Source organism: Myxocyprinus asiaticus, chromosome 8 (genome assembly GCF_019703515.2).
Source record: "Myxocyprinus asiaticus isolate MX2 ecotype Aquarium Trade chromosome 8, UBuf_Myxa_2, whole genome shotgun sequence".
Taxonomy (NCBI): Eukaryota; Metazoa; Chordata; class Actinopteri; order Cypriniformes; family Catostomidae; genus Myxocyprinus; species Myxocyprinus asiaticus.
Genome location: NC_059351.1, coordinates 49,117,149 through 49,393,178, shown reverse-complemented (window position 1 = coordinate 49,393,178; position 276,030 = coordinate 49,117,149). Strand labels below are relative to the sequence as shown.

Here is a 276,030-nt window from a genome sequence, read left to right as displayed (position 1 = left end):
ACTGTTAACTGTGGGACCTTATATAGACAGGTGTGTGCCTTTCCAAATCATGTCCAATCAACTGAATTTACCACAGGTGGACTCTATTCAAGTTGTAGAAACATCTCAAGGATGATCAGTGGAAACAGGATGCACCTGAGCTCAATTTTGAGTGTCATGGCAAAGGCTGTGAATACTTATTTTTTTAGTTTTTTACTTTTAATAAATTTGCAAAGATTTCAAACAAACTTCTTTCACATTGTCATTATGGGGTATTGTTTGTAGAATTTTGAGGAAAATAATGAATTTAATCCATTTTGGAATAAGGCTGTAACATAACAAAATGTGGAAAAAGTGAAGCGCTGTGAATACTTTCCGGATGCACTGTATAATACTACGTTTGAAAGTTATGTTTTAAAAAAGATGTGATGCTGGGTGTCGATACAGATTTCTATTATTTATCAGATTTTTATAAAATATGTAAACATGGGCAAAAATGGGTGTTCTTAATCATACAGTGTCTAATTTTATAAATTATTAAAAAAAAAAATTCTGAGGCAACCTGCAAAGAAATGTTGTGATAATGACAGTAATAACTTTGCAAAGGTTCATAGAAATATCTCATATTTTATAGTAATTTTATTATTTTGCTTTCACCTTTTTCAACTGTACAATAAAAAAAAAAAAGGAAAAAAATACTCTTTGGATTGAACTTTATTCAATCGTGGACAGTGGTTCCATGTGTTTGAAATGAGTTTTCTCATTAATATGTAATCTTAACTCAAATACTTTGTGTAGGGGGAACATAATTAAATTGAGTAAACCCAACAAAATGAGACATGTCAAAGTAACTCTTTTATTTCTTTATGTACTAGCTTGTGACAGTAAGTGTTAGCATGCTAACTACATACATGCTGGTGTAAAGCACTACAGAGTACAGCTTGGTGACTATATTATGTTAGCACAGCAACCACTCAATGAAGAGAGCAATAACTATCGTGTACTTCATGCACCTGTTCTCATCCTAAGTTTAAGCTCCACTTTTCACTATAAATATTCGTGTTGTGCAAACACAAATAAATTAAAGTGAACTTTTTTTTTCATTGAAACAACTCAGTTAAAATGAAGTTCATTTGGTTACATGCATTTTGGAGTAACATGAACAAGGGAGGATTCTGTAAACTTAACAATAATATAACAACAACAGGTAAAACATGTAACATAAAAACGAATTACATATTGAGCTTTTTATTTCCAATAAACAATTCAATCAAATCAATCAAACACAAATGATAATCACGAAATAATAGATAATTCCCATAAAATATCATACATTTGCAATATAAGCCATTTTTGACAACCAAGGAGAGGAAGTTGTCAAGGCCAAATGCCCATTTGGTATCTCTGAAAAGCCCAGGATGTCCACTTAAAGATACACCTGACTTAAACTTGCATGTGTGGTCTTTAAATGCACAAAAATTCATGAAAAACAAATGTTATCAACCGAGGACAAACATTATTGCCAAGGTTATGAAGTTACTTGCTGGTGTTCTTGAGAGAGATGAAAGGATTAAAGCTAAAGATTGTTAAGTTGGACAGAGTTCAAATACAATAAATTCAATACTACTTGGTTTGCTAGAGGAGAAAAAGAGAGCTTCATTTCAAATCAGAGGCCAGGAATCAACACCAAAGAAAAATAAAAACAGCTATTTCTATCTGGAAACATAAGCCCTGTCTGCTCGTTCTTTCTACTGAAATGAACTTGAGGAATTCCTTTTTAGTGCTTCCCTCTGTAAAGTCTTCTTTGTATTCCAGTGGCCACTACCAAATCACAGAAAGCTGAGATGTTATCCCATTCTGCAGCTTACTGCCTGCATTCAAATGCAGACAGCATTAGGTTTGGCCTCTTCATCTCGACAGATTGTGTTCCAGCACCAGGATGTTTTGTGCAGTAGTTTCAGACGTCAAACTCTCTCTGTGTGTCGTGACGGTTAATGTTTAGGCCTTCCTTGCTGTCAGAGCGCTCTATTAGTGAGAGATTAGACTAGTGCCAAAACCTCCATCGGATTAAAACCTTTCACCCCTTTCGCTAAAGAACAACTGATGACCCTGAAACTATGGGTCAAGAATCAGCATTCAAGTGTTGGAGAGCCTCTTAAGTACCAAGTGCTCTGATATTCCTGATGAAAATCATACAAACCTCAGCCTTTTCATCAGTTTTAGGATACTGAAGTCAAATAAAAATTAAACTTGGCAACTTTCATTTTCAATTAAAAAATTAGCAAGTAAGAGATTGTTTATTGCTATTATAAAGAAAAGGAAGCCATTGCCTGCTTATTTGGAACACAAATAAATTGTAGTGGATGTCAGGGGGCAATTGTAATTATTATTATTTTAATGTTTTTACATAACTCATTAACTAATACAAATCTACCTACCATCTCATGGCATCGGGCACTTTAGCACTGTGGAAAGTTAAACTGTAATAAAAAAAAAATGTCATACTTAATTATTTTTTTTTTAACTAGTCTACTAAAACTGTCCAACAGTGTATGTACATGTATCACAGGAGATGTTTTTCTCTAAAAGTCATAAAAATTGTCACCACAGTGTCATTTCCACCACATTTCAAATTCTGTATTGTGTTTAATAGAATTTTGTGGCGAAAATGATGGATTTTATCATTTCTGGAATTAAAACATTATATGTATCATAAATACACACAATTAAACAACATTTTCACAGTTTTTGCATAATTTGGCAAAATTACAGCTTGACTGGAAATGACGCAAAATAAAAATATTCTGCTCACAAGTTATATTTACCTTAAATTTCCTTTATTTTCTCTTCAAATATCATTTGTTTCATATTTAATTTCAAGCATGCTCATCATTGATACTTTTGTCCACTTGGTTAACAAGTACACTAACTTTTGAAAATAACTTTATTAGGGGCAAAATTATTTGGTGTGGTGGAAATGATGCCACAACTATGGGACAGTCGTAATTTTTGAAAAAAACTGATAGAAATCATTTCCCAAAAATAAGTACTGAATTAGTATATGTTTATATCACTCTTTGTTTAGATTATAATCATTTAAAACCTGTAATAGTTTGTATTTTTATAATGGATTTCCATAGTTTAATATTGAAAGAGTGGGTCTAGGACATGGTTAAAAAATATAATCTGTGCATCAAAGCATTTGAAAAGTACCAGAAATAAATGATTAGGGCCTGGTGTGTGGTAGCTACCAGCAACCATGTAAGTATCTTTCATTCATGTTAATTGCTTTTAGACCTCAAAATTATTAATCCATTGAAAACAAATGTCATCACTCTAGATTAATTCTGGATGGAGAAATTTAGCATGTTATAATACCAACCGGTCTCTCCTGTAGTAAGCAAAGCAATTAAGGATATGCCATGCTAAAGCAGTATATATCAAGTGCTTTCCAACAGACCACTGTGTTCTGTAGCCTCATGACTCTTGCCTCCATCACGGGGGTCCGATCGTGCCCCAGTGACCTCTGAGGTCATAGGTGAAAGTGCATTCCTAACCACACTGCTCGGCATCAATCGCATCCTCCTTACAAGCTATTATTGTTTAGTGCTGTTCAGCTGCTCTGCTTGTGTTGGAGGACTTCAGACAACAAGGTTAAGATCAGCTTTCCAGGGCATTGCCTTGTGGTTGCTAAAGCGTTCTGAGTGGTAACGTGCTGCTATGCAGTGACTAGGGCATTGATAGGTGGTTGCTAGGGGTGTTCTGGTGGTTTTTACAGTATGTGAATTTCTAAGTCCAAAGAGCCCACCCTTAAGTCTCTATGATATTCTGGTTTCTAATCCTTGCTTTGAAGTTAGAATGTACAGAATTGTAGAATTTTGATATCAAGATTCTAGATTTAGAGTTTTAGAATCTCAGAGTTTCAGAATCTTAGACCATGCCCTCACCAATACCTTTTGGTTGAAAATCCATTGATTCTGCAATGTTAATGCCTCTCACCCATCACAAATGGAGACTTTCAAAAATGTTCTCTAGTATTGCATCCTTGGGAAAATGGAAAATGAAGTATTCAACTGAAAACGTATTGGTGTGGATGTTGCCTTATCATCACAAAATCTTTAGTAAAAATAGCCAAAGCAATGTAATGTGAAGCTAATCAGTGATTAGAAATGTTGTAATGATTTCGGTTTTGAGTTTGGGCAGGGAAGCAGCCCACAGATCAGCATAAGGGCCTGTTTCCCTGAGAGAGGACCAACTGCTGACTTTTGACCCCTCTTGTGTCAGCGTTGGTGAAAGCTGCTTGTCAGGCTGGGGTTCATCTTTGATAACAGACACGTTCACGTAATAATCTCTCTCACTGCTGATCAGGACACAGCCATGATAACTCAACTTCAAGACAACTTCATAACCTTTAGAGGATTAAAATAAAACACATCATGGTACACATTTTCTTAAAGTTTTTAAGTTGAAGGAGGTGGGTAGAAACACGCTACATTTTGGAGAAAAAAAATTTGCTTTTTTTTTGTAGGTTTAAAAGTGGCTACTTTTTACTCTCACTCAAGTAAATTTCTAAAGTTTTTAAGTGTACATTTTTAAATCAATGCAGCAATATATCAGTGCGCTTTGTCCTGCGTCCCGCATGTCATGAACAGTATTTACACATTTACCCCACGCCCTCGCGGGGGTAATGGAAACTATCACAGCTACGTCAGGCTGATTAGTGCAGGGAAAACATCCTTAACATGTGGATTAAACTGCCTAATGTATAAATCGATGTAAACATCCAAGTTACAGACAGCATTTCTGCACATGCACAGCGAGATGCGCATGTGAGGGATGTGCGGGCGTGAGGCGATCGTATGATCGTAAGAGAGTGTTGCGCGACCGGGGTTGGTGCCCTACCCAGGCTGCGTACTCACCATTTAGGGAGCGGCAGTACTGCTGTACAGAACTAATGATCTATATTCTTTCGACACTGAAAACTGTAAGTACACTGAACTAAGAATCCACGCAGGATTTTAAAGGTATGAAATCGCGAAAGTGGGCAATAAAGCATGATCATGCTTTGGTTTATATTTCAGCATTATATATAATGTCTCTGTGATACATTATTCACATTTACACTGTAATAATAACTCGGAAGGTTACCAAACCTCTCTTCTTATTTACAAATAAGTAAATGTAAATGTCCTTTTGTAATTTGATGCATTTTAAGGTGAAATGAGAAAAAGCAAAGGACGGGACTTAGATTTTATCCATCGAGGATTCATTTGATTGCAAAAATGAGGCGTTACACACCAGAATGGTGACAGGTTGTTGAAGGGGAGTGTTTTAAAAAAATAAGAGGAATTTGTGATGTCCTCTGAAAAGGAAACTTTCTTTAGAGGTGGAGCGTGTTATTAAATTTTTATAAATTATTACAAAGACAAAAAATATATATATACATTTGTGTGAACATACAGTACTACCAAACCGTACAAAACAAGACCATAAAGGCCCCTACGAAATCAAAGAACGAACTTATGTGATGTAATTTAGAACACAATCTGGCCCAAAAAAATTTTTTTTTAGTTCTTTTCATTGTTTCGTAATAGCTCACCAGGGCGAACTTTCAGGAAATCTTATCAGCTGATAAACACCTTCTTACTGCCATTGGTCCACGTCATCAGTAGGTGTGACCTGGAGCTCCACCTACTTTAAGGCTGACAGCTAATTCCCATTCAGTCAGTTAAGATCAGCCAACATGAACACACTGGCATGCAGAGTTATTAGCGAGCTGGTGCAAACTGACCTACATCTCATCTGTACATGTCATGTGATTTTTTTTTATTTTTATTTTTATTTTTAATTAGTCTACAAAAGAAATCAAATCTACTCAAATACTCTGCCCATTTACACTATTGTTTGATATGCTGTTTTACTCCATTGCCTTCTTCAGCGAAAGCCATTCACACATCTGCCCAAAATAAGATATACTTAAACATCATTCTTTTGTCAGTATTCTGCCCAATAACACTCTTTTATACGTTCATATTTGCAGTATTATCAGTGTCATCATAAATTACAATAACAGCGAGTGTAACCGGCACATATTATATCATATCATGTATAGCGTGTTAGCGCCATAAATGAACAAGGTAAACGATACAAATGACACATTATCTACTGCATTTATATTACTTTAAATCATCATCAAGTGGAAAAAAATAGCTTACTTTCCTGATCTTGTGTAAATTGTACTCATAGAATGGCGTAGAGAGGCATGAAGTCATTGATAACACATGTTAATGTCATATTAGTTGTTGTTTTACATGTAGTCTTGTGCATCCTCATATTTAAGTGCTCCTCTAAACGCCATCCACAGCGGCGTGACCGGTGTCTGAATGTTTGCAAACAGTAAGTCTTTGCTCAGCTGTTTCTAACTTCTTTTTGGCTCTGAGAGAAAATGGAGAAGCACTCTGCCATGAGCATGCTGGGGCCTTAAACCTGCATTTAAAAAGGTAATAGCTTCCGTTTATCTTTCAAGTTACTTGCCTTTGAAGGAATGAAGCTCTCTATCTTCTGCAATATGTTTCCAAATACTTCTCAGAATCAAATTACCCATTTGCTTTAGCCATTTGGCAGATTTGGCAGCATAACAGATCAGAGACAGTTCTTGAAGTGGCTGTTTCTTACAAAAGCCCAAAGTCTTTCCAAGACCTCTAAGTGCGAGGGTTGGCCTTTCCCTTCCGACACTCAATAAAGCCTACAGCTACATTATGATCAAGTCACCAGAACTCCCTAGAGTGAGCACCAGGACGGCTGTCTGGAATACAATTTGGAACTTTTGACAATCTTTTTAAGAACCAGAACCTGTTCCATTTCATGTTGTCTTTTCATATCTGGACCATGTGTTGGAACCCACACTCAAACAACCATCAGCCCATACAAAGGCCAGATTTGTGTTCATGTGCTTCCTAAAAGGACAAGCCACTAAATTATAAAAAGTGTTGGTGGGTAGGAAAATACATTCCTCTGTTGGGTGCAGTTGCAACCCATTCCTCTATAATTAAACAAGAACCTGATCACAAGCAAAAGCAACATCTGTTCTTGTTACAGATCAGAAATGCTTGAAAAGGACTAGCGTTTTTGCATTGTATTACTTCCATGCTACATATTTGTTTGTGTTTAACTTTAAGAGACCATTATGTATGTTTTGTAGTTTTGTGACTCACTTTATAGCTTAGAAAAGCACCCAAAAAGTATCATAAAAGTAATCCATGGGACTCTTGTCTCATATTCCAAGTCTTTTGAAGGCAACCCATAAGTTTTAGTGAGAAAAAAAGCAAAAATCTGTTAATCTTAACACTATAACGCTGTGTGTATCAAATATGATACACAACGTTTGACAGCTTCTGTTTCACACTCTGTTCAAGCTGATGAGCCAAACGATCTATGGTATGTAAGTTTCACATGTTTATGGCACCACCTAGTGGTTATTTGTGAGGAAAAAAAGTGGTTTAAATGTTTATATTGATCTATTTAAAATGGTGGCAGACTTTCACAAAAAGTGACTCGTTGGGATAAATGACAGCTTATTTTAATAAGTAAAAGTGAAAGTAATGATTATTTTGCTACTGATTTTTTAAAATGTGCATTTGCTGAATATAAGCAACTTGTGCTTGGTTAAAATTTTGTATACTATTTTATTGAAAACCCCGTTGAAATCTTATGTATCAAATGTGCTACAACAGGCTTCTGAGGTATCTCTCAATCACCATTACATTACATTCATGCCCACTACAAAAAAAATCACAGAGCTTTGAAAATTATGACATATATTTTTTTATAAGATATATTTAAAGTTTGAACTAATATTTATGTGTATTTTAATACATGCAGCCTGCTCTGTCATTATAAAGGTCATTATTTTACATTACAAGCTATGATGATGTAATTTTACCATAGGTTCCTGAGACTCAACGAAAAGAGTTTTACAATTTCCCTTTTTTAAATATCAGTATAGTGTTTGGTGTATAATACATATGATAAAAAAAAATTCTAAAAAATTATATTTTATTCATATTGTATCTGATGTGCTGAATTGAACTGTGACATATTTCAATCCATATTTATAGTCTAAGGAGAGGAAGTTGTCATGGCCAAACTCTCAAATAATTGGTATCTCTTAAAAGCCCAGGGAGTGCTCTGATAATACCCCAAGATTTACCACTGTAGCATGTACGGGCTAAGAAAAACTTAAGTAACAAATGTCCTATACAAATATGAAATGATGGGTCTCAGGAGGATAATGACCTTTAAAGCCTAATGTATCAAATAAAAAAAAAGAAAAAAGAAAAAAGAAAAGAAAATGTGCAATAAATATTATTTAAAAAAAAATTATAGTTTGTCTAATGGTTCTAAAAACAGTTTAATTTAAAAAAAAATTTAGTTTCTGACAATTCTTTCATATGTCAGGCTTTACATGGTTAACATATGTTGCACGTTCATGAAGCGCACATGTTGTACCATATATCGTATGCCTTCAGAAGACTCCTCTATAAGACTCCTTCAGAAGGTGCTATATAGTAAATAAAGCCTCACTTTCTTACATACTTAATGCCGATAGTTAAAAGTCTGGCTATGCGAGACTATGCTGCAAATGATTTTTCATTACCAACTGAACTATGACGGAAATTGGATTAAACTGAACCTACAGTTTACAAGTGGACGCCAGCAGAGACTCAAAGCAGACATGCTGTCCAGTGATTCTGTTGCAAAGTCCCTGCTGATGTGAAGTGACCCAAAACTAGGTCTGGATTAGCTTCTGTATGCTCTCTGTGACCCCTGCCCTTATATCAAAAGCCCTTTATTGCCTGAAAGCCATGGCATGGCTGATAACAGGAGACAGGCAGGCAGGCTCGTCAGAATCATTATAAACCTAGGAGGCAGGACAATGTGTGTTCCGGAGGTTTCTGTGGTCATGAGTGAGTAGTTCATTTCCCTAAAGATGCTGAATTCTCTGTACTGTGGTCACTCTGTGTTCGTTTCCTGACTTAAACAGCGGTACTTCTCGCTGGTCAGCTGTATCCTATCTGTCTACTCAATAACCCCACATCCTGCTCTCTTCACCCCACACCTTACACAAACTACACCCACTAGAAAATACCTGCAATCTACTCTGGTAGTTAATGCTGCCACCATCTAAAACAAGGCACTATAGATTATAACCTGTTCAGGTTTTCCTTTGTTTAGACAGGCAGAGAAGATATGCATTTGCATTTGTAGGAGGTTAGAAATCTGATTTTGGATCTGATTTTTTTTCTTTTTGTAGCTTTATTTTTATTTTTTATCACTAACAAAACGACTTTGTGAACATTCAGTCCTAAAGATCGAATTTGAAAAATAAAAATCGGATTTCTGAGCCGTGTAAACCAAGTCTTAGAGTCCGGGTGAGGTGCAATGTTTAAGTTGTCACTGTAAAAGTCAAAGGCAAATGAAATAAGACATTTTAATTGCAAGTGTATGGAGCCCCTTAGAGGACAGAGACAGAGAGGGAATTTATTTTGTGAAATTATTTTGCATTCCCTTGCAATTTTTTTGGGCTCTCTCGCAATACCTTTATACATAACATGAATATTAACCATGCTTTTACTGCAGTAACTATAGTTCAACTATGGTATTTGTAGTAAAACCATAACCACAAAATGTATATGGTTATTCTACAGTAACCATATTTTAACCATGATATTCAAAGTAAAACCATAGTAATAATAGGATACAGAAAACCCAAAACTATGGTTAAAAAAAAACAAAAACAAAAAACAATCATAATCATTCTGTCAAAAAACGTGGTTACTACAGTTTATTTATGGTACAAGTTCCATGTTTTTTAAAACCCCGGTTTCCACCAAAAAAAAAACATGCCCTCATGAAAATTAACCATGGTTTCGCTACAGTAAAACTACAGTAAGCATAAAACCATGGTGCATGTATCACAAATTAATCATGGTGTTACTATAGTACATTTACATTAAAAAATTGTCAATAAGCAGATGCTTTTGTCCAAGGCGACTTACAAAATGAGGAAGGATACAACATAAGCGATTCATCACGATTGGTGACATGAAAAGTGCTGCAATACTCAGTTTCAGATGTAATAGGAAAGTATGAGCCAAGACAGAGATTAAAGTGCAAACACTAATAATTATTATTACGAGTGCAGGGTTAAGTGCTCAAGGAAAAGTTGTGTTTAACTAATAATGTTGCTTTGGCAGAATGATTATGAATTTATTACCATAGTTTTGGTTTTCCCGTATTATTTCTAGAGTTTTACCATGAACATCATGGTTAAAATATGGTTTACTCTGGTGTACTACATATACTATAGTTGCTCTATGGTTACTGTAATAAAACAATGGTACATTTTGTGGTAACTATGGTTTTACTACAAATATCGTAGTTGCGTTATGGTTATTGTTGTAAAACAATGGTTAATTTTCGCAAGGGAAAGTTAAAGCTATTGCGAGGGAACCTTAAATAATTGCAGGGGAACGCAAAACTATTGCGAGGGACTGTGAAACATTTAGTCAGAGAATGTAAAACTATTGTGAGGGAATGCAAAACCACTTTAGAAAAGAATTTACCTTGCTGTCCTTTAAGGGGCTCCGTACAAGTTTCAATGAACAAACATCACAGAGCAGCTAATCACTATGTACAGGAAACAGGTGAGGAACTGATACCACTGAGTTTTGGCTTGAAGCACAATAAAGTGTTACTTTAAATGCTCACTGGTTTGGAAACTCGACCACTTCAAACAAAACCTCATTAGCATTTTACTCCCTTCTCCCAAGCAAACAGGTGCTGTGAATTCTTAACTCTTAAGCCAAGGTAGGGTTTGCGCTCATGAATGTCTGTTTGTGTGTGAGCTGGTCAGTGTGGTCTCAGGTTTAAACCCCACCTGCTTCACTAAACGTAATCCACCAGGGAGAAAGAGGAGATCACTTTTGGACTTCCTCCCCAAAGGCTGTGTAAAAAGGCCATTACGCTCATGTGAGTTAAGAGACTTTTACAACATCATGCAAACAGACACACACATAAGCAGACATTTAAAACCCACATATAAAATAAATTCACTGTAAATAAAAAACTGCCAGTATTTTACAACATTTAGCCCAACAGAAATTGATTACAATAAAATGCTGTGTTTTGCTGTACTTTCTGTGAAAACACATCAAATTACTATTTATGGGTAATTTTTTACAAAACATGTCAAGAAAATGTTCTGGTCCAGTATACAGTATGTATATATATATATATATATATATATATATATATACAATTTAAAATATTATATTAATTTTAAAATGATAAATAAAGATACACATCATAAATCATCTCTGAATCAGGATTTTGCCCTTGCTTTTGGTTTTAAAATGTCCATCATGCAGGCTGACACACACACACTTATTACCAACATAACAAATTATGCATTCATATATCTGAACTGTCGTACTAAATCGCAATCTAAGTACCTCAGTGCACAAACATGAAGACAAACTGTAAGGATGTGATAGATTCTGAAGCAAACATTAATAATGTCCAACACCCACTTAAAATCCAAAACACACACTGACACAAACATTCATTCACCAGTGCAGAGTGTCCCAGTACAGAAATCAATGAAATTGTGCTGTCAGGGTTTTAGTGGTCTTTACTACGGCCGATCAGAAGAGATGCATCGTTCTGGCAATACAACAGAAGAGAGAGAGCTATTGGATCAATACTGAGCTGAAGGAACAGTTAATAATATATTGATGGTTTTTATGTGATATCTGACGGTGTGTTTGGATGTGTGTGGTGGCAGTGTGTTTTTGCACACTGGAAATGAATCAGAGCTTGTGTTAGCGTGTAATAGCCACATTAAATGTCCTCTCACACAGACACCATCATGCATTTCCGTCTTCCTGTTTTACTGTTATAAAATCAATGCATTGATTGATGCAGAGACTTGTGATTCCTTTATTTCAAACTGAAAGATTGCTATTTTGAGCAAAAATAATTGTCTTCATTTTTCTGTATTTTTTCTTGTTCCAACAGGTAAGAAACATAAACCTAATTTTAAAGGAAAAATGTGTATTAAGGTTTATTTTGTCTCATCCTATTGGCAAACACTTTTTTCTTGTTTTAAGCATAAACCTCAAAAAATGTAGCTTGATTTCTCTAAAAAACAAGGCTTATTATGTAATTTAAATGGATGGAAATTTACTGGGGGAAAAAAGAGAAAGAAATACTGATTAAGTAAAAGATCATAATGCCCATAAAAAAATGGAGTAAATGTCCAAAAAGTGAAATGTATATAGAATATATATTTTAATATTTGTCAAGAAATTTACCTAGGGTTTTTTTATTTTTAGAAATGTTATAATTGCCTGATTCCAGGATTTTCTGAATTAACTGAATTGAATAAAAGAGTTAATTCCAGACTTATTCTTCTCAAATCTTAAGGGGAAAAAGATGGGAGGAAAAGTGAAATCTTACAATAAACAGTGCAAGGGCAGAATTGATTCCCCTAAACAGAAGATTGTAGTCGACTTCCGTTTCCCAAAACCTCTTAATCAAAGAGTCGATTCTTCTTGGAATCGACTCCCAGCCCTTGCAGAACTTGACTGGCCTTAAAACTTGCTGGTCGGAATGCTGAAAACAAACCAATGTTTTGAACGCACCACAATGTTTAATTTTTTGGAGAAATCAACTGACAAATGGCTAACTAATGTTTGAAAAATGACACACTTTAGCACAAAGACTGTATATACAAAATGTCCCACAGGTCATTATAACCTAAAATTATCTGAATATTAGTTCCAGTAATTGGAGGTCAACATGGTGAACCTTTGGGAAGCTAAACCTCAGCTAATGAGAGAGATCTTATTTGATTTATTTGACATTGATTTATTTAACAGTACTAAGCATATGGCCATTTATGGTCTTTAATTTCTGTCTCTGAGAGGGGGCCAGTTGGTATGAATTCAGATTATGGCTCCTTGAACATTTTCATATGAATACTGTGCCCTTATTGTTACAGGAATAGTCTATATGAAATTGGTACAACACTATTTTTTATGTCATGAAATGCCTCCATGAGACAGAATACTTGAAAAACATGCTGCTGAAAGGGAATACATTTACTGTAATGTGCAGACAATAAAGTATTGCACAAGGTCACTTGTTCCAAAATATGACATAATGTAATGTTTGCCAAATGCATACTGTAATTCATTTTAGATTAAGTTCCCTGAAAGACCATTGAAAATCTGGATTTCTTTTTTGTTTTCACTTAAAACTTGGAATTAAACAGAACATTTTAGGGTTTACAAAAATGTAAAACAAAGAAAACGTGTGATTTTAATAAATATTTTAGATTCTGCTCTATTTCCAAGTGGCTATTGTGACATTGACATGGTTAACTCCTTTTTACAACATGCTTTTTGAAACATTCTCAAATCATGTTGGATAGCATCATCAGGTTTTTCACCAACTTTAACAGTTATAATAATATTATTGGTCAGCCTATTACATTTATGCTGACACTTTTATCCAAAGCAACTTAACAGTGCCCTTATTACAGGGACAATCCCCCTGGAGCAACCTGGAGTTAAGTGCCTTGCTCAAGGACACAATGGTGGTGGCTGTGAGGATTGAACCAACAACCTTCCACTTACCAGTTCAGTGCTTTAGTCCACAACACCACCACCACTCCAAGTACATTATTATAATAAAGGGTTAATGCAACGATAACTGGATTCTTTTTCACTTGGTTTACTTTCTGATCATTTTTTGCAGTGGTATTGTTCTTTAAAAGAGGACTGAAGTTTAAAAACATCCTATATTTTTGTCATTAGTGACCCTTGGCCTTTAGCCTCTAATTAGGAATATTAAATTGGGCTGGAAATTACCCCTCTTTTCCCACATGGCAGTCAAGGTTGTGTAGCCCAAATCTGATCTCATGGTGTAATCGGAAACAATAGGTAGACTTTTCTTTAGCTAAAATTGCTTTGTACTTACCGAAATGCGAAACTCTTCCCCCAGTGGCCAAAGATGTAAGTGTTGTTTGCCGTATGGGCTCATGTGAGCTCCATTTTCCAGGTGAAATACCCACAGACGGGTGCCAAAAGTAAGTTGTTTTCAGCTGTACAGGCTGTAATACAGTGAAGAGAAATGCATACTTCATAAACTTTACCCCTAACCCAAACCCCAAACCCAAACTTAACCATCAGTGGAATAAAAATGTAATGTTAGAGGGGAAAATGCAACTTCTGAATCACGCTCGTCACTGATTATGTGAACACGATTACTTCCTGGTTTCAACGTGGGATCTGAACCCGGGTATCTCACACTGCTGAAGCAACGCATTTTCGGACACACTATTGGTGAAGGTAAATATGCTGGAGACCAAAAATGTCAGATAGGAGATGCTGCTTGTTGGTGAGTCAGCATAATGTGGCCATCAAAGGATAAGTACCTGGAAAAGCTTGATGTCAGTCCCTGGTTTCTTGAGGCTGATGGATAACATTCGATCATTTTTCCAAGCCTGTACCAAACCCACAGCACAGCATGATTACATAATATTTTATTTCTATTCATCCTCCTCTTATGGTGATTATAACCAGATGTTACAGGATGGTGTGTATAAGAAACCTTGAAGTGATGTTATATAGTTACAAGCTGTTTAGAACTGTCATGAAATGATCAATGTATAAGTTTAAATTACAGTTAATGTAATATAGTTTGGCATTTTGAACCTGTGTACACAGGTCATAGCGGGATAAATACTCGCTGCTGAAGATTTAATAAAGTTACCTCTAACCGTGCACTTGGAGAAATGCTACTTCAAAACGCACGAGGAAAAAAACGTTCTGTTGCTTCTAACTGCAAACGAGGTTTTGTGGGTATCTTTTACATTTGGTTGAGAGCTGGTCCAAAGTAATGTTAAAGTAATACTGCATAGTTTCAAACCAAAATGAACATGTATGCACAGAGTACCGCTGGTCAATCATTTTCAGTTCAAAGGGCTTTTGTATATGTCTTTCAGTTCTACATTATGCATATTGTAAAACTCTTTCACACACAGTTTAGGTGGCCTTAATGTGATCTGCTCCACTCGCCCAGTATGAATTATTCATCTCCTATACTTGGTGGCTCGGGTAAATAATGTTCATGTTAAATAACTGTGATGTATGGTACAGGCTCTGAATGGGGAGAAGAGAGTTTTTGGACTGAAATACTGGGAAATGAAAGGGTAGACTTCAGAATGAAATACTATAGCCTACTGCTTAATGTCTACTGCCTATACTATTTAAATATTGTGAAACAGGATGTTTCTGCAACAATAAATGCCTCAATCAGTGGTACACTACATTGTTGTCACAGGGACCTCATCACGTTGCATATTTAATTAATATAGTAATCATCTCAGTAATGAATAGTAATTTTGCTTTTTTTTTTTCATCAAACACTTTAAAGAATCGTTGTAAGATTTATGCATTTCAATTTCATAACAAAATCCCATCAAGTTTAATTAAGTAATCTTAAATAAAATGTAATTAATAAAACCCTAAATATTTAAAATTGGAATGTGTTTTTTCAGTTAGTTTTTTTATTTTATTTATTTATTTATTTATTTTGGTGACATTTGTGTAAAAATGTGTTAACTTTTGGCACTCCATCCAAATAATTAGTAAAGTAAAACATGAAAAAAAAACAAAAAAAAACAAGAGTGATATTACTCAATCTGCATACTGCACACAGTATACATACTATATACTGTAGAAAGGGTAGTATGCTATTCTGAGCACAGCCTATGTTTGAAATTATGGGATGCCGTGATTTGAGGACCAAAGGCAACCTTGGGCTTCATACTAGACAGCTGAAAGATTGTTGTGATGGCGCCCTCTGTTGTTGAACTAAGGTCACATATCACATTTAATTGAAAAAATATTTAATTAAATACAAATGTAAAAACCTAAATATTTAATGTTTTATTAATTTAACATTACACCATTCAGTTTAATGGAATTTTGTTAATGAAGTTAAAATGCGTAAATTTTAAATATATATATATATATATATATATATATATATTTCTCTCGATTGAATGAGTCATGGTCAGCCATGATGTTTATAGTTTTTACTTGTAAAAAAAAATATGCAACTACTGTATGATCATACAATCTCCACAACAACAACAACAACAACAACAAAAAATCCCTTCCTCAAGAATCTGTGTACAATGGAAGATACGACTAATTCAAGATACAAAATAAAATTATAATATCCCAGTCAAAGGCATCTAAGGGACTTATAGGGCTTTAATCCCACTCGACACCCCTGGTTTTACGAATGTATTGTCAAAGTTTGAAGGTCCTGCCACCATCTAGTGAAAAATGACGACACTGCAGGAAGTGGAATTTGCATTAGTCAGAACACACGTAGATATACAGTATATGAGGTACATATGATGAACTCTGAATCATTTCCAGCCTGTGCTGCAGATGAACCCTTAATATGATAGTTCTGATCCACATTGTCTTGCGTTTGTATCAAATGCAGGACTGAAGATACAGTGGTGTGAAAAAGTGTTTGCCCCCTTCCTGATTTCTTATTTTTTTTGCATGTTTGTCACACTTAAATGTTTCAGATCATCAAACAAGTTTAAATATTAGTCAAAGATAACACAAGTAAACACAAAATGCAGTTTTTAAATGAAGGTTGTTATTATTAAGGGAAAACAAAATCCAAACCTACATGGCCCTGTGTGAAAAAGTGTTTGCCCCACCTGTTAAAACATAACTTAACTGTGGTTTATCACACCTGAGTTCAATTTCTCTAGCCACACCCAGGCCTGATTACTGCCACACCTGTTCTCAATCAAGAAATCACAAAGTGAAGTAGACCAAAAGATCTTCAAAAGCTAGACATAATGCCGAGATCCAAAGAAATTCAGGAACAAATGAGAACGAAAGTAATTGAGATCTATCAGTCTGGAAAAGGTTATAAAGCCATTTCTAAAGCTTTGGGACTCCAGAGAACCACAGTGAGAGCCATTATCCACAAATGGCAAAAACATGGAACAGTGGTGAACCTTCCCAGGAGTGGCCAGCCGACCAAAATTACCCCAAGAGTGCAGCGACGACTCATCCAAGAGGTCACAAAAGACCCCACAACAACATCCAAAGAACTGCAGGCCTCACTTGCCTCAGTTAAGGTCAGTGTTCATGACTCCACCATAAGAAAGAGACTGGGCAAAAATGGCCTGCATGGCAGAGTTCCAAGACGAAAACCACTGCTGAGCAAAAAGAACATTAAGGCTTGTCTCATTTTTGCCAGAAAACATCTTGATGATCCCCAAGACTTTTGGGAAAATACTCTGTGGACTGACGAGACAAAAGTTGAACTTTTTGGAAGGTGTGTGTCCCATTACATCTGGTGTAAAAGTAACACCGCATTTCAGAAAAAGAACATCATACCAACAGTAAAATATAGTGGTGGTAGTGTGATGGTCTGGGGCTGTTTTGCTGCTTCAGGACCTGGAAGATTTGCTGTGATAAATGGAACCATGAATTCTGCTGTCTACCAAAAAATCCTGAAGGAGAATGTCCGGCCATCTGTTCGTGACCTCAAGCTGAAGCGAACTTGGGTTCTGCAGCAGGACAATGATCCAAAACACACCAGCAAGTCCACCTCTGAATGGCTGAAGAAAAACAAAATGAAGACTTTGGAGTGGCCTAGTCAAAGTCCTGACCTGAATCCTATTGAGATGCTGTGGCATGACCTTAAAAAGGCAGTTCATGCTCGATAACCCTACAATGTGGCTGAATTACAACAATTCTGCAAAGATGAGTGGGCCAAAATTCCTCCACAGCGCAGTAAAAGACTCATTGCAAGTTATCGCAAATGCTTCATTGCAGTTGTTGCTGCTAAGGGTGGCCCAACCAGTTATTAGGTTTAGGGGGCAATCACTTTTTCACACAGGGCCATGTAGGTTTGGATTTTGTTTTCCCTTAATAATAACAACCTTCATTTAAAAACTGCATTTTGTGTTTACTTGTGTTATCTTTGACTAATATTTAAACTTGTTTGATGATCTGAAACATTTAAGTGTGACAAACATGCAAAAAAAATAAGAAATCAGGAAGGGGACAAACACTTTTTCACACCACTGTATATACTACCTTGGCTCATCCTCTGAGACATGCCTGACTGTTTTGAATGCCTCTTACCAAAACCTGAAGTTAATTCCTTTAAGCCTTTAAAGCAAGAGAGTGCATTCCTTAGGAGAGAAAAAAGAGTGACAAGGAAATATGCCGCTGCTTTATTTAACCTACACCACACACTTGATGCATTTCCAAAATAGGCGTTCACTTCGATACACATCCAGAGAACAACCATTGCACACTCTGTTGAAAAGACCTGCATAGTTTTGGTGCAGGTGTCCTCACCAAGTTAAAGTAATTGTTTACTCACCCTCATGCCATCCCAGATGTGTATGACTTTCTTTCTTCTGCAGAACAAAAATCAAGATATTAGAAGAAACTTTCAGCTCTGTTGGTCCTCAATGCAAGTCAACAGTGACCAAAACTTTGAAGCTTAAAAAGCACATAAAGGCAACATAAAAGTAATCTATAAGACTGCAGTGGTTTAATCCATGTCTTCAGAAGCGATCTAATCGATTTTGTGTGAGAACAGACCAAAATGTAACCCCTTTTTCACCATAAATCTTGACGTCATCAGCAGTCTCCTCGGCGATGATGATTTCAAGCTCGATTACACTTCCTAGCACCATCTAGCAATCTGCACATGCGTGAAGTCTAGCCACTTTTCCGCTGACTTGAGGATCAAGTCTGTTTCTAATTTACAAAACCAGGCTACAAACAAACACAACGCATCGTGGTATTTGCTAACGATGAGGCTCGAGCCGTTGTGCCCATCAGTGCAGATGAATGAGAAACAAGTGAGTAAAACATTTAAATATATCTTTGTTTTAAATCACGATACACTAAACATAAAGAATAAAGAACACTCACTTGCGCTGTACGTCGCAAGAAACATCAGAAAAATGCACTGCATTCAGCAGTGATCATCCCTACACCCTACTTCCTCCAAAGACAATTAGTCTCCACTGTGAGAGCTTCAGATGGCTGAAAAGTGTTGGTTAAATGGCCGTTATGGTCATTTAAAACTAAAATTTCAAGCGATTCTTATTGGAAAATCTGTTTGGACGACACTACAGCATGGATTGTGCACCCTTCGAAGTGCCCTGCAAAGTCATGATCAGCGCAAGTTAGAACACAGCCAGACATGCTGATCCTATTGAGGAGGTGGGGACGTTCTCGTTCAATAAAGCATTTGATTGGTCAAAATCATGATCGTTCCTAGAGACTGCAATGGCAAGATGTACAGTAAAAACGGAGTTACGTTTTGGTCTGTTCTCACACAAAACCAATCGGATCACTTCAGAACACATGGATTAAACCACTGGAGTCGTATAGATTACTTTTATGCTGCCTTTATGTGGTTTTTGGAGCTTCAAAGTTTTGTTCACCATTCACTTGCATTGTATGGACCTACAGAGCTGAGATATTCTTCTAAAAATCGTCATTTGTGTTCTGCAGAAAAAAGAAAGTCATACACATCAGGGAGACCTCATGTTGTTCCAAACCGATATGCTGTCATTTTTTCTGTGGAATACAAAAGAACATATTTCGAAGAATGTACATGTAACGGCAGCCAGCTGGTACGTGATAGCTGTGCAGAGTGTAAACCTTACTTTCCTAACATTAAGAGACACACAGCATGAAGATACTAGAAGCCATGACTTTTATAGCCTCCTTGCTAGCGCGTCCGGCTCCCATGCCGGGGACTGCCGATTCGGATCCCGCTCTAGACGGGTCGCCTAACCCTCCTCTTTTCCATACAATGACAGTGACCACGAGAGTCAAGCTCCAAAAAAAGAAAACCCCAAAAATAAGTAGCCCATTCAACTTGTGCACTATAAGTTATCTTAAAGGAATATATTGTATTATATATTTGTGGCATAATGTTGATTACAACAAAACTTCATTTCGACTTGTCCCTTAATTATTGTGGTAATCAACATTATACCACAAATGATGCTGATTTAGCTTAATTTGTATTGAATCCAGAATATTCCTTTAAGTCTTACAATAGCTTTGTGTAAGAAAAAGACTAATTGTAATTTATAATCCATAAGCATAAAATGTATACACCGAATGCACTGTAAGTCACTTTGGATAAAAGCGTCTGCCAAATGCAGAAATGTAATTGTAATGTAATGTAAATAATCCTGTTTTGGAGCTTGACAGCCCCTGCTAACTATGTGAGGATACATTTCTCCTTTTGTGTTCCACAAAGATAAATAACAGCATACGGGTTTGGAAGTTTGAATAAATAATTACAAAATTAAATTTTTTTAGATTACCTATTCCTTTAAATATGAGAATTCATCTAAATGATTCCAGATATATAGTCATGTTTATGATTGGTCAGATGGTCAAGAGGCCTCAGCCAATGAGCAACAGACTTGTATGACACATGGAAAGAGGGGCTATTTAAAGTTGGAGGGGGGGAGTACTCCTGGGCCACAGGTCAGAGAGCAGTTCCCAACAGAGTTTCACAGGAGCATCTGTCAGGCTCCACAGAAGAGATCATGACCACCCAGTTCAGCAAAGGACCCACATTCGGACTCTCGGCTGATGTCAGGAATAAGGTATGTGCATTTTGCAATACAAATACAACTGAATTGCATTGAACTGATGCCAGTCTTAGACCTGAATAAAGAATCAGTTGATTCTCATTTGAAAACTCTACCTCTGTAATAAGGCTTCAGTGACAATATCTAACTACTCACAGACTTTAATATACGCTAAACAGTAAACTCACCATGTTTGTAAATGTGATTTAGAACTTTGTTCTGTTTAAACTAAGATGAGAAATTTTGCACACAGTGGAGATTCTAACACTCTATTTTGATTAGAATTATAAAGCAGGCAAAATTATTCAGAGGCTAAATTTTAGTTTATGTAAAATTGCCTAATCTGTCTAATTATGCAAAAACAAAGATGTTAGCAAATAGTTTGCATTATGGGGAAAAGCATTAGGTTGGTATATAACACTACAATGATAGCATTATAAAGACAAGTTAATGTATATCCGAAGATGTTACCATAGAGACACAGACTTAAAGGGCTTAATTACATTCTCTGTTACCATATAGAATTATACAAATTACTATAATCTGTTGACAATTCCGGAATTACCTGTCATTAACAAAAAACATGTCCAAATATTGACATGTACTATGGGAGCCACAGTAATACCATGTAAATAACATGGTGTGTGAATGTAGCAATCATTCAGTACCACTGTATAGATCTAAAAACCATCGTATTATCATATTTTTGCAAATAATTCTATTATAATGTCATGACAGTCTTCAAAGTACTTTGGAGTACCATCTAAATACCATGGTATATGAATATAGTAATTATTCAGAACCATGGTATACTATATAAAAGTACCATGGTATTACCATATGATACATTAACTGTACCATAATATTGCAATGCAATAATATGTGACAATTTGATTTTCTCATTTTACCTTTGTATCTTTACATGACAGCTGGTGCAAAAGTACGACCCTCAGATGGAGGAAGACTTGAGGATGTGGATCTATGAGGTCACAGGTCGAGGGGTTCCTGAAAATTTCATGGAGGGACTGAAGGATGGTGTTATCCTATGCGAGTGAGTAAAAAGACTCACTAGTACTGTGTTAAAAAGCAGATTAAAATGGCCAAGAAGGCAGCAAAAAAAATAAAAATAAATAAATAACAAACAGACATTAAAGCCAAGATAATTTAAGAACAATTATGATTTAAAAAAAAAGCAACAGAACAGAGTTAATTTTAATTTAATTTGATTTAAATTAAATCAATTCAATTCAAAAGCCTTTACATCGATATATATATATATATATATATATATATATATATTATTATTATTTTTTTTTTTTTTTTTTTTTGTAGTAACTAAAAAAAAAAAACAATTAAAGGGTCAGAAAAACAGTAACCAAAAGAAGTGCATGCACTAAAAGTCTTGTATGAATGCTGTTGATACATTAAAAGATGGGCGTATTGTCAAAGTTAAGTCTCTTCACGTACTCATTAATTCTGTAGCAAATTGTTGAAGTTGTTCATTAAATAATAATCAAAGTAAGTGCTCTTTTGGTGCAGTGAGCTGGTGATTTTTGAGCTTGAATTCCTCTTTATATACTACTTTATATGGTTTTCATTGACTAGGCTGATCAACAAACTGCGGCCTGGTTCGGTTCCAAAGGTCAATCAATCAAACCTCAACTGGCACAAGGTATGCCACTCAACCTGCACTTGTTTATGCTTTAATTGTGTACAGTTTATGTGCAATATTTGAATGCTGAGGCATCACTCAACACCAGCTCACTTTTGTGTGCATATAATGTTTTTATACACATTAATCTCAGACCTCATTTTATGAAATGGAAATTAGGGGTCATATTTATCAAAGTTTGCAGTATATACTAAAATTTTTGCCATTTTAAGAATGTAACTGATATTTGGGCCAGCAATCACATACTGTGTTTGGCTTGCTAAAGTGCATTTACATTCCTGTTCTGTTTAACTCAGAGAAATGCAGAGAATTTAGACACGAAACAAACTGGATGAGTTTACAGAATTTTGCTTTTAGCCCTGGTAGGATGAGGACACTTACTGTAATTAATAAAAAACAATCTATTTTGATAGTGACAGTAAAAGAGAGAGAGAGAGAGTATATTCAGAACTTGTCCAACATCGGTTTGATTTCTCTCGGCACTGTCAAATTGGTCATTGATTTACGTGTAAATAGTTACAGAGGATAAAAGAAACAAGTAATTAGTAGTTGTCTACATTAACAAGGAATGTAACACAAGAGTCAAACTCACCTAATGAATGGGTTATTCTACCTCATTAACTTTAGTCTGTTTAAATAAGTTATATGAGAGAGTTCTGTGGAGCTGACTTCAGATATATTGTATTAAAACATTTGTTTATAGCATGTAGTTTTGGGCATGGGATCTTAAAAGTGGTCAAATCTTAAAACGACAAGAATGTGGGAGAACTCAAACTCGAGTCTTACGTTACTGCACCCAGATGTATCCATCCCCAAATTTCTTCTCTCTCAGTCTCTGTCTAACCCTCTCTACCTCCCTCAGTTGGAGAATATCACTCACTTTGTGCGAGCAATTGGTGAATACGGCCTGAAAGCACATGACATCTTTGAGGCCAATGACCTTTTTGAGGACATGAACCACACTCAGGTTCAGTGCACCCTCATCGCATTGGCTGGATTGGTGAGCAATACAGTTTTATTAATATGACTGCATAACAGAAATTCTAGATTTTTCATTAAATTTTTCTTTTAAAGGGATTGTATTTTCAGTTGTCAAAAAGTTGTCAATTAATCTGTTCAAAACCCTAGCAAACTGCCTTACTTTATCCTTCCTACATACCTTATGAGGCCACGTCCACATGAATAAATATTTGGTTGAAAATGCATTGATTTTGCTATGATTACGCCTCTCATCCACAAAGGAATTGTGTTTTCCACCAGCAAAAAAAAAAAAAAGACTTTCGAAAATGCTATCCATTTTCAGTTTTCTAAAGTCATCGTTGACATTCTCCAAACTATGCGGTTACGGACAGCGTTGTCCAAAGTCTCTGTTTTCGTTTCCGTTTTGTTAATGCTGACCATGCCTATGTTTGTCATCTTCCTTTTTTTATGATCTCTCTCCACCCAGGCCAAGACTAAAGGCTTCTACACAAAAAATGACATCGGTGTTAAATATGCAGCAAAAAAGCAAAGGAAGTTCACTCCTGAAAAGATGAAGGAGGGGAAAAGCATCATCAGCCAACAGGTCTCATGGTGACTTATCTTTAAAACACTTGACATTTGCTGTATATACAGCAGTGGAAAATCCCAGTGTACCAGTGCAAAGATTAAATATTTGTTTTTCCTTATACTCAAATCCAAACTCATTCTGTAATTACATTTCAGGGAAGTTTGACAGTGAGGAAATGTAACATAAGGTTACACAGAGGGGGAAGGTAGACTTGAGGCTAATGTAAATTAGACAGATATCAAGGGTTTGTAAATGAATTACTTTAAATGACAGTTGCATTTGATTTGATTATGCAACATTGCCTCCAGTTGTTTCCGTGGCACCTACAGGTACTGTACGTAAAACAAAAAACACTTCATTTGAATTCACAGATGGGTTCCAATAAGTTTGCCAGTCAAAAGGGCATGACCTCCTATGGAACAAGACGACATCTACATGATCCCAATATGGGTATGGAGAAACCAGCGGATCGATCCACTATAAACCTCCAAATGGGCACCAACAAATGTGCCAGCATGGTGAGGTCAATTGCTATTGTTCATGTCTCTATGGTATTACCGTAACATGAGATGACTCATCCTTTTATCTAAGCTAGAATTTTACGATTTTAATAAAAAATATAAAAAAATAAACGAAACTGTGGTGAGGTGTGTCATTTTTGCACCTTTAGCGTCACCAAACGTAATTGTAAAGATAACTAGGTTAACATTTACATGTTATATTTATTTGCCCACCATACAAACACTGTATGCCCGATCACTTATAAAAGTCAAAGCAGAATTCTCCTTAAAAGCCAGAAGATTTGAAACCTCATTCATGGGTGCACGACAAATGGTGCGGGATGAGCTAGATACCAAAATTTGTATGTAAGAAAAATAATTGGTTTACCGATTTTGGAAAATCCCTAAACTGAGTGTACTTCTTGAACTTCAAATTAAAAGTGGCTTACCCTGTGGAGTTTAATTGTAAACAAATAAGTTATGGTTACATTTATACTTCAGGTCTAAGACACACGTGAAATGTATTTCCTTTCCAATTAATGGTATGAAGTGTATTTTGTGATAAATGTTGATATCGAACGATTTGAAAAAATATATCTTGATAATATTTTTGGCCATATCACCCAGACCTACCCATACCTTTGTTTGGATTTAAAGGTGTGTGGCCTCTTTTCGATCAAATTTGGCCAATTTTATTGTCTTCAGCAGATGTTTGACTCAACTGAAAGACTTTCTTGTGACACTCCACACTCCAGCTTAGAAGGTGGCGGTAACGCACCATAATCTAAATTGCCAACCGCCAATAAACATTACAAGAAGAAAAAGAATTATTTCTTGCCTGTGACAGTGTTATGGATCGTGAAAAAAGTATTACACAAATAAACAGCAATGGTGTTGATGTCAGAGTTGTTGTTACGTTCAGTCGATTGTCAGTGGTGTCTTTTTGTCAATACACAACAATACCATATTAGCCGGATAGCTAGCTGCTAGCTATAGGGGCTACCTAACCTCACTGCTGGTTTCAGCAACAGCAAGGCAATGTAGCCGCTAGCCAGCTAATACTTCCTTACTGATTTCATGACTATGATTCAGTTAGCTAGTTGTTGTGTGTGTAACTGCTTGCATTTTTAGTGACAAGTTTGGAATAATGTACAGATTTTGCTCTTATGGAAAGAAATTGTTACTTTTATTCACCAAAGTGGCATTCAACTGATCTCAATGTATAGTCAGGACATTAATAATGTGAAAAATTACTATTACGATTAGAATTTTTTTTATTTTTTCAGAACTTCTTAAACTACTTCAAAGAGTTCTCATTAAAAAATCCTCCACGTGCAGCAATGACAGCTTTGCAGATCATTGACATTCTAGCTGTCAGTTTATGCAGATACTCAGATGACATTTCACCCCACACTTCCTGTAGCACTTGCCATAGATGTGGCTGTCTTGTCGGGCACTTCTCACGCACCTTACAGTCTAGCTGATCCCACAAAAGCTCAATGGGGTTAAGATCCACAACACTCTTTTCCAATTATCTGTTGTCCAATGTCTGTGTTTCTTTGCCCACTCGAACCTTTTCTTTTTGTTTTTCTGTTTCAAAAGTGGCTTTTTCTTTGCAATTCTTCCCATAAGGCCTGCACCCCTGAGTCTTCTCTTCACTGTTGTACATGAAACTGGTGTTGAGCGGGTAGAATTCAATGAAGCTGTCAGCTGAGGACATGTGAGGCGTCTATTTCTCAAACTAGAGACTCTGATGTACTTATCCTCTTGTTTAGTTGTACATCTGGTCTTCCACATCTCTTTCTGTCCTTGTTAGAGCCAGTTGTCCTTTGTTTTTGAAGACTGTAGTGTACACCTTTGTATGAAATCATTTTTTACCTAATATTGACATTAAGACATACCACTCTATTGCATACTGTGGTGACACAAAAACAAACACAAAGACAATGTTAAGATTCATTTAATGAACCAAATAGCTTTCAACTGTGTTTGATATAATGGCAAGTGATTTTCTGGAACCAAATTAGCAATTTAGCATGATTACTCAAGGATAAGGTGTTGGAGTGATGACTGCTGTCTAGATTTGATCAAAAATGACTTTTTTTCAAATAGTGATGGTGCTGTTTTTTACATCAGTAATGTCCTGACTATATTTTGTGATCAGCTGAATGCCACTTTGGTGAATTAAAGTACCAAGTTCCTTCTGAAACAGCAAAATCTGTACATTATTCCAAACTTTTGGCCGCCAGTGTACCTGATCCGATCGTCTAGATGTAGAATAGGCTAAATATCGAATGTGACTCAGAAGTTTATCATTGATATCAAAGATTTACTTTTTCCGATAAATATGGATAGCGTTTTATTGCCAAGCCCTAGGTCAGGGCAACAGTAATAGTGGCACCTTGTTTAAACAAGCGCCACTAATGATTTGCTGTTTGTAATAGTGTGCTACTCTTAGAAACAGTAAGAGTAGTATGGTAGTATGCTATTTTGACCCTAAAATCCCTTACACTTCACGAGTTCTAGAATTGTCTGTAAAGAACATTTGCTCTTGGACATGTAATAACTACATCTTTCTCCTGTTATAGGCTGGCATGTTTGCACTTGGCACTGCAAGACAGGTGATGAAAAAGAATGTGAATCTAGAACCAGTGGACACTTCAACAGTGTCTCTGCAGATGGGCACCAACAAAGTGCCCTCTCAGAGCGGGCTCACTCCCATGGGAGGCGCACGTCAAGTCTATGACCGCAAATACTGTGTCAAGGCTAATGAATAAGATGACATTGATTTAATCAATTAATACATTGGCTTTTCGTCATTTGCAGATGTTTTTTTTTTTTTTTACTGATCTCAGATCAGCCATTTAATAACGAAATTAAATGATTTAATATATGAATTTAAAACGATATATTTGGAGAGGCCTAACAGTTAAGCCAGGCACAAAGATTTTACATGATCACCAATATCAGGTTAGGTGATGTTATCAAATCTATAGCAATTCACCAAGAAAGTTAATAATCTTCATACAAGCTAAAAATAAATTTTCTCCCTTTAATTCGAGAAATCATAAAGCTGCTCTCTGATCAGTTTAAAAGGGAACATCTACCTTACAAGTAGATTTTGTAAACTTCAAATTAAATGGCTTAGAAGATTTATTATGGACTAGTCATAGTTTGACTTGTATCTTTCTGTGTGCAAACAGTATATTGTATTCTTTATATTCCTAAATGTTAAACGCAAATTTGATGTCATTGGTCTTTAGTATGTGTCTGAATATACTGGATACAGAAAAAGGTACAAAGGAATATAACTGAATGAAAAATGTTGATAAAAATAAATAAAATCTTAAAAGCAAAAAATAAATACAAATAAAATAAAATCCCCTCATTCCTGAATATGTGGCTTTGCAGCCTTGTAATCCATCATAAATCTATATTCTTTAGCAAGAATTCACACAAAAACCGGCTTAATCATTTACAATCACTAAATAAATATATGTTTAGAATATAGTCTACTAGTGTTAGTATAAAAGAAGTGATGTAATTCAGTGGAAAGCATGAAAGCATTTGAGAGTTAATAAAGTTTTCATTTGTAACATTGAACATATGTTCTTGTGTCTGTTTGTATTGCTTATTTTCTCTATTGTCTTTAAAGAATTTCTAAAAAAAAATTGCGGTATCATTTGTGCCTTATTATGTTTAAAATGTTCTAGTCAGTATTTCTTGGAAATTATATATAAAGAATTTCTTATTTGTCACTGAAACAACTATACAGGATCATGGCCTAATATAATAATAATAATAAAAAAATTATAACTGAAATTGTATTAACCTTTTAATACTTGCAATAATATTATTTGTCTTAAAGGTGCACTCAGTAATTTTTATATAATCTTGGACCTACACTGACAGTGTGTGGATGCAGCATCATTCAGACTTAATAGTTTTCAGTTACTGATGCCATTGTACACATTCACTTTTCACATTCAGCCATGATCAATTTAATCCATAAATGAGAGTGTCCAATAACAGGGCGGTTACTATGTTTAAGCAAGTAGTATTCGGCTAGTCGTGTGATCCTAACATGGTCGCCCTCATGACAGGACCATCTCCATGTAGAAAACAACTCACTGATTCTTGAGATAAGGGTCAAAACAGGTTTTAAATCTTAGTTTTTATTTTTTAGTACTAAATTAATTTGAAATTGATCTATTTGTAGACAAAGGTCTACAAACCATGTAAGGGAACACGTTTTTATAAAAACACTTTTTTCTGAAAATGGAGATTTCTTCACTTCATAACCATAAATCCATAAATCTTACCATAATTTATGTCAGCTCCGCCAGACACACTAAAAAGCATGCTATTTTAATTTGATCCATCCAACAAGAGTATAAAGTATTTTTCTAATAACGGTGATCAGTAAAGGAGTTAAGTGATAAAATACATTCTATAAAAAATTTCTGTTTATAAACTGTTCTGACAAGTTTGACGGAGTTGACAAAACTGAATTTTTTTTTATCTTAACCATATGTTGTACACTGAAGAGTAAAGACCGAAACATACTTCACGCAAGTACTAGTGATTGGTCGTTCATAAAGGATTCATTCAACTAATCTTTTATGTGACTCAGAAGAACGAGTAGTCATTTTGTGTTGGCCGCTCATGCGCATTGCGCAATCTCCATTCATTTGTTACGTGAAAACTGCATAGGCGCTGTATACGCTACATCCGTGACAAAAGAACAAATGACTCGAACCAGATGACTCGAGAGGTGAACTAATAATTTCTGTTTCCTGTGTGTGTTTATAGCATATACGGCTGTTATGTGACAAAATAACGAATGACTCGGACAAGAAGATTCCAGAGGTGAACTAATCTTTCTGTTTCTCATAATTTGTCCTTGGCTGCATTATCATGTTTTCCTTATTGGGACTATAATTAAAGTTTGAATAAGTAGGACTGGTGGTGGTGTAGTGGGCTAAAGCACATAACTGGTAATCAGAAGGTTGCTGGTTCAATCCCCACAGCCATCACCATTGTGTCCTTGAGCAAGGCATTTAACTCCAGGTTGCTCCAGGGGGATTGTCCCTGTAATAAGTGCACTGTAAGTCACTTTGGATAAAAGTGTCTGCCAAATGTGTAAATGTAGACATGTTGGGGGGGATTTGACTATTGAAAATTACCATTTTAATTGAATTCTGCTCAAATGAACGAAATGACTTGAATAAAGATTCGTTCATTTTGCTGAATGAGACTCAAAGATCCAAGTCAGTAAAATGATCCCATCTTCCCATCACTAGCAAGTACGCAAATGCAGATGTGAGCGCTTGGCCAACGCATGGTCCTGTTGTACATACATCACGTGCGCTCTTGCGTTGCTCTGGTGGTTACAAACTTCAGACCACAAGAGAGCAATAGATTTTTTAGACATGACCACGAAACCGGTGCTGCATCCGAAACCAGGAAAATGCTGCCTTCGGAGATGTATATGGAGGCAGAATGAAAATAAGGTGCTTTTCAAACTGTTCGGAGACAGTTTCCTTAAGAGTTCCATTCATTCAAAACAGCTGTCAGTTGAGCCATTAACTGATTATGCTGCAAATCAGCTGCCTACGTTTTCGGATGCAGCCCGGATGTGGTAGATGAGTCGATAGTTGAGGAGTGGGGAGAGACACGGAGAAAAAACAAGTTTGTTTGAATGGACTGGGGACAAAAAGTTGTATATATTTATCGAAAAGGTTCGACTCAAATTGCTGCCCGCGTCCACCATGACACTTGTTGATTGAAAGAAGAAAATTCGCTCTAGCACCCCTTGCGACAACGCTGAGAATGCAGCGCGTGCTTGCGTTGTGTTATGAATTTAGCGCTGAAACATTTCACAATGCAATGACACGTGAAATTGAGTAATACGGTGCGTCTGCGTTCACGTACTTGCGTAGAGTATGTTTGGGCCTTAAGAAAGGCTGTTCTGGGGGGCCTGGGTAGCTCAGTGAGTATTGACGCTGACTACCACCCCTGGAGTCGCGAGTTCAAATCCAGGGCGTGCTGAGTGACTCCAGCCAGGTCTCCTAAGCAACCAAATTGGCCTGGTTGCTAGGGAGGGTGGAGTCACATGGGGTAACCTCCTTGTGGTCTTGATTAGTGGTTCTCGCTCTCAATGGGGCGCGTGGTAAGTTGTGTGTGGTTCACAGAGAATAGCATGAGCCTCCACATGCTGAGTCTCACAGTGTCATGCACAACAAGCCATGTGATAAGATGCGCGGATTGATGGTCTCAGACGCAGAGGCAACTGAGATTTGTCTTCCGCCACCCAGATTATGGTGAGTCACTATGCCACCACAAGGACTTAGAGCGCATTGGGAATTGGGCATTCCAAATTGAAAATAAAAAAATAAAAAAATAAAAAAATAACACATTAGCAGACCTCAATAACAAACCTCAGAATAAACATAAAACTTACTTTTTTTTTTTTAAATAAAACTGTAATATCATGGTACTTTTTGGTAAGAATTGTGCACGTGCATCGATAAAGTTTGGATTACGCATAATAAACTAATGCGCCTTTTAGCCAGGTCTTTCCTCCATCAGTTGTGCTAGTCAGCCAAGTAGATGTGTTGCATCACAATTGTTCACCAGTAGGGGAGCTACTTGTACTCTCAACCTCCAATTCATCGTCTCTGCAAAGGGAGGGAACAAACTTGTGCGTTTGTGTTCAAAGTTGTCTTCAGAGTTCGACAGACATGTTCCGACAGGTATTATAAGAAGACATTTAATATTTTGTGCAATAAAAAATGTCTTGTAACAAAATGCGTACCTGGATGCATGATAAATAACAATCAATACACGTGGCCAATAAATCGCCGCACTTTACATAACGTGACACCGAGTGTCAAAGGAAACCCAGATAAACACATGTACGTCTTCGAGATGTCTATTTTAGATCTTTTCATCTGGAAAGCATCACAATCTAATTAACATCTGCTAAACATCTTAAAAAAAAAAAAAAAAAAAAAGATCAGACAAAACAAACTATATCGTAAACGTCTCAAAGACATTGCTAAATGTGTTATTGAATGTCTAAAAAATACTTATTCCAGATGTAAACACGCACATCAAACAGATGTATGGGTGATGTATGTGTGCTATCAGGGAAGATATCCAGTGGTTGCAATTTAACGGTAAACAACTTCAAAACACATTGCATTCAAAATTCATGTCAGTGTATAAATAGCACATGACAACATATGAAAAGCACCAAAAATGTAAATTGTTGCATTTTGGATTTTAGCATAAAAGAGATAAGGAACTTATAATAAAAATATACACTACCGGTCAAAACTTTTGAAATACTTGACTTAAATGTTTCTCATGATCTTAAAAAATTTTGAACTGAAGGCGCATGCTTAAATGTTTGATATTAGTTTTGTAGACAAAAATATAATTGTGCCACCATATTAATTTATTTCATTATACAACAAAAATTTAATAATAAAAAAAAGGTTTTTGAAATTGATGATTTGGACCAAATAATAAAGAAAAGCAGCCAATAAGTGCCCAGCATAGATGGGAACTCCTTCAATACTGTTTAAAAATGTTCAGGGTGATACCTCAAGAAGTTGGTTGAGAAAATGTCAAGAGTACATGTCTGCAAATTCTAGACAAAGGGTGACTACTTTGAAGATGTTAAAATATAACACAGTTTTGATTTATTTTGGAATTTGTTTAGTCACAACATAATTCCCATAGTTCCATTTATGTTATTCCATAGTTTTGATGACTTTACTATTATTCTAAAATGTGAACAAAAAAAGTGTTTCAAAACTTTTGACAGGTAGTGTATATCTCTTTCTCACAATATAAAATTATTTCACTTCAAATTAATATTTCATGTCCATTAATTTATTTGGTGTGTAGTCCTGTAATAAGCGACATAAACCTGAGAGGGTGATCAGGACGCAAATCATTTAGGCACTGTTACCAAATAAATAAATGGACATGAAATACTGATTTGATTTTAATTTTTATTCGGGAAGAATAAATAGTGCACAGCTTCATACGAGAGACATGAAACTACCACCGCTATGTAGGAAATCGTTTGACAGTCAACAGTCAAAAATATTTGACCACAGAATGCTTCAACTGACCAATCAAGTATTCCAGAGAGCCTTATAATAATTTGCCATAAAGACTGACCCTAATAGCACATGTTCATCACCCAGACGTCTATTTGATGTATGTTTACATCTGGAAGACGTATTTTGTATGTTGTTTGCTCATATGCAATATGTCTATAAGACGTATGTCAATAAGTATGTCTTGGATGTCAATAAGACATTCAGCAGATGTCTTTGAGATGTTTATAACTGAGAATGTTTGCAAATCTGATCTTTTTAAGATGTTTAGCAGATGTTAATTAGATAGTGATGCTTTCTAGATGAAATGATCTAAAACAGGCATCTAGATGTTCAAAGTACTATCTGGGTTAAGTTTTTAATAATTAAAAACAATGTTCTTTGGATGTCTTAAGATGGACCATGATCAACTACATTTGATATGCTCTGAGGTGTCCCTAAAGCCTATTATCATGCTACTCATGTATTCAGGTGTCATTTAAGGAGCTGATGAAAATGTTTGGTGTTGGAGCCGTAGCTCTCGTGCTGGGGGTCGAGTGGTTAGACTGGCTGACGCGTCGCCTGGGGTTCCGCAGAGACTCTCGCCTGAAAGAGGTCTTGTTCTTCCCATCACCCCAAACCTGCGTCGAGCACCTGTTCACACCCGACAGAAGCTTCCCCTGGTAAAGTTTGCATTGTCCAACTGTGTCTAATCAAAATGTGTGTGTAAAAGCAATGGCTGTTTCTAATGCAAATTGGCCCTCCTCTCACGTTAAGTCTCCGCCCTTCTCTCCACCCTCAGCGCATGTCCCCTCCCCCATGGCACTGAGACATCCTTCTCCAGGCTCCTCGGACATCTCCTCTCCGCGTGTGTGTCTCTGGACCTGTGTTTGTTCTCATTCTCTCATGTGGAGCTGAGCAGGGTGGTTCTCCATCTGCACAATCGCGGAGTCACTGTACGAGTCGTTACCGATAGAGACTACATGGCCATTATTGGGTCTCAGATTGGCACCCTTCGCAGGGCAGGTGTGTTATTGCAATAAACACAATTTCACAGAGTTGGGCGTAGGAACAATTAAAGGGATAGTTCACCCAAAAATGAAAACTCTCTTATTATTTACTCACCCTCATGCCATCCCAGATGTGTAATCCATAAGACTCCAGTGGTTAAATCCATGTCTTCAGAAGCGATATGATTGGTATGAGTGAGAAACAGATCCATATTTAAGTCCTTTTTTCCTATAAGATGTGCATAAACTACAATGAAAACACTTTTACTGAGTATATTCTAAGGCTGTCAAATAAAAATGTTAATATTCTTTAAAATGTAAAATAAAAATGCACATTCGAATGCTAAAATGAGCATTCAGATTTTCCATGTGTGCCAAGCACTGATGATGACTTACATTCTTGGGCTAAAACAAACGCAGTTTAACAAATAAAATAGAACGGGGGTGTCCCGAGACACATTGTAAAGGTTGAATTTTCTTTTAAATTGACACAGTGTCTACAAAATTGCATTGTTGCTGCATAAGACTTTGAAAAAACAGCTAGACACGGTGCAACGTTCTCAAAGACGTGCATCTAGCGCATGCTTACATAGAAAAAGATGTACGCGTTCAGAGTGAACAGCCCCCAGAGGTGGAGGCATTTGGCGGTTGTGTCTTGACTGTGCCTAGCGCTCTAATCTGCTTCTCGCTGTATAAGGATTAGGTGCATACATAAAACTGTATTTAATGAAATGTAATGTATGTAGCTTGAGTCTGTGGAAGTACTATGATCGCACAGGTACATCACCCAGACATCTATTTGATGTGTGTGTTTACATCTGGAATGGGGTGGGGCGTGGTCTGAACAGAGAGTGAAGGCCCACCCCAACATGTAGTACTGGAGAGTGAGGACCACCCATTTGATGGCAAGACACTCCTTTTCAACGGTGCTGTTCTTAGTCTCCCTCAGCAAGAGCTTGCGACTAATGTACAGCACCGGGCGTTCCTCCTCCTCCACCACCTGCAAGAGCACTGCCCTCAGCCCTCTGTCTGAAGCGTCTGTCTGTAAGACAAAAGGGAGAGAGAAATCAGGTGAATGTAAAAGTGGCCCCCCACAAAGTGCGGCTTTCACTTGCATAAATGCCTGTAGTGAGATCAGTCAGAGGGTTGGTGACATCCGAATAATTAGGCTCAAACCTCCTATAATAGCCAGCTAGCCCCAGGAACTGTCTCAACCCATTTTTGGTCTTGGGCAGGTCGCAGTCGTTGGTTGTAAACCACCAATTAAGTCCTTAAGGTGTGAGCATAACTAGGAAAATGCATGTCCTGAAATTTCAATGACTTTTGAAAAGATTTTATGAATTTCCATGACTTTATCAGGCCTGGAAATCTCAATTTTAAAATTCCCTGATATTTAGCATGGGCCTGTCCCTTACAGTTCTTAGGTATGTGTATAAAATGATTTATATTCATAACTTGTATGACTGTTGCAAACAGTAAAGCCTATGTCATTCAAACATAGATTACAACACCAGCACTGCTGGCACATGTTCTGTCTGGCTCAACCTTTATTTTTTTCAGTACACGGTGCTGTATCTATGCAAGCTATCATACCCGTCTACTGCTAACAATGAAACTAGAGCTAAAGTCCTAATGCCTCAGCGCAGGCTTGCCAGGGGTGTCAATCGTGCTTTCAACCTAAAATGAGTTTGACACTCCTGATCTAGAAGGACCACCAGCAGAGTTGTTTTACAAATGTTTTAAACAGTCTTTGTTGTTGTAGTTTTGGTAAGCCGTTTTATGTGCAATATAAGTGGTTTTGGAGCTAATTGCAGTCCTGCCTGACACAAGCAGTTTCTTCACCTCTAATACAGGTATCTGTGTGAGACACGAGATGAGCACAGCTGTTCATATGCACCATAAATTTGCATTAGTAGATGGCAGGAAACTGATCACTGGCTCCCTCAACTGGACCCTCACCGCAGTCCAGAGCAACAAAGAGAACGTCATGGTTACAGAGGAGCCAGAGCTTGTGCGGCCCTATCAGAAGGAGTTTCAGAAGCTGTGGGAGGCCAATGATCCTGCCAATCACAAACCACAAACCAAAAAACAGGCTGCTAAATAAATAGACAGATATTGCGGATAGAAGTATGATTCATTCAAGACATGGGGTTAATCTTTACTTTTGCTGCTTTTTCCTCAAGATTTACGTTATGTGGTTCTAAACAGAAAAGTTTACTAGAAAAGTAAGTTTTAGATAACAATTTGTTTTGTTTCATGTGACTGACGGCCTCTTAAAGGGATAGTTCGCCCAAAAATGAAAACTCATCATTTACTCACCCTCATGCCATCCCAGATGTGTATGACTTTCTTTCTTCTGCAGAACACACATTAAGATTTTTTAGAAGAATATCTCATCTCTGCAGGTCCATACAATGCAAATGAATGGTGACCAAAACTTTGAAGCTCCAAAAAGCACATAAAGGCAGCATGTAAGTAATCCATACAACTATAAAGGTTTAATCCACGTCCTCTGAAGTGATCTAATCAGTTTTAGGTGAGAACAGACCAAAATATAACTCAGCAGTCTCCTTGACAATCATGATTTGAAGTTCGATTACACTTCCTAGTGCCATCTAGCGCTCTGCGCATGCGTCAAGCACTAGGAAGTGTAATCGAGCTTGAAATCATGATCATGCCTTGAGACTGCAATAGCAAGATATACAGTGAAAAAGGAGTTAAGTTTTGGTCTGTTCTCACCCAAAACTAATTAGAATGGATTAAACCACTGGAGTCATAAGGCTTACTTTTATGCTGCCTTTATGTGCTTTTTGGAGCTTCAAAGATTTAATCACCATTCACTTGCATTGTATGGACCTACAGAGCTGAGATATTCTTCTAAAAATCTTAGTTTGTGTTTAGCAGAAGGAAGAAAGTCATGCACATCTGGAATGGCATGAGAATTTTCATTTTTGGGTGAACTATCACTTTAAGACAAACTGTGTTTTGCATTGGAGCTTATATACAAATATTGTATTGTGATTTTGAACAGTGTATGTTTTACATTTAGTTAAGTGACTAATTTAACATTTAGTTAAATTTCCACAGAATAATATTATAGATTTACATTGTTCCAATGTGTTTTTTTTTCCTGCCTAGTCTTAGTTCAGACAGAGCTTCACAGTGAAAATAAACCCAATCTGCTAATATAACCTATAACTCTGCTTATAAAAAGTGTTTGTGTGTGTTTCATAAAATAGCTGTTTCTTTGATTGCTCAGTTACTGTTGATGCTCTCCTGTTTGTGTTCCTCTTTTGTCACTTGAAGATTTTAGATATGCTTGTTTCTGTACTTACTGTATGTACCAGAGCACTAAATGCATTTTCTTTAGATTAAACATGCTGGATGTACAGCTCCTTAAGATTTTTTTATTGTAAAGAATTTACAGGATTTGCATTTGTTGATTATAGAGGTAGTCAGAACAGCAACTCATAAATAGCGGATTATTATATGAGACAAATTATGACTATGTAGACTGATTTCTTATTTTTCTTTCGCTAAAATCGATCTGTGCTTACCGAAATTCGAAATGGTTACAGCAGTAATTGCAAGCAGCTTAAGTTGTTTTATTTTCATCATTTAATTTTTAGTTGTTTGTTTTGATATACTGTCTTCATTAACACATACAGAAGGCCTTCAGTGTGTAAAAAGTCACACTTTGAAAGGGTACATTGAAATTGCTTTAACACATCTCGAGGCATCCATTCAGCTCTACACTGTGCACTGTAGAACAAAAGAACAAGAAGGGAACAAACATTATTTAAAAAAAATAATTTACATTTACGCATTTGGCAGACACTTTTATCCAAAGCGACTTACAGCGCCCTTATTACAGGGACAATCCCCCTGGAGCAACCTGGAGTTAAGTGCCTTGCTCAAGGACACAATGGTGGTGGCTGTGGGGATTGAACAAACAACCTTCTGCTTACCAGTTCAGTGCTTTAGTCCACTACACTACCACCACTCCACTTTTTATTTCCTAAATAGCTTTTTTTTTTTTTATTAATATTATTCCAGCGTGTATGAGAGGCTTAACCAGAGCAAAATCAAATAGTTTTCAAACGAAAACATTTAAAAACTTTAAAAATAGAGAGTTGTTCTCTAAATGCTCCGTTTTTGTTGGAGAAACATGCTGTTCTATTATGAATGAGGTGTAAATGTAGCAAAATCAATACATTTTCAAATGAAAACGTATTAGACCGTGTCCAAACAAATATATTTTAATTTCAGGACGCATTAATTTTGCTATATGTACACCTCTTATCCACACTAGTACAGTGATTTCCTCTACCGAAAGCTAACAATGAGGCTGTGCGGTATAGCGAATACGAACACATTTGACGCATGCGCATTACGACTACTTTGTAATACCATTTTAGTGCAGACAACGGCAGGCGCATGCACACAGACAAAGACTGTCCACTAGTTGAGAAGATCTAAGCCGCAAGCTAGCAGTCCGCACAGACTGCGCTAATGACGGAATTTGCGTCACGCGTACTGTGCGAGGTACGATACACAAAGCTGAATCGAATCGTGCCAGGTTGACTGCGTTGCCTTTCAAGGAATAATCATTTGACGCAAGCTTATTATGACTGCTTCAAAGGAAGACGTATGCGCTGATGATGTGTACAAATGAGGATTGTCCGCTTGTCAAGAAAAACTTGGGCTGCCTGTGGACGGTGTACCACGTGTAGACTGTGCTGATGACGAAATTTGCATCATGCATACTCTGCTGGGAGGGATCAGCAACATGGACAACCAAAGTATACTTTGGACTTTAAGCCCAGGGTACACTTTGTTTTTTTGCATTCCGGATTGGATCACACCCGGTTGACTGCGTTGCCTTTCAAAGTAATCTAATTTGACCACGAGCGAAGACGAATGCGTTTGATGCAAGAGCATGACTGCTTTGTAATACTATTTTAGTGCACCAACTATGTGCACAGATGAGGACTGTCCGTTTGTCGAGAAAATCTGTGCCACACGTGTACAGTCTGCACAGACTGTGCTTATGATGAAATCCAATCAGCAACTTTCATTTTTAAGGTCCAGGTATACTACGTTTTTCACAGATCCGATCGGTTGACCATGTTGCCTTTTAAATTATACCAGTTTGAACGCAAGCGAATACAAACGCCTTTGACAGCGCACTACAACTGTTTTGGGATACTCTTTTAGTACAGTCAACGGCAAGCTCATCTGCTGACGATGCGCACAGACAAGGACTGTCCGCGGTCAAGAAAATCTGTGCAGCATGCGGACTGTCCATGCAGACTGTGCTGATGATAAAATTTGCATTTAACAGGGCCATTTTAGGCAATTCTGGCGCCCTAGGAAAGATCCCTATTTGAGCCCCTGGTGGTGGGGGGGGGGACCCTCCTCTTTGGCGCCCCCACAGCATGTGATGCCCTGGGCAACGGCCTAGTTCGCCCATGCCTAGAAGCGGCCCTGGCATCACACATACTGTGCGCATTCCAATCAGATAACCAAAGTATACTTTGGCCTTTAGGGTCTCTTCAGTGGGTTGTACTATTTTTTTAAATGTTTCGGATTGTTCTTTGTGAAACAGACTTCTGAATAAGGTCTATTACAGCAGCTTGAGACACAATTTATTAACACTAAAACGTGTTGTTTGTCTAATAGAATTATAAAATCTTACTCAAATGTACTTTGTCACCTTTTTAAAAAGCACTCGACTTTTCCTAGAATTACCCGTATGCACCCGATTATATTGCACTCAATGGCAGCTGGCTGACAGAGGACCTGTCGATTGGTTACTCTGTAAGTGCATGCTGGAACCTCGCCAGGGCCGCTGACTGATCTGGAAACAGCACTCGCCGAGTTTCAAATAAAAACTGGTCGAAAACCAGATGGTTGCAGGCGTGAGACATCAAGGCTCCTATTTTGCAACGTCAATCTAAGAAAAGGGAATGGTCGGTTTTTAAACAGATAATGTGTGTGTACCTTTTCCCAGTGTGTTTTGCGGGAAAAGTGAAAGTGAATCTGATCACAGCAGCGGATAATGCGGACGAGGGCAATGGATGTCCGAAGAAACCAGCTGAGGAACAGAGCAACGTCAACTTTATACAATAAGTAAACACCAGAAAGAGCTGGATAAGGTTAGTCAACATATTAAGTTTGTGCTCTAAGGATGCAGATTCTTCTTTTGTCGTTTACGGTAGAGACATGTTTGAGAAAGATTAACAGCATTACTGGATGGAGCCGCTTATTCCGTTTATTTTCACCACTGCACTTCAGTTATTGATAACATGCGATATTGTGATAAGATATTTGAAAGTGTTTAGCTTATTGATTGCTTTTGGCGTTGTGTTTGACACATACACGTGCCTGTAGATGTAATTCAGGGTGTGGGTAGCTGGTTGGTTATTAATCGGAAACATGTAATTTATAAATTATATCATGGGACATGTCGTTTTATTTTAAATTGCAAAGACCACTTTGGCACCACAGCATTGTTCATTCATATGTGTAAGGTGTGTCATATCCTGGTGATGTTGGAGGGGATAAGGAGGCTGATTGCACCACCTTTAGTGAGCCGCTGGCACCCCTATGCATTGCATATTAGGGATACACCAACACCACTTTTTCTCTTCCGATCCGATTCCGATATCTGAAATCTAAGTATCGGCCGATTCCGATCCGATACCAGTGTTTTTTGCATAATCAGTTTAGAATATCTTTACATTATTGTGTGAAACTAATTATGGGTACTCTTTAATATGTAAAGAAACACAAAACCCTAACTACACATTATTTCAATATAAATGTATAGCTTATTAAGAAAAACTTTATTTTAAACTATTCTACTGGATAATGTACCAAAAAAATCAACAGTAATTCCAGTCTACAAGTCTTCAGTAGAAAAGAAGCCATTTTTCTTTGCCAAAAAATGTTAACTTGTATCTGGACTTTAAAGAATTCATATTTCTTTTTTGTTCAATTTAGTTGTAAGACATCAGTTCACTTTTCATTCACACAGTTTGTAAATAAATAATGGCACTTATATAGCGCCTTTTAACCTTAGTAGTTCTACAAAGCACTTTACACTGTGTCTCATTCACACACACACACCAATGACAGCAGAACTGCCATGCAAGGCACTAGCCTGCCATTGGGAGCAACTTGGGGTTCAGCGTCTTGCCCAAGGACACTTCGGCATGTGGAGTCATGTGGGCCAGGTATCAAACCACTAACCCTGTGATTAGTGGACAACCTGCTCTACCACCTTAGCCACAGCCTTTATTATTATTAGAATGATTACTTATTATTATTATTATTATTTAGAATTTTAAATACAACAGTAATATATTTCAATCATGTACCTTTAACTTTAAAACCCTCAGGCTTTTATTTTGACATTCTAAACTCTCCAGTAAGTCCTGTCTCTGTTTGTAGGCCAGTTCACAGTAGTTGAATTCGCTTCTCATTCAAATTCTTGTCAAATGCAACTCCGGTGCCGTTCTAAATGCATATTATAAGTGAACCGAACTATTGAGCATCTAAATCTGAGATGTTGCTCGTGAGTAGCACTCAAGTATTGCGCACAGCGTGAAAGCTGAAAATAGCTGCTAGTGCCTCACCAGCCTGTGCATCGTGCTTATGTGTGTGTGTGTGTGTGTGTCAGCAGAGCAGTGCCATTCTCTAATGCGCTGGCGCTGCAAGTGCAAACTATATATGTACTTATTAAACACAGCCTTTTGTGATTCACAGAGCTATCACACATCTTCAGGTGGCTTTGAATAAAATGCACGAGTCATATGAACTGCTTTAATGGTGGGGGGTTTTTTTTAATGTATTTTTTGGAGCTTGACAGTAATGAACATGACTAACACAGTATCGGATTTGGATCGGGCTCATTGGACCGATACCCGATCTGTCTGAAAATGTAAGTACCGATCCAGGTGCATCCCTATTGCATACCTGGCATACAGTTGTGCTCAAAAGTTTGCATACCCTTGGAGAATTGGTAATATATGTACCATTTTTAAAGAAAACATGAGTGAGCAGGCAAAACACTTATGGGATTCATATTCAACTGTAGGTTATAACAGAATGGCACAATCATAAAACAAAATATGGCAACAAAGAAAAAAAATTTAATGACCCCTGTTCAAAAGTCTTCATAGCCTTAGTTCTTAATACTGTGTATTGCCCCCTTTAGCATCAATGACAGCGTGCAGTCTTTTATAATAGTTGTCAATGAGGCCCCAAATTCTTGCAGGTGGTATAGCTTCCCATTCGTCTTGGCAAAATGCCTCCAGGTCATGCAAAGTCTTTGGTCGTATTGCATGAAGCGCACGTTTGAGATCTCCCCAGAGTGGCTCAATGATATTATGGTCAGGAGACTGTGATGGCCACTCCAGAACCTTCACCTTTTTCTGCTGTAACCACTGGAGGGTCAACTTGGCCTTGTGCTTAGGGTCATTGTCATGCTGGAAAGTCCAAGAGCGTCCCATGCGCAGCTTTTGTGCAGAAGAATGCAAATTGTCTGCCAGTATTTTCTGATAACATGCTGCATTCATCTTGCCATCAATTTTACAAGATTCCCCGTGCCTTTAGAGCTCACACACCCCCAAAACATCAGTGAGCCACCACCATGCTTCAGAGTGGGAATGGTATTCTTTTCACTATAGGCCTTGTTGACCCCTCTCCAAACATAGCACTTATGGTTGTGACCATAAAGCTCTATTTTGGTCTCATCACTCCAAATTACAGTGTGTAATTTCTTAGGGCTTCTTTTTGGCAACTCGACCATGCAGCTCATTTTTGTTCAAGTATCGTCGTATTGTGCTCCTTGAAACAACCACACCGTCTTTTTCCAGAGCAGCCTGTATTTCTCCTGAGGTTACCTGTGGGTTTTTCTTTGTATCCTGAACAATTCTTCTGGCAGTTGTGGCTGAAATCTTTCTTGGTCTGCCTGACCTTGGCTTGGTATCAAGAAATCCCCGAATTTTCCACTTCTTAATAAGTGATTGAACAGTACTGACTGACATTTTCAAGGCTTTGGATATCTTTTTATATCCTTTTCCATCTTTATAAAGTTCCATTACCTTGTTACGCAGGTCTTTTGACAGTTCTTTTCTGCTCCCCATGGCTCAGTATCTAGCCTGCTCAGTGCATCCACATGAGAGCTAACACACTCATTGACTATTTATACACAGACACTAATTGCAATTTAAAAAGCCACAGGTGTGGGAAATTAACCTTTAATTGCCATTCAAACCTGTGTGTGTCACCTGAGTGTCTGTAACAAGGCCAAACATTCAAGGGTATGTAAAATTTTGATAAGGGTCATTTGGGTGATTTCTTTTATCATTATGATTTAAAAAGGAGCCAAACAACTATGTGATGATAAATTGCTTCATATAATCACTATCCTTAAATAAAAGAATGGTCAGTCATATTTTCAAAATCAATGCCAAAATTTCACAATTTCTGCCAGGGTATGCAAACATTTGAGCACAACTGTATATGGTTTTTGCACCTCTGTATATCTGCTACTTTAGTGTGTCAACAGGAAATATAAATGTTAGACTCCCAAACATCCCTTTTGCAAATAGAATAGAATAGAAGAACAGGGAGCCCTGCAACAGATGTCATGGCCCTCACAGAGCCCCCCACTGAACATCGTGTCAGTCTGAGATTACATGAAGAGACAGAAGCAACTGAGACAGCCTGAATAAATAAAAGAACTGTGGCGAATTCTTCAAGACGCTTGGAACATCCTATCTGCCAACAACCAAAAAAAACTGTGTCCAGGTGTAAGGAGAATTGGTGCTGTTTTGAAGGCAAAATTGTTCACAACAAATATTGATTTAGCTTTTTTTTCTGTTTACTGGACTTTGTATGACATAAATAGTTTTCATTAATCAATTAATGTCATCATTTTTTTAAAGAAATCCTCACTTTGAAGCAGAGCATGTGAGCTGTGTGACACTCCGCTCAATAACCCACTCCATGCTTGTGCGCTCCACTCAGCCGCTCACGGCCCAAGCGGACACTCTGCTCAAGTACCGCTCACGCTTACCGGTAAAAAAAGCATTCACTCAAATCCCGCTCCATCAGTAAATTTCTCTGTAGTATACTAGGTTCCAAGCATGTACACAGGGGGTAGCTACAGTGGCCCGAGCAACTGCCCTTTGCCCACATGGGCTGAGGTGCCCATCTGGGTGAAATATAGACTATAGGCTGACATTTAATAAATTATCAAATGATTAGTAATGTACACATCTGAAATTATGTGATTGTATTGTTGTGCTTTTGCATAGAGCCCGACCGATACCGATTTTAGAGAGGGAAAATTTATGGTGACCGATATAGCACATTTTTGAGCTGGAATGAAAACAGACCTTTTCTATGTGGATTGTGCACTGATTTTGCACCAATATGACTATGCAAAGGTACTCAGAAGGCTGCTTTCTTAAACAAATATTTTTATCAAAGAACATTTGACATTATCAATTAATTATAATTATATATTTTTTTATCACACATTATACATTTGCACATATACAGTGAAATCCTTTTTTTCACATATCCCAGCTAAGCTGGTGTCAGAGTGCAGGGTCAGCCATGATACAGCGCCCCTGGAGCAGATAGGGTCAAGGGCCTTGCTCAAGGGCCCAACAGTGGCATCTTGGCAGTGCTGGGGCTTGAACACTGCCAATATTGATAAATATTTTTATCAAAGAACATTTGACATTATCATTATACATTGTCAACAAATTCTAGAAATGAACACTGAGAAAATAAAGAATAAATAAAAATACAATAAATAGCTTAATAAACATCAGTACTGTTTAGTATCAGTCAAATGCTGACCATTAAAATAAAGAATAAATAAAATAAATAGCTAAATAAACATCAGTACTGTTAGTATAAGTCAGTTGCTGACCATTTAAATAAAGAATAAATTCAATTAAAATAAATAGCTAAATAAACATCAGTACTGTTTAGTATCAGTCAGTGGCTGACCATTTAAATAAAGAATAAATAAAAATAAAATAAATAGCTAAATAAACATCAGGGGCCGGTTGCACCAGCTGTACGTTACAACTTAGCCTAGTTGTGGCGTAAATGGGCACTAAGTCACAATTTACGCTCTACTAAATATTTGAGCGTTGCAACATTAAATTCATGTAGGACGTAACCCTACATATAAACTAAATATATACGGCAGCCTGTGACCAGGAGTAATGGATGGAATAAAAAAGCAGACTGATATTTAATGACATCAGTGAGCTCATGTTTTGGTTGACAGGCATCAGTCCTTTCGACATATGATGATGTTGGCATTTACACTCATTTACATTTATGAGAGAGAGAGAAAAAACTTACTTTTAAGCGGCTCTTCAGCATGAAACCGATCTAATGGTGCCGTTTTTAGGGTGCGTCGCCTGGTGTCAAGTTTCAACACATTCAAAATATATATAGGATATTAAAACAAATAAATGTCTATTTTTCCAGCCTGTTGTATTTATCACCCCTCATTTATTTTAGATACAATTCCTATATATTTCTTAATTACACAGGGCAAATATACTATTTATTAAATCTACTTTTATTACGCATCCTATTTTAATGTCTGGGAAACCAGACTTTTAAATATTACATTTTATAAATGCAATGACTGGAATTGTTCGGTTGAATGGGGTACCAAACTGTGAATCCTGAACAAAACAGTTTGGTGAATACATGTTTACACGCTGACAAGGTATGAAAGCAGCTATGTGGTTAGCTAGTTAGCTGTAAGCTCGTTGCTACGGAGAGTAAAAGACAGACCAGCATTGTGTCTCACCAACTAGGTAACAGCGAAGCGTGAAATCAACACTCAGACACAATCCACCACCGCACTGTTGTCTGCTGAGCTGCAAAAAGATGCTCTGATGTTTACCTTTCAATCTGCTACATTACTGACTGCACTGACAAACTATAGCTGGCTAACAGCAAACAGATGTGATCAACATGAGTGACATGGTTGTCAGGGACAGGGTTAACGTTATATTAGTTATATAAAATAATGGGGTCATTTTTTTATTAACTTTCCAGTATGTATTTCACAAACTAGTTAGCAATTTAACAAGAAGAGATCGCTCAAATCCGCACCGTTTAACCCCGCCCTGTCTGCAGAACCACCGTCAGCTCAGAGTCAGCTCTGTAAACAATAGAGTCGGAGCGCACTCTGCTGGACCAACTACGCTATGACACCAATTCTAAAGCATTGTTTTCTGCATTAAATGTTCTGAAAAAAGTTTTCATATCGGCGTATATTTTACCGATATATCAGTGAAAGGCTAATATCGGCCGACCGATATATCGGTCAGGCAATACTTTTGTATATAAAATCTCGCTGTTTATTTTGGACTGGTTTACAACTGCTGTTAGATATTCAGGTCTACCAGATCTTCGTTATCATTTGTAATCAGTCAAATATTTCTCTGTTAACACATATGTCATTGAACATCTTCAAATAATGCCTAAAAAAAATTTCAGTTCTAAATTACCATTATTTACTTTAAGCAAGTCATCAAACATGCCTCTACAAGTAATAAAACATATGTGCGTTGGCACTCGCATATGCGCAAATTTGCGCTTTTCAGTTTAAACTGGACCCGAGTGATACAACCAACCCAGAAAAACACAGTCTTTTCAACTTTAAAGTTTGTTCGAGTCATTTATGGCAATAATGAAAACATGGACTGGTACCAGGAAAAATATTGCAGGGAAAAGTGAAATTCATAATTGTTTTTCAGTTGTCTCCACGGAATGATTATATTGTAGATTTGATACATTAATAGGTTTCTGATTTAATGCTATCGGACTTGGGTCTGTAAATTAAAATGAGTAATTTCTCATCCTAATTTTGTGTTCAGTTTTAAAGGGTGTATTAAGTTATCCAGAAAAGAGAAGTGAATGTTTTTCTCTTTTTCAGTGTTGTTGCTGTATTAATATTCCCTACAATTTTATATGTACCAATCATATGCAATCTAAAGGATTGTGGTTATTTATATAATAATTATTAAATTAGTAGATACCATGTGCCCTCTTTGTTTTCCTTGATATTTTTAAAGCATTATAAAGTGAATCTGGACTTTATATGCATCAAAAGATCATGTGTTGTGCATGCTCTCTTTATATGTTTATAATGGTTTAACTGTGGATTTAACAAATAAAAAATATTTGTCCTGCATAAAGTGAGATTTTGTCCAATATATATATATATTAGATGAAATCATGTTTAATGGTTCTAAAACAAATACAAATTATTTAATTCATATATTACACTGCCTTTAAGAAACGTTTTTTTTTCTAATGTTCAGTTATTTATAGCTTTTTTCTCTGCGCATGAATGCAGCAAGCGATGTCGAAGATGTTATCTGCAAACACTAATCTAGAGTCAGATTTTTTACATTTCACTTCTCGTTAAGGTGTGGATTTGGCTTTGGGAATCTGACCAGCAGTTATGTGCCACTTTATTCTTAATTTTGAACAGTATATCTATTATTTTATTTGCTTCTTGTGAAATGTTTCAGTCAAAGCGTACATGCTCTCTAGGTGCTCTCAATATCTCATTCTGTGAGGATCACAATTTAAATCAGATAAATGTTGGTCACATTACCACTAATCACAGAAATTACACTTTACGTATTTGCTTAATGATTTGTGTTACAGCAAAATGCCAAAGACAGTAGACAAATCATAGATATTAATGATTTCTCACTGGAGCAGTTTTAGAGCTTGTATTGGATATATTTTTCTTATTTTTAAATATATTTCTGCTGTGTGTGATGCTCATGTTTTTTACTGCTTATCAGTATGTCACAATGACCTTTTGATATTGACAACAGAACTATTCATAACTGTTTCAAAACAAATAAATTTTAGCAATTCACAGTTTTGCTTTATAGTAACTTTATAAAAAGGTTCCATTTGTTAACATTAGTTAATGCGTTAGGTATCATGAACAAACAATGAACAATATATTTTTACAGCCTTAATTATAATGTTAGTTAATAAAATTACAATTGTTCATTGTTAGTTTATGTTAGTTCATAGTGCATTAACTAATGTTAATGAATACAAAATTTGATTTAAAAAAATGTAACAGTATATGTTGTAACTAACATTAAGTTCATTAGTTCATGTTAACTACAGTAATGTTGTTAAATAATGTTAACAAATGGAACCTTTTTGTAAAGTGTTACCATAATTTTACTGTGTGGGGCATAAACATATAACTGCACAATATAAATTGCAAAATTATGGCAAAGAGCACTTTTTAAAACATCGGTATCGGCCGTTCCCTATCCGTCACTCACTCGACGTTATGTCGATGTAGTGACACTAGGGGTCGCCCTTGGGAGCCCCGAACACATCTGATCTTTGAAAAAAGGCAAATGGGAATTGGCGAGCTGAATTTGCATGCCACTACCCCGGACATACGGGTATAAAAGGAGCTGGCTCGCAACCACTCATTCAGATTTTCTCTTCGGAGCCGAGCGGTTGTGTTCAGCAAGCTGAATTACTTTGCCGATCCATTCACCTCGAAAAGCTGTTAGATTTACGGCGCATTACAGCTGCTTCTCCCCCTCTTGCACTGGTGAAGTGCAGAGAACGCCCCTGGGCTTTTTAGCAGCTAAAAGAGTATATTCTTCCTACTGAAAGAGTGTATTTTCCCTTCTAAAAGAGTGGCATAAATGGAGAGCATCTTTTTAAAGATGCCTCTCCATTTGTGTGTATTTCCTGGTTGCGGTCGTTACCTCTCCGCTTCCGATGGCCACGATCTCGGTCTTATGTGCTTGGGCGCTACCCACGCGGAGACAGCGTTCGTGGATGAGTCACGTTCTCACTGCAAGAGCATGACCATGGTAACATTGCGGTCACGGTTTTTCCTTTGTTAGAGGGAAAGACCACCCCAGCGGCTCCCCGCCTTGGTCCTTCTACCTACGGGTTTGAGGCCGCGTCGGTTAGCACTGGGGCGATTTGGGGACCCCAATGGGAGCCACTCCGCCGGGTAACTCCCCACGGACCTCCCATTCCCCAGTACGCTCGTTTGCCCCGCTGGGATGAGACCGTCGGCTCATCTCAGGGCGAATTCGCGATCTCGTTTCGGAGCTCGCGAAGTGGATGAACTCTCGATTGTAGCATCAGAGAGCAGGCTGTCCAGTCTGACGGGGCACCATCTGGCACCCACGACCAGACCTCTGGAACCTCCACGTCTTGCCTTTGGAAGGGATGCGGAAGACTTAAGTTGCCTACCATTGGCGGTGGTTGACATGATCACTCAGGCCAGGGCTCCATCTACGAGGCGCCTGTATGCCTTGAAGTGACGTCTGTTCAAAAAGGAGCGCTGTCTCCAAACAGAGGATCGCCCACTGGGTCATTGACGCCATCACTATGGCATATCATGCCCAGGACGTGCCGCCCCCCTTGGGGCTACGAGCCCACTCTACTAGGAGTGTGGCGGCCTTCTGGGCTCTGACTAATGGCGCCTCTTTAGCAGACATCTGCAGAACGGCAGGCTGGGCAACACCCAACGCTTTTGTGAGATTCTATAATCTTCGGGTTGAGCCTGTTTTGCCCCGTGTGTTTTCAGGTACGAACAAGTAAGTTCCAGGACAGCTGGCCAGGTGTACCGCTTGCGCATAGCGCTTTTCCCCTCCCCCAGGTGAAGAAGTGTGCTTTGGCTCCCAGTTGTATCCACAAAGTTGTGGACCCTGGATGACTTTCCTCCTTAGCCCTGTGGCAGGCGGGTTTGTGGAGAAACTCGCTGCCGGCCCTGTACTGGGGTTGGTGCTCCACATGCACTGGTTCCCCGTAGGAAACCCTGTGTGATGTATCTTCCGCAAAATTGTTTCCCTGTTGGTAAACTGCGTCTTCCTTGGGCAGAGGTTCCTCTGCCCCTGGTCAGCATGTCTGTAGAGCTCCTCCCCCCTTGGGTAGGACCTACCACGGGACTTCTCCACATGACATACTTCCGACAAAACTCGGTAAGATCATGTGACGTATTTCCCGGGTGGGGTGTGCTCTCCACAGTGTCTTCCCCTTGGGAGTGACACCCCCCCGACACAGACACTTATGGCCCCCAGTCGGTAAATGATTTCCACTCTTTTTGGGGAGAAAAAAGAGGAGAAGAGGCCACAGCTCGGCTAGCCTGTCCCCATTTTTTGGGCAGTCGACTTATCCCCAAAGTACAGGGGAACGTTTGACGCTCGTAGGAGGTGGGAGGTTACATGACAGCCTGGTGCGCTGGCTACAAGGCACACAGCGTTCTGCCCGTCTCGGACGTTGTGTCCCTCTTGCCACAACACTGAACTACCCGCTGAAATGGCCGGGACCTTGTCTCGGCTCCTCAGCACAAAACCTGAATGAGTGGTTGCGAGCCAGCTTCTTTAATACCCGTATGTCCGGTGAAGTGGCATGCAAAATCCACTCGGCAATTCCCATTGGCCTTTTATCAAAGATCAGAGGTGTTCGGGGCTCCCAAGGATGACCCCTAGTTTTACTACATCGACACAACATCTCGTTCCCTCCGTCAGGGAACGGAGGTTATGAAAGTAACTAGGACGATCTTAGTGTTAAAAAAATCTTGAGATCGTATCGGCCTCAACTTTCCTGATTGCCGCATAAATAATTAAAATAAACGTGACTTTGGTTTGATGATTTTTAATATAGTGCAAAGACGTTCATACGTTTTTGAGTGTGGCTTAAGTGTCCAAATACTTTATTAGGGCCACTGTACATGTTTAGAGTGTCTGTAAAACTTCAATCTCTTTGTTTTGTCTCTGTATGTTTTGGGCCCAAGCACTGAAAGTGCGAAGGCCCTATTGTTCTTCTAAGGATTTTTATTCTTCTTCTTCTTTTCAATGTATGTATGTATTCTTATATATATATATATATATATATATATATGGCAGACCTCTGCCTTTCCTATGGAGGAAGCGGGAGCCGGGTGAACAATTCACATAAGACTTTAATGGCACACTTTTCAGTGTACAGCAAAACATAAACATGCTTTTCTGCACAATAAAAGTCACATTCAGCAACACTCAACAGCCTTGCTTTTCAGCAGTCACTGTGGCACAGTCACACACAGCTCCGTGTGTCTGTCTCTCCCTGTCTTCTGCTGTCTTCTCTCCTTAAATTCTCCCGCTGCTCCTCCCTGGAACGCGAGACCGGTGTGCAAACAGGTGGAAATTGTTTACCACTTATATCTACGGCCTAGCTCTGCCCTGATGCCGCTCGGCCATGCCCTGCTTGCCACAATATAGATAGATAGTAGATAGATAGATAGTAGAGGTGTAATGGTTCAAATCTCTCACGGTTCGGTTTGTATCACAATTTTGGGGTCACTGTTTCGGTACGGTTCGGTATTTGTTATGTTCAGAAAAAGAAATATTACAGCCAAATCCCAAATAAATACACTATTGTGATGAGGCAGATGTGGAATGAGGATCTAAATGCAGCTTTTAATGGAAACCAAAGATAAACAAAGTAACTCAGAATAAAATTAAACAAAAACATGGGAACCCAAGCACAGAACATAACACGTGAAGACTGACAAAGAAACCAGGGGAAATAAGGGTTTAAATACACATGGGCAAACAAGGAAACGAGGAACACCTGGGGAAAACAATCAGGGGAAAACCAATGATAAAATGAAACTACAAAAGGACTACAAACTAACAGGAAACAGGAACTAAACAAGAATTTAAATAAAAATAAAATAAAAGTCAACACAAAAACAGGGAATATGTGACAACTATATGGCCAAAAGTTTGTGGACACCATATGTGCTTGCTGAACATTTGATTTCAAAACCTTAGGCATCAATTTCCCCCTTTGCTGTAATAACAGCTTCCACTCTTCTGGGAAGGCTTTCCACTATACTGTATGTAGTAACATGGCTACAGGGATTTGCTCTCATTCAGACACAAGGCTATCAGTGAGGTCTGGAACTGATGTTGGTCGATGGGGCCTGACTTACAGTTGTTGTTCCAGTTCACCCCAAAAGTGATCAGTGGGGTTCAGGTCTGGGCTTTGTGCAGGCCAGTCAATTTCTTCCACGCCAGACACAGTAAACCATTTCTTTATGGACCTCACTTTGTTCACAGGGGCATTGTCATGCTGGAACAGAAAAGGGCTTTCCCCAAACAGTTGCCACAAATTAGGAAGCACACAAAGCCCAAGCCATTACATAAAGATACATTAACATTTTTCTTTACTGGATTTAATGGAGTAACCAAATTTGTTAATTAGAAGGGGGTGTCCACAAACTTTTGGCCATATAGTGTATATTCTATTTGGTAACAGACACTGACACTTCAAGAGATTTGCCCTCACTACAAATCACTATGTTTTTACAACAGTAACCATAGTTTAACCATGGTATTTGTAGTAAAATCATAGTAACCACAAAATTAACATAGTTACTGTCATGGTTACAATACTATAGTACAATCAAGGTTACTATATGGAAACTACAGTATTACTAGTGTAAAACAATGGTTAATTGTATCAAAACTATGATTTCTGCCAAGAAAACAATGGTGACAACAGTCATTGTTACTTCAGTCGTGGCTACTACAATATTACTATAGTAAAACCATGGTTACTATATGGCTACTACAGTATTACTGAATAAAACCATGGTTAATTTTCATTAGTGTCCTTAACTAAAAAAAAAAAAAATGCTCTAATTATTAACATATATTCAACATCACTATAGAATGAATAAACTTGCTGTAAAAATGTGTGCTAGAAGGGATGTCGTAACGCAACATGAGTGTTTTAATCATATGCAGAAATCCCACATCTTCATCAACGGAGTAAGGGCAATATAACTATGACAATGAACACCCCGAGCACTTTAGTTCTTGTTTCATGTCTGTCCGAACTAGCACCAAGTGCCTGTTTAAAGATGGAAGGGTTTGTGTCTGTGGGCAGTTTCGGGCTCACCTGCGGCTCTGTGCGCACCGCACGCTATATATTCCCAGGTGATGTCAGCGTAAATCAATAATCAAACATCGATGTATTATAGGTATACGGCACTTGCGTCAAGCTATGTCTGCAAACCGTGCCTGTTTTGTAAATGTTTTTTGACCATCGCTGTTTTGATTGACTGCAGTTCCTAGACAGGAGACTTGAATGCCACAGGGGCTTCTATCTTGCGTCTTGTTTTCTCAGCATGCCATTTTCAACTTCACACTAATGCATGCAGAACTGTGATGTCATCAACTGATTTAACATACATACAGTTAATAGGACAACTTCACCATGTAGAAAGTTGACCCATGTGAAACACAGCCGAAGTGTGCATCTACAGAGCCATACAGATGCATTAGCGGAGGTTACAACTGTGCATGTCTATTTGGCACTTTATTTTCTTTGCCAAAGTGTATGATCCAGATGCGTTATTAAACTAGAGATGAACCGCGGAGCAAATGCTTACCGAACCGTGGGTGGTGAACCATGCGGTTTGGTTTTTTACCGAGAACCGTTACACCCGATATTGATACTGAATTGTTTAGAATAATGGCAAATGCATGTGTCCACCTTGCATTGTTTTCCGAAAGCCAGTGGGTGGAAATGGACCCATGGTGCTTGGGCCCGTCATTGCTGCTTGCAGCTATATTTGGTTATTATTGTTGTGTCAATTCACACCCGCAAACGTCTTGAGAAAGGGCACAACAGCTATTTCTGCTTATCAAAGGAAATGATCATCTTGGCAACGCTTCTGAGCAGCTATTTTCTATGTCTATCAAGCGGCATAAATGTACTGCTCCTATCTACAGTACTTGAAAGGGAAAAGACATCTCCAAAACGGACAGAAACCTCCAAAGCGTTTGTTTAAGATTACGTTCAAAGAATGTATTTCAAATCAGAAGTTCAATCTAATATGAATGCAGCGGTATCATAAATTGGCCTTCTTTAGCTCAGATCAGAACAGAGCCACCAGTTAAGATCTTTTGCATTAGAAATACACTGATGAGCCAAAACATTATGACCACTCACAGGTGAAGTGAATAACGTTGATCATCTTCTAACAAGGGCACGTCACATGGCACATGCAGGAGAAATGGGCAGGAGTGAAGACCTGAGCGACTTTGACAAGGGTCAAATTGTTATGGCCAGACTACTGGATCAGAGCATGTCTGTAATGAAAAGGCTTTTGAGGTGCTCCCGGTCAGCAGTGCTGAGTACCTACTGATAGTGTTCCAAGGAGGGACAAACCGGCAACAGGGTGTTGGGTAACCAAGGCTCATCAATGAGGGAGGGCAACGAAGGCTGTTCCATCTGGTCAGAACCAACAGAAGGTTTATTTTGGCACAAGTCACAGAAAATTTTAATGATGGTTATGGGAGGAATGTGTCACAAAACACAGTGCATCGCACCCTGCTGCGTATTGGGCTGCATAGTCGCAGACGCAGAGTGCCCATGATGACCCCTGTCTTCTGTTGAAAGCACCTACAATGGGCATGCAAGCTCGAAACTGGACCTTGGAGCAGTGTGCACTGTGGGAAGACGTCAAGCCAGTAGAGGGAGTGTGATGCTCTGGGCACTGTTCTGCTGGGAAACTCTGGGTTCGGCCATTCGTGTGGATGTCAGTTTGACACGTGCCACCTTTCTAAACATTGTTGCAGATCAGGTACACTCCTTCATGGCAATGGTATTCCCTGATGGCAGTGGCCTCTTTCAGCAGGATCAGACCAACAAGTCCGATCCACGACGGCTCCACCTTGCAACTTACTGGACTTGAAGGATCTGCTGCTAACATCTTGGTGCCAGATACCACAGGACACCTTCAGAGGTCTCGTGGAGTCCATGGCCTCGGCAGTTCGGTGCTGTTTTGGCAGCACGTGGAGGACCAACATCATATTAGGCAAGTGGTCATAATGTTTTGCTCATCAGTGTGTTTACATTTGGTTTTGGTAAAGGCCTTTTGCTGTTGTCAAGACCCAACTTGGGCCAATCCTTGGTGTGCATATGAGTAAGGTGTATTTAATGGGTGTGTAACACAGGGTCTTTTCCCTTGACGAAGTGAGTGGAGATGTTTAGTTAATGATCAGTCACGTTTGATTGCAACACAGTGAAAACATTGCTGTGAGATTGTCGGCTAAGAAGTAAACTAGTCAGATGGTGTTTGTGTTTCTGTTTCCATGACACAAATAGGATAATAGACATATAAACTCATGGATGTACTGTCTTTGGTTGACTTAAGGGAGGAGTTCATCATTTGAAGAGAAGTTACTGTATGTAATTTACATAGGAAGAGTAAATATTTCACATTATATTTGATAAGTAATCACAGTGATGGTAGCGCAAATGCATATTAGACACACACCAGTTTGATCGCACTGCTCAGGGGCGTAATCAAACCAATCTGATCATAAGTGCGAAGTTACCACCACCATGCATTTGTAATTGGAAAAAAAATAAAAGAGTGCAACATTCGATTTTTCAGAGAAATGGTAAATCTGTAAATGTTAAGATAAAGCATTTAGGTTAAATTAAGTGGCACTAACCCATGTGTATTCTGCAAAAGCAGTGAGACGTGTATGAAGGTGTTTAATAAGGTTGCTGGTGTTTCCGGCTTTGGCTTGGAATCTCTGTCGACATTCATGGCAGATGTGAATGAGCTCTCGATTGCAGCATCGGAGAGCGGACTGTCCAGTCTGACGGGGCTCCATCTGGCACCCACGACCAGACCTCTGGAACCTCCACGTCTTGCCTTTGGAAGGCATGCGGAAGACTTAAGTTGCTTACCATTGGCAGTGGTTGACATGATCACTCAGGCCAGGGCTTCATCTACGAGGCACCTGTATGCCTTGAAGTGATGTCTGTTCAAAAGGGAGCGCTGTCTCCAAACAGAGGATCACCCACTGGGTCACTGACGCCATCGCTATGGCATATCACGCCCAGGACGTGCCCCCCCCTTGGGGCTACGAGCCCAGTCTACTAGGAGTGTGGTGGCCTTCTGGGCTCTGATTAATGGCGCCTCTTTAGCAGACATCTGCAGAACGGCGGGCTGGGCAACACCCAACACCTTTGTGAGATTCTATAATCTTCGGGTTGAGCCTGTTTTGCCCCGTGTGTTTTCAGGTACGAACAAGTAAGTTCTGGGACAGCTGGCCGGGTGTACCACTTGCGCATAGCGCTTTTCCCCTCCCCCATGTGAAGACGTGTGCTTTGGCTCCCAGTTGTGTCCACAAAGTTGTGGACCCTGGATGATTTTCCTCCTTAGCCCTGTGGCAGGCGGGTTTGTGGAGAAACTCGCTGCCAGCCCAGTACGTGTGCTAACTAGGCCCTGTACTGGGGTCAGTGCTCCACATGCGCTGGTTCCCCGTAGGTAACCCCGTGTGATGTATCTCCCGCAAAATTGTTTCCCTGTTGGTAAACTGCGTCTTCCTTGGGCAGAGGTTCCTCTGACCGTGGTCAGCATGTCTGTAGAGCTCCTCCCCCCTTGGGTAGGACCTAACATGGGACTTCTCCACATGACATACTTCTGACAAAACTCTGTAAGATCATGTGACGTATTTCCACTCAAATACCCCCCCCCCCGCAGTGTCTTCCCCTTGGGAGTGACACCCCCCCACACAGACACTTATGGGCCCCAGTCGGTAAATGATTTCCACTCTTTTTGGGGAGAAAAAAGAGGAGAAGAGGCCACGGCTGGGCTAGCCTGTCCCCATTTTTTGGGCAGTCGACTTATCCCCAAAGTACAGGGGAACGTTTGACGCTCGTAGGAGGTGGGAGGTTACATGACAGCCTGGTGCGCTGGCTACAAGGCACACAGCGGTCTGCCCGTCTCGGAATGCCAGTCCACGTAACAGTTGTGGTGTTTTGTATAGGGACCCCTAGTGTCACTACATCAACACAATGTCGAGTGAGTGACACATAGGGAACGTCCTGGTTACTTTCATAACCTCCGTTCCCTGATGGAGGGAACGAGACGTTGTGTCCCTCTTGCCACAACACTGAACTACCCGCTGAAATGGCCAGGACTTTGTCTCGGCTCCTCAGCACAAAACCTGAATGAGTGGTTGCGAGCCAGCTTCTTTAATACCCGTATGTCCGGTGAAGTGGCATGCAAAATCCACTCGGCAATTCCCATTGGCCTTTTATCAAAGATCAGAGGTGTTCGGGGCTCCCAAGGGTGACCCCTAGTTTTACTACATCGACACAACATCTCATTCCCTCCATCAGGGAACGGAGGTTATGAAAGTAACTAGGACGATCTTAGTGTTAAAAAAATCTTGAGATCATATCGGCCTCAACTTTCCTGATTGCCGCATAAATAATTAAAATAAACGTGACTTTGGTTTGATGATTTTTAATATAGTGCAAAGACGTTCATACGTTTTTGAGTGTGGCTTAAGTGTCCAAATACTTTATTAGGGCCACTGTACATGTTTAGAGTGTCTGTAAAACTTCAATCTCTTTGTTTTGTCACTGTATATTTAGGGCCCAAGCACTGAAACTGCGAAGGCCCTATTGTTCTTCTAAGGATTTTTATTCTTCTTCTTCTTTTCAATGTATGTATGTATTCTTATATATGGCAGACCTCTGCCTTTCCTATGGAGGAAGCGGGAGCCGGGTGAACAATTCACATAAGACTTTAATGGCACACTTTTCAGTGTACAGCAAAACATAAACGTGCTTTTCTGCACAATAAAAATCACATTCAGCAACACTCAACAGCCTTGCATTTCAGCAGTCACTGTGGCACAGTCACACACAGCTCCGTGCGTCTGTCTCTCCCTGTCTTCTGCTGTCTTCTCTCCTTAAATACTCCCGCTGCTCCTCCCTGGAACGCGAGACCGGTGTGCAAACAGGTGGAAATTGTTTACCACTTATCTCTCCGGCCTAGCTCTGCCCTGATGCCGCTCGGCCATGCCCTGCTTGCCACAATATAGATAGATAGTAGAGGTGTAATGGTTCAAATTTCTCATGGTTCGGTTTGTATCACCATTTTGGGGTCACTGTTTCGGTACAGTTCGGTATTTATGTTCAGAAAAAGAAATATTACAGCCAAATCCCAAATAAATACACTATTGTGATGAGGCAGACATGGAATGATGATCTAAATGCAGCTTTTAATGGAAACCAAAGATAAACAAAGTAACTCAGAATAAAATTAAACAAAAACATGGGAACCCAAGCACAGAACATGATAACACATGAAGACTGACAAAGAAACCAGGGGAAACAAGGGTTTAAATACACATGGGCAAACAAGGAAACGAGGAACACCTGGGGAAAACAATCAGGGGAAAACCAATGATAAAATGAAACTACAAAAGGACTACAAACTAACAGGAAACAGGAACTAAACAAGAATTTAAATAAAAATAAAATAAAAGTCAACACAAAAACAGGGAATATGTGACAACTATATGGCCAAAAGTTTGTGGACACCATATGTGCTTGCTGAACATTTGATTTCAAAACCTTAGGCATCAATTTCCCCCTTTGCTGTAATAACAGCTTCCACTCTTCTGGGAAGGCTTTCCACTATACTGTATGTAGTAACATGGCTGCAGGGATTTGCTCTCATTCAGACACAAGGCTATCAGTGAGGTCTGGAACTGATGTTGGTCGATGGGGCCTGACTTACAGTTGTTGTTCCAGTTCACCCCAAAAGTGATCAGTGGGGTTCAGGTCTGGGCTTTGTGCAGGCCAGTCAATTTCTTCCACGCCAGACACAGTAAACCATTTCTTTATGGACCTCACTTTGTTCACAGGGGCATTGTCATGCTGGAACAGAAAAGGGCTTTCCCCAAACAGTTGCCACAAATTAGGAAGCACACAAAGCCCAAGCCATTACATAAAGATACATTAACATTTTTCTTTACTGGATTTAATGGAGTAACCAAATTTGTTAATTAGAAGGGGGTGTCCACAAACTTTTGGCCATATAGTGTATATTCTATTTGGTAACAGACACTGACACTTCAAGAGATTTGCCCTCACTACAAATCACTATGTTTTTACAACAGTAACCATAGTTTAACCATGGTATTTGTAGTAAAATCATAGTAACCACAAAATTAACATAGTTACTGTCATGGTTACAATACTATAGTACAATCAAGGTTACTATATGGAAACTACAGTATTACTAGTGTAAAACAATGGTTAATTGTATCAAAACTATGATTTCTGCCAAGAAAACAATGGTGACAACAGTCATTGTTACTTCAGTCGTGGCTACTACAATATTACTATAGTAAAACCATGGTTACTATATGGCTACTACAGTAGTACTGAATAAAACCATGGTTAATTTTCATTAGTGTCCTTAACTAAAAAAAAAAAATGCTCTAATTATTAACATATATTCAACATCACTATAGAATGAATAAACTTGCTGTAAAAATGTATGCTAGAAGGGATGTCGTAACGCAACGTGAGTGTTTTAATCATATGCAGAAATCCCACATCTTCATCAACGGAGTAAGGGCAATATAACTATGACAATGAACACCCCGAGCACTTTAGTTCTTGTTTCATGTCTGTCCGAACTAGCACCAAGTGCCTGTTTAAAGATGGAAGGGTTTGTGTCTGTGGGCAGTTTCGGGCTCACCTGCGGCTCTGTGCGCACCGCACGCTATATATTCCCAGGTGATGTCAGCGTAAATCAATAATCAAACATCGATGTATTACAGGTATACGGCACTTGCGTCAAGCTGTGTCTGCAAACCGTGCCTGTTTTGTAAATGTTTTTTGACCATCGCTGTTTTGATTGACTGCAGTTCCTAGACAGGAGACTTGAATGCCACAGGGGCTTCTATCTTGCAGCTTGTTTTCTCAGCATGCCATTTTCAACTTCACACTAATGCGTGCAGAAATGTGATGTCATCAACTGATTTAACATACTTACAGTTAATAGGACAACTTCACCGTGTAGAAAGTTGACCCATGTGAAACACAGCCGAAGTGTGCATCTACAGAGCCATACAGATGCATTAGCGGAGGTTACAACTGTGCATGTCTATTTGGCACTTTATTTTCTTTGCCAAAGTGTATGATCCAGATGCGTTATTAAACCAGAGATGAACCGCGGAGGAAATGCTTACTGAACCGTGGGTGGTGAACCATGCGGTTTGGTTTTTTACCGAGAACCGTTACACCCCTGATAGATAGATAGATAGATAGATAGATAGATTCACATTTAGATTATATTATATATAAATTTATTTTAACAAATAGCATCAAACATGCAGTATTTACATATATAAAAGCTTATCCTGTATAATGCACTTCCAATAAAAACATTTGGCATAATGCGAGCAGACATTTCAGGTGAATAAAGCTGCTAAATAATCACAGATTCAAAAATATTAACAGAACTTCAACTAGAAGGTAAAAATGTTACTTAACCAATCTGATGTGGTTGTTGCATTTTCATCAGTTGACCCTCACAATGAAATGCATGCTGTTTTTCTTCAGTCATTGGATTGGATCATAAGCAGAGAACATGAAACATAAGTACTGTTAAAATGCACTCTTTTAACATTTAAAAATGTTTTCACTATAATGTTTTAATTGCAAAATAGACTTCAGAAGATGAAAGTTGAGTTTAAGCTTTAATTTGATACCAAGTTTGTGAACATTGATGAAGTTTTTCATATAAACAAAGCATTTGTTATATAGCCACATTCAAATGGCCAACCTGTTGGCCAGTGACAGATAACAGGTTTAAAATGATCATGTAAGACGGCCTCTGTACCTCCCCCATTTTCACCTTCAGTCACCAAAATTGGTACGTATATAGTTCTCATCAAGCTGGACAACTTTCAGACTTATAATTATTAGCTCTGCCCAACAGGAAGTCATCCATTTTGGATTGTTTGAAAAATGCATGCTCTGGAATTTGAAATACTCCTCCAAGGTATTTCATGTTACAGGTACCAAATGTGGGCGACATCATGCCAAGACATTGACGATACTAAATTGCGAACAGATTTTGAAATATCGAACAGTGTTGCCGTAGTGAGGCATTAAATTAATGGCAAAAAATGGGAAGCAAGCAGTGTCTCATATCTTCTGTGTGCAATGTGTGATTTAGATCAAAATTGAGATGTATGTTGGGGGCTAATCACATGGATTTGACTGTTTTGGGTCACAGACATAGCACCACCACCGGGCAGCAGGAAGTGTGGCTCTTACAAGAGACTTTAAAATAGTTATCTTACCCAAATTGCTTCAGAATTGTTTAGAATAATGTCAAATGGCAAATGCATGTGTCCACCTTGCATTGTTTTCCGAAAGCCAATGGGTGGAAATGGACCCATGGTGCTTGGGCCTGTCATTGCTGCTTGCAGCTATATTTGGTTGTTATTGTTGTGTGTCAATTCACACCTGCAAACTTCCTTGAGAAAGGGCACAACAGCTCTTTCTGCTTATCTAAGGAAATGATCATCTTGGCAACGCTTCTGAGCAGCTATTTTCTATGTCTATCAAGCGGCATAAATGTACTGCTCCTATCTACAGTGAGTGGAGATGTTTAGTTAATGATCAGTCACATTTGATTGCAACACAGTGAAAACATTACTGTGAGATTGTCGGCTAAGAAGTAAACTAGTCAGATGGTGTTTGTGTTTCTGTTTCCATAACACAAATAGGATAATAGACATATAAACTCATGGATGTACTGTCTTTGGTTGACTTAAGGGAGGAGTTCATCATTTGAAGAGAAGTTACTGTATGTAATTTACATAGGAAGAGTAAATATTTCACATTATATTTGATAAGTAATCACAGTGATGGTAGCGCAAATGCATATTAGACACACACCAGTTTGATCGCACTGCTTAGGGGCGTGATCAAACCAATCTGATCATAAGTGTGAAGTTACCACCACCATGCATTTGTAATTGGAAAAAAAATAAAAGAGTGCAACATTCAATTTTTGATAAATTTGTAAATGTTAAGATAAAGCATTTAGGTTAAATTAAGTGGCACTAACCCATGTGTATTCTGCAAAAGCAGTGGGATGTGTATGAAGGTGTTTAATAAGGTTGCTGGTGTTTCCGGCTTTGGCTTGTAATCTCTGTCGACATTCACGGCAGATGTGTTTTCCCGGTCTCGTCAGGCAAAAGCCCAAATAATTCCAAATCTCGTTACGTGAATAGTGTTTTTAAAAAAGCTTTTCACTCACCAAAGTTTTATTTAAATCCATATTATCCATTAGGAGACTCGACCACCAAATTAAAACGCTGGGATTCTGATGTGTGTGTTTGAAGTGCAGGAAAACCACAAATGTAAAAATAAACAATACCATATAAGGGGCAAATTCTAAGCAGCATTTTGCACTCTTAAAGAGCACTGCGTGAAGGGGATGCCACTCGAAAAAACTACATTTTTAATGTTATTGCAGACATAGGTCTGATTCATATGAAAGTTTTAGCAAAAATAATATTTACTGCCACACATACAACGTAACTCAAGGTACTGCTGTATTGGCGGTTCTGCCGTTGAAAAAATATTGTGGCACCACCAGTATTACGAAGCTTTAGTATTGCAATACTAACGTAGCACCAGTCTGCCATGCAACCCTAACATGTACTAATGTAAAATTAGGAAATTATCAAATATGTTTGATTTTGCAGGTGAAATTTACAAAACACCATGTCATTGAATTAGTTTAGCAGTTATTTTACAGGAGTGTAAAAACAGATGTATTAAAACAGATAGTTCCGACTCTAAACTCTAATTGGATGAGCAACAGTAGAAGGCATTGTACAGTGTGATAAATGCACAATTGTATTTTGCAACAGCCTACAGTTAGGCTAAAGAACAACTTTACTTGAATGAAAAATTGTTTATTCCCATTAGTGTTGATTATTGTTGATATATGTAAGTATTTCTTGAACATTAGTGTCTATTATGATGTGGCTTCTATCTTATTAAAGCAATATTGCTTTAATTTAATAAAGCATCCCTGATTTAAACTCGAATAGCAAAAATGGTGTTCATCAGTTATAAATGTTAATTTCAATGCTGAAAGTTTTGATTTCAATGACATTTTTAAATATATTAAAAAAAATTAATAAAAATAATAATTGTTTTATTGCTGTTTAAATATAAATATTTATTGTAATATTGGTCCCTATGAACAATATGTTTTTTTTATTATTTGATTTTGTATTTTTTTTTTTTCTTTATATTTTAATTAAAAAAAATTGTTTTTTACATGCAATAAAATTTTTGTTCCACTGAGTATCCTGAGTATGGTAAAATATTAAGATATTTTATGACTGGGTGTTTATTGATCCAAAGAACAAATTAAGGCCAAAGCAGTGGGTGGAATGCATAGGGATTAAATTTTGTTAATGTGTTTGTGTGCATGTGTATGTTTTTGTCATTTCTCAGGACACAGCAGGACAGGAGAGGTACCGCACTATAACCACAGCATAATACAGAGGGGCCATGGTTCCCTTTCTGTCACTCACTCTACATTGTGTCGATGTAGTGACACTAGGGGTCACTCTTGTGAGCCCCAAACACCTCCTCTGCTTTTTTGAAAAAGGGCCAATGACAATTGGCGAGTGAAATTTGCATGCCACTCCCCCGGACATATGGGTATAAAAGGAGCACATTTCAGCGGCTTCTCCCCCTCTGCATCTGTGGTTTTCAGAGAACGCCCCTGGGTGTTTCAGCAGAAACAACTAAAAGAGTATATTCTAAAAAAAAAAGTATTTTTTCTTTCTAAAAGAGCGGCACACACGGAACGTCTTTTTGAAGATGCCTTTCCGTCTGTGTGTTATTCCTGGTTGCGGTCGATATCTCTCCGCTTCTGACGGCCACGATCGCTGTCTTTCGTGTCTGGGCGCTGCCCACGCGGAGACATCGTTCGTGGATGGGTCTTGTCCTCACTGTGAGAACATGACTATGGCAACGTTGTGGTCGCGGCTTGCATTCGTAAGAAAGCAACGATTGGTTCCTGCCCCCCGTTCCTTTCTTCCTGGAAGTGCATGAGGAGCTGACAAGATCGTGGGAGGCACCTTTTACTGCCCGGTCCCGGTCTTTCAGCTCCCCCGCTCTCACTACCCTCGATGGCGGAGTGGCCAGGGGGTATTTGGTGATCCCCCAGATGGATGAGGCGCTCGCAGTGCACCTGTGTCCGCAGAGCGCCGCCACCTGGCATGGGTGCCCAAAACTCCCGTCCAGGGCCTGTAGGTTTACGTCATCCCTGACAGCTAGAGCCTACAGTGCCGCTGGACAAGCCGCCTCTACCCTGCATGCCATGGCTGTCCTGCAAGTACACCAAGCCAAGGGGCTAAAAGAACTGCAAGAGGGTAGTTCTGACCCGGGATTGATGCAGGAGCTGCGTTCAGCGACCGACCTCGCTCTCCGGGTGACTAAGATCACGGCACGGACTCTCGGGCAGGTGATGTCCACCCTGGTGGTCCAGGAGCGCCACCTTTGGCTCAACTTGATTGAGATGCGTGAGGCTGACAAGGCATGGTTTCTTGACGCCCCCATCTCCCAGGTTGGCCTATTCGGCGACACCGTCGAGGACTTTGCCCAGCAGTTCTTGGCGGTGAAGCAGCAGACGGAGGCCATACAGCACATCCTGCCCCAGTGCGGCTCAAGACCCCGCACCCCATCTGCTCGTTTCCAAGGGCATCCTCCTGCAGCTACAACATCGGCTTTGCCGCAGCCCGCCCCCGTGGCCCGGCCACGATGTGGAGCCCAGCGCAGGAAGCAGACGCCACCGTCTCACGGCCGGCCACCAAGAACCCGAGGAAGGCTTCGAAGCGCCCCTGAGACGGGCGACCCAGGGGCAAGAAGACCCGCTTCTCCGGAGCTGGTGAGCAGACCATTCCATCCCCTGGTGGAGGGCCGGGAGGAGAATCTTTTGTTTTGTTTTCATTTCATTTCGCCACATGTCCAAGAGACTGCGGTACCCAAAAATACGACAAAAGAGCAGTTTTCTTGTTCCCTGGGTCACATGTTCGGTGTGCACGGCAGTCGTCACGACCACCGTCCACCGTCCCATCTTTGCAGGTATGGCGCCCCAGCGGCGGTCCCCCCGCCCCTGTGTGCCCAGCTGTGGCACAAACACGCCCACACGGGATTGGGTCCGGTGGACTATGGGGACGAGACTCCTCCCCCCTCCTCGGCCAATTTTATGGTGGGTGGCAGGAGCCAGGTAAGTGCTTTGATGTCCCTGAACTCAGCACGGCCACGGGGCTCGAATTCCCTCGATATGGCACCTCGAGCCCCGCCGCGAGGCTCCACCCACCGGTATGTCCGACGTGTTCATTCCCTTGGTCCCCCTCACCCGGAGTTTGGACGCCGCGGTGGCTGACCCGGGCCGTCCGACTCAGCTACGCAATTCAGTTTGCCAGGCCAGGTTCAGCGGCGTCCGCTTCACCTCGGTGAAGGGTAAGAATGCCGCTACCTTGCATGCGGAGATCGCTACACTTCTACGCAAGGGTACGATAGAGCCTGTCCTTCCAGCCGAGATGAAGAAAGGGTTCTACAGCCCTTCATCATACCGAAAAAAGGCAGTGGGTTGCGACCAGTACTGAACCAGGCTTTGCACAGACTCCTGTTCAAGATGCTGATGCAAAAATGCATTCTAGTGAGCGTCCGGCATCAAGATTGGTTCGCGGCGTTAGACCTGAAGGACGCGTGCTTTCACGTCTCGGTCTTACCTCGACACAGGCCCTTCCTGCGGTTTGCCTTCGAAGGCCAGGCGTACTAGTACAAGGTCCTCCCCTTCGGCCTGTCCCTGTTCCCTCGCGTCTTCACAAAGGTCGCAGAGGCTGCCCTAGCCCCGCTAAGGGAAGTGGGCGTCCGCATCTTCAACTATCTCGATGACTGGCTAATCCTAGCTCACTCTCGAGAGTTGCTGTGCACACACAGGGACCTCGTGCTCCAGCACCTCAGCCGACTGGGGCATTGGGTCAACTGGGAAAAGAGCAAGCTCTCCCCAGTTCAGAGCATCCCTTTTCTCGGTCTGGAGTTGGACTCCATGATGACTCTCGATGACAGCGCGCCTCACGAAAGAGCGCGCACAGTCGGTGCTGAACTGCTGAAATGAAGGCATTCAGAAGGAGAGCAGTAGTTCCACTGAAATTTTTCAGAGGCTCCTGGGACATATGGCATCCTCAGCGGCGGCCACACCGCTCAGGTTCATGCATATGAGACCGCTTCAGACTCAAGTCCCGAGATGGGCATGGTGCCGCGGGACACATCACATGGCCATCAGGCCGATCTGTCGCCGCCTCTTCAGCCCGTGGACCGACCTTGCATTTCTACGGGCAGGTGTTCCCCTAGAGCAGGTCTCCAGGCGTGTCGTGGTTACAACAGACGCCTCCAAGACGGGCTGGGGTGCCGTATGCAATGGGCACTCAGCCGCCGGCTCCTGGACTGGCCCGCGGCTGCGTTGGCACATCAAGTGCCTAGAGTTGTTGGCAGTACTGCTCGCCCTGTGGAGGTTTTCGGCCGTTGATCCAGGGCAAGCACGTGTTGGTCCGGATGGACAACACAGCATTGGTAGTGTACATCAACCTCCAAGGTGGTCTACGCTCCCATTGCAGGTCACAACTTGCCCGCCATCTCCTCCTCTGGAGTTAGCAGCGCCTCAAGTCGCTACGAGCCACTCACATCCCGGGCGACCTCAACACCGCAGCGGACGCGCTGTCACGTCAGGTTACCCTCAGGGGAGAGTGGAGACTCCACCCTCAGGTGGTCCAGCTGATTTGGAGTTGATTCAGTCGAGCACAGGTAGACCTGTTTGCTTCCCGGGAATCCTCTCACTGCCCGCTCTGGTACGCCCTGACCGAGGCACCCCTCGGTATAGATGTGCTGGCACACAGCTGACCCCCTGGACTACGCAAGTATGTGTTTCCCCCAGTGAGCCTACTTGCACAGACCCTGTGCAAGGTCAGGGAGGACGAGGAGCAGGTCATCCTAGTAGCACCCTACTGGCCCACCCAGACATGGTTCTTGGATCTCACGCTCCTCGCGACAGCCCCCCACGGTGGTAGACACGATCACTCAGACTAGGGCTCCCTCAATGAGGCACCTGTATGCCTTGAAGCGGCATCTGTTCGCTAAGTGGTGTTCTTCCCGACGCGAAGACCCCCAGAGATGCGCAGTCGGATCAGTGCTTTCCTTCCTGCAGGAGAGGCTGGAGGGGCGGCTGTCCCCCTCCACCCTGAAGGTGTATGTTGCCGCTATTTTGGTGCATCACGATGCAGAAGATGGTAAGTATATGGGAAAGCACGACTTGATCATCAGGTTCCTGAGAGGTGCTAGGAGGTTGAATCCCTCCAGACCGCACCTTGTCCCCTCATGAGACCTCTTCGTAGTCCTTTGGGGTCTACAGGGAGCTCCCTTTGATCCCTTGGAGTCAGCTGAGCTTAAGGCACTCTCTTTGAAGACTGCCCTCCTGACTGCGCTCTCACTTCCATCAAAAGGGTAGGGGACCTGCAGGCGTTCTCTTTCAGCGAATCGTGCCTGGAGTTCGGTCCGGGTTACTCTCACGTGATCCTGAGACCCCGACCGGGCTATGTGCCCAAGGTTCCCACGACTCCTTTTAGGGATCAGGTGGTGAACCTGCAAGTGCTGCCCCAGGAGGAGGCAGACCCAGCCTGGCGTTGCTGTGTCCGGTGCGAGCTTTACACATCTATTTGGATCACACGCAGAGCCTTAGAAGCTCCGAGCAGCTCTTTGTTTGCTTTGGTGCACAGCGGAAAGGAAGCGCTGTCTCCAAACAGAGGATCGCCCACTGGATCATTGACGCCATCACGATGGCATATCAGACTCGGGACATGCCACCCCCTGCAGGGTTACGAGCCCACTCCACCAGGAGTGTGGCGGCCTCCTGGGCCCTGGCCAGTGGTGCCTATTTGGCAGACATCTGCAGAGCAGTGGGCTGGGCAACACCCAACACCTTTGCAAGGTTCTACAATCTCCGGGTTGAAACGGTCTTGTCCCGTGTATTGGCTGGCAGGAGCAGGTAAGTTCTGGGACAACTGGCCGGGTGTACCGCTTGCGCATAGCGCCTTTCCCCTCCCTTGAGGTGAAGACTTGCGCTCTTGACTCCCAACTGTGTTCACAGACTGTGATCCCTGGGTGACTTTCCTCCTTAGCCCTCTGGCAGCTGAGTTTGTGGAGAAACTTGCTGACCGACCCAGTACGTGCGCTAATGAGCCCCTGTACTGAGGTAGGTGCTCCACATGTGCTGGTTCCCCGAAGGTGACCCCATGTGATATCTTCCGCAAAATTGTTTCCTTGACAGCAAACTGCGTCTTCCTTGTGCAGGTCCCCTCTGCCCCTGGTCGCCATGCTTTGTAGAAACTTCTCCCCCTTTGGGTAGAACCTACCATGGGACCTCTCCACATGACATACTTCTGATAAGACTCGGTAAGACCATGTGACATATTCCACTCAAAATACCCCCCCCCCCCTTTTTGGGCAGGGTGTGGTCTCCGCGGTGTCTTCCCCTTGGGAGGGACACCCCTGACACAGACACTTATGGCTTCCAGTCAGTTAACAAGTTCCACTCTTTTTGGGGAGAAAAGAGAGGAAAAGAGGCCTCGGCTGGGCTAGCCTGTCCCTATAGTTGGGCAGTCGACTTGTTCCTGAAGGACTGTTAGATGCTCATAAGAGCGTTGGGGGAGGTTACGTGACGGCCTGGTGCGCTGGCTACAAGGCACACAGCAGTCTGCCCATCACACACCGCCAGTTCACGCAACACAGTTCAGCTAGTTATGGCGTTTTGTATAGGGACCCCTAGTGTCACTACATCGACAACGTCGAAAGAGTGACAGATAGGGAACGTCCTGGTTACTTTCATAACCTCCGTTCCCTGATGGAGGGAACGAGACGTTGTGTCCCTCTTGCCACAACACTGAACTACCCGCTGAAATGGCCGGGACCTGGTCTCGGCTCCTCAGCACAAAACCTGAATGAGTGGTAGCATAACAGCTCCTTTTATACCCATATGTCCAGGGGAGTGGCATGCAAATTTCACTCGCCAATTCTCATTGGCCTTTTTTTCCAAAAAGCAAAGGTGTTTGGGGCTCCCAAGAGTGACCCTTAGTGTCACTACAGCGACACAACGTCTCGTTCCCTCCATCAGGGAACGGAGGTTACGAAAGTAACCAGGACGGCTTCCTGCCGTGCAAGACTGGTGAGTTTACTTCCTTGTAACAGTACAATTGTTTATAGCCTTTAAAAAGTCCTACTTTGCAAAGAAGTTACTCAAAGGCTAAAGATAAAGCTTTGTGTGTTAAAACACGTGTGCATATGGAAATATGGAAGTTAATGAGAATGATTATTTGAATATCACTATGAAAACCACTATCATATTCATTTAAGAAAGATGAATAAGAGTGTGTGTGTGTGTGTGTGTATTTTCTAGGGCAACTCAGATTAAAACATAATCTTAGGACAATGCTCAGGTGATCCTGGTGGGGAATAAATGTGATCTGGAGGACGACGGACTGGTGGCCGCAGAGAATGGCCAGAGACTGGCTAATGAACTAGGCATGTTGCAAGCCATTAAAAAATATTAGCCACACACACTGACAGGATAATTAATCCAAAAATGAAAATTCTGTCACCATTTACTCACCCTCATGTTGTTCCAAACCCGTATCTCCTTTTGTTTTCCACAGAAGAAAGAAAGTCATACGGGTTTGGAACAAGATGAGGAAGAGTAAATGATGATAGAATTTTAATTTCAGGGTAAACGAAAGCTTTTTTTTTTTTTTTAGATGGAGACCTGAATTAAGTGTGTATGCTGCATTTTCCTCTGAAATACAGACGTTGTTACAGAGCAAAAGAATGACCGGAAGAAATGCAATGATACAGGATTTTACAATACTGAGTGCAAATGTGTTGCTCAAGTGCTTTATATCTACTTTCATTGTTTAACACAGGTGTACATTGACGGAACCTTAGACAAGCCCATATAATAAATCTATCTTCGTGAAATTGATGAGTTTAAGTGCAAAATGGATTGCTGTGGACTGTAGGCCGTTGATAGGCCAATGTTCAATAATATCAAAATAAACAATATATTGCCTTCTAAAGCCACTTTTTGTATTGTCTTATCAATGCTTTACTCGTCTGCTACAATAATGTAATGCGTATTATTTAACTAAAACTACTGTATTAATAATTCTTTAAACATTATATATTGAAATAATGTTTTTTAAGGGGCTTTCTCAGCAAGCATTTAGATATGCAATTAATTGCGATTAATTTGATTAATTAATTGGCATATCATGTAATTAATACAGTAAAAAATTAATTGACAGCCCTAGTATAAATATTTTTGAAATCGTTCCCCTTCTATTTTCATCTCTCTTTCTGCCTTTCTTTTTTTGCAGGCTTCCAGTTTTTTGAGGCGAGTGCTAAGGACAACATTAACGTGAAGCAGGTGTTTGAGCGGCTGGTTGACATAATCTGTGACAAAATTAACAAAAGATTGGATGTAGACCCCAGCATGTTAACCGAGCACAAAGGCCGATTCTGCAAGTCACGCCCCCTGATGGACAAAGTGGCTGCGGATGTTAATTATCCTTTTTCAACAAACACTCATACATAAAGGCAAACATTCACACACATGCACACAGCTACAAACAAACACAATTCCTATCTATCTTACACACACATACACTGGAAGAGGGACTCTTTTACAAGCATACATACACATAAGAGCAACCAATATATAATATGAAACGTCAGCCAAACATTAAGAATCAAGCATGAGCCCCTACTACCGTTCAGTTCTTTAACTTCTCACAATCTCAATTTAGGCCCCTCAGGAATTAAATGAATAGGGACGTGTTTCCATTAGTGTGATTTGTGGCTGCTATTGCATTGCACTATGTTGTTGTAATGAAAAAGGCCGGAAAGCACTGCATGGAGCTGGATCCAGAGCAGCAATAAGAAATACAGAATGCCAAAGTGTTAATTGAATGCTCATAAAGTTTGTTTACACCATACTCCGATAAAATACATTGGGTTGAGCGTGAAGTAGCTTTAAAAAGTTTTTAATTATTGTAAATGGACGTAATATCATGTTTTACTTAAATATACGTGATAAATCTTTGTTTAAAACATGTTTAAGAAATGTTCTGGAAATATTTAGTAAATACAATTTTCAAACTTCATTGGTTGTTACTTGTTTGAAAGTGTGGCATCAAGTTTGCTTACCTGTGGACACTAAATGTAACTAGTGTTGTCACAAAGTACCATTTCTTTGGTACCTAATTGATACTAAAATAAAAAAGATGTAACATAATGTAGTGTTTCTGCAGTACCGATAGAACCGAGCACCGACTCAATACGGTACCAGCGTGCAGTATGACTGACACACAGCAGCTTTTAAATGCTCACATGCTTATTTTGAACTCATGCTCTGTTACTCCTTTTACACTGAAATGGACAATTAATCAAATTAAAATCGTGACATGTCCTAGTGTGATTTATTAAACTGCTAAAGGCTGCAATATGGATGAGTGGATGAGTAGCGTACTTCAATGTATAAATCCGACCACTCAAAGACTGGAAATGCCACAGACATTGAGAATCATTCACATTGTATGAGATGACAGAGCAGAGCACTAATCCACTTTAAAGCGTGTGTTACACGTAGACTACATATTTACAGTATATAGTTAAATCACCGCATTTGCGCTTTAATCTCAACTCAACTTTATTTATATAGCATTTAAAACAACAGAGTTATAAAATTTTAAACATTAAAAAATTTCAAAATTACCATATACACAAACACCAGTAGTCTAAAATACAAACACATGTCTTGCATTTCATTTGTCATACTCAAAGGCCAGTGTAAAGAGATGAGATTTTAGATGTGACTTAAAAGTGACTTAAAATCTTCAATAACTGTTTCCATCCAAGTGTTTTTTGCGACAAAATGTGTAGCGCATCAAAAATTATCGGTATAGCTGATGGAAATGCAAAATATTGCTAAAACTTCACGTGTCGAGATAATATTTTTCTGTTTAACTCTAGCGCGTAAACTATGTCGATACTTCAAATGTTGCGAAAAACTGGTTTGGAAACATTTTATCGATAAAATTGCCATTAACACAAAAATGTAGTGTCACTTTACAGAATTTACCCCAATCGTTAGCCTGTGTTAATCATGACGACAAGGTATACATCCTTGAAAGCCAATTTCTTGTACGTGAAGCATTACTCGCACTGCACAGATCTGATGCTGCAAACACATCTGCCTCATGACACTTGCAGGAGTGCCAACACAAATATCTCTCATGCACCTGTCATCGACAAGTGCACGGAGAACAAATAAATGGCCACTCTTTGCGATTAATTTAATCGCGGTAGACATCCGTTCATTTATTAAAGTTGCTTTTCCACACCATTCAAAATAATAGACGGCAGGCATGGAATTAGCCCACAATACAAAAATCATATAATTTCTGTGCACAAAGATGTTTTAAATGAAAAATAAATACACAATACTCTGAGAAAATGTGCTGTTTTGGAACATTAACATATAGCCCTATTCAATAACATTATTGTTTAGCTTACTTTATCGATAACAAAGCAACGCAAAAAGTGGATGGAAACTAGGTTAATGATCACACTGGGCCATGTCGCAAACTGTTTATCTGGAATAGTGAAGCTTCTGGCAAAAAACACATGTCATAATAAAAGCATGATTCAAAATAAAATCTAGATGCCTGAGTAACATCTCACGACCAAGACAGCTGTTAAATAAATGTTTGGCAAAAAAAAAAAAAATGCAATGACATGTTGAAAAGTTCTATTTTCACTTGCTAAAGGTTTTAAGAATTAGACACCAACTATAACAATTATTAAACTATAATTATTAAAATCATTCTTAAATTATTAAAAATAACTAAACTGGTTTGTTCAATAGCACATTATCATATTTGCATATTTTTGCTGTGGTATCGAAATTGGTATCGAGAACCGTGAAATTTCACTGGTATCGTTACCAACTACTGACATTTTGATGCTGTGACAACGCTAAATGCTAAATAAAAAAATCTCTTGATTCATCTATCATTTTATCTATCTATCCATCCATCTGTCCATCCATTATTTTATCTATTTTTCCATCCATCCATCATTTTATCCATCTATCATCTATCATTTTAACCATCTATCCATCCATCATTTTAACTAAATATCATCCATCATTTTATCCATCTATCAGCTATCATTTTAACTATCTATCCATCCATCATTTTAACTATCCATCATTTTAACTATCTATCATCCATCATTTTATCCATCCATCATTTTAACTAAATATCATCCATCATTTTATCTATCATCCATCCATCATTTTAACTATCTATCATCCATCATTTTATCCATCCAGTAAGAAAACTAGTATCTACAGAATAGGTGCAACATCCAATAAACAACTAAATATTAACATCCAATGAACACCTGCTTGATCAATAAATACAGGTGCATCTCAATAAATTAGAATGTCATGGAAAAGTTCATTTATTTCAGTAATTCAACTCAAATTGTGAAACTTGTGTATTAAATAAATTCAATGCACACAGACTGAAGTAGTTTAAGTCTTTGGTTCTTTTAATTGTGATGATTTTGGCTCACATTTAACAAAAACCCACCAATTCACTATCTCAAAAAATTAGAATACATCATAAGTTTTTATATAAAATAAGTTTTTAGTGAATTGTTGGCCTTCTGGAAAGTATGTTCATTTACTGTATATGTACTCAATACTTGGTAGGGGCTCCTTTTGCTTTAATTACTGCCTCAATTCGGCGTGGCATGGAGGTGATCAGTTTGTGGCACTGCTGAGGTGGTATGGAAGCCCAGGTTTCTTTGACAGTGGCCTTCAGCTTATCTGCATTTTTTGGTCTCTTGTTTCTCATTTTCCTCTTGACAATACCCCATAGATTCTCTATGGGGTTCAGGTCTGGTGAGTTTGCTGGCCAGTCAAGCACACCAACACCATGGTCATTTAACCAACTTTTGGTGCTTTTGGCAGTGTGGGCAGGTGCCAAATACTGCTGGAAAATGAAATCAGCATCTTTAAAAAGCTGGTCAGCAGAAGGAAGCATGAAGTGCTCCAAAATTTCTTGGTAAACAGGTGCAGTGACTTTGGTTTTCAAAAAACACAATGGACCAACACCAGCAGATGACATTGCACCCCAAATCATCACAGACTGTGGAAACTTAACACTGGACTTCAAGCAACTTGGGCTATGAGCTTCTCCATCCTTCCTCCAGACTCTAGGACCTTGGTTTCCAAATGAAATACAAAACTTGCTCTCATCTGAAAAGAGGACTTTGGACCACTGGGCAACAGTCCAGTTCTTCTTCTCCTTAGCCCAGGTAAGACGCCTCTGACATTGTCTTTGGTTCAGGAGTGGCTTAACAAGAGGAATACGACAACTGTAGCCAAATTCCTTGACATGTCTGTGTGTGGTGGCTCTTGATGCCTTGACCCCAGCCTCAGTCCATTCCTTGTGAAGTTCACCCAAATTCTTGAATCGATTTTGCTTGACAATCATAAGGCTGCGGTTCTCTCGGTTGGTTGTGCATCTTTTTCTTCCACACTTTTTCCTTCCACTCAACTTTCTGTTAACATGCTTGGATACAGCACTCTGTGAACAGCCAGCTTCTTTGGCAATGAATGTTTGTGGCTTACCCTCCTTGTGAAGGGTGTCAATGATTGTCTTCTGGACAACTGTCAGATCAGCAGTCTTCCCCATGATTGTGTAGCCTAGTGAACCAAACTGAGAGACCATTTTGAAGGCTCAGGAAACCTTTGCAGGTGTTTTGAGTTGATTAGCTGATTGGCATGTCACCATATTCTAATTTTTTGAGATAGTGAATTGGTGGGTTTTTGTTAAATGTGAGCCAAAATCATCACAATTAAAAGAACCAAAGACTTAAACTACTTCAGTCTGTGTGCATTGAATTTATTTAATACACAAGTTTCACAATTTGAGTTGAATTACTGAAATAAATGAACTTTTCCACGACATTCTAATTTATTGAGATGCACCTGTACATTCAATAATTACCCTTTGTTCTTAAAGTGACTCATTTGAATGTGTCTCAGGCATTGAGAGACAAAAACACAATGTTTGTCTGCATACTGTTGGTCCAGTACTGCAATTGCTGCAACTGCCTACATGCACAAAAGTGTGACATCACAGCACACATACAGCAAAAGTTTACAAAGAGAGATGTACACAGTATGTCTTTGTGTATACATATACAAATCCCAGCTATTTCACAAATCCCATTTACATGTTGAGAAATTTGGTATGTTCAATCTGTCACAGTTCATTAATAGTAACATTTAATCACCTCTCTGCTCTTACTTCCTGGGGCATTTGATCTTGCTCTTTGTGCACAGTACTTGTTTTGTATAAATCTTGTTTTTAAGTTAGTGGTTTTGTGGGGTGTGAACACTTAACACCTCTAGAAGTACCACGTGTATAGGGTTAAGGCATAAAAGTATCGCCACATTCTGTAAAGGAAGGACAAGGTAAGACAACTGTCTAGATAAAATGAACCACTAGAGTACTAACAGGAAACAATAACAGCTAACAGCTTTGGCATTACAAGCAAGGAAGAGCAAACTTCAGATCTCTCTGCTCATCAATTTACATTCTATGTGAGTATATCTTTCTATATCTACCAAATTTTGAATACTGTAAGGTGAAAGTACTTTAAAAAAGAGTTGCCTTTACATGCAGGAAATGTTATACCAGACCCTAGAAGAATGTTGAATCTAGGTCAAGATGTTTAATCCGAGCAAACTTTTATTAGGTAGTAGCAAAGAACATGTCCATGATGCTTGAGGCTGCAACTTTTGAATTTTGTAAACTAAACCAACACGGGTTGACGGTTACAACTGGGCTGCGGCGGATGGAGACGGAGATCGTTGAATAAAAGGCTTGAATTTGGGTCTGTTCTTCACAGAAAGCAGTCTGAAGATTTGGATTATAGCTAACAAATTTATGGATTCATTTTATTATTGTTTTATGGTGCTTTTTGTGTTTTATTATTATTATTTGCGTATTCTGAAAACTTTTGTGTCCCATGGCAAACAAAAATTAAATTAAATGCTTAATAAATGATTAAACGAGTTTTTATTCATTTTAACATTTTAAAGGTTAGTCTTGGTTAAAGTGATATAATCCTTTAAAACATTGTATAGGGCAGCAAAAATCACACAGAACTGAATGAAACCATTAAAATGTCATATTATAATGTCAACTGCATTAAAATAATGTGATGGCATTTAACTGATTATAAATTAAATGTAATGAACTGATTAATTCTATGAATTATTTAATATTAATCCATTCAATCAAGTACACGTACATTTTTTACATTTCTGTAGGTGTTAATCCGCAAAATGATGAGGTTTAGATGCTTAGATGTCGAAAGTATATTTTGTGGTAATCAGCATTATGCCACAAATGCTGTCAATTGAGCTTAATTTGTAACAAACCCGGAATATTCCTTTAATCAATATTATGCTCTTCTCAACATTTATTTAAAGTTTTGTTAAAGAAAGAAAAACACTGCGTATGTCCTCTCCTTTTGTCACTATTACAATGACCCGGCAACATCGTGTTTTAAATTTTTGAGGATCATTTTGATAAAATCCCGCTTAAAACTACTACACACCACTCCCATAGGCTCTCATTGGAAATAGCAAACGAGTGTCAGAGTAATGGCAGCCCAGTAACAGTTCCTAAAACAGGATTGTTCAGAAGCGCTTTTAAGGTGGGGCTTAGCGAAGGGTCAATTGAAGTAACCCTAGAAAAGCAGTGGGATGGAATTGAGGTCACACTAGAAGAACATATAGAGAGAAATAAAAACATTTGCTTATTGTATTTCATTGACTGATAAATGGTCAGAATTTAGGTCAGAATGTATACTGAACCTAAAAGGCCAATACAACCTTCTAAATTTAAGGCAAGGCTTTAAGTAAGCCAATATACAAAGTTTGTCTTGATAAACCTTATTTTGTTGTAGTATCCATGAAATCTCTCATTTCAACAGACAAAAATCAACAGTATGAAGGGAACAAAGTGTTTAAAACTGGTTACCAGCTTTTTCAGCCTTGTTGCTGTAAGTAGATTTTCTCTTTTTGTTTAAATACATATAATAATTGACCAGCCTACTGATGATCAGGGCCGCATTAATGAGTGGGCTTACCTGGGCTTAAGCCCCCCCCCATCGGATGACTGGCTGGGCCCAGCAAAACTGTTAGCCCAGGGGCCCCAGAGTACCTTAATGCGGCCCTGCTGATGATGATACAGTGGTATAAGCCGATACTCCTTTCACTTTATACAAATTTCTCTGTCACTGTAGCTGATTGGGGGTGGGACTGCGGGAATGGGTATATGGTCGAAAATAAGCAGCGAATCAACTGAGGTGTTGATGAAAACAGTTGATGAATCCTATGCCTTGATGATCCACACGGCGCTTACGAGCAGCAACTTGCTCATAGCTGGAGGCTGTTTCCTCTTTATTATGGGTTTGGTTGGCTGTTGTGGCACTTTGAAGAAACAAAGTTGGATGCTCTTGGTGGTGAGTGACATTTTAAACATAATCAGTCATTATTTATTGTTAAAGCTGAAGTGTGAAACTTTTTTTGGTGTTAAAATACTTTATCGTAACCCAGCTTAAAGGAATAGTTCACCCAAAAATTACAATTCTCTCATGATTTACTCACCCTCCTGGCATCCCAGATGACCAACAGAGGACCAACATCTGCTCTGTTGGTCCTTACTATGCAAGTGAATGGGTGCCAGAATTTTTAAGCTACAAAATCCACATAAGGGCAACATTAAAGTACTCCAGACAACTGGTGGTTAAATACATGTCTTCAGAAGCGATATGATAGGTGTAGGTGAGAAACAGATCAATATTTAAGTCCTTTTTACAATAAATTCTCCTCCCTGTGTAGTCAATCTCCACTTTCACTTTCACATTCTTCTTGTGATTTTGGTGATTCACATTCTTCATGCATGTTGCCCCCTATGGGGCTGGGAGGAAAATTTGTGATTTATATATATATATATATATATATATTTTTTTATATACAAATCTGTTTCTCACCCACACCTATCATATCGTGTCTGAACACATAGATTTAACCACTGGAGTCTTATGCATTACTTTTATCCTCCTTTTATGTGGATTTTGGAGCTTTAAAAATTTGGCACACATTCACTTGCATTGTGAGGACCTACAGAGATGAACTATTCTTTTAAAAATCCTAATTTGTGTCCTGCAGATGAAAGAAAGTCATACACATCTGGGATGCCAGGAGGGTAAGTAATTCATGAGAGAATTTTAATTTTAGGGTGAACTATCCAGTGGTGTAGCCAGAATATTTGAGATTATTCTTTGACTTCAAATATATATTTATAAAACAGTAATATTTTCTATAACAGTATAAATTCTCATTTCTGAAAATGTGAAAGAACTGTTTGAATCCGCTTCTCTGTTTTTAAGGACAATTTGGCGAAAACTTGGCCCATCCATTTTTATTTAGGCCCACCCAAAAGTATTTTCCTGGCTACGCCCTTGGAACTATCTCTTTAATATGCAGAGATGACTACATAAGAAAGCCATTCGTAGGTTCATTTTCTTGAAAACTGTAAGCACAGTGTCTCTGTAGCAATATTTAAAAAATCCTCTGTTTTCCAAATTTCTGAAAAGTAGGATGGGAGGGAAGACTCATTTATATGTATGAGGAAAGCCCTACTTGATTGGTTAGGGTTGGGATATAGTTTCTCCGACCAATCAGCTAGCACTTCCCTGATGAATATTATCGAGTCGTCCAATCAGGTATAGCTTTCCTCATGATGAATATAAATGACTCTTCCCCTACCATCCTACATTTTATCTGAAATTTACGGCTTGTCCAGCCCAACCAGAGAATGTTTAGCCTGAAATGGAGCACTTCTATTAAAAGGAAGGGGAGCAGTGGAACACCCTATATGATGGTTGTACAAAAATAAGTCCGGCCTTCCAGGTAAAAGAGCCAATCACTTTACAGACATACAGATATCGGTTGTCAGTCAATTGGAGAACGAGCATAAGCTGGACTGGCCTGAAAAAGAGCGTGTTTACTGTGATCTGAGCTAACGAAGCACAATTTATGATACCACTGTTGTCAGATTTTACTGCTGATTTGAAATATGTTCTTTGATCGTAATCTTGACCAACCATTTTGTAGATTTCGGTCTTTACTTATTCAAGTAGATAGGAGCTTCACTTTTATGCCGCCTGTAATCATAGAAAATAGCTACCTGGTAGCATTCCCAAGATGGCCACCGAGTGGAAGAAATGCTTTGAAAGGAACTTTGGCCCGACACATCAACAATGACTCAAACAATGGTGTGAGTTGGGGACGGGACAATCTGTTCATTCACACAAACGCGTTCTTGCACTAAAAAAGCAAGAAATAGAAAAAAATTGCAGGTGTGTCCAGATGTGTTTTAATAAGTTCTTTTTAACTTGACATAGTGTTTAAAAAAAACGTGGCGCAATGGTTAAAGATGTCCGTCTAGCCAAGCGCATATTTACATAGAAAATATATTTTTAAAAATAGCACAGCCAGATGCTAAAATGTGTGCAGTGTGAACGGCCCCTTATGTTGCGTTCACATGTCGAAATCAGCATTATTATGAGATTCCGTTTTGTAAAAAGCGTTTATGTATTCGTAGAACTCATAATTACAAGTTGTAAACTCTGAGTTCTCTGAAAGCTCCGACTTGACAGTCATGACGTCATGTAAAAAGAACCAATATTTCAGCTGCCTCAACAGTTAAAGTTAAGATTAAACACATTTCTGTGTATTATATGCCATTTGAGTATGCCACCTGGTATGCTTTCTTTGTTCTTAATGACATAGTTCACCCAAAAATGAAAATGTACTTACCCTTATGCCATCCCGGATGTGTATGACTTTCTTTCATCTGCTGAATACAAACAAAGATTTTTAGAAGAATTTCTCAGATCTTTTGATCCATGCAATGCAAGTGAATGGGTGCCAAAATTTTGAAGCTCCAAAAATCACATACTGTAAATCAGCATAAAAGTAATCCATAAGACTCCAGTGGTTAAATCAGTGTCTTCAGAAGCCCAGTTCTGAACCAATTATATCACTTTTGAAAACATGGATTAAAACACTTGAGTTGTATGGATTACTGTTATAATGCCTTTATGTGCTTTTTGGAGCGTCAGAATGTTGGCACCCATTCACTTGCATTATATGGAACTACAGAGCTGAAATATTCTTCTAAAAATCTTAATTTGTGTTCTGCAGAAGAAAGAAAGTCAAATACATCTGGGATGGCATGAGAGTGAGTAAATGATGAGAGAATTCTAATTTTTGGATGAACTGTTCCTTTAACCATTTTGCAAGGACATCTAAGAAGTTAATCAATATTTTGTAATATATTTTGCTGTTATCAACAACAAAGCTGTTTTGGCATAATGATTGTTGCCATAGAAGCAAACTTCCAAGGTCTGCAGACGTTAACAGCTCCAAGTAGAATCTAAATCGCCGTCTTGTAACGACATGATGTGAACGCATTATACATGGTTAAATCACCATAATGCACTGACTCGAGTGCAGCAATAGCAATATTATAAAAGACACGAATACTCAATAAACAGTTAAATTAATTAATAATAATAAAATTAACAATCCTGCCACCAAGAAATATAGTACATGTAAAAGTTTTGAACTTTGTGCATTAATATACGTAAAATGCTCATCCTTTCAGAATTTAGACTCAGATGCCTGATAAAAAAGTAACACCACTCAGATGCAACACACTGTAGTTCATGTGTGTTTTCTTTCTTCTCAGTTCTTCTTCGCTGTGCTCATCATCTTCATTCTTCAGATCATTGGGGCAGTGTTCACTCTCCTCCCCAATTCTTTGGTAAGAATAAAATTATTAATCAGAGGTAAATTGTGGGCCAACTAACCCAGATTTCCGCTATGTGAAGTTTCATATTGGTTAATTATAGGAAGACAACTTTTGTCAAATGCTACCTTTTCTTGTTTACAGAAAGAAAAATCATTGATCTCATTAGAAACAAAAGTTGTTGAGACCATTGAGAAGAACTACAAACCAAACACTACATTCATTAGCATGTGGGACGAAGCTATGAATAAGGTAATACAGTCATGCATAAGCCATGCCAGCTGTTCTTTCACATGAATGTAACATTTAATTTCTCATTTTCTTTTTAATTTTAGCTGAAATGTTGTGGATACAAAGGCTATGATGACTTCACAAATTCCAGCTTTGTAAAGGAAAAGTCATCATACCCCATGCAATGCTGTGATTCAAAAATTCCATGTAAAAAAGACGAAGCTATGCGCAAAGTATTGAAATATCTTGCTACCTTATTACAACCAAAAATAAAGATTAAAGCAAAATGAATGCCAATTTATTATTTCTTTGTCATTGTCTCTGCCGTAGGGAGTGAAGGGCTGCTCTAAAGTGCTATTGGAAGAAAACATCCCTGGGTCTGCACATTTGTCCTTTCTGATGGGTATTGTAGAGGTACTAATATCTGACCCTTGACTTGCCAAAACTGTGATGTGAAGTGATGGGTGACACAACCAACCCATACATAAACTATCAGAGTCTTTTGGGAAAACATGCTTATGTGCAATAATAGTCTTCTTGTTATTTATCTCACACCCAGTTTTCAATTCATGATGATGAATATTTACAATATTCAACCTTCTGTTTTCCAGATTGTTGCAATGGTTATTTCCCTGAAAGTCTATCGATGCTTGAAGTATGTACCTTTTTTGCCAGACTGACATGTTTGAAAGTCATCTTTGCTGTGCTGTCATAAACAAACGTTGACAGTAACACATTGCAGTAAGGTTGTAAACAGTACTTTTACTGCACTTAATGTTAATTTTAACATATATTAACTCATGAAAGTTGTTCTACTAATACATTCAAAGTTGTATGTTAATGCATTAACTAACATGAACTAGCAATTAATAATTGTGTTTTCCTAAATTGACATTAATCAAATATTAAAGATTAATAAATGCTGTAAAAAATATATTGTTCATTTTTAGTTCTTAATACCTAATTCTAATGTAAACAAATAGAACCTTATTATAAAGTTTTATTATGTAGACTGTTATAATGTATGGAAGATCTTTGTAATATTATTGTGTGTCATTTATACACAGTGCCGTCAGAAAGTATTCACCCCCTTTCATTGTTAATTTTTTTTTTTCCATTTAAATGTTTTCTTCATAAACATTTATATCTCCAGAATGAAAGACTTTGATTCCTTATCTGATTTTTTTTTTTTTCTTTTTTTTTTTCGTGGTATATATCTTTGGTAAATGCCTTCTGCACAATTACTTCTGCAGTGCAAATACTGTAAGATCATACTCCACCAAATTAGATGGAGAGTGTCAATGTCTTGAATCTGTTCCTTTTTTTTAAATCTGGAGAAAGCGAAAATAAAAGCAAACTTAGAGAAACCCTACATGTAATAGATACATTCCTTTTGGTAGACCTGGAAATGAACAAAGATTTAGGATACTGAAAAATGTTTACATAAACATTTAGCGCCCCTGAATCTCTGATGTCAAACTTGTAAGGCATGCATCACTATTTTGTGGTTTGACAAAAATAGTTACAGTTGAAACTCTCCTTCACAAGTATGTGTTGGATTAAAATGTTCGTTTAAGCCTTGCCTAACTGTTGGATTTGCTGAAAAGACGATTACAGGACAAAGATCCATCTGTGGAGAGGCAAGTTTGCTAGCTAGACTATTGTCATACTTCAGCTCTGTCGAAAAGGATTGCTAAGAAGAATCAATTTAAGAAAAGACAGGACTTTTGTAGAAGTTAAACATCTCAAAAACTTCTCAAAGCTCAAGTTAACAGGGTTCATCATCAGGGGGCTGCCAATTATTGCTTGATCTCAAATCATTTTGGTTGAAAAAATTGAAACGGCCTTTGGAAAAAAGCATTTCAGACCCTTTTTTAACACCTTTTTTTTACATTCAAGTTCAACTTCCTCATTTTGTCTCTAAATCCTGTGTGAGTTTTTTTAAGGTCAACCGCAAATTCAAATTTAGTTACCTGAAATGGTTTCGACCGGAGTCAGATTTAACTTGGGGTTGGGACAAAATGTTTTTTGTAACCTAACATTTGAGATATTTCATGATATTCTGTTCAAAGTCTATCAAGTTATGGGTTTGGATAGGTGTGTAGCATGTTAGATTATACACTAATAAGTATAAAGACAACAAAAATGGTCCCAAACTTGAGCCCTGAGCTCCACATATGATTTTGAGTGTGAATGTTGCAATATGCAGGTATGAGGTGAAACACTTTTATGTAATAGTCATTCTAAAGACTGATCTCACATTGAAATAAGAAACAGTAGGTTGACTTTTCTTTAGCTAAAATCCATCTGTGCTCACCAAATTCAAAACACTGCCCCCAGTGGCCAAAACGATAAGTGTTGCGCATATGTGCACGTGAGCGCCAGTTCTAGGGTGAAATGTCCACAGAGGGGCGCCAAAAGCGAGTTGTGAAGCTGTTGAGACTGTAATACATATTTTATAAACAACTCCTTAACTCGAACCCCAAACCTAAACTTTACCATCAGTGTAGGAAAATGTAATATTAGAGGGGAAAATGCAACCTTTTGAATTGCGCTCATTACTGATTATGTGAACGTTATTACCTCCTGGTTTCAACGCGGTATCCGACCCAGGATTTCCCACACTGCTGACACAACATGCTTCCGGTCGCGCCACAAGGGAAGTTAAACACAATGAAGTCACTTGTCAGTAAGTCGGCATAATGTGTCCGATCCTAGGGTACTGGAACTCTCGGAAACAACATGCAGAATTCCCGTGTGACCATGTTGCAAGACAAGGATGAATTAAACTTATTAACAATTTGTACTATGAGTGGTCCTAGACCTAGAACATTGCTATGGAAACCTGTATAGTCCAACACAGGGGCTGGACAATACATAAAATGCATTTTAGCTGAGTGTATATTGTTCAGATAAATTCAGTTGTAGCATTTGACATACTGTAAATGAATGACAATTTCTCTCTTTTTGCAACAGACAGAAATAAACAAGATGGCAACAGCCACATTATGTTTAAAACTAGCCTCCAGCTTCTTCGTTTTCATCACTGTAAGTGAGCTCTTTTTCACCTTAAATGTCATATGTGCATACGACTTGTACGTTATATTCTAAAGCTATGGAAAACTTGCATGTACTACAACTTCAGTGCTGCTTTTAAGGTGACGGTCACACATGATCAAAAAGTGTCAAATAAAAATGTCAAAACACGTGAACATACGTAAGGCCTGATGCGAAAAATAAATGAAACACAAGAAGATTTCAAAGATGTTTTTCTTTCTCGTTTTCAGTTTTTCTTTGCTGTGCTCATTGTCTTCATCATGCAGGTTGCTTGGGTAGTGTTTGTTCTGCTTCTAAGGTTGTTGGTGAGAGTAAAAATTACTATGCAAATAAAGTCCCATAACGTTCAAGTACAGGAACACCATTTTTTTTTTTTTTTATGTTTATAACATTTTATATTTTTTTTATACATTTATACATTTAATACTACAGACATGTAAATTATGAAACGTGTGAGGCATTGTAACTTACAATATTTTCAACCTTTATTAAATGTCTCTTACAGGAATGAATACTTGTGACAAATACTTATGATTTTAAATTTACTTAACAGAAAGAAAAACCGCTAAGCACATTAGAGAATGACGTTATTGAGAGCATTCAGGACTAGCATGAACCAAACATTGGGTTCTCTCTCATATGGGACCAAACTATGAGTAAGGTACATCAGTCATGCAATCGACTTGTTAAACCTCAGTTCTGTGTTACTATAAAACAAAAGTGTTTTACAGACCTTAAAACAAATGTGGTCATTACTGGAAAAATCAAGTTTTCAGAATATCTTTACTTGAAATATCAAGTTTTGGGCCCATAACTCAAATACATATGTTCCTTGAACTTATTTTTCTTAAAAATCCATTGACAAGATTTTAAGTGTTAATAACTCAAACGATTGCACATAAAATTGAGACTATGTGGAATACACACAATGCCTTGCGTTTGAATTACGTGTCCTTGGTCAAAATGAACGTATGGGAGCATTTAAATAGTTGTTATTAAGAATTCATAGAGGTTTTATCTCTTTTGTAGTATTATATATGTTATTTTGTTATAAATAGTTGTTTTGTGTGATGTCACCATTAGGGTGATGTAAGGAAATACTGTTAGACCCATTAGAGAGAGACCAGTTTGTTACAATGATGAACAGGAGTCAAAGTTGAGATTCAGTCAGTTGAGAGAGAGTTTACTGAAGACAAAGTTCTCCACATTTCCAAAGGCAAAAAACAGAACCATAAAATAAGTTGAGGATATAACCTCGAACTAACATAGATTACAGAAACAACAGTAGGCATTAAGCATTTGCAAATGAATTGACATCATCTCTTATGAGTACAGAGTTCTGATTGGTGAACAGTTCAGATCATTCTACAAATCTTACAAACATGGTGTTCCATTTTACTACGTGAATGCAATCATTCAAAGATTATATTTTTAAGACACTAAAATATAATATATAAAATTAGAGGGGAAATATAAAATATAAACAGCAAATAAATACACTAATCACCATGATGATGACTTCAAACAAAACACAACTATGTATAACAAAACAACAACACTAATTAAACTAAGACTTCTATTAAGTCTGAATAAAAACTTCAGAATAAGAACTGAAGGCGTATGCTTAAATGTTTGAAATTAGTTTTGTAGACAAAAATATAATTGTGCCACCATATTAATTTATTTCATTATAAAACTAAAATTTAATTAAATTTAATTTGTTTTAAATTGATGACTTGGACCAAATAATAAAGAAAAGCAGCCAATAAGTGCCCAACATAGATGGGAACTCCTTCAATACTGTTTAAAAAGCATCCCAGGGTGATACCTCAAGAAGTTGTTTGAGAAAATGTCAAGAGTACATGTCTGCAAATTCTAGGCAAAGGGTGACTACTTTGAAGATGCTAAAATATAACACAGTTCTGATTTATTTTGGATTTTGTTTAGTCACAACATAATTCCCATAGTTCCATTTATGTTATTCCATAGTTTTGATGACTTTACTCTTATTCTAAAATGAGAACAAAAATTATAATAAAGAATGAGTAAGTGTTTCAAAACTTTTGACCTGTAGTGTGTGTGTGTGTGTGTGTGTGTGTGTGTGTGTATATACACACACACACACACACACACACACACACACACACACACACACACACACACACACACACATATATATATAACCTATAACTGAATAGTTTTATTTGCTGTTTAAAAATATAAGCAGCTTTATACGAAAGCCATAGAATATTGCAATACTGCCCTCATGTGGATCATTTTAGCCAGATATTACGATTGTACAGTTTGGGGTTGAAAATAGTGCCAGTCATTAATAATCAAACTAGATAATGAATTAAACACTATTCATTTTCATCAGAACAATTCCTGTGATGCATTCTCCACTTTCATGTGCTTGTCAGCTATTTAATGTATTCAAATGAATAAATCTATATAAAAACTATCAGTTACATCTGTGTTTTCTAGACATGCACTTTCTTACTTTCAACAAACCCTAAATCTCTAGAGATCAATGTCAGTACTGATTAACATTGTTTCCATCACAGTGATTATTTTGTTTACATACAGTTGCATAACATTATATATCTTTAAAATATCTGAAAAACTCCAAATGATTTGGCGAGTTTTGTGTTGCAACAAGATATAGGCTACATAGTTAAAGAATATTTAAACAATGGCTGCATCCGAAACCAAAAGGTAGCTGTCTTGTTGCCTCCTTGCCCTATCAGTCAATGACTCAACAGACAGCGTTTGCGTAGGAAGGTACCTCCAGAAACTGGTTTAGGACAGGCTACTGAGGCAGCATGACCTCACATCATTGCTAGAATACCAGCAACTGATTATTGCCATCTGGTGTCCACTAAAGATAACGCGTCTGCTTCATTCATTCCATCTGAACCGCAATGGTCAAATATCTATATCTATATAATCTAGAACAAAATCAAGAGAGTTTTGGTGATAACCAAGTGTATGTTTCATAACTACAATAGTAATTTCTTGCTAGAAATGGAATCAAAAGTGGGGAAAAAAAACATGCATTATACACAAATTGGCTGCCTACTGCCTCTTCGGCCGCCATTTTATTTCTCCAGCTCAACCGCCCTGAATCTGCACGCACAGGATTGTGGGATTTCAGAGGCAGCGAAGGATACATCTATGCTGCCTTAAAAAATCGATCAGATGAAGGTATCTCAGTAGACAGGATGTGACACGAACGCTGGATTCGGACATGCCTTCATCACTTTCTACCTCCATATATAGTCTCCAGAGGTAGCAATTTCCTGGTTTCGGATGCAGCCACTGTCATTTTGCTCAAACAGTTTTTCCTATGAAAGTCAAGGTGGAAAAAAAATCAAAAGTTCGATTTAGTCAACCTTGCTACCTGACCCTGTAAACTCTGACCCCATGCTTTCACATTGACATCGAGTTTGACCGTTGGAAGAATCTGCCAACATCTGCTCTTTTTCAGTTTTATCTGGGAATGTGGAGACCTCAAGAGATGGGACAGTCAGTAAAGACACGCCACGTTCTGCCTTGCTATTGGCCAGTTTTGGAGTCATGACCTTTGCCTGGCCATTAATTGGCTCAACAGAGAAGAAGTCCGGTACAGAGCGGTTGGTAACACTTGAAATGGAGAGATGAGGCTTCAGTTGGACCAGAGCATAAGGGCTCTGGCAAGCTGCGTTGGGCTGGTGTCTCTCATGGTTCTTCACAGATGCCTGCGATGAGGGGGGTGGTATCTTTGGCACGAGTGACTCTTTCTTGACCATCGTCTCGTCTTTGTTCTCTTTCTCAATATTCCTGAAACCGTTCTGCCCTCTTTCCTCTTCCCTCTTCCCTCTTCCATGCCTCTCTTCTTGCTTGTGGAGCTCCACAGCCAACAGCGGTGGGCAGGTACTGATGAGTCCTCCGCAGCTGCAGATGGTGCTCTGGGTAGTGTCCAGCCTGAGTCCAGACGCAATCGAACTATCCGTTCCTACACTTCTCCCCATGCTTCCCTCTCCCTCGCCTTCTTCATCTGAGAAGGAGGGGTCAGGGCTGACAGAACGTGTCAATCGCTGTAGCTGGGCAGAGGTGTGGCGCAAGGCTCCACTCATGAAGCCTGTGGGAGAGGGGGCGGAGCTGAGGAGCCGGTTGAAGACAGCGAGGTTGTGATTCCGCATCTTGGATTCCTCCAGGTTCTCTGCGATCTCCTCCAGAGGCTGGAAATGCATCTCCTCTTTAGGAATTCTGAAGAATTTGAAATGTTAAAATAGAAGAATTGTACGTGTTTCAGAATATTCAAGAAACTGTTTTTCCAAAAATGAAAATTCTCTCATTGTTTACTCACTTTCATCTTGTTCCACACCAGCATGTTGTTATTTTTTCTTTGGAACACAATATCCACCTGATATCAAGTTCAAGACACCCTGATGCAAACTGGTGATGCATCATGACTATGGATATCAGATACACTATGGATGTCAGATACAGTATGCAATGTGTTGTACTGGGTAACCAATGTGTTCTATGAGGAAAAACCCTGATATCAAAGGCAATGCTTAGGCAAAGCAATGGAAGTAACAGATTGAAAATAAATGTCATGTAACCATCACTAGTTTGCATTACGGAGTCCTGAACTTGATATCAGGTGGAGACCCATTAAATGTTAAAATGGCTTTCCATACTCTGAGACATGGTTTATAGTCCAATGGAAACCAGTTTGATTAGGTGAGTAAATTTCCCCTCTAAAATTACATTTTTAATCCATTGGCAGTAAGGTTTAGGGTTGGAGTTTAGGTTAGGGCATAGGGTAAATAAAATATGCATTCATGTTGACTGTACTGCATCATTTACAACTAAAAACAACTCGCTTTACAACTTACTTTACAAATGTCCATTCCTCTGTAGATATTTCACTGGAAAACTGGAGCTCAGACGTGCCCATACATTTAAAAACACTTCCAATTTTGGTCACTGAGGGCAGTGGTTTGAATTTCGGTAAGCACAGACCAATTTTAGCTGAAGAACTTTCAGCATACTGTTACTGAATTTAGTGAGAACAGCCTGAAAAATGAAGTCTATAAGATTCATTCCTCACACAAAGCAAGACGATTTTCTGTGAATAACAGCCTACATTTCTGTCTGATTTTACTACAAAGCTATCTTATGTCCTCAGAAGACTTGGAATATAGTGAACATGTCATAATTTCTTGGCTAATTTTATGGTGGGTTTTTTTTTGTTTGTTTTTTTTTTGTTTTTGGAGTTTGATAGCTGTGGTGAATATAAACAATTTCAACTGCATCCATCAAACTTTCTCCTATTGTGTCCCCTGGAAAAAATAACAGCATGGAGCAAAATGAAGTTTGCAATGATCTGAGGGCGAGTAAAAAAGAACAGCATATTCATTTTTAGGTCAATTATATAAGATACTCTTTAAAATATGTGTTTAATATTAACGTCAACATTACGTTTCTTTTGCATAACTTTAATGTTAAACAAACAATTTTCTAATTTTCTAATCAAATGCAATCTAGCACTTTATCTTGTATATGCTTTTTTAACAATGTTTACAGTAAATTGTCTGATCGTAAAAGATAATAGTAGATTTGTGTTTGGTGAGCACTGACGCCATATCGAAGGTGGAGCCCTGGAAAGAGGGTTTGCGCAGCACGAAGAGAGTAGCGGCTGTGTACGGCGGACGAGGATTTGAGTCATTCCAGTAACGATCCCTCTCCATCATGGGCAAATCTCCATACATTTCATCCACTGCCATCATAGACACCTTGAAAATACACACACGCACCCAGAAAAAAATTACTTTAATGCTCTTCAGATGAATGTAGGGAATGAATGAGTGAGAAAATAAGTGTGTGAATGAGTAAATGAATGAATGAGTGTGTGAGTGAGTGATCTGAGTGAATGAGTGAGTTAGTGGGTGTTTCTTGATTCTTAGATAAATACTGTAGGTGAATAAGGTAAATAGAACAAGTAATTTTATATATTGGCAAATAGCACCTGGAAGTTTCTATCAATCAACCAGTTGGTTTCAAAATCATCGTCATCCTCTCCAAACGGATTAATGAGCTGCTCTGCCACCTGACGTTTGTTTACACGTAACAAACAAACATACATAAACAAAATATTAAAAGAAATGTTAGTTAGACAAACAGTCAAAATTAATGAAATGTGGAGTCAATGGAATGATTCTTTAGATTCATTTTTAATAATCAGATATTTACATTTGTGGGTAGGGCAATCTACAATGGAGGAGGAGCATCTAATGAATATGTAAACTGTAAAGCACCGTGGCATTAGAGGATCCTGACCTTCAGCCAGCCAGCATAGAAAAAGAACTGCAAAAGGGTAAAGACGGGGACGTAAAGGTCAAGGTCATGACCCGGATAACCCTGATCAGGGTCTAGAAACTGACGTCCAATCAAACACACCAAGAAAAAACTGTACACTGCCAGAGTCACCACCTGTGGCGGAAAAGAAGAGCGTCACAGTGATGTGTTTCAAATTTGCGTTCATATTACATCAAAAAGATTTTAATCAAACACATACGTTCATTAGTTTGGTCAATCGATCTGACCTGCGTATAGACCAATGGTACACTAATCATGTCATAGTGGAAAAGCATGCTACATTTCCCTCTGAAATTGTTCAGCTCCTATAAAAACAACAGAAAACAGGAATGGAAGCAATGGATAGAGAGAAATAGAGAGAAAAAGCTAATTAAAAGCAGCACTGATAATTACTGTTTTGAACCAAACACTTTTAAACAAAGCATTGAATCTTTTGAATGCAATCAACTACCTGTACAGTGACCTTACTTTCATGAATACTGTCATACGTTTCTGACAGAGAAACAGAAACTAGTGTATCTGATAAATAAACTTTTGCTTCATGAATTAAGTATATTAGTGGATGAATTACCTCCAGTAGGAGTTTATAAGTATTGTCATCTTTAATTCTGCCCTCACAGCGTGCGACTGCCACCAGGTTAGTGAACCACACACATGGGATCCAATACTTATTATAGGGTGAATGCAAACTCTCAAACTTCTTACGCTCTTCTCTTGTCATAAAACCTAGAAAGAGACAGACATAACTTAACCCTTATGATATGTTCAGACATTTTTGTCCCATTTGATCCACTTTTTTAAAATTGTATCCTTCTTTGGAGTGGTCTGGGTTTTTGTGACTTTTCCTCTTTTTACCAACTAAATGCACAAAATAAATCCTGGAAAGATTCCATCAGGTTTAGATGGTTTTGCAAAAAATGTCACATTCATACTGTTCCCAGACAAATTTGTCCAGCCACAGAAATCAATGGGGAAATCAGTGGGTGAGACCAGAACACAGAGACACAATGCAGAACACACACACACAGAAATAGATTGGTGAGACTATAACACTGCCACAGTGCAGAAAACACCCACACCTACAACTACCCACCATCACACACATCACACACACACGTCATTGAATGATGTTTGCAATATAAATGGTAGATAAAAAAATACTTTTACAAAGTCTTCTCTGTGTAAAACCATGGTCAGGTTTGACTGTACATTGAGTTCCACATGTGGCATTATTGTAAAAACTAAATATTCAGAGCAAGTGGTTTAATAAATAGCAACACTCTGACAAATAACTGTCTTTGTAATGCCAAATAAATATCCAAAATGTATAGCTTGTGATATCTATAAATTAATTTACAGCACTGGGTTACAAACACCATTCAACAATGAGGGGAACACCGAGGCCACCTATAGGCTATACTTGACATTGCTATGAAATTATCAAATGTTTGTCATGTTTTTTTTTAAGCAGATGGCAGCAGACACTCATAATTTATGACACGTAGCAGCCTTTGATAAATATTCAACATTGCTTTTTTCTGAAAGGTATGTGAAAATAATTTAGAAAAAATCTGATTAAGGTCAAACTTGAAAAACATTTTTTGAAGATAAACATCATATAAAGGTAGGGCCACTAAACATTAGATCTCTTTCAACAAAAGCACCAATTGTAAATGAAATTATTACAGATCACAGTTTTGGTACCTCACTGTTTGACTGAAACCTGGCTTAAAACAGATGAATATATTAGTTTAAATGAGTCTACTCCGCCAGGTTATTGTTATAAACATGAGCCTCGTCTAAAGGGTCGAGGTGGAGGTGTTGCTACAACTTACAGTGAAGTTTTTGGTGTTACTCAGAGGACAGGATATAAGTTTAAGTCTTTTGAACTAATAATGCTTTATGTGACGTCATCAGATATAAATAAAAAAACTCTGTCATCTTTTGCCCTTGCTACAGAATATAGATCACCCGGGCTGTATTCTGATTTCCTTGGTGAATTTGCAGATTGTCTATCAGATCTAGTAGCTACTGTGGACAGAGCTTTAATTGTTGGTGACTTTAACATTCACGTATATAATGAAAATTACACATTGGGATCAGTATTTATCGATATTCTAAACTCTCATGGAGTCAGACAAAATGTGACAGCACCAACTCAACACCATAATAATACGCTAGATTTAATTCTGTCATATGGAATTCTACCGCAGAGCGATGACATCTCAGATCATTACCTCATCTCTTGTATGCAGCGATTAGCTAATGTCACTCAATCTACACCACGTTATCATTCAGGTAGAACTATTCTTTCGACCACTAATCTTCACTAATAATTCATGGTGCATTGAAGGATAGTGCCCGTAGCTACAGACAGGCACTAAAAACTGCCAGGTCAGCATAGTTTAGCAAACTCAGAAAATAACCACAACAATCCTAGGGGTTTATTCAGTACTGTGGCTAAATTGTTAGGAATAAAGTCTCAACTGAACCAGATATTCTATCGCAGTAGAATTGTAATGACTTGACTGTCCGCAATAGGAATGACATGAATATATTTATTGATAAAATTTAAATCATCAGAAATAAAATTAGAACTATGCAATCGTCTGTAAAAGCACCCCAGAAAACAGTGTCTCATAATTTTCCTCACGAGCAAATTCAATCCTTTGCTGTCATAGGTCATGAAGAGTTAACAAAACTTATCATAACATCAAAAGCAACAACATGTATGTTAGATCCAATACCAACTAAGCTCTTAAAAGAGGTATTCCCTGTAATCTCAGAACCTCTTCTTAATATTAACTCCTTTGCTATCCTTTGGACTTTATATTTATTCAAAACCCAATGAAATTTCACAATTCTCCAGATTAGCAGAGTGTATCAATGAAATCAAAAATTAAATGGCCAGAAAATTCCTTCTACTCAATTCCAACAAAACAGAGGTACAAATTATTGGACCAAAAACCTCTAAAAATAAGCCTCTAAAATATAATTTAACTCTCGATGGATGTACTGTTACATCATCTTCTACAGCGAAGAACTTAGGTGTGATACCAATCTGTCCTTTGAAAATCAAATTACCAATGTTTGTAGAACAGCATTCTTCCACCTCAGAAATATTTAAGTTACAACACATGCTCTCTGTTGCTGATGCCGAAAAACTAATTCAGGCGTTCATGACCTCAAGAATAGATTATTGTAATGCATTACTGGGAGGATGTCCTGCTAGTTCAATAAATAAACTTCAATTGTTTCAAAATGCAGCAGCCAGTGTGACTAGAACCAAGAAATATGCTCATATTTTCCCCATTGTATTGTCATTACATTGGTTACCAGTTAAATTTCATATTAATTTAAAGATTCTGTTAACTAGATACAAAGCTTTAAATGGTTTATCTCTGCAGTACTTAAAGCTGCACTATGTAAGATTTTTTTGTTAAAAATGAACAAATTGCCATTATTGATTGAGTACATAATCAGTGTTCAAAACAACGTTCTTACCGTACCCCGATTCACAAGGTAAGCCTATAAAATTTGTATTTTAAGCTGTCGGGTTCGATTTGGCACGAAATCGCTGGCTTATGACATACATCCTTGCGTCATTACGTCATGTCCGTGAACATAGGAAAGAAGAGCTGGCTGTCTCGTTCCCATGTAAACAGCAGATTGCAGTAATGCACTGTTTTAGTTTGCGAGTAGTTGTTAAAAAGAAGAAAGAAACTACAGTTCAGTTCAGTCTAGTGATGGGAAGATCAGATCATTTTACTGACTTGAATCTTTGAGTCTTGTTCAGCAAAATGAAAGAATCTTTATTCAAGTCATTTAGTTCATTTCGTTCATTTGAGCAGAATTAAATTAAAATGTTACATTTTCAATAGCCAAATCCCCCCCAACACGTCTGCTTACGCAAACTTTGATTATAGTCCCAATAAGGAAAAATTGATAATGCAGCCAAGGACAAATTATGAGAAACAGAAAGATTAGTTCATCTCTGGAATCTTCTTGTCGGAGTCATTCGTTCTTTTGTCACTGCATAGCGTATACGGCTGTCACGTGACAAAAGAACGAATGACTTGGACCAGAAGACTCGAGAGGTGAACTAATCATTTCTGTTTCCTGTGTGAGCAATGTATAGGATATACGGCTGTCACGTGACAAAAAACGAACGACTCGGACCAGAAGATTCGAGAGGTGAACTAATAATTTCTGTTTCCTGTGTGAGCAATGCATAGCATATACGGCTATCACGTGACAAAAGAACGAATGACTCGGACCAGAAGACTCGAGAGGTGAACTAATCATTTCTGTTTCCTGTGTGAGCAATGTATGGCATATACGGCTGTCACGTGACAAAAATCGAACGACTCGGACCAGAAGATTCGAGAGGTGAACTAATCATTTCTGTTTCCTGTGTGAGCAATGCATAGCATATACAGCTGTCACGTGAAAAAAGAACAAACGACTCTGACCAAAAGACTCCAGAGGTGAACTAATAATTTCTGTTTCCTGTACAGCGCCTATGCGGTTTTCACGTAACAAACGAATAGAGGTTGCGCCAATGCACATGCACGGCCAACACAAAACGAACAAATCACTCTCTGAGACTACTCGTTCTTCTGAGTCGCATAAAAGATTAGTTCAAAATGAACGAATCGTTTATGAATGACCCATCACTAGTTGTTAAAAAGAAGAAAGAAACTACAGTTCAGTTCAGTCACACTCACACTGTTCCGGACAGCATCGCAACAATCTGGATGGATGTTTATCTGTTATCGGTTTGGTGAAGTTGTTTACCTGCTTTAATGCTTGGATATGTTGTCTGGTAGGGTTCTTAAAGCTAATATAGCTAGTCATGCTTGTATGAATCGAACAATACTCGTGCGTTAACCGATTGCGATGCATCTTCGTTGTCGTGGGGAGTTACTGTGACATGTTTACGAATATTTATGACTTATGAAATTGACTGTTAACTGTTATATTGCATTTTTAAGCATATTATTTTCATGTTTAATTAAGTATATTTTATCCCCATCATTACTGAATCCTCATTTTATGTTTTTAGTGTACTGTGTTATTGTGTGCATTGCATAGACATACTATTGTAGTATTACGGTTCACTTGCATTTTCAGCTGAGGCTGTACAGTATAATATAAAAATTATAAAGTCTTCCATTTAACTTGTGTCAGCCTTAAGAGTATCACCTCTTAAATTGATAAGTGTAGTACAATACAAACATTAATTGTAGATAAAACACTTGAAACATTATATTAAAATATATTGGTAGTGATTGAGGTGTTTGAGCCCCATGTTCTTTATGTAAAAGAGCTTTGAGTGTAGTGTAAGAAAAGCGCTATAAGAGTCAAATTAATTAATTCAAAATATGTGAATACGAGTGTTGTTTATCTTCATCAAAGCAAGTAATATTACAGTTTTAAATGTTTAATCATATAGCATTATATCAACATGAAAATATCAAGTTATGACTCCAGCTGTGAATATCTCAAGTCATGATCACACACAGGTGATGTCCAGTTAAGCTAAAATCATGAGATTCATCTGCCAGAAGAGCAGAGCCGAAACACAAATCATGTTTAGTGTTCTTCCGCAAATTGCTTGCAGTTTTAAGTTTCAATCCCAGATGTCGCTAGAGAGCACAAAGTTACACAGTGCAGCTTGAAGTGACCTTCTACCAAGCTCTATTCCATAACGTTCATTACGATCGCAAAATTCTGGCCTTTTAATAGTACCTAGAATATCAAAATCCATAAAAGGAGGTAGATCCTTTTCCTATTTGGCTCCTAAACTACGGAATAGTCTTCCTAACACTGTTCGGGACTCAGACACACTCACTCAGTTTAAGTTTAGACTAAAGACTCATCTATTTAGACAGGCATACATCTAATTTTTCCATCAACTAGGCAGCTTTAGTTAGGTCTGCCGGAACCAGAAACATCTATCATGATCTATAACTCTGCAATATACAGGTGCTGGTCATATAATTAGAATATCATCAAAAAGTTGATTTATTTCACTAATTCCATTCAAAAAGTGAAACTTGTATATTATATTCATTCATTACACACAGACTGATATATTTCAAATGTTTATTTCTTTTAATTTTGATGATTATAACTGACAACTAAGGAAAATCCCAAATTCAGTATCTCAGAAAATTTGAATATTGTGAAAAGGTTCAATATTGAAGACACCTGGTGCCACACTCTAATCAGCTAATTAACCCAAAACACCTGCAAAGGCCTTTAAATGGTCTCTCAGTCTAGTTCTGTACGCTACACAATCATGGGGAAGACTGCTGACTTGACAGTTGTCCAAAAGACGACCATTGACACGTTGCACAAGGAGGGCAAGACACAAAAGGTCATTGCAAAAGAGGCTGGCTGTTCACAGAGCTCTGTGTCCAAGCACATTAATAGAGAGGCGAAGGGAAGGAAAAGATGTGGTAGAAAAAAGTGTACAAGCAATAGGGATAACCGCACCCTGGAGAGGATTGTGAAACAAAACCCATTCAAAAATGTGGGGGAGATTCACAAAGAGTGGACTGCAGCTGGAGTCAGTGCTTCAAGAACCACTACGTACAGACGTATGCAAGACATGGGTTTCAGCTGTCGCATTCCTTGTGTCAAGCCACTCTTGAACAACAGACAGCGTCTGAAGCGTCTCGCCTGGGCTAAAGACAAAAAGGACTGGACTGCTGCTGAGTGGTCCAAAGTTATGTTCTCTGATGAAAGTAAATTTTGCATTTCCTTTGGAAATCAGGGTCCCAGAGTCTGGAGGAAGAGAGGAGAGGCACACAATCCACGTTGCTTGAGGTCCAGTGTAAAGTTTCCACAGTCAGTGATGGTTTGGGGTGCCATGTCATCTGCTGGTGTTGGTCCACTGTGTTTTCTGAGGTCCAAGGTCAACGCAGCCGTATACCAGGAAGTTTTAGAGCACTTCATGCTTCCTGCTGCTGACCAACTTTATGGAGATGCAGATTTCATTTTCCAACAGGACTTGGCACCTGCACACAGTGCCAAAGCAACCAGTATCTGGTTTAAGGACCATGGTATCCCTGTTCTTAATTGGCCAGCAAACTCGCCTGACCTTAACACCATAGAAAATCTATGGGGTATTCTGAAGAGGAAGATGCGATATGCCAGACCCAACAATGCAGAAGAGCTGAAGGCCACTATCAGAGCAACCTGGGCTCTCATAACACCTGAGCAGTGCCACAGACTGATCGACTCCATGCCACGCCGCATTGCTGCAGTAATTCAGGCAAAAGGAGCCCCAACTAAGTATTGAGTGCTGTACATGCTCATACTTTTCATGTTCATGCTTTTCAGTTGGCCAAGATTTCTAAAAATCCTTTCTTTGTATTGGTCTTAAGTAATATTCAAATTTTCTGAGATACTGAATTTGGGATTTTCCTTAGTTGTCAGTTATAATCATCAAAATTAAAAGAAATAAACATTTGAAATATATCAGTCTGTGTGTAATGAATGAATATAATATACAAGTTTCACTTTTTGAATGGAATTAGTGAAATAAATCAACTTTTTGATGATATTCTAATTTTATGACCAGCACCTGTATTGAATGGCATCTACGCTATTTTTCTATTTGTTTCCCTGTCTCACATCCCGAGGTTACCAGAGCCGGCCAGATCCAGCTCCTTTCCTGCTTTGCGTCAGACTCCACTGCTACGTGTTGCTGAGTGATGATGACTAACTGCAGCCAGTGCCAGCCAGACATCACTTTAGTCTACTACGATGGACTACATAGGATGAACTAATGCCAACTCCAACTGTAATACACAGGACACTTCATATGCCACTGCCTGATTGTGGTGAGATTTGATGTCTTTGTTTCTAAAACGTCACTGATTCTTGCATGTCATAAAGGCCAAAGTATACTTTGGTTTTCGGTGTGCCACTAGGTTTTGTGCACAGAGCGTGTAAAGCAAATTTTGTCATTGCCACGGTATCTGCGGACTGTCTATGTATAGCCCAGTGTTTCTACACAAGGCTAGAGTAATAACATAATTGTAAACCCGCTTTACCTGCTTCAACTACATGATCCATAGTTGGGAATCTCTTGAACACAGCTGTGCTGACGGAGCGCAAGATCAGGATTGCGGACAGACTCGCATAGCGCATCAGAGTGCGCCGTAGCAACCGGCCGCGCTCGTCCCCGCCCTGCAGGCCCCCGGAGAGCGTGCACATGATACGATCCGGTAGTGGGATAGACGTGTACTGATTCCACCAGCGGTTCACTATTAATGTCACGTAAAACCCTGCATTCAGTATACAGAAAAATATTTGTGTAAGCGTTAGGGATTTTATTCACGGAGATATAAAGGTTTGTGAAAAAGTTTGCACAACACTGACTGAATTTAGCAGTTATGCTGTCTCGGGATGTCCAGTGTTGGGTAGTAATGGACTACATGTAATCTGGATTATGTAATCAGATTACAAAAATCAAGTAATTGTAATTACTGATTTAGGAATTGACAAATAGCAAATTGTTGTTTGATTTCATATTTGCAAATGTTTAATGAAAGGAGTGTAAATTGGTACTTAAAACACTTTAAATTAGATTTATCAAAACAGGATAATCTACAAGTAACCAGATTATATAAAAGTGTAATCTAAAAGATTACATTAATGATTACAATTTAATTTGCAATCAGCACCAGATTACATTTCCGAAGTAATCTACCCAACACTTGGGATGTCCATACCTAATACGAAAGACATTGGGATAAGACTGGCATAGTGGTTGCAGTATATGGAAACCTTTTCAAAGTATCTCTTCTGATTGTCCAGAAGGAAGAATCTGGAATGAAAAATACAGTATGTAATTAAAGCACGACTTCCATATCAAAGCACTGCATGAATACAATAATAAAATCACACACCTGTATGTGATGCTGATTGCCGTGTACATGGCAAAGAAGGCCAGAAACTCTTTGTACAGAAGTTTATAGATGCTTCCTTTCCAGGCCAGCAGCAGTTTGGAGAAGCCGCAGAAGCGAGCATTGGCCACTTTGGCGGTGTAAGTGACTGTCATCATGCACCAATGACGCTTCTCACAAACTCAGTGTCACAGCTTATTAAGGAAACAAGGTCTCATTTTATAACTCTACACTCATTTTACAACAGATCAGTACTTCATGTACAGTACATTTAAATATGAGAGTAATTGTTTTGTATAATATACGTATACTAATATTATATATAAACAGTTGCAATCAAAATTATTCAACCCCCCCTGACCATCAATACATTCTGGTGATGTGAATTAAAACACATCAACTAAAACCTCAGTAAACAGTCAAAGTAAGTTATTAATACACATTTGAGTGATTTTGAGAACAAAGAGTTCAGTTTACCCAAATTTTAAAATAAAAAATTACTAATTCTCTCCACAAATGTCATGTCAAAAATATTCAACCCCCAAAGTCAATCATTTGTGGAGCATCCTTTATCCTTAATAACAGCAAATAAATGTTTCAGGTAAGTGTTCTCAGGCTTCGGACACTTCTCTATTAGAATTTTTACACATTTCTCATGAGCAAAAGCTTCCAGCTCATTGACATTCTTTGGTTTCTGTGCTGCCACTGCTTCCTTGAAATCCCAGCAAAGGTTTGCAATGGGATTTTAATGATGGACTGAAAGGGCCATTTAAGGACATTCCATGACCTATCCCTGAACCAGACTTTGGACAACTTGGATGTATCCTTGGTGTTATTGTCTTGCTGGAAATTCCAGTGATCACCGAGCTTCAATTTACACACTGAAGGAATCACATTTTTCATGCCAATATGGCCTGATACCTGAAAGAATCCATGGTGTCAGTCACATAGTCAGGATAGCCATTTCCTGCAGCCGCAAAACACCCCCATAACAGGACTGACCCACATCCATGCTTGACTGTGGGGATGATGTCGTTCTTGTCATCACCTTGTCATCTTACTCCAGACGTACTGCTGACCCATAGGTCTAAAACTCATTTTCAGTTTAGTGTCATATGTCTGTAAAACCTTCTTCCAGGACTCCACAGGTCTTTCCTACTTCTTTTCTATTACTTCTTGAATATTCAAGTCAACATTTCCCTTGGTGAAGTTTTGCTCTCTTCCACACCCCAAGAAGGTTGCTGTTATACCATATTTAAAAAATGTATGAATGGTGCTGCCAACTTTGTCTATTGGAAATTGAAGTGCCTTGGAAATGTACTTTTAGCCATGACCTTTCTTGTGTAATGAAATAATCTCCTCTATTAGCTTTTGAGACAGCTTATTTTTAATTGCATTTTTGCATGTTTACAACGCTAAACTTAAATTTTAAAACTTAAATAAGTGCCATTGCAGACTGATGACTTAATTATGTTTTAAAACAATTACTTGTGTAGCCTTACATATTTAAGAAACAGCTACATGCAATAGGGGTTGAATACTTATGACATGGCTGTATTTTTTTTTTTAAATCCTACTATTTATAAATATTAGGTTATATATTCACACTATGACTTTGAATGTGTCACTCAACTGATATAGATGTAAAGTTTAAAAATTCTGGGTCATCAGAAAAGCTTACCTTTGTAAATCCTTACTGTCTTGGGGGGGTTGAATAATTTCGATTCCAACTGTGTGTGTGTGTGTATATATATATATATATAAATGGTTGGTATAAGTAGTTTAGAATCATATTTAATTATTGTATCCTTAAAAAAATAAGCTGTTTTTACATGATGGTTACACCACTCTACTTTTTTTTTTTTTTTTTAGAAAATGCTACAAATGTTTTTCAAAAATATATTTACTAATATATATTTCATAAATATTACCTTTTTACGAACTTGATGCATACGTTTAAAAAAAAATTTTTTTTTTTTTTTCTCATTTTTATCATATTGGACAACCTTATTTCCTGATAACCTATGGATAGAGATGATACCGGGGCAAGTTATCACACTTTATACACTTCAGGGAATATTTCTCAGTGGACGGTTATTTTTGAAAGTCATTTTCTGCATAGATACATAGATACATGCCTTAAAATTGTGGCAAAAATAAAAAGCTTTTAGCTAAAAGCTAAAATCTACATTCACTGTTAGCACTGTATCCCAGTGAAGTCTCATTGTGTTCACTTGTTTATCCAACAGATATTAGCAAAATTAAAAAATGTGGTAATTTTAGTTTGCAGCTATGATAGCTTTGAACTAGATTTTTGGAAACCAACTTACTAAAAGACTGTTGGAAAAAACAAGCATTTCTGTAACTGTAACCCTTATTTGTACCGTAGAGTGTCTATGCAAACATGATGCTTTTGATCCCATGGGCCAAATACTTCGTCATCTAAAATACTGAGGGCATGTCTATGCAGGTATACACGTAATTAAAGGAAAAATTATAAACATGCTGAACTGTCACAGGTGTTTATTTTCCACTAGATTTCGCATGTGGGCTAAACAACTACAAGAAAAAAATCTCTATTGCATCTCTGCCAAAGTCTGTTATTCAATCATCATCACACTCAGCTTCTCAACTAAAGGTATTTTATAGAATAATAACAATTAAAAAGTCAACAAACCTAATAAATGAAACTATAGATATTTTGAGCATGCTTACCTTTTCTCCTCAGCCCTAAGAGGAATAAAATATTTTACTGCATATTTTCATAAGATATTCCAGAGGGGTTGCATGTTACACGATCAGACACAATGCATGTGCTTGTGTCCTTTATGATGTTTGGCAGGCGCCAGCTCTTTGTAGGTGATGCTCCAGATATAGACGGAGGTGGGACTTCAAATGAAGTGAAGAAATGAACACTTCATCCCTAATTAAATGAAAATTACCACAACTGTAAGTCTACACTCATACATAAAAAATACCACAACAAAAAACGTCACAAGTAACATGACAACAAGTAACACTGTCTAACAAAACTGAGTTCACTCGCGTGCTTTTCGTGCGCACAAAATATCCACTTAGGCGCGCCGAACTTTTGGCACTAATATAACGCCGTATTGTGTAGACTTAAAAAAACAAACTTGTTTGAATGCGTAGAGGAAACCAATGCAATTTGGTTTAAATATCTGCAAGATTTTTAGTCAAAAGCACAATAGCATAAAGTATTACTCTAATTCAAAATGTCGTGGATTTTATTTTATTTTTATTTTTTTTATTAACTCTAATTTAATTTTTCAAATAAATTTATTTTCTCAGATCAATGCCAATAAACAGCAGGTTTGCATTGAGTTGCATCATATATTTTAACTACTTTGTCATATTGATGCCTATGCAATGAAGGCCGATGTTCAAACGCTTCTTTTGGTTTCTGTTGCATAAAGACATCAACTGTGCAGAACTCTTTCATCTCTTAAAGTCTATTGCGTTGCAGCAGCGGTGCGTGTAGTGGTCCGTAAGGGAGCTGCGGGACAAATCCGTGTAGCTGGAGGAGCTGTGCTCGTTAGTGAACACTCCCGCTGCGCTTCACTACACCGATGAATAGAGAGCGACAGTCAGGCATTTCACACAGTCTTATCTTATTGCACACTTACAGTGAAATGATAATGCATTAATGCATGATATGGATTATTCTTACCATAATGTATTTCTTCGACAATTCTGAATATAAGCTTTGATGCATTAGGTTAAAAAAAGTCACAAATAGGAGCTGATCGATGATCTGTTCTCTCGTGTAACCTTTTGGATACCTGTGACATGCCCCATTGTTCTGACGCTATGGGAGCTCTTGTTTTTACCAGTTAAAGACAATGATGAAAGGTGGCCGCTCAGCAAAACACAGCCAGCTTGCCTATTCGCTCAATCCTCAAAACATCCTTCAGATTTGATTCTTGAGTACTACTGTACAAACGTTGTGTAGTACAAGAGGCGCAATGTTTAAAGGAGCTGTACGTCCAAAAGTGAATTTTCTGTCATCAATTACTCACCCTCGTGTTGTTCCAAACCTTGTCTTTCTTCTGTGGAACGCAAAAGAAGTTATTTTGCAGAGTGTCCAAGCAGCTGTTTTCTATAGAACGTGAAAGTGGACAGTGAACAGGGGCTGTTAAAGGAACTGTTCACCCCAAAATGTTAATTCTCTCATCATTTACTCATCATCATTGAATCCCAGATGTGTATGACTTTCTTTCTTCTGCAGAAAACAAATGAAGATTTTTAGAAGAATATCTCAGCTCTGTAGGTCAATACAATGCAAGTGAATAGTGGCCAAAATTCTGAAGCTCTAAAAAGCACATAAAGGCAGCATAACATTTTTTCAAATGACTCCAGTGGTTTAATATCTTCTGAAGCGATCCAATCAGTTTTGGATGAGAACAGATCAACATTAAACTAATTTTTCACTATGAATCTTGACACCAGCATTCCCCTTGAAAATCATGATTTCAAGCTTGATTACAAATTTTAGAGCCATCTAGCACTCTGTGCATGTCAAGCACTAGGAAGTGCAATCGAGCTTAAAATCATGATTGTGCTTAGAGACTGCAATGGCAAGATGTACTGTAAAAACATTTTACATTTTGGTCTGTTCTCGCCCAAAACTGTTTAGATCACTTCAGAAGACATGGATTAAACCACTGGAGTTGTATGGATTACTTTTATGCTGCTTTTTTGTGTTTTTTGGAGCTTCAAAGTTTTGGTCACCATTTACTTGGATTGTATGAAAACACTTTAAAAGCATATTCTATATCTTCTGAAGCATATGATAACATTTTATGAGGAACAGATCAATGGCGGTTCTAGAGTGTGGGCCCGGGGAGCAGTGACAACACCACTCTATATACACATTTTCAAAAATGCAAAAAGATACTTACATTTCTGTAATACCATATTGGGGGCCAAGCAATAATGGTGTTCCTTCATAGGCACCCATAACATTTGCTAGTTCTTCTGGCTGAGTCTATGACACCGTTTACACCTGGTTTTAAGATGCATGTCAGGTGATCCAATCAGAAGTGGACACAATAATAAAAACAGGCATAAACCGGGTCCAAAACATTTTGTGATCGGATCACTGTACCACAGTCCTTATAACACAGAAAAGTCAAAAGTCAACCACTGCTTTGAGGTCAGGTTTTTTTTTTTTTTTTTTTTTTTTTTAAGTCAGTGAAATCACTAATTCACCATTTAAAATGGCACCAAATGAGATTCTGTTCATATATCCACTAGCGTTGAGTTGCAATTTCAATCGGTTTATTAAAAAAATAAAAATACAAGTAAATTAGTGTGGGGATTGAATCCGGGACAGTTTGCACTGGGGGTGGTATTTATGTGTTTCTCACCCCCTGGGGACACCCAAGAGCTCTGAGATCATTCGAACACTGTTCCTGGGGTCAAGCCAAATTTAATTTCTGCCCGATTAGATTTTCCACCATCCTGGATTTTAACAAAGACTCTTTGAACAAACTGTCCCAAACTCATAGTTCTTCTGTCCTTTGAACCTATTCGTGGTGCATATTAGTGTTCTACTACTGCAGTGTTTGTTTGGTCCTGTAATTGCTGACAACGGGACAGTCGAACCACTCAGTAAAGTCTTCTCTAACACATCCCAAAGACTTTGAATGGGGTTAAGGTCAGGACTCTGTGGTGGCCAATTCATGTGTGAAAATGATTCTTCATGCTCTAGGAACCACTCTTTCACAATTTGAGCCCGATGAATCTTGGCATTGTTGTCCTGGAATATGCCCGTGCTGTCAGTGAAGACAAAATCCACTGATGGTATAACCTGATCATTCAAGTTATTCAGCTGACTTCATTTTATTGCTGCATAACGTTGCTGAGCCTAGATTTGACCAGTTGAAGCAACCCCAGATCATAATCATTATTTAAATTCAAACTGGACTTTTTTTTTTTGGCCAGGTAGTGTATTTTAAGCCTTAAATTGCGTTTAGAAAGTAATGTAAAATGGGTAAGAAATTTAGCCTTGGTTCAAACATCAAAATGCATGTTATTATTAACATAAATAATTGAATACAAACAACAGTGGCATTGCTGCAGTAGATGGAGGATAGTGTTATTTAAGTATTTATTTAATACAGTTTTTGCTTTGAAACATACAAAAAGAAGCCCAATTTACAAAAGCAGTAACAGAGAGAAAGAAGAAGCTTTAGGAAAACTGACTGATAAAAGATCCAAATCCCTTGGACTGACAATTTGTGCGGCTTACAAAGCAGGAAAACACACATGATAAATGTCATAACTAGTGTGTTATACTACTGAGAGACAGCTTTGCTGGCTGAAAGGTTGCAATGGGTCTGAAAGCGACTTTAAACTGACATCTGATCTCCTTGTAGTGCTAATGTAAGTGCGCTCCAACATTTTGATGCATGTGGAAATTACAGTAAAAAATGAATAGGAGAGGAAAAAAGAGAAACAAGTGAGCGGTATAACGAGAGATCTGAACGCATCTTCATATATATTGTGTCTTAGAACCAGAAAAAAAAAAAATCTTTCAAATTATAGTAATGTAATATAATAGAAGAACTAAACGGACATGACCTTAATTATTATAAGTCTATATAAATACATCACTTTACCAAACTGCAAAAATTTAATTAGATACATTTAATCACAATGTTTGTACTGAGTAATTACAGTCTGCCTCACTGCAAATAAAAGTGGATTAAATGTGACCAGTCTGAAGGAATAATTTACCCAAAAAAGTATTCTGTCATTATTAACTCTCATGTCATGTTATAAGCATATATGTGTGGAACAACATTAGGGTTAATAATAGTAAAAGCTAAATGGGTGAACTATTCCTTAAACAACATCTCCTAAAGATAACAAACTCATCGTTTCAGTGTGCCATCTCCAAGGTTTGGACCCGCTCTCAACCACCGACAGCAATACTGACCAGAAGCAAAATAAAGACTATCAATATTAACCAGAATCCAAAACAAAAAAGCTTGACCGTGTCACTGATCCAGAGTCAGATGTACTAGGTCAAGCTGAAGTAGTGACAGACGTTTACACTGATCCTAGACCTGTTTAACCAATGGTCAAGACTGGCTAAATCGGAGTCCAGGTGTACATTTCTGTGCTGCTGTATATATATTCTAAATATTCTTTCTGGTATACACATCAAGAATGAGTGATTTTCTTATGCTTTAAAATATTTACCATCACCACTAAGCAACGTAAACCATCAAGATTATTTTTATGTTTCTAAACAGGCCGCTTCAAAGGCAGACATTAATTACAGACCACTGGAGAAACAAGGAGGTATCAGTTATTACTTGACCAGGAAAACAGAGAGAGAGAGGGGGGCCGTTGAAAGTGTGTATTAAGATGTGGACTCAGGAACCAAATCATTCATTAGGTTTTCTCTGTTTGAGGATGATGGTGATGATGCAGAACCCCAGAGGGATTATGAAGCAGAGAACAGCAGGGGAGAAGAGATGTGATGGTGTGTGTGTGTGTGTGTGTGTGTGTGTGTGTGTGCATGCGTTGGTTTAATCAGTGGAAATCATTTAAGTCACTACTTCGGGGGGATGTAGGGTTCCAGCAGCTGCTTGGAGAAGGTGTTGACTTTGTCCGCTCCTCGAACCTCATGAGGCAGCAGAGGCAACTTTACAATATGAAAATCTTCATATAAATCCTCCATCTGAGAGAGAAACAAAAAAGAATCAGCAAAGAGATGGGAAAAGAAGGAAAAGGAAAAAAAAAGGAAAAAGAAAAGTAGAGGAAAAGGAAAAAGGAAAAATGTAAAAGAAAAAGGGCAATTTGGAAAGGAAAATAAAATTAAAAGAGAAAATGAAGAAGGGAAAAAATGAAAAGGAAATATGGGCAAGGAAACAGGCAAAATGGGGAATGGGAAGGAAAAGAAGAAAATTAAAAGGGGAAAGAGAAAAGGGTAAAAGGAAAATTTGAAAAGAAAAAAGTGAAAAGGAAAAACAAATGATAAAAAGGTAAATGGGCAATGAAATGGGCAAAGAAAATCGTAAGGGAAAAGGAAAAAAGGAAAATGTAAAGGGAAAATGGGAAAGACAAAAGGGCAAAAACATTTAAAAGAAAAAGCGAAAAGAGAAATGGGCAAAGGGAAACAGGAAAATGTAAAAGAAAAATGCCAAATGGAAAGGGAAAAAAGAAACGTACAACCACTGGCAAAAATTATAGAATCACCACACTTAGAGGATGTTCCCCCAGCTTTTTTTACTTCGTAGCAAATAAACAAATCACAGATATGACAAAACAATTTTTGTTTAATAGCTGAACATTCTGGCTTCATGAAACATCCCTCAAACAAATTCAATTACATTATTTTAATTAATGGCATATTTTGTTCCAGATCAACTAGAGGAAAAAATTATGGAATCACTCAATGTTTAGGAAAAAATTAAAATCACAATTAGTACTTTGTTGCTCCTCCTCTGGATTTTTTATGATGACCTGAATTCTTTGAAGCATGGACTTCACTAATGAAAAACAATATTCTCCAAGCTGGTTCCAACTTTCTCAAATAGCGGTTGACACATCAGCTTTGCAGGATGGAGCCTTGTCATGGACCAATTATTTCAATTTCCACCATAAATGTTCAGTCGGATTGAGATCCGGACTGTTTGCTGGCCATGCTATTGGGTTGATATGCCTTTCCTGAAGGAAAGCTTTAACACTCTTTGTTCTGTGGAAACAGATGCATTATCATCCAGGTTTGGCATCACCAAACCTATTTTCTATCGATGGAATGAGAAGTGTCCAAAATTTAAATGTACACCTGTGCATTGACTGTTGAGGTAATGATTGCCATATCCCCATGTCCTTTACCTGACATACAACCCCATATCATAAAGAGAGGAGGGAAATGTGATTGTTTTCTTCAGGCAGTCATCTTTATATGTTTCATTAGAATGACACCAGACAAAAGTTCCAGCATCATCACCTTGGCCAATACAGATTTGTGACTGATCACTGAATATCACTTTCATGCAATCATCCACACTCTTTAGCCCACTGTAGCCTTGTTTTCTTCTGTTTAGGTGTTAGTGCTGGTTTTCATTTGGCTTTTCTATACTGTGTGCAAATCCCATTTTGTTCAGCCGATTACTTACTGTCCTGTCACAAACATTGACTCCTGTTTTCTATCCTGACACTTTGACGTCTTCCTTGGTTGACCTGTATGTTTTCCTTTTATAACCTTCCCATTTCGTTTATACTTGCACCAAATTTTAGACAGCTGACTGGGGACTACCAACTTCTTTTGCTCCGTGTTGGATTTCCCTCTTGAAGGAGATTTATAATCCTTTCCATTGTTTCAATTGACAACTCTCTTGTTGGGGCCATGTTTCCTTTCAATAAGCCAAATCCAACAGCTCGTTAAGGTCTGTAAGCACTCTCTTTTAACTGCAGACTAATTTGCAGTTTTAGACTTTGCCAGTATTTGTTTTAGAAATGCAAATTACAAGGTGATTCCATAATTTTTCTCTACTTGATCTGGAAAAAAAATACAGGTGCATCTCAATAAATTAGAATGTCGTGGAAAAGTTCATTTATTTCAGTAATTCAACTCAAATTGTGAAACTCGTGTATTAAATAAATTCAATGCACACAGACTGAAGTAGTTTAAGTCTTTGGTTCTTTTAATTGTGATGATTTTGGCTCACATTTAACAAAAACCCACCAATTCACTATCTCAAAAAATTAGAATACATCATAAGACCAATAAAAAAAACATTTTTAGTGAATGGTTGGCCTTCTGGAAAGTATGTTCATTTACTGTATATGTACTCAATACTTGGTAGGGGCTCCTTTTGCTTTAATTACTGCCTCAATTCGGCGTGGCATGGAGGTGATCAGTTTGTGGCACTGCTGAGGTGGTATGGAAGCCCAGGTTTCTTTGACAGTGGCCTTCAGCTCATCTGCATTTTTTGGTCTCTTGTTTCTCATTTTCCTCTTGACAATACCCCATAGATTCTCTATGGGGTTCAGGTCTGGCGAGTTTGCTGGCCAGTCAAGCACACCAACACCATGGTCATTTAACCAACTTTTGGTGCTTTTGGCAGTGTGGGCAGGTGCCAAATCCTGCTGGAAAATGAAATCAGCATCTTTAAAAAGCTGGTCAGCAGAAGGAAGCATGAAGTGCTCCAAAATGTCTTGGTAATGGGTGCAGTGACTTTGGTTTTCAAAAAACACAATGGACCAACACCAGCAGATGACATTGCACCCCAAATCATCACAGACTGTGGAAACTTAACACTGAACTTCAAGCAACTTGGGCTATGAGCTTCTCCACCCTTCCTCCAGACTCTAGGACCTTGGTTTCCAAATGAAATATGAAACTTGCTCTCATCTGAAAAGAGGACTTTGGACCACTGGGCAACAGTCCAGTTCTTCTTCTCCTTAGCCCAGATAAGACGCCTCTGACATTGTCCGTGGTTCAGGAGTGGCTTAACAAGAGGAATATGACAACTGTAGCCAAATTCCTTGACATGTCTGTGTGTGGTGGCTCTTGATGCCTTGACCCCAGCCTCAGTCCATTCCTTGTGAAGTTCACCCAAATTCTTGAATCGATTTTGCTTGACAATCCTCATAAGGCTGCGGTTCTCTCGGTTGGTTGTGCATCTTTTTCTTCCACACTTTTTCCTTTCACTCAACTTTCTGTTAACATGCTTGGATACAGCACTCTGTGAACAGCCAGCTTCTTTGGCAATGAATGTTTGTGGCTTACCCTCCTTGTGAAGAGTGTCAATGATTGTCTTCTGGACAACTGTCAGATCAGCAGTCTTCCCCATGATTGTGTAGCCTAGTGAACCAAACTGAGAGACCATTTTGAAGGCTCAGGAAATCTTTGCAGGTGTTTTGAGTTGATTAGCTGATTGGCATGTCACCATATTCTAATTTTTTGAGATAGTGAATTGGTGGGTTTTTGTTAAATGTGAGCCAAAATCATCACAATTAAAAGAACCAAAGACTTAAACTACTTCAGTCTGTGTGCACTGAATTTATTTAATACACGAGTTTCACAATTTGAGTTGAATTACTGAAATAAATGAACTTTTCCACGACATTCTAATTTATTGAGATGCACCTGTAAATGTCATAATTAAAATAATGTAATTTAATTAATTTGAGGGATGTTTCACGAAGCCAGAATGTTCAGCTATTAAGCAAAAATTGTTTTGTGTCATATCTGTGATTTGTTTATTTGCTACGAAGTAAAAAAGCTGGGTGAACATCCTCTAAGTGTGGTGATTCCATAATTTTTGCCAGCGGTTGTAAAGGGAAAAGGAAATTAAGATAAGTGAAGAGGAAAAGAGAAAAGAAAAAAGGGAAATGGGCAATGAAATTCACAAGGGAAGATGGAACAGAAATGGAAAAAGGGAAAATTGAAAATAAAACGGAAAAGGAAAATGGGCAATGAAAATTACATGGGAAAAGGGAAAAGGAAATTTTAAAGGGAATAGGAACAGGGGATGAAAATTAAAAAAAGAAAGGTAAGGGAACAGGGAAAAGGAAACAGGAAAAAGCCAAATGAAAATTGAAAAGAAAATTAAAAGGGAAAAGGAAAAGTTAAATATGAAAATGATAAGGGAAATGGAAAATGTACAGCGAAAAGGAAAAGGGAACGAAAATTAACAGGGAAAAAGGGACAAGTGAAAGAAAATCAAAGGAGAAAAGGAAAAGGGAATCAGAAAAAAGAATGAAAAGGGAAAATTGAAAATGGGAAAAAGAAAAAGGGGAAGAAAAGGAACAAAGATTCAATAAATAAAATTATCCGAAGATACAGTAAAACTCGACTGAATTAGACAATCATTAAATAAGCTAAAATCTCACTATAAAGATACAGAGCCAAACAACTGTGCCACAATAACGAATCTCTGCTGACAGACAATTTCTATTCTACTAAGACTAAAAGCTTGCAGTGTCACGGCTTCCTGTGTCGTACAGATGACATGCAATATCGTTTGTCAAAACTCTCAAACATGCTAAACACACACCTGGTCAAGGTACTTGGACTGAATCTTGTGTCTGGCCTCACACATCTTGCAGGGCCGCTCGATGTCGGGAAAAACAAGCTGGTTGACAATAATGTTATGCGTGTCGATGCGACACTTGGCCAGCTCCTGAATTAAACGTTCCGTCTCGTACAGAGAGAGGAACTCAGCGATGCACACGCAGATGAACGTCGTCTGCTCCTGTAAGACATCACAGGTCCCGCAGGTTAGGTTTCAGTTGCCCTGAATCGAGCACACATTGAGACTTTGTGGGGAGTCAAGAACATGATTTACAGTGCAGTTCATTTTTCTGATCAGGTACTAACAGGGACTACACTGGGGTGTGACACTTACCGGGTCTTTAAATTGCTCGCTGACTGAGCGGATGACGGGGAGCGTCTCCTCCAGTTTAGATGCCAGCTGATCTGCATTCATGTCTCCCAGGCCCAACATGTTACACATCTGCAATGGGTCAACAGAACAACAGTTAAACATTATATATTAAATGCCATTCAACAACAGCAGAATGAATGCGAGTCCTGCCCACAAAAAAACCCTTCGCCGGTGTCTTACTCCTAGTTTTGACAGGAATATATTTTCATCTATTATAATATAATATTTTTGTAATTCAATTCAGACATTATGCCATTGTTTTGTACCATCTACTTCAGTCTTGTGTTCTGAACTGTTGTTTTGAAAACTTTACATGGTGAGGACATTATTCCATCCGCTGGCCTTCGACGTTCCTGTTCCCTGGTTCTAGACCAATAGGTTTAATGGGCGTACAACCTTTTCTTTTCTCTCTCTAAGACTGATATACTTTTCCCAGAAAGAAAGTTCTCTTGACTGAAGGGATACTTGTCATTTCCATATGTAAACTGTATTGTAAAATGCAATTTCCCAGATCGCAGTGCTGGTACCTGTGAGATGAAGGGGCTGATTTGGTTCTTGATCTGCATGAGACGGCCCAGTCCTCTCTCCACGATGGTGGGGAAGTTAAGCAGACGAAGAGTGTGTCCAGTGGGGGCCGTGTCAAACACTACCACTGAAAAATTCATCCCTTTCACTAACCTACAGAAGAGCATACAGAGACTGGTGAGAATTAGAGAATACATTTGAGTCACAAATGGATTTAAAACATACAAAAATATTTATAAAAGAAAAGTGGCCAATCTTTTGAATGTGGTTCACAGAGCCAAATTCAGATGGTGATACATCATCTGGTGGTGGAACACTGACACTGCATGAAAAGGCCAAACTAACTGAACCCAATCACTCTGCAAGGTGTTGAAAACTGATGATTTTAACTACTAGAGGTAGACTGATATATCGGCTTTTCCGATTAATCGGTGCCGATAGTTGCTTTTGGAACTATTGGCTATCAGCAAAAATCTATGCCAATAGTTGCCTTTTTAATTGTTTTATTCCTTCATGTTTGGCAATGGGGTTTTCAGTTAAAACTGCAGCCTCTAGGGATGAAATAAAACTGACACCTCGTGGGGATCTGCTTTTTTAAATCTTTCATCACAGACAATATTCATCCATATTTTCTCCCCTTTTCTCCCAAATTTGGAATGCCCAGTTCCCAATGCGCTCCAAGTCCTCGTGGTGGCGTAGTGACTCGCCTCAATCCGGGTGGCGGAGGACGAATCTCAGTTGCGTCTGAGACTGTCAATCCGTGCATCTTATCACGTGGCTTGTTGAGCGCGTTACCGCGGAGACGTAGCGTGTGTGAAGGCTTCACAGTATTCTCTGCGGCATCCACACACAACTCACCACGCACCCCACCGAGAGCGAGAACCACATTATAGCGACCACGAGGAGGTTACCCCATGTGACTCTACCCTCCCTAGCAACCAGGCCAATTTGGTTGCTTAGGAGACCTGGCTGGAGTCACTTAGCACGCCCTGGATTCGAACGCGTGACTCCAGGGGTGATAGTCAGTGTCAATACTCGCTGAGCTACCCAGGCCCCATTCATCCATATTTTTATCTTCACTTCAATGCATATTTTTTTCTATTTTGATTAGATAATCAAGTGTTCTAAATTAAAGCTAGGGCATGCAAAGAATGGAAACATCCCCTGTCAGCTCACAAATTGTGTCTCAAACTCTTCATCTGATAAATATATAGGCTTTAAAAGCTTAATTTGGTAAATAGAGCATTGTAACACAGCCAAGTCTCCGTCATTCCAAAATAAGAGTCCCATGTGTGTTTTGGGCTTGTTTACAGTTAAAAGTCCCACATTCTGCACCAAATCTTCATTTTTTTGTGGTTATTATTGGGATTTTTGTTGAACAATAAACTGCATCAGGGATTTTCTTCATTTTGGACTCTTGTAGTCTCTATGTCTGTGCATGTCGTAGTAAGTAAAGACCTTAAAAGTTTTTTTTTTACATTCTATAATCGATTTAAAAATGATAGGCCGATTAATTGGTTATCAGCCTTTCCCACCACCTTACCTCGGTATCTGCAAAATCCACTATCGTTGGTATTTAAACCACAAAAAATTGCAACAGTACACTCCTGGGCAAATAAAATGGGCCAAGCCCAAAATGGCAAAATATTAAGATTTTAATGGTGTCCACAACAAATCACTGGTCAGGAAATTAGCAAGACTTAAACTAAGGCACTCCTGGTGCACTTCTGTGCCATCATTTGCTCATTGAATTTCGCTATAATGAACTGTTTGGGAAAAAGCTGGAAACAGGGAAATTCACTTATATATAGTCTTCTTGTATGCAAATGTAAAATCATGATAATGATTGAAATGTTTGATATAAAATTCAAGCTAACATGTCTGGGTGTACAACATTTTCCAAAAATATCTTTTGATGTTTTTTCTTCTTCTTAAAAGATTAGTCATATCTGATGCAGCCCATCAAAGGTCTGATAACAAGCTCATAAATGGTACCAGGAGTGATAGAGCAGAGAGAGATCTACAATATGTAGTGTTGTGAGTCCCAAGGTAAAGGAGTGAGAAAATCTGCTCCAAAAAAACTAAATATCATGCAGGGGTTGCAGTCAGAAACTGCATAGCTGGTCTGCGTCAGGCCAGCTGTAGCTATTCTGAAGTTTACAAGATCCTAAAGGCAGAGAAAATCCATATTTAGCTATTAAGAAAATAGGTAAATGCTTTGAAACAACAGGTGATGTTGCCAGAAAGGATCTGGAAGGCACAATGCCTCTTCAAGCAGGGATGTCCACCTGCTGAAATTAACAGTTCTCAAAGACAAGAAAAAAGCCTACAAAAACTGTCAGCAGAATTCAAGACCCCAGAAAACAAGACTCTTGAGAAGAACAATAATCAGAAGGTTATCTAATGCAGGTTTTAAAAAAGCCATTGCGGTCTCAGAAAAACAAAGAAAGAATGAAAATGGAAAGTTTAATTCCGAGTGGTTTAGCAGAGTTGTGTGGAGCGATGAATCATGATTTGAGTTGCATGGTAATGCTCCAGAGAGGCGTCTTTGAAGATCTGGTGAGAAATACAATAGTGAATTCATCTCTACTGCAGTGAAGCATGAATGAAGAGGTGTCAATGGTGTAAAGAGCCTTTTCAGCTGCTGGTGAGCTGCTTCACTGTGAAAAGTCAATTAATGCTTTGCAGTAAAGGAGAATAGTGTGGAAATACTTGCTTCCCACTATTGAAAAGTTGTTTTGTAAAGAGGAACGATCAGATGTTATTTTGGTCCCGCTCACACCACAAAGACAACCAAGAGGTGGCTTGAGAACAAGTCCATCAGGATCATGTTTTGACCTGGTCAGAGTCCAGATTTGAACCCTATAGAGAATACTTGGTCTCATCAACTGTTTGAAGCCATCAACATTGACTCTTCCTTCTGTAAAAAGCTGTCCACAAGCCAAAACTATCCCATACTCAGTTACTTTATCAATTTGTTCAATTCTTGCTAATTTCCCGACCAATGATTTGTGGTTAAGACCATTAAAAGCTTAATGTTTTGCCATTTTGGGCTTGGCCCATTTTGTTTTTTTTGTAGGTGTAGGTCCCATTCAATTCTCCATTGAGAAATTAATTTTTAGTAATTTAATGTGCAAACCATTCAAGACAGACCCACTATAAGATCAGAGGTTGTTAATAGTACATGCGTCTGTATAAGCCACATGTCTCTATGGTCACATTTAAACCTAACCATAAACGTAAATCACCCAACCATAGATTTATACACACTGAAATCATTTAAACACCTACATGTATAATGTTTTTGTATTATGGCTATACTTTTGAAACTAATATGTATTTTAGTTTTAGCATTTAAGAACTGGCCCCATTCACTTCCATTGTAAGTGCCTTAAAGGTGCCCTCAGTAATGTTTTAAAAAAAATGTCGAAGTGGCTTACGTTGGATTACATTAACATCTAGTGACCTGGAAGCTGCATCATTCAAACACAGTAGTTTTCAGTTACCGATGCCATTGTAGAAATTCACTATGCACAGTAAACCAGGATTAATTTAATCCATGAGTGAAAGTGTCCAATAACAGGGCAGTTACTGAGATTAAGTGAGTATCAGCTGGTCATGTGATCCAAACATGGCTGCCCCATGTAGAAAAAAAAAGAGCTTTTATAAGGTTACTGATATGACTGAACTCTTCATCTCACGAGTGCTCATGACTTTATACATGTTTCAAAATTTCTATTAATATCTTTAGAAGTAAATCTTTTAAATGAGGAAAAAAAATACTGAGTGCACCTTTAATGTAACTGTGACTTTTTCTTCTTTTTTTTTTTTTAAAGTCGAAGCCATTTTTTCTGGTAATAAACATTATCCCACAAATGCTGTCGATTGAGCTTGAATTGACTGAGCTATATTGTACCCGGAACAATCCTGTGTGATTCAAAACATGTGATACTGTCTGACCTCATGACCTCGGCGTAGCTCATGGCCTCGTCGATGCCAGGAAAAGCGCTCATGGCTTCCTGCATCATCTTCTTCCCCATACTGAGCATGTTGTCCTCTTCAAAGAACTCATCCGGCAGCTCTGCCACACCCAGACTGGGGTCAATCTCCTACAGACAGAAACAGCCATCAAGAAAGCAACCTAATCAGATTATCTGAATGTAGTTACACAGGTATATTAAATAATGGCTCAAAGAATTAAGAGCAATTAACTGTATAAAGAATCAAGAATATATTCTTTATGCTTTCTAAATATATTAATCATAAACTAATAAAGATCTATTAGGATAAATCCATAAAGAGATTCAATTATATATCAGGCAACGTAATTGTTTTTTTACCACACATCAGTTTCTAATGGTTACCGTACCATTGCGAAGAGGTTGTCGTAGCCCTTGACTTTGGTGGGCACCTTGGAGAACTTCTGGTCGAAGGCATCAGAGATGTTATGTGCTGGATCTGTGGATATGATGAGAACGCTCTCTCTCACTGCCGCTAGCTGGACCGCCAGACTGCAGCTGCAACACAACAAGCCAGATGGTGCAAATCAGATTTTTAGATTTTTACAAGAAATCAAACACAGGCCGTACAGGACAGAGGTTATATTCCAGATCCAGATGGGAAACGCAAACAGTTTTTGTAAATTACATCCAGTTCAGATGCAAGAAAGAAATCAGACAATATTTAAGATTTTTATAAGAATGTCTAAGCTCTGTAGGTCCATACAATGCAAGTGAATGGTGGCCAGAACTTTGAAGCTCCAGAAAGCACATAAAGGCAGCATAAAAGTAATCTATAAAACACCAGTTGTTTAATCCATGTCTTCAGAAGCGATACGATAGGTGTGGACGAGAAACAGATCAATATTTAAGTCCTTTTTTCCTGTAAATTCTCCTCCATGCCCAGTAGGTATGCATGAAGAATGTGAATCACCTAAACAAAAGAAGAATGTGAAAACGAAGATTAATAGTAAAAAAAAAAAACAGGACTTAAATATTGATCTGTTTCTCACCCTATAATACTGCTTCAGAAGACATGGATTTAACCACTTGAGTCTTATAGATTACTTTTATGCTGCCTTTATGTGCTTTTTGGAGCTTCAACGTTCTGGTCACCATTCACTTGCATTGTATGGACCTACAGAGCTGAAATATTCTTCTAAAAATCTTCATTTGTGTTCTGCTGAAGAAATTAAGTCATACACATCTGGGATGGCATGAGGGTGAGAAAATTATAAGAGAATTTCCATTTTTGGGTGAACTATCCCTTTAAGGGGCTGATATAAGCCACATTCAACCTACTTTTGCATATTAATGATATTTAGTGTGAATAATGAATGAACGAATTAATACACATATTACTTATTCACAAACATGAAGAGTTTACAAACTAGCTACATGTAAATAATGCTATTAAATATTAAAATCTCTGTAAGAACTGCTTCGATGTCAGTTTGTTGCTAGATTAGATCAAGAGAGCTGGTGTGTGTGTGTTAAAAATTCTCATTGTAAGTGTTTCAGCTCGTTTAACCTGTATTTAAAGTGAGTATTACAGTAAGTATGTATGAATGACTAATGTTCAGTCAAGTAAATCTGAACTGCCAGCTAACAACATTCTCTCGTGTGGTAAAACACCAGTATTTATTCATTCACCTGCATGTGGTTTTGCCCACGCCACCTTTACCCCCAACAAAGATCCATTTCAGTGATTTCTGCTCGATGATATTCTTTAATGTAGGCTCTAACGGCTCTACATCGGGCGCATCTTCAAACTCGTCTTCCACTGAAGCTGCCATCTTGTGCTCGAGTCAGGTGGGATGGACCACCTCAACAGATGCACAAGCCGCCATTTTGACTCCACAATAGCAGAAACCTCGCACTTGTGTAGACGAGCATGAGATCCAATATGGACGCTGTTTGGTGCACAGTTTCCACCGGAAGTGTGCCGAAGACGTCAATGAGTCAGCCGGACTGTCCCAAGTTCTTCCACTGAGTTAGAATATTCCAGAAGTGAACGCTGAAAATGTAAATTCACCCAATGTTATCTCATTTTGAGCAGGGAAAGTTTGTCGTTGTAATATATATATATATATATATATATATATATATATATATATATATATATATATATATATATATATATATATATATATTTTTTTTTTTTTTTGTGTAAAATACACACATAAGAAAAGAACTGGAAGAATTTGGCAATCTTTATTGAGTTATTATCCTTTAAACACAGAATTTTAATAGTATGTCTGATTACCCAGGAATTATTTTTCACGGTTATTTATATTTATTTTCTTTTTTTGGCAAACGTACACTTATATGGCACCGACAAGCAAATTAATTTGAAATTGAATTATTTTTTAATTTGAAACAAAACATATTAACAAACGTTGTGATGATTGTACTTCACAAGAGTTTATAGAATTATTATTTATTTATTTATTATTATTTGTGCTAGAGCTACATTTCAATTCTAATCCAATAACAGATCATTGGGGGGAAACAAATAAATTAACTCATCAAAAATAATATATAACAATAAGAGTATGATTTCTGCATTTTCATATGCTGTTCCTCGCAATAAATCACATTAAGTTACAACTGCCCAGTACAGAGATACAGAGGGAAATGTATACTTGTGTTGAATGTACCACATTTGTGAAAGCACTTGGAGGCTAAACATGGGCTCTTAAAGGGATAGTTCACCCAAAAAATATAAAATCTCTTATCATTATCTCGCCCTCATAGCATCCCAGATGTGTATGACTTTCTTTCTTCTGCTTTACACAAATTAAGATTTTTATAAGTATATCTCAGCTCTGTAGGTCCATACAATGCAAGTGAACGGTGACTAAAACTTTGAAGCTCCAAAAAGCATATAAAGACAGCATAAGAGTAATCCATATGACGCCAGTGTTTAAATCCATGTCTTCAGAAGCGATATGATAAGTGTGGGTGAGAAACAGATCAATATTTAAATACTTTTTTTCTATAAATCTCCAGTTTCACATTCTTCTTTTGTTGTTGGCGATTTGCATTCTTCGTGCATATCGCCACCAACTGGAAAGGGAGTAGAATTATACGAAAAAAATTACTTAAATATTGATCTGTTTCTCACCTATCACATCACTTTTGAAGACATGGATTTAACCACTCATATATGATATAAGAGTCATATGGATTACTTTTATGCTGCCCTCATGTGCTTTTGGAGCTTCAAAGTTCTGGTCACCATTCACTTGCATTGTATGTACCTACAGAGCTGAGATATTCTTCTAAAAATCTTCATTTGTGTTTTGCAGAAGAAAGTCATACACATCTAGGATGGCATGAGGGTGAGTAAATTATAAGAATCTTAATTTTTGGGTGAACTATCCCTTTCACAAAGTTCAGGTAAAACTTTCCTTTTAGCATAGGTAGTTCAAACTGTGACATTTCACAAGTAAAATGTTTTCATCGAACATATATAGAAAAGACATTACAAGCAGTATCAAAACTGAAGCATTTACACACTTTAGGTAAATTTTTTCTTGCTTAGTTCAAACATGTTTACACTAATCAGTTAAGTAAACGAGAAAAACGAGGAATAGCTTTAAAGCTTCCACTGTTAATGTCGGCTTTCGGTTAGTCGACAGAATTTGAAAGGTGCACAAAGTTTAGTGATTGTATCATTATTATACTTTTCAAAAATAAAATTAAATCACCAAGAAAACAAAAAACTATAAACACAGCCCCCACAGATCAATCCAAATAGACCACAAGGTCAAGGCAAAGCAAAGATGGTACATACAGGATCCAACAAGTAACAGCAAAAACCAGCATTTGGGGGACACAAATGATCCAAAACCAGTATAAACTCAACTTTCACCCCAGAAACTGGAAAACAGCAGCTGACGAGGCAAAACCCAGAGTCTACCACTAAACCACCTCACCACCACCTCAAACATGACTAAACACAAAACGACACGCTACAATACACTTGCAATTTTTTGGAAGCTTTTTAGATGTGGACACATCCTTCTGTAGTGATCAGCGAAAGAAAATGGAGACTCTTAAAGGCAAAAATTAGTAAAACTATCAGAAGTAAAGAGGAAAAGACATCGCCATCGCAAGTTTTCTTGTAAATTAAGTATTTTCATTAGGTGTTTCTCATCTAATGGAAAGGGTTTTTTTTTTTTTTTCAGCATTTTAATACTGAGCCACCAAAGGCACATTCACAGCCAAAGAAACTCCACCCACCAAACTCAGTCCAGGACAAATTCATTGGCAGAAATTTTGTGACGGGTGAGTTTCACGTCCAAAGAGAGGGGTGCAAGTCCCTCTTGTTAGTTTTGCACATTTGGCGAACTTGGTTGGAACAAAATGGAAAAAAGCAAACACAATGAATTTGTTAAAAGGAATAGTTCACCCAAAAAAGATCCATTCAATGCAAGTGAATGGTGACCAAAACTTTGAAGCTCCAAAAAGCACAAAGGCAGCATAAAAGTAATCCATCAAGCGCCAGTGGTTAAATCTCTATCTTCAGAAGCAATATAAGTGTGGGTGAAAACTAGATAAATATATTAAGTCTATTTTTTTTACTATCAATCTCCACTTTCACTTTCACATTCTCCTCTTTTTGTTTTTGGCAATTTTCTTATTTTTCATGTATGTTGCCACCCACTAGGCAGGGAGGAGAATTTATAGTAAAAAAGTTCTTAAATTTTGATCTGTTTCTCATCCACATCTATCATATCAATTCTGAAGACATGGATTAAACCACTGGAGTCATATGGATTACATTTATGCTGACTTTGTGTGCTTTTTGGAGCTTCAAAGTTCTAGTTACCATTCACTTTTTTGTATGGCCCTACAGAGTTGAGATATTCTTTAAAAAAATCTTAATTTGTTTTCTGCAGAAGAAAGCATGTCATGCACATCTGGGATGGCATGAGGGTGACAAATAGAGAATTTCATTTTTGGGTGAACTATCCCTTTAATCCAAAATGCATCCTAATTAACCCCTTTGAATTGGCCATAGAAACGCTCTCTATCTTCATTAGAGATGTTTTGGTGGTTTTCTTCCACCATGTTAAACTTCATTGTCACATCAAGTACATGTATATGTGTTTGAAAAGCGCTTTGACATGCAAGTGAAAATGTTTTAACACCCTTCTGGGGCCTCTCGAGTTTAATACTGGTCTGTGAACACAGACACACACTCACACCACCTTCACTGTTTATTCTACTGTCCCAAGCGGCTCAGGGCTCTTGGCTGACGAGATTGGCATGTCCCTCAGTATTCGGAGGCACTTTCAGTTCGTCTCGTAGGAAGACAGCAGCGCGGCATCCACAGGCTCCATACAGGAAGGGCAAGTGAAGGAGCGCATGAGCCAGGCATCAATGCAGTCCACGTGATAGATGTGCATGCAGGGCAGGAACCGGATTGGGTCGCCGTACTCAAAGTCCATCATGCAAATAACACACCTGGAAAGAGACATCAAATGGAAATGAAACTCACCCAAAACCAAACTTTCTCTTTAATACATGTTCCTGGTTGTGTATTGTTCGCGTTAAAGGGATAGTTCACTCAAAAATGAAAATTCTCTCATCATTTACTCATCCTCATGCCATCCCAGATGTGTATGACTTTCATTCTTCTGCAGAACACAAATTAAGATTTTTAGAAGAATATTTCAGCTCTGTAGGTCCATACAATTCAAGTGAATGGTAACTGAAATTTTGAAGCTCCAACAAGCAAATGAAGTCAGCATAAAAATAATCCATACTTCTCCAGTGGTTTAATCCATGTCTTCAGAAGTGATCTAATTTGTTTTGGTTAAGAAAAGACCAAAATATAACTCCTTTTTCACTGTGCATTATGCCATTGCAGTCTGAAGGCACGATCATGATTTCAAACTCGATTACATTTCTTAGTGCTTGACGTATACACAGAGCACTAGATGGCGCTAGAAAAAGTAATCGAGTTTGAAATCAAGATCGCCAAGGAGATTGCTGATGTCACAATTTAACCCTCCTATGGTACTGAAAAATGGCACCTCCCTTTGGTATTCAGGGTTTCATTTTTGACCAGAAGGGTTAGATGTGTAACCTTTTTTTTTTGTTTTTTGATGATGATGATAATGATTAAAAAAAATAATAATTCTTTCCTGAGGTAAGAACAATAAAATTATGTATTTATTTTGGGATTTTATGATATTTTGATCTTATTTACATGTAAATTTCTAAATTCTACCATTAATTTGCATATACAAATAAGCACATTTATATTAAAAAAGAATAACTCAAACCTACACTTCTATAAGTTGAAACATGAAGAAAATATGAGAATGTGACATGAATTGGAGGCAGATTGCTGCCATCTGGTGTATAAAATATAAATAAAATGACTTGAAAACCATGTCATGCCAGAAACAGCCAGTGGATGACTGTAGCCCACTACTGTGTAGTCTGGTGGCTTTTTGTAACCTAATTTTATATCTTATCACAAGATATGCATTTGGATATATTTAGACATTATCAAACTTTTATTTGTCAATGTTTAGCATTTTAAATTTGATTTGAAGTTTCAGTTTTTGCAGTTAATGTAATTATGCTTACAGTCAAACCTGACCATGGTGTTACAAAGAGAAGCCACAGAATAAGCATTTTTCTACCAATAATTTATTTCAAACATAAAAATGTAATAGCTCAAAGTAAATACATAATAATATCAAGAAAATGAACAGCAAAATTCTGAAAATTAAATTAGAGTATAAACAGAAGAATCAGAGTAAACATTTGGAAATTTCAAACTTTCTATAGTATATTTATTTTGCAAACGTGTGTGTGTGTGTGTGTGTGTGTGTGTCAGATTGCTGTCATCAGCTGGAAAACAACAGATGACTTATAATGCCAAAAATGACCAAAAGATGCTGTAGAGCTCCACTTATTGATGCCTTGGTTCTGTGTGTGTGTGTGTGTGTGTGTGTATGTGTGTTTGTTCTGCATTATGAGTGTGTTGTCTCACCCCTTCATTTCTGAGGGTGTGTGTGTTTAGCATTGTGACTGATTTATTTATTTATTTTGACAAATGTAAAAAAAAAAAAAAAAAAAAAAATTTAAGGGTTAGGGTCTCACCAATTAATTTTTGAGTGTGTGTAAGTGTGTTTGTGTGTGAGTGGGTGTGTATGTTTTGCACTGAGGATGTTTTATAGTCTCACCTTGTAATTTTCGTATGTTTTTTCTGCATTGTTGCTGATTTATTGATTGTCTTTGACAGATAGAAAAAAAAAAAAAAAAACCTCAGCAAAGTTTTTTGGTCTTTCCCATTCATTTTCAATAGTTGGTCAATTTTGACCATGTATACCACGTGTTGTTTTTTTTTTTTTTTTTTTTTACAACCACTTAAGACTTATCAAAGTAAGCCCAATTTTTTGTTTTTTATATGTTTAGATGGCAAATGGAGGAAAAGTCACCAAGCCTTGTACTGCTCAGATAAAGGAAACCATTTTTATTAAACAAGGAAAATTTATTTCAGTCAAAAATGGCAAAATACCACAGGAGGGTTTAAGTGAAAAAGGAGTAATATTTTGGTATCTTCTGAAGATATGGATTTAACCACTGGAGTCATATGGATTACTTTTATGCTGCCTTTATGTGCTTTTTGGAGCTCCAATGTTCTGTTCACCATTCACTTGCATTGTATGAACCAACAGAGCTGAGATATTCTTCTAAAAATCTTCATTTGTGTTCAGCAAAAGAAAGTAAGTCACACATCTGTGATGGCATGAAAATGAGCAAATTATAAGAGAAATTTTAATTATGGGTGAACTATCACTTTATTTTCTTTATTATCTTTAATCAAAATGTAATGACATGCTCGTCCTCTGAAACAGCTTTCCTTTTTGGCTGATGTCGCAAATCCCTCTTAAAAGGAATATTCCACGTTCAATACAAGTTACGCTCAAACGACAGCATTTGTGGCTCAATGCTGATTACCACAAAAAATAATTTTGACTCGTCCCTCCTCCTCTTTAAAAAAAGCAAAAATTCAGGTAACAGGGAGGGCACTTACAATGGAAGTGAATGGGGCCAATTCTTGGAGGGTTTAAAGGCAGAAATATGAAACGAATAATTTTATAAAACCACTTACATTAGTCCTTCTGTTAAAACGTATGCACTTTTTGAGCTGTAAAGTTGTTTAAATGATCATTTTGTCATGCATTCCCTTTTTTTGTAAACCAACTTTGAATTGAACATTTCTGAATTCATTTCTGCACTTGAAGTGTAAGAAGTTACTCTATACAAACAACAGCTACACCCCTTCACATATATTTTAAGCAGTTCTGGCCACTCTCTGAACATTACTTACTCTTTGATCTTCTTGTCAGAAGGTTCTGAGCCCGGGTCGAAGATCCCACGGGGCAGGTGCTGGATGAGCCCGATCCGCTGAGCGATACGGACCTGCTCCTCCTCCGTCAACTGAGTTGCCAACCGCGTCTGACTAGGCGTGGGATGGTACACTGGCACCTGCACTCGCTCCTGGGGGCCATGAGAGAGTTTGATCACACATAATTAATGCACTGGACCACCAAGAATACAATAGAAGACGTTAGACAGAATAACAGTCTCTGTCACCATACACTTTCAGTGCATCTTCCATACAATGAAAGTGAATGGTGACTGAGGCTAACATTCTGCCTAACATCATCTCCTTTTTTATTCCAAAAAAATAAAGTCTTACAAGTTTGGGACAACATGAGGTGGAGTAAATGTTGACAGAATTTGCATTTTTGTATGAGTTATCGGTTTAAGATCAGACCAAGTACGGTTATGTCTCAGACCCTGTGGGGAAAATGTTGCAACTGCTATCAACAAGCATTGCTTAATAAATTAAGATCACATTCATACTGCACTAATACAACACAATAACATGACATCTGCACCTGGTAAGGTGGCGGCGGCTCTCCAGGCAGACTCGCCCCTTCGGACTCGTTCAGCAGGGACAGATCATCAGCGCCTTGAGAAGACAGACAGTTCCCCATTGAGCTCACAATTCAGGGCACAACAAACCCTCCAAATTCACGTCTATGCGGCCTTTAAAAGACTCGCCAGGCTTCTGCTCGAGCGCGCTTGAGTCTGTCTAGTGTGCAGAAAAACAAACGTCTCGCGAGCCAGCTCAAAAAGAATGTTTTCAAAAGGTTTAATCCTCGCCAATGTATCTATTCGGGCTGATTTAATGCTCGCAGGTGTGCATAGCATGCATGACATGTAATGTCGATTAATTATGGACTAGATATCCAGCACAGCAATATTTTTAGTTGAGACCTCATGACGAATTAATCTCTCCTTGTATGTTTACAAACTCTTGGACCGGAAGCGGTCGGATCAGTGGGTTGTGGGTAGTGTAGTTTCTTAGCATATCGTGCTGAACAAGCGTCAAGCTAAGACATTTTTCAGAATAAATGTGCTGGTCTCTCTCTCTCTCTCTCTCTCTCTCTCTATATATATATAGACAGACAGACAGACAGACAGACAGACAGACAGACAGACAGACCGATCGATCGACCGACCGACTGACAGACAGACAAACAGACAGACAGATAGATAGATAGATAGATAGATAGATAGATAGATAGATAGATAGATAGATAGATAGAAAGATAGATAGATAGATAGATAGATAGATAGAAAGATAGATAGATAGACAGACTGACAGACAGACAGATAGATAGATCGATCGACAGACAGACAGACAGACAGACTGACAGACAGACAGACAGATAGATAGACAGACAGACTGACAGACAGACAGACAGACAGATAGATAGATAGATAGATAGATAGATAGATAGAAAGACAGACAGACTGACAGACAGACAGACAGACTGACAGATAGATAGATAGATAGATAGATAGATAGATAGATAGATAGATAAATAGAAAGATAGATAGACAGACAGACTGACAGACAGACAGATAGATAGATCGATCGACAGACAGACAGACAGACAGACTGACAGACAGACAGACAGACAGATAGATAGACAGACAGACTGACAGACAGACAGACAGATAGATAGATAGATAGATAGATAGATAGAAAGACAGACAGACAGACAGACAGACTGACAGACAGACAGACAGACTGACAGATAGATAGATAGATAGACAGACAGACAGACAGACAGACAGACAGACAGATAGACAGACAGACAGACAGACAGACAGACTGACAGACAGACAGACAGACAGACAGATAGATAGATAGATAGATAGATAGATAGATAGATAGATAGACAGACAGACAGACAGACAGACTGACAGATAGATAGATAGATAGATAGATAGATAGATAGATAGATAGATAGATAGATAGGTAGGTGGTACACAGTATTCTCCCTTGAATAAAAAAGTAAGTTAGTCTTTCAAATCGCTGAAATAAAATAAAAAAAATATGGAAGGAAAAATGAGAAGATAAACTGATAATGGAAAATTGTTACTGAGAAAGGAAATTAAAGGAATATTCCATGTTCAATTCAAGTTAAACTCAATCAACAGCATTTGTTGGATAATCTTGATTACTACAAAAAAAATATTTCGATTTGTCACGACCCTTTCCACAAAAAAAAAACATCTGTGTTACATTGAGGCAGTTACAATGGAAATTAATGGGGCCAATTTTTGGAGGGTTTAAAAGCATATACTTTTATAAAAGCACTTGCATTTTTCTCTTTAAACTTGTGTATTATTTGAGCTGTAAATTTATGTTTTTAAGGATTATGGCACAACGCCGTCATGGCAACAAAATTGTAAAATTTGATATAACTACACAGAAAAGGATAGCAAGAGATTTTTCACATTAATAGCACGTTAACGCATATTATTTACATCTTGTGGCCATACTTTTAAAAACAGTGTGTATTTTAAGGTTCATGGATTGGCCCTATTCACTTCCATTGTAAGTGCCTTACTGTAACCCAGATTTTTGTTCTTCAAAAAAATTTTTTTTAATTCTCTCATCATTTACTCTCAATCATCCCATCCCAGATGTGTATGACTTTCTTTCTTCAGCAGAACACAAACAAAAACAAAAAAAAATTGAAAAATATCTCTGCTCTGTAGGTCCATACAATGCAAGTGAATGGTGATCAGACCTCTGTAGCTCCAAAAATCAAATAAAGTAATCCATACAAATCCATATCTTCAGAAGTGATATAATATGTGTGGGTGAGAAACAGAACAATATTTAAGTCCTTTTTTTTACCCTAAATCTCCATTTTAACTTTCACTTTCAGAGGTGAACATTAAACTAAACAGGCACCACATGTGACTTTCAGATGTAAAAGTGAAAGTAAAGATTTAGAGTTAAAAAAAAGGACTTATCTTTTGATCTGTTTCTTGGAGGTCTGATCACCATTCACTTGCATTGTATGCATTAAATGATGAGATAATTTTCTTTTTTTGGGGTGAACTATCTATTTAAGACTTCAAGAAGTTCCTTAAAGGCCCCCTGAAAGCTGTCCCCTTTTTCATTTATCTGGCTTTGGGACCTACCACAAGCTTTTAATATGCCCAGGATTGCCAGATAATAGATGCAACACCCCAATCAGAGATTTATTCATGCACAAATAGGAAATATTTAGCCTTATGTCATACGTAATTTATGCAATCTGGCAACCATGCATCTCTCCTCTTTGGAAAAAAACCTAAAGTGCTCAATAGTGCAATATTATGCTAAAAGAAAAGTGTGATGCAGCCTCTCCGTGTCCATTTATGAGGCTCATGTGTGTGTTGTTTAGTACCAAGGGTAACCCACCCAATAATCAAAACAAGCGCATGCTCTTGCTAACACGTGATAGAAAAGTAGCAGCAAAATTCCAAGCAATCGCAGAATGGTCCCATCAGTCTGTATTCATTTCAGAAAATTGTGCGTCATTCACTGAGTGCATGAGCGCACTACTACTTTTGGGCTTAAAAGATACAACTATGCAGAACTTTTTATCTTCTCTCTTCCATGTTCTACTTAACAGCTGATATGGGTCCTGTACCAAAATAATTGCACACCCCTACTATATTGAATATGTTAGTCTAATACTGTAAATTGGCAAGCAGATTTCCTTGAATCCCAGCAAACACACAGAAATCCCTGCATTTTGTGAACACACAAAATTCTGCATCAAAACTTATAAAAGTGTGTGATTTTGCAAATCAGTATGTCCTAATCTGCAGGTGCAGCAGTTTGCGGTCATTTTCAGCGACAGAGCATGAAAAAAAAAAAAAAAAAAAAAGAAGCAATAAATGTTTTGTACATAAAAAACTTTTCTTTACTTTTTAGTAGCATTTAAACATGATTTAATCTATATAAAAAAAATTTAATAAAAAAAAAATTAACATTTTTTTTTTAATTACGATACATCACTTTATACAGAGCACCCCCACTATTTTCAGAAGCACCCTCAGTGATTTAGATCTGGAACCGGGCCTGCGCTCTATGTAGCATAAAACAGCTTTTTCTCGGCCAATGACATGACTGGAGACTGGAGCCTTCTTCTTATAATGCAAATGTAAATGACTTGATATTTTCATTAGGGAAATATAGTGAGTGTACCTTTAAAAACAAGTTCACGGATACAAACTGTCGTTCCACTTTTGTCCGAAAGGTGACAGTGTGTCAAGAAACCTTCCGGAGTGCCGCCGCTCCATCCAAAACACCAAAGAAGAAAATGCGTGTTTTTAGCTTATTAGCTAAAGCGCTTCATCTCTAAACGCGTATAATCTGCCGCTCGCTTTAAAATCGCACATTATTTTGGGATATAAACGTGCACAAAGATCCATATTCAGGAATAAAGGAGAAGATAAAGGTAGAGCAGTCATGCAGATCACACTGAAGACTTTGCAACAGCAGACCATTCAAATAGACATCGACGATGATCAGACGGTAATTATGCGTTTATTTACTCGCGTTTAATGCATGTCAATAATGCTTTCGATCCCTATATATTCATGATAGCAGCATATTTCGGGGAAAAAATTGACTTTACAAACAAATAAGAGCTTTTATTCATTTATGGCCATTGGGGATCAGCTGGGCGTGTTAAGCATGATTCAGACAGCGTGTTACTGATAGATAGATAGAAAATACATAAAGTGAGACAGACAGACAGGCAGATAGAAAATACATAAAGTGAGACAGACAGACAGGCAGATAGAAAATACAGAAAGTGAGATAGATAGACAGACAGACAGATAGAAAATACAGAAAGTGAGATAGACAGACAGACAGATAGAAAATACAGAAAGTGAGATAGACAGACAGACAGATAGAAAATACAGAAAGTGAGATAGACAGACAGACAGATAGAAAATACAGAAAGTGAGATAGACAGACAGACAGTCAGACAGATAGAAAATACAGAAAGTGAGATAGACAGACAGACAGACAGATAGAAAATAAAGAAAGTGAGAGACAGACAGACAGACAGATAGAAAATACAGAAAGTGAGATAGACAGACAGACAGACAGATAGAAAATACAGAAAGTGAGATAGACAGACAGAAAATACAGAAAGTCAGATAGACAGATAGAAAATACAGAAAGTGAGATAGACAGATAGAAAATACAGACAGTGAGATAGACAGATAGAAAATACAGACAGTGAGATAGACAGACAGACAGAAAATACAGAAAGTGAGATAGACAGACAGACAGATAGAAAATACAGAAAGTGAGATAGACAGACAGACAGACAGATAGAAAATACAGAAAGTGAGATAGACAGACAGAAAATACAGAAAGTCAGATAGACAGATAGAAAATACAGAAAGTGAGATAGACAGATAGAAAATACAGACAGTGAGATAGACAGATAGAAAATACAGACAGTGAGATAGACAGATAGAAAATACAGACAGTGAGATAGACAGATAGAAAATACAGACAGTGAGATAGACAGACAGACAGATAGAAAATACAGACAGTGAGATAGACAGATAGAAAATACAGACAGTGAGATAGACAGATAGAAAATACAGACAGTGAGATAGACAGATAGAAAATACAGACAGTGAGATAGACAGATAGAAAATACAGACAGTGAGATAGACAGATAGAAAATACAGACAGTGAGAGACAGACAGACAGAAAATACAGAAAGTGAGAGACAGACAGACAGAAAATACAGAAAGTGAGATAGACAGATAGAAAATACAGAAAGTGAGATAGACAGACAGAAAATACAGAAAGTGAGATAGACAGACAGAAAATACAGAAAGTGAGATAGACAGACAGACAGACAGAAAATACAGAAAGTGAGATAGACAGACAGAAAATACAGAAAGTGAGATAGACAGTCAGACAGACAGAAAATACAGAAAGTGAGATAGACAGACAGAAAATACAGAAAGTGAGATAGACAGACAGACAGATAGAAAATACAGACAGTGAGATAGACAGATAGAAAATACAGACAGTGAGATAGACAGATAGAAAATACAGACAGTGAGATAGACAGATAGAAAATACAGACAGTGAGAGACAGACAGACAGAAAATACAGAAAGTGAGATAGACAGACAGACAGAAAATACAGAAAGTGAGATAGACAGATAGAAAATACAGAAAGTGAGATAGACAGACAGAAAATACAGAAAGTGAGATAGACAGACAGAAAATACAGAAAGTGAGATAGACAGACAGACAGACAGAAAATACAGAAAGTGAGATAGACAGACAGAAAATACAGAAAGTGAGATAGACAGTCAGACAGACAGAAAATACAGAAAGTGAGATAGACAGACAGAAAATACAGAAAGTGAGATAGACAGACAGACAGACAGAAAATACAGAAAGTGAGATAGACAGACAGACAGACAGAAAATACAGAAAGTGAGATAGACAGACAGAAAATACAGAAAGTGAGATAGACAGTCAGACAGACAGAAAATACAGAAAGTGAGATAGACAGATAGAAAATACAGAAAGTGAGATAGACAGACAGAAAATACAGAAAGTGAGATAGACAGACAGAAAATACAGAAAGTGAGATAGACAGACAGACAGACAGAAAATACAGAAAGTGAGATAGACAGACAGAAAATACAGAAAGTGAGATAGACAGTCAGACAGACAGAAAATACAGAAAGTGAGATAGACAGACAGAAAATACAGAAAGTGAGATAGACAGACAGACAGACAGAAAATACAGAAAGTGAGATAGACAGACAGACAGACAGAAAATACAGAAAGTGAGATAGACAGACAGAAAATACAGAAAGTGAGATAGACAGTCAGACAGACAGAAAATACAGAAAGTGAGATAGACAGATAGAAAATACAGAAAGTGAGATAGACAGACAGAAAATACAGAAAGTGAGATAGACAGACAGATAGACAGAAAATACAGAAAGTGAGAGAGACAGAAAATACAGAAAGTCAGATAGAAAAGACAGAAAATACAGAAAGTGAGATAGACAGACAGAAAATACAGAAAGTGAGATAGACAGACAGAAAATACAGAAAGTGAGATAGACAGACAGAAAATACAGAAAGTGAGATAGACAGACAGAAAGTGAGATAGACAGACAGAAAGTGAGATAGACAGATAGAAAATACAGAAAGTGAGATAGACAGACAGAAAATACAGAAAGTGAGATAGACAGACAGAAAGTGAGATAGACAGACAGAAAATACAGAAAGTGAGATAGACAGATAGAAAATACAGAAAGTGAGATAGACAGACAGAAAATACAGAAAGTGAGATAGACAGACAGAAAATACAGAAAGTGAGATAGACAGATAGAAAATACAGAAAGTGAGATAGACAGATAGAAAATACAGAGAGTGAGATAGACAGACAGACAGACAGAAAATACAGAAAGTGAGATAGACAGACAGAAAATACAGAAAGTGAGATAGACAGTCAGACAGACAGAAAATACAGAAAGTGAGATAGACAGACAGAAAATACAGAAAGTGAGAGACAGACAGACAGACAGACAGAAAATACAGAAAGTGAGATAGACAGACAGACAGACAGAAAATACAGAAAGTGAGATAGACAGACAGAAAATACAGAAAGTGAGATAGACAGTCAGACAGACAGAAAATACAGAAAGTGAGATAGACAGATAGAAAATACAGAAAGTGAGATAGACAGACAGAAAATACAGAAAGTGAGATAGACAGACAGATAGACAGAAAATACAGAAAGTGAGAGAGACAGAAAATACAGAAAGTCAGATAGAAAAGACAGAAAGTTAGATAGACAGAAAATACAGAAAGTCAGATAGACAGATAGATAGAAAAGACAGAAAGTGAGACAGAAAATAGAGAAAGACAGAAAAGACAGAAAGTCAGAGACAGATAGACAGAAAATACAGAAAGTCAGATAGACAGATAGATAGAAAAGACAGAAAGTCAGATAGACAGAAAATACAGATAGACAGAAAATAGAGAGAGACAGATAGACAGAAAATAGAGAGAGAGAGATAGACAGAAAATAGACAGATAGACAGAAAATAGAGAAAGTCATATAGACAGAAAAGATAGAAAGTCAGATAGACAGAAAATAGAGAAAGACAGATAGACAGAAAATAGAGAAAGACAGATAGACAGAAAAGACAGAAAGTGAGATAGACAGAAAGTGAGAGACAGAAAATAGAGAAAGACAGAAAGTGAGAGACAGAAAATAGAGAAAGACAGAAAGTGAGAGACAGAAAATAGAGAAAGACAGATAGACAGAAAATAGAGAAAGACAGATAGATAGAAAAGACAGATAGACAGAAAAGACAGAAAGTGAGATAGACAGAAAAGACAGAAAGTCAGATAGACAGAAAAGACAGAAAGTCAGATAGACAGAAAGTCAGATAGACAGAAAAGACAGAAAGTCAGATAGACAAAAGACAAAGTCAGACAGATAGAAAAGACAGAAAGTCAGATAGACAGAAAATAGAGATAGACAGATAGATAGATAGAAAAGACAGATAGACAGAAAATAGAGAAAGTGAGAGACAGAAAAGACAAAGTCAGATAGACAGAAAAGACAGAAAGTGAGAGACAGATAGACAGAAAATAGAGAAAGACAGATAGACAGATAGATAGATAGATAGACAGAAAAGATAAAGTCAGATAGACAGAAAAGACAGAAAGTCAGATAGACAGAAAAGACAGAAAGTCAGATAGACAGAAAAGACAGAAAGTCAGATAGACAGAAAATAGAGATAGATAGATAGATAGAAAAGACAGAAAGACAGATAGACAGAAAATAGAGAAAGTGAGAGACAGAAAAGACAGAAAGTCAGATAGACAGAAAAGACAAAGTGAGAGACAGAAAAGACAGAAAGTGAGATAGACAGAAAAGACAGAAAGTGAGAGACAGAAAAGACAAAGTCAGATAGACAGAAAGTCAGATAGATAGAAAAGACAAAGTGAGATAGACAGAAAATACAGAAAGTCAGATAGGCAGAAAATAGAGAAAGTGAGAGACAGAAAAGACAAAGTCAGATAGACAGATAGATAGAAAAGACAGAAAGTGAGAGACAGAAAATACAGAAAGTCAGATAGACAGATAGATAGAAAAGACAAAGTGAGAGACAGAAAATACAGAAAGTCAGATAGACAGAAAGTCAGATAGACAGATAGATAGAAAAGACAGAAAGTCAGATAGACAGAAAATACAGAAAGTCAGATAGACAGATAGATAGAAAAGACAGAAAGTGAGAGACAGAAAATACAGAAAGTCAGATAGACAGATAGAAAAGACAAAGTGAGATAGATAGAAAATACAGAAAGTGAGATAGACAGACAGAAAATACAGAAAGTGAGATAGACAGATAGAAAATACAGAAAGTGAGATAGACAGATAGAAAATACAGAAAGTGAGATAGACAGACAGAAAATACAGAAAGTGAGATAGACAGATAGAAAATACAGAAAGTGAGATAGACAGATAGAAAATACAGAGAGTGAGATAGACAGATAGAAAATACAGAAAGTGAGATAGACAGACAGACAGACAGAAAATACAGAAAGTGAGATAGACAGACAGAAAATACAGAAAGTGAGATAGACAGTCAGACAGACAGAAAATACAGAAAGTGAGATAGACAGACAGAAAATACAGAAAGTGAGAGACAGACAGACAGACAGACAGAAAATACAGAAAGTGAGATAGACAGACAGACAGACAGAAAATACAGAAAGTGAGATAGACAGACAGAAAATACAGAAAGTGAGATAGACAGATAGAAAATACAGAGAGTGAGATAGACAGACAGACAGACAGAAAATACAGAAAGTGAGATAGACAGACAGAAAATACAGAAAGTGAGATAGACAGTCAGACAGACAGAAAATACAGAAAGTGAGATAGACAGACAGAAAATACAGAAAGTGAGATAGACAGAAAATACAGAAAGTGAGATAGACAGACAGAAAATACAGAAAGTGCGATAGACAGATAGAAAATACAGAAAGTGAGATAGACAGATAGAAAATACAGAGAGTGAGATAGACAGACAGACAGACAGAAAATACAGAAAGTGAGATAGACAGACAGAAAATACAGAAAGTGAGATAGACAGTCAGACAGACAGAAAATACAGAAAGTGAGATAGACAGACAGAAAATACAGAAAGTGAGAGACAGACAGACAGACAGACAGAAAATACAGAAAGTGAGATAGACAGACAGACAGACAGAAAATACAGAAAGTGAGATAGACAGACAGAAAATACAGAAAGTGAGATAGACAGTCAGACAGATAGAAAAGACAAAGTGAGATAGACAGAAAAGACAAAGTCAGATAGATAGAAAATACAGAAAGTGAGATGGATGGATGGACAGACAGACAGATGATGGATGGGTATTATTGATTATAGTGAACTAATAGTAATACATATTAGTAAAAAATAGATAAATGTATGGAAGTACTGATTATATACACATATGATGAACTATATCCATTGCCTGAGTTATGAATGAGTCCCTGTCATGTTACAATAACAGTTCAATCATTATAATATAATTTTTGGATGTAGATTTATATTGTACTATATATGAAATTTTCCTCTCCCCTCTGGGGATGTCTGGTTGCTTTAATCCAGTTATCTTTTTTTCCCCTTTGGTGATGGAAATGTATGATTTTAATCATTATTATGACTCAGGTGAAGGCACTGAAGGAGAAGATTGAGGCTCAGAAGGGCAGAGACAGTTTTCCAGTGGCAGGACAGAAGCTCATCTACGCCGGAAAAATCCTGCAGGATGACACGCCCATCAAGGAGTACAAAATTGACGAGAAGAACTTTGTGGTGGTGATGGTGTCAAAGGTCAGATGACGAAGTCTTTCATCACTGAAATGGCACATTCAAATATATATTTGAATAAATGCTGAAATTGTTTTTAGATTAAATGTTTTGAGTATGAAGATTTTTCTCTTCCAGACAAAGTCGCCACCCACCCCACCCTCAGAGCTGCCCAAATCCTCTGCTGCACCTTCCTCTTCCTCCTCCTCCTCTCCTCCTCCTCCTCCTCTTCCAGCCCCTGCAGTCATCCCTATCCCCAGAGACGAGTGCCCGGATGACCCCCCTGCATCTGTCTCACCTGCACAGAGCCCTGACGGGTGAGGCCTTAACCAAGACGCCAAAAATGATTTTTGAATTTATTTATTTTTTATTTATTGTTGGTATTAGTAAAGGATTCTCACAGACATGGAAAACCTGGAAATATCATGGAATTTTACAGCTGTAATTTTAGGCTTGAGTCACAGAAATGCAAAAAACCTTAAAGGGATAGTTCCCCCAAAAATGAAAATTCTCACATCATTTACTCACCCTCATGCCATGCCAGATGTGTATGACTTTCATTATTCAGCAGAACACAAATGAAGATTTTTAGAAGAATATTTCAGCTCTTTGAAGCTCCAAAAATATATATTTTGGTCTGTTCTCACTCAAAACCGATTGGATCACTTCAGAAGACATGGATTAAACCACTGGAGTCGTATGGATTACTTTTATGCTGCCTTTATATGCTTTTTGGAGCTTCAAAGTTCTGGTCAGCATTCACTTGCATTAATGAGAGAATTAAAATGTTTGTGAGAACTATTCCTGCTCATAATCTAAGGGTGTCGTGTGCTTGTTTTGCAGTGGTAGGAGCATTGTGGCTGATGGGGAAGATGCATCTTCAACTTTGGGTAACGGAAAAAGTCAAGCCATGATCATTTCCAGATCCTTTGATTATGAAAATCTCTTGTTCTTTATAGTTAATTTACAAAAACCTGCAGCAGGTGTAGAAATGCCACTTCCTCTCGTGTTTTCTGATGTTCTTGTGCATGTGTTTTGCAGTGACAGGTCAGGAGTATGATGCCATGCTCACTAATATCATGTCTATGGGCTATGAGCGAGATAAAGTAGTGGCTGCACTCAAGGCCAGTTATAATAACCCTCATCGTGCTGTGGAGTACCTGCTAAATGTGAGTGACTTTGATTTTGCTGCTCACACAAGTTCCAGTTTCATACATCCAGATCTTACACTCATAATTACTCAAAAAGTAAAAGAGTTCCTGGGCACATCTGAGAAACGTTACAATACGTGTGCTTTTTAACTTTTGATGATATAGTCTGCCCTGTGTTCATTCCGTATTTGCACAGAGCTGCTGGCTTTGAGAGTTTTACAGTATTTTGTTCTGTGCATTTGTATGTATTTGAGTGTGATGATGTCTTCTCTTTCAGGGGATCCCTTCAGTCCCTGTTCAGGAAACCAGCCCTGCCCCAACCCAACTCACCACTGACACACCCTCCACAGAAGGTGAGAAACCTGTAAATCAATGAGCATGGTCCACAAGAAAGGTGTTGTGTATTTGTCTAGTTTCTCTTTAGATTGAACTGAAATATTTACCTTTTATAGGGGTTTTTTCAGCAACTTTGGGCACTTTAAGCACCATGACTTGATACATATTTTTCACACTCTCGCACTTTTTTATTTATTTTTTTTTATTTTATTTTTTGTAAATGTGTCTACTAACAATGTCCAAGAGTGTATGCACATGCATCACAGAAGATTTATGTAATTTTCTTCTCAAAATTATGAAACACCCATGAAACACACACTTGAACATCGGTGAAGGAATCGCTGAATCAGAGTTTTTAGTAGATTAATTGAAATGGACAATATCACAGAATAGTTGAATCAAAACTTACCAACTACTAACACAATTTTTGCGTCTGGAATTTAACTCAGACACTATTAACACATCTCAACACTGTCATACTCTTAAGTCTTGAGCCAAACTAAAAAATAGTCTAATGGCACGATTCTTAGGAATCCTTGTAGCTAAATAAAAAGCACATTCAAATCATTGCAATATTCACAATGTTGCTTAATTTTATAATGGCATCATATATGATTGTGATGTAAAATTTATGTTGTGTTAGGTGAGAATCCTCTGGAGTTCCTGCGTTCACAGCCGCAGTTTCAGAGTATGAGGCAGGTGATTCAGCAGAACCCGTCCTTACTGTCGGCCCTCTTACAGCAGCTGGGTCAGGAGAACCCAGAACTACTGCAGGTGATCAGCAGTCTCTCATACGCCTGATGATGATGATGAAGATGATGTTGTAGAAAGCATACGGTTTCACAGACATTGTATAATGTCTGTTACTCACCGCGACAATGTTTTTGTTGATGGCAGCAAATCAGCCAGCATCAGGAGCTGTTCATCCAGATGTTGAATGCACCAGTGGGTGAAGGGGAGGGCGGAGAGAGTGGGGAGTTCGCTGACCTGGGTGCTGTGGCTGACGAAGGAGCACCTGGCAGTTACATCCAAGTGACACAACAGGAGAAAGAAGCCATTGAGAGGGTGAGTGAAAACCACTGACCAGTATGTTTGGTCAGTCAGGGGTCAGGGTATGTTCCTTGTACTTTGTTTCTTGTCATTTCCCTAAATAACCATAGTTGATTTTAAAGCTTGAAGTCAACATGAAATGTTGTTTGCAATAGGGTTGCACTCATATGAAATGTCTGGATCGAAAACCAATAATTCACAGCTCATTGTGGCTGATACTGATAACTTATAGATAATTGTGGCTGATACTGATTACCGATAATTCACAGCTCATTGTAGCCAATACAGATAATTTATATATCATTAATCTAGTTTTGTTATCGACAGAGTGAAAATGTGTAAAAAAAATGTTTGCGAAATTTGCCGTCTTCTGCCCGTTTCTGGTGTGCGTGATGACGTCATGCTTAAAAAACAAACACTTTGTCGCATAAGTTTTGGTTTATCGCAAAAGAAATCTGCCGTTTCCATTCAGAAATGTGTGTATATCGCTAATTGTGTACCTTTCGCCTCCCAGATGTCCCTAATTTTTTCCCCCCGAAGTCTTTGTAAAATGGGGAGAGTATTGAGACAATTCATTGAAATGAACCAGCTAACTGTCATTTTAATTTCACAAATAAACGCAATCAGAAGATGAGGAATTGCAATCAAAAGGGAGCTGTTGCCCTTCTGATAGGACGGTAATATTGGTCCTGATGATGCGCCTATTGCAGGTTACCACCGGTTCCGACCCAAAAGCGAATTGTCATGGCCCTGCTCAAGCTGGCATCCTGCACCTAGTGGGGAAATTTTCGGTCTTAGTATAAGGATCATCCATCGACGTGTATATGTTGTGTGCACAGCTATTAAAGAAACATTTATGCGGTGTAATATCAGGGTTTACATATGATACATTCCTGATATTCAATAGGCTATTTTGAACAATCATCTAATTTAAAGCATTGCAATCACAACTGCATTATGTCCCGCATATTTGGCCAGCAACTTTTAACGACCAACTGAACTTGATTGACATCTAAAATTAATTTTAGCGTCATAATGCAGTTGACATTTTCTGAAGAAGCTCAGCAAATGCGATCTGAGGTAAAGTTTTCTGAAAGTGAACTCAGCATTGGACAAATAGATCCGATAGTTTATAGTCTTGAAAAAAGTGTAGAACATTCTGAGAATGTCATTCAGCCGATTTTGTTTGTCTACAGAACAAGGTATGGCTAATTTAAGTTTGTGTAAAGAAAAGGCAAGTATATAGGCCTAACAATATAAATTTTTTTCTTCGTTTGGTAATTTATTTTATTAATTTAATGCTTTTTTCGTTTGGTAATTAATTTAATTTAATTTAATACAGGGAATTTTGCCGGCATTTTTTCAAAAGTAAGCTGAACAATAATTTAATATAATTGGGCATATGTTAGTGTTCTAAAAAAGCACACTGAAGATTTTCTCCTAGTATTGTGTATTATTTTCCATTTAAAACATCTTTGTGCACAGAAATTATGTTTTTTGTATTGTGGGTTAATTCCATGCCTGCCGTGTATTATTTTGAATGGTGTGGAAAAGCAACTTTAATAAATGAATGGATGGCTACTGCAATTAAATTAATCGCAAAGAGTGGCCATTTATTTGTTTTGGCACTCCTGGAAGTGTCATGAGGCAGATGTGTTTGCAGCATCGGATCTGTGCAGTGCGAGTAATGCTTCACGTACAATAAATTGGCTTTCAAGGATGTATACCTTGTCGTCATGATTAACACAGGCTAACGATTGGGGTAAATTCTGTCATGTGACACTACATTTTTGCGTTAATGCCAATTTTATCGACAAAGTGTTTCCAAACCAGTTTTTCACAACATTTGAAGTATCTACATAGTTTATGCGCTAGAGTTAAACAGAAAAATATTATGTCGACACTTGTGAAATTTTAGTGATAATTTGCGTCTCCATCAGCTATATCGGTAAACTTTTTGATGCGCTACACCTTTTGTCGCAAAAAAACCCTTGGATGGAAACGTAGTTAATTGCGGCTGGTAATGATAACCAATATTTCACAGCTCATTGTAGCTGATACTGTTAACCAATAATTCACAGCTCATTGTGGCTGATACCGATAATTTATAGATCATTATGGCTGGTACTGATTACCGATATTTTACAGCTCATTCTGGCCGATACCAATAATTTATAGATCATTGTGGCTGATACTGAGAACTGATAATTCACATCTTATCCTGGCCGATACAATTATTCAGTGCATATTGTAGCTGATACTGATAACCAATAATTCACAGCTCATTGTGGCCGATACCAATAATTTATAGATCATTATGGCTGGTACTGTTTACCGATATTTCACAGCTCACTCTGGCTGATACCAATAATTTATAGATCATTATGGCTGGTACTGACTACTGATATTTCACAGCTCATTCTGGCCGATACCGATAATTTATAGATCATTATGGCTGGTACTGTTTACCGATATTTCACAGCTCACTCTGGCTGATACCTATAATTTAAAGATTATTATGGCTGGTACTGATTACCAATATTTCACAGCTCATTGTGGCTGATACCGATAATTCACAGCTCTTTGTGGCTAATATTGATAACCGACAGTTCACAGCTTATTCTGGCCGATACTGATAATTCATAGCTCATTGTGGCTGATACTGATAACACACAGCTCATTGTGGCCGATACAGATAATTGATATTGTGGCTGGTACTGGTAACCAATAATTCACAGCTTATTCTGGCCAATACTAATTCATTGCTCATTGTAGCTGATACTGTTAACCGATAATTCACAGCTCATTGTGGCTGTTGCCTAGAACCGATAATTTACACCTCATTGTGGCCGATACAGATCATTTAACTTCTTGTGTTTAAACCCTTTAAACTGGAGCTGCCTGCTATTTAATTAAAAACTACTCACTTGAAACAAAATAGGTGTCATTTGAAAGCTTGGAATCTGGACTTCACAATCTGACCAGAGTTAAATTGTTTAGCTGTTTTTGCTACAGTACCTTTAAAGACCTGCATATGAAAGTGACCTCTAAAATAGTTGGCTAACAGCTTTGCATGCAAAATGGGTAACAACAACCACACTAAGTTGCTGTTTTGGTGTTGATTGTAAATGTGGGCATCAAATGTATTCATGGTTGTGATGTCAATATCATGATAATATTTGGAATTGAACCATATTTTGCAGCTAAAACCGGCATCACACTAGCTGATTTTTCTAGTGATTTTCAGGTGTGAGCTTCATTAACATAATCAGTGGCCAGATGGAGGTAGATTGAGCATGCATTAGCGTCTACCAGTAGGAGGTGGTTAATCACATGACCGTCAGGACTCCTTGCTGAGTTAATGACTTCAAAAACTGAAAAAGTGCTTGAAAAACATCATTCTGTCGCTTGGGGCGGGTTCTTGTGTTCTCGTCAAGTGACCAATGAGCTTCTCTTACTGAAGAATCGAGAAGACGGCAAGCTGATTTGAACGTTTTCATCGCACGCAGCTGCATATCATCACAAACTCTGATTGTAATCCAAAGTGATTCTGTCACCAAGCGTTTTCCTGCGTTTTTCTCCTACACGAAATGACTAATGAAATCAGAAAGCGGAGCCACAACAGTCGGTTTTTATTGAACGTAATTTGTTTACTCACTAAAAGCAGCATATGGACATGTACGTTCTACGGCAAGCCTCGAGGGGATAAACACACAATCACACACTTTCACAAGGTAAAGTTACTCCATGAATCGCTACCTAAATTTATATACTGGATTACAACTCTTTATGCTCATGCAGTACCCCTGTTGTTATATCGGCGAGCTCCACGTGACAGGAAATCAGAGTGAGAGAGTTGTGGTCAGTTGGTATGCTTGTCACCCCTCCACCATTTTGAATCGGCAAGTGTGTCATAGCACCGATTGAAGAGAGTATGTGACACCCTCAGCCAAAATCGAGTTGTTTGGAGTCTGCTAGTGTGGTGCCAGCTTAAATTTCACTAAATGGTCTGGGTGGAACTTTTAAATAAAAAAAAGGAATAAAAATTGTGTTTTTCATGATTTGTTCCCTTGTAAATAATCACCTTTTTCCATTTTCCTGTTTCTCTCTTTAAGTTAAAAGCTCTTGGTTTTTCCGAAGCCCTGGTGGTCCAGGTGTACTTTGCCTGTGAGAAGAACGAGAATCTGGCGGCCAACTTCCTACTCAATCAGAATTTTGAGGACGAATGAGAGTCGTGGAACGCCCGCGTGCCCCTTCCCCTCCACCACACATGCACTGCATCTACTCGGGACATCAGTTTCCCCCATTATTTCTTTGTGTTTATAAGTCAAGGGGAGACTCGCAGACTGGGTGGGAATGGGGCGGATGTATTTCAATGAAAAAATTCCAATGGAATTGATGGCATTTGGATTGAATGCACTCTAGCATGTTGAAGGGGTGTGCTTGCACGTGAATGTGTGTATGTGTGTGTGTTTCCTTAGGGAATATTTGACTAAATCGGCATCAATTGAAAGTAAATGCTCTCCTAGTCATATTATGGGATATGATGAGCAAGGTTAGATGTGCATATAAGAATTGCTTGTTTGTTTTTATTTCGGAGAAGGATTAATAATATATGTCTAAAGGAGAATTTTATACATTTCTCTAATATCAGAGATATTTCTGTATTTCTCCCTGCACACACTTCAGATGAATGTGATGACAGCATTAAAACATGATATAAGATAATCCAAATAATATCAGTTTTAAACTCAGTCTCTAACAGTGTTTCTGTAAGGTGATGATACTGAGCAACACATTTGTAAATGAACATCATAACCTGAGTGATGATCAGTGGTTTGAATGTACCGTGATTGAGGATAAAAATATTTGTTTGATAACCCCACCTGTCCCATTCAAAGGTGAAGTGTGTAATTTTGGTGCAACAACTGGCATAAACAAAATTACAATTTGTTTGATTGGACCAGACAGTGAGTTTGGGGCAGGATAGCCTGTTTGCCCAACCAGTGGAAGATGGGACAGTGTTTAAAACTTTTTTGAACAGTCGTTATTTTTGCAATTTTGTTTGGTGACACAGAAATTATGCACTCTAACTTTTTAAGCTCCTTATTTATTATCCTTTAAAAAAAAAAAAAAAAACAAGACATATAAAGCATACTTTCCATCATCTCATCTTGTCACTTGGAGCAAAACATTAAAAAGATCGTAAGTATAAATGACAGTAAGTTTCATTTAGGGAGGTTAATTTTCCTTAGACATTTGATAGATTCACTTAATTTCCCTGTATAATATAAGAGGACCAACTTGTACCAATACAGCAAAGAAGAGCTTGCTTGCATTGCAGAGGCCTGTTACAGCAACATGATGTAGTTTGAAACTTTCTGTGCTGCCAGATTGCAAAGATTTTTTGAAGCATATTTATGTAAAGCTGACAACGGGTTCCTCTGTTTATGTATTAAGAGTAAGTGAAGTCTATTTGAGAGTTCAATAACTTCAATAAGTTTAGATCAATCACATTTTTAGCAGGTTCACTGGATCCAGAAACCTTTAACATTGAGAGCGTTTACAAGCACACCAGTACGCTAATAAATACTAATAGATAGCTTATTTAGAAAATCCATCAACGCAAGAAAATCGCATTTACATCAGACTTGTACCCATGTCAAATGGTTTAGGCTTAAACTGTTTATGTGGGTAAAGGGAATGCTATCTATGCCATGTACATAACCACACAAGTTGTCGGCTTATTAATCGATGTGAAATTATGCATGTAAACGCACTCATTGTAGTCCTAAAGGTTCAAAGCAAAGGATTGCTCCTTTATGCAGTAGCCAAATTGCCTGACAAAAGATTTTGTTTACTTATCTGCAGGCCTAGGTGGAATCTGTGGACTTTTTGTTGCATTTTCTGCATTTATTTGGGTGAACTTTTGAGGAATGGTTTTAAATATGGTCAAATTTAAGAGCATCACACTTGTATTGGTAGCTGAACCCAATATTGAATTACCCAACATATTTAATAAACATACATGGTCCAGAATGTGTATAACTTTGACTGATGGGCATTCCAGTTGTGTGGAAATTCCATGTGGGCCTGCTCCTTAATTTGTTGTATAATTTACTGTAATGCCTGAACTCTTGGGATCAATAAAGTCTAATTGACAGATTAAAGTCGTGGTGATGTCACCATAAATTAAACAAACCAAAACCATGATTTGTACAGTCAAGAACATAATTTATTCAATCAAGTGCTGCTCTTTACAAAGTTTTTAGTTTTTAGAATGGAAAAGAATCTGTAAATAACACATGCAGACTGCCAAGGACTCTTTTGAGGGCGCACAGGGATGGAGAGCACTGGATCGGGACACCTCCCGTATGGACTGGTGACGGACACAATTCTTTGAGACATTTTTGTAAATAAATAGAAGTCTGCCACTACCTGTTAACAACCACAAACAGCTACTGGTGGAGGAATCGTTGATAATACTGATTATGGTTCTACTGTATATTAGAGAAACCTAACTGGAATCCTAACACTATCCATTTGAAAATCTTTTTTTTAATTTTTTTTTTTAAGTAGCTTGCAACACAAACAAAAAGTAGACGAAAACTACACTGACGCTACTTAAGTGGGCAATACCTTTTAAAAATATAATAATCAGATGATATAATTTGATAAAGAGTATTTTTCTGGCACAAAAAATCAATGAGGGGTTTTGAATGAACAGATGAACAATTTAAATTAGGTTAAAAGCATTACACTTAATCCAACATGATCACACAGGAAATCGACAAGTTGCTTTCAAAAGTTAATTTACCCTGAAATCGACCCCAATCAGCTGAGTTACTAACAAGCGCCATCTACGAACATATTTCCCTCTAGTGCTACTGATGGCGCGTTGCGAAAATAAAATAGGCCTGAATGTTGAAAACAACTGATCTACTGTCACACTACTAAAATGCCAGTAGTGTTGCTACTTTTAGTGAGTTGCTCCCCAACACAGATGAAAACATACTAAATGGATTTACTGCAATTTATCAAAATATCAATAGTATGTCAATGATGGATAGATTAGTTATTTAGCTAACACTCTTTATCCAAAGTATCCTACGGTACATTAATTGCAATTTTAAATTCCCAATAGTATTTGAGCCACTGTCTACTTGGTATTCAACATGCAACCTATCTGTTGCATATCCAAGCCATTAGCAGGCAGGCTGCTGTCAGCTTCAAAATAATACTTATGCATATTTGGAGTATGGCATGTTATTAATGCATTTTGTTTCTTGCCCAATCAATCTGTGTATAAGGTGCATTTATCAAATAATCAGTCAAGTTCATTAAACAGCTGGTCTAAAAAAAACCACTAAAAAAAGTTGCTTTTATAATAAAGTCTGAGAGTTTCCCTTGAGACTCCAAAACAAAACTGAAATAAAAGACAAACAAGACAGCTGATCTGTGTCACCTGGTCCAGTGCTCTTCTCCTACAGCCAAGCCCCTGATGCCAAAAGAAAACCTCTTACCCAGGGCTGCACCCCTTCCTAAGGCACAACACATCCGACCCTTCAAGTGGCCGTTACAGCTGTTCTCAGTTGTGTTTTAGGAAGCGTAAGCTGGCCCTGGATCAGCATTAACAGGGCGTTTTCTACTCAGAGCCCACTACATTTGACTGAAGAGAGAGAGGCGGTATGATATTAACATGTGAAGCATACAGACAGGGATATAACATTAGAGTTTACAACATCTTGCTTGAGAAAAAAACAGGTTCAACATTTTTTTTTTCAACTCTTTCAAAAGTAGGAAGAGGGAGGAAAGAGAAGAGAAGAGAAAGATAGGGAGACATCTACAGTGCCATGAAGATAAAGACTCTGCTCCAAAACCTAGTGAGCTGCCTTGGCGTCTACTGCCTACATAGGCAGCTTGTCTTCATAGGCTGAAATATAACCTCGTAAGTGACCGATTTGGTCAACTTTTTGCATCTTACAAATGGCACCCATTGCGCAAATGTTGCTATGCTAACGACACAACACTCTCAAAAGCATAAAGAGCCATAACACACACAAATATTGGGTAAACTAGTCCATTTTTAATTAAGACAATTGTTTTTAGCATTACTTTTCAGTAATGAATGAATTACATTTACTGTATAATCAACATTTTTCTCACTTTGTCCACCATCTTGAATGGATTTGTGATCCTACCATACAAATCGGCCAAAAGTAGTTTTCTTAGAAGGTTGCATAATTATACTGCCTACCTTTTGGAACAGCCTCTGCACAATTTATGATGACTTAAAATGCTGCCTACATAGGCGGATCACTAGGTTTCAGACCAGTGCAAGAGAAACTGACAGGTACAGAGAAAAAGAGAACAATTTTTTGTCTTTTTAACAACTTTTTCCCCATCATTGTACAATAAAAAGAACAAAATCACGTCCATTTCTTGTAGTACTATATACTGTGTATACGACTTTAGAAAGCAGAGAAGTAGAAGGAAAGAAGACGGGTGTTCTCATTTACAAGATGGTGTCTGTGAACAAAAGGCACTTTGAATGGGACAACCTTTAAATGCTCACCTATTACACTACAGCACGAATACTATGGGAGCTCATTTACATATTGGAAGTGTTTCCAGGGCGATACGGGGGCCGTGGCTCATTGATTTCCAACGTGTTTCTTCCTCTCGCATCAAACCACATGTGCTCTAAACTACGAGAATGTCTAACGAAACGCTACTCACACTAACACACTTCAAACGATCCTCACCTAAATGAATTTGACAATTTGAGCGAACATTTGATTGCTTGAGAGAAACCTCTACCATAAATCTAACCTCTAAATCGGTATTTTCGGAATCAAAAACAGCCATGTTGTGGGAAAACAAAATATATCCCAGCCTTAAGAAGGGGCATTGCTTTCTTAAAGGTTGTAGTAAAATGCCTTTTGTCAGAACCGATATATAAAAATTTGAACCCCCCCCTCTCAGTAAATACAAAAGAGAAGAAATGAGAAAGAGGTTTGGTAAAACTTGTCCCTTATGAAAGTCATTCTGGTGTGGTATTTGCATGAGTAACAGAAGCACCAGAAGTGTTTTTTCGTAATACGCATTTTTGACAGTTCGCAAAATTGTTCCTTCAGCCCCCACCCCAAAAATAGGTTCAAAACAAAAGATTACAAATAAAACATAAAAAAAGATCAACTAAATGTAAAAATGAACTTTTCCAACACTTACAAAGACTGGGATTCTTTTTGTGGCCCTCATATTTAGAGTCCAGGAGCTCGCAGACTTCAACCTTTTTTCTTCTTTTTTTTTCCCCACTTGTGTCTCTTTCTTAAAAATCTCAGACAAACATAGATATCTACCCAACACATTGCACACGGCTCAGTCCACATATATCCATTTTTTTTTTCTCTCAATAATAACACTTTTTAACAAAGAAAATGTTTCTTTAAGAATTCTTGTTTTCGTTGTATATGAAAGTGTATTTTTGATCTATTTGCACTGACCTGAACAATACCGAAGGCTGCAAAGACCCGTATGTTTTCAGGTTTACTATTTCAGGACATTTTCCAATGACGTCACTGACTCGGGTGAAAGGTCAAAAAATAACTAGACTGCCACAGAGCTAATTTCACAGCGGAAAAACTATACATATATCCATATATATACAGTGTGAGTACGATATGATCTAACATATATCTATAAATATGATGTTTGCAGTTGCTTATATGTTGTTTCTTGCTAAGCCCATGATACATATTGTACACATTTTTTTTTGTAGCTTATACATGAAGTGAAGACCCTGAATTGCATGTAAAGGGGACACTGAGGCACTTTGATGTGTTTGGATGGTAAAATAACATCAGTTTTTTGACAAGCAACTGAGGGACGAGCGGCAGGCCACTCTCTCAGCCAATCAGAGTCCCTGACATGTGATTGACAGCCAGGCAGTCCAGTTATTTAGTGAGGTCAGTGGTTTCAAGAATCTGTTCTTGTGCTGTTTGAACAGCAAAACACGTTCTTCTCTATTGTTTTGTCTTAAAATATAAATATATTTGACCTTAAATAGGGTGCGTATTCTAAAATCAAAATTCGGTAGAGGAGTTTAAAGAGATAGTTCAGACAAAAATGAAACTTCTGTCATAATTTACCCATCATCCCGTCGTTCCACAGCCATATACATGCAAGAACTTGTACAAACCTGTTTTGCACCAAAAACTGACCTAAATTTGGGGTTAATCGTATGGCTTCAGAAGACTTGGAATATGACACAAAAAGTGCATGGACTACTTTTATGATACTTTTGCATCCTTTTTGAAACTTGAAGGTGAATCAATATCTACTGCCATTGTACCAAGATATTCATTAAAAAGTGCTCTCTTGCGTTCTACAGAATAAAGTGTCATACAGGTTTGAAATGAAATGAGGGTTAAGTAAAGTATGACAAAATTTACATTTTTGGGTGAAGTCTCCCTTTTAAGGTTTCCCTTTGTCCTTTAAGGGTGTGGGCATGTGTCATAGTGCAATGTTTGTGTGCGTGTTTATGTATGTTCCTTAGTTTACTGCAATTCTGGAAGGCTAAGACGAAGTGGCAGCCATTGGTAGATTGTCTTGTGAGCCAGGGTATACTGGTGTATTGAAACAAAAAACTGAGGTGTGAAGAGACAATGTTAAAGATATGAAGGAACTGTAAACTAATGGAGAGTGTGATTGGTAGGAAGGGTAGAGCACTGTTGACATCATAGAGACCCCAAAATCTAGTTAATGAAGCTTAGAGATTGTCCATTTGTTAGTCACATCAAGTTGAAGGAGAGTTTAGTGATATGTTTGTTCTTAACCTGTTATTCTAAAAACAAAAACACTTTGGAAAGGACAAGTCCACATGCAGTCCGAGCGGGTATTATGTTGTGAAAACTAAAAGCGCACAAAAACTAGAACACTTTTTTTTTTTTTTTTTTTTTTGCAAAGTTTGAATCTCACTAAAACATGTCCAGATTACATTTCAAAACCAAAAACACAATTTCTCATGACCTTAATGCTTCTTGACATTTTACATTTGAATTTTAGTTTTCAATAATAATAATTTTTACTGTATGACAATAAAAGTAAAATGTATTACAGTATTTTTAAAATAAGCATAAATTCTCATTACCTTAATGTGACATTTTACTTTTGAGTTTTAATTTCTCAATGGTTTTTCTCATTACTGTAATAATTATTTTTACTGTATTACGGTAAAAAATCATTGTATTGCAGTATTTTTTAAATAGCATGAACTCATTACCTTAATGTGTATCGACATTTTACTTTTTGTATAATTCTCAATGGTAATTCTTGTTACTGTAATGCAATGAGTTTTTACTGTAATACAGTAAAAATTACTGTATTACCGTATATTTGAAATCAGCATGAATTGCCATTACCTTAATTTGTCTCAACATTTTACTATTGAGTTTTAATTCTCAATGATAATTCTCGTTACTGTAATGCAATGAGTTTTTACTGTAATACAGTAAAAATTACTGTATTATCGTATTTTTGAAATCAGCATGAATTGCCATTACCTTAAAGTGTCTCAACACTTTACTATTGAGTTTTAATTCTCAATGATAATTCTCGTTACTGTAATGCAATGAGTTTTTACTGTAATACAGTAAAAATTACTGTATTACCGTATATTTGAAATCAGCATGAATTCCCATTACCTTAATTTGTCTCAACATTTTACTATTGAGTTTTAATTCTCAAATGATAATTCTCGTTACTGTAATGCAATGAGTTTTTACTGTAATACAGTAAAAATTACTGTATTACCGTATATTTGAAATCAGCATGAATTCCCATTACCTTAATTTGTCTCAACATTTTACTATTGAGTTTTAATTCTCAAATGATAATTCTCGTTACTGTAATGCAATGAGTTTTTACTGTAATACAGTAAAAATTACTGTATTATCGTATTTTTGAAATCAGCATGAATTGCCATTACCTTAATGTGTCTCAACATTTTACTATTGAGTAAACAATGGTTCACAATGGTTATTTTTCATTACTGTAATGAAGTAATATTTACTGCATTACAGTAAAAATACATCTGTATTTTAAAGCATAAATTACAGGCAGTACAACAAATACTACCATGATGTATCGTTTACAATTTCTCTTTTGTTTGTTTTAGCATTAAAGCAATGAGAATGAGACTGCTGTGCATTACAGTAATGAGAATTGGGGGAAGAAATGTTCTTAATTGTCATGGGAAAAAAAATGTCAGAATCAAATAAAAAAATAAAATCCTAATTTCTTATTTTTTTCTTTTGTTTTAAGGGTGAAATATGACCCAGGCATATTCTTGACTGGTTTAGTGAGATTATCCCCTGCAAATGTACTGTACTGCAAAACCAAACCCAAAGCTAAGAAATGTAAAATGAGCCCTTGTGTTCAGGGCCTACTGTAGTATACTGTATTTGTGGACGCACAAGCACTCAGATTGAACAATAGTTGTACACTAAAATGCTAAAACCCACATTAATTCATTCAATAAGATTGCATAACTCAAACCACTGGCCTTTTAATTAATCAACACTACGTAACGAAAGAATTCTAATATATATTACATATCATTAATGTTTAACCCCAAAACAACAGTCAATCGTGCTTGACCCTTCTTCCCATAACTGTCATAAACCAAAAGCCAGGTTCTCTAAATTATATGTTATGACTGCGTCTGTACCAATGTCTCAGTGTTGTGCTGTCATTGAAGGGTGTATTTGCAGGTTCTATTGCTCTTCTCAAGCTATGACGAGACATGATCTGTGTAAGTTTTCATGTGTGTGTGTGTGCGTGCATGTGCGACTTTTTACCTTAGAAACATGTAGTCTGACTACACATTGCAAATCTGAGGCCAAACTATCTGTCATCCCTTCTCATTGATCATTTCAATAGTGCATATGTTTAGATGAATTGCACACAGTTAGTGTTACGTGTTGTTTGACTGTTTTGCTCACAGTCTATTGCTTGTCAACAAGTAAACAGTGAGTGAATTAGCCAATCAGAAGAGTTCAGTTGAGTCTCTCTAGCCAATCACACGTGTGTTCCTGGGCGTATTCAGATGGAGCCAATCAATGTGGAGTCCATAATATACATCATCCAAGATACATTTTCATTTCAGATTTCATGTCCAGAGTAGAACCCAAAGAAAAGGTAAGAAATGGATTTTACTCAAAATGGCATATGATTGGTGGGTGTATGAGCAAATCAAAGGAAGGATAAGGGGATTGGTCAATGTACTGGTTGCCTCAGGAACATAATGAAGACATTGAAAGATGGTTTGTCATTCCTTCTGAATGGTTTTTCCATCCGGTCATCTGTCGTCAGTGTAGTGTGTTCTCCGAGGGGTAATGCTGAAGTCTTACAGATTCCTCGTTCCGGAATAGGGCGCCAAAGTTTTCAGGAATTGTGTGTGTGTATTTGCTGTGTCTGTGTGTGTGAGACTTTAGAGGGGCATGTGAGAAAGTTCCATACTTAGCTTTGTGACTCCATTTCCAGTTTTCATTGCAGATTTGTTCATTGCAGATCAGTTTGTTTCATGAAAAGTCTCAAAGGAACCATGACTGCAAGACAGGAAATGAATGTGAGTCACTCCAAAAAATAAGTCCTAACTTAACTAACTCAAGGAAACAGTTTTTAATTTTATAATATACATATGTTTTTAATAAATAATAGTTCAGCCACATCTTGCTGCCCAAATGTCTGTGTAAATGAGTAGGAAAAGGAAAATTTGCCCAAAAATAAAAATTCTGCAATAATTTAATCACTTTTATGTCATCCCAAACCTGTATGACTATCTTCCCTCCAAAGAACACAAAAGAATAAATTTGGCAGAATTGTAATGCTCTTTTCAGTACAATGAATGTAAATGAGGGCAGACCCTGTCAAGCTTAAAAAAAAAAATTTAAAAACAAAGTAGGTTATATTACTTGTGCACTTTTTTAGGTGTTAGCAATGGTGCTAGTGAACTAAAAAAAATCATTAGCACAAATAAAAACTAATTGGCACACTGAAGAGTATGGTTGAATTTATAATTTTTTTGTGTTATTTTAATTTACAATTTATTCACTTTTTATTTTTATTTACTATAACAATTTACTACTACTGCTAATACTATATTTTTGAGGCCACGTCATCATTATATCAAACTCAAAGTCATTAGAATACATATTACTATAAATATTAATCACAAGATACATTTCATTGACTGGCGATTTGCCCTCATCACTACAATATTCCTTATTTTCCTGATTTGTATTAAAAACGACAACATTGCTTAATCTTAATAATTGTTTTATTAACACATAAAACATTTATTAATGATATTAATTATAAAGATTTATGAATGGACCGCTGAAAAACCCATATACATCGACCATTAATCTGAACTGGCCATTAAACAGAATAATATGTTATTGATCACATCAGTTTCTGCCAGTCTCTTTTGCGTTAAACGCAAACGTGAGCAAAACTGTCGCACTGCACTGCTCTGTCTGTTGCCATGTGATAGCTGTGTGGAAAACTCCCCAAAATGTATTCAAATCAATTTAAATAACTCACTGAAAATCTTGCACTCCATCGAAACCCTGAAATCTCATTCGCATTTGCGCATATTTATACAAAATGTTATTTTTTTCCACACACAAAGTGTGAGTCTATGAGCCATACGGACTGCTTTTATGGTACTTTAATGCTGGTCTCCTTTTACTTTCATTGTATGAAAAACAGCAGCTCTGACACTTCTCCTGTAGTGCGAAAAAATTTCATATGGGTTTGGAACAACATGAGGGTGAGTAAATGAATACAGAATCCTTATTTTTGGGTGTGATTCCTAACTTACAATTCCTACAGGTTGCATTGAAAGACCATTTGTCCCACATAATTTAGCAGTAATATTGAGACAGTTCTTGGAATAACCACTAGAGTACAGTGGAAACAGTAATAAACACTTACATACTGTACTGCTACAGTACAACTATAAAGCGGCACATTCGAGCTCAGAGAAGACGATACCGCCTTGTTTACAGAGCTGCTTCCACAGGCAAATAAATTGCAGGAAAAAACGAAAATATTCCCATGTTGGGTTTAAAACTTTGGATAAAATATGAAAGAGTTGTGGTGTCTGAGAAGTCCAAGAAGTTTCAAGATGTTTTGACTTACAAAAAGCTGAACTTATTAATATTTTGTATATATTTGAATTCTTTAGGAACCCACACTTTCTTTGTCTCTTTCTCTTCCCTCTTTTCTATTGCTTTCTCTACAGCATAATCCTCACTAGTAGTGTCCATCCTTACTCTTAAGTCATGAAGTTCATGTTTAACTGCATGTGACATCATGTCTGGTAGCTGAGGGCAACCAGACAGTCGAGACGTGACCCTCTCACTCTCTCTCTCTCACACTCTCTTCTCTGTCATACTTTCTTGTATAGATCTGCATGTTAAAACTACTTACAGTACAACATGATCAATGATCAATAAATCAAAGCATGTCCATCTGCAGTATGCATGTGCATGGAGGGTCCAAAATGAATACTTGCAAAGTGCTAAATGCAAGTAAAAATGGAGTTATTCACCAATTAGGAATGGCAACATTACATGGTTTCAATCAAAATCACAAAATGCGCATTTTGATGTCATTATCAGGGGTTTATCAAGGATACTTTATTTTCTTCAGAACTCCATGTGGCGACGCATATGTGAAATATTCCTCAAATTATGCAACCAAAACGGAAATATAACCAACTAAATCAAAACGGGTCTTCACATTTTTGCAACAGGAGACATTTCACTGAGACGGAGACTGACTCGTATATGATGCTGTGAGTGACACAGTAAGCTTGTTTACACGTACGATTTTACACGATTATGCTTTATTAGTTAACAACGTGTAAGGTCATGTTGATGCACTGAACGATTTTCCTTTATCGAGGTAAGGTTATAAATGGTTTAAGCATAAACCTATCGGCACAAGTAGTTTTTTGCCCATTACTTCATGTAAAAGCGGGTTTCTTGCGTTGTCAGATTCTTTTAATAAGCTGATTTTTTGGTAGTTATCAGCATATTGGTATGCATGCAAAATGAGTATGCACCATTTGTAAAGCATAAACCGCTAAATAAAGCCTTTGTCATGTCAGCGAAAATTTGTTAATTAATTTATTTTATTACACAGAATTAATTTTATGGCCAGTAAAATGTATTTACGGCCAGAAAATTCTCTCAATTTACATGCCATTGGCATTTATAGTAAAAAGTACATTTTGGACCCTGTGTGTGAGTAAATATGTGTTACAAAGGACTATACAATACTAAGAATGGGATTGTTAAGTTAAATCCGTAATAAACTCCCTTACACTACCAGTTAAAAGTTTGGACACACCTTTATTATTACTATTTTCCATATTTTAGAATAGTAGATGTGTATGGCTTTCTTTCTTCTGTAGAACACAAACAAAGATTTTTAGAAGAATATCTCAGCTCTGTAGGTACTCACAATGCAAATGAATGGTGACTAAAATTTTAGAAGATCCATAAAGGCAGCATAAAGTAATCCATATGACTCCAGTGGTTTAATTAAAATCTTCTGAAGCAATCCAATTTATTTTGGGTGAGAACAGACCATAATATAACTTCTTTTTCACAATAGATCTTGGCATCAGCAGTCTCCTTGGCTATAATGATTTAAAGCACTAGTGAGTGTAATCGAGCTTGAAATCATGATCGTGCCTAGAAACTGCAATGGCAAGATGTAAAATAAGGTGTTAAATTTTGGTCTGTTTGCACCCAAAATCAATTGGATTGCTTCTGAAGACATGGATTAAACCACTGGAGTTGTATGGATTACTTTTATGCTGCTTTTATATGCTTTTTGAAGCTTCAAAGTTTTGATCACCATTCACTTGCATTATATGGACCTTCAGAGCTGAGATATTCTTCTAAAAATCTTCATTTGTGTTTTGCACATGAAAGCAAGTCATACACATCTGGGATTGCATGAGGGGGGGTAAATAAGAGAATTAAAATTTTTGGGGTGAACAATCCCTTTAAGATTATAATAGAAACATGCAGTAAATTCAGTCAAGTGTATCCAGACTTCTGCCTGGTATTGTAGATAGATCATAACTCTGATGATTTATAAGACATTTGGTTTTGGGATGAGAAGCAAACGTTATAATCAGTGGGGCGGAGGAGAAAACGCTTGTTTCCATGTGTGTGCTTCTCATTGTCAGTGCTTGTGGTTTTCATAGCTGGTGCGAGAGGGAACACAGCCACAAAATCCATATGAAATGAGCAGTGTGTCCCTCGGCAAACCCCAAAAGAGCCGTTGACTGCTACCAGCCACACACTTACACAGCCCTCAAGCACTGATCATAACCAGCTGATTAACTGGTGATTTGGAAAGGCTGCTATTTCAAATTGAAGGGTTATTTTCATCCAAATGTCAATATGCCACATATGTGGCATGCGGCCAGTTACCACAGACAGCAATTTCGACTTGTCAGTGTGTATAAACAAATGGAACATACGTTTACAGTAAATACACTTACAAAAGAAGACTTTCAGGTAAGCGGGCTAGAGGATTTGAAAGGGATAGTTCACCCAAAAATTTTAATTCTTTCATCATTTACTCACCCTCATGCCATCCCAGATGTGTATGGCTTTCTTTCTTCTGCTGAACACAAACAAAGATTTTTAGAAGAATATCTCAGCTCTGTAGATCTATACAATGCTGTGACGAGGAGGAGGGCTCATCCCAATCATCCCAATCAGCCGGGTGAGGGATAAAGAGGAGCCGGAGATGCCAGTTCAAGAGAGAGAGAGAGACGCACAAAGCTGTGTGTGTGTGTGTGTGTGTGTGTCAGATTTTATGTTGAGTTGAATTAAAGTCTTCGTGATTGTTAATCCGGTTCCCGCCTCCTCCTTTCCCTTAAGCAAGAGACTTTTCTGTTACACTGGTGCCAAAACCCAGGACTGGAGGAGGACCACGCTGTCCTGTAGACCTCGCTGCTGGATCAGGAACGTGACGCCAAGGATACACGATCTGGTGGTTCTGGAGCGGTTCATCAGTGGGCTACCGATGTAGTCCGTCAGGAGGCAGAGGAGCCGCTGCCGTCCACCACAAGGCGGTGGCCAAGGGGTGGCTGAGCGAGTCCAGTGCCAGTCCAGGCTGAGGACCGGGTGGGCGGCGTGGGCGGGAACCGGTTTTTCTTTTCTCTCTCTCTCTGGCTCTCCCACTCTCTTTCCCTCTCCCCTCGTCCTACTCATGTTCCCAGGAGGGGGGCCGAAAGGGCAACACCTCCCCTCCAGGAAGGGGGCGGGGTGGTGAGTCAGGCCCTGGGTTAGGGGGTATGTGATGAGGAGGAGAGCATTGCCGGGCCGTAAGGATGGACGCCCTGCGCTGAATCATCCCAATAAGCTGGGAGAGGGATAAAGGGGAGCCAGAGACGCCAGTTCGAGAGAGACGCACAAATCTGTGTGTGTGTGCGTCAGTTTTTATGATGGGTTGAAAGTCTTTGTGTTGTGTTGAATTAAAGTCTTAGTGATTGTTAATCCAGTTCCCACCTCCTCCTCTCCCTTAAGCAAGAGACTTTTCTGTTACAAATGCAAAGTAAATAGGTGCCAAAATGTCGACGCTCCAAAAAGCACATAAAGGTAGCATAAAAGTAATCTATAAAACTCCAGTGGTTTAATCCATGTTTTCAGAAGTGATATGTTAGGTATGGGTGAGAACAGATCAATATTTAAGTCAATTTTTGCTAGAAATTCTTCTCCCTGCCCAGTGGGGGGCAATTTGCATAAATAATGTGAATCATCAAAAATACAAGAAAAAGAATACAAAAGTGAAAGTTAAAGTGGAGATTGATTGAGCAGGGAGGAGAATTTATAATAAAAAAGGACTTAAATATTGATCTGTTTCTCACCCACACCTATCATATCACATCTGAAGATAGGATTTTAACCACTGGAGTCTTATGGATTACTTTTATGCTGACTTTTTGGAGCTTCAAATTTTTGGTCAACATTCACTTGCATTGAATGGACTTACAGAGCTGAAATATTCTTCTAAAAATCTTCATTTGTGTTCAGCAGAAGAAAAAAAGTCATGCACATCTGGGATGGCATGAGGGTGAGTAAATGATGAGTGAACTATTCCTTTAAATAGGGTTTTGGAATCCCAAGATCAATCTTTTGCTTTAAACAACATTATAATTTGCATAATTAGCTGAGAATTACTTTCATATGTATGTAAGCAGAATGGACATTATAACTAAAAATATACCCAAATTAATCAGAATCAAATCGTATCACAATTAAATCAAGAGCTTGTGAATCAAGAGCTATTTTTTACACATTCCTGCTCCTTGTCACAAATCCCTGTTATTTTCCAACCCCTTCCCTTCCACTTGGCTCCATTCTGGTATGTAATGACCACTTTTCACAATCAATTCCTGATGGATAAACTCATGTAAATTTTGTAAAAAAAAATTATATTCTGTTTCCCTTTTTTTTTTTAAGTGGTACTATTTTTCTAGGTGAATGAACTTCTAGCTATGCAATATCAATCTAATTTCTGTTAAACTGAAATTAAAACTAAAACTAAAAATGCCTTCCATTGTACAGTAAGTTCATCACTGTAAACACTGCTTCCTGTTGTGAAACGATGAGGACATGTCAAAATTATCATCTGAATAAACTGAATGTATATGTACCTGAGTCTGCTGTGGGATGTTCAGAAAGTTGCTGTCCCGTGTTCCGATGCCGACAAACCTGTTGGAAGCTGAGGAGCCTGACGCTGGGTATGCTGCTGACACACATAGAAACACACAGAAAAAAAAACACACACGTCTGTCAGCTTTCTCAGTTTTGATGTCTGTGTTTGTATTTTAAAGCTTTAAATGAGAACTTAAATCTTTTAATTTTTTTATTACTTGTAGTTATAATTTTTTACCATTTATTTTAATTGTCAATAATAAAATTATAAAAAATTTAGGTAAATAAGGTACACTGATTGAACTGTGGATTAAACTTATGGGGTCGGTAAGGGAGAATTCAGAGGGAAAAAATTCAAACTTAAATTCATAAATGTATCATCACTGAAAATATCAAATTCCAAATTCAGGGCAGTTATGTGCAATGGACTCCATGAGATCAGAGGAGTTTGTTTGACTGAAAGTGTTTGCAAACATGTGAACGAGTGTATAAGACTTAAATATGACTGAAAAAAGGCTGCTATGTGTGAAAGCACCAAAAGATGGAAGGTAACAAAATGAAGGGATACGACAGGTTGAGACTGATACACCATTCAATAGATATAAAATGAATGAATGAGAAAACGCAGAAAGAAAAACAACATTCATGTGTGAGAAGAAAAAAAGAAGTTTGCTCGACCAGGCTCCTCCTTCGGCCCGCCCTGGTGACAGAACCCGATACACAACCCCCCCCAAAAAGCAAAGACCCACCACCACCCAGCACCGCACGCTCTCACACACGACCAGACACATCAACAGGTCCATTCACCTGCATGTCTATATACACTTCCTTTTTGTTTTGTGCTTGATGTGTCAATGGAAATGGGTTATTGCTGAATGTGGGGCGTCATATTTGTTTGTTGCTTTGTTTGGGTATCTTTTGGAGTCCATGCCAGCTGCCCTGAATTTGATCTCTTGAAAGAATAGAAGAAAGAAAAATGAGAGAGATGAGGAGGAAGCTGTGGAAATGATTGGCTGATTTTGCTGTTCATTTCAGCCAATAGGAGGCAGCGATAATTCGGTTGCAAAAGTCTGTGACTGACTGCAATCGAATAAACAAATGAAAAGAAATGATATAGCAGGATGAAAGGGGGAGAGAACGAGAAAAAGAAAAAAAGAATAAATCTGAGGGAGAAGAGCAGGGCAAGGCCAGAAACATACTTATGCGAGTATGCAAACGCAGACGTGAATGCTTGGCGAACGCATTGCAAATGTGCAATCCCATTGTGGCACTAACAAACCTCAGTTCGCAAGGGGGCGATAGTTACCTTCAAATGTCTGAGCCATTAAAAACAAAGTGCTATTTAGTAGCTGGCTATAAACATAACGACAGTTGGAATAACTAACTTACTCCGAAAGATTCTCTTCAAACTGTTGCTCACAGTTGCAAAACAGTAGCTGATGTGAAAGAGAAAACTGACCGTAGATTAAGACAGTTTACACTAATACACGCTATAGCGGCCTTTGCGACAATGCTGAGAATGCAAGGCGTAATTCTGTTTCATTATGAATTGTTCACAGTTGCATGACAGAAGTTGACATGAAAGCGAAACTGACTGTAGAAGACAGTTTATGCTAATATCCGCCATAGTGGCCTTTGCAACAATGCTGAGAATGCAACGTGTAATTCTGTGTCATTACAAATTGTTCGTAGCTGCATGACAGTCATTGACCTGAAAGAGAAACAGACCGTAGAAAAGACAGTTTGCGCTAATATCTGCTATAGCGCCCTTTACGACAACGCAGAAAACGCAACGTGCAAATGTGTTTCGGTATGAATTGTGGCAAACACAATGATGCGCAAAATTGAGCTCGCATAGCTAGAAGCGTCTGTGTTCACGTACTTGCGTACAGTCTGATTTGTCACAAATGGTCAAAACTAGCGGCTCTATAATTCAGAGAGGAGCCGATGCCTATGTTGATTGGTTATTTTCAGCACAGTGATAAAGGGGTGTGTGGGGCATTTTTGAGGGCTCTGATGGGTCTGGTGCTCGAGCGGACACTTACAGGGAGAGGCCGGGGAGCCGACTCCACTCTCGGGGTGTGTGTGGCTGGGTTTGTGCTCAGACAGGGGGAGGGGCATCGGCACCGGCCGTGCCACTGGAGGAGGAGGTGGCAGTAAGAAGGAGCCGGGCAGTTTGTTCTGACCGCTCCCGTTAGGCTGCAGATACACATACACAGATGGTGAGGGGGTGAAAGAGGTGCAAACATACCCACACCCACACACACACAGATAAAGAAATGTGGGCGTGCAAACACTAGGTGTAAAACAGTTTCTGAAAAAAAAAAAAAACACGAACCTTACGGTTCACCACTCAAATGTCACAATCATCTTGACAGTGTCAACTGTTCATACTGTATCTGTTTTCTGACATTTCACACAATGCAAATTGTTGTCTGTAAATGAACTGTGCTGTGCATTTTACTGCAGCATATGGCTTAATGCATGTAAAAATGTGGTAAAAAGGGCCTTTTGTAACTGTACTCACAATCAGATCAGTATTGGCCTATAAGATTGCAAAAAATCGGTTATCATATTGCAAAGTCCGTTTAAGCCGAGTCAAATAATGGCCATCTTGGCCACTCCTCCAGGAAGCTTTTTTGCCCATTTCTTTTATTATTTCATGCAAATTTATATTATTACAGTTTGTGTTGTTACTCTAGCATACGAAAGCAATATTCAATAAGGTAACCCCTTTACTGCTGTTCAAGTTTGCCTTCAATAGTTTACGTCTACGTTCCAAACCCAGAAATGTGAAAAAGGTCCACTGGCAAACAAGTATACTGTAACTCCCATCTATGTGAATGGGAAAAAATCTCCAAAACTGGCATATATTATACGTTGCGATTCCTCCCATTAATTTATCTATGAGATAAATGCGATTTCTCCTCCTCCTTATACTGTTTATGGTACCGAAACCATGAGAAATATATACTGTTACACCCCTAGCAAACACACAATCACTATGGGTGAAATTGGAAAGTTACAAACACCCACATACACAAACACTCACAAACACACACACACACACTCTGAGTTATTAAAAGGAATGAGGGAATGAAATCAAACTCAAAACAAGAAAAAAAAAAAGAGACTGTTGTGTGTTAGATAATGGAGAGATAGAGTGAAAGAAAGAGAACAGAAAGAGAGAGTTTAGCAGAGATGTGTGTGTTTGTGTGTGTGTGTGTGTGTGTGTGTGTGTGTGTGTGTGTGTGTGTGTGTGTGTGTTCCAGTGTTTCCTACACAAATTAGCTTTTGCAGCAGGGGGCACGACACCAACCGCCCACTCTGAAACTAGGCCGAACAACTTAATTAATACTAAAATAAAAAAAAAATTAGGCCTGTCAATCGATTAAAATGTTTAATCAAATTAATTACATAATAATGCAGATTAATCTAATTATTCACATTTAATCACATTTAATCAATATTTGTTGAGAAAGCCCCTCAAATTACAATAAATCAACAATGACGTGTCAATGTACACATGCGTCAGACGGACACTTTCTGAGTGTCTCAATTTGGTTGCGTTGCGGGCCATAAACAGAGTGTTTTTAGGTCACTGTGTCATGTTAAACGCAGTTTGAAACTTAGAACAACACGTCTAGTAGTTTCCTGCATTTTGAATTTCGCTCCGTCCAGCTGTGTTTGAACGCAAGAACACGTTCTCATCTGGTGCTGTCCCTAGTGAATTTGGTTTGTTCTCTGTACAGCTGCCTACACAGCTGGAGTTTCGCTTACTGCCCCCTGCTGAAAACAAGTAGTACTTCAAGCTTGAATTGCTCTGATTGTAGATGCTCTATTTTCCTTATTATGGTCCAGGGACATGATTGATTGCATTTATTTTATATATAATTATTTACACTTAATTACCACATTAAATCTATAGCCCTACTAAAAATACTATATATTACTATTATGTCTTGCACATTATTATGTATAGTACATTATTATGTATGTAATGTTATGTGTAGTGTTTTATTTGAGGTATAGTACAAATAATCTTTTATTATTAATATTATTACATTTTTTTTATTTTATCATTAAAATCCCATTTATTACAAACTCTGAAACTCTATTTATTGTCATATAAACAACCAGTCAGCAATTACAATAATTTAAGTTTTATTAACCTTAAAAATGTGCATTTTTAACATTGCTTTCAAAAAGTACATTTAACACAGTAATTCATTTTGAGAACGACTTCAGTGATAGAGCAAGTTATCTGAGCAGATTCAGTGAGTGAGTGAGTTGTTTGATTGATTCAGTCCATGATTCAGACTGTTGACTCTTGCGTTCGATTCAATCTCATTCATTAAAAGAACCACATCAATCGAGCAACTAATTTGCAAATTAGACAACATGTTGCACTGTATCTTTGTTTTTGCATGCAGCCAGCAAAAACAAAGCAACAGAAAGTTTTGTTGACTATTTATTGTCAATATATTATTTTGCGGCACCCAGTTTTCTGTCCTGAACTGTGCAGGAAACACTGGTGTGTCCCATCCATTGGCGCTGTGTGAATTATGATGATGATGATGATGGTGTGTTTGTGTGGGTGTGTTACCTGTGCCCCCGGCTGCCCAGAGCCGTCAGCACAGACGAACTGGACGAACTCTTTGAGCGGGTCCTGATGGTGGTGGTAGCGGATGGTGGGGTGGGTGAAATATGGACTGGACTGCTGGATGATGGAGGGGGCAGGAAAATGAAGGGCAGAGGCTGAGGCCCGAGGACTTCCTGAGAAAGAGAGAGACAGAGAGAGGAAATGAGGGAAGTGTGTGCGATATACACAAACGCATTGTGTTGCATGCATGTCTGTCTGTTCATATAAATCTACATTCCTCTCTTTTAGAATACTGTCTGATCCTTAAAGGAATAGATCACCCAAAAAATGAAAATGTTGCCATCAGTTACTCACTCTCATGTCGTTCCAAACACAAAAGTGAAACACAGAAGATGTTAGGCAGAATACAATGGAAGTGTATTGGATTTTCAAGCTCAGAAAATGATGAAAAAGCACTATTAAAGTATCATTAGAGAAGTGCACGTGACTTCGTTATATTCCAAGTTTTCTTAAATCATACTATAGCTATAACAGGAACAGACTAAACTTTAAGCTGCTTTATGCTGAAAATATTCTCCTCTGCCAGAGAACTCAAATGTGATTTACACTTTTGTTCAATTAAAACATGGCACCTATAGATGTATCGCACCAAGTCTGATGTCAAATGCAGTTAGTTCTTGTCAGGTGACCGATCATGACACATTCTATTTAAATATGCAGAAGCGTAAAAATGTGAGCTTTTCCCTGACTTCAGAACACTTGGAATATAGCAAATGAGTCGAATGGACTACTTTTATGACACTTTCATGGTGCTTTTGGTCCACTTCTGAGCTTGACAGCATCATTCCCCATTTACTGTAATGGGAAAAAGAAGCTCGGACATTCTACCAAAGATCTCCTTTTGTGTTTCATGGAAGAAAATAAACAATATGGGCTTGGAACGACATGGGGTGAGTGAATGTTGAATACAATTTTTACTTTTAGGTCAACAATTCCTTTAAATAGCATTTCATCCATCCTCTTTTTCATCCCTCTCTGTCTCTCCATCCATCTCTAACTCCCTCTTTTTCTTCTCTCTTTCTTTGTCGGTCCTTCTTAATCTCATTAGGTACTGGGCAGGAGCCAGACGCTATGGGGTGCCAACAAACACACACACACGCAAATGCACTCGTAAACGCCCTCATACACACACACACAAAAACGGTATCTTCTCAATCTCCACGAGAGTTATTCATCACTCACAAAAGCAAACAACAGTATCTCTTACACAACAGCAGCCAACATCCATCCATAACTTATGAAAATGCATTAGAAACTGCAGCAAGACCATCGTCTCTCTCATGCGCACGCATTCCTCACTCTCTCCCCCTGCCTAACACAAGCCTTGCTTTTTCCACCGTCTTGACTCTACATAAACATTATAACCAAAAATGTCTGCCGGAGAAAAACTTCCATAATCACATGCACGTATAATCCATTTAAAGCCGACGCTCTCGGTCTCGCTGACCTTTACTTGATTTGGGCTCGCAGGCTGCAGCCGGACCCGAAAGGATAGCAATTCTGCTCTTTTCGCAGGACCCTTGGATGGGATTAAACATCTGGGACGTTGGGGAATGTCAGGAACACAGGAGGGAACTTTTAATCGCTCTCCTTTGGGTGGGAATGGAGATGTTTCAAGCGGCCTGCAAGACCGCGGACTTAATGTCGTGGAATATTATCATTTTACTGAGGGGATTTGAACCGTTCCGAATGTGCCTGCTAAGAAGAAACCGATAAGAGCACCCCCATCATCCCCTCCCCCCATATACACTCCTCTCTCACTCCACAACATTTTGTCCTGTGCCAATATGAATGACAGCATGTCTGTATAACAAGGACATGCTCGCTGGCTAATTTTAAATACGCAGAGACTGAAACATGCCGTTTTTATAAGATTCTCTCGGTCATGCATCTGAAGCTTTCTAAACGTTCCTAAATGTGTGGCTTCTCCTGGTTCTGTTTCCCTGTCTTTCTCTTTCTCTCGATCTTGAACTGCAAATAATCTCTGATGATTCACCAGGGAGTCTTAATTTGCAAACGAAATGAGCATGTTTGCAGCGAATCGAAAACGTAGATTCTCTGACAGTTGGATGAGCGTTCCTCAAACTGCCCTGCAGAGTTTACGTTTAGCGAGCACCGCGCGTCACAAACAGGTGTCCTGGCAACATCAAAGCAACTATTTCCATATATGAAAGAAAACAGAAGCTGATGGAGGAATTCACACACAAAAAAGCACCTGCTGATAGCACTGTTTTGTTTTTGCACCTGATCCACTAAAGGAAATGAGCAAATAATTTAACATGGCAAACATGCCAAAAAAAATTTTGCAATTTGCACAGCGCAATTTCCCAGCTTGCAGGTCGGATCTGAATCCTAGATTGAGGAGGATGCAGCAGACTACCACAATCTGGCCAACTTTGCTGAGATTGTACAGCAGAATCGCTCCACCACTGATATCTAGGCACCTTAACATCACTTAATAACTCTTTTAAATGTGGAAAATGCACTCTGACTATATGGCGCATCTGGATTTGTACTCACCGACCACTTTATGAGGAACACCTGTACACCTACTTATTCATGCAATTATCTAATCACTCAATCATGTGGCAGCAGTGCAATGCATAAAATAATGCAGATACGGGTCAGGAGCTTCATATTCATGAATAATATTCATATCAACCATCAGAATGGGGGAAAACGTGATCTCAGTGATTTGGAACATGGCATGATTGTTGGTGCCAGATGGGCAGGTTTGAGTATTTCTGTAACTGCTGATCTCCCGGGATTTTCACACACAACAGCCTCTAGAGTTTACGCAGTATGGTGCCAAAAACAAAAAACATCCAGTGAGTGGAAGTTCTGTGGACGGAAACACCTTGTTGATGAGAGATCATCAGAGAATGGCCAGACTGGTTCTAGCTGACAGAAAGGCTACGGTAACTCAGATAACCACCCTGTACAATTGTAGTGAGCAGAATAGCATCTCAGAATGCACAACACGTCGAACCTTGAGGTGAATGTGCTACAACAGCAGAAGAACACGTCAGGCACTTTATTAGGACCATAGTGTTACTAATAAAGTGCTCAGTGAGTGTATGTTGAGATATAATGCTTTTCTCAGTCATTTGATCATCTTTGATGAATTATTGCTGGAATAATCACTAGAAAATGTACACAAATGTCTTTTTTAAACTAAATTCTTTGTTTCCGCCTGTTTTTGTGAATAAGGTGCATTCTATAAGAAGAAACCAGTCAAGAAAATGTCCCAGTCAAGTTCAACCCCCCAAAAAATGAAATTATACTTTGCATAAAGAAAATGAAGCCTATATTTAAGACAATTAAGATTTTTTTGCATTGTGACATTTTCAGGACACTTTTACAACCCAATTCTCATTACCATAATGCATCAAAGCATTTTACTTTAATTGTTCCTATTGTTTTCAATGATGATCCTTAATACCTTAACACGTACTACATGTATTACAGTAAAAAGATGCTGTTGTACAATGTTATTTATTTTAATTTTATTTTAGTTATGAGAATTGAGGGGTAAAACGTGCATATCTGTCATTAAAATAATGTCACAATGTAAAAAAATCTTAATGGCCCTAAAATATAGGCTTTATTTTCTATATGCCAAAAATAATTTCTTCTGTGTTTCTTTTGATAAGGAATTAAAATAGGACCAGGACACTTTCTTGACAAGTTTTGTAAGAATCACCCTAATTTACAAACAGATGGGAAGATGCTGGAGAGATGGAGGAGGAAGGTGTCGATGAAATGATGATTAGAGAGGAGAGAAAAAGACATACAGGAGAGGGTACATGGATGGATGGTGATGTTCATAAACTATGGCAGTATTTGGCGCTCCTCACTCACTGTCTCTCTGCCCAGCCAATCAGAGGCCTCATTAATGACTCGCCACTGTTTTCAACCAATCAGATACCATTCAGGGCAATTTTGGACTAGTGTGGTGCCAGAGTAGGCCTAGATTGCTATGGCATCACATCTCTCTACTATAAATCCCTCCTTTCCCCCTCTGTTCTGTCTCTGTCTCTCTCTCTCTCTCTCTCTCTCTCTCTCTGCTGGAGTGTGTCTGTCTCACCTGGTCTCACGCCTGCCAGCATGGGCAGCGGGTGGTGTGTGAAGGCCATTCGGGGGGACCTCGTCTGTGCTGACAGGGTGCTGAAATCGAATTTTCCCGCTGGCTTCTTTAGAGACCCAGGAGAGGACAGCCCTGCCAGAAACCAAATGTCAACAACAACAACACACCAGTCAAACACTTCGATACTCGCTGACTAGCTTAACCTAACTTATAACTCCATATATGTCTCGGTATAAGATTTTGATTTTCGAAGGGAGGCGAGTGATTAAACTTAATGATCCATGTTTACTTGTCTTGAGGTAATTGTCTTTTCTTCTTAATCACTGACAGTTCAGAATCATGTGACTGTTATACCAGTACTGCTTACAAATGGATTGACTGAAAACATTGTCTTCTGTAGGGGTGGGTAGATTGACCGAAGTCTTATATGACTGTAGGAGTAATTTTTTAAAACAGTAACGGGATGTATCACGATATAGTTACTTTTGCTGGATGTTAATTAAAAAACAATGAGAAAATGGTTTATATATTACATAACCATGTGGTAAAGTTTATTTTTGAATAATTCAATGAATTCAAATGTAACTTTAGAAATTAAAAATGTACTTCACCGAATTTTTTCATTCTATTTAGAACTTGACTGAAGCAAAAACAGCTTCACGTACTTTAACACTTAAGTTAAAAACAAAAGAAGTAAAACTGTAAAATGAAAATGATTTTAAAACGTAAAAATCTGATTGGATGAGCCATACTTGTAGTAAAATAGCCAATTTACGCACACCTGTGACCGCAAATCAACTGAATTTAATATTAATAGAGCAAGTTGTTAGGTGACCATAAACAACTAAACTCTTTTCTGCTCACACTCCTACTTCTTCCTAAACTGAAAAAAAGGATATGCTGAATTTCCTTAAAATATATATGTACTGTGGGGGCCTGGGTAACTTAGCGAGCAAAAACGCTGACTACCACCCCTGGAGTCGCAAGTTCGAATCCAGGGTGTGCTGAGTGACTCCAGTCAGGTCTCCTAAGCATCCAAATTGGCCCGGTTGCTAGGGAGGATAGAGTCATGTTGGAGTAACCTCCTCGTGGTCGCTATAATGTGGTTCTCGCTCTCGGTGGGGCGCGTGGTGAGTTGTGCATGCATGCCGCGGAGAATACCGTGAAGCCTCCACACACGCTATGTCTCCGCGGTAACGCGCTCACCAAGCCACGTGATAAGATGTGCGTATTGACGGTCTCAGACGCGGAGGCAACTGAGATTCGTTCTCCGCCACCTGGATTGAGGCGAGTCACTACACCACCATGAGGACTTGGAGCACATTGGGAATTGGGCATTCCAAATTGGGGAGAAAAAAATTATTATATATATATATGCATACAAGGAAAAATTACATGGATTGAACAGGATCCAAGTTGACCAATTATGGAACACTAATCATCCTATTGGTGACTTTACACAAAAATATTTACACTAATACAACAATCAAAAATACTAAAAATAGCAAAGATCTCTATGAATTCTTAATAACAACTAATTAAATGCCCACATATGTTTTTGTTGACCAAACAAACATGCTAAAATTATTCATGTGCAAGGGCTTATGGGTAGGGCTGGGCATTTATTTAGATTTTTTTTAATAATTCGAATTTGCGTTTTGACACCATTTTTATTTTTAATCGAGGAATCGAGATTTTGCATTAAAATACTGCCAATGCTTTATTTAGAGATGTAAATCCACCAAAGGCTGAATAAAGAAGAGAAAAAAATTCACAACACTTGCCTTAGTCACTCCAAATCTGATCAGCTGCACGTGTGGGTGCGCTCCAAATCAACGTTACAATTTAACAACAAGAAGACTGATATAAAAGACACTGGTAATATTCCCAGTACGATTGTACACAGTGTGACTGTAGCTCAACTTCGTCCATCATGCATGTATACACCGGCTTAAGACCATAACTGGCCTCGGCGTTCGCCTGTTGATAAACAGTCTCCTTTCTTTTCTTTTGACATATAATAAAGTGTTGGGCACGCTTCATATCAAATCATATGGATAGGCTATATATGGGAGAATCAAACATCCGCCGGTCCTTTCACCATGATGATTCAGATAGATTGCTAATTATTGCTTTGTTCTGTGATGCATTTCAAGTGTACTGCATCTATAGCCAACATTTGGCAAGCGATCATTTTGACAAACTTTGCAAGTTGAATTGTAAGATGAATTATTTCATCTTGCTGCACACACTAGTCCTTTCTAGGTAAACTTGATCATTTACAGATATTGATTTCTAGATAACTTTCTGAACATCTGGGTTTATTAGATTTTAATTTATTTTACATTTACACTATGCTGACAACTTCCTGTGTGCTGCACTTTTTTGTTCATTTTTCTTGCACACCTTTGTTTCCTATAATCAGTGCCGGACCTCAGTGATGCACTTGTGTCTGAATGGGAGCAAATCCCTGCAGCCATGTCACTACATACAGTATAGTGGAAAGCCTTCCCAGAAGAGTGGAAGCTTGTTATTGCACCAAAGGGGGAAATTGATGCCTATGGTTTTGAAATTGAAGGTTCATCAAGCACATATGGTGTCCACAAACTTTTGGCCACATAGTGTATATTATAACTAAACCGGATAAAAGATGGAAAGCTATTGCATGTTCAAATAGCAGATGTGGTTCATTTAGCAGACAATGCAAATTTGAACAGGTTTCATGTGTGAAATTGTCTCATGTTTCTTTGTTGCTCTCAGTCGTAAATGACGTAAAGCAGTCCTGCCCATTAATAGCCGTGCAAACGTATCTCCCGAATGACACATTTCTACTGTCACACGGTATATAACGTCGTTCCGCCCATCCCCAGTCTTCTGTAAGTGTTCTAGAATGATGTTAATTTAGCAACACCTCAACTGGTTCAATCCATCACCAGAAAGATGAAAGAGAGAGAGACAGAGTGATGAAAATAACATGAAAAGGTGAGAAATTGCGAGAGAAAGTGATAACAGAGCAGGGATGGCTCATAACTGGCAGATGACCAAAGAAAACACATACACAGTAGCTGGCATCCATTGCTCAGTTTTCCTCATACCCGTGCGCACCCACACACACTTAAACTTCACTTCAGTTTGATGCTATTTTTTCCTCTGCGTTACAAAGCATTAAATCCCATTTCAGCTTAATTCCCCCTTTTCAGTCTACTTTTGAGTGCATTTGTTTTTGCATGTGCTCACACACTGTGTGTATGGATGCCAGATAGAACATTTGTGTGTGTGTAGGAGTGTGAACGTGTTAAGTCTGTATATGTATATTTATCACAAGATTTGTACAACCACACATGCACACAACACATTCTCACCTCCAGGTTATTTTGGAATGAAACAGTTTGATGCACTATAGAAATGTATTCTAATGTTTGTATAACACTAGATTCCCCCCCTAGTCAAACTAGACCATCTATGAAAAATAAAGTCTTCAGTTTTGAGTATTTGGCGACTTGGCTCTGTATGACTTAAGGGGTTAGCCATGTAGCATCCCGCTAGGTATCCAGCCCAAAGTGAAATCTCATTGGTCCAAAATCCCACTCCACATAACTGTATATTATACAACTGTTAGTTCATCGAATACGATTGAACATGCAGTGTTTCAAGAGTGCTGATACGCAGTCTAATAGCACTGGGACGCTTTACTGTTTGTATAACTCTGCTTCTCAATGCTCATGGTTTCCAAATAGTGGTGGGGATTTTGATTCATTGTTCATTTTGATTTCTTTCCCTGATTCGTTCGGTGACCATTTCTGGAGTTTGCATATTTATGCCAGTAGGTGGCGACAAACAAATGTCTTTTATGTTATGATTGAGTCAATCAATCATTGACTGTTTAAAAAAATAGCATTTGGTTTGTGTTAAAGATGGTTAAAAAACACTGATTCATTTACGAACTAAACACTGCTAGTTCAAAAAAAGAGCAATGAGAGCAGTGTAGAAAGAAAGTTGAGCTTGATGCCTTGACTTCTTTTGGAACTATTTGGCGGAGAATAAATGCATCAACTAGCTGGCCAATTATTGTCTGGACTGTAAATGATTTAATATTATTCACTTGTTTGTTCAACTGTGCTTGCTGATATATGGAACAACAGCACTCTTATGCAATGTAATATTGCTTAAATATACACTGGCGGCCAAAAGTTTGGAATAATGTACAGATTTTGCTCTTATGGAAAGAAATTGGTACTTTTATTCACCAAAGTGGCATTCAACTGATCACAATGTATAGTCAGGACATTAATAACATGAAAAATTACTATTACAGTTTGAAAAAAAAAAATGTTCAGAACTTCTTAAACTCAAAGAGTTCTCATCAAAAAATCCTCCACGTGCAGCAATGACAGCTTTGCAGATCCTTGGTATTCTAGCTGTCAGTTTGTCCAGATACTCGGGTGACATTTCACCCCACACTTCCTGTAGCACTTGCCATAGATGTGGCTGTCTTGTCGGGCACTTCTCACGCACCTTACAGTCTAGCTGATCCCACAAATGCTCAATGGGGTTAAGATCCATAACACTCTTTTCCAATTATCTGTTGTCCAATGTCTGTGTTTCTTTGCCCACTCTAACCTTTTCTTTTTGTTTTTCTGTTTCAAAAGTGGCTTTATCTTTGCAATTCTTCCCATAAGGCCTGCACCCCTGAGTCTTCTCTTTACTGTTGTACATGAAACTGGTGTTGAGCGGGTAGAATTCAATGAAGCTGTCAGCTGAGGACATGTGAGGTGTCTATTTCTCAAACTAGAGACTCTGATGTACTTATCCTCTTGTTTAGTTGTACATCTGGCCTTCCACATCTCTTTCTGTCCTTGTTAGAGCCAGTTGTCCTTTGTCTTTGAGGACTGTAGTGTACACCTTTGTATGAAATCTTCAGTTTTTTGGCAGTTTCAAGCATTGTATAGCCTTCATTTCTCAAAACAATGATTGACTGATGAGTTTCTAGGGAAAGCTGTTTCTTTTTTGCCATTTTTGACCTAATATTGACCTTAAGACATGCCAGTCTATTGCATACTGTGGCAACTCAAAAACAAACTCAAAAACAATGTTAAGCTTCATTTAACGAACCAAATAGCTTTCAACTGTGTTTGATATAATGGAAAGTGATTTTCTAGTTTCAAATTAGCAATTTAGCATGATTCCTCAAGGATAAGGTGTTGGAGTGATGGCTGCTGTCTAGATTTGATCAAAAATGACTTTTTTCAAATAGTGATGGTGCTGTTTTTACATCAGTAATGTCCTGACTATATTTTGTGATCAGTTGAATGCCACTTTGGTGAATTAAAGTACTAATTTCCTTCCGAAACAGCAAAATCTGAACATTATTCCAAACTTTTGGCCGCCAGGGTACATCAGATATGTTCTGATTGGCTGTGATTGAACATTTTTCCTTGACAACACAAAGTCAGTGTGGATAGAAAAATTACTTTGAGGAATCTAGTAGTGTCGTTTTGCGGTGCAAAAAACAAAAAACAAAAACAAACTTGACTAACATTATAAGAGGAAAAAACCCAAAATGCTTCAAAAGAAATTACCTCTTTGAAAAGCCGCAGTGTTAAAATTTATCAGGGAAATGAACCTACAAATGGATTACTTATAATTATCTCTGTATATTAAAGGAATATTCTGGGTTCAATTCAAGTTATGCTCAAACGACATTATTTATGGCATAATATTGATTACCACAAAAATTAATTTTTTTCTTGACAAAAGCAAAAATCTGGGTTACAGTGAGGCACTTACAATGGATGTTAATGGGGGCGATTTCTGGAGGCGGAAATGTGAAGCCTATAACTTTAAAAAGAACATATTAATTCTTCTGTTAAAATGTGTTTATTTTTTGAGCTGTAAAGTTGTAAAATTGTATATAAAGGTATTGGATAAAAGATTACTAAGTGATTTTATGACACCAATATCATTTTAACATGAAGATTGTTTTTGTTTTGTGGCTATAATTTTGAATAATAACGAATAATAGAGTATTTTAACGTTTACGGATTGGCCCCCATTTACTTCATTGTAAGTGCCTCACTGTAACCCAGAAAAAAGATTTTTGCTTTGAAAATTAATTTTTGTGATAATTAACATTATTCCAGAAATGCTGTCAATTGAGCTTAACTTGTATTGAACCTGGGATATTTCTTTAAGCTGGGATAAAAAAAACAAACACATTACTTACACAGCTTTAAAAATGTTCAAAGGTTTGTAATGGAGAGAGTATTGCTTTCTGATTATGACATTCACACACAAACACAGAGCAGATGTCTCCTACTACTGTAGACACACAGAAGCACCATCTGGGACCAGAACACAGATTGAGTGTGTATATGTGTATATGTCTGTGTGTGTGGGGTAAATGCATGGACAGAAGGCGCACCTGTGTTGAACATTTGCTCAATGTTTGCTTCTACATGGTTGTTTGTGTGTGTTTGTAAGCATTTTATGTGTTTTAATTGAAGAAGAGCTTGGCAGAAATGTTTTACACATATAGCCGATGTATGAGGTGACAGGCTACATGTTCCTACAGTATATTTCCTATCAATCTCTGTGGCAGCACAAAAATGATAAATACACAGATAAAACATCAATTACACACTAAATGCACATCCCAAAGCTCTTCATTTGGTTGGAATAACACAAAAAAGCTTCCTGCATTTGCCTGGAAGTGAAAATTTGAGAAAGCAATTTGAACTAGTCCAATTCTTCCATTTTACTCTGACCAAATTCACTTGAACGCACATTACATCATAATTACAATTTCCATACTACTTGTACATGAGTGTGTGTGTGAGTGTGTAAGAGTGTGTAGAGTGTATTCTAACCATGGTATGGAAACTGCACCCCATCATTCTCATGTTTTATCTTCCTTTCTTGAACACTTGACAAATGGTGCTGCACTGCAACTGGAGAAGGGAATTATTGACATGAGAGATAGAGAGAGAGAGAAAGAAAGAGGATGTAAACACTGTGTTGAGGTCACATACATGGTGTGTATTACCCCTTTTCCACCGACACAGTGGCAGTGCCCAATCTGGCCCCGTTATGCATGTGGGCCACTTAAACCCGCTAGGTGCCATGCACGTAGGCATGGACGGTATAAGCAAAAATGTATATTGTGATATTCTTAAAATTTGATCTTGAATACAATACATTTCACCATATACAAATTTTTATGAAAATGGATTCAATACATTTTGAAATATCATTTTACTTTTTTATTTAAAAAGATGTCCAAAGTAATGGTAGTTTATGCGCATAAGAGCAGTCTCATCCAAGACTGTGAGAAAAAGGCAGCTTAATGCAAAAATAGAGCAAACATTACTTATGAAGTATAAAAATAATATAATGACTATAATAGGATGATTATTTGTGGTGCAACCTCCGACTGGAGTGTGCATTCCCTACCATGCAGCGGCATAGAAAAGACACTCCAACATGAGCGTCAAATTTGAAATTGTTCAATGTTAATGTTATGCCAACATAATGCCATTTTAAAGTAGTCCACCTTTTAAAAAAAGTATCTGAAGAAGCCTGTTTTTTTCCATTCTGTTGGGCCCCATCTTGGTTTTTTTAAAACACAAGAACGCATCCTTGGGAGCCTGGGTAGCTCAGTGAGTAAATATGCTGACTACCACACTTGGAGTCGCAAGTTCGAATCCAGGGCGTGCTGAGTGACTCCAGTCAGGCTTCCAAAGCAACCAATTGGCCCGGTTGCTAGGGTGGGTAGAGTCACGTTGGGTTAACTTCCTCGTAGTCGCTATAATGTGGTTCATACTCTCGGTGGGGCACGTGGTGAGTTGTGCGTGGATGCCGCGGAGAATAGCGTGAAGCCTCCACACGCATTAGGTCTCCGCTGTAACGCGCTCAACAGGCCACGTGATAAGATGCGCGGATTGACGGTCTCAGAAGCGGAGGCAACTGAGATTCGTCCTCCGCCACCCGGATTGAGGTGAGTCACTACGCCACCACGAGGACTTAGAGCGCATTGGGAATTGGGCATTCCAAATTGGGGAGAAAAGAACACATACTTAAGTCTAAAAGATGAAACAAAGACATCGATGTGCCATGCTTGTTTGTGGGCACTATACTGTATGTAGTAGCGTAGACAGTAACATCATCACTCAACATAGTAACATCGTGAAATATATCTTGTATTTCCAGGTTTTGCATGACCATGGGAACTCTGGCTATAGTTTCACAGATCCTCCGACTTGCACCGGCGGTGGCACCAGCACCATAGCAGTGGAAAAGGTGTGTGTGTGAGAGTGTGCGTGCGTGTGTGTGTGTGTGTGAGCTCACCTGCATCAACATCATTAGGCCAGCCACTGTTCTGGGAGCTGGTGCCAGCTGGCGAACGACTGGAGTAGAAGACGTCATCGACTGGACTCTCCATTTCACTGTCATCTATAGACTTACGCTTATTAGAGCTACAGAAAGAATGAGAGAGAGAGAGGTTAATCAACAATAGATCACTCTAGACAGATAGACAAGACCACAGAAAAAGTGCAGAGATACAGAAGTCAGTGACAGACTAAGTACCTCCGTGGAAGACTGCCATAAAGCTCCACCTCAGACCTAACAAGAAACGAACAACAGAGAAAGAGGAAAAGAGAAAAAGAGAGACAGAAAGGAGGAAGGACATAAAGGAGAGTGAGACAGATCAGAGAGACTGGAACAGACACAAAAGAGGATGGCAAATAAAGTAATATATGTGAATGAGTGTCTGTGTGTTTACCTTGCGGATGGAGGAGAAGCAAGTGAACGTCTGCCGAGTGCTACTTGGTTGATGTTGTAGTAACCAGGACTTTCAAGATCTGCGAGTGAGAAATTAGGACCTGATGCTGTTGCAACCGGTGCTGCAAAAGAGAGAAACTTGACATTTTATTGCGGTAAAAAATCTGAATAAAAATGTGAAATGTAAAATGTAGAAATCAAACTGAGAGAGAGAAATTACAAATTGAAGGAATGTTCTGGGTTTAGAACAAGTTAAGCTCAATCGACAGCATTTGTTGCATATCGTCTATTACCAAATTTTTTTTTGACTTGCTCCTCATTTATTAAAAAGAATGAAACAAACAAACATCACAGTTATACTGTAGTACTGTATGGCACTTACAATGGAAGTGAATGGAGCCAGTCCAGAAATGGTAAATGCACACTGTTTCAAAAGTAAAGCCATAAAACATAAACGTCACACATGTTCACATGATTTTAGTTTGATTAAATCACTTACAAGCCTTACCTGTGTAGTTATATCCAATACCGTGAATACAGGGTTACATCGTCATGACAACAAAGTTGTAATATCGGATGTTAATTTACACAGATAAGGTTAGATAGCGGTTTTATCACACTAAAATCATTTTAAGGCATATAATGTTTACATATTGTGGCAATACTTTTGATACAATGTGAATTTTAGCGTTTATCAACTGGCCCCATTCACTTCCATCTCAGCACTTACAATGGAAGTGAATGGGGCCAGTTGATAAATGCAAAAATACTGTACACATTGTAACTGCGATTTTTGCTTTTTTTTAAAAAATAAAAACAAAAAAAACAAATGATGGTCAAGACGATTTTTTGTGGTAATCCACCTTATGCCACAAATACTGTTATTTAAGCTTAACTTGTATTGAACCCGGAACATTCATTTAATCTACGCTAAATGAGTGGTTTCATGCACACAAAATTAGGCCCAACAACTTTATGAAAAATAACAACACATATGTTTTGTTTGGGATTTTTTAAAAATGATTAAAGTACCATTTTTTTTACAACAAATCACTCAAACTCTGTTGCAGATGTGTATTTTTAACTACACACCGTCATGTGAACAAGTAGTCAGCTATTACACTTATTTAAATTTAACCAACTATATAAATTAGCATTTTTATCATTGCTTTCAACAGTATACAGAAATTTGTGCTGTACATTTGTTTTGTACAGTATGTGCAATCAGCAAAGACAACGCTATCCTATAATAAAGGCATATGAGGCAATTCAGATATAGTATTTACATGTGTATTTCATATATATATTTTGCCGTGGCGTTGTCGATTGAGGAGCGGCGCAGGAAACACTAGTGTGTGTTACTTACTCTGCGACACTCGTACTAGCTCGCCTACGTTCCAGACCCCTGAAGTCACAAAGCAGTCCTGAAAACTCAGATGTCCTGCAGAGAAAGTAAACATATTCCTCACTCAGCTGGAACCTGGACTCTGCGCATAAAGCATATTTAGAGGCCAGTACCACAGCACAGCAGAACATGCATCAAGAACATAGTTTTGTCTCTATAGAATTAAATATTGTACAAATGTACACCAAATCTATTAAGACAACACACGTCAACAGAAATTCAGTCAGTAGTTTTAACATGTGAAACTTAGTGAGTGATTATTTTGAAGTTAAATACAGTCTGTACGATCTTTCCTCACCGTTTGGAGGCGGTTTGATGTCTGAGTCTCCTTGTTGACTGGAATTGTCTGATTGTCCAGATTCTGCATAAACAGAAAACATGATAGAAAGATGCATTTAAATGTCATCAAATGCTTTATATTATTGTACAAACATAAAATTGAAATGATCAATGATGTTTAGAAAGGCACAATGTCAAAAATATGCATAAATGTGACACGAGAGAGAAAACGAGACATGAGAAGTTAGTATCGGAGTATATATGGATGAAAGAGCGTGTGTGATTGTGTGTTATCTGCACAGTTTATAAAGATGAGGTTGGCGGGCTGTGTATCGGTGTGTGTGTGTGTGTAGGTGTTTATCGGTCGGCTGTAGGTGATAAGGGAACACACTGGCTCTTGCCAGAACAATCTGAAAGAGTGTGTAGAGATTAGGACCAATACAGTCACACAAACAAAACAACAGCAGTCTAAACACTAAAAACAGGAGAAAGACAGAGACAAAGTCCCTATTGTTTATGTTTAGCATGTTGTTTCCATCTCTGTCTCTCTCTGTGTCTTTCTCTTTTTCTTGAATCCTGGCAGCCATTTTAGTCTTTGGCAGCCATCTTAGTATTGGCGGAGCACACACATTCCTGCTAGCTGATGACACACACATACATACAGGATAAACACAGGCCCAAACCCATTAAATGTGTAGGTTATACTTCAAATAGCACACAGACATTTACATACAGTATCCCACTGCTGTTTGAGCTGACTGATGCTAAGAGTGTGAGCAAAACCCTGCTAAAGAGACCAGCTTAGACCAGTCTAAAGACCAGGATTTGCATGTTGGTCAAGGCTGGTTTATGCCATTTAGTGCTGGTTTGGTGGTGGTTTAGCTGGCTGACTAGCATAGCCATGGTTAGCAAAGCCAAACTTAGCTAGTGAAATTGGCAAGGTGGACTTGCCGGTGAAAAAGTTTGAGTTTAAGTTAATCTCTATTGATGGCATATGAGGCATAATGTTGACAACAACAAATTATTTTGACTCGTCCCTCCTTTTCTTAAAAAAAAAAAAAAAAAAAAACATCAAAATAATCTTTTGTGGTATTAAACATTATGCCACAAATGCTATCGACTGTGCTAAACTTGTATTGAGCCTGGAATATTCCTTTAAATGCCATGGATCAATATTTACTGAGAAATCCATTATGGTGTAGAGGGGGTGTCAACATTTTTGCCTATGATTTGGAGCAAAACTAGAGGTAAAAAAAATTACCTTAGAAAGGTGGTAGCATTTTATTTTTACACAGAAATAGGTTTATTAATAAAGAGTTGACTTCAGCACACCTTTATGCATTTATGGCATTGGAGGGAAACACCTAAAATAACATTCTCCCCAATTTATAATGCCCAATTCCCATTACTTAGTAGGTCCTCGTGGTGGCGGTTACTCACCTCAATCCGGGTGGCGGAGGACGAGTCTCAGTTGCCTCCGTTTCTGAGACAGTCAATCCACACATCTTATCACGTGGCTCGCTGTGCATGACACCGCGGAGACTCACAGCATGTGGAGGCTCATGCTACTCTCCGCGATCCACACACAACTTACCACGTGCCCCATTGAGAGCGAGAACCACTAATCGTGACCACGAGGAATTTACCCCATGTGACTCTACCCTCCCTAGCAACCGGACCAATTTGGATGCTTAGGAGCCCTGTCTGGAGTCACTCAGCACACCCTGGATTTGAACGCGCGACTCCAGGGGTGGTAGTCAGCGTCGATACTCGCTGAGCAACCCAGGCCCCCTCATTTTTCTGTTGTTTTTCCAAAGTTGGAGTGTCTATAACTCCAGAAGTATTAACCCTTAAATGCATACAGTACTTTGGGTCTTTGAGACCTCATTCCACCCCCTGTACCTCATCCATTGTTTTTGTAGTTGTGCCCAATGCTCTTTAGTATTCCTCAATCTTTCTCTTATAAATTACTGTAACACAAAAAAGCCAAAATTGCAATAAATAAATAAATATATACAGTATATATACAGTATATATATATATATATATATATATATATATATATATATATATATATATTTTTTAAATGGCTTAAGTTCCAAAAGTGTATAGGATCATTAGATACCCTAGGTATGTAACAGTGTCATAATATTTTTTATTATTATTTCATATCTATGCAAGTTTACTATCATATGATATCTGTTTATTACAAGAGAAAGGAGTACTATATTCATACAAATAAATACTATATCACGTTGATTTCTGTGTGACCATGGTGAATTACCAGTATTCCTTATGCATGTACATATACATAAACATATATGCTATTTCTTATTTAAGGTGGCGCTGTTGATTTACATTTGACATTGCTATTTGAAGAAGCTGCAACATGGAAGTAAACTATAGCAAGTGTAACACATGAACAGTATGACGACTATTGTCATTTGGGTATACTACTAAAATGATGTAAGTTGTGTGTCTATTTAGATTCAAAAAGGTCCTGAGAAAATACACATGTGTAGCTTATGTGTATCTTATGCGTTAAGTGTAGCTCAATATGCGTTTGACAGCCAATTGCATCTCATGAAATTTCAGCGTGAAAGTAATTAATCCTGTTCTAGATTTGTCTCATCATCTCTTTAATATATGACTAATAAAACATAAAAATAAATCAGAATATAATCTATTATATTATTCTAATTGTTTTGAAAATCCTTTGAAAAATGCTTTTGATTTTACACAATCTGGGCATATTGTAGATCCATTTGTGATAGATATACATGCCGGGTCTCTAAAGACCTGAATTTGTAAGAGTGTTTGGTGAAATTCCCATGCATTTAAGGGTTAAAGATCCTTTAATATCCTTTTCAATTCTGGTTCAAACTTTCCTTTCATGCTTAAGGCCCTATATGGTTAAATCAGAGATATGAGGCTCTCAGTGTGGCTCCATGTGTAAATTGTTACATTTTACATTGTACCCACAGTTAAGATATCTTTAATACTAGGTTAGGCACTCCAACTTTGGACACACATAACTGGCATAATGAAACAAGGGGTGCTCAGTGTTATGGCTGTTTTTGTGCTTGTACTCCAGACACGGAGGGAAATAATATTTAACTAAACCTGAGTCGGAGAACTGTTATAAGAGACGATTTTGCCTTTTCTAATTGTGAATTCTTTGTCATTGGTAGAGCCTGAATACAGATGAGCAGTTGGTTTCTCTCTCTCTTGATGAGACTCATCCCCATTTGCTTTCATTATATAGAAAAGAGAAGCCAGGATGTTTCTATCCCTTTAAATCCACACATGGCTTCTCTATTATAATTTGTAATTACAAATAGGTATGTGTATGTTTGTCTGTTAATAGACACTGTCTCTCTCCGATCCAAACAGATGTTAAAATACACACAGCCCTCCCACCCTAAAATCTTCCTCTCTCTCTCTCCCTCCCTCCATCGCTTTATCAGCATGCAGTTGGTTTTCGCTTAAGAGGTTTAGCATTATGTTGCTAAACATTCTGACCTTTTTTTTAATCAATAATGCTCTTAAAGTGTTCCAAAGCGCCTAATCCCCTCCGCCGCTCTCCGCACTCATTTATCAGCCAATACTCATCATTCTCCCGTCTTTCTCACAGCTCTAATTATTTATTTCTCATCCTCAGCTCAGTGTCATGACAAGAAATATCTCATAGCTTGAGGACATCTGTATGTACAGTGTTGGGCTATTGGATTGGATTATGGCTGTGCTAGTTTGTCACTTAGACAAACATCTGTCTACACTTACATATGAAGAGCTTTAGGGAGCAGCTCAAAGTGCGTTCATCGGGGACTTTAACTCATTTCGGAGAGGTTACAATGCTTATTTCATTAAAGGCAAGCTGTTTTTCAGTGTACATTTTTGAACGTATGCATGTGTGTGTGTACGTTTGTGTATGAAGGAGCAGGTGTGTGTGAGTGGTTTCAGCACAGCCTGTCACCCATCTGTGTGCCCGTCTGCAGCCAGAGTCTGCCAACACACAACACACACACGCGCACACAGAGAGAATTGGGAGACAAAAAAAAAAAAAAAATGCATCTTTCACACATAAATCCAATTCTCCATCTCTGTGCTGACATAAATGGACATAAGACTAATACCGGTGCATTAAACCCTGCTAGAGATCAGATGTGATTTGGGCATTTAACAAGCTTTTGATCACATGGGCACAACAGGTTTCAAAGTACCCTCAGGGCCCTGTTCCATAAAGAGAGAGAGAGAGAGAGAGAGAGAGAGAGAGAGAGAGAGAGAGAGAGAGAGAGAGATGGACAGATAAAAAGACAGAGCGATTGAGAAATCATAATAATCAAACTATATATCAATAATGAAATAAATGCTGATATAATAAACAACATTGATATATTTAATTACACTGAATTCAGACGGATCAGTTTTCAGCAGGCCTATAAGTAGTTTCTATACTATTCTATTTTTTTTTTTTTCCAGCAGTCCTATATTTAGTTTCAGTGGTCTACATGTAGAATATATTCTATACTCTTCCATTTTAATCTATTGGTTCTTAGGAGGCCTATAAGTAGATTTTGGTTGCATATATGTAGTTATTCTTTTCCATTCTATTTGTTTATAGCAGTCTTATATGTAGTTCCTATAATCTATTCAATTCGTTTTTCAGCAGGTCTATATGTGGTTTATATTCTATTAAATGATATTCTATTAATTTTTAGCAGGCTTACGTGTAGTTTCTATTTTATTCTATTGTATTAGTTTGTAGCAGTCCTATATGCAGTTTCTATTCTATTTCATTAGATTTCAACAGGCCTATTATGTAGTTTCTATTCTATTCTATTCCATTAGATTACAGCAGGCCTATATGTAGTTTTCTATTCTATTCTATTTTATTTGATTCTATTCTATCAGTTTGTAGCAGTCATATATGTAGTTTTCTATTCTTTTCTATTCTATTCTGTTAGTTTGTAGCAGCCCTATATGTATTTTTTTCTATTCTTTTCTATTCTATTCTATCAGTTTGTAGCAGTCCTATATGTAGTTTCTATTCTATTCTATTCTATTCCATTAGATTACAGCAGGCCTATATGTAGTTTTTTCTATTCTATTCTATTCTATTTTATTTGATTCTATTCTATCTGTTTGTAGCAGTCCTACATGTAGTTTCTATTCTATTCTTTTCTATGCTATTCTATTAGTTTGTAGCAGTCCTATATGCAGTTTCTATTCTATTCCATTATATTACAGCAGTCCTATATGTAGTTTCTATTCAATTCTATTCCATTAGATTACAGCAGGCCTATATGTAGTTTTTTCTATTCTATTCTATTCTTTTCTATTCTATTCTATTAGTTTGTAGCAGTCCTATTGCAGTTTCTATTCTATTCCATTATATTTCAGCAGGCCTACATGTAGTTTCTATTCTATTCTATTCCATTAGATTACAGCAGGCCTATATGTAGTTTTTTCCTATTCTATTCTATTCTTTTCTATTCTATTCTATTAGTTTGTAGCAGTCCTACATGTAGTTTCTATTCTATTCTTTTCTATGCTATTCTATTAGTTTGTAGCAGTCCTATATGCAGTTTCTATTCTATTCCATTATATTTCAGCAGTCCTATATGTAGTTTCTATTCAATTCTATTCCATTAGATTACAGCAGGCCTATATGTAGTTTTTTCCTATTCTATTCTATTCTTTTCTATTCTATTCTATTAGTTTGTAGCAGCCCTATATGCAGTTTCTATTCTATTTCATTAGATTTCAACAGGCCTATTACGTAGTTTCTATTCTATTCTATTCCATTAGATTACAGCGGGCCTATATGTAGTTTTTTCTATTCTATTTTATTTGATTCTATTCTATCAGTTTGTAGCAGTCCTATATGTAGTTTTTTTCTATTCTTTTCTATGCTATTCTATTAGTTTGTAGCAGTCCTATATGCAGATTCTATTCTATTCCATTATATTTCAGCAGGCCTATATGTAGTTTCTATTCTATTTTATTGTATTCCATTAGATTACAGCAGGCCTATATGTTGTTTTTTCTATTCTATTCCATTAGATTTAAGAAGGCCTATATGTAGTTTCTATTCTATTCTATTCCATTAGATTTAAGAAGGCCTATGTAGTTTCTATTCTATTCTATTCCATTAGATTTAAGAAGGCCTATAATGTAGTTTCATTTCTATTCTATTTCATTCTAATCTATTCTATTAGTTTGTTGCAATCCTATTAGCAGTGTCTATTCTATTAGATTTCAGCAGGCCTATATGTAATTTCTATAAAAAAATTATATTCTATCAGACTCACAGGGAAGTCTGATAACCTTTCAGACCATGAACATGTCTGGGTTATATTTCACACACTCAAAGGTAAAAGTTCCCAGACTAGCTAAAAAAGATTATTTATTGACAAAATATTATATGCAATATTATATACTATATATATATATATATATATATATCATGATCGTGTCATTATTTTTCATAAGAATGGCCTTTTTTTTCTGTTACAGTAATTAGTTTTTGGAAGGTGGAGTGTACTAATTAAAAATGAAATAATGCCTCATTGCAATAAACCCTCACAAACAGCAATTATTTTCATTGTGCAAAATCTAATGTCTATTTCTTTTGAATAAATGGTGAAATGTTATCTGGACATGATTCACTCATTGTAGCAATGTAATGTCTGTTCTGGTTTTCACCAGTAGGGGGCTCCTCGTGGCAGGGGGGAGAAGTCAGGCATGAAAAGACAGGAGTGAAAGAGTCCCAGAGCTCTGGAGGAAGCAGGTGATGTGATTTGGGCCTGTTTGGGGCAATCACAGGTGTGCAATTTCACATCCACAAACATCACATTTCAGTGTGGATAAATATAAACATGAACGTTTGTATTCATGCTATAGAGTAATCACTGTGTGGGGAGAGACAACCACAACGATCAAACCACAAAGCCAATTTGATGATGTCATAAACACTCTATAAATGCAATAAAAACACAGTAAGAAACTTACTGGACTTACTATCTAACATTTTATCTGGCAAGATACAGCAGGATGTGTGTGTGTGTGTGTGTGTGTGTGTGTGTGTGTGTGAATCCTCAGAATACCCCATGACCCAGACAGGATGTGACTGTTAAATAGGCTTCACAATAGATCAGTGTGTTTAACGCTGCCCAGGATACCAGGTATAAATCACACACACACACACACACACACACATCCTTTGCATATGTTAACTTTTAATATAACATATGGAGCCTGTTCAACAACTTTTTCTAGTATATGTTGACATTGCATCAGAAACTTCAGACATACAAGTTTCTTTGCAAATTTGCACATAAAAAGCATATTTATTATTAATATTTATTGTGCTAAAAACATAGAACACATGAGCAGTCCCATAGCAACCACACACACCACCCTAGCATCGTTGTGGCGAGTTTTACATGGGCAATCACCACTTAAATTTTCTTCTAGTCTGTGTTTGACGATGTTTGGATAGTGCTACAGACAGCCACCAAACTGATCATGTGACTTAAAAATGCTACTTTGTGCCATAGAAAGAGAAAGAAAGTGATACAAAGAGCGAGAGAGAAAGAGAAAGAGAAGGCGAGAGAGAGCCTGAAGGAGGTCTGGGAACAGGAGGTTCTGCCAAAAAATCTGGGAGAGAGAATAAGGTGGGGGAAGGCAGACGGATCCGTTGCCAAGGGAAGAGAAGAGAAGAGAGGAGTACAGAACATACATCTAGACAAAGAGAAGAGAGTGAATAGACAACTAATAGAGGAGGAGAACAAACAGAACTACACACAGAATACATGGACACACATACACTTTGACCCTCAGTCACGGAGCCAGTGAACCTAACATGCTAGTATGTGGTGCACTGTGGCCCTTTTATCCAATCCCAGAGCTAAGCAAATACAGGGGCCAATGAAAAAGGGGGTGCCAATCTAAAACCAACCTCCAGAACTGCCATTCATGCTGTTTATCTTGTGCAAGATGAAAAACAGCCGAACTGACATAAGACGGGTGATTCTCACAAAACCTGTCGAGCAAATGTCCTGGTCCTGTTTTACTTCCAAATCAAAATATACAAATAAGAAATTACATTTTGCATTAAGAAAATGAAGCCTATTTTTAGTACCATTTCCCTTTTGTACAGTGTGACATTATTTTCATGACATTTACGCACATTTTGCCCCCCCAGTTCTCCGCAACCTGAAAAAAAGATGGTCATTGTTCTATTCTCATTACCACAATGTGACAAAATGATATATTATTTAAATGTTTAAGTATTTATTTACACATCATATTAATACTCCCTTGGTACTCCCTTTGATTTTTGCTGATTTAAAAGAAATATATATATATTTTGCTGTAATAAAGTAAAAAAAAGGACTGTGTTGCGGTAATGAGAATCATTATTGAAAATAACGGGAACAGTAAAAGTAAAATGTCCTGACGCGTTACAGTCAGTGTCAGAATATAACAATATTTGCCCCCGAACTTGATTTTCAGATGTACTTTTGACATTCATGAAGGCATATTTTTTCCAGTCATTTAAAACATAAACTATGTCTAATCTGTTTATTTTAATACATAAATTTAAAGGAATATTCCGGGTTCAGTACAAGTTAAGCTCAGTCGACAACATTTGTAGCATAATGTTGATTTCCACAAAAATCAACATTATAAACAATAAAATTTCAACTCGTCCCTCCTTTTCTTTATAAAAAGGCAAAAATTGAGGTTACAGCGAGGCTCTTGGAAGTGAATAGGGTAAATATTTTAAAAGTTTAAAGGCAGAAATGTGAAGCTTATAATTTTATAAAAGCACTTACATTAATACTTTTGTTAAAACTTGTGCATTATTTGAGCTGTAAAGTTGTTTAAATTGTCATTTTTTTTACAATCATTTTAGGGTTTTAGAGTTTACAGCATTACATCATCATGGCTAGGAAGTTGTAAAATTGGCTAAAACTTTAAACAGAAAAGATTAGTAAGTGATTTTATACATTTTTGTGGTAATCAACATTATGCCACAAATGCTGTCAATTGAGCTTAACTTGTACTGAACCTGGGATATTCCTTTAATCAGTTTATTAACACAAATTCTCAAGATTAAAGAAATATTCCCGGGTTTTATATTTTATTCCATTATGTGTATAATTAGGACTATAATAGATTATTAAGAACTATAGCAGAATAAACTGAATAATTAATTAATTAATTAATTTCCCACATTTTGAATTTCGGCAGCATTTTTGGTGCCATTTTTGCCCCACTTAATTTCTGCCCATGGTTATTGTAATGAGAACTGGGGGTTAAAATGTGATTAAGTGTCCTGAAAATAATTACACTATGCACTTAATGGTCCTAAACATAGGTTTAATTTTCTTCATGCAAAATATAATTTCATAACAATTATGACCAGGACATTTTCTTGACAGGTTTTATGAGAATCACCTAATTTAAAATACACCAGAACTGTCATTCACTCATACACTTTCCATTGACTTCTACTGTTTTTATACAGAGCTAATGATACTTTCTTTCCCCCAAGCCTAAACCTAACCCTCAAACATACCTTTTTGCCATTTTAGATTTTCATTAAGACCTTATTTTAACATATTTACTTCGTGGGTAGGTGATTTTAGGTTTTACTATCCTTGTAGGGACCAAATGTCAAAAAGATCTTACCCCCCAACATGTACACACACTCCTCCTTATGCATAATTGGCCTTTGTCTTTTGTACACTGTAGCAAAAACACACAGAGGCTGGATGATATCATTAGTTTGTCTGTGTATGTGTGTGTGTGTGTGTTATCTGGTGGAACCGGGGTCATCTGAGGTCACCGAAGGCTAGGACAGCTGTGCAAGTGATGCAACCTTTTCGCACACATTCACAATCATGATGGCTTAGTATGCATGAATCTCTACCCAGAAAATCCATGTTGTGTAAAACTACAAATTGGGACAACAAGCATGTGTTTGTGTGTTTATGCCTTTATCTGTATGATCCTTAGATATAAACCTCAGTGCATGTTTAGAGACCGTGGCTCCAATAAGCTTTTCCCCAGCATCCACAGCAACATCAGCAGTCCAAACCACCCAAAAACAAGCAAACACCTGAACGTCAACAGATCAACACAACAACAAACATCTCAATGAGAGAGTGCAGACACAGGTCAGAGTCTAATGACCAGCTGTTCTCTGCTGAGCCGAGCTGTGTGTGTGTGTGTGTGTGTGGACGGCTCTTATCTTATTAAAGGAGATAAAGAGCTTGAGAAGTTTGCCCCTGTCTAGTCTCCTGCTGTTCATCATGACACTACTGTACAAATTGTCAGCTACGAGTTGTTTATCCAGGCCTTTCTCCTCAGAGACACTGCCAGACTTGAGAAAGCTGGCCTGGGGAACGTGGAGTGGGACGGTCCCAGGCTTCAGAGGCCTATTGAGCCGTTCCAAGTGATAGAAACTTACTTTAAGTTGCATGCCACGAATCAAAGTAAACATACTAAATTAGATTTTAAACTAGCCCCTTTTATCATCCAAAAAGCAAAAATCACATGTCTGATCGCTTAGAAAAGTAATAGCATTCCTCTTCTCAACAAGTCGCATGATTACAGGTACTGTATCTTTGACTTGCATGTCCACAACAGGACAAGTTACATGACAACATTTAAACTAAACCTGAAACACGTTCTGCAATTCATTTGAATTCAGTCATGTGATGCATTTACTACTGAAACAGGATCTTCAGTGAGAAAACAAAATAAAGGGCGGGACTTCTATTGGTAATTGACTGGATCATAAAAAGTGGTCTCAACACCAGTAAAGGGACTTCGTAAGCACTGCTTTAAATGCCACGTGACAAGCATTGCAGATATAGCATCATGGAAGGGAGAATTTACGAGTTTGCCAGGCAAGAAAGTGTGAGCTGTGCACAGAAATTCTTCGAAAATTGGTCACAATCAGAGGCAGTAAAGGGCTGATCTGAGAATGAGGGTTCGAGATGGAGAGAAAGAGAGAGAGCAATGAAGGTTTCTCTAGTGGAACTGCAAATGACTGCATCTGTTTGGCAGCAACTCAGAAAAGTCTAGTGTTTCAATGTACACACACACACACACACACACACACACACACAGAGAGAACGAGAGCTCAGAGAGAGCTAGTGTTTCAGGCCTTGGCCTCAGGGACTGCTATTCCAGGCTAGTTTATGAAAAACAGCTTTATGTGGAAAAAAAAAGGGGAAACGTTTGGAAAGGGGGGGGGGGAGAGAGAGAGAGAGAGAGAGAGAGAGAGAGAGAGAGAGATTAAATCAGAGGGAGGTTGCAGTAAGAAACAAAGGCAACGTACATAGTGCAAAGTTTTGGGAATGACAACCGAATGCAAGACTGAATACCTCAAGCTATCGCTCTGTTTGCACAGAAGAGAGGAGTCACTCCTGAACTTGCAGTGGTTGGCATAGTGATAACAAGTGAAGTCAAAAGTTCTTCGGTACCCAGTCGGTACTAAAATAAAAAAGATGTCACGATACCAGTGTTTCTAAATTATTGGCAGTACCGAGCACCCGCATGCTGTCTGACTAATACACGACTGCTTCCAAATGCTCAAGACAAATTTGACATATTTTAGGGAACAAATAAATGCAAAATTAATCAAACTAAAATGGTGACGTGTCCTAGTGTGATTGTTAAACGGCATAAGACTGCAATCTTAGGCTGAGTTCGGAACTGCACACTACAATACAACTATTTTTGCCATAGAGACATATGGCAGAAGTAGAAAGAGTGGAATGGGTAGTATGCCATTCGGAGCTCGCATACACGAGCTGCATGCTTAAGTAAATGTGTGAAGCAGACCACTCATAATAACTCCACAGAATCATGTGCACTGTGTGTTGTATTAGATGACAGAGCAGAGCACTTATCCACTGTGCAGTGCATGCAAACTATATATTTATATAAATAAATCAGAGCGAACCCAGGTCTCCCAAACTGCTGATGCAACACGCTTCCCGCTGTGCCACAAGGTAAGGTAAATACACGAACAGATGCACAAATGTCTGATGGGAGATGCCGCTTGTCAGTGAGTCAGCATAATGTGTCCGATCCTAGAGTACTGGAATGCTCGGAAACAAGATGCCAACTTCCAATGTGATCATGTTGGTTTTAGACAGTCTGATGCCCAGATGCTTGACACTCAAAAAGAAGCTTAATAACAAAAGCGAAAAGCATAGTCATAGGTAATTTGGAGTTATTTTGGATTTGTTTGCAAAGTAGACGGTACACAAACCTAGAAAATTGTAAAAATAACGAATTTATCGTGCAGTGTTGACAGCTTCATTTTAAACGAGAGCATTCGCGAGAGTGCAGGAGCGTCAATGAGCTCACGCTGAACTGCTTTCTACTGTCATTATAATGGATGATTTGTAATATAGTGGCATTGCTCGATTTCTGTGCACAGTTTATCCAAAAATTTTACAACAGTTGAGTTGTCATGTAAATTAACAAACTGTGTGTTCAGAGCAGGATTGAGCACTCCGAAAAGGACTGACAACTGAATTTAGCTGCAGTGTGAACATGGCCAAAGGAAAAAACTACACATATTATTTCCTTCCAATCTTTTCCCCAGAAGTGAGCAGGCACAGAACCAGGCAGGAAGTGAAGTTAATGGTTAAAGTGAGGAATAGAGGAGGAGTCATCTGCTCTGTCCTTAAACAGGCCACAGATGCACCAACTCTCTCCGTCAGGCCAATAGAGCACAGCTGGGAGGCAGGTGCTGTCGATCATCTGGCATGAAGCGAATCACAACAGCCTCAAATGAACCGGCTCCATCCCCACCCTCAGCAGTCCTCGGGGTGAGCGGAACAGAGCGCCTCTCAGGAACACCTACAAGCCCAGATATCATGCGGTGTCAGCCATATATCATTAAGCATTGCTTTCCAGAGCATGCTGACTTCTAGGGTTCACATTCAGATGTGTTCAGGGTTGCTCTGCAGTTGTGGTGTGCTACAGAACTAATCAAGTGTGGATGAAATTCTGGTTATTTGTTACCGACACAATCCTTGTAATGGGAGTTTTCTGCACGTAAACATGAGTTTCATTTGAAAGTTACTGGGCGACGTAATGTAGTCATGACACTGAAGTTGAATGTTTCTATTTAAAATTACAAATACAAGGTCAGTAAGTACTAATCACACTAGTCTCCTTGTAACATGTATATCTGTGTTGCTATCTTTCTCCCAATCTGATTTCACTTATCTGGCATTTTCTTTCTGAAAAGGACACTGATGGCCTAATAATCCCACTTTCCTGCAATTTTCTCTTTTTTCCGCTCATTCCATATTCAATCCCTCCCTCTCTCGCTCGTCACCCCTGATGAAAAGGGGGAAGTGTGTGGGATGCTTTCTGTATGTTTCATACAAATTCCTGCACTCTGCAAATGTCTTTACGGATGCTACACCGGCACAAAACTACTAGCCATTGTAAAGGACAGGCGTGGAAAAGGATAAAGAGAAAGCAAGGGAAAACCCAGCGTCTTGGCCGCAGGGTATGTGTGTTTGCTGCCAGTGAGGTGAACGGCACCCAACTAAAACAGAAAACTAAATCACTAAGCAAATGTTTAGCTGTCTGAGCTACATCTGGTGTTGTGAGCCGGGGTCGGACTGCCGCTCCTGGTAGCTAAAAAGAAATCAAACCACATACAGTATGCATCAGATCAAATAAAGGAATATAGCTGAATCTTGGCAGCAGTAAAGAAATGGTTCAGCCTCTGGGCGTTCCAATGCCGTATGCTGGTATTTTTTTTCCTGTGGAATACCAATGGAGACATTTTTGACAATGTACATGCTACTCTCTTCTATATAACAACAGTTCATAGTGACCACAGCTGTCAAACTCCAAAGAGTTTGAGACCTGGGAGACCTGGCTGGAGTCACTCAGCACGCCCTGGATTCAAACTCATGACTCCAGGGGTGGTAGTCAGCGTCAATACTCACCCCATTTTTATTCCTTTAAACAATCAACTATCATACCAAATCCCCAATCACATCTGAAAACCCCGCTACAAGATGATTAAGACTGAAATTGCATCAGTTTGGAAAGTTGAAATGCTGATGTATGTGTGATGTAGTCACTGTAGACTTAGGTTAGGGACTGTTAAAGAACGTGCTTTGGCTTGTGTTTAGCTGGCCTGCAAGCATTCATCATTTTCTCATTGGCTTTGGGTTGGAGTAATTACATTCTACACATTAATTACTCAGATCAGCATCTCTACTGAATTAAAGGAGAGTAAGTCCTTGAACAAAGTGACCCAGAGTTCAGGAATCTTGAAACATTCTCTGGTTCTCCAATCAGAGCAGCTGGGACCCATTAACACGTTTATAACAACTGAATTGCTCTCAATTTCTCCTGCACGTCTTTTCCTATGCCTCACTCTCTCACTCTTTCAAGGCTCCCTGGGTCCCTACACCAATGCATGCTGGGGAAAAAAATGTAAGGATGAAAAATAACAAGTGGAAAATCAAATGGGTTGATAACTATTACTATTGCTCATACTTCAAATTTGGGATGTTAGGGTTAGACAAATTTTAAGGTGTGATTTTCATGCGCGTTATTCATTTAAAATGCAAAATGAGGACTTTAACACATCACAGCATAATTTTATGTAATTTTCATAATTTTCAGCTGCTTTGAAACTATGTATGTTGTAATAAGCGCTATGCAAATAAAAATGACTTGACTAGGGTATCAGGATTCAAATTTCAGATTTTAGCATTAGGGTTCTGGGTTTTATTTTATTTTTTATTTTTTTGCTTTTGGATTCAGGGATTTTAATTTAGCATTTTAGGGTTTGGGTTAAGGATATGAACAAACCGCTAACATGTTAGTTAAATGTTAACTCCCATACCTTCTGAGCTACAGACAGAAATATTACCTTACATCATGCAGCTTGTTGAGGAGAGTGTGATATTAACGTTCTAAGAAATACGACTTACGATTTTCACCTGGTGGACCATTTAACAACCCCAAAACACTACAGATTATTACGAGAGGGACAGAAGTTGCAAACTGGCACCAAAATATCATAGAGACTTCGGTGGGCTCGTTAAACTTGGGCCAGTAGGCAATCACCAAGCAAAAACTTAAAACACCCCAGCAACCAAGAAAATCTTAGCAACCACATAGTAATGACCTGGCAACCACTCACAAAACACTAGCATCATGATGGGGACTTTTTGCACGAGTGAGCGCCACTCACATTTTCTTCAGAAAATTGTCAAATTCAATTTATATTTATTTTCGAATGATGCTCATTAAAAAGTGGGAGGAAATCAGAGTCATTCTCAACCAAAGGCGAACCAGGAGGTATTTTGAAAGATGATGCAAAGGTGTCTGTTTGATATTGTCATAACATTGCCTTGGCACAATGCAGGTGTGTACTAGGATCAGGGTGAGTCTGGGTGAGCATATTTGGGCTTTATCCCTCTTCCATAGACATATAGTTAGTCTAATACTTTTAGGGCTTGTAGCTATTGATCTGTTGTAGACTTTATCTATAAAACACAGTAATACCCTACAGTCCCAAACACATTACTAAATACAGGCCAACAAAACACACACTTTGAGGGGAGGTCCATGTGATTAGTGAACACATTCCCAAATACTGCTCAGTCAGCACGTAAGAGTCTTATGGGTTTGGAAAGGATAAATATATGGATACAGTTACACAAACACACACATTCTACAAAGTCACGCACATGTAGACAGAAAAATCATCTCGGACCAGTGAAACAGTCGTATGAAAGGACTACGAGTGTGGTGTGTGCACATGAGTGACCAGGACAATAATTGGACATAGTAGCTTTCGATCAGATTCTAGGATGAATGGAGCAATTGTTTTGTATGTAGATAAACTACAACACAGCCAGCTTGTTAATCTTACTAAAAAAATATCTTTAGGCTACCTATGTGATTTTAAAGGTGATGTGTGTAATTTTTTTTTTTCTGTTAAAATACTTTCTCCTATATCCTACCATATTATGCAGAGACAACTTTAAGCCATTCTTAGGATGATTCCACTAAAAATGTAAACACTAGATTATTTATTCAATTAATACAATTAAAAAAGGCTAAATATAATGTTAATTCTCATCTTTCCCAATGCTCTCCTTCAAACAATTTGCAAAATTGAAGGCTTATCTGAAGCATGTATGGGTAATTCTCACGAAATACTGATTTCATTCAGGGTTTTTTTTTTTTTTTTAAGTTAACAATTTTGTTTATTTTTGTTTGGAAAAGGTATGTTTAAAATCATTGTAAACAGCATAATCAGGACATATTGTTTTACAAAAAATTCCAGATTGTTAAAAACATTTTATATTCAAAATTATTTTGAAAAATAATTCGAATTGATTTTAACTTTACATGTCAACATTTAGTAGTGGTTCTAAAAATATTAATCATTACTCACCAAATTTGTTTAAAAGTTATGTATTCCATTACCGAAACACCAAAGAAATTCAAGCCTAGTTTTTTTTATATATATTTTTCAATATAGACAATTTATTACATTAGGTTTGTAGCATATAATATTACAGTAAGTGCTCCCATGCTTTGGACAACCTCTAAATGTACATAAGTCAGACTTTTCAGCTATTTTTTAAGAGCAAAGTAGATTGGTTAAAAAAAAAAAAAAAAAAAAAAAAAAGAGGGTGGGGAATTTGTTTTCAGAAGAGTGTTTTTAGCTCCTGCCAATATCTTATGAGATTGTGGAGGCAGCAGAAAAGAGGCTACTTATAGTCACAGCATAACATAAAAGCATAAACCATGGAGCTGATAAATGTCTCTGCTATGAGACTCTACGTAACGCCATTCGGCAATATGACACATAGCAATTTTTATTGCTTGGTGGTGATTTTAATTGTAACTGACAGAAATCACACAAATTCTCACACAGCCTCAAGGTATAATTTGATATGCCTTTTTGAAACATATCAATTTTATGTGGGGTGAAACCTTCATAATAATGCACGGCAGTATACATGGGCACAAGATTATGCTGTATTTGATGGTCTAAAAGAATTCTGTGAAACACTACTTATGTAGCCAAGTGGAGAAATTTCATGTAATTTATCTCTATTCGTAAACTGGACATGGCCCTTTTAGGACGGGAGTTTTGCGACACCTGTTTTCAGGCATTCTCTCGTGTTGGAGACGTTGTGCAAAAGAGCTCCTGGTTTTGTTCATCGTTTGAGAGTTCTTTAGGCAAATATCTAATTTTACACAAAATGTTTATGAATTGAATTAAATATGTGTTCAGAAGAGTTGTATGTTAAAACTGAGTGTCTGTTATGGATCATTTTTGAAGGATGCATATGGATTGCATGTGTGGAGTTTGACCATATTTTGGTGCACATGCAAAGACGGGGTATGTAAATTTAGAATTCATCATATCTTATTTAATGATTTACAGCCCAGAGTGTTTTCCAGTGTAGTGAAAATGTGTAATACTTGTTATATGTGAAAATATAGGGTTAGGTTAGGGTTAGGGTTAATAAGTGTTATTATTTTAAACTGCAATACATGTCCTTAAAGCCTGGATAAAAATGCATAAAATGCTTTGAGTGATTTAAGCATGTGTTAAATGCATAAAATGCTTTGAATGATATAAGCAAGCATAAGGCGATGCATGCTGAAGCATATAGGTAGCCTAATGCCCTGTTTGTGTTTTCGTTGTACCTTATTTTATTTTTGTATTTCATTTTTTTATTTCATTTTACCGATTTTCATATATATATATATATATATATATATATATATATATATATATATATATATATATATATATATATATATATATATATATATATATATATATATATATATATATATGGCCCCATCGACCGCTGTTTTTCCCTCTTTTTCCAAACAGCCATCAGAATAAATCCCCAAAAAATTATTTATGTATCCTGTGTTGTTTCTGTGCAACCACCGACTACACTTAGTTACTATTTTTGTAATAGATGGAGACATGCTTCAAAAGGTTTATTTGTATGTTCTCTATGTATGCTGATTTTTTTAGTATGCAAAATTTTGGTATAAACTCTGTCTCTCCCTCTCTAAATATTTCTGGGTGGTAATAGAGCTTCCATTGTTTGAGACAAGAGGAAGCAGGAACTGTATCCTCAATGACCTGAATGTAACGTGCGTGTGTGCGTGTGTGTGTGTGTGTGTGTGTGTGTGTGTGTGTATGTTAATGTCGGGTTCAAGTCCACCTTAGTTGAGTCTGAGTCTTTAAACAATCGAGTCTGAGTTAAGTCCGCGTCTGAATGAATCTATTCATGAATCTGTAAACTCAACATCAATATTTTAAGCTTATTTTAACCTTCACAACTAAGAAAAACTATTTGTCAATATAAATGCAACAAAAACACCTCTGTTGCATTTCATATTCACATGTTATGATTAGTATCCTGCTGAACAAACTTCAAATTGGTTTCAGAGTGAAAGCATATGCTTTAGGTGTAAGAAGCACACTTCTTATTGTGTTCTGTTGACTTTTTCAATTGTTTGTTGATTTTTCCCCTCCACTCAAACATAGACTAAAGACAGTGAAAGCTGCGTTAGTCATTACAACCAGTTATTATTATTTCGAATTTTAATTTAGTTTTTTTTCTACATCATTTTAAATTTTTCCATTCAATTTAGTTTAGTTTTATCTGTAATTATGGGTGAAATACATGTAATGTAATTAATTAAATACATTTAATAAATGGTTATATTAAAACATTTAATAATGCCATAAAACTAAACAGAAAATAAAAACAGAAAAGATCAGATACCATTAGAAATGTATTTTTATTCTACTACACTTCACACTTTTCAGTCCTCCTGCTGTGTCCAGGTGTAGGCTACTTCCCTAAAGTTAAGATACATTTTTTTATTTTTTATGACAAACTCCCCTTGAGCTGATGTGTTGTTCTTTTCATTGTATTTAGCATGGATAATAGGTGAATAGAGACTTCTCCCCTCACTTGTGTTCTTCATTGTATTTTCTGACTTTGATGCCATTGAAACGCAAGTGCCAGCTTTACAGATAACACAGAGGTTGCGCTACAAATATGTAATGGACTGAGTTGTACAATTTCCATGGTCTACTTCATCCGTCATATTAGTTTAAATATCCCTGATCCCTTGCATATTTGATTTTGTCTCGATATAGTCAACATTTTCAGTTAGAAATGGCTTTGCGTAGTGACGCGAGTCTGATAAAACATTTGTTCTATTTAATAATTTGCAGTGTTGGGAAACATACTTTTTAAAGTGTACTTATGTTATTGGTGTTTCTGGATGAGAGTGGCAGACGTGTGGCGATCCCATTCACGCATACACATACAGCACGCGCGCAGGGGCGAGAGATAGAAAATACTTTGAAAGAGTGTGCTGCTGCTCTCAGACAGAATAATCACACGTAATACAGAATGCATGACAGTAACTGTAGAGAGCACATAATTATGAAGACAAAGCCAAATCCCGGACATTTAGTGGCAATTTTGAAATCAAGGCAGGACACTTTTTTCAGGTCTGAAAAAGAGGACATGTCCAGGAAAAAGAGGATGTATGGTCACCCTATGTTACGTTATTTGTTTGCTTGTCATTGCATCACAAATGCCATGGACTCGGAAAAAAATCCTAAAGAGTCCTAAATGCTCGAGTAAAATGCATCCGAGTCTGTGACAAGTTCATGTCCATTAAAATTGGACTCTCCCTCCCTTCCTTCCCTTTTTTTTTTTTGCTTTATCTTTTTCTTCATCTTTTTCTTCTTCCTTCATTTTCTTTCATAGCATCCTTCATTCATTTCTTTTTCTTCATAAGCAATGTGCTTCGTGTGTGTGTGTGTGAGTGAGAGAGAGAGAGAGAGAGAGAGAGAGAGAGAGAGAGAGAGAGAGAGAGAGAGAGAGAGAGAAAATGAGGCAAAGAAATATAGGAACGGACAGTTCTGTCACTCCTGTATCTAATGTCCTCTTTAGCCAACTCAGCCTCTCTCTTTCTAGTTACCGTTATATTATTGCAGTATTAATAGACAATTTAAAACATTTGTCTGCCAACAGCAAGACCACAGAAGTCTCTCAACACGTCCAGATCTCACACTCCTTCATTTCCTTTCATGTTTCATCTTTGACAAACACACATTTTCAATGCAGGAGACAGACATCTCACAATCCTCCACACACTTCTCATTCTGCAGTCAGCAACACACCTGTTATAACTCACTTACATCAGGGTTATTATAAAAAATTATTGATTTAAAAACACAAGAAAACTTAAAATATTTTTTTCATTTTGTACATTTAAATAATTAACACAATGTAATTGAAACACTAAAACTAAAAAAAAAAACAGTGGCTGAAAAACTTGAAAGAAAAAAGTTGTTTTCGCAAACATCTAACTGACGATGTTGTTCAATGGAGGATACGACATCTCACCTGCATATTTTATTCGCAATGACATATAAAATCAAGTTTGCTTACCAAGACGCATTTGCATTGACGCACTTGCAGAGAACATGCTTATGTTTCGGGCATCAGGGGCTATTCACAGACGATACATTAAGTTTTAAAAACCTAGGCGGCGCACAACGGAATTGAGAAACAGGTGTCTAAAAACACATTTTTAAAACAGTTTTTAACTTCACTTAGTGCAGGGGTTCTCAACAAGGGTGTTCAGAGGATGCCAGGAGGCAATGAGAGCAAATTAGTAGAGAGGGGGGCGTTAGGTTACAAATGGGGGGCGTTTATCAGTCAAAATAATCAAATCTATTGCCAAGTTCCTCTTTGCATTAAAACGTTTATCTAGACTTGGAGTATATCAGTTGGTTCTCAATTATACGGGTTGGTATGCATTTGTACCGTGGTTCATCTGATTTTGAAGTCAAGCGAGGCATCTGAAGTATCTGGTTTAACAGCATCAAATACACAGGCAGAGGCACAACCTCAGCTTATGCACCTGTATGGCTCTGTAGATGGATACAGGTCAATGAACAGTGCAGCGCGAGCACAAAGCTCTTTAAGCTCGAGCTCTTAAACTCACAGCTTTACAAGAATCAGTGAAAAGCAAGGTGCGAGAAGTGGAAACCAGTTGAATTCGGCACAGAATTCTACATCACCACCCTTGAATTTACTATAGTAACACTAACTGTGCTTTAGGCAGAAATAGACTGATAATAAATATTATCATATCACTACTTCAGCTCTATTAAATTTGTCATAGGCTACATTAGGGGAGTAAGGGAATATAATTAATTTTTGCGAGCAGAGTCGAGTCAAGAAGTACTGTGCAGTGGAAAACCCCAATAGTGTCTTGGGCACTCATTGCATGAGACAACAAGACATGTTGTAATGTTCCATGTTGTTTAGCGCATAGCAGAAAAACACTGTGTGACAGACACACACACACAGCAACTGAAACCAATTCTGTCTAACTTGGATGCTGCTTAACCCTATGCATGCTTACAAGAGCCATTTGAGACATTACATGATCAGAGCTGAAATCTTAATCTCAACAAATCACACTATTGGTTCATTAAGATTTAGCATTGGTCTACAAGCGAGCTCAATCTCAATCATTCTCTCATTAAGAACAAATCAACACAAATCAGTGATTCTTTAGATATTTAAGATGTTTGGGGACTGTCTACATGTACTGAAGTTCTGGGTCTCTAGTGAAGTGGTTTTGAAGTGGTTTGAGATTGTGTATTTGTGTTGAGGTCACAAGGTTAGTGCCTTAATGGGGGATTTAGTTGCATAACAACCCACATTTTAATCAATCAGTACTCAAGCTAAATAACATCCTAACACAGTTAGGTAAGACCAAATCGTAACACACATACTTTGTGAAATTGTGGTGGAGTCTATCATTTTGGAGGATTGAGGGGATATACAGAAAAAAAAAAAAATATAAACACTGGGCATGTTGGCACTTTAAAACACACGTACAGCTTAAAAAGAGAGCCAAACCACTGGCACTAAGCTGAGAGACACACTGTGCAATTATGAGTGTGTGTGTATGGAATATATCAGTGGTGCTGCTACAGCGCAACTGAAAGCGAATTTGGAGAGAAATCTGTTTTCAATCTGAGCTGCCACATATTTACAAACACATAAAGAGAGAGAGAGAGAGATTAGATTGAGATACTGGTGTTCTCAATAAAGCCAACATACAGTTGAAGTCAGAAGTTTACATACACTTACGTTGAAGTCATTAAAACCACTCCACAGATTTCATATTAGCAAACTATAGTTTTGGCAAGTCGTTTAGGACATCTACTTTGTGCATGACATGAGTAATTTTTCCAACAATTGTTTACAGACATATTGTTTCACTTTTAATCGACTATATCACAATTCCAGTGGGTCAGAAGTTTACATACACTAAGTTAACTGTGCCTTTAAGCAGCTTGGAAAATTCCAGAAAATGATGTCAAGCCTTTAGACAATTAGTTTCTGATGGGAGGTGTACTGAATTGGAGGTGTACCTGTGGATGTATTTTAAGTCCTACCTTCAAACTCAAACTTTGCTTGGCATCATGAGAAAATCAAAAGAAATCAGCCAAGACCTTAGAATAAAAATTGTGGACCTCCACTAGTCTGGTTCATCCTTGGGAGCAATTTTCAAATGCCTGAAGATACCACGTTCATCTGTACAAACAATAGTACGCAAGTATAAACACCATGGCACCACACAGCCATCATACCGCTCAGGAAGGAGATGCATTCTGTCTCCTAGAGATGAACATAGTTTGGTGCAAAAAGTGCAAATCAATCTCAGAACAACAGCAAAGGACCTTGTGAAGAAGCTGGAGGAAACAGGTAGACAAGTATTTATATCCACAGTAAAACGAGTCCTATATCGACATAACCTGAAAGGCTGCTCAGCAAGGAAGACACCAATGCTCTAAAACCGCCATAAAAAAGCCAGACTACAGTTTGCAAGTGCACATGGGGACAAAGATCTTACTTTTTGGAGAAATGTCCATTTGGCCATAATGACAATTGTTATGTTTGGAGTAAACAGGGTGAGGCTTGCACGCCGAAGAACACCATCCCAACCGTGAAGCATGGAGGTGGCAGCATCATGTTGTGGGGGTGCTTTGCTGCAGGAGGGACTGGTGCACGTCGCAAAATAGATGGCATCACGAGGAAGGAAAATTATGTGGATATATTGAAGCAACATCTCAAGACATCAGCCAGGAAGTTAAAGCTCAGTCGCAAATGGTCTTCCAAATGGACAATGACCCCAAGCACACCTCCAAAGTTGTGGCAAAATGGCTTAAGGACAACAAAGTCAAGGTATTGGAGTGGCCATCACAAAGCCCTGACCTCAATCTGATAGAAAATTTGTGGGCAGAACTGAAAAAGCTTGTGCGAGCAAGGAGGCCTACAAACCGGACTCAGTTACACCAGTTCTGTCTGGAGGAATGGGCCAAAATTCCAGCAACTTATTGTGAGAAGCTTGTGGAAGGCTACCCAAAATGTTTGACCCAAGTTAAACAATTTAAAGGCAATGCTACCAAATACTAACAAAGTGTATGTAAACTTCTGACCCACTGGGAATGTGATGAAAGAAATAAAAGCTGAAATAAATCATTCTCTGACATTTCACATTCTCAAAATAAAGTAGTGATCCTAACTGACATAAGACAGGGAATGTTTTCTACGATTAAATGTCAGAAGTTTAAATGTATTCGGCTAAGGTGTATGTAAACTTCTGACTTCAACTGTACATGAATAAATATTGCAAATAAAGATAAATGCGACCAGAGATTGAAAAAAAATCTTGGAAGAGGGGCATGAGATTTAAGAAAGAGACATAGACGGGATGTTTATAAATATTACGGTAGTTGACATGAAATACTTTTTCGAAAGTTGGCATGTCTGGTGTATGGAAGTATATTAATGACAGATGTCTTTGAAGCAAAAAAGCACACTGAACTGCACTAATTGAAAAACAAATGCATTGCAGTGCTTGCATTTTTTGTGGATTTCAATTGAAAACTTTTCTCAATGTTTCTGGGTCTCCAGTGAAGTGGTTTTGAATTGGTTTGAGACTTTAGAGGCAAATTTGCAAAGTGAAATATAATGGATCGAATATAACCTGTTGAATAATAAAGATAAAATAAATAAATAAATAAAATTGGAACTGAAGTTTGAAAGTTGAATATTTATTATTGATTTTGTAATAATGAAATTTTGTACAAATTTTTTTCCATTGAAATATATGCAGATTAAAAAATATTCAACCATATTAAACTGCATCCAATAAAATGCAAGCACTGTTAATGCAATGCACTTATTTTTCAGTTAGTGTTTTTTTTTTTTCAAAAGACATTTGCCATTAAAATACTTCCATACCTGTGATTTGACATGCAACACTCCTTCTAAAACTACTTTAAACTGCATTATCTATTTTCTTTATAATTATAAGGTATGGCGTGTTTATGATATCATATTAACTGAGAGACCACCTGTAACATTCATACTTTTGATTTTTTATTTGTCACAACTCATGACCATTTAAATGTAAACTAGTGAAAGCAAAAGGTGATTAAAAACTGCGAAAAACGTAAAATAAATCATACCAGTTACAGGATTTAAAACATACACTTTCCCTTGCATGTAACTTTTAACCTAAAATCTTGGCAAATATAACATGTAGCATTTTTACTACCACCCACACACACACAGCTGCCAAGTCTAGTAGCTATTTTAACCTTTGACCTTCAGCTTGTCATTGTTAACACATCAGCATGACCCACACGCGTGCAGTTATCTCAACCTCTGACCCCAACATGCCTCAGTAGCCTCCAGGGAAACACTCCTCAAACAAGAGCGGGGGATCACTTTCACACTGACACAGGGCTTACAGCACCATGTTACATAATCCAGAGACACAAGTATAAGTCAATTGATAAAATGCCTCTGATTTATCAATTATTTTGATTTCTTTTCTACAGATGCTGAGCAATAACTAAATACATCTGTTTCTAAATGCATGATTTTGAATGTGGAGGGCTCAATTTAATTTGCTTACATTAAAACAACTTCTAACACTCCACCCGTCTGTGATTGCTGAACCAAACATGTCAAAGTCAGTCAATGTTATGATGTTCACTCAAACAAATAGATTGCAATTCCATTTGGTGCCACTAGTGGCAAAGAAATTACACCCTTCACCCTTTAAAGTGAACATGAAATAAAAACTGACCCTCATTTTACTTCCTTAATGCATGTTCCTGGTCTTATTGTGTACAACAGAGCGCAACACACTGGTTCCAGAAGTAAAGATCCCATTCATTTATTAATACAAATAGATTTTTAACGATAACTTAGACATTTTAAGACAGACCACCCACTTCCATGTGAATGATGCAACTGTGTCTTTCTCCATACTGTGCTACCTATAAATACTTATATATTGGTGTATATAACTGAATATTTTGCAATATACTTTAAATATACTGATTCTGTTACTTTAAATCAATAGTTTTATATTTTTCTATCGTTTTTAATACAATTACGTCATTCGCATTGCTTCATGGGATTGTAGTTTATTCCCTCGTTAAAGACAGTAAGTACACAGTCTTGTACCTTTAACTTTCTGTCTGATTTTCAAAGACTTTTCTGCTTCAAAACAAAGTTAATGTTGTCATTCACCTCAGAGCTGTTTAGTTTGGTTCATGGCTTAGAACTCTTTTATGAAGGACTTTATTAAATCCCAATGGAAAAAATAAATGGGAAAAACTATTTTGATGACTAAATAAATGGGCGAGCACTATTGTGCTCTATTGTTGAGCCAAATAAGTCAATGTTTGTCAATGTTATTATGTTCCCTCAAACAATTGCAATTCCATTTGATGCCACATGTGGTGAAGAAATTGCACAATTGAAGTGAAATGAAAACTGACCCTGATTTTACTTTCTCAATGCATGTTCCTGGCGTTATTGTGCACAATTACACTGAAATACGTTAGTTTGTGGAAGTAAAATGGGTTGTTAAAGAGTTTCATCACTTTAAAATGAGGTTTGTCAATACTGTGATTGCAATACTGCAAGATACAATAGTGTATCAATACAGTACTATTGCAATCCTTTTAAATTAGAGGATTACCATGATGCAGTCTAATAGTAACACATTTGTGTTCTGGACTCTGTTAAAAGCAATATCACACATGAACAGAAGATGGTGAGAATCTGCACATGGGACGGCTCATGGGAAGAATGAGCAGGAATGCGTCAGCAGGGCATTTGAGCAAATCTGGAACGAGTCTATAAATTGAGCAGCTGTGAGGGGACAGCTGTGTGACAGCAGCCATATTTGCATTTTGTTTTTAATTGATTGGCAAGAGGGTGTTCACATCTAACAATGCTTCTGAACTTTCCTCTAATGATTTCAAGATTAGGCTTCTTTCAGTAAGCATCACCCTTGCGACTATGGGCCCTTCAGCAGCTCTAAGGGACAGATTTCTATCACAACGTCTATGAATAATTGAAATAGCTAATGTAAAATAAGTGATAAATAGAGAGTGATCCATTGACTCTGTCCCTTTGGATATTAAAAGGATACTTCACCAAAACTATCTCAATTTGCAGTGAAAGTTCACGCCATGCTGAACTTCTTCGCCACTATACTTCTCAATCAAAGGTGAGTCAAATCACAGACATTTTTGAAATTTCATACTGCATGAAATTTGGTTGCATATGCGAGTGATTTAAGCATTGTAGAGAGTTACCGCACAGAGTAAAAGATACCTTATGAGATTAAAGGATCGATATCAAGATTTAGGAAAATCTATATTTTTACCCAGTCCTAGTCAAAGTTTGTAATTTCCTGATTAAAACAACCTAGCATTAACGGAGAAAGTGACTGAAAAGTGTTGCAGATGACTTTGAAATCATCCAGAGGGTAAGAAGTCTTTCCCTTCAGAATATTAGGTCAATGAAGTCAATGAGGTCATTATCATTTGGTATATGTAGACTGTTAGCATTAAAGAACACTACAACCAGTTCCATGACTAGTTCATAAGAAATCGTACGAGTTGGCTCTCGACTGCCACCGCCAAATTTGGTTGACTTTTATTCCCATAGAGAAAAATAAACCAATGAAAAATATTATTAAGAGTTTAGACCCTATAAAAAACCTAACCTAACCATGATTTTAACAGGAAAATTTAATAGGAAACAAAACATCATATATCAGTCATTTGTATTGCATAAATAAATTCATTTTTTAAGATGAAGGATTGGATAGGTGGTTAGCTAACGTGAAACGCCTGTTTTGTAGGGCTGAGAATTGCCACAGACTTCACAATTTAATACTACAATGATATTTATATGGCGATTCGATATGTTTTGCGAAGTATTTCGATTTTGTTAGAATTGCGATTTGATGTTTTGATACATTTAGCTGTGTTAACTCCTTTTCCACAGAAAGAAATGTCTATTGAAGAACAGTTGTGTCTGAAATGGCATTTGTTTCACCCTGAAATACAGAATTTGCAGGTAGGGATGTGCAAAACTACCAATTTAAAACAACTAATTGACCAGTCGGTTCAATGTCTCAACTATTAGTAGACTAATCAATGTTAAGGAACCCATGTATAATAAGGCTGCACTATATGTCCATGTTACCCAATCAGACGTGTTTCATAAGGACACATGGTTGCTAAGTACAGCCATTTAACCAACACACTCTCACAGCGAAATCATCAGGATTCGTACGACTTTTCTAAATTTGGCTAATTCATATGATATCGTTCGACTGCACTTGTTTGAATTCCTACGACTTTAACTACAGCCAATGACATCACTGGACATCGTTTCCATCTAATACGCGACAATTACTTGCTTCTGTCACACACAACAGCTTCCTATCATGTTTACACACTCTACTGATCTGTTAGGTTTAGATAAGGGGTTTGGGTTAGGGCATAATATTAATAAGTATGTCCTTAACGCCTCGTGCACGGAACTTGCATTACTTCCGCATTATACATTTGGGAATTTGCACGTGATGAAGTCGTACGAGTTTATGAGAACAACATCGTGCGAGATCATTCAAAATAGCCAACTCGTAAATGATGTACGACTTTTCATGAGATCGGGTTGCATTTAACAGGATAACTAACAGATATTCAACAATTAAATAGGCTAAATCACTATAACCTCTTATGCCACAAAAGTACTAAAGTAAGAAAAGTTGGAAACATGAAAAGCTCCAAAACAGAGCAGTACAAATCCGTTTTGCGCATCCTGGACGCTGAATGACACACTTCAATGCGCTTTTGCGTATCTCGGACACAGATTACGCGGTTCAAGAAACCAGAGTTTTTATTAAAACAGTGTCAAACAGAATCTGCAAAATGACTTCTGACAAATACCCTCACAACACTAATCACAGCAGAAGATTTGACGTCCAACAGTTAATAACAATAGGCACTTTGATGGCTGCAACAGCAGTGCATTAAATGACTGAATGTAAAGAATTAAATTGAAACTTCTCAGAGAGAACCTGAATGAGAGTGTTGAATTCTGCACAAATATAGCTTCCTATATTTATCTCTCAATCACTGCATTAGCATTAAGCTAAACGTGCCTTTTTTTAATAAAAAACATTGATTTTTCATCAGGGAAATGATTTTAAAATCGTTTGTCTCGCGAATCGCGATATGTAACAGAATCGATTTTTTTCCCACCCCTTGTTGATTGGTTGGTCTTTAGGAGCATAAAAGCTGTATAAGCCAAGTCGTACGATATCTTGCATTTTAGCAAGCTTTAGCTTAGCAATATGCTAACATCAGCTTGCTGTCTCTATTGAAATCAATCATGACTTAAGTCTCTTGTGTTCTTTCGTTCTTTCCTTCTTTCTGCATTATTTCTCTCTTATTTCGTTCCATTCAGTTTTTTATTTCCTTCCATTCACTAAGCTCACAGTCCAAACGGAAAACATGAAAGCGGTATGTAATATTGAAACAAACTGGCTGTAGACTTTATATTGCTATACTGTATTTCCTTTCGGATGATTTCCATCTTCCCCTCTGATGATTTCATTAGACTCTCTGAGTATGAGAGTAGGTATAAATTACTCTCATCTGGGACAGCAAAAGCAAAACTACTATTTTCCTCAGCAATGCTGTCCTCTTTCTCTCTCACATACATATGAACTGTAAGAATCAATCATAGACCAAACAAGGAGTGCCTGTGGTGCCAGCAGTCCCCTAGTGGTTAAGAACCACCTACAGCCAATGCACACACAAATACACACATGCACACACATAGGTAAGAAAACATGGAGTGTGAGCCAAAGAGTGAAAAGTACAGGGAAAGAATAGTTTTCTCAGATGTGGAGCTATCTGATGCTCCTGTATGGAAAATCTTCATCATTCTGGTCCTACGGAGAGAACACATCACTGCTGCACAAACAACGACAAACATCTAGTCTGAAGGTGGCACTACAGATGAGATGCAGCTACATTTGTACAATACACACAGGTAAAGTACCCTAAGTGCATGTTGTATTCAGTAAATTGCATTAAAACTCCAAAGAGTCAGTCTCTCTTTAATTCCTTGTAACTTTCCTACCTGTCCAGGGACGTGCTGCTTCACAGCTTGCTCTGTGAATACTAAATCGATAGCAAATGTGCCTTCTGACTCCTATTCATCTTTGGCTATAACACTAATGGCCGCATGAAACATTTTCTTGGCAAGAAACGGCACATTTTTAACATTTCCTTCATCTCTCCTTATTTTTTAAAAGGCGTGCTCTGCTGTTTTTTATCCCAAAAAATTTTGCCGTGTGACACTGGGAAGAAAACAAAAACATCTCTGGAGCCCTTTGAGAAAATCAAACAAATGTGTGCGTGTGATCTGATTTACCTGCAAAGTAAACAAACAGTTGAGAGGTATTGTATACTGTAAATGAAGAACAGTCCTGGCCTCTCAAAGTATTAGCATGTGGATGACACACGGTTTGATCCAGTATGTGTGTACGATATACTGTGTCTAACATTTAATGTATACAGAGCTCTCAGACTGACCATAATACACATGCTAAGGCACTTTTCATAACACAAATGACTGAGTCAAATGAGGGGGAGTGTAGAGAGACAGAGTGTGTGTGTGTGTGTGTGTGTGTGTGTGTGTGTGTGTGTGTGTGTGTGTGTGTGTGTGTGTGTGTGTGTTTGTGTGTAGTTGGTGTGCTTGTGTTGGCAGTGTTTCAGCATTCCACATTCCAGTGTGATATTCTGCACTGTGACCTTAGAAAACCCACCGCACACACAGTGCTCTTACTTCTGTCTCTACGATTACTCTCTTTAGATATTTAACTGTTGCCTTTACCCTCTCTCTCTTTCTCTCTCTCTCTGATTTCCTTCCACGTCAAGCCACAACTTGTAAATATTTAGAGGGATGGGGCGTGTGTATCCAGTGCTCAGTATTCCTCACTCATTAAAGTCCATCACCTCTGCTGAGTTTTGATAGTTAGTAAAGAGTATTCAAATTCTTATGCAGTTGATTTCTACAGGCAAAAGAGACTTTTCACACATATCACACACGCTCTAGTTGACAGCTGCTCACACACTGCTCTTTATCTCTCTTCTCGTCTGAGAATTCTAGAAACAACCCAAGCTCTAGAGCTCTCAGAGTAATCTTCTGTGATGTCTATAACTCTCAGAGTAATGTGCTAGAACTCGTAGTGCAACATTCTAGATATCTCACAGTAAAATCATATGACTCTCAAAGTAACGTTCAAGAACTCTCAGAGTGTTATTGTATAACTCTCAGAGTATGTGCTTGAACTCGTAGTGTAACATTCTAGAACTCACAGAGTAATATAGTAGGACTCTCAGAGTAATGTTCCAGATAATGTTCTACAGTACATCTCTCAGAGCAGTGTTGTATGACTCTCAGAGTAATGTTCCAGATAATGTTCTACAGTAGATCTCTCAGAGCAGTATTGTAGGACTCTCACAGTAATGTTTTAGAATTCTCAGAGTTTTATGGCCGAACTCTTAGACTAATGTTCTAGAACTATCAGAGTATTACTGTAGAACTCGCCGAGTAATGTGCTAGAACTCCTAGTGTAATGTTCTGGAACTCTCAGGACCCTATTTTAAAAGCTATACGATACGTCAAACACGCAAAGTCAGTGAGCATGGTCATAAGGCGATAATCTGACATGGTGCAAGCTGCGAGGTGATTGTCCGTGTTCCAAGACAGCTATCGGGTCATTGAATAACTTACAGCGTGTGAGGAAGAACAGCCGGTGGACTTCCTGGTGCCCCCCTAGGGTAATATGGTTCACCCCTAGGGAGTTGGTGCCCTACGCAGACTGCGTAATATGCATATAGGGAGTGGCGGCCCTGGGCCCTATACAAAATAAACGTACTATTATTATTACTATTAATAATCATATTGATCTACTGAAACACAAATCATGGCTAGTATCTAAAGTGATTGATAGCTGTTTGATATCATCTGCTGGTGGATTCCGCAAACTGCAATTGCAGGAAATGAGTTTAGACTTTGTGCTGAGATTAGATGTGGTTCTCAAATGTCTTAGCACAATTACCTATTTATCAGGAAAATAGCTAACTGCGCTTTGCGCCACTTTACTGACATACAATACACCCACAGTTTACACGCATACACCCACAGATAGCACAAACACTCCCAACCACTTGCGCATTGTGCTGGCACATATATTGCGCTTAGAATTAGCGCTCTCATTATAACTTGATGAGACGTAGCACATGGTCGTTGCGCTTAGAACGGCACCTAGCACAGTCACCAAAAACAGAGTCCTCAAAGTAATATTGTAGAACTCTGAGTAATGTTCTAGAACCTCAGAGTTATATTGTGGAAATCTTAGAGTAATGATCTAGAACTATCAGAGTAATGATCTAGAACTATCAGAGTAATGTGCTAAAACTATCAGAGTAATGTTTTAGAACTAACAGAGTAATGTTCTACAACTCTCAGAATAACATTCTAGAACTTTCAGAATAATTTTGTAGAACTCTCAGAGTAATGTTCTACAACTTAGTGTAACATGCTACAGCACAACTCTAAGAGCACTGCTCTACATCTTGCAGAAAATGCACTAGAATTTCAGACGAATGTTCTAGAACTTTAATAGCAATGTTGTTGGAGTCTTAAGAGTAACATTTTAGAACTCTCTGAGAAACTTTTTTCAACTTTCAGAGCAACGTTGTAGAACTCTAAAAGTACATTTCTAAGTGCTTCAAAAGGATGTCTGTTAACTACATTTTGTGTATTGTATTTTGCCATATTAACTTTCAACAAGTTCACTATTAGCTTGCTAAATAAAGTCACACCCACCTTGTAAACTGTCAACCTTAAATGACCCAGGTCTACTCACACAAAATGCCCTAAGGCACAGTTATACGCATCAAACCCAACACACACACTTGTGTGAAAGAATATGTCAAATGTCTGTACAATTGTGTCAAAGAGAAGAAAAAACAGTGGGAAAGTGAAAAAGAGATTAAGAGGGCTGAAGATAAAAAGGCAGTTAATCTGAATCACTACATACTGTAGACTCAAACACATACATAATCGGTCAAATACAGACACACGGACAACATGTATGCACATGATCTATCATTCTTTTGTATCTGCATGCGTGTGTCTGTGTGTTTAAACATTTTCACTTTTAGACAAGGGATACACACCAGGACAAAGACACACACAAACACACGTTTACTTTGCTTAAAGCCTAACCCTTGCTTTAAGAATTTTTTTTTTTTTGCACTTTTACAGTAATAATAATAAAAAACTTTGTGCTTTATTTATTAACTGTTTTCCAATTGACGTTGCCCTTGGATGCCCACAGAGGGAGGTTTTGCCAGATTTAAGTCACTTATGGGGACAATTTTGTCCCAATGTGTTACAGGTGAGCAACCCAGGTGACAGCATATAAACAGTGGGAGAGATGAAGGTGTGTCTGTGTGTGTTGTAATAGGCCAATCGGTCTACTCGAGCATGACCTCAATTGACTGTACTGCATACCGTATCTTCTCTCAAGAGTGACACACTGATTCAAATAAAAGAATGTTGATGGGCCTGCACAGGAGCGGCGCATGCAGGATTGAGCAGACAGCTCAGCAGATTTCCACAGAACTTCACATCCCCTTGCATGTTTGCTTATGAAATATTTGGCTAATTTAACTGTAATGCTTTTAGCTCCTGATAAGTGCGTAGTACTATTAGGTTGCCTGTACTGTTGGTTGCTAGAAGTTGTTCCAACTTGACAGCAGAATACAACCATTTCAGACTGTCTGCACTCCAAATTAGTAGTTATTGCATCATTGCACATTAGCGTCAAGTTTAACTCTGCTCAACTTTGTCACATTGCCAACATGGCTTCGATTCCCAGTGAATGCACCAGATAAAATGTATAGCTTTAATGCATTGGAATTCGCTTTAAATAACCTTGTGCGGCCCCTTGTCCCTCTGAGTGTTTTGTCTTCGCTGTACGTTATGCATAATTTAATCTCACTTAAACTGACTGATCTCAGTTCAGGACACTCTGGGCTGTCAATAAAGGGTTAAACTTTTGATGCACTGAGTCACGTGACAAAACAACATGGTGCCGATCTCAGTGGAATTCATCTTTGGGAGAAACGGCAACAAAACAACATCTGGTAAGAAACCTTATTATGTTTTTACACTGAAAACTGTTCGAGTCATAACATCTTTTTTTTTAATTGCTCTGGCACCAGCTTGGACTTTGTAAATGTCAGTTTAGTTTGTCCCTTTGTGATGAGGCATGAGTGCCACCTTAAACCAGAGGTTCCAGTCTTGTGGCTGCTGAAAGGGACAACTTCTAGACATTTATCACATTGCGCAAAGGGTCATTTTTTTCCACCTGCGTCTATGACGTGTGAAAATGACTCCCATACAGCAGACTTGTCTGATGTGGGCTTCTTAGCACTAAACTGACCATTTTCCAGTCCAAGTTGAACATCCTTCAATGACAGCGTATCCACGCTTTGCTCTGTCATCCTTAGTTTGCTCTGTCACTCACCGACCACCTGCCTGCTCTGAGGACTGTATTATGCACGTGCTGTATGCACGGATGAGTGCAAATGTAATGTATGAAGCAGAAAGCACTCGTTCGTGCGTGCAGTACATGCATAATACAGTCCTCAGAGCATGCTATGCAGGTGGTCGATAAGAATGAGTAAAGCGCGGATATGCTGTTGTCAAAGGATGTCGGGAGCGGGCTATTGTCAGACCACCCACTCCTCTCCAAAGTACACCAGAGTTACCGACTGCTACCGTCTTTAATTCAGAAATTTAATCCCGTGCCACAAAAAATCTGAACGGGTCACAATGACCACTGAGGTGGACTATAGGGCTATTTTTCCTAAGAAATCCTATTTTCTCTGTGCATTATTTCAATGAGAATTAAAGGAATATTCCGGGTTCAATACAAGTTAAGCTCAATCGACAGCATTTATGGCATAATGGGGGGGGGGGGGTTATTTTTCCCCTTTTTCTCCCAATTTGGAATGCCCAATTCCCAATGTGCTTTTTTTTTAGTCCTCGTGGTCGTGTAGTGATTCGCCTCAGTCCAGGTGGTGGAGGATGAATCCCAGTTGCCTCCACGTCTGAGACAGTCAATCCGCGCATCTTATCATGTGGCTTGTTGAGCGCGCTGCCACGGAGACAACACGCCATCCACCGCGGCAACCATGCTCAACTCACCATGCGCCCCACCGAGAACGAACCACGTTACAGTGATAGGAGGAGGTTACCCCATGTGACTCTACCCTCCCTAGCAACCGGGCCAATTTGGTTGCTTAGGAGACCTGGCTGGAGTCACTCAGCACGCCCTGGGATTCGAACTAGCGAACTCCAGTGGTGGTAGCCAGCGTATTTTACCACTGAGCTACGCAGGTCCCCCGTCCCACCTTTTCTTAAAAAAAGGAAAAAGTTGATGTTACAGTGAGACACTTAAAATGGAAGTGAATGTGGCCAGTTTTTGGAGGGTTTAAAGGCAGAAATGTGAAGCTTATAACTTTGTAAAGCACTTACATTAATTCTTCTGTTAAAACTCATGTATTATTTGAGCTGTAAAGTTGTTTAAATCGTAGTTTTTACAGTCATTTTAGGGTTTGTTGACATTACATTGTCATATAACTTTACTATTGCTATAACTTTACACAGAAAAGGTTAGTAAGTGATTTTATGACACTAAAGTCATGTTTACATGCATATTGTTTATGTCTTGTGGCTATAATTTTAAAACTGAGCTTAACTTGTATTGAAACTGGAATATTCCTTTAATAGATTTATCCAAAAGCAAAAAATCTGCTTTCAAAGGCTTTATATGGAGTTTGGATGAAATATGGTGCATTTCGTTCTGAAATGCTGTTCAGAGACCAGTGCAGATAGACAGTACACTGGAGGTTAAGTCAGTCACTAAATAGGGAGCAAGGGAGCATCATATATCTTTCCTATGCAGCCAAGTGCATTCACTCCTAACATCTGGTCAAAAGATCAGTTTCAGGCTGCAGATGATGTTCGGACTACTCAACATGTTTGGATATGAGTTAATGGTAATCAGTACATAGATTAAAAATGTATAATGCTACATTTTATTTTAACATGGTCGGCAGTGATTGGACAATAATTCTAATTTCTGATTGGTAAAATACTTCAGTACTGGCAATCACTTGTTTGTTTGACAGTGCAAAAAGAGAACACTGAGATTTTGTTGCCAAAGCAGAAAAAAACATTGTAACAAATAAGTCAAATCAAGTCAAATAATTTGTATTTGTGCTTTTCCCAATACACATTGTTCCAAGAAGCTTTACAGAAAATCACCTGTAATGTCTGTAACATGAATAAAACATGAAAAACAATCTAAAAAAAAAAAAAAAACAGGAATAACCAACACCTACAAAAATAAACAAACAATTTGATTAAAAAAAATATGACTTTCTATAGCTTGGTATTATTTAAAATTTCACAACTTAGTCCCGCTGTCCCCATATGAAGACATCGATAATTAGGAAAACTATTTACATTAAAAATATATTTTTTGCATGTTTATTAGGGACTACTAGTTACAAATCAAAAAGGGAAATGGAAAATGCACACAGCAGTCAAGCTCGGGTCTCTGGAGGACAAAAAGAGGCTGTCAAATGCAAAAATGAAAGTGTAAAGTAAAACATATAAGCTGCATACTAGTGAGTTAAAGTATAAAGGGCATATGTTTAATAATATCTGTGATATTTGTCTTCTGTTTGCGTGGAGAACTACGCCATGACAATGCAAAAAGAGCCAGCCAGAACAGTTGTGTGTATTCTGCAAATAAGCCTGACACATGTTCTCCGCCAGATGTGAAATGTTCTGTGTGTGTGATGTAAATAAAATCATGCCTAAACATTGCATCGCATCTTAAGCCAAATGCTGACACAGAAATATTGTAAAAAATGTCATGCATGTGCACTGTAACAGTGTATGTGTACATATTTGGCTATAGTGAGGTATCTAAATCCAACAAAACCCTGCTTTGGGGACATTAGGGGATATCCTAAATTGTAAAAATCGCCTTTTCTTTATTCTAAAAATGTAAAAGGTTTTTTTTTCGGGGCAAGGTTATGGTGTGATTCAGGTGTAGTCTAAAGTAATTATAATTAGCTTGATATAAAACAAATAGAAATCTATGCTATGTACCCTTTAAAATGTATATGTGTGTGTGTGATAACACCAAGTAGTGCAGATGGTATAGGTTAAATATAACTATAAATATCACTATATTCTCTCTCACCCACACACACAATTTTACAAAACAAATAAGCAAGATTCACAGAAGGTTTGTATAATTTAATGAATAATTTCAGAGGGTCCGGGCCAATGTGAATATTTGGCTTACAGCAGATCAAGCGGATTTTCAAATTTGTTTGCGGTTACAGAAGAACCAAACCAAATCCTTGAACTGTGCCATACAAAATCACAATCTTTGTTTGCACAACGCGTGTGTGTGTGTGTATGTGTGTGAGTAAATATCCCAGTCCCTGCGAGATAGGTTGCAAAAGGAGAAAGATTACAAAAGTGAAATAAAAAATTGCCAGTGAAATGTTTCTGAGCTCTGAAGAAATCCAGAGTGCTCGTGTGAATGTACATAAGGTGGCCGTTAGTTTGGCTTCGAGATGAACGTGACCTACAGAAGGATATTTTATTCATAGCCGCAAGGTTTCTAATGTGACAGAAAGATTGAAAATCATATGCATGTGGCTGAATATTCATGTGAGACGAATGGTGCGGTTCAAAATAGAGTACTGTAAAGTCGCTTATTATGGACGCTTTCTCTCTCTCTCCCCCTCTCTCACGTGTAGGAGGTAGCTTCGGGCAACTAGCCATGCTATATAAATATGTGCAATGCTGAAATCCTTCCTCTCTATATTTATAAATGTATATCGCTCTCTCCTTCTGATGCAGAACTTAAGTTCGTACCCTTCATAACCCATCCGTGACAACCGATCTCTATCGCGACACCTGGCCACCGATTCCATATGAACCGCTGTTCCCTTAAAGAACCTTGAATGGTGCCCAAGCAAGGTAATGTTGGGATATTTGGTTGTCATGACACCAACCTAAATCAGAGCCAATCACACTATTGGCAATGAGCTGTGGAGGGGGAGCATGTGTTTGTGTGGGACCGCTGTCATATTGCCACAGTGATTTGTCAGAGTACTTTCTATTACAGACTTCATGGTGAAAATCAGCAATTTATAAATAAATTAACAACAAAAGAAAATTATATATACAGTATATATATATATATATACACATATATATATATATACATATATATACATATATATATATATATATATACACACACACACACACATATATATATATATATATATATATATATATACATACACACATACACACATACACACACACACACACACACACACACACACACACACACACACACACACACACACACACACACACATATAAACGTAGACTTGCATTTCCACAAGAAATACCAGTGCTTGCAAGGCAGGAATTAAATACTGTTAAAGTTTTAGGTAAGCTTAGGCCACGTCTACACTAATGCATTTTGTTTGAAAACACATTTATTTTGCTACATTGGCAGCCAAAAGTTTGGAATAATGTACAGATTTTGCTGTTTCGGAAGGAAATTGGTACTTTAATTTACCAAAGTGGCATTCAACTGATCACAAAATATAGTCAGGACATTACTGATGTAAAAACAGCACCATCACTATTTGAAAAAAGTCTTTTTTGATCAAATCTAGACAGCAGCCATCACTCCAACACCTTATCCTTGAGTAATCATGCTAAATTGATAATTTGGTTCTAGAAAATCACTTGCCATTATATCAAACACAGCTGAAAGCTATTTGGTTCGTTAAATAAAGCTTAACATTGTCTTTGAGTTTGTTTTTGAGTTGCCACAGTATGCAATAGACTGGCATGTCTTAAGGTCAATATTAGGTCAAAAATGGCAATAAAGAAACAGCTTTCCCTAGAAACTCATCAGTCAATCATTGTTTTGAGGAATGAAGGTTATACAATGCATGAAACTGCCAAAAAACTGAAGATTTCATACAAAGGTGTACACTACAGTCTTCAAAGACAAAGGACAACTGGCTCTAACAAGGACAGAAAGAGATGTGGAAGACCAGATGTACAACTAAACAAGAGGATAAGTACATCAGAGTCTCTAGTTTGAGAAATAGACGCCTCACATGTCCTCAGCTGACAGCTTCATTGAATTCTACCCGCTCAACACCAGTTTCATGTACAACAGTAAAGAGAAGACTCAGGGGTGCAGGCCTTATGGGAAGAATTGCAAAGAAAAAGCCACTTTTGAAACAGAAAAACAAACAGAAAAGGTTCGAGTGGGCAAAGAAACACAGACATTGGACAACAGATAACTGGAAAAGAGTGTTGTGGATCTTAACCCCATTGAGCTTTTGTGGGATCAGCTAGACTGTAAGGTGCGTGAGAAGTGCCCGACAAGACAGCCGCATCTATGGCAAGTGCTACAGGAAGTGTGGGGTGAAATGTCACCTGAGTATCTGGACAAACTGACAGCTAGAATAACAAGGATCTGCAAAGCTGTCATTGCTGCACATGGAGGATTTTTTGATGAGAACTCTTTGAAGTAGTTTAAGAAGTTCTGAACATTTTTTTCAAACTGTAATAGTAATTTTTCATGTTATTAATGTCCTGACTATATATTGTGATCAGTTGAATGCCACTTTGGTGAATAAAAGTACCAATTTCATTCCATAAGAGCAAAATCTGTACATTATTCCAAACTTTTGGCCACCAGTGTATGTGTAAGACTCCCTCATCCACTCGGTGTTTTCCTCCACTGAAAACGGAGTGTTTCAAAAACGCTCTTTAACTGCATACAGTAATTCTGAAAACGAAACAAAGCGAGTTTGTATGTTAAAGGAATGTTCTTTGTTCAATACAAATTTAAAATACACACTATTTCAAAAGTATATCAACAAAACGTAAACATATGTGTTTGATTTTATTGTGATGAAATCGCTTACTATCCATATCAGTGTAAAGTTATATCTAATATTACAACTTCATTGTCATGACAACGTAACACCCTAAAATTATACTGAACAGAGATTTTACCACATTAAAATCATGTTTACATGCATAATGCTTATGTCTTGTGGCTATACTTTTGAAACGGTGTGTTTTTTAATGTTTACATTTTGGCACAATTCACTTCCATTGTAAGTGCCTCACTGGAACCACGATTTTTGCTTTTTTATTTTATTTTATTTTTATTAAGTGATGAGTCTAAATTATTTTTCTTTGGTAATCAACATTAAGCCACAAATTCTGTTGATTGAGCATAAAGGAACATTTCAATAAAAAAATGATAATTTTCTCATTATTACACTTCCTTGTGCTTGATGCATGCGCACGCATCAAGTGCAGCAAAGAGTAGTCATGCTTCTCTCATGAACGCACCAAGTAGATTTTTAGTGAAGGGGGAGTTACATTCTGGTGTCTCACCCAAAACCGATCGCTTCAGAAGACATGGATTCAATCACTCCTGTGGATTACCTTTATGCAGCCTTTATGTCCTTTTTGGAGCTTGAAAGTTTTGGACCCCATTGACTTACATTGTATGGATATAAACACATCAAATATCCTAATTCTAATGAAACTGACCTCTGACCTCTAACACACACATACAAGAGCAGTTGTCTGGACTCAGCATCATCAGTATCCTCAACACACCCCCATATACCATGACAACCACAAATCTGAACACCAGAGAGACCAACAGGTGCTGACAGCCTAAATACACTCTCGCAGACACATAGATTTCAACACACATAAGAGCTCTCAAATGTACGCCTGCACATGTACTTATGCAAATACACACTAATTCATCTATGGGAACACTCCAACACATTCAACACATAACATGTGCACAAACAAAACACCTTCTGTATGTTGATGCATATGGATAAGGCTCGTAGTGATCTAATGCAAACACACACACTTTATATTAGCCTATTAACATACTAATCATGTGCGATCCCACCATCAGTTCATCCGGTGACATACAGGGGCCCTCTGTCTTGGTGCAAACACACACACATACACACTTTATTTTTCACACTCCCTCTTTCTCTCGTTTATCCTGTTATCTCTGTAAACAAACGACAGACTACCCTCTGCTCCAAATGGGGGGGGGGGTAGATTCGTCTTTCATTGTCTTAAGAGTGGGAAGATGCTCCTGCCTGATGAATGGGGCTTTCTGGAACTGAGAGCCATGAAGCTTCACACACTCTCGTTTACAGCCCTATTTATCATACTCTTATTATGAAACACACATACACACACGCAGCTTTTCTTCCCTGTGTTACCCCATCCCCCTGGTTCCTTGCCGTTTTCTCTCCGGTTTCATCCCTTGCTCTCAGCGTTCTTTCCCAGGTGTCCTAGATCTGTGTCCAAATGCTATCTGCTATCCAGGCCTATTCCCTTACAAACAAGCGCATGCCAGAATTGATTCGCTGTGTTTCTGTTGTGTTTTCCCTGTATAGGAGCTCCAGTCCAGACAAAATAAAAAAATTAAAAAACAACACTTTCTCTCTTTCACATGGTGTAAATAACACCAAGAAGTATTTATTTATGACGGCCTGGCCTTTCACCGAGGATGACGCGCCGAGGGATTTGTGTCCCTTCATGCATCTGCAGGAAGATGAAAAGTGTGGAGTCAACATCAGTGAGGGTCCAATAGAAATACACCTTTAGGAAACGTCTCAGACTATTCAGAAATAACTGTATCTGGAAGGAAAATTTGGAAAGTTTTTGAGTTGAGTTGGGAAGTGAAAACCTGTTATATAACCCTCTTATTTAAAAAGGTTATTTATTCATAATGTTTGGTTCTGATAACGGCTTTTGAATGAAACATTCTACTAAAATACTCTGACATACAGCATTTCCTGCATTGCTGTTCAGTGTTGGGGCTGCGGTGTTACTGTATCAACAGCACCACGGCACTGGGTAGCTCAGTGAGTACTGACGCTGACTATCACCCCTGGAGTCGCGAGATCGAATCCAGGGTGTGCTGAGTGACTCCAGCCAGGTCTCCTAAGCAACCAAATTGGCCCTGTTGCTAGGGAGGGTAGAGTCACATGGGGTAACCTCCTCGTGGTCATGATTAGTGGTTCTCACTCTCAGTGGAGCGTGTGGTAAGTTGTGCATGGATCGCGGAGAGTAGCATGAGCCTCCACATGCTGGGAGTCTCCGCGGTGTCATGCACAGTGTCACGTGATAAGATGTGTGGACTGACGGTCTCAGAAGCGGAGGCAACTGAAACTTGTCCTCCGCCACCCGGATTGAGGTGAGTAACCGCGCCACCACGAGGACCTACTAAGTAGTGGGAATTGGGCATTCCAAATTGGGAGAAAAGGGGATAAAATAAAATACAAATAAAACAAAATAAATGACTCTTATGAGCCGGTTCGTTTAGTGAATAATTTAGGAAACAGCTCAGATTATTTGGAAAGATCTGCATTCTGAAAATTTGTCAAAAAGTAGTGAATGGAATTGTGAACCTATTTTTATTCAGAAACTGTTAATATATTAGTTATTAAAGTCATTTATTTTTATGACGTTCAGCACCACGGCAAAAATACAGCACAACCAGTGTAGTCCGATTCGCAGACAAAACCACTGTAGTTCGATTCTGTGAGAAAAATTCTGAAAATTTGTAAAAGTTAATAAGAGGTGCTAGGAATTGCACACCTTTTTCTTATTCAGAAACAGTTCAGTCGTAAAAATAAATCCTTCAAAAAAAATACTTATATTATTTTCATGACGTAAAGCACAATGGCAAAAGAAATGAGTGAATATACAGTATAGTGCTACCAGTCTAGTCTGATTCGCAAACAAATGACTCTAATGAGCCAGTTCTTTTAATGACTTCGTCAAAAAGACTCACAAATCAGTCACGGTTTGATTTGTTCGAATGACTCGCTGATTCACTTAATCAGTCAAAGTGATTCAGATTAAATAGAATGAAATTAAATGCTATAAATTAAATAATATTATATGAATAAAAAAATAAGATAACATCTGATTCACTGAACAGCAATTCAGCAAGAACAGAAAACTATTATCATGTTTTGTGCGCCTTTAAACGAGTGTAATTACTGACTCAAAAAAAAAAAAAAAGTTCACATTCGATTTGTTGTAAGTTGAAACAAATGGTGCATATATACTTTATATTACCCAAAAACAATTATTGGTGGAGGGACTTTCTAATAAATACTAACAGAATACTAAAATAACTGTTAACAGAATCATTAAATTCTCATTCCAATAAAAGAAAAAGAATAAAAAGAGAAAATGTCTGCACTAAATAAAGATGCCAAACAAACTACTTTTTTAGAAAGTAGAAAAGTCGATTAAGAACAAAACAAGCAAACAAATAATCCCTCCCTGCACACACACGCACATGGAAATGTGCTAAACAGAAATCTAATTGTATAAAAAAAAATACTGATAAAACTGCTGAGCTGAAAATACGAGGACATACTGTATCAAGACGACAGGGGTGACGCTGGGGTTGAGCCCCCCAAGAGAGCCGGAGAGAATGGGTGAAAGGAGAGGGAGACAGAGGGAAAGAAAGGATCAGAGGGAGAGTGGTTGGCAGCGACGACGTTCTGGCACCTTCTACATAGAGCTCACCATACAGGGTGCCAAAAAAATGGCAGACGAGGCTGCCCCCGTTCCCTCGTTCTTTCCCCGTCTCCCTCGCTCTCGCCCCTTGGCTATCTTGATGATCCCTTTCTCCTCTTTCTAAAGAGATTTTATCTAATGAGCTCCATGAGAATTCAATCTAACAGCACTAATGCACAACTTCCACTCGTATATGTTGGTTATGGCTCAGCTTTCTGTGTGAGCGGCTCTTTCGCAGTGTTTACGCGCGCGTGTGTGTGTGTGTGTGTGTAGTGAGTAGGCCTGTGGTGCTACTGAGCTCTGCATTGTGTTCTCTGAGTCGTAACCAGAGTCGTTGTGAGTGGGCAACGTTACTTTCCTTCTTTCTCTCCAAACGAATAGATACACTTCTTCTTTTAGAGTATATATGGTTTCGGGCTAATGTAACTGAAGAAATCGTGCAATATTTTTCAGCCTTTTTATGAGATTCATTATATGTTCTGATAATTATATATTTATTTTGAAATGTCATGAAAGTTATTCTATTTTCAATCATTTTACCACAGCTTGAACTGATTCAGGGAAAATGTTATGAAAACAAGAAAGTACCACAAAATTACGATAATGACAGGCCATTTAGGAAATTTAACGGCCAAATGAAACAATGCATTAAAACAATGATATTGACAATTTTGCTTATTTTAATATCGCCGGCAAAAGCATGGCAAGTATATCGTGAATATTTGACAATTCCCCCAGCCCTATTGGAAACAGATTTCAGGCTTGGCAATAATTCAAATAACTACAGAAAGACCCGAGAAGAAAAAACCTTCACCTCTCTCTCTATGTTATTCTCACTTATTGTTCATGCTTCAAACTCTATTGTGATTCCAAAAAACTTGATTTGTATCCTCTCTCTCTCTTTCACATACTTCAATGCAGGTGCTCCTGTAGCAGAGCTGATATTGGTTTGTTTGTGTTAACATATTTTACTTTTACAATCCTTCCTTTGTGCTTTTAAAACACCCATGAAAGCCTGCAGTCAGTTGAGTGCTGAGAAAGTAAAAACCCGACACTTCAGTTTAAGACACAGAGTAACGCAGATGTACGAACGATACTTAACCTTACTTGCTTTGACCAATCACATTGTAATAAATCAAACAAAGACTTCATTATCATAAAAAGAATCAAAAAATGCCAAAAAGCTTAAATTAAAACGAGCACAGCAATTGCCTATTCAACTGAATGCTCTCTTAAATATAGAAGAATTGTCAGATGATGGAAAAATTATGTGAGGATATTCTTTCAAATTAAAAAAATTCTCGTACAGTTTTCAAAGAAGCAGAGCGACCAGTGCCATGTGACATTTGACTAACAGAGGTGGATTTTCCTTCCATTTCAATACTCCAGGACCATCAGAGGCAGCCAGGAAGAGACATTGACAGAGACAAAGAACGAGAAAGGAGGCACTTGGAAACAGAAAGATTGAGGAGAGATAGAGAGATGCGTTATGTACACTGGCTCGGAGTGAATGACGACTGCTGAAATAATCTGTTTAACAGCAAACATTTTGTATCCAAACAAAACAGTCCAACAATGCATCAGGCAGAGTGAGAGAAATCCCTACTGCACACTTTTGTGAGTCTGTGTTAGTTTCAGAAACAGGTCAAGCTCTAAAGTTACAGAAAATTAACAATCTTATTAACATTGTCTTTTAACACTTTTAAATAATAATAATAATAATAATAATAATAAATAACAACACTTTTTATTAATAATAATAATAATTATTATTATTATTATTATTATTATTATTACTACTATCATCATTATTATATTATTATTACTACTGTTATTACTGCATTAAATATAATTAGAAAAATATATTAGCAAAACATTATCATCAAGATATATTATTAAAAATATATAAATATAAAAATCATATAATTTTTAAATATTATTAAAATAATAATAATAATAATAATTATTATTATTATTATTATTATTATAAAGTTTTGTATTGATTAAAAAAAATATTTAATTCTTAAAAAACATTACATTTATTCCACTAAATAATTGTGTAATAACAAAATTAATAAACAATAATAATAAATACGCTGAAATTCACAAAAAAATGTTATGCCGATTTTTTCCCCTCTATATTTAACAGGCATTTCATACTTGCCATGGAATTAAAAGAGTAGCAGTTAAATGCATAATATGGCAGAAACACATTTTTCACACCTCTTCAACAGTTAAATATCAAATTTCCTGTGTGGAGTGTTTTAGCAGGGAAAAGTAAAAAATATGTCCTCATAATAATGATATATTAGCAGCGGTAAAAGTTCTAACAATACAACCATGACACGACCATATAAAATTAATATACTCTTAACCCCGAACTCACACCATTTCCCTTCATTAAGACGACTTTCTCCATAATCTGCACAGCTAATGGAAATACAGTACATTTACATTTAACTCCAATACATCTGGACTACTACTTCCAGTCTTGGAATTCCCAAAAACAAAGTAAAAGTAAGTTGCTTTGGCAAAAGCATCTACTAAGGAACAAAAAAACTGTCCAGTATACCCATTCACTGCAGAAACAAGAGGAATTCATAAAATATAACTAACTTGACATGACTTTTAAAGTAAACACACACACATCTTCCTGCACCAAAGGCGTCACAATTGTGTCAATTAGAGCAATTACTGCAGCGACTGTGGCTGTCCTTCTATCTCCTCTCTCTTGAGGTTGAGGAATACTGCCTTTAAGACCGTAACAATGAAGTGAAGGCCACGTTTAATGATTATAAACAAAGAATTATGCTGTGACTACACAATCACAAGGACAAAATAAACACAAAGCAAACAACTAAATTAAGTAAACAGATGTACCATCGTATTCAAGACGTTAAGAATGCAAAGACATTTTTGGCGCACACACACACACACACACACACACACACAAAAATGGTTTGCATGATTTAAATTAAGAATACAATTTAAATACAAAGTATAAATACCCATAATGCCCCTAACCAGGGAAGTGCATAGGGACCATGTGCATCTGGGGTTGAGAAAGGCCCCCTGAGCTCTGGCACAGGATGCCACGGAACCTGCCCAGCAGGGTGCCAGCCTCTGCTGAGGCTCTTTGGAGCCCGATAAAAGCAGTAGTGCACACTGGAATTAGCCTGATAAGATAAGACAGCATCACAGCAGCACACATTCTGAACGGGTAGCATGATGGCCAACCCTGCTGGGCACGGCACGCACCAATGTGTACACTGACCGAAAGAGTCGAAAGACTTTGTACCAGTTGGATCAGAGCTCTGCAACGGTGGTTATAAATAAGAAACAAAGAAAGACAGACAGACAGACAGACAGACAGACAGAGAAAGAAAGAAAGAAAGAAAAGAAAGAAAGATTTCTAAACACAGTATTATGGAGCTGCTGCCCTGAGTGTGTTTGGCCAGTCAGACCTTTTCTACTACATGGGGTGTGTGTGTGTGTGTGTGTGTGTCAGAGAGAGTGTTAGCTGTGTCAGAAACAGTGTTTGGCATGTATGAGACCGTGCTAGTAACATAGCCCCAAATACACACACACACACACACACACACCAAAATGATACGGCTCTAAAACACACTGCCAGTGAGAGAACAGGATGACACTAAGAGATGAAACAGGCCAACCACTCCAACATTCTCTCACTGAAACATATGATTTATCAATGCAGCAAAAGAAAGTGACAAAACATACATACAAATTGATAAAAAAGACATACACAGATTCATGAAACGCTATGAACAATGGCAGAAATTCTTCAATTTCATGAAGGTCTTTTTTTTCCTTCACATTTCAAATGGGCTTTTCAATGAATTTCCATGACCTTTTCAGTCATTCATTAGTACATTCATAAATAATGAGTAATAGTATTCTTAAATTGATTTTATAGAAATTGCTGGGGAGGATTTCCAATTGTATGCCAGATGCTAATCTTTGGAATTAATAGATTTAAACTACGGCTGCACAATAATGACAAAAAGCATATTTGTCGATTACTTTCCTTGATATACTAATAAATTTCAATTAATATAATTTACATTAAAATACTTAGTTTTTGTGTTTTATATGCACGCCATACTGTTTATGTAGACTACACATCCAAAACAAGCTGAGAACTGTGATCTTTAATAACTTAAGTGCCTAAATTATCACATTGGCCCTTTCAGCAGCACAAAAAACAAAACTATTATTTCAATTTCAAATAAAATGAGAAACAGACATGTCTGTGATTGGTTATAAAGCTCAAGCACTGCAAAAAAAAAAAACATGTTGTAAATACACATTTTTTAAATGCACTTTTTTTTTTTTTTTAAAGAGTATTTATTAGTGAACAGTAGCAGCTGTAATTGTAATCTCAATTATTTATTAGATTAAATGTGCTGCCCTAATTTAAACGATTATATTTGTGTAAAAGTGACAAATGATAAAAGACAAAAAAAGACCTGTTATTTAAATATGATACAATGGAAGATTTGGCTTTTGGATCCCCGTGCACAGCATAACCACATAAAATGTACATTCGCTATTGACTTAAAGTTTTACTACACTTCCATGACTTTTCCGGGCCTGGAAATCACGACTTTAACATAACCAGGTTTCAAATTGGATGACCATGGGAACCTTGTTCAAGTGTAATTTTGGCGTTGGCCACAGAACATAGAAGCTCACAGCCAGTGTTTATATGTGTACGGGAAGTGGTCGTGATTATGGGGGTGTCAACTTACTCTGAATTCTAACCCCTCTGAAAGAAACACGTTCAGTGAGCTTGAGTGCAGGAAAGAGAGAGCTAAAAAGAGTGTATTGCACAAACCTGGCGTATGGATGAAGTAGGCCAGGTACAGGTCCAGCTCTTTGACGGACACTCCGATGTGGTGTGGCTGCACGCACAGGGTGTGGTTCGAGCACTGCGGTGACTTGACCAGTCTCTCTCCGTCCGTGCTCTCCAGAGGACTTCCCTTGAATAGAATCACCATCACCAGGTCCAGGCGCCAGACCTTGTCCGCCTGCCGCAGGCAGTCGATGCGACGGATCTTGCCCTTCTGGTCAGGGTTGGACAGCACACAGCACGGTGGCTTCTTTCCCGTGATGGTGAGCACGAAGTCTTCGCGGAACTCCGGACGGATGTCCTTGCGTAGTTTGGCCAGCAGCCGTGACGCCCACTTCTGTTTGATCTCGGGCTTCTCGCCCAGGAGTTCGTCTTTGACGGCGCGCTCCTCATCCTTGGACATGCGCTTCTCGTGCTTTTTGAAGTACTTGCGCTTGCGGGCCTGCAGGTTGAACCAGGTGTAGGAGAACGCCCGCACGTGCGGGAGTAGAGCCTCGATGAAGGGATGGAATTCATCCTGGTGAGGTGGAGAGAGAGGGAACAAAGGAGAAGAGAGGAAGGAAGGGGAGAAGACATTAGTATCGCGGAGCATGAGTGAACTGAGAGCTCGGTTGGCTTGGTTATGCTCTGCGACGGAAGGTGGGTGGAATGCAAGTGAGTGTGTGTGTGCATATCACAAATACACTCACATGAACAAAAACAAATGAAGCATCAAACAGAAATACTGCATCCTGCAATATTAATTTAGAACAATTTCCTCACAATATATATACAGTAATAAAACTATGGACATGCCATTAAAAAAAACATGATAAATTCTATAAACAAACTTTTAAAAATGCTATATCGTAACCTCTAACCTCTTTGCTTCTCTCTTTAAACTGACATTCAAAGTCATTTTAAGAGACTAATCAAATTACACTTCAAAACAGACAAGTTTTAAAGAACAGATGTAAAGAGACCAAACTGCACAACCAATCCCTTTTACTTTCGGAGCAGACACAGAAACAGCATGCCACAGACAAATGCACAAGACATGCAGCAAAATACACAACAGCAAAATAAATGTCAGTAATTACCATATTGTACTTTCATCCTAAACCCTGCAGGTTGACGCAAGAAGTCAAAAACAAAAAGTGAAACGTCCTCTTCGAACTCAGCTTGATACTACATGCCCTGATTAAAACTTTAACATTTTTGCAAATAAAATGGCAATGGCAAAGAACTGAAAAGGACAAATTTTATAAAGGTAAAATTCTGTAAAAATATCCAATTGACTTGAAAGATAAAGAGAAATTCAGGAAAAGCAAAAGCAAGAGAGAAATATTTAATACACAAAGCAGAGAGAGGAAAATGGGGAGAAAAAAATTTAGAGAAAAAAAAAATGGGGATTTTGCCAGAAAATTACGTGTGACAACACAAAAGCGAGAAGTGAAATCGCTCGTAATCAAAAAGTATTGTACTCACTGTTAGAGACAAAATGTACACAAATAAATACACAGATACCGCAACAAAGAGAAAAAATGTTTGGCAAAGCGCTAAGTGGTGTTTGTTCAGATATGCGTGCTCTGCATTCGACTCACAGAGAGCGAGACAGACAGAGAATGGAAGACAGACAGAGAGAAATAGAGAGAGGGGGGTAGAGAGGAGCGAATTGAAAGCAAAAAAAAAAAGAAGAGGACCGAATCAATGTTGGAAGAGCGCGTACGACCACTGGCAAACCCGAAAGAAGCTTCTTTTTTCCCCCTTTTTCTCTCCAGCTCTATCTCTCTCTTCCTCTCCACGCTCTTTTCCTATCCATTGCCTCAAAGTGTGCCAGCGCGAAGCTGAGCCCACCTATTTGGCAACGGGTGCCCGATCGCTCAGCCAATACGCACGCTTGAAGGGCTATATGGGAGGGAGGCTGGTAGGGATATATTGGGAGGGTGAAAGAGATGGAGCGAGAGTAAGAAGGGGGGAGGGGGGTAGATAAGTGTAGGGTTCGGTCAATGGGTTGCCGCCTTACTTTGCCAGATTAACAAGTTCCTATCTTGTGCAACTGCAACGTCCAGAGCACATTAATTTTACATGTGCCAATCAGCAGTACCGCCCGTATTCCATTCCCACCCCAATTTACCTCCATTTTCCCCCACTTCTCCTCAAACTCAGATGCACACCCGTTTTTACCATTTTCACCAATGCACTTGCCATCAATTCCATCAAGTAAGCGTACATGCAGTGTCCCCGTTTGCCCCGTCCCCTCCCTCCATTGAGTGTTGTGTGAACACGAGGGCCAGAACACCCAGCAGACGCTACAGACCAGCAGCTGCCTTTAGATTCAGCACACAAACAAAGAGCAAGAAACATATATATTCCACAGCAAGAACAAAATTCTGTCTTATTCCTTTCTAACTTTATCTAATTAGAGCATCAACGTCTGAAATTCATTCGTTTTTAATCTTTAAATTTTTTGTCTTTCTGAGCCCTCAGAGACCCAGCATGGCAAAACTGTAATGTTTGTTTAAAGCAATTAAATAATATTCTTTTTTTTTCTTTTTTTTATTAAAAACACAGTAACAATAAACTGTTGAAGGAATATTCCGGGTTCAATACAAGTTAAGCTCAGTCGACAGCATTTGTTACATAATGTTTATTACCACAAAATGATTTTGCCTCTTCCCTCCTTTTCTTAAAAAAAAAAAGCAAAAATCAAGGTAAAAGTAAGGTACTTACAATGGAAGTGAATAGGGCCAATATTTGGAGGGTTTAAAGGCAGAAATGTGAAGATTATAATTTTAATATCTTATTTCAGCTAAGTTGTTTGTCATTTTTAGTGTCTTTTTAGAGTTTACTGTGTTACATCGTCATGGCTGGATATAACTTTACACAAAAAAATGTTAGTAAGTGATTTTCTCATACAAAAATCATGTTAACACACGAATATTGTTTAAGTCTTGTGACTGTACTTTTGAGATTGGCCCCATTCACTTCCATTGAAAGTGCCTCACTGTAACCCAGAATTTTGCTTTGCTTAAGAAAAGTAGGGACAAGTTGAAATTAATTTTTGCCAATTTTTTAATTATCAACATTATGCCACAAATGCTGTCGACTGAGCTTAACTTGTATTGAACTATGAATATTCATTTAAAAAGATTTTCCTATTATATTTTTTATTCCAGTACGTTTTCAACTTGCAATAATAGCTGGAAATTTCACAGCTGTGTAGTACATCCAAATATTTGATTTCAAAAACAGGCTTTTTCTGGAGAACAAAGGCACACTGTGATTTGTTTATCGTTTCAACCTATTCTAAATGATGTGTCCAAGTCATTTTGCACATTTCAACAACAGCTAGATAACTTTACCTTGGGGCAATATTCAAATAAGTAGAATTTGCAACAACAAAGTACATCACAGAAAACCAAATCTTTACATTTGCAAGGCACATGTCGATGAATAACGAATGTGAGACAATACCAGTTCAGTGACAGATTCTGTCCAGAAACTCTCTCATACTGACCCCGGGCCATCGGGTCATCCTTATTGTTGAGCTCTGCATGGGACACGAAACATTAAATGATTAAATCTGGCACCAAACTACAGTATTAATAACACTGCTATACAGAGTTATCTTTAGAGTTCCTGTCAGTATCCATATTACATTTTAAAGGAATTCAAAGATCCGTCACTATCCCTGTTCTCAATGATCCGTTATGATCAATGCACAGAGCCAGGGCATTTGCTAGCTTGAGCAGATGCATCAAAAGATTGAGTCTGGGTTAATCCCTGCAATGAGTTTACGCAACATATGCCACACTCATAGAGCGACGCGGCACCTTAGGGTGATTAGCAGGCCTACCCAAGACTACCGGCCGAAGTAGACTTAACCCCAATGCAAGTTTCAAGACTTTTCTCTCAAAAAAAATAACTCTTTTGGTGTAACTTGATTCAATTTTGGACAGTGGTTCCACACGCTTGAAATTAGTTTTCTGAACTTGAAATTACTGTGTGATCTCAAATCAAATATATTCTGCAGATGGAAACTATCTGAATTAAGTAAACGCATCAAAATTAGACATGTCAACGTAACTCAAATGAATATCTTTTATTTCTTTATATATACTGGCTAGTGATAATGCATATTAGCATGTTCAATACATGTCGATGGGAAGCATTACAGAGTGCAGCTTGGTAGCAATATTATGGTTAACAGCAATTCCTCAAATTAAAGTATGTGCCACACATACCTGTCCTTATCCCAAGCTCAAGCTCCACTCTTCACCATGGTAACCTCCAAAAATTCCAACAGAAAGCTCTTCTAAATCTCAACATATACACTAACAAGAATCCTCTATAAATTCATCTTGCAAAAATACACATAAGATAACACTTACTTTTAACATTACCTCTTCCTATCGTATGGAGTCCCATGCAAAGCATGCTGGGATCTAGAAATCCCCAGCCCAGTTTCATCAATGTTACAATATCACCACAAAAAGTATTCATGTAGTCCCAACTCAAATGGATTAAATATACTTCTATTTCACCCATTTAAATGGATATAATGCAATGAAAACAAGTTGTGAAAAAAATATTCTAAAACTGTGTTGTTTTAGTTCATTTTGATTGTATCTAAAAAATAATAATAACAGTAATAATAACTGTAATTAAGCAAATTGAACAAGCATCAAAAAACGTTTTTCTTTTTCTTTTTAAGGGCACCACTAAAACCAGGTTTTCCTAACAAATTAAAAGTAAAATGGCCATCAGGTTGTGTTATTTTGTTTGTAAATGTTCCATTGGCATGAAAATTCCGAATTAGAATCCAAATTAAAAGAAAGTTCTTAAATGATCAGAGTCAAGCTGTTATTTAAAGGTCTACTCAATTTATATCAGTCCACTGTGTACTGAATCAATCTGCATGATGTCTTGGAATTTAATATTGCCTATTTTTTTCTAGGCATCGTCTGAATCATTCTGGATGTTGTTAGGGTTTGCATCTGATTTGTTTTTTCAGACTGCACAGATTTCATGCCTGGCTCGCTTATTTCCATGAAAAAATGTCCATATTTCCAAACAAAGAGTTTGAAAGTGTCTGCATTTAATGACCTGAGATATCGAGAGGGGAACAAGGCCTCAGTAACAAGCGGAAAATCGAAAATAACACAATTTTGCATGAAGCAGATTTTATCCCATGCAGTAAGAACAGTAAGTGTTATTGTCATGAGATTAAATTAGTATGCAAGACATAATCAGCATTTAAAACGCCGTTTGCTCATGTTCACCCGGAGCCTGCTGGATTTATTTTTTTGCCTTCTGAGCCAAAGTCTGTGTATGTCATTCAGACTCTTTACACCGCAACCTATCTTATCTTTGTATGACACTCTCCTCTCTAAACAGTGACCTTTGTTTTATGCATGAAAAAGGGAAAGAGAGGGCTAGAGGAAGATAAAAGTTTGAGTGAGAAAGACAGAAAAGCTCTGCTGTCTCGCTCTGCTGCATACTGCTTTTGTTTTTTGTTTTTGTGTCTGTATAGCAGGGCCTAGGCTACTTCTACAGAAAGAGAGAAAAAGGCTGAGGCTGTGAAAAGAAAACTCGGCAACACACTCTCATACACACACTCCATTTCCAGAACCATGCTTAATTTTTCATTGTTTAAGACCTGTGTTTTCAACTAAAATAACCAATCCAGACCAAATAATTTATGTTTGTTTGTTGTGTCTGTGGAGCTAATCAAATGTCTAACATCTAAGTGGTCTTTCGGTATTGTGTGTCTTTTTTAAAAGGTTTTAATATGTCTGGTTGACCTTTAATTGATGGCAACAACCTTTAAGAACTCTCTAGTTTGTGGCTCACCTCACTGACTAACCTAAGAAAATAGGCTAAATTATGACTCAAAATGACCACTTTTCATTTTCAAACGTAAACACAGAGAAATTTAATTTCTGGACGAGGTTTGAAGAGAATAACAACAAAACAAAACGGTTGTAAAACTATAGCCTACATTTGACCGTCAGTGTGTTCTTCAAAGATGATTTGTTTTTTCATTCTTCCCATTTCCATTTTCTTTTTTAATATACATATATATATATATATATATATATATATATATATATATATATATATATATATATATATATATATACATATACATATATATATATATATATATATATATATATATATATATATATATATATATATATATATATATTAAATATACCAGATTTCATTCAATAAAGTCTACAACGTCTAAAGTCCAGCGCGAACCATTAACGGTTTTTATGTATTTAAAATCGCATTCGCGGGAAGCGCGAGCTCCATTTTGGCGCGAAACAGGAAGAAAAGGCTGCAGATGGAGCAGGCACGCGCTGCTGATGCGCGAGAGCTGACGTTTCTGACATGCACGCTGTTATTTGGGAGGAAAATCGTTCAAAAATGATAGACACTTTTATGAACTTTACAAAACCAGCAAAAAAGCAGCTCTCCAACCTATACAGAAGGTCAAACCTAAAGGATGTTTAACACTTTGCCATAGAACACTACAGAACCTCTTCATTATTGTTCTCAAATTTAAGATTTAAATGTAGCCTCATTTGTTTTAACGGACTTGAATGTACAGAAATCGAAAATACTAACAAAGAAAATAAAAGACATCCGAGAATTGTGAGCCAGTCGAATAACGCACTATTTGTGCATTCATATAAACATGCATGATGAAATGAGTTATTTAACACGATTTCATTTTATTACATCATATTTACATTCCTGTTGCGTATTTTGAAAGCAGTTGTAGGCTAAATGCAGAAATTAGGTATACAGTATTTTATCTAAATGTGTTAATCTGAAACGTCACTTAATATCACAGATTGGCTTGAAATCTATTTTGGGGGCGTTAAAAAAAACAAAAAACACACAGCAACAATAAAAATAAAAACAAAATTTTGCAAAGTAATATTTTGGACCACACGTGTTCTTACAGAATATCCCGATGTTAACATTAGACTAATCTATGTTCTAATAATAATAATAATAATAATAATAATATGTCGAGTAGGCTAATCAGAAGATTTCAAACGAAGTCACATTTAATCATCTTTCTTTTACATTTATAAGGAAAAATCATTCAAAAATAATTTGACAAAGTTTTCAGAGATGTCGCAAGTCTGCAGGCCTGCTCATGATGACAATGAATCTCTGACAAACTGAGAGAAATGCAGATGACAGTTTTCGGAACAGGTGTGCTACACCAAGTTGTAATTAAAATAAATAGCACAGCATAAAAACAGAGCTTTGCTAAGAAAATTGGCACAATAAAAGTGTTTCTTCATCGGGCCTACACACCACACACGCAAGCAAGTCGCTCGTGCCATTGTTTTTTTTTTTTTTTTTTTTTTTTTTTACCAAAACAGTTGAAGATCAAATAAAAAAATAAATAAAAAATAAAATAAAAAATAAAAAAATAATAAAAATAAAAATACCAAGTAGCCTAGGCTATAGAGACAGCTTAGAAAATAAATAAAACGTTCACTTTTTTGGGAGTTTTTAATTTGTGTGCAATTTCTTCACTTTATAAACTGAAATGTTTCCATCTTAAATGAAAATCTGGGAGTAATTTAAACGAGTTCAAAACTGCGGTATCTCAGTGCATAGAAACATGGTCCAGTGACAGGGTCATCAAAGGTCTCCCAAATGGTTTGATCGGTCATAATTTAGTGTTTATGTTACTGTGTAAGTAGTCTAAATACTTTGCCGTTTGTAGCCTATGTACAGTTTGATTTTTATTATGCTAATGTAATTATTTACATTATGTGATATGTATGGCCACTATTATGTCCAGTTACCGTTTGCTCTTCCATTCTGTCAATCACGTGCACGTGCTATTTAAAGACGCATTATTCATGATTTGATTGAACAGATAAGCCTGTTTCCGTCCGCGGGAGCATGTGTCGCTGATCTGAGAGCTGAACTCTGTTTTTCTCTCGGCGTGCGGTGAGATCAGTCAGCTGAATGAAGAAGTGTAAACTGGGGAAAATGCGGAGAGGAGCACGGCGTGACACCACAGCGCTACGCAGCGACTAACCGACAGCCCCAGCACCTAATGTTGATACTGTGTCTGCGTGTGTACCTACTTAGCCATAGAGTGGGGTCAAATATGTCCCCAAAAGGCAACTAAATCTGGAAAAACATCTGTTTGGGGACATTTTGGGACATATTCATTTGGAGGGAAAAAAGACTGATTGATAAATAAATTATATATATATATTCTTTAAATGCAACAAGCTATGCATGAACACTAAAATGCTATAAGACCAGGGGCATAGATTCCAGGGGGGATGGGGGGGAGGTAACCCCCCCAATAATCAAAACAAGCAAGAACAATCATACACCAAAGCGCAGACAAGGACATCACTGTGTTAGCTCAAAGACGACGCACCAGGGTAAGCTAACCTTCCATCTAGCTTATAGATTCTCTCTGACCAATCAGTGATCTGCAGGGTTTTGACGTCACATTTAGTATCGGCTCGGCTTGCTTGGAACCTCGACCGAGGTGGTACTAAAAAAAGTACCAGGTACCAGGTACTATCCACAGTGGAAAACCCCCAAAAAGCGAGCAGAGTCGAGTTGAGCCATACCGTACCGTGCAGTGGAAAAGCCCCATTATAGAGTGGTTTGCTATTTAGTCTTTTTAAGCCTTAATGTTTGTTACATTCACGTCAACATGAAATGCTTTTTGAACTCATTTCACTTAATCTGATGAATTTACAAGCGAAACAGAGAAAAAAAAAAAAAAAGTAGGACAGGACTTTATTTTATCCATCATGAATTGATTGAATCATCCGACGCTACACACTCTCAAGGCAAAATCGTAAGTATTCATATGACGAAATTTGGCTAATTCATATGATATCATGCTGTAACAACCATGTAAACATAAAGAGTAACAAACATGTAAACAACTTACACCTGTTTACATGTTTTTTTTTTCTCTATCTTAATTCTACTACTCACCCTGAGAGGGCGCTAGAGAGCAGTACTCTCAGGTATAAGACAGGTGTGGGTAGTAGAAGAACTCAGTTTTTGTAATGGAGAAAGTAAGCATGGCTTATCGCTCCAAACACTGAACTGCTGTCCTGATTGGGAAAGCTTGCATTTAAAACATACATAATTCCCTTCCCTAAAAATCAGATTTATAGCCGATGCTTATGCGAGGTCGAGGCAGTGTTTATAATGCGACTGCACTCGTATGAATTCGTATGACTTTCACTACAGCCAATGATGTGGCTGGACATCGTTTCCATCTAATACGCAACAATTACTTGCTTCTGTCACACACAACAGCTTCCTATGTTTACACACTCTACTGATCTGTTAGGTTTAGATAAGGGGTTTGAGTAAGGGCATAATATTAATAAGTATGTCCTTAACGCCTCGTGCGTGAAACTTGCACTTCCGTGTTGGACATTTGCACTTGAAGAAATCGTACAAATTTTACGAACGAACTCGTACGAAATCATACGAAATAGCCAACTCGTAAACTATGTAAACATCATAAAAATCATGAGACTAGGTTGTCCGACAATGTGTGTGGTTATGTAAATGCATTAAACGGATTTCCTTTATTGGCGTAAGGTTAAGCGGTGAAAGAATGAACCGATGGACACAGGTAGATATTTTCCCATTTAAGCGGGGTCACACATACCCTCGCACAGTGAAATTCCACAGGTGAAATACAGTCATATCAATTGGAATCCACAAGTTTGTGAATTTCGCGCTATGGACTTCCGGTGACAAAGAATTTCCCCCCGCGGATTTCGCGTGGAGTTCAAGTTTGGTGAACTCTGACAGGCGAATTTGCAGCGTTGACCAATAGGATGTTGCTTGGTTTTGTGGTGACCTCTGTGTGGGCGGTGCTTCATACACAGCTTCAGTGAATATTCACAATGGACAAGGACATCATTTTAGTGAGTTTATTTTTAACTTACTCTCACAGAGTATAAGTGCAGCATTAAAAAGAGGCTGCTAGGCAGTTATTTTTTGCTTATTTCAAATGCTTAACATCCTTCTTTGCCCACAGAATTTCGCCATGCAAAGGTATGTGTGAATGCACATTTACGCTGATTTTGCATTGCATGAAAACACCTTAACTGGCATTCTTACCGGCTTAGTAAACCCCAATGCTCAAAGTAATTAATTGTATTGAGTAGGAAAAAAATGTAATCATTCAGATGAGTTCAAATAAATTAATCTTGATGAGTATTTAGAGCTTTTTCTTCTGTCCTCACGAAACTGACACCTTTTAAGTAACCTGAACTGTTTTATTGTTTTGAGTTTAATGAACTTACATTTTATTTTGTTTGGTAAACTCAAATTGTGCAGGGGATTTCTTGTTCCCAGCATGCTTTGCATGGGACTTGATAGGGAAAGTAAATGTAAAAATTAAGTGTTATTTTATGTGTTTTTGCAACATGAATGCAAAGGGGAAAACTTGTATTCATGTTTGATGAATGTTTGAGTCTAATGTTTTGTTATGATGCCATTTAGAAGAGTTTCTGTTATGTTGGAGTTTTGGGGTTACCTTTATAGTGAAAAGTGGAGCTTGAGCTTAGGTTGAGGACCGATACCAAGTGTGTATGCTTTATCCATTATTAAGCAAGTCACTAGTCAGACTTAACTTGGGTGGATAAAGTGATGGAAATAACTAATTTGTGTTGCAAAAAAAAAAAAGAAAAAAGAAAATCTGGTGGTTTACTCAAAATTTACAGTTAAGTGCCATCAAAATGTAGGAGTAAGCTTATTTTTCAAGTTAAGGGCAATTAGCATGCATAAGTAGTACAAAATCAAAACCTAGCAGTTCCACTTAAATTTGGAATTTATTAACTTATTAATGTAACTGATTACCTCAAATGTTTTAGGTTCTGATAACCTATTCGGGTTTACAGTGCAATGTGTGACGTGCATGGATTGATGTCAAAAACAAAGAATAACAATTATTTCAAATGTCATGTAAACTTTTTAAATAAGCTGATTTTTGATAGTTATTGGCGTATTGGTGTGCATGTAAATGTGCTCAATGAGCCCTTTTACTTACAAACCTATACGCTGACTACTCCCAATAATCAGCTTTTTTTTTTTAAATCAGACAAAGCAAAAAATCTGCGTTTACATGACATGCATTATTCTCCGCTTTTGATGTCAAACCCAGAGGCATGTGCACAACACGTGTGAACATTAGATAAGCCACTAAGAATGCCAATTAAGGTGTTTACATGCAACGTGAAATCAGCGTAATGGGCAAAAATGTATCTGTGTTGATTGGTTTATTCTTACGCCGTTTATGACCTTACACCAAATAAAGTAACGCCATTTAATGCATTTACATGACCATGTTGTCAGCTTATTAAGCATAATCAGCAGGGTTGGGAGGGTTACTTTTGAAACGTATTCCACTACAGATTACAGAATACATACTGTAAAATGTAATTTGTAATGTATTCTGTTAGATTACTCAAGGTCAGTAACGTATTCTGTTAGATTACTCAAGGTCAGTAACGTAATCTAAATACTTTGGATTACTTCTTCAGCACTGGTAGATTTTTTCACTTGTTTTGACTATAAAAACTCTGCCAGTACAGTAAGACAAAATACACGTTAAAAATACATTCTCTGAAAAACCTAAATATCTTATGCAGTGTTGTTTCTAAAACAATATAAATCAAATTGATCTTGTTTTAATGATTTTTAGATATTTTTACAGGAAAACAATACAAAAATTATTATCAAGAAAGCGATTTTTGCCCTAATATCAAAGGTCTTACTAGAAAAAAAGAAATTATGATCTAACGTGAATTTTCTTCATAATAAAATATGATCGTGCCTGGTAACATGTGCATGTAAAATGGCTAGAAATAGCATTTTAGCTTAGCGTAAAGCTGACAATTTACACAAGGTTTAGTTCTATTTCTTCTGCTCTAAACTTACTTCAAACTTACTTCTCTGTCTGCTCGTATGAATGTAACACATCATAAGAAAGTGTTTCACCGCTGTTCAAATGCACTTTGGATCACATCATTTATATGTATAAATGTTTTCCACCTGAAAGGACTAAATATTAAATGAAACAAATGACACTAAAATGCAAAGTAATCTCTTCAGTAATCAAAATACTTGTAACTGTATTCTAATTACCAATGATTTAAATTGTAACTGTAGTGGAATACAGTTACTTATATTTTGTATTTTAAATACGTAATCCTGTTACATGTATTTCGTTACTCCCCAGCCCTGATAATCGGTGTAAGGATGTAAACATGCTCTCTGATATCATATATAAACCTTTAAAGACCACATCTACTGCATGTTCCGAGATTGATAACAGATAGTATATGCTCCTGTTTAAGCCATCAATCCGTGTTGTTTTTAACGTCATTTAAAAAAATTGAGATTAATAAGAGAATTCCTGTTAAAGAACTTCACTACCCATAATCCTCCTGAAGGATCCACCAATCAGAGAATCACACCAAACAAAGCACACTGCAATATTACTGCAATAGTACAGTATATTTTGCAATGAACTTAAAATATATTCTTTCTATAATTATAATACACTTATAATCAATAGTTTTATATATTTACATAGTTTTTTCCATAGTTTTAATTCAATTATGTCATATGCAATGCTTCATGGGACTGAAGTTCATGCCTTCATTGAAGACGTTACGTACACAGTCTTGCACCTTTGTCTTGTCGTTACATTTTCAAATAAAATACATTTGTAATGTTGTGATTCACCTCGGAGCTTGTTGGTTTAGTGCTCAGAACGCTTTTATCAAAACTTTTATGAATCTTTGGATCCCTTTGGAAAAAATGAATAGGAAAAACACTTCCGGAACCAAAATGGCTGAAAAACGTGTTAGGCACTGTTGCACTCTATGGTGCCAGTTTGTTTGGGGGGAGGGTAAACACATTTCAGAGGTCGATTCCACTTCTCAATCGCTCATTCTTTGCACACTCTCCATAAGTGGAATCACAAAATAAAGTACAACCAAATATGCCGCAGTAACTGATATACATTTACTGACAAACAGTTGCAATTATAATTGGTTTATTAAAAATGTTGTCACGACCCATTCACTGAGTCCCCTTCAGGCTGAAATCCTAGTATCGCTCCTGGTACTCAGTCATGAGGTACTTGAGTTTCTTTATATACATACATCACAAACTGTAAATCACTACAGTGTAATTAAGGTGGATATTTTAGCAGCAATAGTGCCAAGTGCCATGTTTAAACTAGAGATGTTCTGAGCTCTCCAAAACCCTCTCCTTCACTCTCTCTCTCCAACATGGTTTCATACTCATTCCTTTCTTTTTCCTTCCTCGTGAGGCAAAGTGCCAACCCTTCTCCTAAACTGGGCATCGTGCCCTACCCTTTATGCAAATGAGGCACCCACCACCTCTTGTCTTTCTGCCACTCTCTCTCTTTTTCTACCTGTCTCCTTAACTCCATCTCTCTGTTTCTTCCACTTAACCAGACACACACTGCTCATGTCTTCAGTCTCTAATTCCCAACATCAATCTAACTCTTCTTTCCTTTGTCTCATGTCTTTCTTTCAGATATCTTTATGCTTCATGGTGAAACCTCAGTACAATGAAGATATAAACCCCATTTTCTTACCAGCCCGTATTAGAGTTGCTTCGTCACTATTATGCCTCACACACACTTGTCTTGAGCATTTCCATCTTTTCATTAACACAAAGCTAGAGGGTAAGAATTTCATTCACATTTGTGTTAAGGGTGATTAAATAAACTGCAAAAACCTGATAAACAAGCACAAAATACTTACAAACACAAATGCATTCCGTATTGTGACGTATTTCCGAGCGAAACAAGATATTCAACAAGAAAAAAAAATCATGGATTTTGAAAAGTGGGAGTTATACTGTATATTATGATGCTCGAAAAAGGGTTTGAAAAACTAGGAGGGCTTAGTGATGTCAGCTGAAAAGGAAAAGTCGTTTCAAAGCCTGAAGTGGAGCAAGTTATTATATTTTTAATGAACGATTGGTCACATTAAGACCAGGTGTATTAAAACAATGTTGAATTCTCATGTAGAATTTCAGGCATGTTAGGAGACAATGTACATCCATCAAAATAATTTTCCTCAGATAAAGGGGTTGTTTCATTTCACACAAGACACACAAATGCACTCACAGGTCACACACACAACGTGGTGAATGGATGTTATTACATTACAATGGCAAAGGTGAAACTGAATGGCCACTGGTTGCATGACACGCTCTAACACACGCACAATGAGATACAATGCGTAAAGCCTTGTTACAGAAAGAACAGAGGTGATGTGGGAGTGAGTGTGTATATGAGTGTGATAGAGAGAGAGAGACAGGGGGAAAACTCAGTGGTTTTGGTTAAATGCAGGGATGTACGATACTGGTATCAGAATCAGGTCTGATACCGCGCTCATGTACTTGTAATCATGCTCGTAAAAATGCTCTGATACCAAAAACCGATACCACCTTTATTGTTAACTAGTTGTCTAAAGGATTGTGTAGCAGAAAAATTTACAGTAATTCCGATGCCAGTTTAAAAAAATAAATACAGTTTTACATTTTGTATCTGGATTTTAAAGGATTCAGATCTATTTAGTTGTAAGATATCACTTCACTTTTCATTCACAGTTATTTTTTGGAGCCCAATTATTATTACTATTATTATTGACTTTTAGAATATTAAATACAACAGTAAAATTTCTCAATTGTGCACCTTTAACTTTAAAACCCTCTGGCTTTTATTTTGACATTCTGAACTCTCCAGGAAGTCCTGTTTGTAGGCAAGTTCACAGTAGTTTAATTAACTTCTTAGTCAAATTCTGATCAAATGCGCCTCTGGTTCCATTCTAAATGCATATTATAAGTGAATTGAACTATTGAGCATCTACTTCCGAGATGTTGTTCGTGTGTAGCGCTCAAATATTGCGCACGGCGTGAAGGCTAAAAATAGCCACGAGTGTGTGTGTGTGTCAACAGAGCAGCACCATTCACTAATGCGCTGGCGCTGCACGTGCATTTGATATATTTACTTATTAAACACAGCCTTTTGTGATTCACAGAGCTATCGCACATCTTCAAGTGGCTTTGAATAAAATGCACGAGTCATATGAACTGCTTTAATGGTGATTTTATGGTTCTTTTATGTCATTTTTGGAGCTTGACAGTAACGAACATGACTAACACACAATACAGGATTTGGATTGGGCTTGTCGGACCGATACCCGATCCGTCTAAAAACATCAGTATCAGAGCTGATACTGATCCAGGTATCGGAGCCATCCCTAATACCGACTACATATTAACTTAAATAGCAGCATTTTGCAGTTTAATAATCACATTGGGTCACATAGCGACCTGCTTTTCCGGAAGTGAGAAGCTCCCGTCAAAAACACACAGAAACGGAAAGGGCTTCACTTCAAAATAAAAGCTCAATTTAAATGGAAAAAAGAACGACAAAAAATATATAAAGACTGTACAGCTATGTAATATTCACTGTAATACTACTACTACTAATAATAATAATAATAAATAACTAGTAATTTTTTATATTTAAGCAAAATCTCACATATGCGATGCTCTGCTGTGCAGCACTTTATTTGACAAAAATAATACAATATTGTTCAAAATAAATTCTCAATTTTTATTTGATGAAAAAATTTAAATAAACTGTTGATATGGAATAAAAATAAATAAATAAATAAATACATATATAAATAAATAAATAAATAACAGGTTTTGGTATCGGGGAGTACAGAAAAGTTAGAATCGGTACTCTTACTCATTCTCAAAAAATAAAAATAAAAATGGTCTCAGGACATGCAGTTAAATGACTTGCTACGAATTATTTTATCTATCTTATTAAAAGTTTTGTTTTATTTTTATTATATGTTTTAATATAAGTTTGTATTTATATTATCTTATATACTTAGTATTTTAGTATATTATATACTTTATATTACTTATTTTATCAAATGTAATAAATATTATAATATATACATATAATATAATAATCAATGTTATATATTGTAATTTTATTATTTTATTTATTTTATTTATACTATTAATTTGTTTTCCATTGATGTGGGTCTTTCAAAGGCAGATGTGGATACCAATATTTATACTAATGTCAAATATAGTGCAGATATACAGTATACTGTACATAATACAATTTAATGACAGCAACAGAAACCAACACAAAGAAACGTACACACAATTTCTGAACACAACACTTATTCTGAAGAGTTTTTTATTTATTTGATCTAAAATCCCCAAAAATATTAAAATAAAACTTATTAAACATAAAAAAAATTGTATTATTATTTATTGAGAAGATTTTGAATGTGAAACAATGGAGTTCAGATGCAGATTATTTCAAAATGGTCACAAATCTGATGGTATTTCGATCTGGCCAATATATTTTATATATTAAAAAAAGATCTAATTTTTTTTTTTTTAATAAAAAATATATATCTAAAAACATATATTTTTAATAGTAAAATCTTACACAACCCTCACAGTAAGTCACTTAAAAACTGCTCCATGACAACTTCAGAAATGCTTTTGGAACATTTCTTTACACAGAACTCACTCTCTGTGTCAGTATTTGTCTCATCTGTCAGCCGTTTTCTCTCATTAAGTGCTGTCCTGCATTAGTGCTGTCATTTCAGGACAGGTGCAGTGGTAATGAGAGGGTAACACTGCATGCACTGAGGGCTTTCCCATTATAGTAAGCTTAATCCAGGGGGAGGGAATGTGTGTGCTGCAGCTGGGCTAAGAATGTGTGTATAAGAGCGCTGTGTGTTTGTGTGTTTGTCGAGACTGGAGAGTGAAAGAGTTGGATGTTTGTTTGTGTGTGTGTGTGTGTGTGTGTGTGTGTTGAGGCTGTGGTAAGAGTGTAACTGTGTGTGTGTATTAGTGCAAAAGTTACTGCCACTGTATGCATTAGTTTTCTTCTCAAAACTTCAGGTTTAACAGCAGCACTTTTCTTGTCTCTTTAGCTGCCTGCTTAGGTAAAGGAAAAATACTGTAAACGTAAAAGTAAAAAATATAAAATATATTCTCTAAATGGCAACCACAACCACCATCATCATTATTGTCGTCATCATCATCATATACTTGCTTGACCTTGGCAACCAGACAACTGGAAATAAAATCTGAAACAGCCGGAGCTCTTCACAGCAAAGCCAGGGTCAGAGCCTGAGAGATTCCTCCCCTCACACCAAGATATTATTACCTCATCTGTCATATCTCAATATGAAACCTAGGAAAACCATGTTGACAAAAGCGTGAGGGAGGTTTCAAATCTAAGAGCAACAGTAATGCTTGGCCTTAAAATAATTTAATCAATGTTCTAAAATGTTGTTAATATGTAACAATAAAACAAACTAGAATTTTACATTTTCTGAAGAAAATGTGAGATGTACATGCTTGTGCAAGACTTGTCTTTATGATACTGGAGTGTTATGGATGTTTGCCAAGGCATTGTTATTCGGTTGCTAGGCTGTTCTGGGTGGTTGCTAGGGCATTGCTATGCGGTTGCTATTCTGTTCTGTGTGGTTGTTAGGTGGTTGCTTAATGGTCCAAGTCAAAGCAGTCCACCCTTAAGTCTCGCTGATATTTTGATCCCTAAAAATGGCTTAAGTGTGTGGGAATTTTGGTCTGTTTTATCTTCTGACAAATCAATTCAAATTTGAAAAGAATGGTGTCAGAACACCTCTCCTCAAAAAGCCACACAATTTGAGGTATCATTCGCATCCGTACCACAGGCAGTGCGGGACAATTTGCGCTCCAAATTTTATTACAATTTGTTTAACTAATGCCAAGTATGAGCAATAGGTAATAGCGATGCTTGCTTTAAGAAAGGTTAGATAGATTTACACAAATATAAGGTGGTTTGGGAATAAACAGATACACACAAACATCACTACAGTAGAACAGTAACTTCTTGACTTAAACAGTTTTAAAAGCATCAAAAGCTTGTTATAGAGGGATTTCACAGCATTGCCTCTGCCTCCATCTCGTCTCTGGAACCCAAGTTTCTCTCCAGAATGTGGAGATATATATAAATTCTCTACACACGCTCACCTGATCTCTATTTGGCTGCGCTGCCCTGCATGTTCGCTCAGGTCTCATGGCCCTGACACCTGTGGGAAGGTACGTTACAAAAAGCCCCCCAAATTTTTCTTCAATTGGATGCAGGACTAATTATTCCTCTTCATTTTGTATACCGCCTGGAGATTTTTCAGCTTTATAAATACAATATGTGATACTTTATGATAGCACACACAAACACAAAGTTTTTTTGAAAGAGAGAAATAGAGAGCAATACAGAAAGAGATATCTTAGGTCACTCTGGATCGAAGCAAAAATGCTGGCTTGGTGAAACTGACTCAACATCGGTTAAGCAAAACCCAAACAGTCTATAATAAACTTTAAGGTATAGTTCACCCAAAAATATCACTCATAATCCTGTTGTTACAAAGCCTTATTACTTTCTTTGTTCTGTGGAACACAAAAGGAGATATTTTGCAGAATGTCCGAGCCACTGTTTTTCATACAGTGAAAGTGGATGGTGAATTTTAGTGCAAAAAAACAACAAACAAAAAAAGAACTGCGTGTACTTATGCGATATTCCAAGTCTTTTAAAACCATGTGATAGCAGTGTACTGTATAGTGAACAAACTGTGAAAAAGCTATCGTATGGCTTCAGAATACTTGGAATGTAGTGAAGTAGTTTTACAGACTACTTTTATGGTGCTTTTTGGAGCTTGGCAGTAAAAATCAACGTCCACTATAGAAAAGAGCAGGTCTATATAAAAGAGGTGATTCTTCAAAATATCTCCTTTTGTGTTCAAAGAAAGAAAAATATCATAAAGGTTTAAACCTAAAAATGTAAATGATTCAAACAAATTAATTTGTGGATGAACTAACCATGTAAGGTCCATAGAAGACAGGGTTGTAACCTATTAGTTTCACTTTTTAGCCTAGTTTATAAGATGCCATGGAGAAGATTATTGACCTTTGAAGAGTCAAAAACTTGGAGTTAAGGGCCTGCTTGTGAGCTCAATGCACAATTTGTCCAGTAGAAGAACAGAGAAGTTCTTCGTTGCAGTACCCCAGGGCCTGATCTGATTTCTTCCATTGAGCCCTTTGTGGGAATTTACCCAGTACTTTCACAGCACTTAAGAGTTACAAGCACTGAAAATCAATGACTGTACAATGACTTCTTTAAATGCTGATGGGGTGTGGCAATGGATGCATGCCAGGGGACAAAAATCTGGAGTAAAAATTACATGTTGCCCGATCCCAGTCCCTAACAGACTGTACAAAACACACAGTGTTTCTAAGTTCCTGGCTTACTAAGATAAGATGAACAAAATACCTAAACCCTGCAACGTGCATTTTAGGAGAATAAGACATTGATGAAGACATTGATAATATCTGGCAACTGTACAATTGAGAAGCATTCCAAATGGCTGTAACAACAGAGGACCATTGAGGGAAGACAAACACAATGCACAAAGTTCCAGAGATCCCCAAAACTTGGCAAACTGAAGAGCCTCTAAGTGACTCTAATATCTCATAAGATATTATGGTTAACATTCCATCGCATCCCCTTAAGAAATCCAATATGTGCATATCAATGTTTCGACACGAGGCTGTACCTCTCAGATACAATAAAGGTAAACACTCAAACTAGCCAGGTAGTTAGGATTGGGAATCTAGAACTGGTCCTTATTGAGAACCAGTTTGATTTAAAAGAAATACTGGAAACAAAAGATTTTTGGGGGAATTCACTAAAAAGGATTTGTACTTGGTAAAAGCTGCGTTTTTTTTGCACTCGCTGTCTGTGCTGGTTTAGCGTCCGATTTACTAAAGAAATTATGCAGATCAGGCAACGACGCAAATGCTACCACAAAATCTGTGCTGGATGCAATTTGCACAATGCAATTATAATCTTAATTCGAGCGCTATATATCGGAAGATTAAGCAGACCAGCGCAATCTGGCACACTCTACCAAAACTGTAGTGTCGCTATCTGACAGACACCTGAATCATCTCTTTAACATGCCAAATGTGCACTTGATCACATCGCGCATCTGGATATATGCCAGTTTCAACTGTCTTTTACATCATTTGATCATTATTTAAGGAATGAATGCTGCTATGATCGATAAAAAAAATGTACACACACATCTTTTTTGAATAAAATTCGGTTTACCACCTGCTTTCCTAAGGTGGATATAGCGCGAGGTTTATTGTACTGGGCAAACAGCATAGAGTTTTGTGAATAAACCATAATCTATAATGAGTCTAATTGACACGAAAAGTAAATTAAAAAATTTAAATACTGAAGACGCAGCGCTATTTCAGTGCAAATTTCGAATGCTTAAACTAGACTAGAGGTGGTTAAAAAATGAGACACATTTTGTGCTGAAATACGCTGCACAAAAGTGGCGCAACTGTTTAGCGGATTCGCCCTTTTGTCTGTAGTCTTCCGCTGATATGGATGAAAATCGCACTAAAACATTATCAACGTTTCCATGTGCCACTGAATCTACAGCGCCAAGGCAATAGAAATAATGTTTTAGCTGAGTTGTGAGATTGTTGTCTGAATTGAATGTGTAGGGAAAGACTTAGCATCGGAAGACAAAGACAATAAAAAGACAACACATCTTTCTATTGCATTGTCCGGGCTGATTCTATACAACAACAAACACACAGCTTTTGAGCTTTCTCAAAAGTACTAAAAGAATCATTGCTAGAATCTTGAAACAAGAATCTTTACATGGAATTGGAACCAGAATCATTCAGTTCTGTTACAGTTACTTTTGTTAAATATCGATAAATTAGTTAAAATCGTTAGATTTTCACCGCTATATGTAATACTGGAGTTCACTGGAGAGCAGGGACCAGTGGTTAATTTGAAGCTGTCCTAAGATCAACTAGATCACACGGGAGCCGACACGTTGCTATCGAATGTTCCAACATCCTAGCATTGACCCCATTCTGCCGAGTTACTGACAAGCGCCATCCACCATCTTATATTTTTGCATCAATTCAAATGTGTTTACCTTTTCCTGTGGTGCTCAGAGACATGGGTTTCGGAATCTTGTTCACATAAACAATGGCGAGCACAATACGGAAGTTGCGTTTTTTCCTCTAAGATTACATTTTTACTCCGCTCACGGTTAGGTATGGGGTTGGAGTTTTGGGTCAGATTATACGGTTAATAAAATATGCATTCCTGTTGACTTAATTACATCATTTACAACAACAACAAAAAATTCCCTTCTAAAGCCCCTCTGTGGACATTTCACCCGGAAACTGGAGCTCACACGTGCACATACGTTCAACAACCCTTCTCGCTTTGGCCACTAGGGGCAGTGGTTCGAATTTCAGTAAGCACAGACTGATTTTAGCTGAAGAACTTTCGACCTACTGATGCAAATTCACCGTGATATCATTCTGCTAAGACATGGCTGGAATTGTTGGTCACTGCAAATTTTAAAACCAAAGGAAAATCAGATACCATTACTATTACCCGTTCATTTCATTCACTGGACTCTGGTCACCCCTCATTTTCTAGAAGTGGCCCTTTAGCTGCGTAATTTGAGTCTCTACAGCTTGTCCACAGGACAGTGAAGTATTGAGTGCTTAAAATGGAGAAGATAAGAACAACATGTTAACATAATAAAAGGGAAAACAGGTGGACTCCAAAAGCTCTTTATCATACAGGCAAGCTAGCACCATGCTCATGCTAATGCTAGTCTGGCTGGGTCATTGATGTTGTGGAGAGTTCAGTGTCTGACCTAGGTCACAGAATTACTTTCTAAAATCTCTTACTGATCCCACAACATCCCTTCACCAATAATCTGCGATCTCCTCCATTATGAAATGATCGTGATTCAACTGATCTGACTCCAGCTGTAATGACCTGATGACATCACAGCTAACTCCATGCTGAATTATAAAGTGCGCATAAAACTTCACTTCTTAACACTTAACAAAAGAGCAATGATAAGTGTTGTCAGACATTGCCAGATATTGAGTTAATTTAGTAATTCTCTGAGTGTGCATGTATGCAGACACTGTAGAGTGCTCACCCCAAACATGACCCAGTTCCTCAGACTGAGCCTGCTTTCAATGCCAAGATCACGATTACATCCCTGCCAAAACATTTCGAGCAAGTCTTTAAATACGGCCCCTCTCTCTTTCCTGTGGTGGGCGGCATCGCTGAAAGGCTGGCATAACTCCGAGCACTGACTGTGCTATTCCTTCAGGTCGGGGTCTGGATTCTACCACCTCAGTAAAAGCCAGTCTAAACACAAATATTGCAGGAGTGAGGCGGGAAGCTGGCATGATGCCACATGCCCAAGTCACACCACCGCTACTGGTCTGGACACAGCCCTGTGCATGGGCCTGATTCACTGATTTAATTTTATTTGATTTAAAGCCGTTGGAGAGTCTGTGATTGGTTGAAGTATTTAACAGCCCAAGTTACTTCAACAGAATTACAAATTAAAGTTGAAAACTAGAGGTCGACTGATAGTGGATTTGCCTTATCCATGGATACTTATCAAATACTGTGAATAATTAAATGGACATGAAATATTGATTTGAGTTGACATTATGTAATTATGTGAGAATAAAGAGACTGCTGTGTCTCCAGAACCAGCTCAATTCAACCTCCAGTTTGTGTTGAAATTCTGTTGGTGTTTATATTGCGAAAATAACCATCTGACTGCTCATTATACTGCTTATTACACAACTTCTTGGCAAATAAAATAAATAAATGGACATGAAATATTAATCTGAGTAAAAAAAAAAAAGAATTGCTAAAATAATGAAAGCCAACCCACTCCCTCAAAGCCACCTGGTTTGCGATGCCTTATGTGATTATATTGCGCATTAACAAAATTATTAATTTAATACTTCCAAAGGAGCAGAGAGAAAGGAAAAAATAAACAACTGCCATTTTTATTGCCACATAATTGGTAAATTATGGAAATCTACTTACTTTTGTAACTTTCTGCAACAAATTGAATTTTGTGTCTACAGATTGTGGCAGACATTTAAAAAAATGTCTTAGAATCAACAGGAATTTAACTGAACTGTCAAGAGCCATTGCACACATCTCAGTATGTCTGAGAACAAACTTCGCAAACTGAGGAAATGTGTTTTATGAATTCGTACACAGTGAGAAAGAGTGTGGCTCTGTTTCAAAACCTAGTACTGACTACAGAGGCAGCTGCTTCCTAAGTAAAATGGAACCCATAAGTGACCGAAATGGAAAAAATTTACGTAGGCAACAATTCTGGGCGCTACACAAATAGCGCTAGTCAAGCAAAGTGTTCGACTGTGTGTAAGACTTACAACTGATTTCAATAGAATTTGACGTTAGTATTTTGCTAATCTATTGGCTCAATATCATAAAATTAGCAATTAGCATTATGAGACTGCCATCGCTGCTAAGGAAACATGCCGTCTTAAAATTTTGCCACACTGGGGTATTTTAGCCCTACCTTTTGGAACAGCTTTAGTATTTCAAGTGCACCTATGATGACTTCTGTCTACATTGGCAGCTCACTAGGTTTTGGAACAGAGCATATGTGTGTGCGCTTGTGAAAAAGAACAGTCGAGTTAAACTATATAAATGCTCCCAAAATGAAAAAAGGCACCACATCTCCTGCACCCACTTATAACACCCATATAACAAAATAAACATCTGTTTAAAACTGAGGGATTATGGGAGTCTTTGTGATGGTCTGTAACGTTTAACGTTTATACAGGTTTCATTCCTCTTACTTTCGTAGCATGATTAGTGTAATGTGTTAAAGTAAATAAATATGCACATTTGAATATGCTCGCTCTCTCTCCAGCACACTTCATGCCTGGCCACCTGCCATCCATTCTTCGCAGTAACCCTCTATGGCTGCAGCGGTGCATAAGTCAATAAACATCAGCTCCTCTACGCCTTTAAAAACCACCACTCCTCCCTGCACTCGTTTAAAAACCGCCATCCATCTCTCCGATCATTTAAAAACCACCATCCCTCCCTTTTCACCACATTCCTCCCTAAATCTGTGGAGAGATGGTGACACCAGCCAGTTGTTATCAAAGGGAAAAGCCTGATTAGCGGACAGCCTTTCTAATTTAAATCCTGGTCTTACGAACTAATTAAATCACCTGTCCTAACTGATCTAAGATCAGCAGCAATGGAAACTGCTCCAAGACATGACATGGATTTTAATTTCAACTTAGTGTGCTTAATGGGCATGGAAGGAAACTGCTTTTGTAACAGCAAAGCATTTGCAACATAGCGGAGTACAATGAGAACTGTGCAAAATAAATAAAACTATGCTAGAATTGTACATTATCTAAGGAAAATGTGTGTGGTGCTTTCCCTTGCAAAACTTGCCACCCAGATTCTAGGTTGTTGTGGGTGGTTGCTAAAGCATTGCTATATGGTTATTTATTACCCCAAGTAAAAAAGGGCCCACACACAAAACTTAGCAAGTACCACTAATAAAACAGTACAAAACCATTTAAAAAAAAAAAAAAATTAACAAATAAAATGTAAAACTGATGTAATTTTTGCGCCATTAGCGCCACCTAACAGAATTGCAAAAACAGACTTGGTTTTCAAAAATCTTTCTGAAAATTGTCTGCCATTGGTCAAACAAAGAGACAGTCCCCAGAGATAGGTTGAGTAATATTGGGGCGTGTCTTAATGGGTCGCTCAGAACAAACAGAACAATTTTCATTTCATTTCAGCACAACAGGAACAAAGAACTTAAGAGTTTGAGAAAATTAACCAATGAATGGCTTACTTACAGTTGTCTCTGCAAATTAAGCTGGGATAGGACAAAGTATTTTAACAAAAAGAGTTACATACTTTTAAAAAAATTACACAAAAAGATATTAAAATAATAAAGAATTAGATAACAAAAGTGCATAGTAAACTAACAAAGTATAAATGACTTTATTGACAAAATTAACTAAAATCATACTAATTAAATAAGTAATTGCAGCCTGATATCATTAAAGTTACAGTACATAACTGTGGGGACATTTTTGCAAAATAACATTATGGTTCATTACACATATCGCAGCATTTTCGTTGTGAAATGTCCACTGTGTGGCGCTATAAGCAAATTACATTTACTCCAAAACAGGAACTAATAATTTGCCCTATTACATGAGATTTGTGTGAAAGGGAATAAATGTTATTGTTGTAGTATCTCTAGTGTTCATTTCACCAGGAAACTGGCGCTATGTCCAACATGCCACGTACATGTAATTTAGCAAAAGTGTAGTTATAGTAAAGCGATCCTATAAGACCAGGTTGGGTTTTTTTTCTAACCTCCCAAACCCAACAAGAATTAAGTAGTAGTGTGTGTGTATGTGGTGGTAGGGGATGTCCGTGTGTGTGTGTGTGTGTGTGTGTGTGTGTGTGTGTGTGTGTTTAGAAAGGATAATGTCTTTCATTTGAGGTTAGGAGAGAGTGGGGTTACATATGTTCTTGCATTCCACAAACATTATGCTTAGTTTACGAGTGTGTGTGTGTGTGTGTGTGTGTGTGTGTGTGTGTATTTTACACATCTGCAATGGTTTACTGTAATGTGTGTTGACTTTAAAAGCTAATCTGAGATTGACCACATCTGTGTATATTTATCTGCCATTCTGGGCAATTTCAGTGATAACCATCATAAATAATGCTCCGTTCAGATTAGACGTTGCAATCAATTAATCCATATTAAACCTGAGCCAGATTACAAAGGATTACAGGATGCACCTAAATCAGATAACATGTGTTCGCAACACCATGTTTCTCACACGTCGCCGAGTCTGAGGCTGTATTGTCTAGTTCAGACGAGTGTTGACATGATGGCAATTAAATATTTGGTATTAATGCTGCCACTGAAGTTTTGAATGTTACAGTATACTTGGTTTTTATGTCTCACCTATGTATACTTTGCCCTTTAATGCAAATCATGTGAATATTCATGTAAATAAAAATATTTTGCGCCATTTGCAATTCGACATGCTTATTTTTTTGTTTGTTTGTTTGATTGTTGATGGATTGGTAAATTGCGATTGATTTATAATCTAGTTGACAGGCTACCTTCACAAAAAGTGTTGTTCCGTGCACATTTTCCTGAGATCACCACTCTCATGGGTCTCACACTTCAACGCTTATAGCAAAGTGATGTAAAATTCTGCACAAGTTTGGGAAGGTCTGTGCATTGAGTGTTATTCTGCAAACTTCCTACAAAGTATGGATAAATAAAAAAAAAAATATGTGTTTACACTCTCAAGAAATCCCATTCATCTATCTGCATAATTTTTCCAGTTCACAGCATTGACGTATTTAAAGTAGACCTCTACTCAAAATACAACAACAGTGGTAGAGTTGCAGTCATCTTTCTGTCACAGATTCCAGCTGACTGTGAGCCTCCTGAATGCACCCCTCAAACACACACACACACACACACACACACACAGAGAGAGAGCCTGCAGGACAGAAATAATCAACCTTGAGTGTCTTGAAGAACATCAGTGCAGCAGACCTCTTCAGCTACTGTGCTACAATAAACACTTGCTCTAAACTCTCCATTAAATCACTCACACAGAGAACACCAGTCTCATCAAACATACACACACAGTGTCTGTGTCATCTGAAAGCCCTTTCACAACCTTTTTATAGCTCTTAGACTTTTCTTTCTCATTTCATGGTTAGTTGCCGTCCTAAAGGCTCACACTGTGATACAAACAGCAAACCAGATCCTGAGGAGAAGCCTGAGGAATAAAATAAAATAAAAAATAAAATAAAATGGAACAGAATACAATAGAACTGAGAAAAGAAGAAAACATTATAAAATAAAACAGAACAGAATATAACAAAGCACAATAGTGCAGAACACTATAGAACAGAAGATGGAACAATTCAAAACAATAGAATAGAATAGCATGGACTAAAAATAAAACAAAAAATAAAAATTCAGAATAGAAAAGAAAACACAATACAACAGAACAGAATACAATAAAACAACAGTATAAGAAAATGAAATTGGAAGAACAAAAAGAACGTGGAACACAACAAAAATAATAGAATAGAAAAATTTGTATGTAATAAAACGAACAGAAGAGAACAGAGAAAACAGCATAAAATAGTAAAGAAAATAGAACAGTGTAACAGGTTCTCACGAGGTGGAGGAAGCGGGAGACGGCGAATCCAACTCAAAAGGTATTATTTAATTTTGACAACTCAAAAATCATGCTTTTCAGCAGAAATATATTGTTTCTCGTAGACGGCACAGTCTCGGGGTGTGTGTAGCTCTCTCTCTCTCCTCACTGGCATCTGGCTTGCCCTTAAATCCATCTCCAACTCTCACTGCAATAACAACCAGCTGTTAGAGACAATCACTGACAGGTGATGATCCATACCGTTCTCATCTCCTGATCTCGCTCTCCATTCACAAGCCAGCACTCGACCACGCCCCGAACACCATATACCCCCACCGCCCGACTCAGGCCAGGGAGCCATCCGGCCTGCACAGTACTCAACCCCCCCCCCCCCCCATTTCTGGAGAGAAAGTCCACAACAGCCACCTGTGCCCCTGGCCTGTGGACCACCTCGAACTTAAATGAATGAAGAGCCAGATACCAACAGGTGATCCACGCACTGGTATCCTTCATGTGATGGAGCCACTGGAGCAGTACATGGTCTGAACAGAGGGTGAAATCCCGTCCCAGGAGGTAGTACCGAAGAGTGAGGACCACCCACTTGATGGCCAGACATTCCTTCTCTACGGTGCTGTACCTCGCCTCTCTCGCCGAAAGCTTCCGGCTGATGTACAGCACTGGGTGTTCCTCCCTCTCGACCACTTGGGACAACACAGCTCCCTTTTTAGTGAGATCAGTCAGCGGGCTGGTGACGTACAAATAATTAGACACAAACCTTCTATAATAGCCAGCCAGCCCCAGGAACTGTCTCACCTCCTTTTTGGTCTTGGGTCTTGGGCAGGCCGCAATTGCTGCGATCTTATCAATTTGGGGACGCACCTGCCCGTGACCCAAGTGAAACCCCAGATACGGTACCTCCATCCATCCAATTGCGCACATCTTGGGGTTTGCCGTGAGTCCCGCCTGCCACAGTGACCTCAGAACCGACCTCAGAGGCTGCAAATGCCGCTGCCATATAATAGACAATACAAAGCAATAGACTAGAATAAAAATAAGACAGAAAAAAATCAGAATAGAAAAGATAACACAATACAACAGAACAGAATACAATAAAACACAACAATATAAGAAAATGAAATTGGAAGAACAAAAAGAACATGGAACACAACAAAAATAATAGAATACAATACAATACAATAGAAATAAAATAGCATAAAATAAAATAGAACAAAACAGTAAAGAAAATAGAACAGAATAAAGTAGAATATAACAGAATAGAATACAAGGGCACAATAGTGCAGAATACAACAGAACAGAAGAAAATGAAGGGAAAAAATAGAATAATAGAATAAAATAGAATAGAACAAAGGCAAATAGAATAGAATAGTGCAGAATACAATAGAACAGGGAAAAAAATGGAACAATACAAAAAAAATTTTTTGAATAGAATAGTTATTGTTTTTATGGACCAAAGCCAAACAAACTATTGTAATGGCTTTGACTCCAGATATGGCATGTTCACTCACCCTGAGGTCTTGCCCCCTAAAGTTAAATTATGAACAGTAAAGGAAAAGCTTGCCCTGGCATAAAGGAAAACCATATGCTTGTGCTGGCCTCAATATGACCATGACCTTTGATGGAAGTTGGTTACTGTATTTCTGGCCAATAAAGGACACACAAGTTTAGGGAATTACAACAGACCTGGGCCAGATTGTCAGTTATATATTAATGAGCAAATACAGAGGAGACAGGTTCAATAGTGCGGTCACCTCTGTGAAAGACGCCATTGTTACACTTTTGTGTTAACTGAAGTGATTATGAAAACATATTGAGTAATGTGTGTTTGGCATTGTGCACATACAGTAAGTGGCTCCACAACAGCAACAGAACTACAGATTATTGAGAGAGAAAAGAGAATCAGAGGGATAATTCTGATCGATACATTCCCCAAAATGTTTTTGGAATGGACACAGAAGCAGCAAAAGACAGCTGCCTCGGATACAGTCAACATTTTTCTTTGCAAGTTGTGCACAATTGAAAAAGTAAACTGCAGTGTCCACTTCATTAAGTCCCAAATAAGCCTATGTATTAAAATGAAATGATGATGAATTGAAGTCTCTTGTTATGCTGATTTAGAATTTGCTCTGAGATCTTGTTTCCACAAGAATTTATTGGCATAAAGAGATTTTGCATTTAGTGAAAGAACAAATTCAAATTTTATTGGATTACTGACTTAATTTAGTTTAGAATAGTTGACTGCCTTTACTTTATTTCAAGCCTTGTCAACTTGTGTTCGCCTAACTAATATATTTAGTTAAAGCTGCACTATGTAAAGTCCATAACGGAGTATGTTTTACTAAGGTAAGCCTACAATAATTATTTATTATTGAGCTGTTGGGTCGGATTTAGCACAAAACCACAGTGTTGCATCATTCGTCCTTGTGCGTTGACATCATGCCCATAAACACAGAAAAGAAGAACAGACTACTGTGTCGCGGCTGGAGAAGCTGCGGCTTGACTGTCAGGACAGCAGCGACAGGACATCGGTCTGTGGAGGGATTTTTAAATGTTAACTGTTTGGCAAAGTTGTTTACTTGCTATAATGTTTGATTATGTTTTCTGGTAGGATTACTGAAGCTTATATTGGTTGTCATGATTTAATGAATCAAACATTACTCGGGGGATATTGTGTTTACTGATTGTGAAGTGTTTAATATGCTATGTTTTCCAGGGAAGTTACTGTAACATGTTACAATTACTTATATTAATGACTTCTATAATAGTATTTAATAACATTGTTGCAGGGCCAAGGTTTCCTAAGTGTGCATATGCCACTATTTTCTCATTTCTTTTACTCTAGTCACAGAAATGCACAAGTTGTTGCATCACTGTCCATTGGCCTTTTAGCAGAGAGTCTGTTTAAACAGTTAGTTGATCATTTAAAATTGCATCTAAACGACCCTATAAACACAAGTTAATATACGGTAGTTCCCAATGACTGATAAGTCATCACAAGTTAATGATTTTTTACAGTAATATACATATTATTTGTTTAGCATGTAACCATCTCTCTCTTATAGTTTACTGCAAAAAAAAAAAAAAGAAAAAGAAAAAAAAGTTTAGGAACACTTATTTTTATTGCATATTTCTGCATTTTATTTCATGTTTAATAAAGGATATTTTTATTATATATATATATATATATTTTTTTTTTTTTTTTTTTTTTTGCATCCTCTTTTTGTGTTCTTAGTAAACATAGTTTCTTAATTAAGTTTTATTTTGTGCAGTGTAAAGAAATACTATTGTAGTACTATGGTTTACTTGCATTGTCCATAAAGGCTGTAGATTGTAATACAATTAAATTGTCATATTAAAATAAGTAAATAAGACAAAAACATTTGTCTTCCTCAAGGCAATACATTTCTTGGTTATAAATGTTTAAATGAATAACATAATATCAAAGTGAAAATAGCACATCATTACTCCGGCTTTGTCCAGGTAACTTCAAACCATGCGATTCATCTGCCCAGAAGAACAGTGCCGAAATACAAAACAAGTAAAATGTTCCTCTGCAAGTTACTTTTAATTTTAGGTTTCAACCATTGATGTCGATAGAGAGCCCAAAGTTCCATATAGTGCAGCATTAAAGGGGTAGTTCACCCAAAATGAAAAATTCTCAAATCATTTACTCACCCCAGGGGCGGACTGGCCAACGGGAGAACCGGGACTTTATCCGGTGGGCTGGCCGTGAAACGGGGCCGCAATATGCCAAAGTGGGCGCCAATAAGCTGAAGGAGGCCGCGAAATGGTGCCGCGATATGCAGAAGGGGACAGCAAAACACATTGCCACAAACCCAGCAATCCATCCGCCAGAACTTAAATATGGATCGGATTCTCACCCACACCTATCATATTGCTTGTGAAGATAGAGATTTAACGACGAGTCTTATGGATTACTTTTATGTCGACTTTGTGATTTTTTGAGATTCAAAGTTTTGGTCACCATTCATTTGCATTGTATAGACCTACAAAGCTAAGATATTGTTCTAAAAATCTTCATTTGTGTTCAGCAGAAGAAAGTAAGTCTGACATCTGGGATGGCATGAGAGTAAATGATGAGAGAATTTTCATTTTTTGGGTGAACTATCCTTTTAACTATAAAAAAAAATAAAATAAAAAAATACGTTTTTCTGGCTAAACACTGTGAGCTTGTAATTGAGAGCTTGTAATAAGCTGCCGTATTTTTGTAAATGTATTTTCAGCAATAGCTCAAATATACAGTACTGTGCAAAAGTCTTAGGCACTTAAGATGTTTCACAAAAGCATTTGTCTTAAGATGGTTATGTATAGCTGCTACTTTAGTGTGTCAATAGGAAATATACATTATATACTCCCAAACATTCCTTTTGCAAACAGAATTGAATAGAAGAACAGGGAGCCCTGCAACAGATGGCATTGCCCCCACAGAGCCCCCCATTGAACATCGAGTCAGTCTGAGATCACACGAAGAGACAGAAGTAATTGAGACAGCCTAAATAGATAGAAGAACTGTGGCAAATTCTCCAAGAAGCTTGGAACATCCTATCTGCCAACAACCAAGAAAAACTGTCCAGGTGTAAGTAAGAATATTGGTGCTGTTTTGAAGGCAAAAGTGTTCACACCAAATATTGATTTAGCTCTTTTTCTGTTTACTGGACTTTGTATGATGTTAATGGATTAATGAAAACTATTTATGTCATTATTTTAAGAAATCCTCACTTTGAACGTTTTTCACAAGTGCCTAAAACTTTTGCACAGTACTGAATTTCCATGTGACTCCATAGACTTTGATTTGAGCTCTGCATAAAGACATCAACAGCACAATTGTTACAAATCTGCTCAGCATGTGGTTGGTTGAACCTTATTATTGCTGTAGCTGATTGTACCTGACTGCATATGACTTATATCTACAGAAACAGCTATACTGACACTTTTCCTTAGCTGCCAGCTAAAACACAGCACATATATTTTCTTCAAAGACACTTTGGTTAGACAGTCTGCCAGGAACATAATATAAATGTAACTTTGCATGGCCTTCCTTTACTATGCTTCGCTGTTACTACACCAAACAGTTACACCAGCAGTACTGCCGGCTGCAGCAGTTAATCTGCGAGTGTTATGCTGGATTGCGAGGGAGTGGTACTGTTGCACCTTTTCAAAATGAGTTATGGATCGTGGTGTCTGAGACCTAAGACCTAACGAAACTGGACCTATTAAAGGAATATTCAATACAAGTTAAGCTCTATGCGACAAATGCTGTCGATTATGTTGATTACCACAAAAAAATAATTTCCACTCAAAAAAGCAAATATCGATGTTACAGTGAGGCACTTACAATGGAAGTGAAGGGGGCCAATTTTTGGAGGGTTCAATGCATAATTTTACAAAAGCAGTTACATTAATTTGTCTGTTAAAATGTGTGAATTTTACCTGTAAAGTTTTTACGGTGGTTTTAGAGTTTACAGTGTTACATCGTCATGGCAACGAAGTTGTAAAATTGGATATACTGTAACTTTACACAGAAAAGGTTAGTAAGCAATTTTAGCATACTAAAATCAAGCAAACATGCAAATTGTAAATGTCTTGAGGCTATCATTTTTAAAACAATATGTATTTTAATGTTTACAGAATGGCCTCATTCACTTCCAGAAGTGCCTCACACAAATGCTGTTGAGTGAGCTTAACTTGTATTGAGCCCGTAATATTCCTTTAACAATTTGCACTGTTCCTTCATTTGCTCTGTTAAAGTGTCTACCTCCTATTACAGGGTACTGTAGGTCTTTAGTCTTGTTGACGTTCAGCACTAAGGTGAAAGCTTTGCTCCTCAATGTGAAATTTCGTTATTAATACTGATTTGTTGTGATTGCTTGATCAGTAAATGAGATGATTTATTTGTTTCTTTGTACTGAAGAACACGCTCAGGTGAACAGTGATAACAGGTTTAGGTAAAGGCAGCAGCCTGGCAGCACACCAGTGTTTACGGTCAGGATATAGAGTTGTACTGAGTATGATGTTTTCTATAAGCAAGACTTCATAGAAAGCACTAGACTATATAGAAATGACCTATGATGGTGATCGAATGGTGTGTCCCAAAGTTGCTACCTCAGTCCTAACTGGTTTTCTCCTACATTGTGAAAGCATAATATTTCCTGTAAACTTTCTCCCAGTTTTATATCAGACTTTTCCCAACGCTCCACAGCACAGCCTCTCCTGTTTCACCATTTTCACATCTCCTGGGCTGAGCAAGATAACTGGAGCATAGAGCATTCGATGTTCTTGTTTGGCACGCTTTCTTTCTGTCTTCCTTATTGGAAGAGAAGACAGAGAGTCAAAAGGAAACAGATTTTGTCATCATCATTAAATAGCCCTGTCACTTTTAGAAAAGCTGTATATCTACCAAAAGAAGCCAGGCCTGCCAACAGCAGCACGTTCAGTCAGCACTTTCTGCTGTTTCATGGAAGAATAATTGTCTGTTTGGTTCATTTCAATCACTCCAGCAGTGAATAGTCATTGCTCATTAGAGCTCAGTTAACAAAAGCAAGTGACTGATTAAACAAAGAGAGAAAGATAAATTGCACTTTTACGTTATAGCTTGTTTACTCAATAGCCAGTGAATAGTGAGAGTGGGACATCACTCATCAAATGCACCATTTAACCCAACATTCTGGCAATCTTAGTGATATATATATATATATATATATATATATATATATATATATATATATATATATATATATATATACACACACACACTTATATAGGCCTACATCCAAAATGCAGATTTTGCTGTCCAACACACTGCACCTTCTGGACTCATAGTTTCTGAAAAAATTGTAGGAATATTCAAAATACATTAAAACTTAATGCTAACCACTTGTGCTGAAATTGCTAAGACTCCCTAAACGACATTTTGCACTGTTGCACATTTGGCGACCCATATTAACATCCATTACGCAGGAAGCTTGAGATTCCCCACCTGTTCCGTCTCGTCCAGAAACCCTTTTATCAACGTTAATAATTCATGAGTTATTGTTTACATTTGTTGCAGCTCCGTATGTGTCCTCGTTTATTTTTAATAATTAACCATAATTAAATAACAACGGCAGAGCAAATCTCCGGACAGAGCGGGAGGCTTTTGGGGATCATGAGGAACATTCAAGCCGGTGGATTTCATCAGGTGCAAGGATGCACGCCCGATTATCCCCGTTTCACATTGGATTTTTTTCCCCGCGCCCTCCTCCCTCTCTCCATCTTCCCTAAGGCACATAAAACTTCCCATAAACCGCCAAACCTCACCCAAGTTTTGACTACGTAAACGTGGCCTGCCGCAAGACCTACCCAGTCTGCAATCTGAATCGCATCCAAAGCCACAAGAAACAAAAGAGGGATTCATTTTAACGCATGCATGCACGCACGACGTGGCACGATTGCAGGAGTCGTTCATCGCTGCGATCAAAATCACTGTCGGCGTATAAATGCCAACACGAGTTGAAAGATTTAAGACGAAGACTCAATAAATCAAAAAGATAAAGTTTTATGGCTTTACCCTATAATCACTGCCATGACCTGCACTGTTTACATGCACGCCGCAAAGAGTGTGGCCAGTTGTTTTAATCAAAAGAATTGAATATAATGTGCATAACATTATGGTAAAATTATTATAATTATTATAAATTAACCTGTTATCAACCCCTTGAGACAATATGTATTTTTCAAAAAACATATATTTACTAGTAGCATACCCTATAAAATAAAGAGTGTGAAGGATAAACTGAAAGACACCATGCAAATCGTGGAAGGAATATTTATCGTGCCCAGTTTTGCATAGTTTGTGCAACTTCCCACTTCTCTCTCTCTCTCTCTCTCTCTCTCTCTCTCTCTCTCTCTCTCTCTTATATATATATATATATATATATATATATATATATATATATATATATATATATATTAGGAATTTCTCAGTTTGAGTTTATCTCGTTGCAAATGACACCTCACTGTTAAGTCAACATTTGATCTCTATTAAACGCCATTTTCGCAGACTGATTATTTTTCAAATTGCATCTGCAAAGCAAACATAAATATTTAAGCCTATTGACGGCTAATGACGGATGCCTTTACGGATGCGGAGGTCCTATGTGGTGAGAAAAAAATAAATAAAGAAAAAAAAAAAAAAACCCTTTGCCAAAAAAATTAATAGTTTATGACACACTGTAAGACTAAGAAAAAATCTAAATAGTAATATGCTAGAAAATCATTAATTGTAAATAATAATAATAATAATAATAATAATAAAAACATCCGTCGATGTAAAATGAGAAACAAACACCGCAACACGTCTTGGATTCACCGACAGTTTCGTGACCCAGTCGGCCGTGTGGGTGAAAAAGAAAAAGGCCAATTTGCAGCCAAGAAATTAAAGCCAAGACCAAAATAAAGAAATCCTCTAAAATAAATAAATAGAAAAAAATACATAAATGATAAGAAACGAAATAAAATAGCAATTTAAGTTTTTAAAAAATTAATAAACACAAATATGTAGGCCTAGGACGGTCATTTGCTCTTGAAAATTAAGGCATTTACCTCAAGTTTAAAAACCCTATTGAATGTCCTCCACAGGAATATTTAAGAGCCACAACAGTGGGCCAAACTGTGCGAGCGAGTCTCTGAGATGGACGAGGCTCCAGTCGCGCGCTCGATGGCTTCAAGCAACATGAAACAAACGCGCATATATGGCACATGACTGCAAATAGCCAGCATGTTCCATTTCCTTTTGCATGAGGCCTATTAATAATAAATGAATAAACAAACACATATCTTTGAAGAAAAGGCTCTTCAAAAGCTATATTGCTAGCAGATATTTTACAAAAAAGGCTTCAAGAGTAGGCCGAAGGGGACATATAGGCTACTTTTAATTTTAAAAAGGGACAGTCTTACATTTGTGGTCATAGGCCTCTAACATAGGCTGACTACCATATTAAATATTGCTTATTTATATTTTGCAAGTGCCATATTTTATTACTGTAGCCAAAAATTAAAGTGAGTTACAGCTAGTTGTGGTATACACTTATAGTACACAAATAATAAAAAAAAAACTAAGCGTGAAGGTTTTTGTCATATAAGCAAGTTTAATGCAATATTTTGAAACTGCAATTCTGACTTTATGACAGATATTAGTTAAAAAAATATATAGACAGTGCTTTTAGATATTAATATATATTTTTTTTAATGCATTGAGTCCGTCATAGGCCAAGTTGGCATTAAATTCCCATCGTATGATGCTCGGACTGAACTTCGGCCTACATGCTGCTTCTAAAAACTTAGAGTTAACATAGAGTTACTTTAACAACGTATCCCCGTTTCACTAACTGAGATGCTAATGAAGCTTCTAACAAGTCTATAATTATGAAAAAAAAACATGAATAAATGTATGAATTAATATGGTGAGCTACAAAACTCCTAACAGATTTTTAATAGCATTGCATAGCCTACACATCTAATAGCCTATTTGGATTTATAAAAAATAAAAAAAAATCAAAGAAAAAATTAATAACCGAATAAGAGATTTCCAAGCCAACGTTTTGTATTTTCCCACCTCCAACACTATTGTATAATAACTGCATATGTTGATCGCTGAAAATACACAAATATAACAGATTGTAGAAGCACAGTACACTCTCAGGACAGGTAGATCAATGTAACTAGATGTCTTTGAATTCATTCGGACGCAGAGACGTTCACGCACGAGAGCAGAAGACACGCCGTCTTAAAACATCACACCTTGGGGAAACCATTTACAGAAATTTGACCAGTATCGTTTTACGTTTTGACACTGCCTCAATGTCACGCAAATTCAAAGTTTGAACTGTTTACTACGCCAAACGCGCTCCCTCTTCGGTCCACCCCGTCTCCTTTTATATAAAATAGATTTGGGAGAAGCGCCATTTTCTCTCCTCGAACCCATGTGCAATGAAATGCCGATAACAGAGCTCTGCATAGACACCGCGCGCGAGCGGGGAGCTGGAAATAAATGCACGAGCGAAAATAACGTTTTATAAAACGCAATGCAAACCGTGCTGAAGGAGAGAGTAGAGGAGACACAGCAACGCTTCTAAAACGCAGCATCTGGAGACGCGACAGAGCAATTAAATGAAGGCATTTTTACCTGTGTCAAGCAGTACGGGGAGTACATGGCTTTCTCAGAAGTCGGAAAAGATTCGCGTTTTGAAGTTGAGTGGAAGTTCGCCGCGCTGATGCATTGCAATTGCTCGCCGTCCTCCTCGCGCCTATTCCACACGCTGCTCGCGCCGCTAACCCCGCCTCGAAGGCAGAAAGTGAAAGCTCAAACTTTAGGAAGAAAAAACTTTTTTTTCCTTCTTGCTCTCCCCCCCTTTGCTTATTCCTCCCTCTCTGTCCTTTATCTTATGAAACAGTTGTTCTTTAGTCTCGCAAAAAGACTAAAAGAAAGACTAAAATGCCTGTTATTTATTTGGTGTTAGGAAGGGTAAAATACACAAAATGATGTGTTTATAAAAATTGCATTACATTTTTTTCAGGTTTGTTTGGAAACAGCCAGAAAGCATTAACATTGCCATGCAAGCCAACGCTATGGTAGGCTATAATTTACTATCGGTACTTAAGCCGATATAGACCGATTTTAATCCTAAAAAGGGCAAGTTTATAATAATATAAAAGTTAATATTTTATTTTTCGCTATTTTTGACACATTAGGGACCACATAATAAATAAATACATATTTTATTTAAAAAAAACATTTTTTTTTAATTTTTTTATTTATTTATTTTTTTTTTTTTTTACAGAAATAATGAAAATAACATGGAAAAGATATCAGTTCTCAAATTTTCTAGTGCGCTTTGAATAAATGTAGTATAAAATAAGTGTTCATGTACTGCTATTTTGATATTTGCCTTTTTTGGACATGCCTCTCTGTTGCTGTCCTTTTAATTGTAGACATGCAATGCCATTATATCGGCCAACAGACACCCTATATCGGTATCAGGTTTGGCCATTGCAATCGGCAAAAACTGTAATCTGTAGTTCAGTCATGAACGTAGTTAATAGAAAGTGAGTCACCTCTCCCCCTCTCTCTTTTGCTGTGACTCATCTCTAGGCCCGATTCCTGAATCACAGGATTGCAGGGTGGTCTCCTAAATCCACATCTGTTTTGTGGCAAAACACAGAGCCCAGGCTGCCTAGCGGCATGCTCAACTATGCTTATCTTGCACCTTCTCCAGTCGTTAAACTCTGCTGTGCCTCTGCTGTCAAAATGAAGAGGCAGATTAGCCTGCTCTTTTATTAGGACCGGTTTCTTATATACATATTAAACCCAGACCACATAGTTACTAATTACGGTACAATATAATCCAGAACTAGGCTTAATCCAGCATGAGGATTAATCAACATCTGAAAAAACAGCCTCGATCAGGATGGGTGCAGAAATGATCACTGTACAGTTTGAGAACATCTGGATCTGTTCTGTATATACAGGTAAACTGAACTAAGCTGATGTGAACAGACAGGCTTGATTGGTTTTGTAGATGCTCTCAAACAATAGTTTGTGTAATAGAGTGGTGGTGCCCTAAAGGGTAAGAATCAACAAAAATGTATTCTGATTTCCAGGGGAAAAAATGTATAGCTTGAATGCAATGTTCTATATATATATATATATATATATTCAACTTCAATTTGGTCAGATAAACTCAATTGTAAAAGTTAAATGAACTATATAATGTAGAAAAGGTTGAGATTATTTAAACAATCAATAAAGTAAACTTTTATGCCATTTAAGTCAGTGCAACTTAACGTTTTAAACAGTGAGCACATACAATGTCAAGTTTGGTGATTAAGTTAGAAACATGCAGGCTTTTGAGCGTGCTCATTTTGATCACTGATGCTCAGTCCTGCCAGAATAATCCCCCCTAAAGTCTGTTTGTTGTTTGTTTAACCTTCTGAGATCCGAGTGTGACTGCTGTGTGCATTTTTCATTTCTCTTTTTGATCTGTAATTAGTAGCCCCTAATAACCATGCAAAATAATTAAATAAATAAATTAGAGCAAATAGTTTTCCTAAAAATTGATGTCATATGTGGACAGCGGGTTTAAATTGTGATATATTAAATAATACCAAGCTAAAAAAAAAAAAATTTTTTTTTTTTATCAAATTGTTCATTATGTTTCCAGAAGTATTGGTTATTCATGTTTTTAATACATTACAGACATTACAACTAATTTTCTGTAAAAAAGCTTTGGAACAATGTGTGTTGGGAAAAGCACAAATACTATACAAAAAACTCTACATATAAAAAATATTTGACTTGATTTGACTTTTATTTCACAATGTTTTTTTCTACTTTGGCAACAAAATCTCAATGTTCTCTCATTGCTCTATCAAACAAACTAGTGATAGCCAGTACTGAAGTATTTTACCAATCAGATATTAGCATAATTAATTCTGATACAAGTAATGGCCAGCATCATCCAATCACTGCCAGTGATGTTAAAATGAAATGATACATTATAAATTCTGAATCTATGTACGGATTACCATTGTCCCAAGTCTGCCAAACAGGTTGAGTGCTCCAATCGTCATTTGCAGCCTGAAAGTTTGGTTGAATGCACTAGGCTGCATAGGAAAGGTATAGGATGCTCCCTTGCTCCCTATTTAGTGAATGACTTAACCTGCTGTCTGTCTGCACTGGTCTCAGAACAGTTTGAAATGCACCTTTGGATTTGTAAGGAAAAAAAGGCCTATAGTTTGCGTAAGTAGTCATTGTGTTTAACAGTGTGCCGTTTCATGATAAATCGCTCAAATTTTCAAAATGGCATGTCGGATGAAACTAGAGACTCTAGTCTTTTGACTCAAACAGGTTTCAAGGTAACAACTTAACGAGGATTCTTATCAGATGTAGTTTTGTTGTAGTTTCTCCCAAAGACAAACTCTGCTGAAATCGGCACCATGTTGTTTTGTCACATGACTCTGGGCTGTCATCATAGGGTTAAACTTTTGATGCACTGAGTGTTCTGAACTGAGATCAGTCGGTTTAAATGAGATTAAATTATGCATAGAGTATAGCAAAGACAAAACACACAGTCCACGCTGGAGGATGCGGGGTCGCACAAGATTTAAAACACCAACATGTTGATTGGTATTCGCTTTGATTAAGTTTCTTCAGTTATGAAGTTAAAGTAACTTCTGATCATTTTAAATTATTGTTACCTACACCACTTTTTAAGTTGGACCAACTACAACTTGGTACCTTGGTCAGACTGACATATGATCTTATGTAGAAATGTAGATCTGCTTAATAAAGAATATCTTTTTATATCAAGTTCGTTGATAATTATGGTCAGCTGTACTTAAAAAGGCAAGTTTACTGAACTTAGATCTACTTGTACAAACCATTAATATTTTTGAGTTTACTAAACTTATTGCTTTGAGTTCATGGAACTTAAAATCCAACTTGAATTGTTAAGCTGGTACAACAAATTTTCCTGTAGTTGAGTTAACTCAGAAATGCTTTGCAGCTGCTTGCTTTACTTTTTTAAGCTTACTCAACTTTTTATTTTTTTACGGCAAAATTGCTTTGGATAAAAGTGTCTGTCAAATACACATATGTGGAACAGGCTCCAATATATTGAACAGCATGTTGCTTGAGATAAAATGCACAATAGCCAAGAGAACAATATACTGTAGATTTTGCAATGTTATAAGCATTAATGAAAGAAAAATAATGCTGAGCTTGAGCGTTAAGAGCGAGGTCAGAGAAAGGGCACAAAGGTTGGCGTTGCCACATTGGAGGGCACAAATCCAAAACCTCTTCACACACACAGATCTCCTGTTTCCTATCACATTTATAGCCTTTAATCTACAAAATAGTATGAGGTGAATAAAAGCAACTTTGCTTCAAGCACACACACACACAAATATGCACACAAATATATGCAAGCACATACACTTACACACAGTTCTTTGTTAAGCAGACCAATGGTAGGGTTGCGGTTACAGCAACTAGGGCTTCCATTAAAACACACATAAGAGAACCATATGCAAGTGATACAGTTCAGTGTGTGTGGTTTTAACCCATCGCAAACATGCACACACATACAATCACTTTTTACAGTTTATATTTTATGTAGATAATTCCTGAAGCTGCTTCCCACATAAACTCTGCATTCCTCTCAACATTTACCACCATGTGAACATATAAATACAGCATCTGAGATTATAAATAGGCTTTGAGATTTATGGCACAATCGTGCATGCTGTTCCCTTGTGAAAGGTCTGGCTTTTTGCTGATGCAACACAGGCTATGAAACCTGGACAAAATGGATGTATGAAGGGTATTATAGATTACATCTCTGCTCTATCAGAGTTTGATAGTTTGCTCATCTGATTCCAACTAAGCTTATCTGAATCTGAAGTCCAACTCAGTCTGGCCTGGCAGCACATTAATGACATCAGTCATGAGAAAGAAATCAAAGTTCGGTTCCTCACATTATTATATGTCAATTTATAGAATGAAAGAAGCAAATAAAATTAAACAACAAAGACAATTAGATGGAAAATGCTCATACCCTGTAGGATTCAGGCACTAGGAAACACTCTGAGATGCCTGGGGCTCGGTGGGGACCTTCATGCAGCAGATACGACTCTGTGGCCTGTTAGCCAACACAAAAGAGGATAGAACAAATTTAGTAGGGTCATACAGTCAGTGAAAAACTAGTTAACATACAACCATAACGTTTCTTATAAAGGACTGTATTACTTGACTGCACAAAAGCCTTGAGTGACTTGACTGCATAAAAGCATTTGGCACAGAAATATTTTGTAAGTATGAAATTTTAGTGCCTTGAAGGAATGTTTTGGATTCAAGTCAAGATAATTTTTGACTCACCTCTCGTTTATTTAAAAAAATAAAAATAAAAAAAAACTGTGGTTACAGCAAACACACACTATAGAAGTGACAAGACAAAAACATAAGTGTTAACATGATTTAGGCATTATAAAATCAGGGAATTACCGCAATTATGGCATTTACCAGATTACAGGGTTTACCGGCGGTATGTTGTCGGGACTTCGAAGATGTAATATTGATATAACTTTACAAAGATAAGGTTATTAAGTGATTTAATCACACTAATATCATATTAACACATATAATGTTTGTCTCTACTTTTAAAACTGTTTTGGACTGGACCCATTGACTTCAACTGTAAGTGTAACTATGATTTTGATTTCTTTTTAACAAACAAGTGCTATCTGTGGAAATAAACACTATGCCAAAGAAGCTGAAAATTAAGCTTAACCTGTATTGAACCTGGAACATTCCTTTAATGGGATGGTATAATTTTGCTTCTTTTGTGTTTGATTTTTAAATAGACCAAATTCTCATGTTTGTATGTCATTCTAACAGACAGCACAATTAAACCTCTAACATGAGCTTGAAATTATTTACTATGCATTCTTTCAACAACAATAATAATACAATATATATATATAAATTATCATATTTGTAGCATACATTTTCTTGGTTTATTGCATTATATTCTCAAATATAATGCAATAAACCTAAAGGCTGTAATATAGCAAAACATGTGGCCTCCTGATCAGACTTTAAAAATGTGATGGAACACATCAAATGAGAAAGAAAGAAAGAAAGAAAGAAAGAAAGAACCACTTGGAAGGGTTAAACTCAAAATGTACTTGAATATAGGAACCACAACAGGTATTCAACGAGCCAACCAGGACCTCATTCGACAACTATCCACCATCTACACACACTAATAATGTTCAAATATGTGCAATAAACTTTAACCACACATACACGTTTGTGTGCATAAATACATATATCAGCATTCATTCCAGCACATACGCACACAGAGTTAGCTCATAATAAGTCCCAGGCATTGGCACTAGTCTCGTGCAGTGGTGAATAACAAAGCCTATTCATATCCACCCAGTGAAACTTTAGCTTTCCCAATTTTCCCTCAATTTTATAGGGGTCTTAGCTACAGTGTGCTAAAATCTTATTCAAGCACTTTATTAGAAGATAAACATGCATTTTCATAATTAAAGAGAACAATTAAAAAAAAAAAAAACATGTTACTCAGAGGTAAGTTTGTGGCTCTCGTTGTTCTAAGAACTGAGAGCCGAAGTGTGAAAGCCTATTGTGGATAAAGATGTGGGAATGGGGTTTAGATCAGGTAAACACATTTTATTAGGCTGTGTTTTCTTATGAAGTTTTTATTGGAATTGGGATATTGTAATATGCTTTATCATCCCCATGGGGAAATTTGGTTTGGGCTCAGTGCTTGCTACTTCCAAGACACCCGCTAAAATTTACAATCATCCATCCATACAGTACCAACAGAAAATGCACACAATGTAAACACCCAATACACATAACTTATAATCAGCAATTATGTATGGATTGGATTACTCAAGTTCTTACTTTTGTTTAGTTTTAGGGCATTGATAACCTTCCTTCCCTTTTGTGCCATGACTTCAGCTAACCAGATTTTACTGTTTCAAACAGTACTCACTGCGCTGAAGCGAACTAGAAAATAGAAAGAAAGAAAAAAACGCTCCACTGACTCATTCAATTTCACTTTATTTACTGTAATTTATATCCTCATTATATCCCTAAGATAAACCACTAAATTAAACTCGTCAACTCGACCGCGTCGACCAGCTGAGCAAACTCAATGAGCATGTTTAGCACTGTTGAGATCATTCGTTCATTTGTCCTGTCCACAGATGGAGAACAGAAGCCTACGTTGGCGCCTGGAGGAACTCTATGAATCTCACTATTATCCTTATTTTGAGAGGAGAAACCTTCAGCCCCGTCTTCCCCTCCAAAAAGCTGCCATTTTTCTGCAGCAAGCTATTAATTATATATGGGCTGTATGCATACGGAGCATATGCAGGGTCCATATGGCCAGCCCTCAGCCAGAATCTCAAGCCTCTTCTTAATTAACATTTTAGAAGCAAAGCGCACAGAAAAGAGGGACATTTCAAAGTGGCTCTGGGAGCCGCTGACCTAATTGGAGTCAACGGAGATGTATGTAAATGTGTTAATTACGACAAGTTTCCTTGCTCTCACTGATAACTAGCGCTCTTTGTTTGAAATGTTTAATTGGTGGGAATAGCGGCATCAAATGAGGGGGTTCCCTCCATACATCCTTATGGGACAGGGAGAGAGAGAGAGAGAGAGAGAGAGAGAGAGAGAGAGAGAGAGAGAGAGAGAGAGAGAGAGAGAGAGAGGTGTATATAGGTTGGAGCATATAGCAATACATTTGTGGTTTAGTGGAATGCTTAAGTGGTTGAGTTCCTGAAATCCTGAAGTCTCTCTCTTACACACACACACACTTTGTGGTCTGAATTTTAAAAGTGAAGTGTATAACTCTGCAGCAAACAGAATTGCAAAAATAAGTTAAATTAAGTTTCAAACACTCCCCGTTTTCCATTGCTCAACAAACAGGTAGTCCCGCCACAAACTCGTACCATTGGTTGAGTCAATGTTGATACGTCTGACCCAGTCGAGATGCTCAAACATATAGATCGCAATTCCGTCAAAAATCTTACTGCATCATGTTGCCTTGATTTTTTATGTTGGCTCAGAAATTCTTTTTTGCAGTGCACTCATATACACAGCAATGCATTATTTATTCATTCAAACACAGGCTCTATATAAGATGGCATCAGCACAGGTCCCAATTTTTCCTTTTTTCCCCCAGTTTTCTTTGTCTTTTTGTCCAAACAACACAGCTATTACTATTAGCACCATTGTTTTTTATCATTACTAGCTTGCAATACTAAGCCAAATCAGCCAGCATATAAACCTGTCCTCTATCGCAACCGCATCAAAGAGAGAGAGAGTGAAAAATGGGGGGAAAGTAGAAGGAATGAGAGAACGAATGCTATATAAAAGGATGAAGCGTCCTTCCTCTGTGTGTCTGCCAGTAGCACCTCAGGGAGAACTGTTGGAAAAATGTGATTTTTCACACCAGCATTTCAGAGGCAATAACAGAAGGAGAAAGAGATGGAGAGATAGACTGATAAGAGAGAATCTGGAATGGATGTGAGGCCGCTAATTATTGAATCTCTGTTTGGGGTTTTGACATGAGTTTTCGGGTCGATGCCAAGTTTGCATCAAACAACTCTGATCTCCACTTTCACAGTTTGTATTCTGTGTAACGTGCTGGTAAGAACCTCCGCACTGCTTGCAAGTTCTCCAGGTGCATCTTTATATGCACTTATTCACTGCATGAGTTTGCGTTTGTTTGCACATGCATACACATGAGCATTTGTGTGCGAGTTTTTTCACGTGTGCAGGTGTGCACCAGTGTTTCAGTGTTCGCACATGTTCATCACATAATAAAAGTGCATGTAGTTCACTTTGTATTATGACATCTCGTGTGCCAACGCAGATGCCACAAACACAAAACGTCCTCCCATGAGAAGTTTACACCCAGAAACAAGTTCATGCAGCAGTCCACCAATCACTGCAGGGCACTGCATCCATGGCAACCCTGGCATTGTGACAACCAGTCAATCTAGAAAAGACTGTTCTGGAATGCACAGCCAGTTCTGCTGAACTGAGCTGAGTCTCCATAACTAAGTCGAATGAGATTGCGAGCAGGTTTGCAAAATGCATTTCCCCGCTAATTTCAGTGCCAGCGGAGAACGTGAAACTTCCCTTCACACAGTCCAGGTTCTTTCATCTGCCTTGACTGCTTGACCTCGTTCAATGAGAACAGTTTTGCATTTCTTTTATTGGGGTGGATCTCACAGGTGTGCTTGACTTAAGAGGATGTTCATCACTTTAAAAAAGATTTGACATGATGAAAAAATGCTTGCTGCAGGCAAATGTGGCATTTCATATTCAGATCCAACTGCTCGGCCTGCAAAGGCCTGTCAATCTCACTTCTAATGACTTACTTCAAGAACAAAACTCCCTATCTAAACAGCTCAATTTGCATGCAATCCAAATATTTACACAGACACAATTATTAGATCGCATAAATCCTAAAAACCAATAAAGATCTGGAACTAAAGCTGTTCCTCTGAACACACACTGGTCACAGTCTGACATCTGACCTTATCAAGCCTATATGGGTCAACATAGGAGTTTTTAAGAAAAAAGAACACAATTACTGCCTTTTGTTTTGAAGTACACTTGCTCCATGTGTAATAACACATGTTATAATGTGTTAATACACATGAATAGCTCAGTTAATCCAGTGAAGCTGTATTAGCATAGGCAAGATGGCAGTTTCTTAAAGAAATATTCTGGGTTCAATACAAGTTAAGCTCAATCGACAGCATTTGCAGCATAATGTTGATTATGATTGATAAAAATGTATTTCGACTCGAGCAAATATCGAGGTTACATGGAAGTGAATGGGGTCAATCCGTAAACCTTAAAATACACACTGTTTCAAAAGTGTAGCCACAAGATGTAAACAATATGTGTGTTAACACGGAAAAAAAAAAACACTTACTAAACTTTCATGTGTGAAGTTACATCCAGTTTTACAATTTTGTTGCCATGGTGACACGGCATAAATCTTATAATTTCCATTTAAACAACTTTACAGATCAAATAATTCACAAAATAATACAAATTCACTAACGTTTAAACAAATCATCTTATTAAGTTGAAACAACAAATATTTTTGTTGACATTGTTGCCCTTGTTGTTACAACAAAACTTCTGTTGACTGGACTAGAAAAATAATTTGAATCAACTTAATTAAATGCATAATGTTGACCTTTTTTTAAAGGTTGTCTCTCCTTTAAGGGTAAGTTAGTTGAACATGATTTTTTTTTTTTTTTTTTTTTTTTAGTTTACTCAAAAATTTAAGGCGGCAGGGTAACTTATTTTTTTTATTTTTTTTACAGTTTAGTTTTAACAGAAGAATTAATGTAAGGGCTTACATAAAATTATAAGCTTCATATTTCTGCCTTTAAACCCTCCAAAAATTGGCCCCATTCACGTCAATTGTATAAGTGCTTCACTGGAACCTCAGTTGATTTATTTTTTATTTTTTTTATTTTTATTTTTGTTATTTTTTTTTTAAGAAAAAGACGGACGAGTAGAATTTTATTATTATTATTATTATAATTTTGTATCAATCAACATTATGCTACAGATGCTGTCGATTGAGCTTAACTTGTGAACCCGAAATATTCCTTCAAGCATTTATATACAAAACAGCTGGTCCATGGCACATCTGTCTGTACTGTAATGTGAATAATAAAAAAAGAACTCTGATTCAGGATCAGTACCATAATTTGGCCAACTTTGCTGCCCATTTGCCGGCCAACATACTAAAGCACCGGCGGGACTCTCTGCTCGGACCTGCATCCTCTCTCAGAGTTCATAGTCTCTCACACGTTTATTAAATTTGTATTAAAGTTTTTAAAACCCTCTGCTATAGTTAAAGCTCGCATTCCACGTTTCCATAATTAATAAAATATATATTTCCCCAATTAAATAGGTCTGATTAGATTTTTCCCCCCCGAGTGGTCTGGAAATAAGTGTGCGGATTAGACGCATCGTTTGGAGAGGTTTCATTGCAGTCTGTTTGCTGCTTTTGTAAAGATGCTCACCACTTCTGACATTCCAGTAGACCCTAAAATTATTAACTACCAAAACAAGACTTAGAAATGAAATGAACTATTACAGTAGCTGAAATTAAGATTAAAGTAGTGAGACATTTTCTTAAGGACTACAGTGTGTCCACCTTATAGTATAGCATCTGGAGGATAAATAATAATAATAATAATAATAATAATAATAATAATAATAATAATAATAATAATAAACCTCATTGAAATATAATCGATAAATTGTTCTTGATTGTCCAGGTCTCTTTCCAAGCAGCTGCAAAACAATATTATCATTATAATAAATATTAAATGCATTTTATAACAAAAAAACAGTATAATGTTACCTATGAACGATGAATGATCGTTGATGCGGGTTAAATTGTGCTTTTTATTTACGCCTTGACATTTGAAATCTGTTGGCTAAGACTTGTGCAAACAGTGGGAAAGATATTGATTCACATAGCACGTACCATTGTAGTTCAGGGGGATTTGCCAGCTCTTCTCAAAGACCCATTTTTCTTTAAAACCTTCAGCGTCCAAAAAAAAAAAAAAAAAAAAAAAAAAAAAAGGAGAGGGAGCGGGTGCACCACTCGGTTTCTTCGGTGATACCGGAAGCGAAACAAAAACTCAACAAGTTTGTTTTGTCTGTAAAAGTAACTCGTTCTCCGCCACTTAACGGGACGACTGAAGGATTGTCCACCGGGCTGCTGCTCGTGTAATAAACTGTTTAAAATAATATTTCTACCGCTGTCATCGGCCTCTCGCCGACGGAGCCTCGCGATAGCAGCGCCGATCGGGGAATTGACGGGCGTAAAATTCTCTGCTGCGGTCGGTGTACGCAGAGCTGCTTGCACGACGTGTGACCGTGAGTGAATTTTTATGTCCTAATGTCTATTCCTGATCGTCTTGGGCGAAGACTGCATCTCCCTCTTTCGATCCTGCGACTGTCCGACTCGATGCACCATAACGGGACCCCTGTCGGTCTCGCAAGTCGCAACACACCTCCTCCGTCTCAGATGAAAGCGAGAGGCGTCCTCAAATGCCGTCGCAGTCAGTCACCAACACGAGTAGCGCACATTGCAACAGTCTAATCCGTAGACGCACCGAAGGGACCCACCAAGTTGGCTGAAGCTTAATGACGCCGCATTTAAAAACACGGCAGAGTAAAGTGTCCCCTCCGCGATTTTACCCTGTGAGTAAATAGGCTGTCTGTTGTCGCCTCAGTCGACCCGAGGCTGCTGCGGGGTAGCGGGTCGGGGAGGCGTTGAGCTGGTAAATTATTGATCAATGTAGCAACTGGCAGTGTGTTGCGCTCCGCGGCCGGTCGGAGTGGCAGCTGCAGCTTTGGGGCATTAGCAGGACTCTGGGAAAATCATGGACGACGCGGATTACTGAACACCCAGACAGCCAGACTGTACATGCACAGCCGGCTAAAAAAGAGAAACAAAAAAGTGCATGAAGTAGCCTATACAAAAATAGAAGTTTTGCATGCGTGCATCACTGATAATAGAAAAGTGCATCGGAAGAAAACTGTTGCACGTTGTGTTGAACTTTCATAACAATACATGTTGCGAAATATGAAGGCAGTCGAATCAGAAACAGGTGGGAAGGTTGCTATCCCGTTAGAAAGGCGTTGCCACAAGGCAGGATCCCGTTCAGCCGGTATCCCGCTGTGTGCCGGTGTCTCGTGCCATCCTTCAGATTCTGTTACTGCCGAAACGCCACAAACAAGCACCAACAGCGCATCAATAATGAAAAAGTGCTGTGAAACAGTATAGCTTCACCATAACCTTCCAAAAGGTGCAGAAGCGCATGCATGCTTTATTTATTTATTTAACACAATTTGATTATTAATTTTTTTTGCATGAACTGGCGCAGGAAGGATTGTATAAGATTAGGCCTCAAAGTACTAAAGTGACTTAATTTAGTCTCTTGTCCATAGATGGCACTAAATCTCATCTCAGCACCTCTTAATCTTGATATTTCATCTGAATATCAACATTTGGGAGATTTATTCCATCCAGACAGTTTTGAGGTTAAATGATCTAACTTTCTGTCATTGGAAAATAGTGATCTGTGACATTCTATGTTGGATATTAAAAGTTTTTATGTCTTTAATGGGGGATCTGTGGGCACAGTAAAGTATTTAGATTTTTGGAGTAAATATTTGGAGTAAGATTGGGGCAGAAGGTTGTTTCTGGTGTCAATAATTATTAATTTATGGGCTTCCATGCATTAGATGTACATTTCAAACATCTCTGGAATTCAATCTATAATCATAGTATTGCTATTATGACATGCCTTCAATTAAAAATATGGGTGACTTTGTATGTATATATTCATAGTCCTGCACAGTATATAATTCACAGAATAAGTTTTCCTTTCAGGTCAATCTCTTTGAATGGGATTCTGTTATGTGATTTGCCTGTCATTGTTTAGTTCTTCAATTATTCAACTAAATTGTGAAAATAAAGAGTTACATAAAATATTTGATTGTATATATTTACTTTAAATTTCAAAAATACTAAGAATGGTATCTGATATATTTTATACATTCTGTAAAAATTGGATGACACCTGGGACATGTTTACCCTGGGGGGTATTTTTAATTTTGTGCTATGACAACAAAATGAGCAAATGTTTCTATTTGTTTCCCTTGATAATATGTTGGTTGATACATCATCATCCTGTACATACTAAAAGTTGTTTATCTATACAATTTAAAAGTAAATGAACATTGTTCTTAAGTGGGGCGTCTTACCCCATCTTACCCTACTTATTGTCTTCACCTTTGTCTTGACCTCCTCAAAACATAAAAGAGAGATATAGATATAAATAAAGATATTTACACAATTTTAATGATAGATCTTTTGTAACAGTTGAGTTTAAAGCACTCCTCAAGTGTTAACGTTTAAGTGTAACACTTTTTTTTAACACAAATTTAAGTGTTAAAATAAATTCTTAAATGGAAAAAAGTAAAAATTAAGATGGAAACTTGAAATGGAATGATATTAGGTTTTAATGATACTAATAATCT

At 37.7% G+C, this 276,030-nt stretch overlaps 9 protein-coding genes across 20 annotated transcripts; 5 read left to right on the top strand and 4 right to left on the bottom strand.

Annotated features, from left to right (window-relative positions):
* Positions 1 to 20,603: 20,603 nt before the first annotated feature.
* Positions 20,604 to 28,052, top strand: cnn1a (calponin 1, basic, smooth muscle, a). The gene is made up of 7 exons (XM_051704771.1): positions 20,604 to 20,743; positions 21,658 to 21,779; positions 22,334 to 22,400; positions 23,263 to 23,400; positions 23,848 to 23,964; positions 24,321 to 24,467; positions 27,038 to 28,052. The coding sequence occupies exons 1-7, from the start codon at positions 20,684 to 20,686 to the stop codon at positions 27,224 to 27,226; spliced, it is 840 nt and encodes a 279-aa protein (XP_051560731.1). The 5' UTR covers positions 20,604 to 20,683; the 3' UTR covers positions 27,227 to 28,052.
* A 259-nt stretch (positions 28,053 to 28,311) lies between these two features.
* On the top strand, positions 28,312 to 35,927 carry pld6 (phospholipase D family, member 6). Of its 2 annotated transcripts, none has more exons than XM_051704776.1 (4): positions 28,312 to 29,318; positions 33,056 to 33,246; positions 33,366 to 33,589; positions 35,427 to 35,927. In XM_051704776.1, exons 2-4 carry the CDS (start codon positions 33,074 to 33,076, stop codon positions 35,675 to 35,677), a joined length of 648 nt encoding a protein of 215 aa, XP_051560736.1. In that variant the 5' UTR covers positions 28,312 to 29,318; positions 33,056 to 33,073; the 3' UTR covers positions 35,678 to 35,927. The 2 variants fall into 2 exon arrangements, with proteins under 2 accessions (XP_051560736.1, XP_051560735.1); XM_051704775.1 differs by lacking the exon at positions 28,312 to 29,318 and adding an exon at positions 31,134 to 31,204.
* Positions 35,928 to 39,427: 3,500 nt separating this feature from the next.
* LOC127445028 (uncharacterized) lies at positions 39,428 to 69,146 on the top strand. Its single transcript, XM_051704756.1, has 3 exons — positions 39,428 to 39,731; positions 63,010 to 68,788; positions 69,020 to 69,146. Exon 2 carries the CDS (start codon positions 63,731 to 63,733, stop codon positions 64,949 to 64,951), a length of 1,221 nt encoding a protein of 406 aa, XP_051560716.1. The 5' UTR covers positions 39,428 to 39,731; positions 63,010 to 63,730; the 3' UTR covers positions 64,952 to 68,788; positions 69,020 to 69,146.
* A 5,531-nt stretch (positions 69,147 to 74,677) lies between these two features.
* LOC127445040 (tetraspanin-1-like) lies at positions 74,678 to 82,176 on the top strand. The gene is made up of 8 exons (XM_051704774.1): positions 74,678 to 75,295; positions 76,696 to 76,764; positions 77,008 to 77,226; positions 80,523 to 80,597; positions 80,727 to 80,834; positions 80,918 to 81,046; positions 81,144 to 81,227; positions 81,425 to 82,176. Exons 2-8 carry the CDS (start codon positions 76,711 to 76,713, stop codon positions 81,491 to 81,493), a joined length of 738 nt encoding a protein of 245 aa, XP_051560734.1. The 5' UTR covers positions 74,678 to 75,295; positions 76,696 to 76,710; the 3' UTR covers positions 81,494 to 82,176.
* Positions 82,177 to 86,023: 3,847 nt separating this feature from the next.
* Positions 86,024 to 103,323, bottom strand: LOC127445022 (bestrophin-2-like). Of its 2 annotated transcripts, XM_051704739.1 has the most exons (11): positions 103,198 to 103,323; positions 101,873 to 102,080; positions 99,161 to 99,351; positions 98,984 to 99,078; positions 98,303 to 98,536; positions 90,808 to 90,962; positions 90,464 to 90,541; positions 90,198 to 90,350; positions 89,887 to 89,967; positions 89,499 to 89,653; positions 86,024 to 88,118 (listed from the first exon to the last, which is right to left on the bottom strand). In XM_051704739.1, the coding sequence occupies exons 3-11, from the start codon at positions 99,313 to 99,315 to the stop codon at positions 87,254 to 87,256; spliced, it is 1,971 nt and encodes a 656-aa protein (XP_051560699.1). In that variant the 5' UTR covers positions 99,316 to 99,351; positions 101,873 to 102,080; positions 103,198 to 103,323; the 3' UTR covers positions 86,024 to 87,253. The 2 variants fall into 2 exon arrangements, with proteins under 2 accessions (XP_051560699.1, XP_051560700.1); XM_051704740.1 differs by lacking the exons at positions 98,303 to 98,536; positions 98,984 to 99,078.
* Positions 103,324 to 105,273: 1,950 nt separating this feature from the next.
* get3 (guided entry of tail-anchored proteins factor 3, ATPase) lies at positions 105,274 to 118,018 on the bottom strand. The gene is made up of 7 exons (XM_051704766.1): positions 117,768 to 118,018; positions 116,486 to 116,633; positions 116,077 to 116,225; positions 112,119 to 112,269; positions 111,553 to 111,660; positions 111,202 to 111,399; positions 105,274 to 106,871 (listed from the first exon to the last, which is right to left on the bottom strand). Exons 1-7 carry the CDS (start codon positions 117,908 to 117,910, stop codon positions 106,746 to 106,748), a joined length of 1,023 nt encoding a protein of 340 aa, XP_051560726.1. The 5' UTR covers positions 117,911 to 118,018; the 3' UTR covers positions 105,274 to 106,745.
* Positions 118,019 to 118,309: 291 nt separating this feature from the next.
* rnf11a (ring finger protein 11a) lies at positions 118,310 to 125,472 on the bottom strand. Its single transcript, XM_051704784.1, has 3 exons — positions 125,051 to 125,472; positions 124,477 to 124,646; positions 118,310 to 121,589 (listed from the first exon to the last, which is right to left on the bottom strand). Exons 1-3 carry the CDS (start codon positions 125,147 to 125,149, stop codon positions 121,418 to 121,420), a joined length of 441 nt encoding a protein of 146 aa, XP_051560744.1. The 5' UTR covers positions 125,150 to 125,472; the 3' UTR covers positions 118,310 to 121,417.
* A 3,321-nt stretch (positions 125,473 to 128,793) lies between these two features.
* On the top strand, positions 128,794 to 143,085 carry rad23aa (RAD23 homolog A, nucleotide excision repair protein a). Its single transcript, XM_051704765.1, has 9 exons — positions 128,794 to 129,045; positions 135,269 to 135,430; positions 135,545 to 135,723; positions 136,250 to 136,296; positions 136,448 to 136,575; positions 136,835 to 136,910; positions 137,537 to 137,667; positions 137,791 to 137,958; positions 142,059 to 143,085. Exons 1-9 carry the CDS (start codon positions 128,980 to 128,982, stop codon positions 142,170 to 142,172), a joined length of 1,071 nt encoding a protein of 356 aa, XP_051560725.1. The 5' UTR covers positions 128,794 to 128,979; the 3' UTR covers positions 142,173 to 143,085.
* Positions 143,086 to 144,156: 1,071 nt separating this feature from the next.
* Positions 144,157 to 275,816, bottom strand: LOC127445024 (nuclear factor 1 X-type-like). Of its 10 annotated transcripts, none has more exons than XR_007897914.1 (15): positions 273,464 to 275,814; positions 266,954 to 267,037; positions 225,072 to 225,603; positions 176,929 to 176,991; positions 176,592 to 176,666; positions 175,227 to 175,347; positions 175,031 to 175,066; positions 174,791 to 174,918; positions 173,314 to 173,394; positions 166,448 to 166,579; positions 162,304 to 162,473; positions 159,743 to 159,896; positions 157,697 to 157,791; positions 149,649 to 151,553; positions 144,157 to 149,507 (listed from the first exon to the last, which is right to left on the bottom strand). XR_007897914.1 is itself a non-coding variant. In XM_051704742.1 (14 exons), the coding sequence occupies exons 1-14, from the start codon at positions 273,464 to 273,466 to the stop codon at positions 151,539 to 151,541; spliced, it is 1,689 nt and encodes a 562-aa protein (XP_051560702.1). In that variant the 5' UTR covers positions 273,467 to 275,814; the 3' UTR covers positions 144,157 to 151,538. The 10 variants fall into 10 exon arrangements, 8 of the variants coding, with proteins under 8 accessions (XP_051560702.1, XP_051560704.1, XP_051560707.1 ...); XR_007897915.1 differs by having other exon boundaries at positions 149,791 to 151,553; XM_051704742.1 differs by having other exon boundaries at positions 144,157 to 151,553.
* Between the last annotated feature and the right edge of the window lie 214 nt (positions 275,817 to 276,030).

What these genes read in the sequence shown, in the direction of transcription:
- rad23aa (XM_051704765.1), top strand. Translation starts at nt 128,980, where the DNA reads ATGCAGATCACACTGAAGACTTTGCAACAGCAGACCATTCAAATAGAC. An exon ending in CCTGCACAGAGCCCTGACGG is followed by an intron (nt 135,724 to 136,249) that starts GTGAGGCCTTAA and finishes CTTGTTTTGCAG; the next exon opens with TGGTAGGAGCATTGTGGCTG. An exon ending in AGAACCCAGAACTACTGCAG is followed by an intron (nt 137,668 to 137,790) that starts GTGATCAGCAGT and finishes TGTTGATGGCAG; the next exon opens with CAAATCAGCCAGCATCAGGA.
- pld6 (XM_051704775.1), top strand. An exon ending in CCCGACAGAAGCTTCCCCTG is followed by an intron (nt 33,247 to 33,365) that starts GTAAAGTTTGCA and finishes CTCCACCCTCAG; the next exon opens with CGCATGTCCCCTCCCCCATG. An exon ending in TGGCACCCTTCGCAGGGCAG is followed by an intron (nt 33,590 to 35,426) that starts GTGTGTTATTGC and finishes CCTCTAATACAG; the next exon opens with GTATCTGTGTGAGACACGAG.
- rnf11a (XM_051704784.1), bottom strand. Translation starts at nt 125,149, where the DNA reads ATGGGGAACTGTCTGTCTTCTCAAGGCGCTGATGATCTGTCCCTGCTG. An exon ending in AGCCGCCGCCACCTTACCAG is followed by an intron (nt 124,647 to 125,050) that starts GTGCAGATGTCA and finishes CATGGCCCCCAG; the next exon opens with GAGCGAGTGCAGGTGCCAGT. An exon ending in TCTGACAAGAAGATCAAAGA is followed by an intron (nt 121,590 to 124,476) that starts GTAAGTAATGTT and finishes GTCTCTTTCCAG; the next exon opens with GTGTGTTATTTGCATGATGG.
- cnn1a (XM_051704771.1), top strand. Translation starts at nt 20,684, where the DNA reads ATGACCACCCAGTTCAGCAAAGGACCCACATTCGGACTCTCGGCTGAT. An exon ending in GATGGTGTTATCCTATGCGA is followed by an intron (nt 21,780 to 22,333) that starts GTGAGTAAAAAG and finishes TTCATTGACTAG; the next exon opens with GCTGATCAACAAACTGCGGC. An exon ending in CCAACAAATGTGCCAGCATG is followed by an intron (nt 24,468 to 27,037) that starts GTGAGGTCAATT and finishes CTCCTGTTATAG; the next exon opens with GCTGGCATGTTTGCACTTGG.
- LOC127445028 (XM_051704756.1), top strand. Translation starts at nt 63,731, where the DNA reads ATGGATGAGGCGCTCGCAGTGCACCTGTGTCCGCAGAGCGCCGCCACC.
- LOC127445022 (XM_051704739.1), bottom strand. Translation starts at nt 99,315, where the DNA reads ATGATGACAGTCACTTACACCGCCAAAGTGGCCAATGCTCGCTTCTGC. An exon ending in TACCATTGGTCTATACGCAG is followed by an intron (nt 90,351 to 90,463) that starts GTCAGATCGATT and finishes TTTCCGCCACAG; the next exon opens with GTGGTGACTCTGGCAGTGTA. An exon ending in TCTATGCTGGCTGGCTGAAG is followed by an intron (nt 89,968 to 90,197) that starts GTCAGGATCCTC and finishes AACAAACGTCAG; the next exon opens with GTGGCAGAGCAGCTCATTAA.
- get3 (XM_051704766.1), bottom strand. Translation starts at nt 117,910, where the DNA reads ATGGCAGCTTCAGTGGAAGACGAGTTTGAAGATGCGCCCGATGTAGAG. An exon ending in ACGACAACCTCTTCGCAATG is followed by an intron (nt 116,226 to 116,485) that starts GTACGGTAACCA and finishes TTCTGTCTGTAG; the next exon opens with GAGATTGACCCCAGTCTGGG. An exon ending in AGTCCAAGTACCTTGACCAG is followed by an intron (nt 106,872 to 111,201) that starts GTGTGTGTTTAG and finishes TTTCTCTCTCAG; the next exon opens with ATGGAGGATTTATATGAAGA.
- LOC127445040 (XM_051704774.1), top strand. Translation starts at nt 76,711, where the DNA reads ATGAAGGGAACAAAGTGTTTAAAACTGGTTACCAGCTTTTTCAGCCTT. An exon ending in GCTTTTTCAGCCTTGTTGCT is followed by an intron (nt 76,765 to 77,007) that starts GTAAGTAGATTT and finishes CTGTCACTGTAG; the next exon opens with CTGATTGGGGGTGGGACTGC. An exon ending in CTCTCCTCCCCAATTCTTTG is followed by an intron (nt 80,598 to 80,726) that starts GTAAGAATAAAA and finishes TCTTGTTTACAG; the next exon opens with AAAGAAAAATCATTGATCTC.
- LOC127445024 (XM_051704742.1), bottom strand. An exon ending in GCTAGTACGAGTGTCGCAGA is followed by an intron (nt 175,348 to 176,591) that starts GTAAGTAACACA and finishes TCTCTTTTGCAG; the next exon opens with CACCGGTTGCAACAGCATCA. An exon ending in GGTGCAGTTTCCATACCATG is followed by an intron (nt 166,580 to 173,313) that starts GTTAGAATACAC and finishes GGTTTCTGGCAG; the next exon opens with GGCTGTCCTCTCCTGGGTCT.